We start from the raw sequence: 288,358 nt of genomic DNA on the forward strand, positions 1-288,358 counted from the left end.
TTTGAGCAAATGCAGCTGGAATTAGGGGATGACAAGCATGCAAAGAAAGTGCCAAGAACTCCTGAGGTGACAGAGATGTCGGGGTGGCTCTGGCCACCCCGCAGCACCCTGGTGGCCCCCAGGGCACGCCGGGCGGTGGCGTGGGGTGATGGGGGCGGCCCTGGGCAGGGCAGTGCCCACCGGCCCTCGGCACAGATCGGCCTTTCTTCTCGCTGTGGCTCCGCAGCGGCAAGGGCTACCGCTGGGTCGCTTTGGTGTTTCATTTGCCTCGTGACAGGCTTCTGCCAGCCCTGCGGCTTTCTGACGAGCCACACCGCCATACACAAATATGTAGTTATATATATATATAGACATACATATACATGAATGGATGTTCCTGCATCCACTAGAAGAAAGAATAAACATAAAATAGGCGATGAAATGTGGAGTGAGTACAACCTTGTTTATGCTTATCTCTGTCCACCTGGAAAAAGTAACCCTGCATGAAAACACACGTTTGTGTGAGTGGTCATTTTTTTAAACAATCTCTCATATTTGATTGAAATAGAATATGTCACCGTGTATATCTAAGATTAAAGCTTTATTTTTAGAGGCTTGTAATCCTTTCAAGGAGGTTTGTTGTTATAAGACTTCATTGGAAAGTAACTGTGGATTGTATAGATCTGACCTTTACAGAAAGCAGGGTGTGGGTCTGTACAGCTGAGAAATACTGTGCATCAATTTCTTGTGATGCCCCTGCAGACCAGCTAAGTATGCATACAAGTTTAAGAATTTATTTAAAAGGCTACAATTAGTGGTTCAGTAGTCAAAACTGGGGACGTGGTATTTTTATACTAAGTGAAATACACTATTTAAATATATTTTTAAAATAAATAAATAAAAAAGAATAAGGCCAGGCCTTCTGCACAAATTGGAGGCAGCTAAATGCTCTTTTGTGCCTGTAGCTCTGAGGAGGCTGTGATGCATGTGAAGGAAAGTGACTGACTTAACTCATTGGGATTCAGGGAATGGCCTGCCCTCTTCTGAAAAAAAAAAAAAAAAAAAAAAAAAAAAAAAAAAAAGCAAGAAGAAGAAGAAAAGTAAGTGTGTATGTGTGTGTGTGCGTGCGTATTCGTGTTCGTGTGTGTGTGTGTGTCTGACAGAGAGAGAGAGGCAGAGAGAGAGAAGAGGGGGAGATTCACAGAGTCCTGCTTTCCTGAGCTGAGAGCTGCTGGTTCCCAAGCAGAAAGTATTAGGAGAAACACGGCTTCTTGTGTCTTTGCTGCATTTACACAATGAAATCACTTCTATTTTTATTCCTGCTAACCGGCCGGTTTTGCTTGAATCCACTCCGAGCCATGGACGACGGGAACAAAAAAAAAGTACTTAAAAACAACTAGACAAAAAAAAAAAAAAAAAAAAAAAAAGGGAGAGAAAGAAAACCCTAACAAACCCAACCACGCTGGGATGAGGATTACTCACTTTAGCGCTGCCTGTAAGTACAAAGTCTCTTGCTGCATTTCAGGGCGATAGTGACAGGCTGTTGTTTAGGTCGGGGTTGCTCGGGTTTGTTTTGATTCTGTGTTTTCTCCCTCTTTTTTTCTTTTTTCTTTTTTCCTTAAATATGTCATCCCCTCTTTTTCAATCTTCTGCCGGTTTGCTAAAAGAAGAAAATAAAAGCGGGAGAGGGAGAGGGGCGGGCGGCTGAGCGGAGCGCGGTGCGGCAGCAGGGCAGCAGCCGGGGGTGCGGGGCTCCGCGGGCGCGGAGGAACGCCAGGTGCCGGCAGTGAGAGGGACAGAGCGCTGTTTTCAACAATACTTTGTGGGCTTGGATGGATTGAAATTTTTTTTTCTTTTTTTCTTGGCTCGGGAATATGTATGCCTGTGTGTGTACATACACATTCCCAGGCAGCGTGGTCTGCTTAGGTCTCTGTAGTGCAACTTGAGTCCGCCCAGCTCGAAGGAATGCAGTAGTCAAAACAGCTTTCCAGCTGTTTTGTTTTTTGGGATTCCAACCCGCCTCCCCTCCCCCCCCCGCTCTCCACAGACACACTCCCCAAGTGTACATGTGATGGTGCTACTTTTCCGTGGCAGGATTTTCTTAAAATAAACTAAGACCAAAACTGTCTCTCTCTCGCCTAGACTAGTCGCTTTTCTCCCCCTCCCTTTCCTCCTTTTTTTCTTTATTTCTTTGAGAGAGCTCCTGGGAAAGCGGATCGGAGAGAGGGGAAGGCTTTTGAAATCGTGGGGGAAAATGTAAGAGAATTCAGAGGGTCCGGGCTTTCTTTGTGTGGTGCTGAAGCCGCGGAGCTGCTTTGTGCTTTGGAAGGAGAAAATGGCGAGTCCTATTGTGTTTAGGCCATTTTCTTCCGGTACAAGGGTTTCCCCCCAAATCCTAAATACTTCAGGGCTCTTTTGAAAGAAACCTCCCAGCCTACGAAGTGTGAATGGCTTCAGCTCTGCCTTTTCCCCAGCCGGTAGCACATCACATTCTAGAGAGCCCACACATTTCTCTTTGCAGGGCTAGTGCACAATTTCTAAAGCTGCTGCATTCAGAGCCTCTTGCAGCGTAGGGGCTATTTCAGCTGCTCTTTGCCTGAGTTATTCAGCTCGGGGGAGCAGGTTATGAGAGAAAGGGGGAGACTGAAGAAATAGTATTTCGAGACCTGTCCTTGCTTTTAAATGCTAAGGAACAGCGTTAGCCAATTGTGTGTGTGTGTGTGTGTGTGTGTGTGTGTGTGTCTGTGTGCGTGTGTGTGTGATCTGAGAAAAGACTTGTCAATGGCGACGCCTGACTTTTCCACTAAATTATTTAAAGTTTATGTATATATACATTTATGTGTACGTGAGAGAGAGTGTTATCTCTGTGCATGCATGTAGCTAGATAGAAAAATCTTTCCTTCAGGACCAGAAAGAGGCCATATATATATATGCAAAGTGATATTTTAGAGGATATTTAACCACTATGTGCAAGTTATTCCTGCTGAAACTTCTAATGAAAAAAAAAAATTTGCAATGTTGTCAGTTCTTTTCAGGTCATCCCGTAGGTAGGTACCAGTTACTAAAAACTGCATCTGAATTTGCACGTTAATCCATTTAAGGAAACAAATGAGAATCCTAGGTTTAAAGACTGTTGTCCAATATTAACCGCTTTATATTAGAATGTGGGTTTGCCCGGGCGCCAGTGATTAAAAACTCTTTGAAAAATAAAGCCCAAGAAAAGTAAATCCTCACTATCACTGCCACCTCCTTCCAATTTGAAAAAAAAAAAAATTGTATGAATAATAATAACAACAACAACAAAAAAGCAGAGGTGTTGATGGAAGTGCCGCGGAGGGGTGGCAGGCTCCCCGGCCCCGCGGCGGCGGCGGGCCGCGCTGGCGCGGAGGGGAACGCAGGGCCGTCGGCACGGCCGCCGGAGCAGCGCCCGCTGCCGCCGGCGGGTCAGGACCATGGACAGGGACCGGGCGAGGATGGAGCCGGCTGGTGTCACCCCGGGAAAGGCGAGCGAGCGGGGCTGTCGGCCTCCACGGAACGCCGGGGCCTCGGGCAGCTCTGTCTTTCTTGTTATCCCTCTCGTGTGCCTGCTCAAGATTCTAGACAAAAGACTTGAGAAATTGCATTTATAATTCTCCTGCAGGAGAGCAAGCTCTGTTAAAATGCCATGCCAGTGATTTCTCTTCTTACTGCTCGCAAAAGAAGTAAAAGGATCTCTTTATTCTGCATACGATTGCCTTTTCCCTTCAACTCCGAGCCAAAAATAAATCTACAGCTCGGATCGGCTGAATGACAGTGGTGTAAATTAAATTGATTTTATCAGTGACCAAGTTCCACAATTGGAAAAATTAAATGCCACTTTGACAGACAAGGATAATATGGAACAGATCTATAAAACAGCTCCTTTGAACAACAACAACATCAACCCAACAGGAGCCTAGATACTGGCGATTCCTTCTTCTTCATCCTGCTCCGTTATGTCACATCGTCTAGTTTGCCTTTCTGCAGTACCGAAATGATTGAAACCATTGTTTGATGCAAAGGGAGTAGTGATGATGAGTCATGGACTTTATGCCACAGCAAAAAGCAACAGACGTGGTTCTCAGGCAAATTTCTTTTTTTATTTTGATCGTGCTTCTAATTGGATTCCCCTTTCAGATGTACTTTGCGGCACTTCCAACCCACCCTACAGCTCCAGCAAACTCGGGGCTGAGCCATGGGAACGACGAGCCGCTCTGCCTCCACCTAAGAACTGCAGAAACGCAACCTCCAAGTCCTTTAGCCAGGAGACCCCTACTCCAGCGCCTGCCGCCGGCCCTGCAGGGCGAGAGGAGGCCTTGAGCCACCTCAGAGCTCCCTGCGCACCCGGCCCGGCTCGGCGGGCTCTGCTCGGCTCGCTGCCCACCCGCCGGGGCCTGCCTGCCGCAGAGGCACCGCGCAGCTCCGGGACGGGGAGCGGGCTGTCCCCGCACGGCCAGCGAGCCGCTCCGGCCCGCCCCGCCGCTGCCCCGCCGGGACGGGCACAGCGGGAACAAAGCCGCGGGGCACGGCGCGGCCTGGCCCGGCTACGCCGCGCCCCCGGCCCGGGGCCGGGCTCCGGGCTGCTGCGGGCGGGAGGCTGGGGCGGCGCGGGGCCGGGGGGCGCGGCGGTGCCGCAGTGAGGGGGGGTCGGATGCCGTGCGGGGAGGGTGGCCTCTGGGTGAGCCGGGGATCAGGCTCCTCTTCCTCGCTATGACTGTACAGATTCATGTGACATTGAGGTTGGGGAGGTGGGGGAGGGCGGGGGGTGGAGGGAGAGGACCCGGAGGGAAGGGGGAGGGTTGAACTTTCTGCCGGGCTCGGCTTTTCACACCTTTCTCTCCCGATGATGCGTGAGGACGTTTTGGGAGAGAGCGGCTCGGTGGGGTCCCCTCCGTCTAGGTCCCACTCGACCTTGCAGGGACCCGGTCGGGCGGCGCGGGTCTGGGATTGTGCCGGGTTTCAAGGACACGGGAGATGATCAGGACTTTGGGAGCCAACATCTGCCTGGCTGGTGACGTCAGCAACCCCGTGTAATCCTCTTGTACTGAAGGCAGATGCCTTATTTGTTTGGCTGGAGAGGCATTAATCCCTAATTCTGGAGCAGCAAGCGAGGGGGAGAGACCGGACCGTTTCCTATCCCCCGAAAGCAGCTAGAGGGGCTCTCCTCTCCTGCGCTCCCCGGCTCCGACTGGGTGGAGGAGCCGCCAGTCCTCGGCAGGTTTGACCATTTCCTTTTTGATTGTGATTCTCTTTCTTGGTATTTGGAGTGGGTTCCTATTTCTTAATTTTATTTGGATGCTTGGATTTCTCCCTATGATTCTTTGCTCTAGTACGGTCCTCAAGACGAAAAAGAAGGGGGAACTGCTGTTCCCCACTCCCTTTACAGTCCCTTAATTTTATTATTTTATTTTCTTCTTCTTCTTTTTTTTTTTTTTTTTTTTTTTTTTAATCTTTCCCCTGTGCTTGCTCTCCGGGGATTTTTGCAGCGGTGGGCAGGGAGGCTGCTCTCTGCGGTTCCCCGCGGCTGGCCCGTTCCCACCGCGCTGCAGGGACCCAGATGCCCGCTCGTCCTAGCGCTGCGGCGATGGGCGTTCCGCCTTGTCCCTCCTCGGCCGCAGATCAAGCAGCCCCACAGGCTCGGGTCTGGCCGACCCCAGCTTCGCGTCAGTCCGTGTGGCCCCCCTTCCCTTCGCTTCCTCCCCTTCCCCTTTCCCTCCCCGCCCTTCTCCTGCTCTGACTCCCCCCTCTCTCCCTTTTGTCATTGGCAACTGCGCGGCGTGCGGGCTCCCGGCGCCCTTCCCTCCCCGCCTGCCTTTCCTTTCCTCCCCGCCTGCATTTCTAACGCTCTTGCTTTGTCTGCTTTCCAGGCGGCCGCACGCAGGAGCTACGGTGCCGAGGGGGGCCGGAGCCGCCTACCCAGTTTGCCCCCGGATGCCCCTGCAAGCTACGGGAAAAGTCTCTGAGAAGCCCAGCTCGCCGCAGGATCCCGACCGTCGCCGCGTGCATCCGCAGCACATCCCGCTTCTCCTCCTCTCTCTCTCCCGGGCCCCGGCGCCAAGGAAGCAGTCGAGGTCAGCTGCCCGGTTCCTGGGGTCCGGCCGTGCTCGAGCCCGCAGGGTGACGCAAGGTGCCCGGCCGCTCCGCTCCTCCCCGGCGCGCCGTCGGCACCGAAAAGGAATGGTCCCGATCCTGAGCCGTGAAAGATGGCAAAAAGCGTAATAACAATAATAATAATAAAAGCTCAGGCTAATTTTATTATTTTTTTAAATTATTGTAATGACTTCACCCTTCATTTTCTCACTCGCCATTTCAGTGTAGGCAAGCCAGATGGGCTGCCCAGACCCTCCCGGGAAAGGGGCAGGTGCGAGTGAGCTAAATTTTTTTCTGCTTTACAAAGAAAGATGACACGTCCTGCCCTTTCACTTTTCATCGCCGAAAGATCCCCTTTTCTTCCCCCCCCCCCCCGCCCTCCCCCTGGCCGAGGGGAGCGGGGATGCTCTGGGTGCACGGGCTCCCCCCGCCCGTGCTCCAGGAGAGCCGCAGAACCAGGCGGACTGAGACAGCCGGAAAGACACGGTCATTCCTCTCAGCCAGGGATGCCAAATGACAGACGTCGAATCGGGGACCGTCAACTCCTGTGTTTAAAATCACGCGAAGACTCTGGTGAAATTAAAGCAGTCGTCTGGAACTGTGCAATAGGCACACGCTAATATTATCTCTTTTTTTTTTTTAATCGATTAAAGACATAATTAACAGCTTCCTGAGCATTGCAAACAACAGACTGGCTAGTTAGAAAACTCGAGCATGAGTTATATGCAGCCCGGGCCAGAATGGGACTAGGGCGGAGGGAAATTACCGGGGTTTTTTTTCGGGGATCAGTTGCTGTTCTGCTGAGAGAGAGAGAGAGAGAGAGAGAGAGAGCGCTCTAAGGCTCTGACTCTCCGTGTTCACAGCGGACCTTGATTTAATGTCATACAATTAAGGCACGCGGTGAATGCCAAGAGCGGATCCTCAAAGCAGCATGAAAGATCTCGCTAGAGCATACCATAACAATAACGTTAATAACAAAAATAATTGCAATGACCTTAAAAAAGAAAGAAAGAAAGAAAGAAAGAAAGAAAGAAAGAAAGAAAGAAAGAAAGAAAGAAAGAAAGAAAGAAAGAAAGAAAGAAAGAAAGAAAGAAAGAAAGAAAGAAAGAAAGAAAGAAAGAAAGAAAGAAAGAAAGAAGAAAGAAAGAAAGAAAGAAAGAAAGAAGAAAGAAAGAAAGAAAGAAAGAAAGAAAGAAAGAAAGAAAGAAAGAAAGAAAGAAAAAGAAAAGGAGAGACAAAGCAATAAAGAGCTCGACAACCTGTACTCACCTACGGAAACCGAGACTAACTAGGACTGGTGGACTGATTGGCTCAGCCCAGTGGAAAGGAGATGCCGCTGCCACGGGACGGGCGCCCGCGGGGGCAGCTGTCAGCAGCAGGTAACGGGGCCGTGGGGGGTTACTGGAGCGGTGCGGTAGCCGCGGTGGTTTTTCAAGGTAGTGGTGACTCGACCTCTCGCTTTCTTGGGCTGAACCATGTAAAGTCGATTAATGGGAAATAAATACATTTTCTAATATTATCATCGCGAGGATTGTTCTTTGCGCATCGCTCAGCCGCTAGCTAGGAGTGCCCGCTTGGTAATGGCTCCTCCTCTTGCGGGGCTCCTCTGGAAGCCGAGGAACGCGCGCCTTGGGGCAGCAGCGCGGTGCGCGGGGGGCAGCGGAGCAGCGTCTGTGCCGCGGGCCGGCAGAGGCAGAGCCATGTGCAGAGCTGGTGCACGGGGCGGGGGGTGCCCGAGGTGCCGCGGGGGCACTGCAGCAGAGCCATGTGCGGAGAAGCAGCTTGGATGAGCGAAGAGGAATGTGCGGAGGTTGAGAGGGAGAGGCGGGGAGAGGGAGAAGCATATGGGCACGGTGTGGGGAGAGCGGCGCAGAGCGGTGTCGGCGGGCAGCGGAGCGGCGGGCAGGCGGCGGAACGGCGTGCGGGCTTTGTGCGCTGGCCTGCGCGGCGGGGCGAGGCGCAAGGCAGCGGCTGGCGAAAGCGGAGCGGGGGGCGGCTGCGGCGCAGGGTGTGCGGGGCAGCTTACGCGCGGGGGAGGGCGGCGGGGCGGCGGTGACAGTGCGACGTGCGCCGGGGCATGTGCGTGCGCGGCCGGCACTCTGGAGACGCGGCTCCGGTGGAGGCGGCGGCCGTGGCCGGGCCAAGCCGGCGGGTGCGGGCAGGGTGCGGGGCGGGGAGGGGAGAGACCGGGGTCTCCGCGCCGCCGGCGGCGGAAGTCTTTGTTCCGCGGGGCCTCGCCGGCGGCGGAACAAAGGAGCGGCAGTGTTGCTGACGGCGCTGTCCCTGGTGCTGGCGGAGGCACCGCGCTCCCGCCGCGGGCCGCCGGACCGCTTGTCCCCAGTCGGACAGACGCGCCCCGGTGGCACCGGGTGGCCCTCGCGATGCGACCGTCCCCGGCGGAAGAAAACCCAGCATCCTGACGGGAGTGATCGGCGAGCAAGGCAGGGGTGCGGGAACCGCAGGAGAGCGGCTCGGCCTGAGCCTCCGCCGATGCACCGAGCACAGCCGCTGCCCCGACGCAGTCCCCGAGCGGGTTTCCCCTGCGCATCCTTCCCGCCGAATCCCTCCCACCCCCCCCTCTGAAACAGCCGGGTTGGAAGCAAGTCCTGCGGGGGCTCTATCCCGCTCCTATCCCAACTCCGTCCACAGCCATCTGCCACGGCCTAATTCTACTCTTCATCCATCAAACAGCGGCCACAGCCAGCCAGGTCAGGGGATGCTCTCAAAGGCTAAATAAGGCAAAACAACTAAGTAACAGCAGTAACCACAAGAACTGTAATGATAACAACACTCTCTGCCTGAAGGTCATAGAGCTTTGTCCTATTTCTGATTGGTCTCAGCAGACAGCCTGACAGCAGTGGGTTTTTTTTTACCAAAAACCGGATTGCAGATTGGACTGATCACCCTTCTCTGCAAAGGGATAAAAAGGGAGAACTCCTGTCCTTTCAGCAGCCTGTCGCCTCTTCATCCCCGTGTAGTCACCCTTGCACTGTCCAGCAGAGAGATGAAGTACATGGGCTACTCCATTCTGCTCCCTTCTGCTCACTGAGTTGGGGTCGAGTCTTTTGCCTGCTCCTGCCATGCCACACAGCTGCTCTCATTTCTTCTGTTGAGATACCTGTTCACATATACACATCTACCTATACACATAAAAGCACATTTCATGTTTTCTATGTAGTGTAAGATTGTCACAATTTCTGTTCATCACTGCTTCTTGCTTATATGTCCTTTGTAAGACCCAGCACTTCACAGGATCTCAGGGCAGAGAACAGAGGAAAGTCCATCTTTACTTGCTTGTGTGCAAGCCAGGATGATGCACAGCAGAGATTGACCCTCACACAGGTAGAGAGCAGGGAAGTATTTTAAATGCCTTGTGTCCTGAGCGACCTGAAGCACTCAGTTAAACTGTTTGCAGGATTACAAACATGAGTTGACCACCCCTACACTGAGGCATTATTTCCCCACATTTCACTTTTTTTTTTTTTTTTTTTTTTTTTTTTTTTAGATATCGGTGCTAAAGATTTGTTATAAACATTCTATAGTTCTGTAGCAAAAGAAACTTAAATACATAAGTGAACTTTCTTCCACCAATCCCTCAATGTAGCTTTTAAGATATTTTGTAATGCCTGGAAAGAAATGGAACTTACTTTGGAATGGGTGGAGCTTTCTTTTGGAAAGCTTCCAGAGACAGGGAACCTTTCTGCCTTCTAAACTACAATAGCAGTTATAGCAATGGTGATGAAGATGATGGACCATGTAAAAATGGATGGAATGGAAGCCGGAAGACCCAGGTGATGAACTGTGCCATCTAGAGACGTGAGTTCCCATTCTGATGTTATATTGCTGTTGTAGGCACATTGAGGTTCTGGTGGCGGCATCTGAAAGTAACCAACACTTAATATTCATCAATTTCCTTCCTGCCCTGAAAATGGAATGAAAACCCTGCTCCAGGAATTTTTCTTGGGGGTAGCCTCATTTCCGAGACTATCTCAGTCACGACTCCCCACAGAGCGGAGTGGTGAACGCTGCCTGCCAGCCTCCCCTTGAGACAGAAGACAGCTATATCCTCCCACCACACACGCCTTTTTTTTTTTTTTTTTTTTTTTTTTAAAGCGCTATTTTTCCTTTTTCCCTCCTCAAGCGACTCCCAGGCAGAATCCCGGGGGAAAAGCCTGTCCCCAGGGCTGTCGGGACTGCTCCAGGCGGGGCCGGGCGGGCAGCGGGACGTCCGCCACCTTCTTCTCTTCCTCCTCATCTTCCTCCTCTTCCCATTCCTCCTCCTGCTCCATCGCCCCCGCCCGGCCCCCGGCACTGCCGCGCCCTCTGGCGGCCGCGCACGGCGCCGCGCCCAGCGCAGCGCAAATCCAGCGCAATCCCGGCGCGGCGCAGTGCAGCGCTGCCTCCGCGGCGGAGCCCGGGAAACTTCGAGTATCAACCATCTCGGAGCAACGTCACGAATAAAAAATATTTTCAAAACGTCAATCGCACGTCATTCTAAGTGTTTTGCGATGTAGATCATGAGAAGCGATGTTTTCATACCTTCCCGGTGAGAATCAAGGCTGTCTCATTTAAATTCAGAGCTATAGAGTATCATCTGTGCCATGAAAACATAAAGGGAAATGAGCTACTACCTGCTTACTGCAGCTGTTGAGGCAGTCTGGGACATCAGTGTCACTCAGGGACAAATTAGAGTAAGAGGCACAGTCAAAGTATTGTCCAGTTTAAGACACAGTGTTTCTCAAAAAGTTAAAAGCCTTTAATTTAGCTTTTGAATGAGGAAGATTAAATACGAACACTTCATTTTGTTTCACTTGTCCTCCTGTACTCAAGGTGGTGGCTAAGAAAGGTGTAGAGCACAGGTAAGTCAGGCAATAAGCAAAGCAAGACTTCCAGCAGAATAAGCACTGTCCCGCTGCCTCCATCCTGCAGAGCTGTGCCAGCAGCAGGATCTTCCCCAGTCCCAGAGAGAAGCAGAGGACAAGTGACCTGTCTGGTGCTTCAAGGCCTGGTGCACGGCAGTGACTGCCAAGGGGTGAGAGAGTCCATGAGCCAGCCAGCAAAGGTATGACATAAGACTCATTTTCACACTCTGCACAAAATTCCTCGCGTTTCTTTTGGTGTTACTTAGCTCCTCTGATACTGATCAATTACCACAATAACTCAGGAGTGAGATAATAGAGACAGTAATTTGCAGTCTAACGTGAATTAATTTTCACTTAATCTGGAACTGCTTTAATAGCATGGTGGGCATTAAAAGCGCCACGCTACTCAATACAAAGTATTTGTGTGTCTGAAGTAGTCCTACTAGAGAAATCCCACAATCAGAAAACAGGTAAGAAATACCAAATCTTAAATACACGGCTAGTATCAAATATTTGAAATTGTAAATTAAGGACAATTTAATTAGCACCAGGAAACTATTAAATTAACAGATGTACTGTTCATGCTAAGGTTGGTTTATAATTTGCCATATTAGAGTAATTCTGTTCATTAAGCGATTAAGTACAGGTTGCATGTTAAATGATATTAACTAAAATACACACTTAATACTTGTACAAAAGTACTTCAGTATGTAATCTAAGGTTTTTAACTCCATCACTAACAGGTTTTGCCTAAGTTTTCTGTACAAGGAGGTGAAGAATAAAATACTCTGTACACAGGATTTTACTAGTGTGTATTTGAACTGATCTTAATTAATGCAGCTGATAAAGAAGCTAGTGAGCAAGGCAATAATATTCTTTGCTTAAGAATTTAAAGAAAGAATTACAGAATTATCTGAAGTATCTTTAGAGTACCTGGAACATGGAAGTGATGAACACATGTAGGTCTTCCTGACTTCACAGGGTTATAGCTCAACACTATATCATTTTGCACAATCTGGATAAAATAACTGTGCAGTCTTTTTTGAACCTAAAACTCATGCCATACATCATTCCTGTCTCACAAACGAAACCTATTAGAGTTATTGAAAGTATTTTTGGACCATTTAGAGATTTATGATTTGATTTACTGTTCTATATCCAGGGTGTGAGATATTCAACTGAGAAAACATTTTTAAATGATTATACAGGTCCCTGTAAAAGCTCTTATATTCACACTGCTGTTTTTCAAACCTAATTAAGAACTTCTTGCTATTTGTTCTTCTTTAGAAAATTTATGTTCAGTCTACTAATATTTGTGGATAAAATAAAAAGAGCAGCTGTGACAATAAATCTAAAGGTACAACCTTTACATTTTTTGCTATGGGCACTTCCAGGCAATCTACAGACTGGGTAAAGTCCATTAAAAAGCAAAGGCACTACTTCTTTCAAGCTAGAAAAATTGGGATATATCTGACTTCTATTAATTTGAACAAAAGTATGAAGAAATTATGTAGCTGTCACTAATTAAAGCAATAATTAGTGACATGTTGACCCATTTTAAAGTTTTATAGTTCCTTATCTCTCCTCTGTAGAGGATTCTAAAAGCTAGTCAGAAGAAATAATTTCCTTGAAAGGAATGCCAAAACCCCAAAAGAAAACAGAAAAATCAGTGGGTTTTTCTTTTTGCAACTCTTTTGCTCAATTTCAAACAATTAAAATGTCAGATTCCCCACCTTAGTCAAACTGGTGACACCAGCTATCAGTCATGAGTATTTAATACATAGAAATCTGTCAGGCAAGACAAAAGAAGTGTTAATTTTATCATGGTCAATATAAAATCAAACCAACATATGTGCTCATTCAGATAGATCTACTGCACTTACATATTAGCAAGCTTAATTTTAGTAAGGTTAAGTTTTTGTAAGATGTACTCCTAGACCAGGAGCCAGGTTTAAACACACACAATGAAGCACTGAAGAATACAGGATGCAATACACCTTTGGAAAGCAATCCCGTCCTTCCCTGCATGAGGTCTGGATTTAAGATGTGCTGCAGCACACGCTGCACTCCCAGCCATGCTTCAGCCCCACAGCTGCACACTGGGATAAAAGAGTCCCACGTGCTCAGCACCCCATCAGGACAGGACAGACACTCCGGGACTGTTGAGCCCCCTTGAACTGGAGGTTCAAACTATTCACATATGACCACGGTCAGTGTTCACACTATACGCTTCAGGCAGTCAATTAAATGCATCCTAATATTATATACACACAAAATAGAGCATTAATCCTGGTTTAAAAGAAGAAACATTATAATAGCAGAGATGTCCCAGAAACACTTTTCCTGATTTATGAAAATGCAGGACTTCTGGAATACTATGTGAGAAAAAAATATATAATGACTTTAAAGACTGGGAATTATAGAAACAGGCTTTAATGTAGCTTGAGAATGTGGGAGATCACACTCTGGAATTAATGAAACTGTTCCGTGTCTTAAATTGACTATCAGTGGCTGGTGGCAGTAGGAGGAGTAGGACTTAGGATATTGTTTTGTTACATGGTATCTATATGCCAGATGTGAGGTATTCCCCTAGGGAAAAAAAAAAAAAAAAAAAAAAAAAGAGCCATTGGGATGCTATTAGAGGAAATTACTTTGTGTTACAACCCCAGGTGTAGGCAAGCCTACACTGGGATTATGTACAGTATGATCAGTTGTGGTCAGGCAAAGGGCTGCCAAGACAGCAAAGAGGGTGAGTAATCTCCAGTCATGAGCTGATCACAAGAACCTGATTTGTCAGCTCAGCAAAATGTAGTCAGAGGGGAGGTATGACAGCTGTGGCAAGCACCGGAGAAGAAACAACACTAGGATAGGCAAAGAAGTATTTGTATGACTAGGATGTTAGCACTAATGTTATCTTGAAAAAAAACCTCAACCCTAACATAGGCATAAAGGAATGTAAATTAATAAATAGCCTTCTCATCAGCTGGTGGAGGACAGGAGAAAAAATATTTCAAGACTGAGTAACTGAATTAAATTAACTAAGAAGAGTATCCTCATTGTTTTCTCTAACACGTCAATATCTCAAAAAAAAAAAAAAAGAAAGAAAAAAAAATAGAAGAGATCTTAGCCTGGATCAAGAAAAAATGTTTAATGTATATTTCAGAGCCCAAAATCTAGTACAGTTGTAAAAAAAAAATAAATATTGTTTTGACAGGGAATGAGAAAAGAGAGAAAGAATGAGAGCAATAGACAAAGATGAAAAGACAGAGAAAAAAAGGCAAATCAAAGAGAAATAGGAAGAAAGCGAGAAAGGGAAAGAAAGAGAAGAATTTTCAGATGCAAGAAAATGTTAACAACAAAGTTTTTTAATTAATTTATTCAAGGGTTTTTTTATTTGGGTAATTTAACAAAACATACAATTTCACTGCTTGGTTTCAATGAATCAGCTTTTCTTTCTTACAAATAGTGTTTAAAAATCCTAAATGCAGTGCTATACAAATAATTCTGTCCCTTAAAACATTCTTTATGTCATTATGCAAAACTTGCACAATAAGATAGACTTCAATTCATCAACAACCATAAGCTCACAGGAACAGAAAATCCAGGTATGTTATGGCATTGTTAACATTGCTGGAAATAAATTCTCTAAATTAAGGGATTCTACAGCTTTTTATTATTTTTTCTGATTTTAAGCAAAGAGATAATGAAAATACAAAGATTACTTGTTTCTAGATTTTGTGGTTTGACAGAAGAACATTTAGTGAGGTTTATGCTATACTAACTGCAAGTGATCAAAGAATGGCAGGTCCTGGATATTTACGGTTAAAGAGACTTCGGAGCTCAGATAGTGTTTTTGTCTGCGTGGTGGTACGCACACAGATATACATAGATTAAAAAATATGGATAAATAAATGCTCCCCAGATATCAACTACATTAACATTAATGCATTTTCAAACCATCAGCAGTCCATAAAGTCATGTTACACCATGTTATAAATTTCAGCAATATATAAATTTCATGCAATTTCTTTTTTATTATTTTCTCTCACTTTTGGAGACAAAGAATGCAGGGGAGAAAAGCCACCTAAAGATACAAAAGTTTGAGGAAATCCTAAATACAGAGGTTAGAACAGAAAATGTGACTGTTTTTACCATCTCAAACTACAAACACTGCTGCCTTTTCAGATACAACGCAGGGGTCTGCAAAATGAAGGCTGCTCTATGGCTCATGTGGATGTGGAAGAGCAAAGATGAAAGACTACCCAAGCTCATCTGTATGGAAACTGAAACTGCTTGGAAAATTTGGAGAATATAGAAGCTGAGCATTTATTAGGAAGCTTGCAGCTGATGCTGAGTAGGAACGAAGACTGAGATTCCCTACAAAGTTAAGTGAAGAGTAATAATTCTGCAATTTCAGAAGCACAGAAAAGAGACAAATAATTCAAAGAACAATAGAACTGTGAAAATTACTTTTTTTTTTTACCTTACAATGCATTTTCTTCAGTCGTGTATGCTCATTGTTTTGTGTTCAGCTTAAGACATTTGTGCAAGCAAGCTTCTTTCCAGCAGACATTAGTATTTTGTGGGCAAACACAAAAATCACCAGATTTTCACTTCTCCAGGCACACATTGTTTTGTTGCATTTTTTCAAGCACTCACCCTCTCAGAAAGTAAGAGCAATTCTGTCCAGCAAGCAAGAACCACCGACAGGTCCCAAGTGATTATGGATGTCTTTGAAGAGTCATTTTCTGATGAAAACTTGTCAGCAGAATCTGTGTTGGATTCCTGACTACAGCATATTTCTGACATGAAATAGGATGAAGGGAGGAGAAGACAGTGATTAGGGATAAACCTTAGCCCTGGGACCAAAACTCCAGCCCAAAGCCTGCCCTGAAGGAGGGGATATGGAAGTCTGCTAAGGAACAGGAGGGCAAATCTTTCACTCTGCTTATGTATGCCCATATCTGGAATTTAGAAAGACCATTAAAGGGAAGCAGTAGCTAAGTCCAAGCAGGAAAAGGCAGTAACAACTCCTGTGAAGCAATTTCAACTATCAGAGCTAACTCAGAACAGCCTTATCAGTGAAAGATAAAGATGGCTGTTCTTTCAAAATGCCCTTGAAAAATACCTACCAAAAACCTACCAAACCAGAAAGTTGGTTTTGAATCTGCTAGAATTTCAAGGCCACACTAAATTATTGTGTTACATATAGACTCCTTAACTAATACAACACAAATCAATATAATGCACACTAGCGTACGTTCCTCATACAAAACTCTACATTTCCTTGTCATGTTTCAGCTTTTACATCCTATAGCAAGTGATTCCTATGTGTTCCTTAATTTTAAAAACCTATCAACCCAGTCATACTAGCAACCACTACTCTTGTGGCAAGGTGGGGTGCTCCATGTTAGGAGTAAAGCTGGGAGAGATGAACCCCCACCCCTAGGTGAGACGGATTGCAGCTAGAATGCCCAAGCTGCACACAGATTTGCCATGTCCTCCTGTCCCTACTGAGAGCTGACATGCTTAGAAAATGATTGTACTGGGAGAGAAGGGTTAGCTGACATCACACTAACAGATCATGTTTTCTGAGGGTTCTGTAGGAATAAATAAAATAAGGAGAGATGGAATGGTTCTGGGGACCCAATTTAGCAGAACTGAATTTCCTAATTTTTCCGTTTGCCTAAGAGTGAGAGAATATACAGTGATATATGGAGGAATGTTAACAGGGTCAAAAATTGTCTGAACTCTCCCAAACAAGCAGCTTCAGAAAAACAAAACCCTGGAAAATTCCCAGAAAGGACTTAAGAATATGATCAAGATGAATAAGAAAAGTGACTTGACACTCTGTAGTTAAAAGTCTACATTCTGGCTCCTGGTTATGAATTATTTAGAAGGTGTTTGGAAAACATCATCGCTTATGGAAAAAAATCTGCATCTCTAAAGGGATCACAGATTTGTGAACAGGATCCTAATTTATTATTTCAATATACCATCTCAAGAGTGCCCAGCTACTGAAATAAGAAAAAGTAATTTTAAGAAGTTTATTTATCCAGATTTCTTTTATTTTATTTTTTCATCCAAATACAGTGTAATAGGCTTGACTACCCCTCCTCCAGACAGCTCCCAGAGGGCTTGAGAAGACAACATGGCACAGCAAGGTCTGCAGAACCACCAGCCAGCCTCAGACACAGCAACTCCCAGACAACTAGCATCTAAATTCAACAACATTTACAATCTTCCATTGAATGGCTGGTTCTCACCATGGAGAACTCCAACGATAGTCACTTAGCTGGTAAGCCCATACTTCAGCACTGGTACTCAGTCTAAGCTTCAGTGACTCCCTGTCTAAAGTTCTTGAGATCTGCCTACCCTGGCAGGAGCTGATAAGCACATGTCTATATACCCATTACAGAATCCTTGGGCAGACTGTGTGCCCAGTGCTGGGGTTTGGGAAGCACCAGTACAGTTTCTCAGCTCCCAGTGTAGAAAAGCTATGACCACCACAGAAATGGTTATTAGGGAAGCTCTCTTATTTGAAATAAAAATGTATTTTTGCAGGTCAAGCCCTGGCAGGACAGGGGAGAAATGTTACAAACATTACATTTTCAGGACTAATTCGTGTGATTCTCTCTGCTGCACTCTATTACTTATGTGATACAATTGTGTTTTTAGCAAAGTAGAGGGAGTAGGGACTATTTTATTGGCACCATCTAATATATGGGTAATAGTCCAAAGTGACACATTTTCTACATTTTGTATGGGCAGATATCTTAAGAGCTCCATAAGAATCAGAGCTGCTAATAAACTTCTAAGAATGGCCTTGGGTATTAGCTGGCCATAATGAGAAAATCTGGAAATTCATGTGAAGAACTCTGCCAGTACACTTTTGCATTGGCATAAACTCCTTAGTCTATGACTTTTTCCCTTTTTTCATTATTAGTCTGTCTGAAGGTGGTTCAGAAAGGGTCAAGCATGCTATTGGGAACTACTATTATATAGCCAAATTTTCCTGTCAGGGCCAACTCTTCAAGCTACAGCAGCATGTCAGCAGGATACATGCTTATTTGTTCCCAAGTGTTACATTTGGACATCATGTGCATATAGTAGAGATAGATGCATAGATAGATAGATAGATAGATAGATAGATATGTTTGTGCATATATATTTTTATATACACATAGCTTTATAACACATCTACTAAAACAAAGGGACCTAGAGAAGCTAGAAGTTTTAAAATACAGAAATTATAGAAGAAGAAAAAAAATCTTTCAAAATACTTAATTCTAAGTTTTCTTCTATTGCTCCTTTCACCTAAGTAAAAGTGCTTCCATTATATTTAACTTCCTAAAGCCTGAAGACATCCACGGTGCTTACTTTAAGTTCCAAGCAATTTTCTTTGTTACCGAATTAGTTCACAAAAGCATTTGAAAAAACACTCATGGATATTCTTAGTGGTAAGTGACTTCTTGAATCAGTTTAATAATTTAAAGTAATATTAATAAACATTATTTAATAAACAATTACATTTACTATCCGTTCATATTGCAGTAATGCTCTTATATTTTTTTCACATTTCTCTGTTTTTACTGCTAAAAGTAGTAGTAATAATAGAATGCAAAAAGCTGACTTAATGTTTTTGATAGTCAAGGCTTAATATGGCTTTGAAGACCTTCATTTTCTGAAGCCCACAACTTCAGAAAATCAAGTTTTAGACCCGACATCAGTGATATTTTGGGAAAACTTGACTTGCTCTTCTAGGCAAACCATTATACTCATAGCAACATACAGCACCTTCCAGTTTGACACTGTGGTCTCGTAACCACGGATTGTGCTGTGAGTAGTTATCAGAACTGGTAACAACTGGTCTGTGCATATGAGCATGCACATGTATGTGTGTGTGTATGTGTGTGTGTGTACAAGGTAGAAAACGATGCTTGCTGATGTGAGGTGTCCTCTCTTTCCTCAAGGCTCAGTCAGACAAGTTTCCATAAGTAAACAGATTTTCCTAACACACTCCATCACTTTTCTTTCTCTTCTGCAAAAACCATGTGTGTTAAATTCAAGAATAGGGTAAATTCTGTGTCCAAGTGCTTCAGCAGTGATACAGCAGAAGGACTGTGGAGACAGCCCAGTCCAAGAACAGTGTAGGAAGGAGGAGGACCGTCCACCAAGCCTCACAGTCTGATGCCCACCCCAGTGATCCCTGGTGTGCTCCAGCACAGGGATTATTCTCTTCCTGACAGAGGATGAGGGCATTTCCACTTTCTCCATCAACTAGCTGTTCAGCCTCTCTCTTCCACTGTTCTGTCAGTGCTGGAGCTGCAATGGGATTCTCCTTTCTTGAGGGCCAACACGCAGGGCTCAAGCGAAAACCAGAGATTTTCCTCCTACATTTCAGTAAATATTACCACAACAAGTTGAACTCACACAAGGATAAAAACACAAGGAAGGAATAAGCAACATGACACTGTGTATGAGGATGGGGGCAGGGGGGAAAAAGAAACACTGTTACTCAGAAAATGCACATAGGACTTTTGTACAAAGTTTGATAAGTGGTCACACTTTTAAATGGCCCAGGAAATATCTGCAAGCTCCTAAGTGGCATGGTTTAACAAATGCCCTTAAGAACAGGCTTAATTCAGAAGCGGTCAGAAGGAAAAAAGATCGAAGTGCATTGATATGTAAATCTAACCAGTAAGCAGAGCTGCTTACAGAGCTATACAAAAGGGATTTATCCTCTTTTTTCTTAGATTTTTAGCTTTATAATGGCAGTGGTGATCTTAGGGACATCCCTAGCCAACTTCAGGGCTCCCCATTTGGTATAAATTTCCTAATTTAATAAAGGAAGACTTGCCAGAAGGAATGTTTAAAAAAAAAAAAGAAAAAGCGGTAAGATTTCCAAATTCATCCTTGTTTCAGATCAGAGGAGAAAAAATTCACTTCTCATACATTACTGGGGAGGGTGAGGCAGGGAGAGTGAGCTTCCATACAGACATACACACACCCAAGAGAGCATCTTACTCCTGCAGTCTTGCTGCTACAGTCTTCTCAAACCCAACACAGCCTGCCTCCTCTCAGAAGGGAAAAAAACCTCCCAAGACATTGCAGCTATGGTTAGTCTGCTGTTGTAGCCACTCATGTAGACTCTCTTGTGACAAGGACAGCATTTCGCAAGTCCTTGTCTCTTGAGAACTGCATTTAGTTTGTGGCGCTGCCACAAAAGTAGATGGCAAACACAGACCTTCTACTAACACACCAATAAAAATCCCAAGCTAAAAATGTTACAGATGACGTTGATCCAATATTCCTCCCACACACACGAAGCCCAAGATTGCCATAAGGACTACTCCTCATTAAAGTTTCATTAAATGGGCTGTTAAAATAAATAAGCAAATTACTTCTTAGAACCACAGCACACAGTTCCAGTCAGAATAATGTAAGAAGGCATGACTTATATTGAACAGATTTTTAAGCCTGTTATCAAAACTATTAATTTTCTTGTCTTGTCTAACAAGAATTCTGGAACATTATAATTTAAGTGAACATAGTTACTCTTACAAGGAATGCAGATTGGTTTTAAATTGTTTTTGTTATGCAGAAGAAAGTTTGCATTGATGTATTGTATGCATCTCTCCTGACTTAATGAAATCTGCAGGAAGATGTAAACAAGATAAAAGTTGTTTGGAGCAACGTAAGCTAACCAAAGCTTTTCCTGTAGAATATGGGCCTACTCCATGCTTCATTTTGGTCTCAAAAAGACAGAAAAGCAATATTCCTCTCTTATTTTCATGAGAGAAGCCTGGATGAAATCCTGTGAACTGGATTTAAAACTTTCAATCAAAATCACAGAAAATATTTTCTTCAGAGATGTTCCTCAGATTTACTGGCAAACTCAAATGGGAAACCTCCTCAGATGAAGGTAACAGAGGCAGAGCATTAGCTAGCCCTCTAGCCTAAACTATCCAGCTAATCTCATAGAAAACCACCCACATCTGCCAATGGGATATGGTGAACAAATAGGTCTATAAGCACTTCAGATCTACAGTGCTTATGCACAGGGTCTACTTGCATTCTCTGGAGCACAGTTTTTCCAGAGGGAAAAGCAAGGCAGGCTGTGTCCTGCCAAGGTGCTGAGATCAGCTGGTGTATAAACCAGTAAAGTCTGAGCAGCACTTACAGTGTTACCCTCACTTTCCCAGTATCGACCTTGTGCTTTTGCACATGGGAAAATGAGTCCAGGTTTTGTTTGTGATCAGCTTATGGAGCATGTATGAACTGGGATTACTTAAAGAGCTTCAGCTCCTAATGGTTACTGGTGACAAAAACTGTTTCCTAACTCATCCCCTGAGAGTTCTGCAGTTTTCCTAGTATGTGTCAATAGGACAACCCTGTCAAATGTTCCCAATGAAAAAGTGGAAAATGATTCATAAAACAACTTTAGCATACATTGTAACTCTTTTTTTTACCTTAGCTGTGGAAGGTCTTTCAAAGCCAAGGTCTCTCCCTGCTAGGCACAGCATGTGTGGGTTATTCTCAAAAGCTTCTTGATTGCTATCTTTAGATGAAAAAATTGATAGATATCAAAGTTGTGAGGAGCTAAAAAAATTATGGTGTGTAGCAGTCACAACCCAGTTCATTCATAATCCTTGTAATTTTTTTTGGAGATGCCACTGATGGTATGCACTCTCTTTCTTCTGCTTCTACAACTATTTAAGCAAAATTTTTAACACAGGACTCCTTCTGCTTATGAGTAGCAGATCTTCTAGATGAGTGGGATTTCAGTGCAGGAGGTTGAGTGGAGCAGATAAGGTGGTCTTGTACTGTTCACCAACTTCCCATCCCTTTTTGATGAAACCAATTATTTTCCAGTCCTCCTCCTCTCACCTCACCTGGCTTATGCCTGTTGACTTTTGATTCAAAGATGTATTTGGGCATCTAAATGCATGTATGGGAAATTCCTGGTTATAATATTATCAGGATAAGCTAGTTGCTACTTTTAAGACTACAGGAGAAGCAGAAAGACCCTTAAAACAAACAAGCCAACAAAAAACCACAAACATAAAACAATATTTAACCCAGCACACTCAGTTTCTATTGGAGCTGAGATCACAGAGACTCAGCTGAAGGAAACTGATGGCAGGCAGGCAGGAACTAGGCTTGTAGCTCCTTTCCTTACACTCCAAAGTGGTTATCTCATTTGATTTAACTTAACAAGCCCCACAATTGTCAACCTGAATGGGTCCTTGCATGACTTATCCTTTCTCAGAGACAAAAATGGACGTAATGGGAATGGAGTTGGCAGGAGAGTGAAGATCCAGGAATGTTTTGACACTCCAATACCCTAGGATGAACCATCACAATGTAGCACTGTTGACATGATTTTCCAAAACATTTTATGAAGAGCCCAGATCTGAGGGAGGTGTTTCGCTTTAAATGGTGAAACTGTTGACTAGAATTGAAAGAAAAACTTTCAAAAAATATTAAAAGTGGTAATATAAAAAGCAGTTCTTTAATGAAAGCTTGCAGGTGCACAAATATAGCTATGTTCACACATGGCATGAGATCTTCACAATTTTTATAAGTCTAATTAATTAGTATATCTAGCAGGTACATCCAATAGGAGAACAGTTGTCCTGGTAACCCAGCATTGGGTCTGCCCCTTGGAGTCTCTCCAGGGGCTTCTTTGCCCTATTTTGTGTTGTGTCTCTCAAGTCCCGGTGCAAAACAGGGAGTTCTTGTTAGAAATTCTTTTCTTGAAATTAAGACTAAACAGAATTTCAAGAATGTGACATAAAAGGCTAGCAGCTGTTCTGAAGTGTGGGAAATCATAAGAAAATTATACAAGTATATATTAAAATCTACAAAGCAACACATATATGAAAAAAAAAAAACCACCAAAAAATCTTTAGGCATCAAAAGAAAAACAAACATGTATGGCACTTTTTGTAAAACTGGGGAAAATTAGAAATGCTCAGTGTCATGACTTGCAGGATGAATGTGAAATTGCCTTTTTCCTGAGCAGTGAAGGGAACACCCTTCACTCAGTTCTGTAGTTTTTCATCATTTGCATGAAAGGACAGAGATAATAATCTTACTTAGACTGGGTTCCCCACAAGAAGCAATCCCTCCACCTGCCTTTTGGGGAAGAACCTCCTTCCGGAGCTGCCTGTCTCTCGCTAACTGCTCTAGAGGAACTCCATCTCAGGTTGAATGGTTTCCAGGCAGCTCAAGTCTGGACAGGTGGATCCTGGTGGTTTCCCTAAACCCCTGGGTCACATCTAGGTCTAAAACCTGCAAGATTCAGAGGCATTACACTGGGCACAAGCACTTTAGATTCCAGGGCCAGAGGCTTAGTGTATCTTCTAGCACAATGTCTAAGCTGACAGTGCTGTCTTTGCTGCCTTAACGATTTTTATGGAGATGTGGTCTCTGCAGCTACTGATAGGACAAGAACAATTTTCTTGGTCTTGCATTCACAGCACTTCTTTTAGAAGAATTATGTCTTTTCCTGGCTTGAACAAATAAAATAGCATTTGGGCTATATGTTTCAGATTATTAAAACACATTCACTTCTGGTACTGCTTATTCCCTGCAAGAGGGACTGAATGTTTTCGGATTATGCACATAGCTAAAAACCCATAAATTTTGTCATTCATATCCATAAGCAGCATGGCAGGCTCGCAAAAGCTATTACTTTTCAGTTACACAAGTGTGTTAAATTACTCAGTCAACTGACAGCTGGCATGAACTATAAATTGCTCTCAAAATTCTTTTAGAAAGATTATTATATTATTATTAATTTGCTGTGTATGTCAAAGCATATCACACACACAGCAATCCTGAAATTAATTAGCATTTTCAAGGATCACACTGAAAAGGCCCACAAAGCCAGCAGAAATAATCTCCAAGATAGTAGCAGGTTAAGCAGTGCTGGCAAAACTTGTCTTCATCATATTTACTTCAATCCATCTTTAAGAATAAAACATAAAAACCACTTAAAACAAGCTCTTTGTCACATATCCTTAACTATTACAAATTAGGCTCAGAGGGTAACATTTCATTGGCAACTAATATTCACTAGAAACAAAGCATTTTGGAAAATGACAGTACTTTTCATCCATTTTTCCAGCAATTCAAAGCCACCTTGATAAGATACCCAGTTAAATAATGGAACACAACTATTTAAGTAAAATTTTTAACACAAGACTCCTTTCCAGGTTTTCTGTGGTCCTTAAAAATACCTAGACAGGAAAGCAGAATAATAGTTAAATTAAACTATCATTTGATAAAATTCCATACAATGTTGTTTCAAATATAAATCTTGTTCACAGAATAAAAACAAGATTAAATTCAGCAATGTTTTATGAAAATGATTGCCTTTCAGCACATGAGCAATCCTGGTGAATTCTTATGGAAATATTCGGTTTACTGCTTATTTCAATTTTTCCATAAAAGCGCAGTGACATCTTACCCAAAGACCCTCAACTGAAGGATTAAGAGCTACAGTAAAGAAGTCAGACACCTGAAGAAGTTGGGGTAGGCTGGGAAGCCTCACTGCATCCTCCTTGCAGCATTGGCAGCACAGTCACAAATATCACATGAAATCCTTTCCCCAGCCATGACTGCAGCAGACGGCTCAGAAAGAGTGAAAGTAATACAGGAAGCCCAAATTTGGTAGTTCCTGCTTCCAGGATTTTAGACTTTGCAAATTACCTTAAATGTATTTTGCAATGATCCTGGAATATGTTCTAGCAAGGAGGTGTTGGATGCCCACTCACCAAGTTTTTGGAGGCTTCACAGATTTTACCACTCATCTCTATGCACCACTGAGTATAATTTTACATGAATATAGAAAACATAACCTTTAAATAAATTCAGGATTATTAACTCTCTTCTACCCAGCAACTAAAACTTTCATTTCCAGAAATATCATATTTGAGGGTTGACTATAACAAAAAAATATCAGTGTTAGTAAGTGATGCCAGCTTGCAGAATGAAAGCACCACCATTTTCTAGATCTCTGAGGGCTTTTTTCAAAGAAGTGCAGATGAGAACAAATTTCTCAATGTGTCTCCAAAGCTTTTGCTTTGGATTTAAAAGAGGAATGGTAACAGGCTTAAGGCAGGGGTGAAAACAGCCTTCAAAACTGGCATAACTCAGCATAACTCACAGAGAAACACCTGCCTGAGTCTGTGGGAAGCCTAAGACCATGCCATAAAAGTGAAACAACAAAGAAAAAACAGAATTTATTTCCTGAATCTCTTCTCTGAACAGCCAGTAGTGCAAATTACAAGTGGCACAGTCAGCAAGGTGCCCACACTGCCTCAGTGTGTATGGAAACCAGAAGCCTTTCATCACTATGGGGTTTATCCACATCACCTACTTGATGCAAAGGCAGGTATCAAAACTGCAGGCATGCATTTTCCCCTATGGGCCACCATCTCTGTCAGCTGACACTACAGTGAGCTTAGGCTATGTGAAAATTAACATTTATCAGGCCTGAAAGGAGCAGATCCATACAGTGAAACAGTTGGAGCCAAGAGTATCCACACTGGAAGCTTTGGGGGATGTTTCTTCAGTCATGTCTCAAATCTTAGCTTGGGGTCTGAGGGCCTTAACAGTTGTAGCAGATGTGTTTGGAATGTGACTTTCTTCCGTGCTTCTTGCATATGGATTTCTTGATCTCATCCTAAAGAAAACAATTTTGTGTGCTCTGAGACCACCCTGTGGTGCTTAGGTCATAACATCATTCTTGATTCAAACTAAAACACTGGAACAGAGGCTCCTGTCCTGCAGCCTGTCAGAAGGGGCAAACAAGAAAGCTTTTTGACAACACGAACGTACCCTTTGGCCGTCAACCTTCATTCCTCTGAAGCATACATACATAAATAAACCAGCTAATGCTGTGCCCGTCCTCACCTTTGTGACGGATGTGTAGGGGAATGAAAGAAGCACGTTTTGTCCTGTGGGAAGTTTCTGACAGGCTGTCCCACAGCCAGACACGCGGCGCTCAGGCACGGGACACGCTCCGCCGAGTGACCCGGGGTCGGATCTTCGCGGATCCCGGGAGCCGGGCGGGCACTGCCCGGTGCAATGGCGCCATCTGCTGAGCGCCGCGCCCAACGGCACCCGCGGCGCGGCCCCGGAACCGCGCGGGGGCACCCCAAAAACAGCCAGCGGACGCGGCACGCAGGTAAAAACACCGAGAAAACCCACCAAAAAAAAACCTCAAAGAGAGCCCCAGGAACACCCCAGCGCCAAGGCCAGACAGGCTCTACAAATTACAAATCATAAATTTTACACATTCAGAGCCAGGATCGAAGCAGTGGTGCAGGAGAAGGTGAGAGGGGTTTATGTATACATAGCTCTGGCTAAGCCAGTCAGTTTCTCACAGAGACAAGTTGTCCAAGACAAGCTTTCCTTACTGTAGTTTACCGACGCTTTTGCAGTTTGCTAAGTGATACAAACACCCAAGTTCTCTCAACCAAAATATCTGAAACCTACTAGCGACAAGCCTGATATGAGCCTAAAAGTTAAGTGACATTAATCAGGTGGGAAGGGTTGTTTACCAGCAGTCTGCCTTTTTATGTCTACAGGATTTGCGTTTTCAAGCCACAATTCAGACATTTATTTAAGGGAAATATTACATATTCATACATTCAAATGACATCAAGTGCTGAGGCTTTTTAAAAGAGGAAAAAAAAATCCTTCACAATCACAAAACCAGAGGAGTTTGTAATATTCCATTTGGCTTAAAAAAAACAGGACTAGGGAAACTAAGTGAGCATGCCCTTTTACAGGAGTTTAAAATTGGCCCCACATATTCAAGAGAGCCTTTCAACTCTCCCATAAGCATCAAAACAGCTACACTTCACAGTAGTTTTTCAAGGAAGTTTATAGCATTTCTTTATTTGTTGGACTGTCAGCACACAACGTGCATCCAGCAGCAGGCAAATACATTAAGAGAAGAAAGCAAAATTAGAGAGTCATGGAGAATTGAGAACTCAGCAGCTGTTTCCCCTTGAATTATCTACTTAGGAGTCCCTTCTCTGCATGCTTGACATGGGAACAAAAGAGGCTGCCGTCCCTCCTCCCAGCCGTGGCTGACAGCCTATGACAGACTATCTGGCAAGCTGCAGATCCATTACTGGCTTACTGGGAAGACTCAGGAGACATCTATGATGCCACTTTCAGGCAGGGATCTACACCTGTTAAGAGGCTGGATAATTCCCACTCGGGCTCTTTGGTGAAATGCCCTCTTGGGGGTTCTGTATGTTTTATTTAGTATTTTCACGTCAAGTTGCTTCAAGTGACTGTACAAGGACATGAAGCATGTCCCTGTCCCTTGAGGGACACATCTCCTGAGATCACCATTCAGGGCCCTTCAAGCTGTCCTGTCTTTCATATACAGCTCATCTCTCAGCTGGTTATGATGGGTAAGCTCTTTTGGCACTTTCTTCATCTGATCTGGACAACCCGGGAATACGCATGAGTTAACTTCCTGCAGCTCTACATCCTGATTGACACTTTGTTGCATCAACTGGATCCTCCCCTCGAGATAGGGAAGCCTTGTCACATGTTGACAGACCCTATTGTTCCATAGAATAACATGGGGTTTTTTTCTGAAAAAGATACTTTGTCTCGACCAACATAATTAACATGAGCAATGGCCTTTCTGGGCAATAATCAAAGGTTTTCCAAAGTTGCAAAGTCATCCAAAGTAATTTTCTGTTCTTAGCTTGCAAATCAGAAGAATAGACTTTTATGTGAATTGTTATTTTGTCATTTGCAAGAATATAAAGAAAACTGGGCCAAGCTCTAATCTTTAAGGCTGATCAAGGATGACCATTCACTTGAGAAGACAAAGGGAACAACAAAAAGCATGAAAAAATTCACCATTAGAAACTAGAGTAGATTACAGAGTTCACAGAAATCACCAATTATTCAACAACAGAGCCAAGCTAGGACTGCTTTTAACGTTTAACCATCTGACAGACTTGCACGCAGAAAATAAAGATACATTTTGCATTGTGTAGCTCACTTGGCCCAGTGATGGTGTTTGGCCTCTGCAGCAGAAACTACATAGTTTAACTGGGAATATGTCCTCTGGTCAGCCAGAGGACAGCAGTGCTGGCTGTGCAGAGAGCCAAGCACTGGGCAGCAAAACAACTTGCAAAGGGCCACTATCTGGCAAAGGTGGGCTGCCATCACATTCACACTTGAAAACCAGATAGAATAGTATGTGATGTGACAGAAAATAAGGATTCCACTTCTCTTTATATATTTACACCCAGAAGGGCACAGAAAAGGCAGAAAAGAGCAAAGTAAACTAGGCAGGCATTCTACACTAACGACTCAAGAGAGATACACTCTGTTGAGGGGTTTCAGGTGCAGCCACATAATCACACAAAACAACTACATATTAATAATAGTCACCTGAGCTTTTTGATATTACTGTCTTAAAGGGTTTCAACCCTTTAAGTACCTTTTTAATATTACTGTCTTAAAGGGTTTCAACCTTGCCACCAGGGATTCAGAAGGGTAAGTCAAGTATCTGGACCCAGGTTCCCAGAAATATTTATGATTTGATTTGTGCAATTTTTAGGTATTCCTATATGGGGACCTGATAAGGTCTCAAATATTCAACTGAGTCAAAAAAAAAAAAAAAAAAAAAAAAAAAAGACGACTGTAGATGCATATACAGTCACAATCAGAGATTATTCAAGTTATTTGTTTCTACAATTACCTCAGCAAACAATTTTGCTGAAAAGAACTGATGGTAAGGTTTAAACATCCTGAAACACATAGTGTTTCAGCAAATGAACCCTCTTAAAACTTGTTCTACCCAATTCAAACCAAATAATCCCAATCTACCTAATTTCTAAGAGCAATCAGGGAGGGCTGAGGTTCCCCTCTGGCCTGCATGTCCTACCATTCTCCCCTAAAGATTCACCCCAGAGACATCCTGCCTTCTTTCCACCTTTCCTTTGTCTCCATATTCATGTTCAGATGAAATGCCAGTCTCCTGTTTTAAACCACAGTTTGTGTAAGATGAACCTTCCCATTCACTACACAGCACTTGAAAGGACAGACTCTAAGAGGATTCCAGGTTCTCGTCCTAGATGCCCCCTTTTTTGCCCCCCTCTTCCTTATTTAATCAAGTCTGTAAAAAGAAAGTTCACAATGTGATAACTATGTTCATTTTGGTCACACTCCACCCAACCATATGCTGTTGTTTTTTAGCACACATGGAATTTTTGCACGCTAGCAATATGTTGGAGCTTTTTGGGCTTTAAGTGCTGAAATTAAATTACTTCTAGTGTGAAAACTAAAACCACCTCCAGCAACATGCAAGAATTTCTGAAGTTGTTGCAGATTCCACAATATTTTGGGTGTGGAAGAGAGGAGGTGTACCTCTTCTTTCTTGCTTCCTGAAATCAGCTTACAGAACAGAGATACTTCAGCTAACTTGCTTATAGGACACATCTAATATAGCACACTGCAGTGTGGCAGGAGCATGGTGCAGCTTTGGGAAAAATTATTTCTGTTGAAGGCAAGCAAAGAAAAAGACAAAGCAGTTGCAAATTGGCTGCTGTGTTTGTCTTAAAGATATAAATTTTTCTTCAAACCTAGAACCTATAAAATTACATTTACGTGTTTTCTAAAAGCATTTTGCATACATTGACAAAAGAAAAACCTTGATTATGGAGCAGCTTCTATTGGGCAGCCACATATAAAATGCACTTGATTATTCCACTTAAAATTTTTAAACAGGCAGTTGTACCATATTCAGAGAACTTACTATTTATAGCTCAAAGTACACACATCTAAGAATTTTGTAAGCTTTGTTCACTCCACTGTGGAGATGCATTTAACAAGGACTCTAGGACAGAAAAAAAAAGGGGGCTTCCAGTTTCCTAAGATCATGAAGTCTGGAGCAGTCTCTTTCAGTAGAAGGCTGACGCAGAGCTCAGCTTTTGAGACAAACAGGCACATAGGAAAAAAAAAAACCATTGTGTTTCACAAGGCTGCAGTTCCTCACTTTTGATTCCATTCATCTTGAATGCACAGGAGCATCCGTCTTCAGTCACCTTAACTTTTCCCTTTTCTTTTCCTTTTGTCCTCCTCCATCTTTGATTCCCGCCTCCACCAAAACCAGCAGTTTGATATTGTCACCAAAAGAGACTTGAAATATTTCCCCAGCCTCTCCCACCTGAAAAACAGCAAACCTATTTATTAAATAATTCTGCTGGATAAAAAACATATTCAATTCCTCTTCTCTCAGAGTCCTCTCTTAATAATGAGCTGTTCTATGAAATATGGATTTCTACCTCAGTAAATATAATTTGGATTTCTATCTTTTCCCTGTTTCTCTTCCTTGTTCTGCTGGATACACAAGACCTAATTTCTCTAGCTTCTGTCCCTTTACCATGTGAGACCCACAGCAAGCTAAGGCTCTGCTTAATCTCTCATTTTCTTTCACTGTGATGGTCCCTAACTTCCCTTTAGTAAGTCAATTTCTCCTACACTATGTACCTTGCTTCATGTACCTAAAGGTGTCTGAGATTTATTATATATAGCAGTATTCTTGACCCAGCCAAAACCTGGAGTCCTGCTACACTGTCTTTCCTATATTCATTGACAGCCCTTCTGACATCAGATATCACAGAACTGACCCACAGGCATTATAAACAAGATTTCCATTCTGCTCACAAATACCAGAGAGCTCTCCTCAAAAGTGAGACAGATTGCAAGGAGTGAGAATCAGCATGTTTACAAATTACCACCACTATATTGCTATTTATTAAAAATAATTGTTTTCTCATGCGGTGTTTTTTTTTTCTGATTTAATGATATATCATATTATAAATAGAATATTTTTAAAATCAGAACTGGGAATCACCTTGAAATCATCCAAATGACAACAACAGACAGTTAAAAAATCCTAAAAGTGTGTATGTAGAACCAAGGTGTCTGTCTAAAGAGGGTTCAGTAAGCAACAAGGCACAAACTTAAATCTTTGGTACTGCTGGCATTGTACTATTTAAAGAATCAATCATCAACAAAGGAAAATATCTCATGGGAACTTCCAGTAGAAATTCCAGGCTGAATCTGATATTAACTGTATGTGGATCTCTTTTGTCTTTCTACAAGATCAAGCACTGAAGCAATCCTCAACTGAACACTCCCAAAAAAGTGTATTTTAAATTGGGAATACTTGCACTTCAATGACAGTAGAATTAAGAATTATTTCTAGTCACATTTCCAGATGTCACAGTGAGCAAAAAAAAAATAAAAAAACCAGAATCCTTTGCAGTTTGTAGACAAACCATGAAATGATAAAAAGGAAAAAAGAGGGAGGAAAAGTGTATCTTTTGGGACCAATTCAATGAAACTGCTTAGGGTAGATAATGGGAAGTATCATTTTCACGAGCTCTGAAAAATGCAATATGCTCCAGGTAAAACTTCCATCACCCTCCGTGGAGTGTGATTTCTTTTTTAAGAAGGCAAATAAACACTTTCCTCCCCCAAAACAAACCTTAAATTAAAGCTTCTTCCCAGAAGCTCAGATGTGCCTTGTTTCAGCTTTAACCATATACAGCTATGTACTTTTTAGCCCGCAGACTCTCACCAGCCTCTCCTAGTGTTCCCCCAGCACCAGGATCCAGCAGGCACCAGCACGTGACTCAGGGCAGGTTGGTAACACCTGCTTAGGAAGGTCAGGAAAATTGTGGCATCCTGTCCCGCTTCCAGGAAAACCCAAGCATGGGTCTGAAGTGTTTTGCAGACCCTGAAACATTATTTTATGGGATTCTAAAGATAAATGTTTATTATGATTTGTAGTTTCAAACAAGCAGCATTCTGCACTGGCGTGTTACGGAGCCAAAGGAAGGCCTACTGACGATATGGCGTGGTATCTTTCCTCTATTTGAATGTTCAGAACTACCTTTGGACAATTAGACATAAGACTATATTTCCTAAATTTGCATAAAATGAGAATCACACAGATGGACAACACATGCTTCCCATAAGTCCAGTGTGAAAATTACTCTATCACTTGTCGTTGTACCCAATCTTTCCACATTTCTGGCAATTCACATCTTAAACAAACAAGAATTGTGACAAGCAAAACAGATGGTCTCTCCTCCTCCTTCCTAAAAAGTTCCAAAGGCACATTTCCCAAAATTCTTGCTTTATAATGGTTCTGTTCTACTTGTCACAGCAGTTTTGAAAGAAGTTTCAGTAATACACAAATAGCAGGCCTAAGCTTCTTTTACACCAAGGTCCTGGAAAACTTGCCTGGGAGTGCAGAGATCCACAGAGGCAATGAGCTAAAGCCCATGGATATTCTAGGTGAATTTAAAGAGATGACAGTCAAGCTGTTTAAAACAGGCTTGCTATTCAAAGGCTAAAAGGCAGATTCTGTTTCCTTCTCCATTTATAAACTAGACTATTAAACTGTGCTTGGCTTTGGGTCATTATTCAGCATGTGGAAGCTTTATCAAACCTACATATTTGCTAAGGAAAAAATGTCCTGTAACAAAGGTCACTCCTAATCAGTGGTGCAGGAGCCTCTTCATTGTGGATGTTCACAATGGATAGAGAGCCAAGAATGCCTGTGCCTCCCATTGTGGCCACTCAGCATATCAACCTTCTCGCTTCCAGAAGTATAATTACTCCACAAAACTGAAAGGCAGCTATGCACAACCTTTGCCTTTCAACAAATACTTCCTAGTAGAAGATCGAAGGCAAAAGGAAAGGAGATTCCTGGGAACACCAGAAATCTGCCATGTTACCTCATGGTGACCAAAAGTGCAGATGCAAGAGCATCCTCTCTAACTCCAAAAGCTCCGCATCCTTCCTGATAAGTGTGCAGGAATCTGCCTGGATTGAGGGACCCGAGGACATTGCACAGAGAAAGAACAGCATAGGCCAAGTTCTTTAAAACTAATCGCCACAGTCTGGCAAATTTTTGGCATGCAGCCACTCCCAGCAGCCATTCAAAAATGCCAGGTGGCTCCATCTTGCCAGCGAGATAATTTGGCAGAGATTTTGCAATGAAGCAATTCAAAGTGAAAATCATCTGCCCTTTCCAAACAGAACTGTCTCAAACACTTGATTAGATTACAATCCAAAATAGTTTTCCGTTCAAATTAACTTACTGCAAGATAAGCCCTTTTTTGTCTGGTCTGTCTGGCTGATTGTGCCCCATAACAAACAAACAGTGGTATTTCTGCATGTCACCTATACTCAGAAGTGTGTTCTATTATGGAAATTGGAAGAATGCATTTTGTTCTCTCACTACGTAGGAGCTTCATATTAATAAAAACTCTTGTGAGCCACAATGCACATCTGCCTGCAGCTTAATAGTATCTCACCTTCAACTGCAAGACTTACTAGGAGAAATAAAATCATCCTGGCTGCTAAGGGTGAAGAGGTAGTTGAGAGGCCGTTGAGACAATTTTTTTTTGTTTATAAAATATTGAATGGTCAAAACTGAACCTGAGATAATTTTATAAATTTTCTGATCTCAGAAAGAATTCCAATCTTGAAACTGCTCCAAGATCTTATTTATATGGAGTTTAAAGTAAAATAATTTTATTCCCAAGTTAAAGAGAATTTCTTGGTTTTATTTACATCACAAAGAATTTAAAAGTTAAAAAAAAAAAAAATCCAAGCACATTTGAATTGACCTGATGCTAACTACCTTTTTTTGTTCTTATGGAGGAGATTTTGGCATTCCATAGTACCTCAGTATCAGAGATTTACACGGCTTTTATCACAAAGCAAAATGTATAACTGGCTCAACACCATTGTCCCGATTTTCACAATTCCTGCAATACTGAAAAAACATCTTCATGGGTATTTAAAGACCAGTAGGGAGCTCTCTAGGCTTGTCCTCCTGCAAAACCATTTCTAAAGTTTTTTCCTAGTGATTCATCCCCCAAACTCATCTGTGCTTTAGATGTAGCAATTTTCATCCATTTTGACTTGCGCTTTTCAAGGAGAAGTGTTAACTTCTGTCAAGCCTCCAGGCAATAAAGCTGCCTTTTTAAGCTCTCCTTTGAGATCTCTTCAAAATAGTCCACAGAGACCAGCAGTGTCCTGTCTAAATTGATTAGAGCTTATTGTGTTCACTGTTTCAACTATTTGCCTTCTTGTCTCCCAGGAGCTACCTCTGCTTGCAGACCCAGACAAACCTGCAGAGAGCAGCAGAACCTCTAGCCAGATGTGACATTTAGGGGATGGAGCAGCAAGGGAAGGAGATTCTCTCTACCACCTGTTTAAGCGTGCCACCCTCTGGACAGTGGTCTGAATTGCCTTTTTCAGACCACCAAAATCTTGAGGTAAATAAAGCTCAGTGGGATCCAGCAGGTTGCAGACTCGAGTCAAAAGCCACCTGCATCTGTGCAATTCTGAGCCTTGATTAGTACAACCAGGAGCAAAATGCAAGTTTCCTATTATTACCTCTATAGTCCATTCTGAAAACACACTGGATCCTGTGACACCAAGCATTTCAATTCATTTTCAGATATTAAAAGTCTACGTAATCTGCTTCTACCTTTGGACTTCTTGTTTGTACCTGTTACAACCAGAGACATGAACTGCAGCACCACCCAAGTCAGAAGATGTGCTAGCAGGCAAGGCTTTCACCATTAAGGCCCTGTTCACGTCTAATTAAATTTTCAGTTCGCTATTTTGTTCACTGTACGGTTTACATTTTGCCTCAGCTCCCCTCTTTTTCTTGAAGAGAAAAAAGCTAGATAGTGCTTGCGATAGAGGGTCTGTCTCCTTGAGGGGACTGCACAGGGTGTTTTGAAGTCTACCTTGCACTGTGCAGGAATCTTTTACAAAGAGCACAAAGGCAAAATGTAAACTGTCTCATAGAGCTGACAGCCACAAAATCACCTGAATGAAGTAAGCACATTGAGCCTCCATGTGAGCAGCAGACAATATGGAAAACTTCTCACTAGGGAGACAGACCTGCAGTCCAGCATTTCTCTCTGCCCTCTCCTACTACCTTGAAGCCTGAAACTCAATAGATTAATTTTAACTATTTACTACAGTATTTCCAGGCCAGGTCAGATGATTCCTTTTTGAGTGAAAACTCTTGGTTTCATTATTAGATCCTCATAATGGCATCGTACTCATACTTCTTGGAAACAATGTTCCTCCTTGGGCAATTTTATAAATGATCCGATCACAAAGGACTGAATTGTGATGAAAGTGCTGCATAAACCAGTTTAAAATTGAAAGCTGCATTTCTAAAAGCAACTTATCTAGTGTTTGATAGAAGAAGAAAAGGAAAAAACAAGAGAGATCACTACTGAGGAGAGCATTGTCAGAAACATTTGTTCTCAGTGGACAGTGAATTGACCAACACCCTGCTCTCAGGAAAGCAGGAGCTGCCTTTTCACAGTTGGGCTGTGAGATTAAAAATCATGTTAAAAGAAAACTCTAAGATAAGTTAGAAAACAAGTGGGAAAAAAAAGCTGTCTGTCTAAATTTTATCCAATCATTTGTCTATAAGCAATGTGAGGTGAAATACTCTATTGTGTGGCAGAGTACAGAATGTGATATGGCCAGAGAATCATATCCCAGGCTCATTTGATGTGAAAAACAGCTGATGTGCAAACTTTTATTCAACCTTTCTATGTAGCTCCTTTCAAGGGATGGCTCAGACTTTATTTGTATCATCACAGATCAATGTTATATCAAGTATGAAGTTATTCATTACCTCCTGGAATTTTCTGTGATGATGTCATTTCACAGCAACTGATCCACAGTCATTATGAATTTATCTCTCTAGTATGCCTGAGAGATGAGAGCAAGGACACTTTTAGAAGGGAAGGAAGCTGAGACACAGAGACATTTGGGTCCAGTTTAGTTGATTGTCTTTCAAGTGGTTTTCCAAAAAGTGTTTAACACTTTACAACATCATGCAGCAGAGAAAACTAGAAAAAAAATCATATGCATGACTCTCACAGCATACCATCTTAGCTCTGTAGCAAAAATAGAGATTCCACCTAGTATTCCAAATTCCTGATGTGATCTCACAAAAAAAAAATAAATTAAGTGGCCATTACCAAGACTTCTAAATATCCATTAATGACTGAAGTAAGGCTGCAGAAGCAATGCTGATTTAGGTATTTCCCTGTAGTTAAGCTTCATTGCACAGAACTGTTATTTTTTCTTCTACACAAGTTCAAACAAAGCTGAGGATTTTTATATCCACTTTAGACACACCTAACAATTATGTCCCCTACCCCTGTAGCCCCTATTTCTGCCCTGTGCCACCTGAGATTCTCCCTCCTCTCCCAGTCACAGTCATTGGCATCTCTTTGCTTCAGGTTAGCTCAAATGTTCAGTCCTTACCAATTCTTCCATGTTTTTTCTGCCTTTCTATTTCTTCTGCCATCCACTGTGAGAGACCCCTCCTTTTATCATGCAGACACATTAAGGGAAAGCAGCAAAAGAGCAGGACAGGTGTGTAAATTCAGCAGATATGATGAGCTGAAAGCCAGAGACTTACAATGAAAAGCATTAAAGAAGCTGAAGTAGACTTCAGCAGCAGCTCTGTTTGGCTGCAGTGGTGGCTGCCTCAGTTGTGTCCTTTCATTTTAACACAGCAATGACTATCATCTCACTGATACCAAGCTCTTGCCTCAGTTATGTCTCTGGCCATGGATTCGCCAAGGTAGCAACAACAGCGCCATAAGGTTGGGCCTATGTGTCAATGTTTCATCTGTAGATTTGCAATAGTTTAAAGGTCAGAGGAGCAGGAAACTGAATGCACCAACAAAGAAGTTTCTGCTTTGTTTGAATTGTGTCTCCACCAAGAAAGTTCTCAAAGCCCTCACCAAGGCTGTCTAGCACAAATAGATACACCCTCAGTACATAACAGAGACAGACATGGGGGTACACTCATCTGATAGTCCCAAATAATAAACCCCAGAAAAAACCTGAGAAGTAATTTAGGGTGATGTCAATCACTGTTTTTGAGAAAAAACAAAGAGTATGTAACAGAGGCATTGTGAACAGGAGTTTAGCTGCCCACACAAATCCTTATCAGTAAAATACAACTTTCTGCAACGCTGTGCCACTACGCACTTGTAGTGTGTGCTGTAAAGCTTTCTTTTTAGCAAGCCCTAATTTGTTCTCTTTCTGTCTGAGAGATGGAATTTAATCTATCAAACAATTGGGATATTTTTTTCTGGTTAAAGCAGAGCTAGGAAGATCTGCCACAACTTTTTCTTTTTAACACTGTGCTGCAGAGGGAAAGGGGTGAAACCAAAAGGTAAAAAATGTCAAAAGATTATTCAGTGTCTGACACTCAGTGGTCAAAATCTAGTACTGCAGCTACAGAAATCAGAACTGCATCAAAAGTGACCCAGCTCAAAAGTGACCCCTTCAATGCATCAATAGAAATATTAAAGGACACACCATCTCCCATTTTTGTATTTTATTAGCTTGTGCATTTAAGTCATGGGATCAATGCAGTGAGAATTAAAAACCTTGTTTAAATTACAGATAATTAAACCTGAATAGAAGGCACAAAATCCAAAGACTCTAATTTAGTTACTTCAGAATCAATGAGATTATTTCAATTTGATCATTAACTACTGAGGACAGATAGATTTTGTTTTCTGCATTTCTGTGTCTTTAAAACTACCAGTCACACTACTGGCATATTTTAATGAAATTTAATGGCAGTTTAATCTTCGGAAAATTTTAGAAAAAAATACAAAAATGCAAATTTAATCCTCTGAGAAAATTATTCACATGAAATGTCTGAATTGATCTTATTTCAAAATGAACATTAAATCAAAATAAATAGATACAGCTAAGAATTACTAATAAATTTCACAAAGATATTTAACTTGCTGCAAGAGAAATTGTAAGGCCATATTATATTGCTGTAAGGTAGGCCGTTAAATTACCTATAGCATAACACAATGAAAAAAATTTCTAAAATAACATAAAAAAAAGATGTCCTGAAAAAGCCCCTCACTGGATGTTGTCAGAAACATACAGGCTTTGCTTTGCATTTACAGAAATGTAAAAAATTTAGACTGAAATCCATGCCAGAACCCCAGCAAGAGGTGGCAGGGTTGAGCACATCATGTCATGAGAGTATTGGCTGCACTGCCACACTTGCTAGAAAAAGTGGTGTGACCCAAACACTCTGTCCCAGGAAGCAGCCTTGGCTGGGGTGGTGGGCACCAGAAATGCAGGCTTAATCCTGCAGATTAAAGGATCCATTAACTACTCCAAGAAAATAGCAACACAAAACAAGAGACAGTCCATACCTTCTCTCATCATGTTTCATTTAGGGGATGGAAGCTATCCAAGATAAAAAAAAAAAAAAAAAAAAAAAAAAAAAAAAAAAGAGTTTGTAACTAAATGAAGGAGATTTAGGTAAACTATTATAAAATCATTTTGCTTAGCAAAGGACAAGGTTTGAGTAGAGGTGTATGATGTTGTTCAGGAGAGAGGTTCCAATAAAGACATAAGAGATATCAAACAGGAACTCAAAATCAGAGATTTGTCCTTCACTCCTTGAGTTTATGGACCAGAATATTCTAGATTACCTTCAGCACTGATGGTGCCAGGTATGCTGGAAATATTTCTGTGTATCTTTCCAAAAGTTACATTTCTTTACACAACAAGAGCTTTATTATCCCAAATACAAAGCTGGACATGCATGGTATTTTTGGCAAAAACAAATATGCTGTCTTGAACCCAGAATATTTTGCAGACATACCTTGACCTAAAAAAGAGAGTCTGTGCAACTTCACTGTTAGAAAGCATAGGATAGTCATTCCTTCAAAGAATCCTCACATTCACAGGCCCTGGTTTTCCTGGATATCCCATTTTCTGTTGAAAGGCCAACACAGCAGTGCACAAGAAATCCAGGAGGTTTCTGAAAGGCATTGATAATAATTTCCTAAAACAGGTGATCACAGAGCCAACAAGGGGACTTGCTCTGTTGCACCTCATCCTTACAAACAAGAGAGAGCTTTTTGGTGTGTGAAGCTTTGTCTGCAGTGACCACAGGAAGCTGGGGCTCAGGATCCTCAACACAAATAGAATTCCCAGGCCTGGACCTCAGGAGAGCAGTCTAGGACCTCTTCAGGGAATTGCTTGAATAATCCCATGGGATAAAGCTCTGGAGAGAAGAGAGATGCAGGAGTACTTGGCGATTTTGAGGGACTATCACCTACAGGTTTGGAAATTATCCCAATTACTATTCCTATGGTTGGGAGGTCAAACAAAGGCAGCAAAAGCCCTGCATGGTTGAGCAAGGAACTCCTGATTAAACTCAGGCTCAAAAAGGAAATATATGAGATTGGAATAGGGTCAAGTGATGCAGAAGTATAGGGACACTGTCTGAGCATGTGACGGGGTTAGGAAAGCCAAAAATCCATTGGAGTTAAATCTGCTGAAGGATGAGAATTGCAACAGGAAATGTTTCTACGAGTACAGAAACAGCAAAAAGAAAGTCTGGGGAAAATGTGGACTTGCTGCTGAGTGGGGCAGGGGACCTGGTGACAAAGGAGAGGGAAAAGGCCAAGGTACTGAACAGCTCTTTGTCTCACCCTCTTACCAGTAAGATCAGCCTTCTGGAATCCCAGACTCCTGAGTGAAGGTCGGGAGCAAGGCAGACTTATTCTTGGTAGGGAAGGGTCAGGTTAGGGAATATTTAAACAAAGTGGACTTTACACAGGATCTGGCAGGATGCACCCACAAGTTCTGAGGGAGCTGGATGATGTCATTGCAAGACCACTCTCAATTGTCTTTGAAAGGTCAAGGTGTTCTGGGGAAATCCTGAGGACTGGAGGTTGCTCCTATCTTCTAGAAGAGCAAGAAGGAGGATCTGGGGAACTACAAGTCAGTCAGCCCCACCTCAGTCCTAGGAAGGTGGCATCTTCATTAATAGCCTGGACAGCAAGACAGAGGGCATCTTCAGCAAATTTTCAGATTATAGATAACTGGGATGAATGGCTCTCCATTAGGAAAAACATTGCCAGCAGGTAGAGGGAGGTGATCCTTTCCCTCATGTCAGACCTGGCTAGACACATCTTAAGTGCTGGGATTAGATTTGGGCTCCCCTGCACAAGAGTCTGAGGAAGGGCCATAAAGATGATTCAAGGCCAGAACTTCTGATGTATGGAGAAAAAGCTGTGCCTGTCCAACCTGGAGAAGAGAAGCCATAGGAGTATTTTATCAATGTGTATTCTTCTACCTGGTAGAAGGGAATGAAAAAATGAGCCAAAGCTCTTTCCAGTGGTGTCCAGCAGCAGGACAAGAGGCAATAGGCACAAAAAGAAATGCAGGAAATTTTTCTTCTACATAACTTGTACATTTTACCTTTTTTCACAGGCTGCCAAGAAAAGCTATGGGGTCTAAATCCTTGGAGGGACTCAAAATTGCACACAATCCTGTTGCTTCTAACATGCTTGAAAGGCACTTAGTCAAGCCCAGAATAAACAGAAGTTACAAGAGGCAATGGAAACAGAATTTTGCTTCTTAGCCCAGGAACATCAAATATGCCAATATAAACTAAAAACAAACCAACCAACCAACCAAATAAGTTATTGAGAAGCTTCAGCATCCTGAGGAGAATATTCAGTGTGCCAAAGTTAAGCTTTCTGTGAAATATCTTACAGAAGTGTATTTATCTTCATTGTATTTTAGAAAGTGTCTTTGTAATAAGCTTAGACAACAGTCCCAAAGTCATTCACCCAAGATGAACCAGGCAATTTACAAATACCTATAAATCTGATATTTTTGTCTCAATAATTCAGTTATAAATAATATTTCAGTACCACAGAAAGGGTGAGAGAGGTTTACTCTTACCTTTTATTAGGCATTACATGGGACTTTGAGCAGCAAAGAAATATTCCTCATGAATATTCAAATAAATTATCTCTGTTGGCTTTAGCTTTTCACTATACCCACAGCATAAAAGAGGCAGTTTTAAGGTGGAAGCTTTTCATTTGATGAATGACCTGCAAATGTATAAAGTGCTACATATCTTCAATATTTGTTAAAACTTGTTCTGTTGTACAAACTGCTGTATGTAAGGAACAGATGTAGCAACAGCATTTACAGGGAAAGCTTTGTGAAAATCTATAAATGTCTTCTGAGGACTACTTGTCATATTTTTTTTTTTAATGGGAAGTCATATTCTTACTTTATCCATGTAATGTAATAACTTTTTTTAAATAGCAGCTTAAAATCTCTTCCTTAAAAACAACACTAAGAACAAGTGATGTAAAAAAAATTAATATGTCCTTAGGAAGAATTGGTTAAATTTTTTGTCTTTGTAAACTTTTTTTCATAAATCAGAGAAGTTTGTAAAAAGTCGGGAGCCAATGTCTAGGTATTTTTGAAAAGCATAAATGCAATCAACTTCTATGCAAACAAATAACAATTTATCAGCCAAAACAGAACCTAGGGACTAACACAGTCCTTTAACTCTCAGTGTCAGGGAGTGTAATTCTGTAGAGAAAATCTAATGCTTTGAGGAAATAATTAGAATCTGTACCTGTTTAAATAGGTATCTTTCTGCATTCTTACAAAGGCACTTGGATAATTGGCTAGGTAAAAGAGATGACGCCAGAGAATGCTGCTTTGCAGTATGCCCTGTTCCCATATACATAATTGTTAAAATCAGACTCACATACATACCTGAACTTGTACATGTACATGTATGTGGTATTCACAGAGACAGCTTTCTCAGGATTTCTCCTGAGAGAAGCTGTGAGACAAGCAGAGAAAAGAGAATCAAAACAATTCTTATCTCATTTGCTGCTCCTGTGTTTGTGCACATGTAGAATGTGTCATGGAGACTGTTTACCCCAGGTGACTGCTTGATTGGATTCTGGTGATGGTGTTTTGGATTGATTGACCAATTAGGTCACAGCTGTGTTGGGACTCTCACTAGAGAGTCACGGGTTTTCTAGTTAGTGATAGTTCTTGTTAGTGTAATATAGTTTTAGTATAATATAGTACAATAAAGTAATTAATTAGCCTTCTGATATCATGGAGTTCTGCGCATCATTCTTCCCACCGGTCAGGCATTGTAGCACCAATACATGTACTATATTCCATGTATCCAACAGCACAAAAACAACCTTCTTCCACATTAGGAGTGAAAATGCACTCTGCAAATCAGGCTACAGTCTTTTCAACTGTTTGAAAATAATGTAACTGAAGTTACATCTAGACCGCTGGTTATCACCTTCTGCATCAAGAAAATCAAGGCTGCTGAAGTCTGCAGTGATATCACAGGAACATGTTTGGAGGGTGCTGTTTCACCAGTAGCTTTTCATCTTGAACTGACATTTCTCACTATTCATATCCATCAACGTCAGAAACTATATCAGGTTTTACAGCAAACTTTCTACATTTGCCTTAAAGGGTGTCACTCAGCCTAGGTGAGCACAGTTAGATGGGCTCGGTGGGCAGCAGGACTCCCAGCTGCGCTGAAATGCAGCCTGCACCAACACCCGTGTGAGACACGGAGCTGTCCTGACAGCAGCGATGCTCAGAGGAGGACGTGCTGCTCCCCACACAGCTGATGCTTCCCCTCCCTTCCCCATAACTGCAAGAGGCTTCCACTGGAAGTAGGAGTTAGTGTTACTATGGTAGTGTGGTTTTGTTTGTGTTAGTTGAAAGGTGTTTAATAGTAAGTGCAGGTCTGAGTGTTTGTGTCATCTGCCAGGCTCTGTACACATAGAATAGAAGAGAAGAAATCTGAGCATCCAAAAGTGTGCCCCCCGATAATTACCTGAGGGTGACTCGCCACATCACCTTGTATCTCATCTCATCTCATCTCATCTCATCTCATCTCATCTCATCTCATCTCATCTCATCTCATCTCATCACCTTGTTTTGATTTTGGGCCTTTAGAAGATAGATTCTGAAGACAGGAGATATAATGGTAAAATTAAGGTCTCAAACAGTTTGCAAATCAGATCCTACAAATAGAAGAGTATCCCCCTCTAGAAAGGATCCTCATTTAAAACAGGTCATGACAGAAAGGATTGCAGGACATTGTAGGATTGTGTTCTAATGTTTTTGTAAGTATCCATCTATTTCCTCTCTACTTGGAGAGATTCTTCAAGTTTTTATTAGTAGCTTTTCTAAATATATAATTGGACATCACAATCTGATCATGAAAACACTATATATGTCCCAAAAGGGCAAGCTATTTTGAGCTTGCACATTTAAGCAGGAATAACTAGGATGATCATTCCAAGATTTGTAAGTAAAACTTTAGTACTGATGGCAGTAAACCTCAAAACCCTGAAAAACTACTTAAAAGATTCAAGTTGATTTCCAGTTATGAAAAGCAAGAACTAACTATAACTCAAATCCTTTATAACACAACTCAGTTCCATTCCTCACAAGACTCACATTTGACCATTTGTATATCTGAGGATGCTTGATGAGACCTCAAACCAGAGATGTTCTCCTAACATTGCTCCAGACAGTAGCTTAGCTTTCCTCCCCATTAATGAAATTTGCAGTGAGTTAAGTCCTGCAGCTTTTCACTCGCCATAAACACCCAAGGCAGTAAGATAACCACCAGAACTCTTCCTGATACAGAGAGTACAGTGTGTAAGGTCTCTACAATAGCTTTTCCTCTACCAGAGGAAAAGGAATAAACAGGTTTCATTCTATAATTAAAAGTAGACTAACTAGAAAGGTACTGACAAAACAGAGCAATTAATGCAATGAACAAGCAAGATTAGTCTGTTTAGACACTATGTAACAGGAAATTAATTTTCTATATTTTTCATGGCAAAATGAAAAATTTCATCTGAGGGAAATAAATTGGAAATAGGAGGATCCTACTATCAGTTTGGAAAACTTGGGGGCATCACCGCCATTTTTTTGTTCCTTCAACTCCTTTGGGAATAAAAAGAGGAGGAATGCACTCAAAATGAAGAAAAATGTCCAGCTATAATTAATGCAAAAGTGCTAAGAAGATCTACTACAATTGCAACTGAACCACAATTTTCAATACAGCTTCTTCCACAAGTCATATATAAATTGGGAGGTGTTTACTGTATGTGTTACAGTGGTTTTAAATCACATTCTACAAGAAATAGTGTTTCTGCTTTCCCCGTTTTTTTCTGTTTTACCCAGTTTCTGCTGTTTGCACTGGTGGTGTTGAACTCCACCATTCAAAGAACCAAGAGCACCTACAGAGTGCGAAAGCTTGAGAGCTTCAGAGGACGTCCTGCATGCTTAAGAAAGTGTACACAGTATGGCAGGGAAAGGAAATTTGGAAGCTTTTTCTTCCATCTTATTTTTGTGCTCCTATCAAGAAGGCAGACATGTTTTCATACAGGAAGAATTAGAGGGTTAAAGTGATCTCTTCCATATTTATTTGTACTATTTGTAGCATACTTATCTCTTTCTACTCCTTTCTAATGCTACAGATTTATAGTGCCAACAAAAGTAATGAATGACCCGAATTCACCTTAAAATCCCAGGAAACTTGAACAGCCTGTATCCACTGAAATAACACTGTTATCACAACAGCTTTGGATAATAAACTCCTAACTGGGCAGAGAGAAGTTTAGTCTTTGTTGAATCCCTCCTCTAATCATCTCAATACAGAACAAGCTGTTTACTTTAATATTTATTTTCTTGTAACGCAACAAGACTTCATTGTTGGAATTACTGCATAAATATGGACCTGAGAAATAGTCACTGGTGAACATTATTCATGGATGTAGAGGTCTTAAATGATTCAGACTCTGATTCACTCACATCCTCAATAATTATCGCCACAAAAGCAAACACATTTTAAAGAACAGGATGTGAAATTAATGTTCTGAAGAATTTGTAAAACAAAACCTCTACAGATTTTTTTCAAGTTCACTATGAATTATTACTGACTTCTAATAGCTCAATCAGGAGTCTTTCTTTTTCAAGTAACCCCAGTACATGGATTTTTTATTCATGATTAAAACAAAAGAGAATTGCTAGGTAACTGGAAACTTTTAGAATTGCTTCAGGTCAACTTAAGCCCATTACTGAGGTTGTTCTGCTTTCATTGAGCATATATGAGGTTTAAGTCACTGGATTATTTTGTAGAAAGCTAAGCAACTCTGTCAACATCCATAAGAGTCTTCACCCTTTGGCACTGAGCCAAAGACTTTGGGAGATTTACTGCAAAATTCTTTGGGACATCTATTTAAAAATTATCAGTAGGTTTTGGCTATCTGTTTTCAATTTAAATGAGCCCTATAAGAGAATTTTAAGACATCTTTAAAAGCTCCATCACATACAACATAGAGAGCAGCAAACCTGAGATTTGGGATAGGTAACTGTCAAACATTTCTGTCTTCAGGCCTGGTAAAGATGTTCTAAAGAGCTCAAGAGTCTTGGAAGTCTTAGGTAGTTGACCAAATATTGTACAGTGCAGTCCTATCTCAGAATCCCTAACTTCATTAATTGACTGTACCATGTGGCATTAAGTTTTCTTTGCAATGTTGTTCTTTCCTAAAAAAGAATTTGCAGCACCAGGTGATGCAAATCAACCATGGAACAAAACATAATTGAAGAAAATTATTCCTGAATACCAAGTAATATATTTTACAGGTGAAAATCAGAGCACCATCTTATCATGTGGGAAGAAAGGGGCTAATATTTTTTGCAAATGAGGCAATATTTATCTACTTTTAACTTCAGTATTCATTTCAACCTTTGAATGCCTCCAAAATCTGAAGAAATTATCTTAATCTGCTTGATGTCTACTCAGGTGTATTAGAAGTATGCTATAATTAAGATTTGTCTCATAACTAGAAAAGATTGGTCTAAATAATGAAGTAACTATCTAGTTGGTTTGGTTTTTTTTTATATTTGCCTGGGTCACCAGAGAAACAGCAACTAACAGTTTTGTTTACTTCTTGAAAAATGTCTTGAGGAGCAGGTTGGGCTAGATGACCTTCAGGTGTTCTTTCCCACATTCCTGATACTTTGACTTTATTTTCATAGATATCTTGCACCCAGATCAACAATTAACATTTAGCATAGAAACCTTATGTTTTCTTCTCTAGCCTTAATAATGCTCTACCTGATTTGCACGGGTTGCATAATCATAGAAAATAGGGCTAAAAGAAGAGGGTGCATGTAGTTGTCTCCCTTCATCTAGTCCATGATAATAATTTAATTATGAGTCTGGCATCTATAATAATTTAATAATGCAAGCTCTGATAATGTCATAGGACTCCAAATAGACAAGCAAAGAGACAGCTTATTCTGTGTAGAAAATATATCCATTAAATTTCATACATTTGGCAGCATAGATCTTGGTCTTGAAAATCTTGGGATGATATAAGATTAAGTTATCCAATAAGATTATTTCCTAGCAGCCATCCTATCACCATTCCAAAACAGTAATGCCACAGCTACTTCCATTGAGCACATGGAGATTTCTGATGACTGAAAGTGGATGGTGTTAGATTCTCTTCAGTGGTACCCAATGACAGGACAAGGAGCAATGGCCAAAAACAAAACCACAAGCAATTCCACCTCAGCATGAGGAAGAACTTCTTTACATTGAGAGTGGCAGAGCACTGGAACAGGCTGCCCAGGCAGGTCATTCCAAACCTACCAGAACAGGGTCCTCTGTCACCTGTTCTGGGTGACCCTGCCTGGGCAGAGGGCTTGGATGAGAGGATCTCCAGAGGTGCCTTCCAGCCCCGACAATTCTGTCATTCTTTGTGTTGGGTTTGAGTAATTTTGGTTGGTTGGGGGTTTCATTGCTTTGAGAACATGGTGAAAGCAGAAGACAGAAAGCAAATGCCATGGAAAATAATGAAGCAAGAGAGAAAGAACATGTAAGGCTGAAGTGCAAGAGATAAAGAATAAAACAGTTGCAATTTTTTAGGGGAGAAAAGTGGTATGGGAAATTAAGCAACGATAATGAGCTTCAGATAAAACAGTGGTGTGAAACACTTAAAACAATAGATGTAAAAAAGACTGTGCTAAATCTTTGACAATGCATCCAGTCATCACAGAATGTCTAATCATCAGGCAAAACATTTCAAAAATTGTTTTATACAGATACCTGATTTCTATAATTTAAGATGTTTAGATATTTCAGTTAAAAAAAAAAGCAAGCAGGAAAACAAAACAAAACAAAACAAAACAAAAAAAGAACCACACACACACAAAGACACTCTTTCAGTGATTAGAGAAAGGAGAAACATTCAGAAATCTTGGGAGACTTCTATGAAAATTATGTCATTTGTTAATGATATTTATAAATTCAATTCAGATTTACTGCTTTGAAAAACCCTAAATTTTTTTTGTTTGCACTTAAGTATTGCTTTTATGTGTGCTTATATTTTAAACAAAACTGCAATGGATCAATAACCATAACATTTAACAGATTCTTAACAAGAAGTTACACGTTCTGTGCTTTTATCCAAAATTCCCAATCTGAGTACATCTAAAAAAGATACACATCAGCCAGGTTTCCTGGACTAGAATTGCAGACCTGAATATTATCTAAAGTTAGATCATCACACTACACTACACAGATTTTGTCATCTTCTCACTCCTCCTCTTCTGAGGTAGTAAAACAGTTATTCCAAATCTAAACTGTTAGCAGGCAAATAATGGAATTTACATCTAATGCCATAATTCAATTCTTCTTTGTGCAACTTCAGAAATTTGCCTATAGAAAATGTGGATTTAGAAAAATGTGAAGATATTAACTATGTAGGAACTTCAGCCTAAAATATTGATCCTTAAGCGGGTTGGTTGCCCATTCCTTTAGAGGTCAGAGAAGCATCATAGTCTTGTATTATTTGCTTAGCTAATGTAAATTGAAATATTTTATTCAGGATGTTTGAAAACATCTGACTAAGGTGAAATGTGTCACAAAGTGATACAAAAGGATGTCACTGGATAAGAAGAAATAGAAATCGAGCTGAACAACATACTAATTCAAGCTCTTCAATGAAAACTATATTTAAATTGCACCTGTCTGTAGTGATATTACTCTTGCTGTTACTGAACATTCATACATTCCATTCTGTCAGTAAAATAGAAGCAGATAGAAGCTTCCCCTGGTTTTCACATTTCTCCCATACCTCTCAAGCCTGGGGTTGCTTCTCCCTTCCCACTACTGCCGAGGACCACCCTCAGCACAAACAGGTTGTTCTGTCCCTCTAAGCAGGTATAAAACTGGGGCTGTCAAGGCTTCTTCCACCCACTTCTTCAGCTGACAGTCCTTCAGTTACTGTTCAACCTCCAGCAGATGAACTCAGGTTTGCGTGGAACCTACCTCCCAACTTATACTATCTGTTGTGGGTTTAAAAATAAAAGACAGAATTTGAGGTAAAGTTTTCAGAAGGGATCTGTGCAGCAGGACAGCTGATGCTGCCGTCGTTAGTCCCCATGTGACAGTTTGGGCCTCGCTCAGCCTTAGATAATTTTCTTCCACAAAGCTGCACCTAACAATTACTTTTGGTGTCTTTTGCAGAGCTGTCAGCTCTGCATCAGCTGTCAGGAGGCTGAATTTCACTCCGTCTGTGTCTCTTCCCCATGGCCCTGACTGACAGGCGTCCTGCAGTGTGTGCATCTGACTGCCCCAGTGTGCTGCCAACCTGCTTCTCCTCCAGATCAGGCTCACACCCTGGGGGCTTTAAGCTGCCTGGTGATGGAAAAATGCAGGTTGCAGTGAGGGCCAGCAGTGCAGGGAGGGATGGAACAGCACAAGCTACTGACAGAGGATCTTATTCCACTCCTAGATCCCTGGGTACCAGCTTCCCTTGCCCCGCACCATGGGACTCCTTGTTACCTCAGGTCTGTGAATCAGGTGCACAGATCTCATCTTTGTCCCCCCAAACACTGCCAGGACTAAGCACCCAGCCGTGCCACCCTCTCTGCATTATCTTGGAGCTGTATGTCAGTGACCCAACATAATACATTTTGTAGAGCTCAAGACAGCTTTTAAAAAGATACAGTATTAAATGTGTGATGATATCACAATGAAGAGAATACTCCAAGTAACTATTTGCAGTACAGTCCAATTCTTTGAAAAACACTACTTCTGTCTTTGAGATAAAACAATCTTCTTTTGCAACTTGCAGAAAATAGGTGTGGGTTCTAAGCACTTGTTTGCACTAAAAATCTTCAGTATCAAGTCTAGCTACATGCATAAAAACCAACACAAATTATTGGCTTTTTGTGCCAATGACAGTCCAAAATGACCCTGCTGTGCCACCTTACCTGTGTGACTGAAGTGACTCCTGACTGACTCAAGAAATGTATGCTGCTCTCTATTTTTAACAAGTGGGTTTCACTAACCAGCCACAAAGTGAGATATTAACAGGAAGGGGGAAAAAAAGGCCACACAAAATAACTTGACAATGCTTCAAGCTTGTTCTGCTTGGTTTATATCTACTACAATCTAAAGTCAAGATGCAAAAAGATTGGTTTTAATTTTCTTTTTATATATCAGTGTACTTATGCACCCATGCACACATACACACATTCCAGTTTCTTTTAAGATTGTGAAATATCAGATTATTTCTGCAAATTGGTCGTTAAGTATTTAAAAAGAAAACAGTAATAAGACAAATTTGTCTTCCACAGCACAGGTGAATTAAAAGATTCCTTCTTCCTTAAAAGAACCCTTCTCTAACCCCTGAAATCTCTCTGCTTAATTCTAAACTAACATTGAAATTATTGTTTCTTAAAAGTGGCTTAACTGTTTTAAGAAAAGTCATAATTCTGTATCTCCAAATATAATTTTGATGTCACTATTTCAGAAGTTATTTGAAATATCAGGAGAGGGCACATTTTCAGCATTTGGTTACATTTGCTCAAGATTTTTCTAACAAAAGAATGACAGCTGCAATAAAAATCATACTGGTGCCAAATGCTTTCATTGTTTGCTCTTTTTTTTTTTTTTTACTCTCTTTCAACTGAGAAAAATAAGGCTAAAGTTGAGGAAAACATTTTTTTTCTGGTGTTTATGAGTGGATGTGGAAATTACTTCTCACTCTTCCTTAAATCACATTTCCCCCCTCTTTTAAATGTGATGGGAAAAACCTTAAAATAACTGAGGGACAGGGAGACATCAACTTACTCTTTTTTTTCCACAGTTAAACAAGATTCACATTTGACTTCATCTCACAAATTCTATAGGGCAGCAGGGGTGGAGACAGCTCACACATGGGACCAGAATGGGACAAGTCAGGGCTGGGCAGGTGTGATCCAATCATGTAAAACAATGTGTTTACCACACTGGGGACAGGACGACAATGCAGGAGCAAAGTTAGAAAAAGACCCACACTTGTCAGCTGCAGTACTCTGACTCTGGTACAAGAGAGTGAAAAGCAGAAAAGTCTCAGCGATTCCCTGAAATAGCAGGGAACTCTCAGCAATTCCCTGGGTGGGGTAACAGAGGAACCTGAAGCTGGTGAACAATGATCTACGCTGAAATCATACTTGATCTATAACTGAAGGGCTGTTAAATTATTTTCACCTTAAAGAAAATGGGTCCAATGGAAAATGCTAAGAGCCCTCCTGGAATGCCTTTGGAATAAAAACCCAACCACCTAACATACAACCAGTTTGCAGAAGAGCTTTGGTGAATACAACAGTCTTCTGTGAACTGGTGCTTTTCTGGTCAGCTGAGCTACTGTTGTCAGGGAGATTGAAGTGGTTTTCAGTCCATGCCCCTTTCCTAGCTCTTGCTCATCTTAATACCTGGCTTTTACAGTGCTCCACGCAGGTGTCATTATCTCATTGTTGGAGATGGGGAAAGCAAGGCATGGGTCAGCAGGAGCGCAGGTCAGCAGTGGGCCTTCCCCATGCTCACTGTGCAGCTGTGAGTCTGGTTTGCTCACATGCAGACAGGCTTGTGAGACCAAAAACTTGTCTGTTTTTCAAGCTGTGCTAATACGGGCCCCTACAGCTCACTTTTCACTCTTACCAGATTTAAATAATAAACTCTGAAGCTCTGAGGCAGTGGTGCCCAGGGCTGCTGCGACAGATGAATCTGGAACAGCACCAGAGAGAGCAGAAAAACAGAGCAGAACAAAGTGAATAGAGCAAATTATCTATTTTTCTGGGAAAAAAAAAAAAAAACTCACACCAGCTTGCAGGACTTTACTTTTAAGCTGGCCAATTAAAACAAATAAACAAATAAAAATCTTACAGTTTATTGAATAGCTCTAGGCACAAAGAGTTGCAGTCCTCAGTTTTGACAAGTTAGGAAGAGAAACACTGCTTCCAGACCTTTTCAGTATCTCTTCTCTTGACATATAGGACACTTTGTGCAAAAGGGAGGTGAAAGGGTCCAGAGGCAGAAGTTGTGGCTGGAAGATGTGATTTCCAGTGAAGGTTTTCTGAGAGCAAACGTGCAACAGCAGCACTTCCCTGGGGCTCTGCAATTGCCATCCCACACAGTGAGCCTGAACACCAAGCCTTGGGGGGCCACTAACTCACCAGTGCCAGGAAGACAAGGCACCAGGCACCCCAAGCCACAGCCAGAAGAGAGCCACCAGGCACCATCATGAACCACCAAGGGGTAGGGCAAGACCAAAGAAAACAAAACAGGAGCTAGGGACATGATCTGACAGGCCTGTGAATTAATCAGCATCACTCACCATCTGTGTGGGGTCTTCACTGTGCAAGGTACTGCATTGCTTATTAGTGGGGATAAGAAAAGGAGGAAAGCATTGCAACAGGAGATGCAGCTTATTCAAGCTTCAGGAATGACTTGCATTTGAAAACTACCATTAGATTTTTGCATCAAATAAGAGCCACTCAAGTCCCCAAGAATGATGTGGTTGCTCTGAAACACTGAATCAGGAGGTGGTGGGTTTATTTAAAGAAAGTTCAACCATTGATAAGGAAAGAAAGTACTTGGTGAAATTCTGAGCTGGCTTAGAAAAACTGATTCTGAAGGTTCGCAAGTGCCACTGCTCCTTTCCTTCTTGATCTTGGCTTCTGGATTTTTTTCCCAGTACAGAAAAACAACTGTCCAGCAGCTTTCAGAGAGGAGGACTTGGCCTTTCTTTCAGCTGAAGAGATGGGTCTGAATTTTAGCATCAGTCACTGAAAGGCCTTTCTATTTGGAATTAAGACAACACTTAAGTGAAAAGGGGTTGGGAAAACTGAGGTTCTATAACATCTCAGTCTCCCACCACTGGAGCCACAGAAGAGGACAGTGTCCTTCTCTATGCTCCCAGAGGAAAATGTCCCTCAGATACTCTGATCTGCACTTTACAGGGGGTTTTGTTCATGCTGGGTGGTTTAAATTCTTTGCTACAAATAATAGAGGAAAAGGATTTCAAACAGTGACTCAGGTATTGAGCTTATATTTCCTCTGCCATCAACCTACCACAGACCCTTCTTAATTATAATTTTGTCTGGAGTTTCAAGTAAGATTGAGACTACAGTGAACTATTTTTCAGGTCCATTACCTCCCCAGCTTCTCACCAAGCTGTGGCCTTTAGAGAATAGGCTTTAGAGAATCTGGCCTTTTGTAACAGGCTGTGCCAGGAAGTGGTGGAATCACTACCTCTGGAATTGTTCAAAAAACATGTAGATGTAGTGCTTAGGAACATGGTTTACTGGTGGACATGGCAGTGTTTGGTTAATAGTTGAATTCAATGATCTCAGAGGTCTTGTTAAACTTTAATGATTTTCTGAATAAATGCAGTGGTTTACAACAGAGAATGGAAAGAATGAGGCTGCAACTTTGTGAAAGCATAAGGAACATTTTGTAATGCCTGTGCAGCTTTAAAATGGCAAGGAAAGGAGAATGCAGGAATATAACATAGATAATCAGCTATCTACCCTGCAAACATCTCATAACGCTGCCTAGCTAACATGCATTGGAAGACGTAATCTACAACATATGCCAAAATTTCCTAATCTTGGTCTGGCTCCACAATAGTAGTCCTATTTATAGATTACAAAATTAGAATAGAGCAGAGTAGATTTTTTTAGTCTGATACTCTGTTTAAGAGAGATTTGAACATTCCCCTACATTAATTCTTGATACAAATCCAAGAGTCAATTTAGCTAGTCCATTAGTTTTCAACCTTTTACAATTTGCATACCTTTAAACTTTCCAGTAGATTTGAAGATTCTGGGTGCAGACTGACAAGCAACATTCACGTCTGAGTTACCTCTCTAAAATCCCTCCACAGTCACCCCTGGACCACCAAGTGTTTATAAATACATTAAAAAAAAATACAAAAAGAATAAAACAAAAACAAACAAACAAAAAACCAACCAAAAAACAAACAAACAAACAAAAAAAACCAAACAAAAAACCCACAACCTTTCAAAAAGCATCCAATTTTAATTGAAAATAAATTAAGTGAAAATTTTAAGTTGGGGAAGAAGGAATCCCTCGCAATGTTGTTTAAGAAAGTACCCTCATGGATAAAAGCCCTCCTTTTTTCACATGAATTCCTCTGGTTTCATCTTCCAGACAGTATATGCTGTGTCTGTTTGCCAGCTAGGCTGAAAAGCCCTCCATTACCCTGCTCCTCTCCTGATGTGGACTCTCAGAGTGATTGCATTGCCCTTTTGCCTTCCCTTTGATAAGTTAAATGGATTAAGCTTCCCCCAGCCACACTACAGGGCATATTTCCCCACCCATTAATCATTCCCCATTATAATGTAAACAAAACCGAAATGTATTCAATACATTCTTCGCATTTCTCTGTTCGTACTTATGTTACTGTCTGGTTTAAAAGACAATTTTATCTGACTAAGTTATAGATCATTAAGCTGAAAAAAAGTTTGCCCGTTACTGCTGTTTTACCATCTTGCCCCATCTTGTCTCATTAGCAGGAACTGATTGAGCATGAAGGTGTTCTCTGGCTGTCAGTAGATAAAGTAGGTGCTCTTGGCTTTCATCTGTTCTGAATTCTCCTTGTCTCATTATCTTCACAAGGTCAGATTCTTTGACACCAGGACTGCTTGCTTAGCACTCCATTCTGGTAATTACTTGCCTGGCAACCTTAACCATAAGTAGATTGCATGTATATGGCAGCAATGAAAGTATCAGCATACAGGCCAACAGCCATATATCCATATAACACAGATACCATTAGAAATGTGTTCATTCTACTGATGTAATTGCTCTGCTTCTGTATTATCGTACTGCTGCAAGCACGATGTACACATTAAAATGCATGGTTTATATTACAGCACTGAAACTGAAGTTGCAATTCAGTGCAATTTAGGACTAATCTCATAGCTTTTCTTCCACAAAACTCACAAATGGTTTATATGGAAAAGGTTAAGCTACACTTCTCCTCTGAATCTTCTTTTATCTTCTCTTAGAAAGACATACTCAACTCCTGAAATTATGAAGTTGGTAGACTTTGGGAAAGTTTGGATGGTGACAGTGATTACTGGTGCAAAGACTATCCTCAAATCAGTGCACTACAGTCTTCTAAAAAAAAAATGCATTTCCTTTGATCTATTTATTGTGAGAAAGCAAAAAATACATTCTGTGATGGATGCCTCATACAGCTCTCCTTTTTATTCCATTTTACATTCACAAAATTACTTCTACAACAAATCTTATTTACACAGTTCATCAATAACAGTCAAATTGTATTTGAGTCACTGACTTCTTCAAAGCTGTAACAATAATATATATGTTGTTTATGTTCCAAGAAAATCCATGAAGAGTATAAAAATGCTCATGCCTCACATTTTGGCAGAATACCGAAATAAAAATCCCTTCATACCACTTCAGTTCAAACTCATTTATACCACATTTAAACATGCTTCTTTTGTAAATGCAGTTCATCATCTGATCACCTCATTCTTCTTAATGTGTCAGCAATGTTTAGATTTATGACAAAGCTTTCAAATCGCCTATTCAATGTAATTTCAAAGGTGGTGAAGTATCTAAATAAAAATCTGTCCATAAGGCACTAGGAGTAGGTATCACGTTGTACTTGCATTGTGCAATTTATTGATGATGGTCACATCATCCACATTTCACAGGTGGAAAAACTGATGCCCTGAGAAATTAGATGAGTTGGCACTAATTGTACAGCAAGTTAGAAATAAAAATTAGATCTGCTGCCTCCTAGTTTCATAATCTAATCAGTCTGGCTTGTTTTATTTAAACACCTATAACAGCCACAGCCTGACACTCAAGTGCAAACCCAGAGACCCATTTTTTCTGTCAGGAAGTCCTTGGTTTTCTTCCAGCTGCCTCCACAGGTCACAGCCCCTCCTCCAGGTTCAGAGCATTTCCTACTACCCTCTTCCCTGCTCACCACCTGCAATCGCAAAAAATCCATCCTCACCTTGTACCTGTCTGCAGTAACGAGGATCGCTCCCCAAACAGAAGCCATAACGTCTTTCCACTCAATTCAAAAACCCATTTAAAGGCAGCTGAGAATGCTCTCACAATTACCTCACAGAAATCCAGATTCCATTTCTTGTGACCTTTAGATGCAACAAAGCTCTCTAAATGAGGCTCTGCTTTATTTACCAATATGGAGGCATGAATAGGAACTGAGTCTCTTAGTTCTCCATAGACATGCTTTAATTTTTGTCATGTCTCTCTACCCTTTGTTTGGAAATCTCTGCCAATTGTCTTCAGCACACTGAGAGTCAGAATCAGCCTTGTCACCTAAAGGCCCAGCTGCATTTTTGAGAATGACTTTTTTACCAGATGTAAGGAGGTGTTTATTGGAAAATGATCTGTCTGTGGGCAGTATGTATCCTGACATCCCAGAATCTGGTCCAGTCTTTAATGCCTTTTACTGGTTGCACTGGTGCCACAAAGCACAGGGTGTATATGACAGAGAACACTATCTTTTGTCTTGGAGTGAAAATATGTAAGTATCCATTACATATTCACAGAGATACTAACATATTTGAGGATTTTTTTTTTGCCTTGTACCTTTTCATGCAGGTTTTAATATCAAATAGGGAGGTTTGAATTTAATCAGAGAGGAATATACTATTATAATCAATATTTGATACTAAAAAGATGAAAATTCTTATACAGGAATTTTTGGCAAACAAATGAGTTGTGAGAGGGAAAAACTGTCTTTCATTTCACCAGGACTGGATTATATTCAATGCAATTGAATATTCATCGAGTGCAGAAGCCTCAATCCACTGGTTGGTTAAAACTGGCCAAAGAGCCAGAGTATTAGCACAGAATCCCAGGCATTTGCTCAGCCTCTCACAGTATGCAGTTCACAGAAGCTGATAAACAAGCAATGCAACAAAAGCCATGTATATCTCTACATTTATCATCTTAGCTCCAAAATGACCCTCATGGTACAGAAAACAAGGTGCAACATGTCTACAATCCCCTGACAGATGATCCACTTTCCACTCTGCTCTTTCCAAAGGATCCTGAGGACATCACTTTCTTCTGTGTTCCATCTCCTTTGGAGACTAACTCATTTCAATCCTTCCTCTTCCACACGTCTTTCAACTCAGAAGGACTTCCGAATCCTTAATTCAGTCAGGAAGGAATTTTAGTCTTGCTCACAACAGATTATCACATATCTTCTTCTGCCTTGGAAAACTGGTGCCCTGAACATGTTTTTTGGTTTATTTTGTGTTTTTTTGCCACAGGCTAAAAAAAGTCAGCCAGTTACTGCTTGTCAGTGCCATAGGTAGTCTATTATCACATATTTACCATCAATCTAGGTAGCAACCAAGTCTTAGCATGAAGTTTTTTTCTTCTTTTAAACTTCACATAAATATATAACTTTCTGACATATGGCAGCCATAAGAGGGACAAATATATCTAGTGTTTTCCTAAGACTTTATGGGATGGTGACCCTTGAGGGAACCCAAAGGCTGAGAGAAGGAGCTAGGATTTAATCCTAATGTATTAGAAGGACAAAGAGTGAATTATATTAGGCAAAGAAATTTGTCAGGAACTAAAAGAGAAAAGCTTAGGGTGACAGCCAAGGATGAACATTTTAATAGCTGCAGTTTGGCTGAAGAAAAGTCATGGGGGAAAAAAGCAAGGGAATTTAATGATGAATATGTTGTATGGGACTGTGTCAAAGGCCTAAGAGAAGTCAAGACTTTCATATTTAATTTAGAGCTGTGCAAGAATCTCTGCTAAGAGTTAACAAGATAATAAAATCTACTTTCTGCCTCTCAGTTTTTTTTAGTCCAGGCCCTGTTTCAACGTTTCTCCTGAATTACAATCTCTACAGCAGTACTGCTCTCCACTACTTTGGGAAGTTCATAGTGTCTCTCCAAACACATACAAATTATGAATTATAAACAAATCCAAAGAAAAAGCACAATTTGACAAAAATAGCAGCACAGCTTTTGCCTCATGTCTTCACCCATTTTTAGGAAATACAACAGGTCTATGGTCTAATGGTCCATGGTCTAATTCAGCTCTAATTTCCAAGGCAGGCCAAAAATACCAAGAAGCTAGCTATGATGGCAGATATTCATTCATCATCAAGTAATGGAATATCAGCAACTGAGGTCTTTGTTCCTAAGAAAAAATACATGTTTTTCACCTTTATGGGTTTTGTATTAGTTAACACTAAAATTGTTGTCATAAAGGAGTCACAGTTTACAGAGGAGGAAATATGTGATTTGGCCTCACGATGGGGATTTGACACCTCCTGAGCTCCCTGATAAGCCCTTGTCTTCCATTCCCCTTTGGGAAGTTGGAATCATTCATAGTTGCAGTACAGTACTGAGTTGTAATGGCTCATTGGCCATTCAAGGAGAGAGAGACAAGTGCTGATGAACCTCAGAGCTGCAGTCCTAAATGCCATCACAAGGTTTTTCTATGAGAAAAAACCTCTATGTTCAAATTGAGGGTTTTTTTTCCCTAATCTGAAATTAAAACTGTAGATGTTGGTATTATGAGGGAAAATTATAAAAATAATTAATATCAGAAAAAATGCATATTTCAGTAAGGTGTTTTTCTTTGAGATAAAGGGATAGCACTCTTTTGTCAGCCAGACTTTTGGCTATTTCTAGGAAAGCCTAACATTCCAATGAATTCTTCAGTGTCCAAGCCAAACTCAACTCCAAACCAGAGAATATTAAGTACTATCATACTTGCAGGTCTTCTTCACCATTTCATCACAGGCAGGCTAGAGCTGTGAAGGCCCCAATTTGTCCTCAATCCAGTAAGAGAACCATCAGAATCTCTGTCTCATGTGAAAATTGTGTCCCAGAATCCTGCTGCAGAGGCAAGTGTGGGTCCTGCCTAAACATATTTATTCCAGGACCTTTAAGTGCTATTCTTGTTCCCTCACCAGTTGTAGAAAGGGGAGCTGACTGGGCTGCACTAATGCTGCAAAATCTGAAAACCCTGGGCTTGTCGATTCCATGGTGATCTGATCTGTAAGGCTGCTATAGATACTCAGTTCCTGGGAAGTCCAGACTTCCACACAGCCTATGCAAAAACCACTGACATCACTGAAAGCAAACTGTTTTCATGAAATTCTTCATAGACGTGAGATCTTAAAGCAAAATCTTGTTTTAACTGAATGCTCTTGAACTGCTGAAGTCAGTGGGGTTTGTGCAACACACTCAATATTGTGTTGATTTCAGAAGAAGTTTCTCTTTGCCTACATTTCATTTTTATTGAGACAAAGATTGTATAAACTTTACCCATAGTGGTTAAAACCTAGCTCCTGTGAAGAATATCCATATTAACCTCACAAAACACCAAAGTTCCACTTAGGACACTTTGTCAGACATAAGTGATGCATGAGTCCTCTGGTCGCACTCTGCACAAGGGTCAGCCCATCCCACATAACATTGATGAAGTGTGGTCCAGTATCCCTAAGTTTAACCTAGAACTGCAGATCCAGCTATCTCAGCAGATTCCTTAGATGCTGCCTCTGCAGCATGTTAAGAGTTTCCCACCAGTATTAAAACCATTGACCCAGCCCAAGTTGTTTTATTTCCTCATTTACGCAGGGAGAAAGACTCTTATATATATATATATATATATTTTTTTTTTTTTTTTGTGAAGGACGATGTATGACAAGTCTTACTGGGTCTTCTTCAATGTAAACAGGCAATAACTCTTAAGGTCAAACAAGTACAGATTCTCAGGAATGAATAATTAATAGGGATATACAAAATGTCAGAGCTCAAGTTTCTAGGATTTGCTGAAACACAGACAAATGGAAATCTGACAAAAACAAATTGTGTTTAATAACCCTTAAAGACATGATTCCTGAAGCATCCTGCAGTACTCAAGTCTCCCCCTGTCCAACTTCTTTCATCTTCATTTACACCTGACAAAGGCTAGTGAAAATAATGTTTGAACTTTAAGTAATAAAATCAGTTATAAAATCACTTACTTTATCACACATTAAATGCTTTTGCCCACTCTTCCTTCTTTTTAACCTTCCTGACTATTTTTAGTGACTGCACAGAACCACTCTGCCAAATAGCCCAATGCCACAGGGGTGGTGCCTGCAGGCACAAAAAAGAAGGACATTTTTTGCCCTCCGCTCTCCAAGGTGATGCCAAACCTTGTGACTATTGATGACACAACACTGAGCCCCAGCTACCAAGCCAGGGACATGAGGTAATATATAGTCTCTGGCTAATTCAGTTAGGTGGATTATAGTTGACTCAGAACCAAGGGCAGAGTGGGATCACATTATGGGGAAATCAAAAACTGGTGTATAATCCTTGGCTTATGCCTCTTATGCCCATCTTTAAACCTGTAATGTCAGCCTGACATTGGTATCAGTCCAACTTTATCATCAGTCCATAAAACTGAACTGCTTCTGAATGATATCAATGCCGAATTTGTCCCACTGAAAGTGCAGAATCAGGCCATCTAATAATGAAACAAAGGGAGAACATTTCACTGCTGCTATTTATTCCACACTGACCTTCTGGAGATTTCTTGACCAGATTTATAGATCAGCCCTCCAACTCAGAGCTCCAAAACTAGAATATCCCATGGGATTATGCAGTTGCAGGCAGTGGGCAGTCAACCTGGATTTATCCAAAGTAAAACTAAGAAATAATGAGGAACTGTTCAGAAGGGAGATCACACATGTGAAGCCTTCTGTTTTCAGAAGAAAAAAACCCCACACCACAAGGATGCCAAATGCTGTAAAAACTTACTCCTCAATGTGTGCAATTTACCATGGAAGTGCATTTAGGCATATTTTGTACACACTGCATTCAAGAAAAAGACATTTTTTCATGAATATCACTTAGCATATGCATGGGAAATACTTACAGTTCTCATCAGTATTAACAAAAGAATGAATAATTACCCTAACACAGGATCATTAAGAATAGAGAAATATGCAGAACATTCGGAATATCTAAGATGTTTCTCAGCACATGACATTGTTAGTTGATCAGCTGGGCAAATTCTACAGCATTTATCCCATATTTTCAGCAAAGTGGTGTAAGTGACAGACAGGTTCAAGCAGCACCCTGGATACCAAAATCTCCGCTTGCTGTGAACAGACACAGTTGGTCAGTCAAACAGCCAGCCAGTCAATCGATCACATATACAACCTATTTATACATATAGACAGAAGCAGCCTTAGACCTTGAACTGCAAAATTGGAGGCTGCCAGGCAGAAAGCTCAATGAATCCTTGGAGACTGAACAATGCATGGAGCAGTAGCTGTGGTATTCATTGTCCAATGCCCCACTTCCACACTGTGGATTACAATTGCCCCTCAAAATGTCCCCAGGAGAATTTATTTTGGTTTAAAGACTAACCAAAAGTTGAGGAGACACATAAAGAAGACATAAAGGGTGAGGTCTATGGGCAGAATAGTAGCACTTGAGGACAACCTGCATCAGAGACACAGCTTAAGAGCTCCATCATGCTCTTTCAGGCAGACTCTGTACTGCACAAAGCAAAGGCTCAAGCCCATGACCAGTCACTGTGTTAGCATGTTGCTTGGTGCAGTTTTGGTCTGTGCCCAGCAGCAGCAGCCTGCACTGCCTGGGTATGGCTCAGAGCACAGCACTTGCCAGGATGCATGCCCAGGTGGTGGGTTGGATATAGCCACCCCCTGTTTCAAGGGGGACAAGATTTCAGGCATGTGGAAGAGAAGGTATCATGTTGTGTGGCCTCACTGCCAGAAACCTGTCCTGGACTATTTTTCAGCAGTAGCAAAGGCATGGCTTAGTCAAGATTTTGCCAAAATATGTGGTTTTTTTTCCCACATCCTTCTGTTTGCCTTTGCATGTCAAAATGGCATGAGCTCCCACACTCTGCGTCAGCTGGATGTGCAGTGGCAAGTCAGCTCTACCCTTCAGAGACTTCTCCATACCTAATCTGGAGCCCCAGCAGAATCCTTATCCTCAGGCTGCAACAGATAGTTCCAGCAGTTTCTCATTACCTCCTTTCAGATAGGTGACACTTTAGACCAGTATTTCATGTTTAGCAGTTACTCATTTTTGAAGAAAAAAAGTATTTCTTCTCTCTTTTCTTGTTCAAGTTCTAGTTTCATACCTCCTACACTTCTGATAGAAAACAAGGAATACAATATTTCCTCTTCTTCTGGTAATTCAAAATTATATAGAAACTTGTGCTTCAAACTGAAAAATATTCATTCTTGAGATAAATAACTAAGGTTTTTACTTTGCATCATAGATTACACCATTTTGTTTCACCTAGCTCAGGTAATCTTTTTTCACGTTGTATCTTGATGCATTATATTGACGTCGAGATAAAGGAAACAAACATATTGAAATAACACAACAGAAAACTTTTTCCATCTTGGTACTGGTCAATGTGCTTTTATGCAGTTACATTGGTCAGAGGTCTTGCAAGGCTGCTAAATTTCAGATATGGATAAAACTTTGTTTCCAGATGTCAATGCAATATAAAGAAACAAAGTTTAACTTAACCAAGTGACAAAAAGCCTCCAAGAAAAATGATCAACTTCACACCAAATCTTAGAGCTTTTACTATGTATAAGTCTGGATATTATTACTTCTATAAATAGCCCATTCTAGTTAAGCTCCTAGACTCAGCAACATCCAATTACAAGTTCTACAATCTGTTACCTATTATTACTATTGAACATTTCACCTCGCAGATTCACAGAATAGACTCTGATTTCTAAATCCATCTTTACCTTTCTAAAATGACTGTCACCACATTTATCATGGAAACTGTCAAGGTCAGGAGCAGCCACAATATCACCCCAAAGACAGTCAGGTTTTATATGCATCTCTCCCAAACCATGAGGGCTTAAAGAATGCTTAGAGGTGCAGAATATGGGATGAGTCTAGGATTTGAACCTTACTCAGCCTGAGCCATGGGCTAACAATCTGTTTGGGGATTAGCCAGTTTCCAGTTGAGCGCTGGGATGGCCTTAATCACCGCCAGCCATGCCCAGGGGACATTAGCATTTCCAAGGCAGAGGCAGCCCTGGGCCGCTGAGACGAAGCTCCTCCCTGGCAGAGTAAGGATTAGCTAAGGAAGCCCTGGGGGTAAAGAAGGACACAGAAGATTTGAATCTGAACGGGACCCACAGAAGCCCCACGGAGGGAGTAGCATCTGAAACCAAGTTTACTTTTCCAAGTCAGGGCTCTTCTCTCTGCTACCTGGAGGCATAGGGGTGCATAGAACTACATGATTTAAGGAAAGCATTCACAGCTCCATTGCTGAATAAAGAGATGGAGAACGATCGTTTGCGTTTGGCCCTGCAGACTAAACACGACTTGTCTTCTTTCTTCCTGCCTGTGACTTACAGTGGTCTGTTACATAATATCATTTCAGTTTTTGCAAGACTTTTTACTCCACTTGATTTTCAGCATAGCAAGTGAAGCACCAAGGCTCAAGTGGTCCTACAGAAGCAGCAAACCTTAAAATCAAATTAAAATCCTGTCTAAGTACAGTTTATTCACTTTAACTAGTTATTATAACAGAAAACATCTCTGCTTAGTTGTTTAAAGCCCTTCAGGAGCTAGAAATGCCTGCTTCTTTATGAAAGAATTGTCTTCTGTTCACTAGCAGCAGTCTGGAAAGCTTCCAGACAGTAGCAAGAATTAGTGAGGAGGAAACATGTTATAGGAATGGGCCACAGATGTGAACGTTCATTTTCCCACTTTGGTGAGCTGATCAATTAAAGGTAGTTAGCAGTTTCCTGACTGGTGTTGTCTTGAACATCTGCAGACCACACATGCAGCTGTTTCCCATCTTCTCCATCCCATAGAACAACCAAGCTGCTGCTGCTGTCTCCTACAAAAATCAGTCATCAAAATGGGTGTAGTATCAACCACCTAAGTGTGAATAGAGTATTTAAGAACCAGTAACTGAAGTGTTGAAAAGATATTTGCCTAAAGCAGTTTTAGTTGAATGTTTTGACAGTTACATTTTATATTGAAGTCCCTCATTCACCATTGATATGCTAAACCAGAAGGAACATTGTCACCTGTAAGGGTGCAAGTAGACTGATGACCCTAGAGTGTTTGTCTTGGGGAGGCTGACAATCCACTTTTTACGGTACTATTAGAACTAAATTATCAGTAAGCAGAAAAGCATGTGAATCGCACAGACACTTTTCACAGTTGCTGGAAGGCATTATACTACTGGTGCCTGTCTTCATAGTAATGTCAGCCCTGTGTGTAAAGGGGGTAGTGGGAGATCTGTTTCCTGGCTCAAAGCAAATACAGTACAATACCATATGCTCCCATCAGAAGGAACCGTGGGTGCTCACAACTAATCAAGATCAATCTCTCAATTAGGCAGATCACAGGGTTCAAACACAAAGGAGAAGTGGTAACTCCCAGCGATGCACTTATTCTCTTAGCCATGTTGTTTCTGTGTTGGATTATTGCTGAAAGGCTTAGGTGGAGGAAAAATGTGTTTCAAGGAGGAGGTGTCACAATATGTCATTTATAAACAGCAAGTTATATTGCATCATATGCAGTTTATAATGCATCCACGTGGACAGGTGCAGATACACGCAGGCGGCTTGGTCGGTGCTCTCAAAAGGCTGGATCCAAGCCAGCTCTAGTCTCGAAGCTGTTTAGACACAAACCAGTAATATACACAGCCTGTCACCAGGCCTTACTGACTTGAGCACAGAGAAATGTTAACACACTTATATAGACCAGAAATGGCTCGTGTCTGGCCAGATCAGAAGATGAGGAGACAAATCTTATATCTACATCCACTCTCAGGAGGGAGCACCCATAGATTCCCCTCAACCCCCTCAAACCTGTATAGGAAGGTTCCAACATCTGAGATACAGCCAGTGAAAGAGGGTATTTTCAAACCCAGACAGAATTTAAAATCAAGTCTTTGCTGTGGGGATAAATATCTATATAAGTCTTATCTCCCTCTGAGGTGTGCGGACATAAATATCTATATACGTCTTAGCTCCCTTTGAGGTTTGTCTTGAATTTTTACAATGTTCATAGACATGTTGATAGAGAAAAAAATATCAGTGTTGCATGTCTTTCAAGCATATGGCACTCCTTAGAGCCAACAAGGCTTTTGTATGAAAGATGAATATGAAATCAGGGCAAGATTTTTGTATACCAAAGTAAATTTCCCCCAACACTGTGTACAACAAATAAAAAGAGAAAAGAAAAGGTGGAAAATCTGCAAGGTGATCAAGCTATCAGTGAGTTTAACTCAGATCCACAGGCTACCTGAAAGAAAAGATACAAAACAAATGAACAAACAAACAAAAATCCTCCTTAGAGATTGCGCCAGTCAGCTGGCCAGAAAAAAATGCCAGAGCAACAGTGTACTGGTGCCATCTGGCTACTTCTCCTCCCTCCAATGGCTCCCTGCCATATTCCTGACCAGGATATTGGAAGAACCAGACACAGGCCACATCCAAAAAAATCCTCACAGGTTTTATACTGGGCCCAGTGGATGCTGGAACAGGTTTCTGGGAGTCAGTGTTATATAAATGTCAAGCAGTGTGAACATGCCTGAAAGAGCTAATAGCTGAGTACCAAACCCTACTACATTAAAGGCACACTGGGACTTGACAGCAATAAAAGCAGTCCCTTATTCAAGAGACTTCAGGTTAACACTCTGAAGCATGTAGGAGCATGCTGGGTTTTCTCCTCTGTGGCTACTTTTAATTTCAAACTTCCCTTTCACACCTAGAATGGGACTCTCACCTTGAAGAAGATGAGACCTGGGGTCACTTTGCCAGGAACTAATCTTTACCTTAGTTGAAGAAAACCAGGCTGTGATTATCAGACAGTTGTATTTATTTTGCTTGATATAAATGTAATCTAGGGATTGAAAGCAAAACACTACATATTCAGAAGATAATTCACAGTTTTAGATATCAACTGAAAATCAAAATATGCACCATTTGCAGTCAGCAACATTCGCGAACCACATGTATGGGGTATGTACAGCTGGTGTAGAATTTAATTTGAATGCTATTTATGTGCTATGCATGCTGCATATAAAGCAGACTGTCAAATGTTCATTTCCAAAAAAGGAAATAAAAGATACAAAAAATTAAAAAATTAAACCTGCAAATTCCAGAAACCTTGAATTTTCAAAACAATAATATCAGAGTCACTGATTTTTTTGCCAGTTTAATGGAACCTTTTATTCTTTTGGTGTATTTCTCTAAAGCATAGTGCACTTTGTACTTGTTTCTATGGGGTTACAGAATTCATAGCTCTCTGAGGCACGGGAATAGCCCCTATTTAGTCAATATATATTTCTTGGATTTTTTTCAGCTTCTAATATTTTAATGCAAATAATTTATATCATAAATAATTTTAGTGCTTTTAAAAAGAGTGAGGTTTCTAGATTTTTAAGAGAGAAATGTTGTTTTTTCAAGCCACATATATTGCACAGGCCTTTGCAGTACTAGTGTCCTGGCACTGCTCTAATAAATTAACAAAACACCGTACCTCCAGTTACTGCAAATTTTACTTCATATTGATTTGATCCAAAGTAACACTACAGAAAACTGTACCCCAGTATTTTACAAGCTGGCTTAAAATGACCTAAGAAGAGCTTTTGCAATTCACTTTAATAAAAATAAAATAAAATAAAATAAAATAAAATAAAATAAAATAAAATAAAATAAAATAAAAGACAAAAATAACCTGCAACCTTTTGTTTTTCCAGTCCCATTCTCTTTTATGTTCTCTACAATTATGAAAGGAATTTAGCCCTATGAAGAGTCCATACCATGCTCACCACTGCAGAACACCAGAAAATATGTGGAAAGGCCTCTATTTAATCTAAAAGACATTGGAAAACTTCATTTTAAGACTTATACAGATAATAATAATAATAATAATAATAATAATAATAATAGTAATAACAGCAGCATAGACCTTTACAAAAATAAATTTTACTATTGTCAGATGTAAGGTATCTGTGACAGTAAATAAAATAAATCATGGCCATTGATGACCCTGAAAGCAAATGGAATAATACAGTTTGTATCAATATGCCCAAACTCTTCTCTATCCACACTGCTTATTGAGAGTCATTGCCACCTGCCAAGAGATGCTAGACATTCACTGCAAGAAACCCGTTCCATGCAGTGACCTCAGTGAGAAGGATGAAGGATCCCTTTTTTTTGTCTAAAACATGACAAAATGGATGACAAAATGGATCTTTTTTTTGTCCATCCTTCGCAAAAGTTATTTTATTATCTGTCTTCAGTTGATTTTAAAGAATTTCTACTTTGGCATGAACACAAAATATATGCTTGTAGCCCAAACCCCAAAATTACTTCCTTAAGCAATTACTGAATCTTGGTCTTTCATTCCCCTAAACTATTCTAAGTGAACATAAATTTGGTAAATCTCCATAGGAATTCACACTCATTGGGGAAGATGACTAGCAGAATAGTCTGTTCTTCAGAAGAGCAGACTTCAATTTATTCAGATATCTTACAGGCAGGATCCTGTGGGAGGCAGGTCTGAAGGCTAAAGCAGCTCAGAAAGGTAGCAGATCTTTAAGGACAGCATCCTCTGAGAACAATGCTTCACACCAATATTCAGGGGAAAAAAAAAAAAGGTAGATGTATTAGGATACAGGCTTGGCTAAACAGGGAACATATGACAGAGCTCCAAAGCATAAAGGCAGTATATGAGAGGTGGAAACTAGGACAGATTACAAAGAAGAAATGTATAAATGTTGCCTGGACATGTAGGGATGATGTCAGGAAAGCCAAAGCTCCCCTAAAGTTGGCTTTCCTGAGGGATGTCAAGGCAACCAGAAAATGCCCTGCCATTGTGTTACAGTAATAAAAGGTTGAACAAGGAAAATATGAGTCTATTTCTGAATTAAGTAGATGATGTCATGTCAGTAGACAAACAGATGGGGCTGTTTCAACCTCGCCAAAGGAACCCCAGGCCTGTTTGAGAAGAGAGAAAAGCCAGAACAAGGAAGACTCACTCTTGGTGAAGGAGGAACAGATTAGAGAACACTTAAACAAATTAAACATACACAATGAGTCCTGCAAGAACCAGTTTATTTCATCACAAGGTCACTCTTGATTATCTTTGCAAGGTCTTGTCACGTAGGTGAAGTTCCCGGAGAATGTAAGAAAGGAAATGTCACTCATCTTCAAGGAGGGCAAGAACAAAGAGCTGGAGAGCTCCAGGCTGGTCAACCTCACCTCAGTCACTGATAAGATGATGAAAATCTGCCTGGAAGCCCCTTTCAAAGAACAAAATAATTGGTAGTCGTAAGTATAGAATTGTGATGAGGAAATCATGTTTAACCAGTGTGATGGCCTTCCATAATGAGACAGCTGGATTATAGACAGCTGGATGAGGGAAGAGAAGTTGCTGTTGTCTACCTTGATTTTAGTAAAGCTTTTCACACAGTCTCATTGTCATCATCATAGACCAATTGATAAACTAAAAGTTAAGAAAGTGGAAAGTGAGATGAATTGGAAACTGAGCAAATAACAGGGGCCAGAGAGTTACGATCAGCAGCATAAATTTAATTTGTGGTCAAATTATTGGTGGTATACCACAGGGTACACCACACTGGTGCCAATACTGTTTAGCATCACTACGGACCTGGACACTGGAAGAGAGTACACTCATCAGGTTCACAGATGACAAAAAACTGTGAGGTATGTCTCATACCTCACACATACCTGGTAAAACCAGAGTTTTACCATTCAGAGGGACCTGGACAGGCTGGAAAATTGGACAGAGAGGAAATTATTAAAGTTCAACAAGGAGAAACGCAAATTCTTGTATCTAGGAAGGAATAACCCCAGAGACCAGCACATGCTAGGGACAACAATCAGGAAAACAACTCTGTAAAGAAGGATCTTGGGGTCCTTGAACAGCAAACTGAAGCAAAAAAAAAAAAAAAAAAAAAAAAGCCAACACTATCCTGGAGTACATTAGGAAAAATGTTGGCCGTAGGTTGAGGGAGTTGATTTTTCTCCTCCACTGAACACTGGTAAGACACCTGTAGCAATCTGTCCAGATCTAAGCTCCCCAGTATAAGAAAGAGATGAACTTGTTGGAGTGAATCCAGTGCAGGGCCAACAAAGATGATCAAGAGTTTAGAGCATCTCTTGTGTGAGGAGAAGCTGAAAGAGTTAGGACTGTCAGTCTGGAGAAGAGAAGGCTCAGGGGAGATCTTATCAACATTTATAAATATCTGATGGAACCAAAAAAAACCACCAAAAAACCAACAAACAAAACAAAGAAAAAACCCAAAACCAAAGAAGAGAGAGCCAGACTCATTTGAGCAATAACCACAGACAGGGCAAGAGGCAATGGTTAGAAATTGAAATCATAAAATTCCATCTAAAAAAAAAGAAAGCTCACATGCTTTTTACCTGTGAGGTTAGTCAAAGATTGAAATAATTTGCCCAGAGGGGTTGTGGAGTCTCTACCTGTGAGGCTACTCAGAAAGCAACTGGGAATGGTCCTAGGAAACCTCCGATAACAGACCCTGCTTGAGCAGGGGTTTGGCCCTGATGACCTCCAGAGGTCGCTTCCAACCTCAACCATTTTCTAATTTGCAAGTTTCAATAGCTAGCAACAAACACTGATTACAATTCATTTAGAACTTGTGTAAAATCTTAATGGTGAAGATTAGACTTCTTTGAAATTTTTCAGTTACTCTGATAACTTCTTAGCAGCTGAAACCGCTGAATTAGATGAAAATGTAATCTTGAAAAAGCTGCTTCAGTTCACACAGGAATTATATGTTATTTCTAACAAGTACAGAAAAGGAAATCTGCAGTCTAAGTCATGGAAATTTAGACCAAAGTGTACAGCTTCAGAAATAAATGTCAGGCTGCTTCTCTTTGCTTCTTGAACTGAACCTGTTCTAGAATCCTCATAGACTAACATAGATTAAATTATGATAATAGTGTTTTCTGCTTTTAAACTCTGTGAGCAGCTGAACACCAGTTCTCTGGTCTGCAATGCATATTTAAACATAACTTGTAGCATATTTAAAGTGCACATGCAAATCCTTGTAGATTTAGCAGGTGCATTTAAATGAATATGAATTCCTCGACACGATGTAGATGAGGGTTACCCTGCAAGACATTTTGTAAAAGAATTTCAGCAGAGTTGACAAAGAAGCTCACTCTATTCTATAGTCTGCAAAATACTGGAAAAGTATTTCTATAGTCTGTAAAATATTCGGAAGATTATTAAAACCGTGGTAATATCCTGCCCACATCATCTTAAACAAAACTGAGTTGATTGTAAATCTGTCAGCTTGACAAAGAAAGAGGGATGGTTTTATTAAGGGAAAAAATGGCCAGAGAGCTGAACACTGTTTCAAGTGCAATTTAGGATCTATTTTGTAATCTTTGGAAACATAAACAAGAAATATCAAGCAGGGGAGAAGAACATGGTATTCAGGTTCAGCATTTGAAGAGCCAGCCAACTACTGATCCCGGAAGGAGTGCAGTTGGAGAACAGAGTTCAGTTCTGCTGCTCCTCCTCAAGAAGGCAGCTAACAATACAGAAAGAGTTCAGCAACTAACTAGAAGACTCCCTGAGGTGTTTTATTATGATAAACCAAAGGGTTTGACTTTAACAAGTGGGAAGTTGACAACTCATCATTAGTAAGAATGGTCTTCAGTCTGGCCAAGAGAGGTGTAATAGTGCAATGCTAAGGACTTGAAACTAACCAGGTTCAAACCAGGAGAAAGTGACATATTTTTAAAAAATGAGAACATTTATCATTGGAGCAATTTCTCTAAGGTTAGCCTGCATTAACAGAGAAGTTGAAACATTAGGATTTTCTTTTCCACGGACATGATCTAGTTTAAACAAATTAATTCACTACAGTCTTATGCGTTGCACAGGAGGTCCAATTAAATGCTTGCAGTGGTTCCTTTGAGCTTTTTAACTGTAATCCGTAGTTTGTGACTCTCCTGCCCTCCCCAAGACTGTCATATGCATGTAAATGCTGCTCACACAAGTGCACATGCCTGCCACAGCTACAGGAGGATGAATTGCACACTCCCTCCATGGCACTGTAACCCACATGTTTTATGCTTCAGCATTTGACTTTGGCCCAAAGAAAGAGAGAACAGCTGTTGTTTAGACTCATTAAGAGCCAAGGAGCCCAACAGAGGTCTGTTCCACGCATTGCCTGTGCGTGAGCGGATCGGTACGGCACTACGGGAGCACAACCCAACAGTTGTTTCCAAAAGGCATGTGCCAGCACCATCTTCCCCACACCTTCCCTTAGACAGTACACACCATCACCATCTTCATCATTTTCCTATGGTTAACACAGCAAAGACCTTCAAATACTTGCAAATGATCTAGTAAGTTAATTAACAGAATCTATGCTGAATTAGAGTTGCACATTTGTCATTTCAGACTCTGGGTCTACCCTGACACAGCCTTTTCCTGACTGTGCTGTATTTTGGGACTCGGTCAACTCTACCTGCTGGTCGTTGCCTGAAAATGTCTTGTGCACAACAATTGACTTAATGCCTCTTGTCTGCTCTCCTCTTGGCAGAGCATGTGTCCATCTGGATTTACAACCTCCTATGACCACCAGGCTACTTCTCATGACACAATCAATATCCTCACATATACACAGACTGTTTTTATCAAGTGGTGGCAGCTCCTAGGGCATTCTGGTTTTGCCTTATCTCCCTCTTTTATTTTTTTAAGTATCAATCTCCCTTGGTTTATAGCAGATTTTTCTGTGTTGTTCTTGCAAGCAAAATCTAAGGCTGTATTAACCCTGTTTCATTGCCACTATTCTGCAATAGAAATACTAAACATAGTAATAAAATGACTCCGTAGGCCTTTTCTACCAATAGGTATTTATTACATGAGTGATAGTTTACAACAAATGGACTGAGGAAGAAGAGTGCTCACCTAAACCTGCACTTTACTGCAACCTGATAAAGTCATGTCCACATAGCTGAGACTGAGACTCTAAAATGTGCCTTCTGTTCCAGACAAACCAGCAAAAATTACCTGAAATACGAAATTCTCCTGTTTAGTTGTAGCAAGGCTGTCTCAGAGATGTGAGAACAGGGGGGTTTCTCAAACACTTCAACGAATAATCTGTGTCGTTTGATCTAAAGGAATAAATCCCTGCACCAGCTGTGTCACCTATGGGGATAGCTTTATGTCCTTTTGCTTTAATTAGTCTATGTTTTGTAGAAATTCCTTAACTCTTTGAATACTCAAAATTTCTTGGCAGTCATTAAAAAATCCCTCTCATCTTTATCCTGTATATTCCAGTTCCAAGATTATTTCTTCTGGTGTTTTTTCTTCTATTTATGATAAACCTTTTTCCATAACTGCTTAAGAATCCCAATGGAGGCTGAAATAAAATCCTGTGAAATTGCAAATTAAATATTGTGAATATTGTGAAATAAAATCATTCCTGTTTTGGTCCCTTCCTTCAACTGACAATAATTTTTTTGTAAATAAACTGTTCTGACTACTCTATGCTAATATCCTTCCTTTTTTTCTTCCAGGGTTTCATTCCAGCAGCAGTTCTGGCAGCTGTTGTCCACCTTCCATTTGAAATTGGATTGATTTCTGTTTATCTGACAGCATAACATAAACATGATCTAGCACTAGACTTTGTTACACTGCATTTCTATTAACTACTGAACCTCAGTCAGGTTTGTATTCAAACTGCAGCATCACTGATTTGGAGTTGAAAGAACAATTTCTATAATCCCAAAGTAGAAGCTGCCAGATCCTTCTTAGTGATGACAGTAAGTGATGCATGGTCAGTCTCTAATTATCATTGATTGGAAAGGTAAAAAAAAATATATTCTAGGGCTGAAACCAATTACGTTGAGTCTGTTTGTCCCTAAATTTGCTGACCCTCTGTACTGTCTGGTTTGTCCAGTTCAGTAGAACGAAGTTTCCTTCATCATTTCACATCTTGAGGAAGTTGTGCAACCTTCACTTGTCAGCTGAGATTACCCCGATGATGAAGGTTCAAGCTTCCAGGCTATATCTGCACTTTTGAGTTAAGGGAGTGGGAGTCTCTAGTCCCCCAAAGTGGCACAGACTGATGGATACCCACACTGCTAAGGTCAAACCCACCTTCAACAGTATGGCTTCACCCAGAGCCCTGAGCACTTGGCTTCTGTCTCCTCAAGCCCCTGGTAGCCCTAAGATGCAATTGCTACTTTGTGTTTCGTTTGCCAGTTTACAAAACCTAAAATAATATAAGAGATGCAGTACAGGCATCATGCACGCATGTGCACCACCACAATAAGAAAAAAACAGAGCATTCTGGCATCTGGAAACACAAAGCCTTCTAGGATGGTCTGAGATGACTATCCAGCATGAAAGGAGCCAAACCTGTTTGCAGGCCATATTACCCTTTGGGCATGAACTGGCAGGAACTGCTATTGGACCCTTAGAACCACAGAAGAGACCTCTAAAGATCAGCTAATCCAACACTCTCTGCCTTGAACAGGGACATCTTTCACTGGATCAAATTACTTGAAAGCTTATTGAATCTGGCCTTAAACATTTCCAGAGGCATCCACAAAATCTCTGAGAAACCAGTTCCAATGTCTCATCACACTCTTCACAAAAATTCTTCCTTATGTCCAATCTAAATCTACCTTCTTTAACTTTCAACCTGCTGGACACACTTCTTGTGATACAGCCCAGGCTATAGCTGACTTCTTGGGCTGTAAGTGCTCTTTTTTGAGTCCTGTCCACCAGGATCCCAAAGTCCTTCTCCACAGGGTGGTTCTCAATCCCTTAATTCCCCAGTCTGCACTGAGATTCCAGATTGCCCTGACCCAGGTGCAAAAACTTGCATTTGGCCTTGTTGAACTTCATGAGGTCCACATGGGCCCACACCTCAAGCCTGTCTCTTCCCAAACTGGTTTGGAAATGGCTATCTGGAATGGTTGACAGCAGAAGCAGGTTGTGTACTTAAAACTATACTGTGTGCACAGCTCAGGCTCAATGCCTGCCTTTTATTTATTTTCCTTTTCCTGGAAGCATGGTTGGCCCGCTAAATGTGTAGTGAATATATCTCTTGCATCTTACATGTATTAACATCTTTCCCTTACAAAATAATTGGGAGGGAAAAAAAAACAAAACAAAACTGAAAAGGCACATTATCTATAGCAATATTAGCCCTTTTATGTGAAAGCTCTTTAGGTCCTGTGATCTATCATTTTCAAATCATCTTTGAAAACGATGTAGTAGGTGCCCCCCAGGCTGTCTGCAGCCACTAGGATTTCCCATCTGGACCACCATCTTTCCTGTAGCAGACGGAGACCAGATGTTCAAGGAATTAAATTCACTGGGACAGCTGAACTCCAGCATGAGAGTCTTCAGAGCCCACTCAGAGAGAAGCACACAACCACTGTGCCCATGAAGGCTGGGGTGAGGAAAGGAGGGCTGGTAGCATTGTTTCTGCCCATGCCCAGGTTTGTTTGTCAGCATCCTGTCTGAAATCTTAAATGTGCTCCTTGATTTCTGATTTGACTTCTGGGCACACAAGTGAGACAGAGTGCAAATCACAATAACCCCTTGAATGCCACCTGGTCCTGGTTGAAGCTCTTGATCCCTAACTGCATAGAGAGTTATTTAACATTTAATATAGGATGAGGGTCTGTAGCTACAGCCTGCAAACAGAACTGAAAGGATTCAAATGTTTAAATGTGTATTCTATACTATATATTTTACTTTACAGTCTATTTGCCTCCTGCTAAGTAGTTGCCCATTTAAGGCTTTAGGATTTTTGCAGCTGCTATTGCTGCTGCTGCTGCTCTTCTTATCAAATTATCTTTGAGCTCAACACACATCCCTCCTCTGCTCATTTTTTTGTGTGGTTCGACTTGTCTCCAAAGGAAGGGTCCTAGTCAGGCTCCTCTCTCTGCTGATGAAAACAATAACACACTTAAGGGCTTTAAAAGCAGACGTGATTTATAATGTTTGATGATGTCTGCTTCCCTTTCTCCTGCCACCTACTGTCTACAAATACAGAGTTTAACCTTCTGCAGCTGCCTTGGGAAGAGCTTCAGCTCTTAACCAGTTTTCTGCCTGACCAAAGATCCTGGGTTTGCCAAAGCTGCCAAAATCCATGTCATTACCATGTTACAGAGGGCTGGCAGAACTCCGCTCCTCTCAGGGCTTATGTCCCACTGCTTCTCATTCCATGCACTGGGAACCACTGTGCAGGACAGCCACAGGCTACCACATGCTTGTGCCAGAGCCTTTAGAGACATACTCCCTTTGTGAAGAGGTGTGGGTTTTGGACGGAGTGCTTTGTGTATGGACAGGAGGGCAAGGCAAAATAGGTTAAAAGGTTTAGAAATATTCAAAAAACAAAGCATGAAGCAGGTGTGATTTGTCTAATTGCCCTTTCTAAACAAGCCCTATCTGGTGTGAACCTCTTGATGAATGAACCCAGCAAATGCAAGGCAGAGTTTCTTGGACTCCTGGATTGTAGGATTCCTACCCACACCGCAAAGTGCAGCCATGTCTCTTGCAGAAGGCCCCCAGATAAGGATGTTGAACATGGACACCCTTGGTCCATCCTAGAACCAATCTGATAACAGACAGATGCAATAAATTACACTTCATGTGAAGGAAATGCTGCCAAGAGCTTTAACTGAATGATATTGAGACTAACAAAGTTTACTAGAAAGGTTCAGGAAATGTACCTCAAGGGTAAAAAATAAAGTGGCTTAGTGTAAGATTCTGATGTGGTTCCCCCAGGGTCATTTGCACATCCCACAGTCTTACACCCTGGGATTGTACCAGTGACATCAAGTTCAGCCGCTGGCACCAGCTGAACAAGCACTGTTTGTGCCAGTTTCCTGGTGGGAGTGATTGATGAGAGCTGGTTGAGCTTGCTCTGTCCAGAGCAGGTGTGGAGCAAATTTGCCCTGACTCAGTCAATTAACTTTATCAGAGAATCAGAATCAACAGCGTGAATATGATAACAATGTGTTGCAGGGTCCATGCTTCTCACTGTGCCTGGTCTCATGCCGATGGAATAATTCTGAGTTTATCACCAAAAATGGTGCCCAAGTCTTGTAATGTGTGAGCACTTGGGTCCAGATTCATCCCATGAGCTTCTGCTTGTGTTTCAGCATGAGCTTCTGCTATTACACTGGATAATTCCTGCAAAACTTCCTATGACAACAGTTAAGAGACAAGGGCAGGGAATCTCCCACAACCTATTTGTTAGTCTAAAAAATGTGTCTCAGGGAACCTCTGGCTGTTCAAGCACACACCTCTGCAAGTCTGATGGCCAATCAGACTGGCATAAGGTTGACCTCAGTGATGTCTCAGAAAAACAGCACGCCATTCTTCACTAAGATCTTTATTTCAGGATTATAGACAAGAACTTGGGAACCAGCCACTACGTTAATGGTGGGCTTCTTTCCTGTGCCAGCAAGGTCTGATGTTATGTGTAGCTGTGTACAGGGTCACATCCAGGGTCAGGGATGTGAAAAGGCTCCATGCCCTTTCCCTGACAGTGCCTCAGCTCACAAGTTCCCAGAAGTAATCTTACATGTTTTGTAGATCAGACGAATATAGTCTTGCCTCCAGCCTCGCCACTTCTTTTCATGCCCATTTAAACTCAAATAAATCTAGCTGTTGTCCAAGCAGCAGTGAGAGAAATGGGACAATTATGAAGTAAATAAATTTGAAATATGTTCAGATCTCCATACAAATGTGCCTTTGCACAACTGACTGTCACCTTGGTGGATTCAGCCTGCAGGTGCGTGGAATTCCTTGGCTCCAGCAGTCCTCTCCTGGAATAATCAAATTACTCTGCAAAGGAAACACCGGTAAGTCTCTGTGGCAGCCTAAGACAGGACTAAGGATGCTAAAAGCTTTTGTCAGACCTCAAGCATTCTCTGGTCACTCAACCTTACCCTCAGAAAGGGAGCTGTGTGTAAGCTTAGTGGTACGTGGACTGTTGTTGGCAACTGAGGCTATGCTGCAAAACACTCTGAAAGACAAAGTTCCTCACAAAACTGAACTCTATGGGGTTTTTTCTCCATGGATAGCATATGGCCTCTGTCTTTACCCCACCTTGGTATCCAGCTCAGCTCTTCAGTGGGTGCACTATGCCTGGGTTTCAATAAAGGACTAACTGAGCAACATCAAGGCTGCCCCAGTGTCAGAGCTCAGCAACTGGACCTCTCAGAGGTTCAGCAGGGTCCATACCTCACCTGATAATGCTTCCCTGATTTTTCTTCCCTGATCCTTGAGGATGCAGTGAAGTAGACTCTTTTAGCTTGCACCAGCAGGCCTCTGCCCACACAGTCAGAGATGTGCTGGGACCATAGCTGGCAGCATTCTCCTGTCTGGATGGAAAAACAAGTTCAAATCCCATTGCAATGGTTTGGCTCAAAAATATTGAGTGTCACAGTGCTAATCAGAGCTAGGCAGTGTTACAAGGAGCTTTCCTGTTGGTCATCATCATTGTTGTCATTAAAGGATCCTGTCATTTTTAAAATGAAGCAAGGCCATATGGTATATGAAGCAAGCAACCAACCAACCAAAAGTAAGAAAGCAAGAGAAAAAAGGTAATCAAGAAAAACACCAAAAGAGAAAGACAGAAAGAAAGCCAGCAAGCCAGGCAGCCAATGAGAAAGATAGGAAAAAGAGAAAGATGAAGGAGAGAGAAGGGAGAGAGAGAGAGAGAGAAAGGAAAGAAAGGAAGAAAAAAAGGAAGAAAGAAAGGAAGGAAGAAGGAAGGAAGAAAGAAAGGAAGGAAGAAAGGAAAGAAAGGAAGAAAGAAGAAGGAAGAAAGAAGAAAGAAAGGAAGAAAGGAAGAAAGGAAGAAAGGAAGAAAGGAAGGAAGGAAGGAAGGAAGGAAGAAAGGAAGGAAGGAAGGAAGGAAGGAAGGAAGAAAGGAAGGAAAAAAGGAAGGAAGAAAGGAAGGAAGAAGGAAGGAAGGAAGGAAGGAAGGAAGGAAGGAAGGAAGGAAGGAAGAAAGAAAGAAAGAAGAAAGAAGAAAGAAAGAAAGAAAGAAAGAAAGAAAGAAAGAAAGAAAGAAAGAAAGAAAGAAAGAAAGAAAGAAAGAAAGAAAGAAAGAAAGAAAGAAAGAAAGAAAGAAAGAAAGAAAGAAAGAAAGAAAGAAAGAAAGAAAGAAAGAAAGAAAGAAAGAAAGAAAGAAAGAAAGAAAGAAAGAAAGAAAGAAAGAAAGAAAGAAAGAAAGAAAGAAAGAAAGAAAGAAAGAAAGAAAGAAAGAAAGATAAAAGCAATGTTACTTCCCCCTTTTTATTGTAATCTGTTTCCCCAGAGCCAGTCTGTAGTCAGAATTGTATTGTACTTCAGTGAAGGCAAATAGAAATAATAACCAGGAGAAAAAAATGTGATCTAAAAATGGGAAATGTTCTCCTACCTTGTATTATATGCAATTCCAGGAACTGTAACAGTGAAACATGAGCTGATATCTCTGTTTCTCTGAACATGCTATGTTTTAGAGGATGTTACTCTCAGAGCTTCTAAACTTTGTGACATAAACAGCAAACCTAATTCTGAAAAAAGCACCTACCACACCTGATTACCATAACCAGGATCACACACCTTTAAATCAAAAGTCAGTTGAGTTGGAAAAGGTTTAAGTTTTTTCAATAAATTACTTTTTATAATGACTATAAAAGTTATATAGTACACAGAGGCTTGCTAGAGGTAGATACTTTACTGTACCTGAATTGCTGGGAATACTTGCTGAGACATAAAGCTGACAATCAGACATCTGAGTGTGCTTGAAAAACATCATCTACCAAAAGATTAAAGTGTGAATTTAGCAAAGTAATCCAGGAAGGAAATTCTTTGTTCTTTCTTGTTACTTATCATGGCAACTAAATGGATATAATGGGAAATGAGCTTACACTTTATTTCAGAATAACTTGAAATATAGGAAGAGTTTGAGAACAAATTTATTTTTCATTGTTAAATAGATGGATTTTGACTCTTACTGAACTGTATTTCAACACATTTTTTTATTTTATGCCCATGATAACTCATTAAACATGTAAAATTTCCTTATTTATAGAGTATAAGAGCACTGCAAGTCATAGTCCCTCCATTTTTCAATGTAGCAACGACTTAGATGTGTATAGATTCTAAATGATCTTTTAATTACAAGGGGAAGAAGGGAATTGCTAGAAATAAAAGAGATTTGTTATTCTACAAAGAAGGGGGGAAAAGGAGTGATGATTCTAAATTTTAAAATGTACTAATTGCATTTTTTATGAAAAAGATAGCCCAGTTAGGAAAATAAACCTTGTAGTTAGGATTGTTGAGAGAATGTCATACGGAAGGTTGAGGGAGAGAAAACTAAGGATGTGAAACTGAGCATATCCTTCTGATGTGCAGCATGGGGAAGAAAGGGAATTAACTAATGAATATATCCAAAATACTGACAATATTTTAGTGTTCCTGGAGAATTAGTGAGCTCTATGATGTCTGAAAAGAAAGAGGAGAAGGTTACTGATCTTTTAAAATGGCAAGGGAAGAGGAAGAGAAAGAGTGAACCTGTCATCTACCATCTGGTAAGCCTAACTTCAGTCTGCAGTAATATAGTGGAAAAAATATTAAAAGGTAAAAATCTTAAGCACTTAAGGGAGAATGTATCCACAACCAGTAAACAGCATGGATTTATAAGGAATGGAAAGAAGGCACGCAAAAGTATTTTTTTCTTCCTATAATTGCAAAGTGGTGACTGAAGGGAATACAGTAGGGATAATATACATGCCTACTAACATATAGATTTGTATGTATGGGCTTCAGTAAATTAAATAGGATCTAGCAGTGTGACCAAAAAAAAATCCAATGCAATTTTTGGGCTTCTAACACAGGGACATCGTGTCACATACCTGGAAAGTGATAGATGCCTCTCTCGGTATACAATACTGATGAGATAGCATCTCGACTACTGCTTTCAGATTTAAGCACTTTCAGTACCAATAAAAGTGAACTGGATGGAGTTCAAGAAGCATGGAAGGAAAAGCAAAAGCCTATAGAAAGTGTTTGGTGATGAAATATTAACTGAAAATAGACATCTATAGCCTAGTCAGACAAGGGTGGGAAGAATAAGTTCAGTGCCACGTTCCTTACAGTGGAAGGCTTTCAAAGAAAATAGGGTCAAGACTGAAAGGGAAAGCCAGACAGGGAGTAAATATGAACTGTACATGGCCAGAGCTGTGGCCCCTGCTCCTGCTGAGACTCAGCCAGGCATTTATTGGGGTGCAGAAGTGCACATGAATGAAGAACTGTGTTCATGAGGAAAGAAATGGCTTGGAGGACCAGAAGATGCTTCTCTGGGGACAGGACAGAAAAGAAAATAGAAAAAAGGAAGGAAGGAAAAAAGGAAAAAAAGGAAAAAAAGGAAAAAAGGAAGGAAGGAAAAAAGGAAGGAAGGAAAAAAGGAAAAAAGGAAGGAAGGGAGGAAGGGAGGAAGGGAGGAAGGGAGGAAGGGAGGAAGGGAGGAAGGGAGGAAGGGAGGAAGGGAGGAAGGGAGGAAGGGAGGAAGGGAGGAAGGGAGGAAGGGAGGAAGGGAGGGAGGAAGGGAGGAAGGGAGGAAGGGAGGAAGGGAGGAAGGGAGGGAGGAAGGGAGGAAGGGAGGAAGGGAAGGAAGGGAGGAAGGGAGGAAGGGAGGAAGGAGGAAGGGAGGAAGGGAGGAAGGAAGGAAGGAAGGAGGAAGGAAGGAAGGAAGGAAGGAAGGAAGGAGGAAGGAAGGAAGGAAGGAAGGAAGGAAGGAAGGAAGGAAGGAAGGAAGGAAGGAAGGAAGGAAGGAAGGAAGGAAGGAAGGAAGGAAGGAAGGAAGGAAGGAAGGAAGGAAGGAAGGAAGGAAGGAAGGAAGGAAGGAAGGAAGGAAGGAAGGAAGGAAGGAAGGAAGGAAGGAAGGAAGGAAGGAAGGAAGGAAGGAAGGAAGGAAGGAAGGAAGGAAGGAAGGAAGGAAGGAAGGAAGGAAGGAAGGAAGGAAGGAAGGAAGGAAGGAAGGAAGGAAGGAAGGAAGGAGGAAGGAAGGAAGGAAGGAAGGAAGGAAGGAAGGAAGGAAGGAAGGAAGGAAGGAAGGAAGGAAGGAAGGAAGGAAGGAAGGAAGGAAGGAAGGAAGGAGGAAGGAAGGAAGGAAGGAAGGAAGGAAGGAAGGAAGGAAGGAAGGAAGGAAGGAAGGAAGGAAGGAAGGAAGGAAGGAAGGAAGGAAGGAAGGAAGGAAGGAAGGAAGGAAGGAAGGAAGGAAGGAAGGAAGGAAGGAAGGAAGGAAGGAAGGAAGGAAGGAAGGAAGGAAGGAAGGAAGGAAGGAAGGAAGGAAGGAAGGAAGGAAGGAAGGAAGGAAGGAAGGAAGGAAGGAAGGAAGGAAGGAAGGAAGGAAGGAAGGAAGGAAGGAAGGAAGGAAGGAAGGAAGGAAGGAAGGAAGGAAGGAAGGAAGGAAGGAAGGAAGGAAGGAAGGAAGGAAGGAAGGAAGGAAGGAAGGAAGGAAGGAAGGAAGGAAGGAAGGAAGGAAGGAAGGAAGGAAGGAAGGAAGGGAAGGAAGGAAGGAAGGAAGGAAGGAAGGAAGGAAGGAAGGAAGGAAGGAAGGAAGGAAGGAAGGAAGGAAGGAAGGAAGGAAGGAAGGAAGGAAGAAGGAAGGAAGGAAGGAAGGAAGGAAGGAAGGAAGGAAGGAAGGAAGGAAGGAAGGAAGGAAGGAAGGAAGGAAGGAAGGAAGGAAGGAAGGAAGGAAGGAAGGAAGGAAGGAAGGAAGGAAGGAAGGAAGGAAGGAAGGAAGGAAGGAAGGAAGGAAGGAAGGAAGGAAGGAAGGAAGGAAGGAAGGAAGGAAGGAAGGAAGGAGGAAGGAAGGGAGGGAGGGAGGGAGGGAGGGAGGGAGGGAGGGAGGGAGGGAGGGAGGGAGGGAGGGAGGGAGGGAGGGAGGGAGGGAGGGAGGGAAGGACCTCCAAATTCCCCAAACCAAAGCAGAACATATTGCTTTATGGTAGGACCTTTCAGTCTTTCTCCACAAACCTCAGTGTAATGACTCAGCGAGCTTGCCACTGATGATATACCCCGTGTTGTCCCTGAAACGACAATAGCATCAGACTCTTTCATCCTACTCGGTTTCAAGTTCATGGATTTTCTAGCATGTCTATGTAACTGAACAGAAAACACCTCCTGCGAGCCTCCTGTCCAAGCGCAGACAGCCCACAGATTTCAGTTTCAGAAAGGGACACCAAAGGAATAATTAGTTATGTCCCCATGCGGAAAAAGGCTGAAGGGATCTTTTACGTTTCAATGCCATTCCTTTTTCCATTTTCATATAGTTTCTAAGGGTCATCCCTTCCCTCCACTGCCGCCAGCTCCCGAGGAGGGCCATGCACTTCTCCCGATGCCCAGGAGATGGTGCTGTGGATTTTGGATCGGGAGCTCAGCGGCCGGGGCTGGGGCCGGGGCCGGTAGGTCCCCGCGGAGCCCCAAGGGGACCCCGCGGACACCCGGCGGGTCTCCGCGGGAGTCCTCAGGTGCCCTTGATTTCTCTGCAGCCCTCCAGAATTCCCTTTACACCTCTAGCGGTCACCCCAGAGGCGCGTGGCTGGGCGATCAGGGTGTCATTCCTCACCCCAAGAAACCTCAACCTCGCTGCGCTGTGGGCCAAGTTCACCACTGCCGCTTTTGCACCGCGGCTAAGGACCAGGAAGTGTTTACCTCCAGGAGTGTTTACCAGGAGTGTTTACCTCCGTTTCGCAGCACCTCGTCACACTAAAGTCCCCCAAGCCCGGCTGTACACACACGTCCCCCAGCTCTGCCCGCTCCCCCGGCCACCGGGGAGCTGCGCCGGGCGTCCCGGGGGCTGAGAGCATCGGCCCCTTCTCATCCCCTACGGGCCTCCTCCCCGCCACCCGGAGCCCCGGCGGGCTGCCGGGCCCTGCCTGTAGCTGGGAACAGCTCCCAGGCGAGTCCACCGGCCTCCTGGGGCTGCCTCTGAGCAGACACGCACCTCTGAGGATGTTTGCACCACGAGATGCAGTGGGGAGTGTAATTTAATTTCTTTTTACTGGGTTTTTTTTACACCTTGAACTTAAATAAAGTTTTCTTCACAGAGAAGACAACATAGGTGCAGTTGCGGCAAACGAAAGCGCTCTCCAAAGCTTGACTTAGTGCTGGAAAAGTCGGTCAAATCCTGCATGGGGGACGGCCCCTGCTGCACTCGGCGCTCGACTGTGATGTCCCCCAGGCTCAGCGTGTCAGAGGAAGAAGAGACTTCGGGCTGAGCCACTGGAAGAAGGACTGGAAAGTCGCGGAAGATCCCAAGCCTTCCTCTTGCTACGGGGCCGTCCGACTGCAGCAGGCACACGCCGTCCCTCTGCTCAGAGCAGGCAGGGAGAGACTAACCACATGACTAAATCTGTCTGCATTCAGCTCTTGGGAGTCTGACGGCAAAATTTGGAAAGTGTCTTTCATCACGGAAACTTTTCTGCAAACCCAACCCTGGGAAGAGGGAAAAGGAGATTTTACTTCTCTCACAGGTGAGGAGCGGAACAAAATAACTCTCGAGCAGATCTTGCTAAAGACGCCACAGAAAATCAGCAATCATTGGGCTGTCCGCTCTCATCTGTATCCTGGGACCTTCCAAGTCCTTGCCCCCCTGCCCCTGCCTCCTGCCCCGCCCAGGATGGCCCGTGCCCGGCCGCTCATAGCGGAGCCTGGGGGGATGCTCCGGGGCGGCGGGCGCAGCCCTTCTGCAGCTCGGCTCCGGGCTGCTCATTTCCCGAAATAATGACCCAAGTGCGGAGGAGCTGGTGGCAGAGGGCTGCGGTACAATTAAACCAGGTAACGAGACGCTGGGCAGATGTGTTTTCATTGCGCTGTAAGATAAACGCAGTGTTAAATGCCTGACAACTTCCCAGAAGCAATCAGCAAAAGTTTACGAGTGCATAAACCTCAAAGACCATTCCTCGGTATTTTTATAAGCGCCGCATTTAAAGCTTCTATAAATTCTTCTGCTTGCTTCCAAACTAAAGTTCCCGTAGACTATTAAACAGCCACTTCTTCGTGAGGTGGGGAGAGACAGATCACAACATGCGGGTCCAGGGAAGGCGAGAGGGGCTTTCTTTTCGTCCCCTCCACTTTGCTCTCCCAACTCCCTCCCACACCTCCCACAAGGTAAAGTTTGTAAGAAAGTTGGCATCTTCAGAGCACGACAAGTCATAGATGAGCACATCGGCAAGATGAAGGGATATATTCATGTCTCAAGAACAGGGGACAGACCCAGTAGAGAGGGAAAGGGAAAAAATGAAGAGCAATGAAAGGAAAAGAGAGGTGGTTGAAAAGACGGGATGAAGCAGGTAAAAGTATACGAGCAGATCTAGGGGCAGATCAAACAGACTGACCGGTGGACAGGGAAGAACAGAAAAAGCTTAGACGGAGAGGGAGATTTCAGACGCAGAGGGCAAATCTAAGCGAACGCAGCCGAGGGGGAAAGGAGGCTGCCGCGGAGGTCGCCTCTGTGTCCCCCTTCCCCCGCCCCGACGGCGCGGCCCGGCAGCACCCCTCGCCGATCGGGGCAACCGCGGCAGCCGCAACCCCGGGCAACGGGACCCGCCGCCTGCGGAGAGGTAGTGTACGTCGTCCCCAAAGTTGGAGAAAAAAACTAGACAGTGCTAGTGAACCCACAGATCAGCGGGAGAGATCAAGACGGAGCCCTCTGTCTTCGAAGAAATAAGATGAAGGGAATGAAATGTTCCCACTAGCCATCAAATTATAATAACAGTATCCGTCATCCTTAAGTGAACACACGAGTTTTACAAGTTGGATATTAAACAGATAAAATAATAATAATAAAAAACCCCAAGTCTCTGTTGCGAACATAAAGTCCTTTGTTTATGATCCTGAGGAAAATGAAGTTGCTAATTGAAAAACAATAAACCTAAAATGCCTTTGGATTAATAATGATAGAGGTTAACGGTGACATCCATCCCTTGGAAAGGGGGAGGGGAGCGAGGCGCTTGGTGACTGTGCGCTTGGACGGCGACCAGGGACAAGCGCAGCAGCCAAATGGGGCTGGGGGGCGGGGGGTGAGACCCTCCCTCTTCGGAGGGCTCGGCTTGTATGTTCGCTTCTGATCCGGAGACACGAGGTGAGGAAGGTCTGTATTGTAGTCATGTCCTCGCTAGATGAAATCTCAGTCAATTACTCTGAAATCTGCAGCTTGGCTTCTTTTCATTCTTTCCAGGTGAAAATTCAAACGTTTTCTGTTGTCGCCTGGTCCTTTCTTTCCTGAAACAAGGCACCCAACTGTTCTGATATTACCATTCAAAAACGGGTTCTGTGGCAAACCTCATTTGTGAATCTATTACAGAGATTAATAGATTATTTCTCCTTTTTCAACTAATTCTCAGTGGGGAAATTTAACCATATGGTAAGGAGAGAATTAGAATTTCATCACATTAGAGCAAAATGTAATGAAAAGAGTCCAACACCTGGGGCCAACTCCGAAAGACACAATTAAAAGGTTTTTAATGAAACCAGAGAAACCAAAAAAAATTTCATCGCCTTCAGTAATCCTGCCACATAAGAATGATTTGGAAGTGTTGGGAAATATTGTTTTTTACTGATGTCATAAGAATGAAAACCTGCCACTAAATACTCTGAGTGCTAACAGAAAGGCGAGAGCAAGCTGCTCGCCTCAAGCATCAGAGGAGTAGTGGGACAAAATTCTGACCGACCCTCGGGTTTCCACTTCAGCTTTTGGAATAGTGCAGAGGAAAGTGTTCCCGGCTCCGAGGAGAAGCCCCGAGAGAGGAGCAGGGGGTCAGAGTAACCGGATGACTGAGGCCGCCTCGCCCTGACACCGGCGGCGGCATCCCGGCGCTGGGGAGAAGAGCGGGGGTGCTCCGGCCGCGTCGGGCTCGCTGGAGGGAGGCAGGAGGGCACGGACCTGCCAAGAGTTGGTCAGTCACAATAAAAAATAAATTTTAAAAAGTTTGGTGGGTTTTGCCCTTTCTCTTCCCACCCTCTCTCTTCCCAAGATCCGTTCATTTTCAAGGTAACTGATGGGGCTTTATGTTTTTTATAGGGACAAGGGGGATAATCACTCGCAAGCAGCAATCTGCTACTTGAAAAGGGATAAGGGAAGGAGGAAGGGAACCTCCCCGTAGTTTGGTCTCCGTTTGTTGGAAGGGGGGTGGGGAGAGGGAGGACTGGGGACCACCCGCCTCCCAAGGAAGCAAGGTGGACTTTGGCGGTGGGCAGGAGTGGGCACGACGGCTGGGGTTGCTCCGGGGGTTTTCAATTTTATGTTTTTCTTTCCCAGGCGATGCTTTTCGGGAAGACGGGTGGGGGTGGGAGGGAGCTATAAGTTAATGTAAATGCAGGGGGTGGGTGGGCTGGGGGGAGAGGGTGTCACTCCCGACTCCACGGCTAAGTTAGCAGAAGTCTGCTGGCAGCACTCGGAAGGAGAAGTGTTGAAGTGGGCTTTTCTGCAGTGCAGGGCTGTAATTTGCTGAAGGAGGCAAAGAACATCCTTCGATCTAAGTAGGGCTTTTAGTGTGCTCATTGATGAGTGAAAGTCGCCACACATGTCAAGCTAAAGGCAGTTGTTGGGTTACTAACAGGACACAACGTCTTGCAAACATATGCGTTAAGCTGTGTATACAGATGGCAGGGAGAATAATGGAGCAGGCGCCTCTTATAAAGCTCTAGCTGCTGCCTGTCTTCAGACCTGGGAAAAGAAACTATTCAGACTCAGGGCCAGATAGCGCCTGGGATTGTTTGTTACCGTTTTAATCCTATTAATTAAAACGTTAACCTGATTGGGTAGAAAGCTCTGTCCCAACAGGCGAGTCTTCTTCATAATAACCTACTCTCAGAGATAATGATGTAAAAGACTCCCCCGTCTGCGGCGGCTGCTGGTTGATGGGTCCGGAAATCTCTTGAAGGTGAATCCAAGCAAGATAAACGGTGGAAGCGGCTCCACTGGCAGCGCACAATGCCCCAGCGCGGCGCCTGCTGAGGGCGAGCCGGAGCCGCAGCCGGAGCCACAGCCACAGCCCGAGCCACAGCCGCTGCCGGAGCCGCAGCCCGAGCCGGAGCCGCCGCCCGAGCCGGAGCCACAGCCGGAGTCGCCGGAGCCGCCGGAGCCGCAGTCCGAGCCGCCGCCGGAGCCAGAGAAGGGGCAGCCGCGGCGCCGGGCACGGCGCAGCTCCGGCGGGAGCCGGGAAACGATTTCTGCCAGCGGGACGCCGGGGAGCCGCCCGCCGCGGCGCGGAGCCTTGGAGGAGCGGGCCGGGAACTGAGGGGGGCGGAGGAGGCGGAGGCGAGCGGGGCGCCGATGGAGCGGGCGCTGGGGCTGCCCGCAGAAGAGGACCTCTTCCACAAGAGCCTCGCCGCCTCGGCCAAGCGCATGGAGTCAGCCTTCCGCTCGCCCCCGGGGCTCGACCTTTCCCACCCCCGCGACCGCCAGCCCTCGCCGCTCGCCTGCTACGAGGCGTCGGAGCCCGAGGCGCTGCTGCAGCCCGGAGTCGGCGGCGACCCGCTGGCTCTGCCGCCGGGCTCCGTCTGCGTCAAGTACGGCGAGAGCGCCAGCCGCAGCTCGGTGGCCGAGAGCAGCGGCGGCGAGCAGAGCCCCGACGACGACAGCGACGGCCGCTGCGAGCTGGTGCTGCGCGGCGCCGGGGGGGACCCGCGCGTCGCCTCGCCGGCGGCGGGCGGCGGCGGAGGGGGGGGCGGGGGGCTGAAGGCGGCCGAGGGCAGCTGCTCCAACAGCCACGGGCACGGCGGCAGCAAGAAGTCCAAGGAGCAGAAGGCGCTGCGGCTCAACATCAACGCGCGGGAGCGGCGGCGGATGCACGACCTGAACGACGCGCTGGACGAGCTGCGGGCGGTCATCCCCTACGCGCACAGTCCCTCGGTGCGGAAGCTCTCCAAGATCGCCACGCTCCTCCTGGCCAAGAACTACATCCTGATGCAGGCGCAGGCCCTGGAGGAGATGCGGCGCTTGGTGGCTTATCTCAACCAGGGCCAGGCCATCTCGGCCGCCTCCCTGCCCAGCTCCGCCGCGGCGGCGGCGGCAGCGGCGGCGGCGCTGCACCCCGCCCTCGGCGCCTACGAGCAGGCGGCCGGTTACCCCTTCAGCGCCGGGCTGCCCCCCGCCACCTCCTGCCCGGAGAAATGTGCCATCTTCAACAGCGTCTCCTCCAGCCTCTGCAAACAGTGCACGGAGAAGCCTTAAGCGCCGCCGCCGTGGCCGCCCCCCGCCGCCGCCGCGGCCCCGGGGAGCGGCGACAGCCGGCGGTGCTGTCCCGGGCTGGGGAGCGCGGAGGCGGCGGAGGGACTGGCCGCTGCCCGGCCCCGCCACCCTCTGCCCGGACTCGCCTCGCTCTTCTCCCCGGGTGCCGCCGAGACGGGACCGCGACGGGAACCAGCGTGCGTGCGGCCGCGGGGAGGGGGCGCGGGGCCGGGGGTGCCGCGGGGAGGAAGGAAGGCCCGGCCCGGGGGCGCCGGGGGGACTCGCTGCGCGTCCGGACAAAGGAGAGGCCGGGAAATAGCAGGCCGGGCTGGGCGCCGGGGCTATCGCCGGGGACAAATCAGAGAGGGCACTTGAACATAGATTTTTTTTTTTAATTAATTATTAGCAGTATTATTATTATTATTCTGAGCCAGGAAACAAACAAACTTGAAATGTAAACTTATTATTTAAGTGACTCGCAGAAACAAAGAGACTGGACCATTGCTATGGAAGACTTTGTATTTTTTATCGTCTCTAAACTTTGATCCTGTGAAAATGCGCAAAGTTTGGTGAGAGTGATTTAAAAAATCGAGAGAGTTAAAAAAAAAAGACAAAAAATAACCGATCAAAACCCCTACTCCGTGTCGCTGAAAGTATCGCATTTTAAAAAGAAATATTTATGTGCACCTTGTTTCTTTCCACTTTGCAATGATGTATAAACAAGACATGCTATTTATTTGTTATTCTTTAAAATGACCCTTCCACGCCAACAATATTTACCATGTGTTAAGGTCATGGGTCTTATGTGCAGTTACTTTAAATGCTTCTAAAATTCTGTTTATGGATTAACTTAAACTGTGTGCCAAGTGTTTAAAACATTTATTTGCCAACAACATATAACCAGAAACGTTGATGTATCCGAGCTGCTTAGGTTTATGAAAGGTCATCTGGATTTTAAGTTGCATCATCCTGTATTTAAATTGAGCTTTAATAAATTGCTTCAGTCCAAAAATTACAGGAAAAGTGTATTCTTAATTGCTTAACCAACTGATTTTTGAAAGGGTATACTTTGCATTATAACAGGTAATAACTATTTACTTTTACAAGGCATCAGAGCAATAGCTGCTACAAGAACACTTGCCAAGCCAATGTTTTCCCAGGCGCTGTGTTTTCGAAGGTATAATTTAAACCGCTTTTAATGTGTATGTAAATTATTCTGACTGTGGATAATTTATTTAAGTTGAAATACTTTAAATACTTTAGGGTAATTTACAGAACGCGTGGAATTCTTCTCTTTCAGGGGATGTGGGGGGCGGGTGTTTGATTTTTTTTTTTTTTTTTTTTTAAGAAAAATGAGAGATGAAAAGCAAGAAATAGCTATTTACCCAAAGTGAGCCTTCAGTTTGAGTTTGCATGGCTGGGTGGCTGTCTCTCTGCCATTTGTAAATCAAGATTTTTTTTTTCATTTTCTTATTTTCTTTTTTTTTTTTTTTCCCTTTTCAAAAACGAGTCCTGCTTTTTTCCACTACTTGCAGATAATACAAATTCGGACTGTCAGGTTGGATGGCAAAATAGGAGCCATGATGGATCTGTTGGCAGGTCACGGATGTGTAAAGAGTGATATATATTAAATAGGTCAATCAGATTATGACAGCAATGTACGATCGTTTGTATGTGTATCTATGTCGGAAAGAATCTTTATTAAAATATTTTGAACAAACGCTTGTATTATGCTGTGCTTTGTTAAGCATTTCTATCCAGATTAAAGGAGGTGAATGGTGGGGGTGGGTAGTTTTCTTTCCTTTGCCTGAGTGCGCCCCAGTACCCTCCTCGTCACCCCACTCCTGGCTCCAGGTGTCCCAGGCAGGGAGGCGAGAAGTTCCTCCTTGGCTGCATTTCTCCCGCTCCCGTGGCAGGCCGCCCCCGGCGCTGCGCGGCAGCCGTGGGGCAGCGCCGGGCCCTGCCCTGCCCTGCCCAGCCCTGCCCTGCCCGCCCGTCCCGCGGCTCCACGCCCGCCCCGAACCGCGGGGCTGGATGCGCCGCGGGGTACGCTCAGGACCGCCCCCCCCGCCTCCTCCCAATCCGCCGAGTTTTGGAGCCGCCCCTCCCCTCGTGGACCCTCCGCCCTGCCCCAAACCCGCGGGCAGGGGAAGCAGGCAGCCCCCCCCGGGCTGTCTGCTCGGCGCTAAGCCCGGGCCGGTGGTCCCGGTCCTGCGGCTCCCCCCTCCCCTCGGGCGGCCCGGGCCGGCGCCGGGTGTCCGCGGAGCCGCCTCTCCCAACGGCAGCACCACAGGCGGGGGAAGGGTATAAATATTTTCTGCTCCACTTCCCATCAAAAAAGATTAATCAGAACCTGTAACTTTTCAGGAAACATAACTGTAAAGTGCCACGGAGCTGTGGGAAGGCAGCCCAGAGAGGGTGGGCAGATCAGCCCCCAGGCGCAAGGAGAAGCGTCTCTCAGCATTTACTAGACAAAGGCTGGGTGCGTCTAATTATGATTATTAAAACAATTTCCATGACGATGTCTAATATTATGTTAATTTGAAAACAACTGTGTATGAAAACTGTCGACTATAATACCTAAATTCATTTAATGAAACACATCGTTAAGGCAATTAAACCTCCTGGATGTGATTAAGGAACATAATTACGACACTGTTCTGCGCCATAATTGGGTGTCTTTAATCAAGGGGTAAAGTGATCAGCAACACAGCCATTAGTTTGTATTGTTCTGTCTCTGCTGTCCATCATTCTGATTAGGAATTAACCACCGCCACCAGCTTGGCGTGGTGCGTGCCTGTGTGTGTGTCTGTGTGAGTGTGTGTTCGTGCATATAACATCGCAGGACACATTTGCTGCAATATTTACCGCTTAATGTCTCTGGCTACCAAGCGGGCTTCCTTCCCGGAGAAATTCCCTTGGAAGGCGCGGATGCTGCTCGGCTTTGCTCGGCCGTGGGGTGGGGGAAAATAAGCCAGGTCCCAGCAAACTCCTGGAGCGGCCGGGACCTAAGGAGGGGAGGAGGCAAGGGGCTGGGGGAGGCCCACGCCCTGCCTCCCGGCTCCCGTGGCCGGGGGCAGGGTCCGAAGTGTGCGGGCCGGGCCTGGCGTGCTCCCCGCCGGCTCCGGGGAGCGAAGTCTGTGGCACATGGAGCGGTTTGTCCGTTCACCGCTCTCTCTCGCCTGCCTCTGCCTCGGAGCGACGGGACAGAGGAATGAAAATCTTTGTCATTCCTGGCTACCGCTGCCGCCCGACTTTGGGCTGTCTTGCTTCCTCTTCGATTGCTTCGGAGGGGGCGAGGGGTCCGTGCCAGGTAGAGGTGTTACCAGTCCTGGCCCCACTCTCCTGTCGCGCTGCGCCGGGCATCCTCCCTGGGAAGCGGCGCGAAGCCACTGGGCCAGTCCCTGAGCAAGTCTTGCCAATGCAAGCGTAATGTGTGCCGGGGTGGGGGGAGGAGAGAGGCTCCCCCGCCCGCCTTAAAGCTTGACAGATCACTTAGCCAGAAATGAACATGTACCCTTTCAAAAGAGCTTCTTCCCCGTTTCCAACCGCCCCACCGAACCGGGATCTCCCTCAGCCTCATCCGGAGCTCCCTCTGCCCCCGCCGCCCAGCCTGGCTCCCTTCCCCGGCCCCTTACCCCGGCTCGGAGCCTAGATTGTCCCAGCATGAGTGACATTGGCTTTCCTAATGTAATGACTTATGAAAGATATAATCATGTGTTAAATTGAATCCTCCGCTTAACTGTTAATGGTGTGCTCTGGGCACATTTACGTATTAGATGCTATGGTAACTAATTACCACTAGAAGAAGGGATAATACACTTTCCAGACTTTGACAAATAATTATGAGTGTTCACATCCCTGCTAGCAGCAGTTGCAGCGGATCTGCTGGAATGAGTAAGTGAATAAATGAATGGGTAAGTGAACTTGTGTGCATGGAGGGGACTAGATAATGAATAGTGGTCAAGTGAGTTTTCTTATTAAAACCTTTAATGAAAATGTGATTTAGGGTGGAAGGGGGAAAAAACTGTGACGCTGCCTCTAAACGTAATTAAATCGCGTAATATAAACATCAGAAACATAAATAAGTTTGCTTTTAATTAAAGCTCAGCAGTCAAAGTAAATTATCCATGTGCTCGGAAACTTTACAGCAATTAACACCTTTTTTTTTTTTTTTTTTTTTGTGGTGGTGGTGGCGGAGGGAGGCTGTTGGGTGGTAAAACAAACGAGCCGGGACTCCGCGACTGTCCCCAGGATCATTCGTAACTGTGATCGCACTGCCCCTGCTCGCAGGCCGGACGGATCCTGAAGCTCTAAGCAGACGGCGGAAGAGCTCCTTGTCGGAGCGGGACAAAAGTTTGGGGAAGTGACTCTGGGCCCCGCGCCGGCCCCGGCCCCCGCCGCCCTCCCGCTCCGCGGGCTCGCTGCTGCCCGTCGGGGCCCGGCCCCCGCCTGGGAAAGCTCCGGCACTAGCGGAGCCCACGGAGGGCGTAGGGCAGGTTCTCCCTGAAGCGTTGCTCATGGCTTAGGCAGGCGCCGCAGGGGTTAAGCCGATTTTGCCCGCTCCTGCCCTACCATCCCGCCGGAGCAGGGGCAAAGGCGGGAGCTGCTGCCGGGAGCGGGAGCCGGCACGGTTGCCCCAGCCCCCAGCCCCATCCGGGGCTCCTAGCAGCCCTCCACGTCGCAGAGGGGACATGTGCTAAATGAGCACAGAGCTGCAGCCAGCCCCATTTACCCCTGGTCACTCATCAGCTCGGTGTCACCCAGCCCGCCCACACCCGCCCCCGAAGCGCTCCGGAGGGGAATTTGGTCTGGTTTCGGCTCGTTCTCCAGCCTCGGGAAGGGTTAAATCCTTCCCCAAGCCCCTAGTTGCCCTTGTCCTCTCAACCTGATTCAGAGACGTGTAATAAAATAGGAAGCAAATTTATGGTCTGTTTCAAGCACTTTACTGCTGTATTTTTAAATTCATATATGCACACATAAGAACTATGATCTGTGAATAATTTGAAATGCTATAGGAAAATGATGTATTTTAGATCAAACATAACCGTTTTCTTACGTAATTGTGTCGGATTAAAATAAAAAAATAAAGATACATTTCGAAGAGAGACAAAGCTGAAAATCTAATGATAGCTATAAACTGCTAGACAGCCATAAATTAACGTCTTCATCAAACACTGAAGGGATCAGTGCTTATCTAAATCAACAATTATTTCTTCCGAGAAGTTGCCGAACAGATTGCCCCTTTAATACTATTTTTAAATCTTCATAATTGAGGATTAGGGAAAAACAATCGCCTTTCCAGAGTAAACCTCCTCTCCACCAGCCGAAGCCCTCCAAACTCACCGAACACCCAGACCGCTTCCCTAGGAACCTCCTCGGGGGTCCCGTCCCCTTGTCCCACTGCAGCATCCCTGGAAGCTCGTGATGCTTTTAGGAAGGGGCATGCAGGAATCTTTCCTCACCCCCCTCTCCCCTGATTTTTGTCGCGGGCCGGGGGAGGTGGGAGCGCAGGGAGCACAAGCCAGCGGCGGGAGCCCGGCGGGCAGCGGGTGAGGATGCGGGCGGGCGGGCGAGGGTGCGGGTCCCTGCCGCCGCCGCGGGCCAGGGGCATCCCGGAGCGGCAGCATCCCCCGGTGCTTACACCACCAGCTCAACTAATGCCCATCCGCTTTTCAGGTTCAAAGCTTTAGCGAGGCGGCACTTCTCCCAGCTGCAGCCACCTGCGAAGCCGGTTTTGCAAGAGGCTGCTGTAAAGAATTCATTTTTTAAAGGCAACTGAAAGATACGTTGTGAAGAGAGGCGATTCACTGGCTCACAAGATGGAAATTAGACAGGGAAAGACTTGCTGCCTGTAGGAGATTAGCGAGCGACTAAACTGTTTGGAAGAAAGAGGTAGTTGGAAAGATGAGCTGATGGGGAAGAAGTCGCTGTCAAAAGTCATCACAGGGTGTTTGCTTAACTGACTTTTACTCTCCCTGTAGCCAGTACTTAGACTTTTATTCAACTTTTCTGTACTCATAGCTGCTGGTTTTGGGGAAAAGAAAAATGAAGCAACACATTTGTGTCAAAATGGGTTTAGCAAATCTTTGAAGATAGAAAGAATTCTTTAAGGGTTCTAGCAAGAACAGCTGAAGCTTAGGCTACTTTTGATTATTTATTTTGGTGTGAATAGTTTTGAAGATGAGCAAATTTCTACTATTATGAATGATGTACTCATACAACGTCAATACGTGAGATCCCAGGAAAGCCTGATGCATAGAATAAACACAGAACTGGTTTGTATGAGGATCAGCATCCCAGCACAGCTTCCTTGCTTTCACTTTAAAATGGAACATTGTTTACCTTTTTTTTGATATGCTTTTATATATTTCTTCATATTTATTACTAATTATAAACATAGACAATAACTTAAGGATCACGATACTTTCATAAACATAGCTTTGAGGGGCGTTTTTGTAATGAGATAATTTTTCTATTCTGTAGTAGATATGGGGACTTAACTAGTCAGGGTACATCGGCTGGTTTAGGTAGTAGACAGGAAAATACTTCACTTTCTATGGTCTGGCAGTTAGAATAGCTCTATTCATATGAGTTAAGCATATGCATAATTTGATACCTTGAACAGTTTTAAAATACAGTGCTGTACAAGTAACATCAAGACAGTACCTAGTATCAAACCAAATACTAGATAAAATACAGTGTTAGGGGGGGGGTCTCACTAACTCCTTCCTTTCAAACTACCTTTCAGACCATTATGGAAAGCGCACTCAGAAATGTGCCGTTCAAGAAATCTCAAACAATGCCACTTTCTAATTTATAAATTTCAATAACTTCTAATGTAGCCTGGAGTTAGAACAATTGCACAGCTACACATACATTTACCAAACCCAGAAAATGCTGCAGGTCTGTCTTCTCTAGGAAGCATCTTCAATAACCCTTGCAGACATATCTGACAAGCATTTCTGCATGAAGGAATGGAGAAACACCGATGTCTTTAGGGTACAACCTTCCTATTAAATACCTGTAGAACTCAGCAGCTACAGTGATACCTAGAAAAGCCAAGTTGTGCTTTGCTGGTGCAGTGCTGTGTATCGTAACAATTTCATTCATATCCCCTTTTAAAATGAATGATCTGTGAAGACAGAATATTTTACTTTAGGTAGTACATCTTAGTGGTTTGCAAAAGTAAAAGCCTAGGAGCTGTACTTAGGAATCACTAGTGGACTGCAGATCTTCATATTCATTTTGAATAATGTTCTAAGAATGTCAGCAGTACCACTTATTTTACCTCATCTGATGAGAATTGGCCTAAGTTTCCTGGCCAGGGGTGGGGGCGGGGGGGTGAAAAAAAACACATGGTACTTTCCAATATTCAGAGGAGTTTCTGTATTTCACTGCTGAATTAAAGGCTTTTTTTTTTTTTTTCATTACAGAAATATCTGTCAAGATGAAGTAACAGAAAAATGTAGTATGTTGAAATAATAATTTAAAAATTAAAGCAATAGTTGTGAATCTGTGAGAAAAGTATAAGCATAAGCTGGAAAAAATACCACAGACAATAATTCAATATTAAAATAGATATATTCCTTTTTATTGTGTCCTTGAAATACAAAATTCCTTTAAGATGTTAGATTACTAAAATAATGAAATTTCTATTTTCTTGCTCAGAAGTACCTTAGTTGATCTAGGAGCCTGAACAATGGATATTAACTGTTAAAGTAAAACCTAGCCAGTGTTCATCTATATACAAATCGTGAGTTTGCAAAATTAAAAGCACTTCACAATCTCTTGAATGACCGTTCAATAATGACAAAATAAAAGATCATGTAAAATTCTACAAGAAAAATTCACAGATTGGTAATTATTCATAAAAATAGCAATGCCAAAAAGAGTGACATGCAGCTGGCTTAAAAGCATAAAGAGCAACTCTTACATGGTTTTATATTATTACATTAGGACATACTGACAGAGATATGAAAATCTAATTTGCAAACAGGTACACATATACTACTAGATGGTTTCCTAAATAATGGAACATTTAAAAAAGTTTACAATAGCATCTAGCAGTACTAAGTGCTAGCATGAAAATGGAGAACATTCAATCTGTAAATTAAAGTAAGAAGAATAACTTAAAAATTATGTTTTAGCATTCACATTAGTTCATGATAAATTCACTTTCTTCTTGGGTGCTACAAAGGGCCAAACTGAGTTAATAAACCTATTTTTTAATGAGAAAAAAGGTGCTTAATTTTTTTTAATAGCAGAAGATACTATTGATACAACCACAGACATCAACAACTTACAGTCAGAGGCTGGTAGTGACCAGCCGAGTCACATCTCAAACCGATGGGTGAGTGCACCAATTCATTGAGGAACAGCAGAGAAATTCTGGGGGTGCCCATGTCCATCCACCTGCCAGGTCTGTGGATGCCCACTGCTGGGCTGGCAGACCAGACCCCTCTGCTGAAGTAGAGAGGTGGGAGAGGGAAGCCCAGGTCTGCCTCCCCCCACCCTGCCCTGCAGCCCCACCGGCACCTGAATGCTGGCAAAGAGCACTGCTCTTTCTGCTTAGATGATTTTGCCTCTTTGTGCTCCAGTGACAGACACTCAGAGCTGCACACTCCTGGGTCCTGCAGCAGAGGAGGTAATCAAAAGGGGTGTTGTGCCCTGTGTAATGAAACATGCTCTTCTTGGCACAGCACCCTGCAGCTAGCTTGGCTCCAGCTGGGACTTTTGGGGATGCTACACTCTGTTGTGCTGTCTCAGCTTATTGACCAGAAATACCAACACCATGGGCCTTTCAGTTCTGCTCCATGGAGACTGAGTCATTCCTGGTCAGTCCAGCTGCTGACTCTCAATATGTCCCCTCCTCAGTTGCTGAATACATGGACCAGAAGGGCTTAACCTCCCTGACCAGCTCCAGCTCTCACGGCTTTACATGGGGGCGAGGCTTTCTTCTTCAGCAGCTGAGGTATGCCAAGGTAGTGATGCAGGGCTTACCAGCCAGGAGCCTGAGTTACCAGGGACACAATTCCAGGCCAGGCTGGGCAGACCCTGCCTTGCATTTGATTATTTTGGTTCTTGAGCAAAAAGAGCAAGCAACTTTTATCCCAGCAGAATGCTGGCCTCTTGCATGGTGCTCTCTAACTCTGATGCAAGGTCTCCAAGCAGCTTCATAGAGGTTTCATCCAACTCCTGAGAAAGATTCTGACCCTTTTCTCTTTTTTTTTTTTTTTTTTTTTTTTTTTTTTTTTTTTTTTTTCAAATGGAGCATACAATGAAGATTTAATTTGCTATTTTGGAGACAATCTAGTTCTTCTTTTAATTTCAGAATAGATACTATACAAATTGATCAGCAAGTAATCTGAAACTACTAATGATTTGCATGTGCTTTTGGCACAGTCTTATTATGCCCTATCAAATTATGCAGAAGCCAGTGATACTCTAATTCAAAATCCTAAAAATAGAATACAGTTATAAAAAAGAGGCTTCTGTTTAAAACAAATACCCACGGTTTTCTTCGCAGTTGCTTCAGGTTTGTTTTAAAGTTGGATGCCGAAGAAGGATTCATCATAATTGTAGCATGAGACATTTTACAGCTTACATATAAGCAATAATGGAATACAGTCAACAGTGTAATGATATCAACATTCCTTCTCTCCAGGCTCTAATGTCCAAACTGGATTGTGAGCTACAGCTGAGTACAGAATAGCTTCTACGGAGTAACCACAGGAGTAAGTAACCCGAGTACAAGAATGTCTCCATAAAACCCAATTTTACTCTATGGCATAAAGTAATAATCAGCTTTTGCAGTTGATTAAATGTTGAAGTAAAGTTAAAGCATTTAATCAACTGCAAAGCCCATTTAACGTAAGTGTACTCCATATTTGTAGACATTGTTGATACTATATATGAAGAGAAAATGTTTATCTGATATATTTCACAAAACCACAGTTTCCTTCTTGGAGGATCTGGAATGTGGCTGTACCAATCTCTGAAAGTCTTTCTACTGATGCTGACGCTTATTTAGGGTATGTGCTTTGCACAAATAACTGAACATGCTTCTACAAAAATAACAATAAGTAATTCTTAGTATGTAGGTAGTAGTTTTCATCCATAGGCCATCAAGTGCCATATAGATTAGTAGAATTCTGATTTTGAAAGACTTAGTCTGGCACATACCAAAGAGAGATTTTTTTTTTAGGAACACGAGGCAAAGCCCACAGATGTGGCTATTCTGCCATTACAATTATCATCTTGGCAAATTGAGACTGGACAGCCACTGGAATCCTCATCAATCTCTGAAGTGATGGCTGCGAAGAGAGACAGGGTCTAAAATCTCAGATTTTGTGCACTAGGAAATTAATTTTCCAAACAAGAGCTGGGCACCCAGTGAAGCAGGTTGGGCAGCCAGTATAAACTTCTGTGGCTGCCCAGGGTTTTCACTTGCTCAAATTTTGGCCCCAGGGAAGAGCCTGTTTTCCAATTTGCAGATGGACATGTCTGTTTCCAAACACAGGTCACACTATTCTGCCTATGCACAACTTAGGCAAAGTAAAACAATATTAAAAAAGCATTTTTAGATACCACACTTGCCCTTGAAACCCTCTTCCTCTTTTGCCTTTTCACAGAAATGAACAAACATAAGAAAAAGTCAAAATAAATGCACAAACGTTACTAAGAAACAGTGAGAGAAAGAGAAGCTAATTTTCAAGGTTATAGAATAATTTCAAATGGGCTTATATATTTTCTCCCTGAACAATATGCTTTTTTTGGGGGCTCAAAAGCCAAAATAGATAATTTAGGCTTGATCAAGAGCCTATTAAAATCAACTGAACTTCTGACTTTAAATGATTGCAGGAAAGAAATCACATATTTTAAATTTTTGCACTGCACACAAAAAAAAAAAAAAAAGGAAAAGGAGCAAGAAAGCAAAGCATTCACCCTTAGTGCATAAACCTGAAGTTAGAAATGTGTTGTCAGTAAGACATTCTTGCAAATCATCCTCCACCACCCCACACAACTTCCATCACATCTCTCAAATAAAGGGCTAAGACTCTCAAGACCATGAAAGAAATAAAGTAAATATAAAGTTAGGATAATAATCACAAGAAGCTCCCCCTTTCTTGTTATTATGCTTCTATGAGGAGATGCTGATATTTATGTAAGTGGTCTGGATTCATCCTCCTTGTAAATCCTGCTCATCTCTCGACCAAGAGTATGGGGATGCACCTTGTAGAGATGCTGGGCTATTTACTTGGCCAGACTCTTGTCACGTCACCTCACTTCTCACAACTCAAGCAGGACAAATTGAGGTTGCACATCCCTGCATCTGGTCTCTACCTCCAGCCCAACAGCTTTTCTCCTTAGAAACAAAGAGGAAGGAGGTAAAAGCAGAGAGGGAAAAGCAAATGTTTCCAAAAATATAAAGCTGAGTGATGAAACAGAGCAAACATGGAGATTAGTGGAAGGCATATAGGCAGCTGCTCAATTTCTTAAGGACCTTAGCTTGTAACGAAAGGCAATATCAACGTCTGGCAGGAGGATACCAAGGCCCATGCGACTGTTATCAAGTCTGACAGCTTTGTTTTCTGCTAGTTCTACATCAAAATGAGACAATAGTATGAAAAGAAACATCTTCATCTCATTCATTGCGAGGAACCTCCCTGGACACATGCTGATCCCAGAGCCAAAGGGCATTAGGAAATACTTCAATTTTCTTCCTGCCTTGTAGAATGTGGTTTTCTTCTTGCCATTCTCTATGTATCGATCGAACTTATACTCCTGAAAATGAAAGAGAGAGACAGCGTGATATCTAACAAGGCAGTTACATGAGCTGCTTTCTTTGCACGATGGTAACACGTCTGAAACCCAGAAAATAAGATAAAGAGGAAGACAAGGAGCTGACAGCTTCTTCTTTTTAGTTTGTTCCCTCAAGTTTCATTAACTCACATTATCTTCCCTGCAAAGAACACTCTTTAAATCCACTTATTTAGCTTAGTCCTTTTACATCAAGCTCCTTCAACTTCCTCATCTCATCCACTGAGTGTCTGGCCTATATTGATTGTAATTAGATTTTGACCGCTTTGTAGCAGGGACAATGAACCTTAGTGGAAGGACAATTTTCTTGTAAAGCATCATATGTACTCAGTGTGGTACCTACATCATGAATAAGGATAATCTACCAAATTCTGCAAATGCCTATGGATAAATTAATGCATTGCTCCGATTTTGCTCTTGCAAGCCAGAGTAAAATCCATCCTTCTTTTGCACCGGATGGTGCAGATTATTTGGAAACTTCAACTCTTTGCAGTCAGTTTTCCTTTCAGTTGGAAATGGTTGCTGCTTAATTTGCCACATCTTACCTTCAAATATTTTGCTGCAGAAGCTGTGAGCAAAGCAGGACAATGCCAGTGAGTGACCATTATAAAGAGGGTGTTTTCAAGTAGGGCTTGAGGTCACACTTGTAACCTACATTCCATAAATTGAACATATTTCTGACTATTTTTGAGTAGCAGGATCCCTGTTTAGAGATAATTTGTGTTTTTGAATGAAGGAGATCTGGCATCCTCACTCAGTCAATGGCAAATTAACCACTTACAAAACCCTCCTGCATGCTTTGAATAAAAATGACAGGCACTTCTTGCTTATGGTCACTCATTAGCATTTGTCCTGCTTTGCATACATCTGCTATAGCAGCAGCCATTTGGAGCTGGCTGGGAACAAGTCAGTCAGACAGAAACCGACCTCAACTGATTAAAAACCCCCACACCACCATTAAAAATACACTGATACTGATCTACCCATTAGATTAAAGGCTCTGAAAATCATGCACTCCAGGTCTTGCTGTCGAGAAACAAATGTCAGGGGAGGTGGTCAGTGAGAAAGGGAACAAATACTAGGTGCACTGGAGGGGATGTAACTTTGGGTGCTGAAGAGCAAGAGCTTATTTCACTAAATGGCAGAGGCCTGGATTTTCCACAAATACAAAGGTGATTCTATGTCTGCTTCCACTGACAAGTAATTCTTTTCAGTCTCTTTGAACATCCCAGCCAAAAGGAAGCATGCCTTTATTTTTTTCTGCCAGGAAGTTATTGCTTCATTTGGAGCAGCACAGTAACAAATGAAAGCCCAGAATACCATAAGATTTACTTCCTGAATTCTAAATCCTGCTGGTCTAAAAAAGCACTGCTGAATATGAACTGCAATAGCTTAAAAACCCAACCCAGAGCTCTTCACTTTGCTCAAACTTTTTCACAAGGTGCACTTCTGGTGTCTGGAGGAATATAAGAACTATATAATAACTGTGTGTTATTGAACACACAGACACACTGGGTCAAACCTTATGCTTTCTTTTTCATATTAAGAGCTTTCTGAGACTTGCAATTGCTTTTAACAAAAAATAAATTGCTGTCTAAGGAATAGGGAAAACAGAAAAAAAGTGTGAGACAGGAATGCAGCCAATGACAATGACATCAAACTCAGTGCTGCTGAAGCCCCTTGGGTTGAGTAGTTTTTCCTTAAAAGCAAGTTCACTGACTAAATAAAGACTAATTTTTTAAAATGATGGAATTTTCAACCATGCACAAGGTCTCCTGAAAGAGACATGGTGGCTGACAGTAAGGAAAAAGGTCAGGACGCTGAGCGAAAGCAGGCAATGAAGTTCTGTGTGGATGAGCTGCTACAAGTATTATGAAAACTGAGCAATCTCCTGTGATTGATCTAAGTCTCCTTCTGTCACATACTGTATTTAGCTTTGTTTGGGAAGTCACTATAGAGGGTTTCCTGCAGGGTTTCCTGATATTTACTCTATGGGTTTTGCAGAGTTCATTTACTGAGCTCTATAACTAGCTGAGTTAGAATTTAGGGTTTCACTTATACACTTTATAGAAAATGGACTAATTTATTTAGGCCTTAATGGGTAGAGAAAGAGGTCAGAAATATATGCTTACACTTACACAATATGGTGCCAAAGCACAAGATAGCTTGAACTTAAATTTATGTATCCAGGAGAAAAAGCATTGCTACAAAATTATCTCATCAAGCTGCCTGTTTTCCCAGGAAAAGTTTTCCCTAAATACATGACAAGCTCAAGACTGCACCTTTCAAAAAATTCATTCTCCATCTCTATCTGATCCTCAGTAGTTATTGTTGAAAGCACACTGCATATTTTAAGAACCAAACAGAACAGTGATTTCCCCACTTTTCGAGAGGGGCCCATGTGCTGAAATCAATGTACTGCAATGTGTGGATTGCTCATTCACTATCAAAAAGATAAAATATATGAACTAAAGCTGTACTGTGAAAGCTGAGCAGAGCTGATACTAAGCAGATATATTCAAGCAATGGAAATATGGTAATATATTCCGACAATTATTGGATAAGGGAGGAGATCAGTTTCCACACTGATGCTTTTGGTCTAGGACCTAAACAAACAGATGGACTTTTGACAAATCAATAACGTTCTCCAAAATAAAGTGTTAAGGATTAAAAAAAAAAAAAAAAAGCTTATTTGTTAGCTGTTATCTATCCTTTTTAAGGATAAAAATATTAATCAACTATTTGCCAATAGATGAATTATTTTTAAAACCCTGATTTTTCTCTGCAGGCTTTATCTTCATTGCTGGGTGGGGACAGCCAACAGAGCTCCCCTGAATGTAATTTTCATTCTCGTGGCTCCAATGTTCATCCCAGTGACTATACCTTACTCCTGCTGACTTCAACACGCTCCACACCTCCTCTCACTGAGGTTGGCAGAGCTCCTACACAACGAAATGCTGTCCTGCACCAACGAGGCACTTGAATCTCATATTTTCTTTGCAAGCTCTCATCTTCAAATTCCTGAAAGGGAGAGCTTCACAGAGCAATGTCTCTAACAGGGGCTTTCTATAAACATGTAAAAAAATCCAGTTCCTTATTTCTTTGGCTCAAATGCCGAGGATGGAAATCAGCATGGCTGGGAGACAGCCATTTGCTTAGAAAAATAGGGGTGAGGAATGGATGAAGTACAAGCTCTTGCCTCTCAGGCAGACGAGCCATTTAACAGTCTCAGCGTTCATCCTTGCTCTTTCTTGTTCTTCCTCTGTGGCACCCTGGGCTGGGGACAGCTATCTGGGGAGCAACCTAGCCCGAGAGGAGGACTATTCAATTTGCATGCAGGTGGTGAACTTCTGAAGCTGTATTACAGCTGAGGCAGGGTGGATTAATTTTGAGTCTTTGCTATTCATTAACTTGAGCGTCAGAGAAAAATACAAGGAGATGACACAATTACCCTCCGAGCTTCACTGCAGAGCAACAGCTTTACAGTCTCAAGTTCACAACACTCTAATTGATCAAGAAGGGGTGAATCCCTACGAAGGGAGGTGAAAAAGCATAAGGCTCAAGTAAGACACTGCTATTATAGGGCTTCAGAGAGTCAATGATGCTTTGCGGGCACTTAGCTAAATGGCCCACATTATTTGCTATTTAAACCACCTTCTATTATTCAGCCCTCCTTGGGTATCAAATGATCCACTGCCAAACAAAGCCCACATTTAGCCTAAAGTTTATGGTAGTCAATGTGCAATTGTCAATTCCTTTGAAAGCAGTCGCAGTCAGTCTCCATATTTCTCTCTTCAGGCCATGAATCCTTTGACCTGCAGGGCCCTAGAAAATACATCTGCAACTAGGAAGATTTGTTCCACAAGAAGGAACAGCAGTAAAAAAAACCAAAAAAAAAAAAAAAAAAAAAAAACCACCAACAAAAAAAAACAACCCACAGATCACAAAAGGCTTGGCTGCTTCGATGTGCCTGGAGTAGGAAGAGTAGCACCAGCTGAATGTTTACCTTAGGATCTTCATAGACCTCAGGGTCCATGTGCAAAATCTGCGGGTAAAGGGCTATCCAGTCTCCTTTCCTCAAAACGACTTCTTGATTCCCTTCAAGCTTGAGAACAAAATCCTCTTGGCTGATGCGGATGTTCATGGAGGATGAGCACATTCTTAAACTCTCGTTTAAGGCACTCTCTGCGATTAAACAAAAGGGGGGAAGCATCATAAATATGGGAGATGACTGAAAGTTATACATGGCTACAGCTGCTGATTCTCCAGGAGTTTAGTAGGGCAGGCTAAAGGTAAAAAAAAAAAAAAAAAAAAAAAAAAAAAAAAAAGGGAAAAAACCATACAAGCAAAACCAAACATAAAGCAGAGACCAGGAAGATGCAATACACAACCCCACAGGGTTGGGGTGGGGCAGTCAGGGATGCTGAACCTCCCGAAGTGATTCTCCCTGATGGTGATGAGAAATCCTGTCAGTTGTAAGCAGCACCAGGTTTTGGGTTGAAAGTCATTATTCAGGCATCGTGTTGAAAACAACGCAATCAAAAGACATGAATGCTTTATGCATTTACATATATTTTGGCGGTTGCAAAAAAGTACCAGCGAAAGCATCCATGGAGCTGTTTAGCTTGCTTTTTGAAAGATGTTGGATTTAATAGTAGGACTATACATTAGAAATCATTCTGCTTGTTAATTCTGTAGTTATTCTGAGAATTTTTAAATGCATTTTCTTTTCAATGCACTATGCTGCCAAATTATAGTGTCTGTTGTGGTCAGAGTGAATGAAAGCAATTCATTATTTCCCTAGTAATTTTAAGAGAGAAAGACACTTCTAATTGGCCTAGAGGAAACAAAACATAGTCCTTTCAGGTTTGGGGACAGCAAGATTTCTGTCTCCACCATCACATCCTGGAAGGCTCCAGAAGCTGAATGTCCTTGCTTTCCCAGTGGCCTTCACCTTTTGCTCCTAGCACGACAGATTTTATGGCTAATTTCCGGCAATTTATCCTGGCAGTTTGAGGAGGAATTCCTTTGGGAATAATATGCATAATTTGCATAAATCATTCTGATAGCATGTATATCAGCATGTAGCTCCTGTCTGGGGCTGCATCTCTCACTTTGTAATCAAAACTGACTATTTTTCCACCAGTGTGTATGGGCACTGTTATATGTGACTTGATTCCTTCTAATCATTAGTGTGAAAAATAGCCTAAAATAGGGTTTCATTTGCATGTAATAATCCATTTGTGTCTGCCTCTATGTTTTGTGATATCAAATAAGCCTTCTCTAAGTGTTCACCAAGGCACTGCAATTGCTGCACCCAAAAGGTTAGTTTATTAGAGACAGTAGCTACCCAGTATAGATGCCTCTGAAAAAAATAATAACAAACGTTCTTTCACTAAAAATTAAATCTAGTGCACCATGCATAGCAAATAAAGTGGCCCTGGATGCTTTCTTGCAGGAGGTTTTTCCTTAAGCATGCATTTGTCTAAAGAAATGAGGCTGCGGTCAGCTTTGTGTGGCCAGTGCTGTGATTCAATGTGACGTACAGTGAGTCTGTGCATATTCTTTTGGACTGCCTTCGTTACTATAATCAGGCAGAGTCAAATCGGCTTGTTGGTGACGAAGCCAGAAAAGAACCCTGGTTCCAGAAGATGGCCTCTACTGCGGATAGCCACAAGGCACCTGACACGATAGATTTCAATTGGCAGCGCTCTGGCAACAAAACTTTACGCGGTACAAAGGAAGGGTCCAGCCTTGGCTCCAGACTGCCTTCAACCTGCAGAAAATGAAGCTGGTAGCGTTGTACCAGTCCACCATTTGGAAATGGTGGTGACAAATGTGGAAACAGCAGAAATCAAATGAAGAAGAGGGAAGGAGGGGAAAAAAAAAAAAGGGAAATAATTATAAAGTGCCGCGGCAAAATAGCAGCACATTTAACCACCCGAGCAATGCGGTCACATCCTATCGGCGGACAACCTCCCAGAAAGCGCGGCAGTCCCTGCCCGCTGCCGGATCTCAAATGACAATTGGGCAGCATATCTTATGCAGAAGTTAATCACAATAATGGAGCACAAAGTGTGGCTTAGCGGTCAGATCGTAAATGACAAATCTGTTTTACTTTCCAGTACCAGTTATGTGTGGAAGGCGAGCTTGGCTCTCGCTCTGAGCGATCATGCCGATAATCATTAGATGACAAAAGTAATGAGTCACATTATGATCAACAAAGGAGAATGGAGCTTAGATAGCTTTGCAGGCTCACATTAAAAAAATAGACAGTCAGCTTTCCACAAATGCCAGAGCTATACATTGAGAGGAATGACAACTGCACAATAAAACTGCAGCCTTTACTTGCAGTTGTCATAGTTCAGCAGACACCAGCCATCGCTGCTGACAGACCAGCTGGGTAGCTTGGGAGGCCTTCCATTCTGCACCGTGAGGTACAGTAAATTATCCAGCACGGTAGAGCAACATCTGTTTCTGTGCTTGTGCCGAACAAACAAGGCAATTTAAAGCATACCAAGGGATAACCAAGCAGCAAATGAACATGACCCTCATTTTTTTCCCCCCCTTCTTACACACATGAGATGCTAAACTTCACTGTGCAAGCGCTACATAAAGAAGCCAGGCTGTTGTTTGATAAGGTGTTGTCAGAGAGATTTTACATCTTTTCTAGAGAGAGAAGGAGGGGGGAAGACAGAGATATATCTCATAGTATTGTTATTCTTAGAATCCTCCCACTTCTCTCTTCATTTCTCTTATACTAAAGCTAGCACTCAGCTTCCAATTCATTCTAGACTTTTTTTTTTTAAAAAACTGTTTCAATATACTTATAAATATTCAGTCTTTAAACCCTAATTTGCTATACTTAGTTCACATGCCTTCAAGCATTTGTCTTCCAATTTCCACTGAATAAATGCGTACTAATGAGAAATAGAGCAAGCTGCTGAGGCAAAGCTGGGTGACTTGAGCCTGGCCTGCCACCAGCTTGTGATAGGCAGGCAAATTGAGTTAAAATGAAAAGTCTTGTCAGCTGAAATACAACATGGTAGCCAAACAGCAAGCTGTCAATCATCCAGCCAAAACAAGGGACTGCAGGTAATAAAAGGTCATTGGGAATCATAAGTGCATTTGGCTTTCGTAGGCAAGTTAATTTTAATTAAACATGATCTCTATCTGTAAATGTTTTATAAAACTTATTGTGCAGTAATGGATTGTTAATTTTACACTAACACAGAGCAGGTAATAGGGTGCAATAATTATTAGAGTGTATTGTAGGAAAATAGCTATTGAGTATGCAAATATTTGGGGGGGTCATTTACCCACGGGCATCACGGTGTGCCAACACAAACGATAATCTGAAACAAGTACATTTGCATCTTACTCAGAACTAAATGGTACTGCCCAGCCCATTCCAGAAAAATATATTTATTCCTTTCAATTCAACCATTGATTTTAATGCTTAGCATTTGTGTTATGACTACACACTCTGTATAGCTCTTTTTGGGTCCCTACCCTTTCTTGTGTACAAAACAATTTTTCAAGCTGTGCTCTTTTTGCAGGAATGACCTGGGGCAAGAATACTTCACCATATAAATGAATGGACTAATATTAAATAAACGAACTGACTAAACATGCCTAGCATTAAATATGCACTAAGTACATCTCTGCTTTACCCTCAGCATTTCCATTATATCCAGTTTAACTGACAGACCATTTTCATGTGTCCTTTACCATATTAGAGCTCTGTTGTGAGCCATAATATCTAATAATCTATGTTACTCTGTGCACACAAATACACAAGTTTGGATTTTGGGTCTGTATTGTGTTATGCAGACAATACAAAGGGTGCTGCCCCAGAAATGCCATCAGAAGAAGATAATCAGGGCCAAAATTTGCTAGTTTGATTTTGGGTTGAATGTGTTTTGCATTTTGGTTTCGTTTGTTTGTTTGGTTTTTTTCAAATAAAATAATCATGTACCTGAGCTTAGAATTTAGAAGTAAATCAGGCCATGTTGTTCCCTAGACCCAACAATCTGACCATAATAACCATGCTCTTCTAGAGAAAGACTTTTAGCAATTTGTGCTTCTTCTCCATAGCATGAAGAATCAAAAAGACTCTTGTTATAGTAGGCCAAAAAGAGGACGGAGAATCAGAGCACTTAAAACAGGAGAATGAGATGACAAGGTGATGAATATGCAAGCATCCCACCTGGTCTGCCTCATTTGAGAGCAGGGACACAATCCCAGTTTCCTACGCTCCGGGTTGGCACAGAGGGAATGGAAAGAGGAAAAGCTCAGTCTTGCAGGTTTGGGGTCAGAGGGGAGGTCTTGGTGTGCAAGCAGTGCAATTTGGGACCTTTGTCCCTCCTACACATTTATTAACAAAACATTCCTTTCCACTGAAGCATGACTCTAATTCTCTTATGGTACAGATTTTTTTTCAATATTATTATTTTATGGGACAGTATCCAGCCCTTTATGACTTAAGTGCCAGAAGAATTGAAATCTAGCTTCTGTTCATATCACATTATGTTTAACATGATTATGAAATTTAACAAAAGTGTTACAAGAATACTACAAAGTAGGATGTGGCACTTCCCTCTCAACACATAAATGCTACCAAGGTACTTCAAGATTTCAAGAAGCAGAAGAATGACACAGTTAATGTTTTTAAACTGTTCATAATGTTTTGTAGCAGATGGTTTTAGTGAACTACATGGTTTTATTTTCCTTATTCCTACACTTTTGGGGAGCCTTTTTCCCCCCTTTTTTTCATTGGCCGTTCCCATCTCAGTCTATAAATATAAACTAAGTTCTCTTTTGATCTTCTTGATGCTTGGTGACTTATTTATTGGTGTATGCTAGCTTTGATGTGAAGTAGTTTTACTTGTGCTCTTTAGAAGTCCATTAAATGCTTAGAAAGACATGTTACTCACCAGAATTGTCATCCAATACCTCCTCTACTTCAAAAACATTCTCCATTGGTTAGAGATAAATCTGCATCAAAACAGCCATGATTCCGGATATAACCAACTTAGTAGACTCACGATATGTAAGATTAATATTAATCTTATACATAGAGCATTAATATTAATGCTCTAACACAAAGAAAATGGGTCGGACTCAATTTTATTTTTGCAGTAATCAAATCAAGTTTGCACACAGATTCTTGAAATGTGCCACATTGGATGATCTTGGAGAATGGCAGCTATTACAAGGATCCAAACCAGGCACAGAATGCACTGCTCCACCATCATCCCTTGACACAGCTTTGTTTAAGAGTGGAGCATCAATTCAGGTCATGAGCTACCAAGATCTATGGACATGAACTTGTTTTGAACACAGGATTGGTTTTGATATTTAAAAACAGAGTATTATTTAATCTTTAATCTTTTATTCAGCTGTTGTCTGCCCTTGTAACACTACTTGTGGAGACTCACAGATAATTAAGTTAGGTATACCTACCTGCTACATTGTTTTTCATCCCTTGGCTTATTTTCACCATTTCTCTTGCCAGTGTCTATGCACTACCAAATGAAGTGAAACCAAGAGCTGATGCTCTGAAGGCCTATACAGTTCCTGATTCAAACAACTTCCAATGACCACTGGCAAGGGTCTCCCTCTGAACCCTGGATCCAGAACTGGAAGATATGTAGCTCCCTTCAAACTCCCTCTTTTGAATAAAGTACTGAAAAGACCATTTCTCCTCTGCAAATTTTTATCTTATATTTTATTTGGAGGCGTTGCCCAACAGAAGCCTGCTTTAGAAGCCTTTTTTGCTTTGTTAAAGAGAGAAAGAAAGAAAGAAATTGCTTGCAGATAAAATACATTTGCAGTTTAAATACACAATCCCACTTTAATTTCAGAGAAGGGTCTTTCTTGGCAGTACTATACAGAAGTATCTGAAATGCATTAACACTTCGGCAGATGCTCAGAATCAAACAACTTAATAGGCATCAACTTTTTTTCAAATAATTGCAAAGCTTCGATTTAGCCTTTTGCATACCTTGCATAGTTAATTACCTAGGCTTTAATGTTTACATGCAATGAGAGTATCTACAGCTATAAACTACATAATTTATAATTGATGTAAATGGGTGTTATTATGTCAATTAGGCAGCTGTGTCCTCCACCTTCTCAGTAAACAGAAATGAGTGATAAACCGAGTTTGCCGGGAGAGCCCCTCTCCTCTTCCTAACAGATAAAAATAAATTACCTAGGTAGACCAGGTTGTCCAATTGTTCTCTGGTGAGGTGGATGTTATATGTGGGCCCTCTCTTTTGACCTGTTGACTGCAGCAAATGGTCAATCTCGTCACGCACCGCTGCAAGAGCTTCTGGGTGCCGCAGAAGATAATACATGGCCCAGAATGTAGCTGGAATCGTGTTTCCCACAGAGGCCCACAGGAAGGCAAAATGATGTGCTGGGAGAAAATAAGTGAAAAGGAAGATTAATAGCGTTTATTACACTGATTAGATTTGCAGTGTGCTAATTAAAAGATGTTAGGACACAGACCCAGCCAAGGATCAGTGAATGCTAATGAGGACCAATAGGCTTCTGAAGTCTAATTTTCTGCTTAATGAGAATAGTTTGAAATGTAATGTCGGGGGGGTGGGGGGAATAAGGGGAGGAAATGCAGCTCAGTTATAATCTTTCTCATTATCACCATTAAGTATCTTGTTTTACCACCTCAGCACAAAAAAAAAATCAATTATCATAGAGGGTTGTTTCAGAGTAAAACATTTTATCATTAGCCAATTAGAAAGAACATAAAAAAATTTCAAGGTCGCCATTTTGCCTTTTTATTTCAAAGGTCTATAGTAAATTATTTTATTTTAGACAAGCAATCATTCATAAGTTTCCTACCTGCTTTGTCATAATCTCCAAGCAGCTCATATTTCTCAAATATATCTTGTCTGGCTTGGACCACTTTTGACCCTCCCAGCCATTTTGTCATGTTCTGAAGTAAAAAATGATGTATAAGCTCCTTCCGAACCTTCTTGGTAGCTCCTAGCAACTCAATTGGTATGTTTGCAGCTAAATAGGGAAAGCTGGCATCAAACTTGATAAATTTGTCTCTGATTTCACTAATAACTTTGTGGCCATCTGCAGCAGGAACTCTTCCATATAGTGTTACAAAACTGGCTTCAAACATTACAGAGCAGCAGAATTTGTACATTTTTTCTGTTTCCCAATCTGTTGCTTGTGAGCATTTCCATTCAAATATATCCTGGAGATTTTTCATCATGTGGTCAGAAATGATATCCAAAGGCTTGCCTTGTAGATACTGGTAGATTCTGTGCAGGTTTTCCTTGAGTTCAGGGAATTTTCCTTTTGACAAGGCTGGGTAGTCAAAAGTTTTGGATGCCATTTTATTAGCGAATTCATGAAATTCAAGTTGCTTACTATTTCGGATGACATAGACGTATTGAAATGGATCCATGATAAAGGTAATATATCTACCTGAATAGAAGAACAGAAAATAATTAGCGATACCTGCACTTTTATAAATCTGGTGACACTTCTAGAACCAATAACTGAAAATATGCCAAAGTCTTAAAAAGTGAAAAAAATCATGCAGAAAAAAAAAACCCCAAAGCAAAGATATGTGAATAAATCTGCAAAGAAAAAAAAAGAAAAGAAAAAAAAATGAAACAAATATTATATAGATTTTCTTTGTCAGGATGAATATTCCATCAGTATACACTTTGCAGGCGCTTCTAAAATCCTTGTGAAGCCATTTCCATGTAGACAGGTCTACTGTTTGTGCCAACAGTTGTGTGTGATCTCTTCAAATGTGGTACTCTGAAATAAATAATTTTCTACTCAGGTCTAGTTCATGAAAATACAGCGTGGAATCATAGCAACATTTGGAAACTGCAGGTTTTCACTAGCAGAAAGTGAGAAGCACACACATTTCACCTGCAGAGAGGACAGTGAATGACAGGGGCTGGAGTGGAAAACATGCCACCTAGGCAGCTTTTTCCAAGCAGATGACACAGGAACTCCTAATCTGTCAGTTACAGCTTTAACTGCACGCTGCAAACCCCCAACATTTAAAGCTTTGCTCACATCTGGCTCTTTTTCCCTGAAGCTTTGCTAACTCTTTGTTAAGAATGTGCTTAACATGACTACCTAAGTCTATGAATGTGAAGTAGCAGCCTATGATGTAGCAGGCATGATTTTTAGTATGGGCTCCACTTTGGGATACACACTGTCCCAGTGCTAGGATCCATTGTGTCAGAGTGTGCCACCAATTTCCTATCCTTCTCAGGGTTCTTAATGAGGTGACACAGTGATACCTTCAGCTCCTTGTACAGAGAGATAGGACTGCATCAAGTTAAATGCTTTTTCAAATTGTCCCTGCCAGAGAGTCCTGCAATTTGTCCCTAAACTTCAAGTCAACTGCTGAAGAAAAGCTTTTGGAGGAACTGCCATGAATCAAAATCCTAACACTCCCAAAGCTCAATTAAATCTTAGCTCTTTATAGATGGTTCTAAATTTAGAGTTCCTGATTCGTACCTTGAATGAAGAGGTGCATTAGGGAAAATGGGTACCTATGAAATATCTCAGTCACAAACTCAGGGAAAGAGCAAAACTTCCAGCACTTACAGTCTAATTCTGTCTCACTAAGGGGACAAATCTCCTTTGATTTTAATGGGAACACTACATGCTTAACTGCGGACCAAATTTGGCTCTGTGACAGATGTCCAGAGATAAAGTAGTCACTACCACTAAAAATGTCAAGTATCCATGGTTACGATATAGTGATATCTGAATTATCATAGTTATTTCACATTTTGATTTATATACACACACAGTGTTCTATGGTATCTGGGTACACTCTGGACTTCCTCTACAATTATCAGCTGCCATAATTCCCCTCCCAATTACATCAACTGCAATCCCAGTGAACTAGTAAGGAAATGTAAAGGATATATCAAGACAGAATTTGAACCCTTTTTATTATTTGTCAACAGTGTATGAATGTTTTTAAGATACTCATGGATTTTGTTTTACTGTAACATAATCAACCACAGCTGTAAATTTAATTTTAAAGAATAAGTATGTTGAGAAACCAGCATGAAAGAGAGATCCTGAATTCTCAGTCCCCTTTTTTGACCTTCTTTGACTACAAAGGCTAACTGGAATTTTTAGTCATGACTTGACTTTAGTCTTGCAGGATCTTTGTTAAGGGTCCTAGAATTACCCTCTTTTTCCAGCTTTCACCTACTTTCATGCTCTTTATTGAGGCTACCATCTTTCTGATCAAAACTTGGAAAGAATTGGAGCAATTTTTAATAAATAGATTTGGAGTGTTATTAACCCTAAAGATGAAAGCTGGCTTCTTAACTTTGCATTTACAGGGTAAACAATTTAAGTTAAGATTTTTAATTAATATTAATTTAAACCATCTGTCCACCATCTGCTTATTTCTGATGCAAAATATGAGTTTCTTTGTGATCTTTAATCAGACACTTAGCAAACGCACATCAATTCTTATCATTTTTAAGTAAGAAAATTATTTTCAGCAAATAAGTTTTCAGACAAACAATTTTAGTAATAATTTTAAATCAAAACTCACTCACCACTAGCACATACTTTGAAAAAAAAATCCTTGAGAAAAAGAATATTACAGATCCTGGTTTTATTATTCTCATCAGGTTCCTGGTAGCAAAAAGTAAGTATGTAACAAAATCTAATTCATTTTGTAGAATCAATTCAGGCTCCAGACCACATCACTGCAAGTCAACAACATATATAAACACATAAACCAAAACATTTCTTGTTGCTCCATTTAGTAAGGGTCTAGATAATTAGAAAAGTGGAACCCCCCCTATAACAAAGGCAGCTCGTTTATGTATGCTATTGAGAATCTAATTTTGGATCTCTTAATTTGAAAACTACTAAAATCTAGGGCTAATAAACGACAGTTCGAAAGTTGAGAGAGTGGGTATGGGAACCTTTAACAATTACAGTCATCCTTGCACACAGATGCACTACATGGCTACACTGCTTACCCCAGTCTCCTCCATACAGGAACAGATTGCTAATTACAAAATCGTGCCCCAACACCTCCTCTACACCCTGAACAGCAAACATCCAAAGTGGAACAAACTTTCTCACCTCAAGTTATGATTTTAAATTTTTTAAGTGCCAATATGGTCCTTAGTTTTGCTTTTAAAATCCTGTCCTTGTACCCAGTGAGGTTTCTTCCAACTGATTGCCATTGGTGGTGTCATAGACCAATAAATTAAAACCTTTCATAAAGTTTTCAGTTATTATTTGGTATTTTAAAATGCAGCTTCCCCCTCTACTCCCATGTCTTTCCATTGCAGCTAATGCCAAGACAACTTTGGAAAGTAACCTTTTCTAAAATCAATCCAAAATCTTGATACTCATGAGTTTCCATCAGAGTACTAAAAAAGGTAATGCCAAATCAGCCAAAAATGGAGGCATACTACAATCTCCACAAATCAGGTAGCCCTAAATATTGAAGGTATTTATATAGAAACCACTAGAGACTAAGCCTTTCCCTGTTTGTAAAAAAACCCTTCAACACCAAAAACTAAGTAGACATGTCACACTCCAATTCACAATAGTTTAAGTCACTGAGCTGTTTTATTTAATACAGTAAAAACAAGTCAAAACAGGAGATCCTTGTTTCTGCAAAAAGCCCTCTGATTTTTTATTTTTAATGGCTACAGAGAATTCATACTTCATCATCCATTTCTTCAGTCTGCATTACACCAATGCTGCAAATAGCCTGATTATCTCCATTTAGTTTCTACGATCTCCTAGAAATAGAAGATTGATGTGGAAAATATGAAAATTGTCAACTTTGGTAAATCTGAGCGCAGAAGTCAGTATTTGTATGATAGTTAAGAAATTACTCTAATAATGCATTCTGGAGCTTTTTAATGCTAATGATGAAAGACAAGCATTTCAGATGGCATCTAATGATGGATGTTATTTTGGTATTGCTTGGAGCAGGCTTCAGCTTGGTAAGGAGTTAATGTAAATTACCTTTTGCCTACAAGAGTAAAATGTGATATGATACTGTTGGTGTATCATGCTTTAAAGAAAAGAATGACTTAGCAGCGGTATTTGAAAAGGCAAATGTGCTTAGTAAAAACCATGAAGATTATTTTATTAAAGGTGAGCTAGTCTCACAGAGAATGTTGCAGGGTTCATTAGCACTCCTATCTTGAGAGGAAAAGGACACAAAGTTTAATCCCAAGGAACAATGACAAAACTGTTTCGAGCTCTTTAAGTTCTTACCTAGCCGTCTGCCTATGCTGCTGATCTTTTAAGAAGCAGAGGGGCTTGAGCAGTATGGTCATCTCAATGCCACAGACTGTCTCTCTCTTTCCCCTCCTTATTATTTTATTTTCTGATCTTTTCTTTTTTTTTTTTTTTTTTTTTTTTTTCCCAAGACTATTGCATTTATGTAATCGTCCTCTTATTAGGGAGATTCTGCTGAACTGCTGACAATGATGTACAGTGGTGCTGCGCTGGCATGACGTTTGGGGAAAACGATTCTGCTGCACCACCACACAAAACCAATTAGAGAACTATTTTCTGCGACAGGTCAGGAATTTACATTGTTTCTCATAGAAAGATGTGCTTTTTAATTTCTTTATTAAGATGACATCCATGTCCCTTGCGACTTTTAGGGATGACAATCATTTGCTCATCACATGGGAAAGTACAATCAGCAAAATCGCATTACCAGTACGGGGCAACGCCAGAAACTCCAAGCATCGTTCCGCATTTTCCAAATGAACTAGTTTGAGAACCAATAATTAGAACAATATATATTGATAGAATTTTTTGACAGGATCTTTAGACATCCACCAGGGGGGTAAAGTAATGATAGTCCACATACAGCTGGCTACGCTATGTTTGCCGAGCACAGAAACATCATCTTTGTCAAATCAGTAAGACATACAGAAATCCTGTATGCCTTCGGATCAGGACACGATAGGAGACACTAACTAGCTTTGGTTTCTTCCTTGACTTAAGGATGACAAACTATTTCTCCTTAGTGAAGTCCTGATGGTCAGCAATTTTATACTGAAAAAGAGAACTTAAAGTGGTGTCTTTGTTATGATGAATTCACAAAATCAAACGTTTCCCTGCACAAGACAGAAATTATATCCAGAACTAAGTCCATTTACCTCAGTCTTTATCAAGGGAGGCTTGGCTCAAAACACTTGAACATAGGGGATTATCGGAGATAGAATTTGGTTTATTGTGGAAATAGAACTTCTGAAATGAAATTACACTCATAGATTGCTTAAACACAAACTTTTAAACACAGCCTTGCATAAAATAATAAAGAGGCAAAAGAATAAATATTTGATTAAACACTTTTAATATTCTGAAGTATGACTGTATCCAGTTTTATGAATGTACTAATATCTGAATTATAGCTATTAATTGGTATTTGTAAAAAGCCAAAACTGTATTATAGTATGAATTCAAATTAACAACAAAAAGGACTGTATTTCAGCAAGAGTTGGTGTTGTACTGTGCCAAGCTCACTTTCAAGTTGCAAAAGAGCTGATCATACTAGTTTCCAAAAAAAATCCTGAACAAAATTTTAAGAAATCACATATTTAATACAGTAAAAATTCTCTTCCAAAGGAACAAAAGCACAGATTTTTTAAAAGGAGGAAAATTTTTATTAATTAAACACATGGCTTGCAATTAAATTACTTTTTTAAAAAAAATATTTTCATTTCAAAATATTGCTTCTATAGGAACATAAAGCTAATGCTACTGCCCCAGAATTAAAAAGCAAACTTTATACTTTACGCTTAACATTTTTGTTTCAAACTCCCTAAAACTACAGGAATAGCTAAAAATTATATAGACTAAAGTTGACCATTTGAACAAGGATATCAGCGTGTAAAGGTGAAGAAGATGATTATAATCATCTATATTAATAAGAGTTTGCCTTTCTGAACACAAGAAAATACTGGATTTTAAATTGATTTTAGTAAAAAGTAGATCTCTACAGACAGACGTAAATTTATATATTTAATTTCCATTCAGGATTTTAGTGTTTTTCTATGTTTTTCTTCCACAACTAAGTGCCTATGTGAAATCACTCAAATGTTTGTATTCAATCTGGCTTAGTAATATAGTTATAAATACAGGAAACAGTAAGGTTATATCATACTTTATTATATTGTTATTTTCAGCAAGCATGATCAGAGTAAGAGGCTGGCAATGGGAAGTTTCTGTGTTCCAGTCCTGGTTGTATCACTGAGTCAATGTGTCATTCATTCCCTTGTGTTCCTGTCAACCAGTTGTAAAATGTGTGAGAACAAATTCTGCACTTTTTTTCTTAAGTGTTTTCTAAATTTAATCTGATATTTTTCTGTGCAGTGTCAAGATGATGTTAGTTCTCCCTTCTTTAGGAAAAAAACCCACCAATACACAATTTAATGTGCTGGCAAAATCTATGTTCATACAGTACAGTACATACCTACAAAATCTGTCAAAATACACATATACTTAGAGATGTAAATAAATCCACACATTGATAGTGATATTTTATAGATAACTATTATGCTTAAAATATATGTAAATTTGAGGGATTTTTATGGGTCTATGCTAGAGAAAAATGTTTTGGGTTAAGGAAGATTCTAAACTCAACATTTGGATTAGTATTTAACTTCACTGATGGAAAAAATCAAGATACATACTAAAATATTTCTCACCAGCAATATGTACAGTGAAAATATCTCCAAATTTCTTTTGCTGATCCAGTAGGAACTTGTAAGCATCTTTTCTAAAAATCAGAGCTTTCCCAAGGTAAGGAATCCAGCCATTTATTAGTGGGGGCTCTCCAGTCTTTCTGTTAAAAACAGAAAAAAAAAAATAAACAGGAGTTAACTGTGGCATGAGAGCAACTCATCTTTATATCTATTTATATATTACACTTAGACCCACCATTTACATCTATAATTCCTGCAATGTATAATATGTTGTACAGAAAGTTCTTCAGATATGATGGCAGGTTAAATCTAATCACACCTCTGAGCACTGAAGGCTCCATGTGGTGATTAGGAAAAATAAGTGAGAGAAATTGAGACACATTTAACTATAGGTCGTCCAGTTATTACCATCAAGTTATGAACACAGAAAAATAACATTCGGTTAAAAAGCTCCCAGCAAAGAGTCATCTCATTTTCAATATTTGGTGTGTCAGAGGAAGATGTATTGGAAGGCAATTATGACAGATTTAGGTAAATAGGACACCAACACACCACACAAAAGAAGTATGCTTACAGATAACATTTTAGTAATTTCAGCTTACCAGCACAGAGAACACCCATTCTAACTAAATATCTTTAAAATATAGGATAATAATACAGACTAAATATTAACTGTAATAAATCTTAGTCTCTTTATACTTATAGTCTAAGATAGAAATGTATCTGGACAGTTTAAGAAGAAAGTACAGGTATGGATGTTTGCATCCCAGTTTAAAAAAGCTGCCATGGTGTGTTAGTTATCTTTATGGAAAATTATAAAATACCTTTTAGAAATCTACTAAGTTACATTTTTCTTTAAAAGAAAAAAAGGTTCCCATACTGTCCCACTCTAGACTGCAAGTAAATATCTTTCCTTCATGCTGGTCTTTAGTTGCTTGAATCTGATTTACAACAAAGAAACATAAAGCGTGCTTGTTCTGGAAGGGATTAAAACAAATATTCACAAACAACTCTGCTGCTACATCCCATCTGTGAAGGTGACTTATACTACATGCAGAACAACTCATTCTGATTAAACACAAGATATTTACTAGCTTGGATCTAATCAAAGATCAAGGGATCACAAGCTTTACTACTATCATACACAGCATGGATTTTTATGTAGCTGGATTAACCCTATCATAGTCACATTCCCCCTTGAACTGCTGTAACACAAATGAAAAAAAATTAAAATAACCATGGTTTACTGTATTTACTTTTTACTTTCATAATTTAAACTTTTTGAACAGGAAAATACAAGCCAGAGATTTGCTCACTTACTTAAAATACGTTATTATAAATTTAATTTAGAGATAAACAGATGTGGCTAAACCAAGCTGCATATTTTGATCTCTTTCTGTTTAACTGACTACTAACTTCAAATTTAAGTTTCCAAGAACATTCTTTTGTTCTCTGAAAAAACAGTACATCCTCTTGTCCGACAGTCTCACAGCCAACAGTTTGCTGTGCCTTTTTCATTTCCGTAAGTTTTGTGGCTTTGGCATTTTGTTTGGTTGATTTATAGCGTGGTTTTTTTTATACTGAGGAGAAGGTGGAGCCCTCTTTCTTCAATACCTCTCAGAAACCACTGCATGAATCATCCTCTAGTGGTCAAATAATTACTTTGAGTAAATAGTTACATTATTTACTCAAATGGTCCAGAAAACTTTGTAATGTTTAATTCTCTACTAAGTGAATAAAAGCAAAGAACTAATCTGAGATTACATGAGAGGGATCACTACCCCTGGAAGCATAGCAGCCAACTTGATACCCTCAATTATCCCTTCCAAGCCTGTAAAGAATCTGGATGATTTACCCATATTTCCCCCCCGCCCCCGAGTATTAAGTCCTGTGAGTGTCTGCCTTTCACTTCCCTGGCTGGAGACTACATCCTGTAAGTAGCATCCTGACAAATATTTAGATAGGCTTTTTGTCATCTTCTAATTGAATGCATCTAATTTCACCCTCCATGTTCTGTCATTCGGTCAGAAGCTGTATTCTTCACAAGCGCTCCGCCGGGTAAAAAGAAGGCAGCTCAGAAATCCAGGGGAAAATTAACTTAATGCTCCAAGTCTTCGGGATCACATCAGGGAGACGTTTTGCTATTGCAAAGACATGAGGGTCATCGTTCACTTCAGACATGTTTAGCTCAGCAGCAATAAGCTTAACACTGTTAAACACTGTGTCAAGGCTATGTGGCTTTCAGAGGAAAATATAACACCAGTTCAACTTACGACCCACAGCAGACTGATAACAGAAATGTGTCTTCATTTCTAGCTTTCTGTCTCTTTGGGAGATGGAGGTCATCTCCACGACTTATCAATGTCTGCTAACACACGGGCAAAGAAAAGAGCGGCCGCTCGTATTTCAGTGCGTCCCCAAATCCAGTGCTTTTCTGCACAAACGTTCAAGCAGAGCACTGCAGTCAACCCCATTTCCTGAGGGACTCTCACCTGCATTCTGGGTATCTCCAGAAGTCTTCATCAACTTTGGATGCTAAACAGAGCCATTAACAAAGCCCACAGAAACTTTTACTGCTTAATTCATTTGCTTATGAACTTTAACTCTGGACTCACACTTCACAGAAGTTGTAAAATTTGATAATTAGGAAAATATTACAAGCATTAGAGTTATATTTTACTCATGAAAAGTATTTTGTTGTACCAAATGCAAAATATAGCTAAGAAATATAAAAGAGCACTATGAAGGGTTTTGATGGAAATGTAGGACTGCAACTTTTTTAATTTAAGCATTCAGAATGTCTTACACATTACATTTTATTCAGTTCTAGTCTAACTGCTTAAATTCTAATTCGTTTAACAAACCTCACAATATTCCCAGGTCTTTTCACTCCACATATTGGGCTGGTTTTGCTTATATAGAGGAATATCTTTACTTGTCTGAGAAGCCTCTGTGAAGTCAGTAAGACTTAACGAACAAATTTCTCACATATGTGAGTGAATTTTACAAATAAAGCATCAGCAACATGTCCAATGCAATCTATAAGTAGACGTATCAGTTACAAAGTGGAGGGAGAGCAACACAGTTGTATCATCCATCATTGTTAAATGGATAATTTCAAATGGCATTATGCAAAAATCAGCTGGCTACAAATACAGCCCATAAATAGAATGAACAGATTTTGATAACTGTAATTTTTTGTTGCTTTAACAGAGAAAAGATAATTTCTTGTTAGCAAGTAATAGAGTTGGAACATCTATTTCACCAAAAAAACAAAGTTTTGGAATTTTTTTACAGTTTCCTTAAGGAAATATTTTTCAGCTGACTTAAAACACAGAAGGCACTGACTCAGGTGTGATTATTTAGCTTATTCAGTAAGGCAATACTAAAAAAATGTGGATGCTGTATCTGTCTCACTTATGCTACACAGCAGTGAGGCAATAAAGCAGGAGAAAAATGAGCTTCAACCTAAGTATTTTGGAAAATGTTAAAAAAAAATTAAATTCAATGTCTCTAAACATTATGTTTTCATGTAGTGAAAGGGAATTATTTTGGAAACCCCAGTAAGGTAATTTGTAAAGGTTCTCTGAACACAACTTCTTTTTTTTTTTTTTCTTTTTTTTTCTTTTTTTTTTCTTTTTTTTTAGTTATAAAGAAAATACCCTAAAGATTCACAAGCAAACAAGACTTTGCCAACATGATCTCTCATAGAAATATTATTGCTTTATAAAAGCACACTATTCTTTTCTTGGTTACACCATTTCAACATCACTGCAGTGTGAGGCATTGAACCCGTGTAAATGAGAGGAGAATCTTTCTCATCTCACTGGTTATTTGTATTCCAAAGGAGCAGATGCCTTTCAAATTATGCAAAAACCCACAGCGCATCTTGTACTATAGCAGATGAACAGGTTAATTTTTCTTTTTGCACATAATAAATCATAAGTGCTTTAACACCCATAGTCGCATTTCATGAACATAAACCTTCTGTTTAATAATGTCTGTTTACAACTAGAATCAGACATACAGTAATCTTTTGCCTGGGATAAACATTAATCCAGATCTGTCTAGAAAAATTATACAATTCATTACCATAAGTAATCTCTATTGTGCCCCATGCTTAACCTTCATCTTTTTTTCCTGTCCTATAATCTTGCAAATCCACTGGTGGTGTATGATTGGCATCTGGTGTTAACGCAGCCTTCACTGCACACAGCACAGCTGAAGAAGCCCGACACAAACACGTCACTCTGCAGGGTAACGCCGGTTCAGCTGACCGCTTTACACAACAACTTCCACCAAAGATAAAAAAAAACCCCACAAGCCGAGGAGAAAAAGGTCTAACAATATCTTTTGCCACAGAGGGGTCATTTTCACTTTCTAAACCATCGTTACCATTCACAAAAGCTATAGGTAGTGGTCTGATTTTTCCATAGTATCTTTGGACAAACCATCATAATACCATGTCCAAGCTGGAATACACCATGTCAGGGGACTTTAAGGGATGGAAATGGATTGGTACAGAGTAGAACAAAAGCTCTTACGAACATGTCAAACCAGTTAGAGATTATTCACAGGCTCGATCACAATATTTAAGCAACAAGACATGACAGACAGTGTCTTTCCAGGGGCTTATGAACACTCTAACTGTGAGGAAAAGAATGAGGCCAAAGGCTTCAACCCCAAGAAAAGTAATCCCCAGAAATGTGGTGTCTGGAATGCCTTCTTGTATTATGAGAGAGAGAACACAGGAAACATAGGACAGGAGGAAGCTAGTGAGTCTTTCTATTTTTTTTTTTTTTTTCAATTTAGCAGTTATCGTTTTCCCCTAGACCTAGCTATAGATGTTCTACATCTATGAGGACAGAAAATAAAATTTTCTTTCAAACATTTGGCCACAATGAAATTTTTGACATTTATAAAATCTTCACCCAAATGATCTGACTCAGTGATCTCCTGGAACTCTAAATCTTCCAGGTTGAACACATGCAGTACGAAAAAGCATTCCCTGCAGAACAAGCCAGATGAGAGTTCTAGCAATACAGAATCTTTTACCCTTGAATTCTCAGCTTGCGTACTTCTGCGGGGGTAAAGGCATTGCTCCTATCTGGTCACTGCTTTCAGGTTTGTGGGGAGTAAATGGATGCATCATCGTGAGAGAGACATGGATGGACTCGATGAAGAAGTGAGAGTCCTGGACAGAAAAAACCTCACATTGCTACTGCCTATACTCATGCCTAGGTAAAGTGGTTTCACACTGCAGCACTGATCACCATCTCTTTTGCTTTAGGATTAAAATCTCTTGTAAAAGAAAAGGACAAAGACTCAGAAAAAAGTAGCAAATACACTTTTGAGCACTCCAAGGAGAGAAGATTTTATCTGTGCTCCCAAAAAGAGCAGTACAGCAAAACAGACTCTAGTGGTAATGTGAGACAAACTGGGAGAAATGCTGACAAAAGCAAATCAAGCAACCAGTGAATTTTTATAATGATTTTTTTCCCCCAGAAAAATGCAATCCTTTTGTTGAAAGTTTTCATGTCAAGAATTTCTGGGATTTTAATAAAAATACATTTTTTTCTCCTTTAAAACCATTCAAGGTTTTATTGTTAAGATCTCCAACTGTAACCTGTTCACCACAGGAGCATCTTCTTTTCTCTCTCTTCTCGTAATTTAATGTAGATGATCTCCAAATATCCAAAAAATACCAAGACTCAGTAACTCATTCAGTAACTCTGAAATATCACTCTCTAAGAAATCTTATTCCTTTGCAGTTTAGGCTAAATTATATCAAGAATTGTATGTTGACATTGTACATAGCAATTGTTCACACTGCACACTGTGTTGAAGGACACATCTATAAATTCTACCTCTATTTCTAGTTACCAGTTGGGACATTGCCTAAAAAGCCAAAAGGCAAGTAAATATCTTTGTGGGAAAATAATCTGAACAGTTTTAAAATGGAAACCCATGAAAAAAGAGCTTGTGGCTCAGGCTTTATCAGAGGCTGAAAATTCTTAGAAGTTTCATAACAGCCAGGATGGGAGTCGTGGTGAAGACAAGACCTGGCCAATGTGACAATAATTCCTCAGTATTAAAAATTAATACAAATTTAGTGTGCTCATAGCCTTCATTTTGCAATCCCACTTTGCTTCTGCTCTGAGTGAAGGCTGTGAGAGCAGCCACAACTATTCAACACTTTCCCTGACCAAGCCCAAGGTTATTCTATTACATTTTACATTTGAGGTTATTTGTCTGGCCCAGGACTTTTCCTTTCTTAATTCAGCTTTAATCAAAGAAAAATAGGCTAGGCAGAGATGATTAGAGATTACTTATCAATACCTAGTACCCCAGGTAGGGTGCTGTGCACTGGTATCTTCCTTATATTTTTCTAGCCCTTCTTGAAAATACTCAGTAACAGAGTCTCTCCAGTCTCCCCAGGCAATCTGCTTCTCCTCACATCTAACCTTTATCTTCATGTTGTACCTCAAGCCCACTACTTCTCACTCTGTCTGCAAAGGATAAGAGAATAAATTATTCCCTTCATTTCTGCAGGAACAATTAATGTATTTAAAAATACTTATTATGTTCTCATTATATTCTCATTTAGTCTTTAGGTTAAACAACCTCAATTTCTTCCAGTATTTCCTCATAACTATTTTCTAGACCTCTACATACTTGTGTCAATTCTTTCTTGATTTTCTAACATTAGCCCACACCTTTCTCTATGGCAGTGTCCTGCACTGAGCACAGCAGTGAACCTATTCAATTTCAAGGGTGACACCCTTTACCTCCCAGCACAACCTCAGATTTCTGTGCAAATTCACCACTGTGTAGATGAAAATTCAGCTTGGGAACCATTACAATCCTCAGCCTTTTCCCAGAGAAAAGATTGTGCTCCCAATCCAGATGCTGTTGATTAGTCCTCTGTGTTTTTCAGTTCACCATTTGGAATGCTAATCCCTCCTTTGCAGGCTTGCAGACACTCCTCTTTAGGTATTATCCACAAACGCAAACACTTTTTTCCCCTCATATTCACGTGAGAAGGATTGGATCAGAAGATCCACCTGTATTTCCTTTTACTCCCATTAGGAACATATTTATGCTGCACATTAACTGCCTTTACCAAAGAGAACCCAATGACTTTTGTCCGATATCCCTCTCTTTCTTAATTCATTTCTGCACTTCAATATACTGCTTTGCTGCAACACATGTTAAAACTGTATGCAGTAAGTAGCTCATAGTAAGAAAATCATATTAACCGTCTGGCCTGGAAATGACAAGTGAAGTGTGGATAAGAATGTCAGCACTCCCCACAGAAATATATTCAAACAGGCAGAAATCATTCCTTACGTAATAAAGAGCAAACAAATAAATGCAGGAAATCTCAGAAACAGTGGTGGGACATTATCACATTTTAAAAACCCTGGTAACAAGGAAAAAGAGGAGAATGCTAGATGAAAAAATGTTGCTGATTCTGTATACAGCAACAGAGTTTTCTTTGAGAATGTAGTATATAATTTCAGAAGTAAAAAAAATAATTACTGTGAAAATCAAGTACTGATTTCTATAAAACTGCAAGCTAAATAATGCAGGATGATCATTAGAACAAAAAAGGGTGATGAAAATAGACCCTTCATTTAATGTAACTGAGCCATCCAGAAATTTGGAATCTTGGTTAACCAGACATCTCTATAATCACCAGAGAGAAAAGGAGCTTTTTGGAAGTATTGGTCTTTATTAATGATACAGATAGATTAGAATTGCTCATCAAGGTAGCTCCGCTAGATTTCCTCTAATTCTGTCTTGTCTTTTCTCATATTTGTTTTTTGATGCCAGTTTTCCTGACCCAATCATATGAAAATGTTTTTCTCCTGCCCCTGATTCCTCTGCACACTTCCACCCTCTTGGGATGCCTCCATGGACCTGCCATGACCATTGAGCCCCTTTCCCACCTACTGTTAACTTTCTTCTCAAACCAAGCTTCTGTTCAGATCTGAGGAGCCTCTGCTGTCATCTCTTGCAATATGTTCTTAGTCCAGGTATTGTCCACCTGCTTTCACTTCAAGTTCATCCTCAGTCAGACACCTTCTTGAATCCTGACCACCACTGTCACCACTGTGAACCACACACACACTGCACTGGCACAGAGAAGGAGCAAGGCTCTTGGTGAGTCTTGTCCAGTTTCCCCACTGTGCTCTCCTGTCTTCCCACACCCATCTGTTGTCTCCTGTCTTAGGCAGAGACAGGAACAGCCTTTCTACAGTGCATGTCTGCATCGTTCATTGCAAAAAAGTTGTGAGATCAACTAGTCCAATAAAATCACCTCTCTCTCCATCTCCCTTTTCAGAGAATATTAGTCATTTTCAAGAAGCAAATTCTATTCACTCAGGATGCATGTGTGTTTGTATATCAGTCATATTATGCATATCAATATAGATTATGTATATATAAGCATACCTATTTCATTATGCACACATTATGCATTTATGCAAACAAAGATCACATCATAGGAAAAACTGAGTGGTGCCGCAATTTCTTTTTTTTTTTGTAGCAGTAACACAAACACTTTCTATGTTGCAACACAAACAGTTTTATTATAATATTTTGGGTTTAAGCAGTAAGCTTCTGATGTTATAGCCATGGTGGCATTGTGAGTATCAGTACCACCCTTTTGACCTGAGTGCATTACATACCATTACTGACCAGCAACAGACCACTGCAGAAAACTGCTCCTTTCCTCACTCTGTCTACCATGCACAGAATTTTCAAATACCAGCAACCCACTCCTGATTTATTGAGGTAATTAACTAGAAAACAGGGCCACTTACTCTGTCTAAAAATCTCCATGTGCATAGCTTTAGAAGTAGAAAAGATTTTGCATTTTTGTCTTTTTTAAAAAAGATGCAATACAGCTAAGAAGATTTTTAATTAACAATTTCATGACTCCCACAGTTATGGCCATGCATTCCCCAAGTGGAAGCACAGAAGCACATGGCGATCTGCAAGCAATTTCCCTCCTCTCCCCCACGAGCTTCAGATGTCAGACATTTCACAAATTGTATTTCAGAACTAACAGTCAGGACATATTTTGCCCAAAAATGTATTGAAAAATTCGAAAGTATAGTCTCAACAGTTGGATAAACACAAAAATACCCCAGGTACCTTATTTAGTTCACTTATTTGCAAATAAATTCAAAGTTGATAAAATGAGAGAAGGTAACTAATCCTGTCAGTAAGACATATATCACAGGAAAATGGCATTTGAATACTGTACTTAGGTTAACGTTTCAAAAGCTTAAAAGTCTGTAAAATGAACACAGCATTAGTATTTTTCAGTTCTTTTTCAATTCTTTCAATTATTTATATTTTCTTTCCAGATACTTCTTTTCCCTCTTTTCCTTCCAGTTCTACAAGTCTATTGCACACGTTAAGAGAAATAGTCTTGTAAAGGGATTCCCCACAAACATTAATTCTCTCCTGCTTCATCTCCTTCTGCCACCAGCCTAGATTAACATCTCAGTTTCTCCATCTGAACTGATTTTACTTCTCTCAGCAGAAACTGCGGGTGATCTATTTCAGCAGAAAGTATGCTGCAATCTGCACTCTGTATCTTTGGCTTTTCACTAGCTGCAACAAGTCTCACATCTGCAACAATGCAGATGTGCTTCTGCATTCTTTACTCTTCTCCCAAAATTTCTTTTCCATTTCCCTTGTACCTTTCCCTCCTTTTTTCACCCTGATTCTGCTCCAGCTGCACATCTGCACTCAAGAGCATATGGGTCTTTTTCAAATCAGACTTTCTCATAGTTCACATTGGTTAAGTCCTATCTCTGCCTTAACGAGCTGCCACAATTATGGAGCCACAAATCCAATTACTTGCAAATGTATTTTCCTAGGTCTGTGTAGTGATACTTTTCACATAAATGTACATAAGAGCAGTGCCTTTCTATAATTCATACTATGCACTATGAAACAGCAATCTGATGGATTCTTGGGTCTGAAGTGAGTGGATATGAAAAGTGCAGTCTTTTACTAAGCAATCTTTGGTAGGACTAGACTGAAACTAGATCTCTCATTATGAGGAGATTTCTGAAGTATCTTAAAACATTTTTATTCTTAAAAAAAAAAAAAAAGCCCTTAAATATATTTCCCACAAAACAGCTGCTCCTCAATTTTATTTAGGAAATATCAAAATGAAGCCAGTCACAGCCTTCTCATCTTGCCCACAGCTTTTCCTAGGATGCTGAAAGGACTTAACAACAGGGATGGTGGTGCCCTGTCCTCCTTGGGCGGATTTGCAGAGCAGCTTGCAGCCACCCTCAGCCACACAGACTCTGTGAGCGTAGGTCGTGCGTCTCACAGGCAATCTCTGCCCGACCTCCCCCTGGGGTGCTCTCATCTGCTTTTCCCTCTCCTGAGCCTAAAACTCTGCTAAGCCCATAACAGATTTAATATGTATTAATTTAGGAGCATCAGTGCATTGCCTGAAAACAATGGTTTGATGCTTGGAAAATATATTCCTTTAATTGGTCTGTGGCTGCCCTTCTTAAATATTTATGTAAACTCTATTGTGTTCAAGGGCACAAGGGTTAAATCTAAATGAAGCTTCTGGCCTTGTATTTGTGTGAGTTCTCTCAAATGTAATTCCTGTCAGTTTTAGGCAAACTATTTCCAGTTTTAGGTAAATCAAGAATATATTTTCATTCTGCAGCCACAGAAAGTAAGATATTACTAACTGAAGATTGTAAGATGGAACAGTAACTGTGACACTGTAGGTCTGAACATGTTTTAAATTCCTCTGATATGAAAAAAGGAGTAGAAAACAAAAAAAAATTATCAATTTTTTTAATTAAAGTGAGCAATATCAGCTTGGGGACTGTAATCAGAGACACTAGAATTTCAAATGAATACTTGTTTCATTTGTTTCCTGCACAAAATAATGTTCAGGTTATAAAGGATCATCTTTCTGAAGAATCCAAGATGGTTATATATGAAAATATATTATCCTTTTATTTTCTTTTTTCAAAACCAGATACCGTCCTACTGAGTAATTTCATAGAATAATGGAGTCATTTAGGTTGGAAAAGACCTTTAAGATCATCACGTCCAGCCACTGCCCTAGCACTGACAAGTCCACCACTAAATCATGTCCCCAAGTATCACTTCTACAGAAGTATTTCCAGGGACTGGGACCCAACCACTTTCCTGGGCAGCCTGTTCCAATGCTTGACCACCCTTTTGATGAAGAAATTTTCCTGACATCCAACCTATACCTCTCTGTGTGCAACTTGAGGCCATTTCCTCTTGTCCTACCTACTGGTACTCAGGAAAATAGACGGACCCACTTTCAGGGAGTTGTAGAGTGATTAGGTCACTCCTGAGCCTCCTTTTCTCCACCTCAGCTCCTTCAGCCACTCCTCATAGGACCTGTGCTCCAGAATCTTCACCTTCTTCCTTCTCCTTCTCTGGACATGCTCCAGTGCCTCCATGTTTTTCCTGTAAACGAAATACTAGAGCCCAAGACTCAGCCAATCCATGATGAAAATAAGGGTGAACACCAGGGCTAGAACCAGGTATTGATCTGCTGGTTCTTCCTGTTTTTCCCCATCATTCCCTGCAAATAGAGGAGAACACTATTTGTGCAACTGATCCTTTAGCCAGTCATCCCCAAGCCCTGAGGTGTCTCTTTACTGCCCTCAGACTTCTTGTTGGGACTTTCAGACTGCCACCTGAAAAATCAAAAATGGATGATAATCTGAAAGCCATAACAGGGTGGGAAGGTTTCTCTTCACAACTTTAAGCTGAACCCAGGAGGCAGCAGACTTCCCAACTAGGTGTGACCAGTTTGCATGTTGGGCTTTCTGTTTCCATCAGAAGAGAGTTTCCTATGACAAGGACCTGTCTTCTTGCTTTCTGGAAGTGGCTTTGACAGAGGGTGTGGTCTGACACCTCCACGCTAGATGAGCCCTCGCCCTGACTACTATCCAGCTACAGTCACATAGCCTCACCCCTGCTACGCAGGGCACCTGGGAGGTGGGGCAGTCACACAGACGATGCTCCTGCTGCACTGGGCAGGAATTTGTCCCCATTGCTCCCTATCCTGTAAGTCACTGTGTTTAGTACAGTCACTGTGTTCAGAGAGGAGAGGGAATCCTCCACATCTCATGGGCTGTTGGCTGTTGGGCCTGTCTCAGGGAAGACAGGATGAGATTCCAGTAGTCAGTCTGTCTGTTTATCATACTCCCTGATGCTCCTCAACCTGCTCATCGCTCTCATCAACCTGCTCACTGTTCTCATTCGACTTTGAAATTTTATTAATGAAGTATTCAATATTTTTCAAACAGCTACTTCAACTGGGTACCATTACAACTGTTTTGGAGCCCCACATAATTAAATGCTGATTCCAAAATAGCAGATGAGGCGTCTGTCTATATACAGGACACAAAATTCACAGAAGTGTCAAAACTTCATTAAATCTTAAAAATTCAGAACATTTCGGTTGAAGAGATAATGAGCTTTACAGGTTCTAATGAAAAGAATACAGATACAGACAAAGAAGGAGACTAAGATTTAGAATACCTCATCCATGTTAATCCATGGATGCAAGCTCAGGACTACAGACTGGTGACTCCCCCAGTCATAATTCCCTTTGCTTAAAAGGTTTCAAGACTGGCAGCACAGCACTCATCTAGCACAGAAGTGCGTAGGTGTGGGTGTTTTGAGTTTGATAGTCCATTCAAGGATGGGCTCTCATGTGTCTTGCTATGTGACCCAAGAGCCAGACCATTAGCACCCCACACTGTGTCATATGACTGGTGCTGAATCGAAAAAACAGCACAGATTTCTTCCTAGGAAGGACCTCAATATTGCTTGCCAGAAGACAGGTGGATCTGCAAGAAATCTGCAATTCCTCCAGCTCAGGTTTTCAGTAAAGCTGATATGAGATGCTGAATCTTGTGGATGCCCTGGGCATCAGACCCTGCTGGGACAAGCCACCTCTGACTGATCATAGATGCAGCACGCAATGTTATTTCTATCTGTATGCCTGAATCCCAAAACATGCATTCCCATTGTCCCAGTGTTTAAATATTTGCAATTTTGTCAGATCCTGCAATTTTTGTTTGTTCTGACTGAAAGCTATTTTGTGTTAAAAGAACAATGTAAAAACTTCCTTTATTCCAAAGGATAAGTGGGTATCAACAGCATCATAAACTGCTGGAGAAATATGGATTCACTGAAGTCAATACTAAACTGAATATTCAGACTGATTGTGGAAAGATTTCATACCCTGTGCTGCACCAAGAAGTCAGACATAGCATAAGTCCTGAATTTCATTATCTACATGCTATCCCACTGCTCATAAACAACTGGTGAGATCATAGGGGTGATGAGGAGTGCATCAAAGGCATGGCCAAAGGGTGCACTGACCATGCTAATTTTGTATTGAGGGTAGGCAGAAATCCTAAGTTTTCCTAGCTATAGCTGTACTCTGGTTATAAACTTGAGTTCTCTACCACCAATAACTGTTCCATATATATGCTGTATTATGTATCTTTGACATTTTTCAATTATGAAAAAATTACAAGAAAATGAAAATTAGAAGCAAAAGGTTACCAGTAAAAATTTTAACATTTCAACTCCAACGATTTGCACCATTCTGATACAATGTAGCCTTCTGTTAATGATGCATCTGTCATTTTATTGACACCCCTAAACAGCTTTATTCTCTTTTCTAATTAAGAGACAAAGCTGATTATGTCAATCTATGAACTGGCATCTGAGTGCTTTTGTTAAAATGTAAGAAGCAATGAATATGACTATTGTTATGCTAAAACAAAAACTTGGGAATTTTTACTGGAAAACCCAAGATAGCATAATATATAATGGCTAAATTAGAACAGATTCTTCATATTCATGCAGATGCACATGTGATTGTATTATATAATTAAATGAAGATACTGTGTGAAAAATTAATTCCCAGTAATAGAAAACATAAAGCAACAGTGATACATAATATGCCTGACTAAAATATGTGAGGAGAAACCATCAGATCATAAAATATCAAACAAATAAATGACAGACTAAGCTATCAATCCTCAAGGAAAAAATAAGTTATTAAATAATCCAAAATGCTGGCATGTCAGGACATGATTTCAGCTCCATCCTGTTGCTAAATCAGAGATACCTACTCAGTAGGTTTTTTAAAGACAATACTGGGGATGGGATGAAATGCTTACCATTGTAGGTAGGTCTTTGTGTTTGGATTGTCACAGGTAAGACTCTGGAAAAATCTCCCACACATCAGCAGGATTTGCTGCAATCTCTCCTAACCTAAAAAGGCCAGGGAGAAGACAGCAACAGGGAAATCCCACAGAGTCAGATGATCTTCAATATTTTGGGATGTTAGCAGTTTTCAGACTCAAAGATAACACAAAACAGTTTTCCCCTCAGTTTTGATTAAAGGCAGTAGACAGAGGTTATGTGTCTCTTCTGGCAGCAGTAGATCTTCAAGACCACTACTGGTGGTGAGCTCCTGGCAGGAAAGCACTGAATCCTTTCCAAGGAACTCAACTGATTCCATGTTTGCAGTTCCTGCTGATGGTACTGGGTGTCCTGAGGACAGAGCTTAAAGTACTGCAGTTTGACACAGCTCTCCTGGCATCAACTGAGCTAAAAGAATTTACACCCTGAAAATTTAGTCTTCAGCTGCTGACTGTGTCAAGCAGTGTTGACATACATCCAACGAACACATACATCTTTTCTCTTTTTCTTTAAAAATTTCTGTTCTAAATTATCATAAAAAGCCAAGATGTTATAAGCCAAGACATTACAAGCTATTGTATCAACGGCATTACATTTAGTTATAGCTTCTGTGCTCCCTCACATGCACACCACACCTCTGGTTGCAAACTACCATTCTTCTACCATTTGCTTATCAAGGGATCATAGACTTTTGTCTCAGATGACCTACAGGCAGTGAATGGAAATGTCCATGACCTTCTACTTTGACCATGATGGAGGTTTAGTTCACAGGGGAAGGTAGCTCCTCACACTTCTGCTAAAATAGATCTGCAAGTATAAACTATAGCCTTTGCACTGTGCATGTGCAGGTTAAGAATATATCTCTGGATGACTTACGGAGCTGCCCATTACTTATAAGACCAATGGTCTTGCTCAGTACTTCAAAACATCACTTTACTTCTGTTGCACATCACGAAGTACCCAGCTGACTGAAAACAAAACTTTGGGAATGGTTTTAAGGAATTATTAAAAGGGATCATTTTTTTTTCTGTGCTGCAGGATCTCCTCTAACAGTCCACTCAATAACCTGTTGTGACTAATCAGTTTGGTAAATTTCCATTTTGACTACCCACTAGTAAGGCTGGGCTGTTCACTGTTTAGTGAGAGAAAGGGAAGGTTTCAGCCCTTTGGCTTGAAAAGGTCTTTTAAGAATGTCATGGTCTTCTTTTAAGCCACAAATACTTTGCTCACATTTAAGTAGCAAGATTGAGATATTTATATAAGAGTTTGGAAACAAATTACATTCTTAACTGCAGCTTCCATCATATATAGGATCATTCAGAGGTGACTGACAACAGCATCAAATCATCCCAGCACAAAGTGCAAATATCTGGAGTTAGGATTATTGATTGCTGTTATTTGTTCTTAATATTATTTAGAATTTTAATCTTAAAATAACAAAAAAGGACGTAAGTGGATTGAATCACAGCCTCATGTTTTTCTCACAAATTGGGGGATGTTTTTAGTTTATAAGAGCAAGTAAATAAAACTCAAATTAAAATCATGAGCTAGATTCTTAGACTCAGTGGTATAAATCCACATAGCAATATTAACTTAAATACTGCTATTTCTAGGCCAGATAGTATTTGGTAGAGATAATATCTCATCAACACTGATACACTAACAGAAATTACATTGGTGGTCACGGAATATGAACACCTGCACACGTGTAGGACTTACAAACCAGTCATTAACAGATGAGATTCCCAGGGAAAAGAGACTCTACATAATCTGAAGAGCTCTCAAAAAATGACTTTGAAAATCAGATTAATAAAATCAAACCCTACTACTCCACCTGTCCATGGCCCAGCCACAAAATTCCTCTCGTCTGTGCTGGGATCAGTTCTGACCACAGCCAGCCACTGGACCTCTGCCAGCCACAGCAGAGGCATGGGTCTTCCAGCAGAACAGGCATCACAGCAGCCACTTCCGTGCTTTTCCCTTTCTTGTCCCCAGACTCCCCCTCACCCCCCTCCCAACAGCTCCTCTGGATGGGCCAGAGGACATGGCCAAAGGAAGGGAAGTACAGCCAAGACTTTGCTATGCCCCAGCAGCCCCTCTCTGCTGTTGCAGGGTCACTGGCAGCCAGAATGATTTAGAGCAGCCTTCAGGCTATTCTAACTTACAGTGAGGGACTTGACTGACTCATTGCTGCTCCAGGACTGTGGGAACATAAAGCTACCTTAAAGCCATTTCAGTCATCCCTGCTTCTGAGCTGTGCTATTTTATCCTTGCCTGTGACTGAAAAAAAAAAAAATTGAGAGTGCAGGTTGTTTACACATCTTGCAGCTGCAGCAAGTGGTGCTTTCCTTTGCCTTTCTTCTGCCTTTATTTGTTGGGGTTCTTTTTGTGTCTGTTTTGGCTTTATAGACAGTTCTGGTAGTGTTCATAGCCCTGCACTCCATCTGAGATGGTGATTTATGGCAGTCTCTGCTCTATTGATTGGTCTTCCAAAGCTGAGGCCCCCGTCAGCTGCAAGACTGTGGGAAGGCATGCTGTGCTGGAGTTTGCTGTCTGCAACCAGGACAAGCAACATTCTTGAGGTTCCCATGCATGCCATGCCCATCAAGAATAATTTTGTAATTTAGCATCTTAATTTTTACAGAATCAAATGCTAGTGACAAGCTCAACTGAAGAGACATCAACTGTTTCATTTCATTGCTTATCAGCTTTGCTTACATTTTAACTCTGATGGTACTTTGGATTAAATTTCTGCATCGATAACCTGTTTTGTTACGCACAGAAAATATCAAATTACATTTATTCTACTAATTCCTGTAGCACTCATGCACTTATATATACCTTTCATATTCTCTTTCTTTTTATATTTGCCATTTTAATTTAATGCTCTTCATTGCAAATTTTTCACACTTACCCTCTTTGTCCTTTTCTTCTATAATACCTTTATTAAATTATCTTTTTATAAAAAAGTACTTCAATTTTTTAATATTATTGGTTCTTCTCTATCACAATCTAGATTTAACATTTCATTGAGCAGACAGTTTTAATTTTCCATTTCTCCAACTGTTCTTTCATTAGACTATTTCTTAAGTATTTCATTTTATTTTTCTCTTCTGTAATTTTCTTTCAACCAGCCTAATGGACTTGTCTCTTTTGTAATTTGCTTTTATTCCCTGATACTCTCCTTCTGACTTCTCTTTGTTGCTTAGTGCTGACAAGTGTTTTTCCCCATCCCCTGTAAGTGACAGTGACAGCATTTGAGTGGTAGCTGGCAGATTTAGGAACAGTAAGTATCTGTCTGAAAAGATTTTATTTGGTTTTATTTTTATTTTGACTGTAAAATCAGACCTCTCGAATCCTAGAGCACCAGGGGGCATTGTTTCATTTAGAAAATAAAAATTGTCGTGATAGCTATTAACTTCCCAACAAGTCCACTGCAATACCAAACAGAGCCAAAGGGAAAAAAAATGGAGCTATTAAGGCAAATGTAGCGACCAAGGAGGGTTAGAGGTCAAACGTTCTAGTGCTTAAAAATTAGTATTATTCTGGAAAGCTGCTCTACAGTGAATCAGAAGTGTTATACCCCTGACCTCCACGCCTCTATGCCTCAATGTTCAACTATAGCATAGAGGAGGAAATAAGGAATTGGAAGTTACACTGACAGCTCCTGAGCAGAAACATGAATTCAACCAACAGTGGAAAATATTGACTGGACTATCTAGAAGGAGCAGGCAGTGACAACCAAGGGAAATTACATATAAATGTAAAGAAAGTGCCTGAACTGCCATCAAAATGAATGGAAATGTAAAACAACAGGAGAAAGTGGAATGTCCCACAGGTCCAGCAGCTATATTTTAGTGAAATAATTAATAGGCTGCATTTCATAACGAATTGCACGGTAATAACAAACATAAGTGCAGCTTCACAGCTGACTAAACTCACAATAGCAACAGGCAACCCTATTACCACTACTGAAACAATCCTGTTTGCCAAAGAAAAAGAGAAAAACAAGGCAGCAAAACTCTATAATTATGAGGGAAATCATCTATGTAACAACTTAACTAATGCCCAGAAGCTGAATGACTCACAGCATTAAGAAAATTAGACAGGGTGCTCAGTAGTATTATATAATTCAGGACACGTACATTAGAATACCATAGTCTTACCATGCCAGCAATAAATTTAGGCACTATGCAGTACAGGACTCCAAACCCTGCAGATCACAAGCAAATGCTCAATTGAAACCACAGAGAAGAACTAAGTGTGTAGCTACACACAGATTATGGATCTACATGTCTAAAGATGGATTTTTGTTATTTGGATGAGAGGCATTCTTTGTTTGTGGGGTTTTGTTTTGTTTTGTTTAGAGGGGGAGTTGTTATTAGTTTTAGTTTTATTTTCATGGGATTTGATGCTTGCGTAACTTCAAGAGCTCATGCTCTAAGTGTGTTTATAAGGAAAATTACATGAAATGCAGCCCCCCTCTGAATTGCCTGCTGCAGGTAACGACCTCCTGATGGAACTGATGGACAGCACTCTCTGAAACATAAACTCTGCTCACACTGCCCAGTCTTGCTACAGGTCTCAAATCATCTTGACTCAAGCCCAGGGCCAGGCCACATACAGACCAAAAATATGAACTAAGAACAAGCTTGATGTCATTTACCTAACCAACTAATTTCCAAATAAGTAAATTTGGCTAAAAAATTACCCCTTTTTTAATTTGGGCCCCATTCATACCAAGACTCAAGGTGCCCTTGAGCAATACCTGCTGAAACCCACAGGAGCTCCTGCAAGTTCATATTTCTCCTAGAAGAGGCAGAACCCAGGAGATACTGTGCGTGCCCCACGCACAGGTAGGTGAAGATGAAGTCAGCTGGAAGGCAGCAGAAATCAGATATCAAGTTCAAACTTGTACAGCAAAGTTTTTGCATAACAACTATTTAATAAATCTCCATTCCTTTATGTTGTCTTCAGCTTCTGAACCCCCGCTGCTCTGCATCCCAGTAATAGGGCACCACCTGGCACACAGTGCTGCTCCTCCAAACAGCACATTGATTCTCCATAAAAATGAGAATCACATATCAGAACTTCATGGTTTGCTGTAGAGACTTCTACAGATTAGAGAAATATATATCTGTGCATATATAAATACAAATAAAACAACAACCAATACATCAAACACAAAAACTTCCTTTTATCCCTCTATATGTCAGGATTTAAAGGTTTTTTCCACTACTTGCAACAGATCCATTGTTTCCTTTTTTTTTACTAACAAAGCTCATGTTGACCCTTCTCCTTTATAATGAATAAACAACAAAGCATACATTCATATTACAAATAACACATTATTACATACACCTATACTGAGCTAATTAAATTCCTGCCATTTCCTTACTATCAGTGCTGTATTTTACGCACTTGCACATTATCATTTTACTGTGGCAACTCATATGACTTTAAATGCTCATTTTCTTGTTACATTATAAGCAACCTGTTGGTGCCTAATTGAATACCAGATAAGTAATTTAATCTTGAGCTTTTACTGCCATCTGTAATATTAGGAAAATATTGTATGTAAATCATAACCATATACCCAATTGGTTAAGAGTTTACAGTCCTTCAAGAAAACATTCAGCACAACAGCTTGCAGTAACTCTGTATAATGTTCCATATATACTACCAACAATATCTTTTATTTATTTTCTTGTACATTAGCATTTTAAAAATAAGTGTTTATGTTTATTGTTTCCTTCATTAAGATTTGTTTTGGAAATAATACAGCTGAGTTTGAAATACAACATTTACAATTAACAAAACTCCATGTTCCGTGAATGCTTACCTTTGGAGCTAATGTATTCAAAACACAGGTTAAAACTCAAAAGCAGGTGGACATAGCATCATTAACCCATCATCTAGATACAAATCCACCTGTGAAATTAGGAAGCCTTTGGAAGCATTTTATATGCAAAGCCATTGAATACATTTAGGGTAAGTCTTAACATTTCTATCTGAAACACCTTTTAGGATATTTAGAGAAATATCTTCTGTGAACAGATCTGCATTTTCAAGAACTGCTCTGAAATCTCAACCTAGGCAACTCTCAAGGGCTGCAGTTATGTTACATCTGTCGTGTGCTAGACTGCAATGATAAAAAGGATGTTATTGTTCATTTCAATTTAATGTGTGGATAATACTGTCCCTAGGCACCAAATTTCCACCAAGGAGGTTAGATTATTGTAATATCCACATAATTAATTGCATTATCAATTTTCTTACTTTTTAAACATTTGCTTTTGGTTAGAGAAGATTATTGTACTGCTTCTAAAAATGTCTTTACAATTAATTATCTTTCACTGCAGCAAGCAACAAGGAAATGGATATTAATCATATAAGACTTTCTCAAATTGCTGGGATTATCTCCTTTTTAATTACAGGTGGCATAAATAGTTTTTGCAAGAAATGTGGCAAAATACCTACAGCTTCTGTAATATGCTTTTTTGCACTGAAATCAGTCTGCTTTCTTATTTATATCAAATATTCCAGTCTGCCTTGGAAAGGCTCTTCAGCCTTCAATACTATCTGTGGGAAGTTTCATCACAGAAAACAAACATCAGCCATCAGTTCAAATCTGCCTTGCAGCCAGTGAGTCAGGGATGTCTTCCTAGGGGCTTTAAACCAGTTGTGCTCCCAGACAACACAGAACAATGCCAGCATCTCATTTTCAGGATGTAACTGACACATTAAAGGCCTGTGATCTTTAATTAGAAGCACTTATTGACTCAAAAATGGAGCTGATAATCCCACTAAAATGCCTGTTTTCTAACCACCAGAACATCCTTGGTCCACCAGAGACATGCTTGCACTGGCTCTCTCCACATTGTGCCTGCAACACCCTGTGCTCAGCTAGTGGGTCCCATCTCCACTGTGTGAGAGAGCACAGCAGACATTCCCAGCCAGCCAATTGAGCTCAGCTGCCTGAGGTAAGTTCCTGGAGAGGGAAGAAGGTAAAAGGAGAGGAAGAAGGGAGAACAGAATCAAGAACAAAACAGAAGAACGTCGAGCTGAAAAAGATAGGAATAGATTTAAAAGTCACCCAAAGACTTTAGAAGACAGAAAACAAGAGTAAGAAAAATGCTGAACTCCAGTGAACAAGGCAGCAGTATCTTAAGCAAGTTGGTCCTGGCCTTGTAGATTTTAAAGTGCTGGCCTTTACCTAGAGCCTGGCAGGGTGCCCATGAAAACTAATGTAGAAATTAAGTTTGAAGTGTTAACCATGCAGCAAAATCCATCAATGGAAAGTTTAAAATTATAAAAATACTGCTCATAGGCCAGAAAACCTGAGTCTCTGATTCACAGAAAGTGCAAGAGGCAAAAGGCATGTGGTTTTGCATACTTCTTCCATGCACTCCCTGGCACACACCTGCTGCAGACCCTAGAGCCAACAGGAAATCCAGCTCTGGGAGCTGTCAGTCTCACTTTGACTATTCTTTTCTTTAAACATAAAATGACAAACACAAAATATTAATAAAGCACATTTCTGATTTGGGGAGTAGAGGAAGGAAGCCAGAAACAGACACAAGAGAATAGAGTCTTCATTCATATGTACTCCCAGACCAAAAGATTGTTCACTCTGTATTTATACATTATGTAAAATCTACTTGTGATAAGAAGATAGTAGATAAGAAAACACAAGTAGATAAGAAAACACAAGCTAATATGAGCTTTTTTGCACCTAGTGAAGCAGAAGTCACATCTTGCAGCTGTGATGCTGAAACTATACTGCTTTCATGTGTGTGCTTACTGCACTGCTCACAGTATGATTATTTCCATAAACTCATTCCTATCTAGCTTTTTACTTCATCAGTTCAACTTTTGATTGAAGTTTTAACCCTATTTGAGCCTTACACAAGGAATTGTCTTCTCTTTCTTTCAGGTTTTTTTATTCCTGGACAGCTTCTGTGCAATTACTCACTTGTTCATCTTAAACCTAAGCAATTGTGGGTTATATAAAGACTCTTCTACCTACCTCTATCTACCTCTTCTACCTTCTACCTCTTCTATCTTTCGGTTCAATTAGCACTAACATGGAGCCCTCCCACTCCTCAAACCTGCACCACCTCAAAGAACAACTCTCCACAACTCATCTCAGAAGGTACAGCAAGGTTTCTCTTGTGCAAACCTGCATTATTTTTCTCAGAAAATGCCTATGTCTCTCTCAGCATAGGCTGAACCTTCTGATTCTTGCAGGTGACACCATCTGCAGCTGTTTTAAAAAAGTTTATGAGGCAGAATTCCCACTGAACAGTCTTTGCTTTCTTATGTCATCTCCTTCAGCTGTCTCCTGAGTCAAATCCTGTAGGTAAGGCTTGTTCTCACTAATTAAGATCTTCAAGAATGAGCATTTCTTCAAGCAGACAAAGAGAACAGATAAAATATTGCTACAAAGGAAAGGAGAGCTATAGGAGGAAGGATGATGAGTATTGAGCAACGTACAGTTAAAAGCAGTAAGGCACATGAAAAGGTGTATGGCTCACACTTTCAAATGAACTTGAAAGATTATACAGAAAGAGAAACGGCAAATAAAGCATCTTAACATACAGTATGAGATAGGTGAACTGTAGGATTGTGCAATAGATCCATTTCACAAGGCCGCTCTTATAAAAAGCAAGATCCTGGTCAGAATTACTCTGAAGTATCTATCCAAAACAGTTTGTACACTATTAAATGTGCTAGCTGGAATTTAAATTCAAAGCCTACATCTCTTTCACAGTTACTATGGAAGCGCCTACCCTCTGTATATTTCAGATCTACAGTCTTAGACTTGGCCTTCTTTGCATATTAGATTATAACAAAATGTTGTCACTTCTTCCCAAAAATATCTCTAAAGACTGACCTTTCCCTTCTTTCATACATCAAGAAATCTCATCAAGTGGCCATGTCATGCTGCCCCTCACAGCCACTGGACATGGTTTACTAGGGGGTGCTTCTTCATTCTGAGCACCCCTGAGGTGGGATGTTCTGGTGTGAAGAAGGCCATACCTTCTTTTTGGATTTCTTCTCTCCTCTGTGTTGGCTGCAAACTTAGCTTCTCCACTAATATTCTTTATGACTTTCCTGTATTCTTGTGGAAAACAGAGTTTTCAACTAAAGCTCCAATCTGCCAGCAGTACCACCCCTCACTGCTCAGGCATCCCTTTTCTTGTTACACTACCAGCAGTTGAGAGGAGACTGCTCCATGCTCCCAAGGCCCAGGATGGTTACACCTCAGAGAACAGTGGGGATGCCCTCACTTGGGCCACTCCATATATTTCATTTTATAAAGCTAGACAGAGCCCAACTAAGATCAGTCTGCTGCTGATTTCTACATAAGGTTATATTTTCTCAGCTGATAATGGTCAAAAATTGTAGTGACCTATTGGCTGTCATTAGCCAAGACAAAATTAATTTGCAGCTTATTTTTATCAAACAGATGAATATACATCCATAAACCCACCACCACAGAACGGAAGTCACTCTTCATGGCAGATGTACAGGACTATGTCCTTTATGTGCACATTTAATAAGGCTCTCATGAAGAGACCTCCCTCTGCTGAACATGAGTAGCTGTGAATAACTGGTACCAAGCAGTAGCAGTTCTGTGGAGTAACAAAAAACTCTGGGGCTGTCTGCATCATTTGTCACAAACTCTGGAGGTACATAAACAAAAATTAATTTCACATACCCATAATTTTATCTGTTCACATTACAATTGAATCTGTCCCTGGATTACACATCAAACAATGTGTCTTTGCTGAGGATAGGACCATACAACTCCATAAGACATGTAACCTAACATCTTTTCCATTATGGTGCAAACCAGACTTCTGTGGCGTTCATAACATTGATCGTTGTAACATTTTCAAAGACTACCAAATGTTTTTTTTTTTAAGCAAAAGACCAGGGAAAAGAGAACTTGATTATTCTTGTCTAGAAAAAAAAACAAAAAATTGCAAATTGTTTGAAAACAGTAGACCTAAAAATTCACTGGAAATTAGTAAAAGGAAACATAGAAGCTATGATATTTCCATATCCGCAATGGTTATTTATATGAGAAATATCTAAACACATAAGAGCATATATAAACCTTTAAGAAATAGGTAGCTCTTTGTAGGAGTACATAGGACATAGTAAAGGGAGTTAGATAACATGTTACTCAAAATAGACCAGAGCTAAATATGCCGGCTCTGCTCACTTTCCAAACTTTTTTTTTAAATGCTGACCAAGCTCAGCTGGGCAAGACCTGCTTAGTGCAGTCATTTTCACATTCCCACTGAACATATCAGCTCTGACAATATATTTTTTTAATCTCAACAACAGAAAGTAATACATAATTCCCTCTAACTCAGCCAAGAAAAAAAAATCCAACTTAAGAAATTAAAAATGCAGATCCAGTATTATATGAAATTGCACCAAATTTTACAATGGTCTGATGTTCCTGATATTTTTATCTTAACACATCAAGGGTGATAGAAGCTTCTTTTTGCTGTCAAAGTGATCAAAGAGAGGTTGAGAAAGAATCTATAAACAGATGCTGCCCAGTGACAAACCTTAAAGAACAAGACTGTGGGGCCAGATGTTTGAGTGACCTTCGGACTACAGAACATGTTGGCATGGTGTTGATTTAGATAGCTGTTGGCAGGGGCTTTCGATCCAGCAGCTGAAAAAAAAATCTAAATTATGGAAATATTTTTTCTCATCTTTCCCCTAACTATAAAAACTGAAACTACTGGTCAGTGGGCTGATGGCTGTCAAAGAAGTTGAATTCACCACACAACCCTGCCAGTAGGTATCACATCAAAAAGGAGTTAGCTGAATGAACAAGAACATCTTCAGGCTGTGCCATTTTGCATCCCCCTCAACTTTCAACAGCTGTTTCTTGAGTGAATACAGATGCAGAATAATTATATGAAATGTTTTACATTTTCAATATACTACATCATGTAAATATGTAATCTATGATTACCTACGGGTGATATAATATAAACCACCATCAAGAAAGTGTTTGGGATGTGGAATAGGAAATAGAATAATTAACCAATAATGGTGACTTTCCTAAATTATGTTCTTCATACATGCTATATTTGTAGAATTAAAATGACATTACAAAAAAATCCCCACAAAAGTAACAACAAATGCAGTGATAATTTATCACATACATGTTGTTTTTTGTCAAATACTAGAAGACCCTGGAAATTATTATTACATGTAACTTTAGCTGTGCTGCAATTTTCTAGATCTGTCTCAGCAAGTGCTTCCATTTTTTAATCCAATTGAAGAAATCAGTCATGTACTAGGGAATACAAAAGGAAAAGAGAAAGTCATCAATCCAAAATTCCAGCAGATACTCAAGTCTGAGCCACTGCACATCACTAGAACAAATGGAGAAAGCAGAAAAAGTCTTGCTTTGTAACATTAAATGTGATTGAAGACTGTACAGTTCTTCTTACGCTTTTAGACGTTTTGTCACTTTACCTGGAGAAATATACACTGCTTATTCTGAATTGCTGCTGATGTCCAGCACTTGTCAAAACCGCTATCTGTCAAGCACTTCACAAAGTGTTGCAAAATGACAGATCAGGATGTCTGAATAGATGGAGCCCCAGGAAAAACAGAACAGATAGAAAATTCATGACTCTAAACTACATCAAAGCGACTTCTGTCAACATCATGTCAAAAGAAGGAAAAAAAGAACTGTTCATTTTAGAGGGTTTTTTTTCATTATATAAACACTTTTTTCACGTATGAGCTAAGTGTAAGGAAAAATTAACTTGGTGTACAGTATGATCATTTGAATGTGCCAAAAATACTCTTTAAATAATCCAGGAATAAGGAAACTTCTAACAGTAGATACTGTCTGGCAGTTAAAACCAATGACATCCAAAAGAAATGCATGAAGAATCTATCAGCTTAAAATAGGACAAACCATCTGGCTCCAAAGAAATAAAAGTATTCTGCTGTGTGTGTTTGTTGGGTTCACAGAATCCTACAACTGGATTAATTTTGTATTTCCTCTCCAATCAGTTTTGATCATCTCTACTTAGTCTGTCAATTGTACAACCCTAATTCACTGTTATATTGCAGGCAGCAGATTTAGTAATATCAAGACAATACTGTAATTTAAAAAAGGAGCACCATCAGCATAATCAGACCGCCCATTATAGAGAAATATTTTAAATTGTTCCTCAAAGGTTCCAGAAAATAAGCAGGTTATGATACATGACTATATACATTTAAATTATACATAATCAAATTTTGAGAAATAATCACACACAGAATATTAGGAGCAGTGCAGAGCTAGAGATGCTTTCTGTCTCACATACCTTCCACCATAGGCCCCTGCCATCAGTACTAAATTCAATGAAGGTTACTAACGCTGTATCGACCTCTAGAAATCAAGAGGCTAAATGACCCTGTACAATGGGCTCGGTGGCTTTTAGAGCATTGGAAAATACAAAGCACATACACTCATCAACTTGAGAAACAGAAAGTGGTGCTTCGTGCATGATCAAGTGAGCATTAGCAAAGTACAGAACTTGCAGCAAGTTTGGAAATCTGCATTGTCCTCCTTTACTGTCTCAGTGTCATCCTTGTTTGCCAGTCTGCCTTGTGGAACTGCATGGAATGGGATGGGTTGGAAGGGACCTTTCAAAGGCTGTCTGGTCCAAGCCTCCATCCCAGGCAGGGACATCATTCTTCCATCCACTTTTTCAAAGGGCCTATAAAGCTACTGCTGGCTGTGACACGAGTGACAGCTGATCCAGAAACTGGCACTTGCTCACTGGCACGAGCATGCTCCAATTTTCCTTGGAGAAGATGCCCTTTAACCACTGGCCAGTAAAGTTTTGCTAGCTTCAAAACATTTGCAAGATATAAATGAGCATGAAGAGGAATAGCACCTTCTGGTTCAGGAAGGTGCTTTAGGACATCCTGTTGATGTGTACACGGCTGGGAATTGCGATCTATTAACACTGGAGTACAGTGGAAAGCACGTCTGTTGCTTACTGTATGCAGAACTCAATATATCTTGCTTCCTACTTACAAAAAGATGTTTATTACCTGTAACTGTACAGAGGTGTGTGCTTCACAGCAGCAGTGATTGGTAATAAGCCTCCTTTTCTCATTTACATTGATAGCAAGCATTAGTGAAGATATATGCATTTCATTTCATGGTTCAGAAAGAACAAAGTATATGTATATGTGATAGCAGTGGGTGGTTAATGAAATGGTCTGACAAACATAAGCTAATACATAATCATACCAGAATGTGGACTGGAACACCTGTTCCTGCTTCACAGGCTTACAATTCTTAAAGAAAAGTTACTATTCTCAAGAACTGAAATCACTACTATTTAGACATCAATATGCTCCGAGGAAATTTTAGTCATTTTTTTGCAAACACTAAAGGGGGGAATTTTAATGATATCAAATCTCTTTTGCTTGTGTCCTAAGAGTAATGAAAACTTCACACATGCATGAAGCTCCAGTAATTATTTTAAACTGCCTTCTGTTGTCCCCCTGAGGAACACGGTGGTATTTGTTTGATGCAGTTTAATTAGTGTCAGGGTAATTAATGCTATGCTATCTACATGAGATCAAACCCCTTTCTTTGTAACACTCTGGTAACTAAGAACTAAGAAAAGGAAGTGGTTTGAAAATGTGGAAGCTTGGTAGGCTAGATTCATAAACAAATCAAATTGCTCAAGTCTGCATTTACGTACCCAAAATATTAAACACATCCAGCCAAGTCAGAACTTACTAGTGTGAGATTGGGATCATAATGCATTAGAACGGTGCTGTAAGACAGGAGACCCACTGCTACCCATGTAAGTGAAATGCTTTTTCTATGGATGTAATCAAATTAAGTGAAACATTCATGGACACCATGCACCTTGTATGGAGTTTAAATCCTTTAATAATGAAATTATATACTTTTGCACAACCAGATCACCATAGTTATTTATAAGCAGCATGTGGTGCTACCATGTGCTGATATATTTTCCTAAATAAAAGCATCATTTGAGTTTAATGAATGAATGTGATTCTGCTTTAATGCCTGAATAAAATTTGCATTTAATTGAATGTTCAGTCTACACTTCAAAATAGTGTCCTCTGCAAAAAGGACCAAGGAGGCACCAGAGTGCAGAAGTTGGAACATACAGAAATTCCAGACACACACACTGCACACACTACATAAATCCTTTTTAACTGTTTCTTTGGTAATAAGGAACTGCAGTATAAATCTCACAACACACAAACTCGGGGTGATTACAGGCTTAAGGATATAGCTCCAGTTATCTTGACTGGATAAATCGTTATATTCTAGAGGTTATTCTGTTTTTTTCTAATGAAGGCAAGAAGGCAGGAAGGCAGGCGGGAGGGAGGGAGGGAGGGAGGGAGGGAGGGAGGGAGGAAGGAAGGAAGGAAGGAAGGAAGGAAGGAAGGAAGGAAGGAAGGAAGGAAGGAAGGAAGGAAGGAAGGAAGGAAGGAAGGAAGGAAGGAAGGAAGGAAGGAAGGAAGGAAGGAAGGAAGGAAGGAAGGAAGGAAGGAAGGAAGGAAGGAAGGAAGGAAGGAAGGAAGGAAGGAAGGAAGGAAGGAAGGAAGGAAGGAAGGAAGGAAGGAAGGAAGGAAGGAAGGAAGGAAGGAAGGAAGGAAGGAAGGAAGGAAGGAAGGAAGGAAGGAAGGAAGGAAGGAAGGAAGGAAGGAAGGAAGGAAGGAAGGAAGGAAGGAAGGAAGGAAGGAAGGAAGGAAGGAAGGAAGGAAGGAAGGAAGGAAGGAAGGAAGGAAGGAAGGAAGGAAGGAAGGAAGGAAGGAAGGAAGGAAAAGAGAAAGCTTCTGAATTTTTTCTTTGCAACCCAAGAAATTGTGGGCTTGCCATAATACCTTTGACACTATTAGTTTTAAGAATAGAAAAAAAAAGTTAGAGGCACACATATAGCCTCTGACTATAAGCATATTTTATGCAATAATATAGAGTTTCTGTGAGGCTTCTTGCAGAAAAGAAAACACTGATTTGAAGACAAAGTGGCTTGGTCTTAACATGCATGTCCTGAGGGTGCAAACAATCAGACCTCGGTTCAGAACTTGCAAATGTTCTACCAAAAGCACAAGCAGTAGCCCTACAGCAGTCTGCAGATTGTGTTGGTATCCATTACCATAAAATTCATGTTTGTCTTTATCACAAGAGATTTCACCAGCTTATGCTGGTGGCACAGCAGGGTCTCAGGGTCTCTGCAACATGCTTTTGAGGTCATTCATGACCCAACATACCCACAGATCAGCTGACCAGCAAAATATATCCCTTCCTCTTTTCAGTACTGCTTCCTGCAACTCGGTTGTTTATCAATTAAAGCCATAAATACAAATTACTTTAATAAGGCAGGCAACATAGTAAAGCAACCTACTGAAAGTTTGCCATAAGAAGCACACGCAAAGTTCAACAACTGTGAAAGAACTATTAAAAAGGACACACAAACAAGTGACCTTGACTGACAAGCGCACTTCATCCCAGCAATAAACAGCGGCGGGGCTGATAAGTGTTCATTGGCGCAGAGAGTAATTACCTATCTGTCAGCGTTGCTGGTGTGTGCGAAATAGTATAAATGAAACATACATAATGTACAGCAATAATATCGGGCATGCAGAACCTAATGCATTATCATCATTCTCAGGGCTCAGGTTTATGTGGCTGCCACCACTGAGTAAATGCCTTCTAGCCATGATAATTTCATTCTAATCTCTGTTCCATATTATAATTTTCATAGCTAAAAGATACTGAGGAGCAATACGTTTCAATCAAGGGCTAAATAGAACACAACCTGTAACTGGGTATTTTATACACCTATATATATTTTTTTCTTTCAAAAAAAAATTTAGTCAATTTATGAATAGACCGAAATAAGCTGTAAATTTATGGATGACAAACTCTGTCTGTAGCAATGTCACAATGTCTGGAGACAGGCTTTACATATCCTCTACAAGGGATGCCAGCTTTGTCTATCATATCTCACAAAAGAATCCAACCCTCTGGAAGAATAAAGGTTTCTGTACCACTTCCTAGCACGTTATCAAACAAGGTTAACACTAAAATGAATGAAAAAGGGTCCTATTGAGTTAAAAATAATAATAAAACAAGCTGTTAAACAATTTATGCAATTATTTTAAATGCTGCTTAAGATTTCATTTTATTCCGTAACCTCCACAGCTAAACCACAACTGTGATGAAGACATATTCCTGCTTCCTCACAAATATCTATTTTACAATGAAGCTTTCATGTATTTTGAAATTATTTGGGGGATCCTTATGAAGAAAAAACACAGTGATTTAAAGGTATGCTCAGCCCCCCCTTCCCTCCTCTCCCCTTCCCATCTCATGAGGAAAAGGGAGGGAGAACATCACTCACTGCTTTATCAAAATCCATTTGACTGCATCTTAGTATTGGGGGAAAAGTGCAGTGAAACATGCACTAGAGCCCCTGTGGCACCAACTGGAGCCTGTGTGGCACCAGTGGCCCTACCCTTACAAACTGTTGCACTGCCAGCCTCCTTCCCTTACTCCCTAAAACCAGAGGGATGTACACACCTGACACTCCATGCTCAAGAAGCCTCAAAACAGGGCTAGAGTTGAGTAGTGTGCTCCATCCAGCTGCATCCCAGGGGGCAAAATGGTGCTCCTGGGGAGCACTTTAGGGTGAGAGTGACTCCCCAGAGCAGAGGTGGTGCCACCCTGTGCAGGCTAGAGGAGAGGGAAGGAGATGGGTGCTCAAGTCAGGGGCAGACCCCAGGGTCTCACCATGGCCCCCATCCCAGTGGGTTCTCACCCCACCGCTGGAGGGATTTCACAGCGCCCCCACATGTGCTGGCCAGCCCCCACATGTGCTGGTACTCACTATACCAACACCCATCCTCATTAGATAAGCGATGCATGTCTGGGAAGATAGACAAATGTGAGAGCTCAATGATTAAAACGAGCAGGGGTGGGAGGTTTATGCAAACCTTCATTTCAATTTCCATTAGCAGCCCGTCTCATCATTTGCTTTTTTGACCTTCCACCTGCGAGAAACTCAACTCTCTGCTGAGGCTCACCCAGACCCAGCCATGGTTTGTCCAAGCCTTCCAGCAGTGTCCATAGTGGCAGGCAGAGCCTCTTGTGGAAAGCAGTCACCTTCAGCATCAGATTTCATGAACAACCTCTTTGACAAACACTGATGAAGCTTCAAGTGGTACAGAAAGCCGGTGAAAGCTTTCAGGTGAAAGCCGGCATGTTTTGCCTAGATGGGAGTTTCACTAGAGAAATTTCACATGGTTCTAAATATAACTCACCAGCAGTATTTATTTTATTTAAATGTCTCAGAACATTGCATTTGACAGAAGACAACAGACTGGAAAATTGCTTATACAAAATGTAAGAGGTAGTTGCAGTATTTTCTGGCATGTGGTATTGCTTTGCACTTCGCTGACATCGTATGGCTGCAACCACCCCTCACCTTGTCCCATCACCCTCTCACTCTCTGCTTTCCGACATGAGTCTTTTGACCAACATATTTCAATATCCAGGACCCAGGAGATCAGCAGACATGGGGCAGCATTTGGGCTGCTGAAAGTTGTATTTTTACCATATGCTGACGGCCCAAAGTCAGGAGGGTGAAACTCTCTACTGAAGTCAGTGTTTGATCCAAGGATGGATTATCAGAAATATATCATGAACTCAGCCCATAAACATAATGATGGCGATCTGCCTTATAAATTTAACAACATGTTACCAATACAGAAATATTGCACATTTCTTGTGAAGTCAAAAACAACAAAAAAAAAAGGTTTAAGGCAGGTTTCCGTGTCCACTGTACACTAATAAAACCATGGCCCAAAACACTGCTCCTCCTGGATTTACAATCAGGATGAGGTTTAGAGAAACAAGAATTTAGAAACAAAGGATTTTTTTCCTGTCTGTTTTCAACAAAATAAAACAGCTTCTTGGAGAGGGAGAGAAAATAATAATGGGGAAAATTTTTTCTCTGAGAAATGAGGTGAAAATGAAAATGTTTTTTAACCTAGCTCAGCATGCTGGAGTGAGCAAAACAAACCTGGAGCTACTCTGTCCCACTTTCCCATCTGCAAAGCCCAAACAGCATCCTAACTGGAATACAACCCTCCCTTTGCAATGCTTGCTGACATCCAGACGGTATACAAAATTTAGTGCCTTGCATCCGAGTACTGCTTGCAGGTGCAATAAAAAGGAAATACAGCATGGTTAAAGGCAGACAGAGGCAGAGTCCCCAGGAGCCACTACCCCAGCAGAGCCCTCTTTGCAGATTGTGTATCAACCCTGTGAGCAGCCAAATCAGTCAGAAAGCAAAACCACTCAGGGCTCAATATACCCTGTCCCAGGCTGCTGCGGTCTCTCCCCTCGACTGTCCTGCACTCCTCCTTTGTTTCTTTTTGAATCCTGCTAGATAGGGCATGGTTCAAATGTGATGTGCATGCCCCTGTAGTAGCTGGTGCCTAAAGGATAAAAGGCTTATTACGCTTTCAGCTAAAGTTGTTAATCCCCTAACAAGCTGAAACAGCATGTGCCGTAGTCTCAGAGGCTGGAGTTGGAAGGGCGATCATCACCTACAAGGGAAGTTGTTGCTACAATGGCAAGCAGCATGCTTCCTTTGGGCCCTCTGAGAATACAGGGGAAACAAACAAACCCAAAGAATGACAGTTTAAATCTCAAATTAAAGACACCTCGTTTTATCTAGCATAAAATTGGGAAGTATCAGAATTAAAGACGTCCAGTGTTAGTGTATCCCTTTCACTTTATGTTAGGATCCTGCCATCACCTGTAGGCTTGTTTTCTTCTTCCACAGCCTCAGTGAATCATTGTAGTAGGTATTTTTCAGGGAGCAAATTAAGACTATGCAGTAAATGAGAGTGTTTCAGCAAAGCTCCTGCCTCTGAATGGCTCTCAGGGTCAGAGATTTTCCAGCAACAGAGAGATCAAAGAAATTTTGCTAGGAACTGGAGAGAAACATGGTGTGGTCAAAGGAAATGAATGGCACACTAAAAACACCTGCACTTCACACTCTCCCAGAATTCTTATGTCATTTGTGGCAAGGCTATTAAATTAAAATTTTGGCAGACATCTTAACAATATGTCTCATTCACTGGATGTAGAATTTGTGACACCTGGAGTTTGAACTTAAGGAGGCTTAAGGCACTAAACAATGGGCATAGGTGTAAAAGAGTTTGGAGCTGCAGTAATCCAGCAGGAAAACAACATTATTTGCATCTGAGGAAGAAGCCTAGGAACCAGTTAGGAGGTGTTCTGCTGTCCCTCTTGCTCCACCAGTGGTTCACCACATTGAAATGAGTTACCTGAAACTATCTCAGTTTCCCTGTCTCTAAAACAGGACTAAAAAAAATCCTCCATCTCCCATAGGAATCATAAGGATTAATTAATTTCACATTTAATGATCTCTAAAATACTCTACTGAAAAGTATGTAAAAACCTCCGCTAAGTCTGGGTTGGTTTCAGTTGCTAATGCAGTGAGGCATGTTTCCAAGAAGTTCTTAAATCATCCTCACCTCCTCTATTACAATTACCTGAAAATAAGAAATCAGAAGACTATCATGTGTCAATAAAAAGCTCATTATTGCTTTGCATCTAACCTTCAGAACTACCTGTCTTGAATTGAAGAGAGTCAGGAGGGCCCTGGGAGGCTCACAGTGCCCTTCAACCTGTTAGCCCTACCTTTAACATGACATGAAAGGGGAGGCAGCACCTGTGAGCTGATGGTGTATTTCAGCAATGGTAACTTGAAAGCCCAGACAGGTAAAGGTACTCTGCCCTGTATCCTTACTGGAAAGGGATACCAAGATTTAGGCTGGTTCTTTATATTTAAAACAGAATATTCAAACTGCAGGGTATTTTTTTATCAAGGTAAAAACAAATATTCTTGGTTGTCCCATTCCCTGAACCCAGCATGTGAAAAACAAGAAAATGCAACGGAGAAGAAGATACTGGTATCCTTTCATGCTCCTCTTTGCAAAGTCACGCTCTTCCCAGTATACAGCCCAAGCAGAACATACAACTCATTGTTAAAATAATGCAGTGCATTAATATCTCCCCCTAAGCTGAATGATGTTGGAAGGATTCCGGATTCCACTGTTTTTATTTAATTATTAATAAATTCTCCAACTGTTAGTATTGCAGAAGCAAAGAAAAGTCCAATTAAAATTTGGAGTCCCTTGTAGTAGGTGCCTTTATACCTGCCTCTCATGTCCTTTTGTGTTACTGTCAAACACTGAATTTCCCCCAGTATAAATTTTCCTCTTGGAAACCACTGGCATCCTCCCTCCTAAACAGCCTTGTCAGAGAGTGGACTAAGGCAAATTACATTGAAGCCAAGAATATGCCTATTCTGGCTATATACTTATTTAAAGTCAAGGACATTTTAAAGAGCAGCTCCGAGCTACTGTAGAGATGCCAGCCCATGATATTTTGTGAAGTATGTCTATGAAGTAAATAAAAATAATAATCATAAAAAAACCTAGCACATAAATAATCTTTAATCCGAGACATTACTCATTATACAATACCACTGAAAATTGCTGTATATGCTAGCTCTTAGTCTGAAAATAGAATATAGTACACTACAATTAAAATGTTCAAATATGCATTATCCATCCCCAGAGATGAATTATTTAGGAAATTAAAAAATTCACCAGGTGCTTTATACTGTCACAGGAATAGTTCCTTCTCCTGAAGTAAACAGAATTACTCTAGTGAGCAAAAATGGCATGTTTAGGCTATACATTTGGGCTCTTTTTAACAGACATCTATGCTTCTCTAATTCTCTAAAAGGTAATTTTCTTGATAAAGGCTGTTTTATGCAGCTTCCAGAACTGTAAGAATTCCCAACTGACTAGTGTGATATTATTTTTCCTCCAGGAGAGAATGATTAATAAAATATTGCCTCAGCAATGAGAGATTATAATACATTTCCAAAATAAAATAAATGCATAAAAGAATATTTATTTCACACAGTTTGAGATACCTACAGAAAGTTGTATCTCATCTTGTCTAGGATATAGGTATTCTGTCACCTATACCATGCACCAGATCATAATCGCAACAATGAAAAATACCAGAGCTTTTCTCTCAATTTTTATATAACATTATTCAGATCTTTGTAAATTTCTGATAGAAGAAGACCGTATGGCACAACCAAACATATCTGCAAAATGTCTGAGTTATGGAGCGTGAGAGAAACATAAACATGGAGCTGTTCCACTTTTATGAATTTATCACTTGATATCATTTGAATGTTGCTTTATGGTTGGATCTTTGAAAAAGGCCTCACATGATCTCTCATTTCACCTCCACAGCTTAACAGTGTTAAATTCAAATCTGTACCCATAGTATGTGGAGAAGTAGGGTTGTCTTATCAATATAGCTGGCTGTGCTTTTGAGCATATGTTGTACTGAACATCCAAATGACATTAGCTACATCCAAGTCTAGCTACTATGTAAAAAGGAAAGATTAAGGGTTTAAGGTTTTTAAAAACAGACAATTCCCTTCCCTAGTATTTTTATTATTTAAAAAAATGACTATGAGTATATGCATTAACTCTTCATATATAAATAAGAGAATAAAGAGCTTCCATATTCCTGTGAGAATGCTCATATAAAACAGTAGCATTAATTTCAATAGCTGTGTTTTGAAATAGGTTAATTTAACCAGGACAAAGCTACTCTTTTAAATATCATAATTAATGTTGAAAATATATCAGTTTTGTAAATTTTACAAAGCAATAATCCCCAACTCTGACATTTAATATAACAGAAACACTTTTCAGCTGAGGAGAGGCATACACAAGAAACCATGGCCATGCCCTAGTAAGGACACAGTTTAAATCACTCGTTTGTTATCAGCCTGCAGCTTGGCATGAGTTTGAACCCAGTGGCTGGAGGTGAAAGATCTCTGTACTAATTTACTACATCACTGAAATGCCTCCTAGTCTCCCTTCTGTGACTCCAAATTAATTTGAATCTGTCTTTGTAATTTTTTTCTCTTATCCCAACATATTCAACAACAGCTTTTACTAACAGTGAAGATCTCTGTTCTTCCTGTGTGAATAGAATGGATCTGAATGGATGTCAACATCAGCTGTGTTCCTGGGATAACAGTGAATTTCATCCTCTGTATCCAAATCTAGGGTGGTGCAGCTCACATCTGCAGTTATGCAGGTTACCAGGAGCACCTTGCCTTCAAGTCTTTAGATATAGTTTGCATTTGCTCCATGTTTTCAAAACCTTTGAGAGACTTGCATAGTGTTCACAGAAGACAGCCTCCTCTCCTTTAAATGTCAATGACTCCTGACAGCTGTGCCCCTCAGGACTTCTGAATCCTGAAGGATGAATCCTATGCTCTCAGAACAAGACTCCTTCAGTAACTAGCTTCCTCCAAAACAAGCCTAACATACAACCTGTGAGCATTCACATTAAAGGGAAAAAAATAAAGTGGAGCCTACTTTTTTAGAGAGAATTATCAGGGTAATTTTTCCTTAAGATGCAAACCACCTTTTTTTCTTTTACTTAAAAAAGTACCTATAGAGCTTTATAAATATATATGTACACAGTATATATATATCTCAACATCAATATATAATATATATACACAGTGAGTTTTAATACCAGAGTATGGAAATGTGGAGGAATGCTTTACGTTTCTCCTCAAGCTTTATGGTGATTTCTGATGACAAGTTGTCTTGTGCTCAGTTCCAATAAATCATTATATCAGTTCAAGAAGTTCCTAACCTTGTACAAAGAAGGAGCAGTAGAAACATCCCGCAGCACGCCATGGATTTGCAACAAACATTTCACCTGGCCTATCTTCAGTACACCTTCCTCCTTAAGCCATCACCTGTGGTTTGTTTTGATACCAGATTTTATTTTCTTATTGTATGGGAAAATGACTGAATTCCTTTGGGGATATCTGGGCCGTACTGAAGTCAAAACAAACACCTTCAAAAAGCACGCAATCTCTTGGTTTCCCAGCTATCTAGAAGACAAATGGCATTGGAAACAGTGTACGATATGTTATTGCACAAAGAGTCACCTGAGATGACAGTTTTCTGGACCTTCAGTTTATTCCAGCACAGCCAAGTCATTTCTCTGAGCAGGCAAGACCCTTAAGTGGTGGAGAAAGACAATTTCAGTCCAGAGGGTTTTTGCTACACAGCTGGAGCTGGACTAACTCTGGGATTCCCAGACTAATCCCAGACTTGGGACTAACCACCTTCTGCATGGGGAGAAAGAAAGAGCCATCCAGTTCATTAGCAGAAAGGAAAAGAGTGGTATATGCAAATTGAGGCAGGATGGGCTGGGTCGGCAGGGATGATCAGTGGATGTACACTTCTTGATGTCAAAGGAGTTCAGCAACAGAGCTCCTGTCCCATTTATCTGAAAGCTTACTGCATCTGAATTTTGCACACACTTATCTCAGCTGCACATCCATGTGAAAATCTGAATGGGTCTAAGGCAATCTCTTTGCATGTACATTTATTCCATGTGCATGCCTTACATAAACACTCACATCAGCAAAGAAATGACACACGTTCTAAAGCTCATCATCTTACTAGGTCTCCCCAAAAAGTAATCAGTGGTTTCAAAAAACACAGCACACTCATCATATTTAGGAAATTTAAAAGCTTTGCAGGTAATACAAGTTCTCTTTCCTCTTACTAGATCTTGAAAATCCCCCCACCCTCTATTTGATCATTTGCAGCACAAAATTATGATGACACAGTAAGGACCATCAGAAGCATCATCATCTTGATTTAGGTAAAAAAAAAACCACTTATCATATCCAGCAGTTCATTGCTAAGTTCATTCTGATAAAGAAAGAAATTGGGCCTCCACACAGGGAATACAGTGCCTGCCTAATCTTTCTTCCTCTGTTGCTGTGTCAAGAGGCAGATCTTTCCAACACACAGATCCTCATTGGACTCAAAGATATTGCAGGGAGCTTTAAAATGAGATATATGGGCCATTCTGCTCAGCTCCTCTGAAGTCTTCAGGGCCTTGTGTGCCTCCCAGATTACGGTTTGCCTCTGGCAAAGAGGCCACTGTTTTTGAATTAAAACTAAAATCTGTGTATAAGAAACTAAGAACTCATTTTCTAGGTAACTATTCTGGTGATGCCTCTCTTGTCAAACAAAGTCTGGAGTATCAATCAGAAAAAGTCCAAACCAACAATAAATGAATTTGGGATTTCTCTTTGTTATCCATATGAGATTGTTCAAAGAGGAGTCATCTTTACACTCAGTCAATTAAGAACATGATTTAAAATCAGTTTTACTGAGCAGACCTGCCCTCAGGACAATTTACCAATTTTGTACTCTGCAATCAGATTTTTGTATTTTTCTTTAAAAAATACACCCAACCTTCTTTCTGTATAAAAGGCACAAATAAACAAATGTTAAATCTGACTAATGCTTCACTAGCTTCAACAGGCTTTGAATTCATTCTCACCATTTCCTTCAGGGAAACAGTCTAACAGTTTATAAACAAAGTACTATAAAACATAAGCACATGGAGGAAAAATATTTTCTTTTTTTTTTCCAAGACAGTAAACTGCCTTGGAATAACAACAGAAACACCGTCTATATTGCTGGTGTTCTTTATTTTTGTGTTCAGTAGTCCTGAATATTTATGGAAGGTTTTAGCTAGGGATACTGCTACTTTATAATCTCAGAATGATTTGTTCTGACTTTGAAATTTACAGGATTTTAAAAGGTACTGCTTGTGAGTAAAAACTATAAAAAAGACAAGACATAAACAGTGCTATTAGAGGAAATCACTAGAACAAACTAGTTGTACTTTATTATTTTTGCAACTGTGTCTATAAACTAAATCATGGATCAGAAGCCCATTGCATTAGGTACTGCACAAAACCAAAGCAAATGAAAGAGGCATTTACTTCCTCAAAGATCTTAGTTTAGACAATAGACAACGGCTGTTTAAGGACAGAAGGAATTAGCACAGGAAAAGCATTTAGTTAACATCAATTAGCAGTCATCTTGGCACATAAGCAGATAAACTATTTTCCGTATAGTCACAAGGAAATGCAAGCTCTGAAAGTCATTTCTCAAGGGCAATATCCTCAATATCCTCAAAGATGAACTGACATTCTGGGCTGATAAAGAAGAGTGTGTAAATACTTGGATACTGTATGAAAGGTTAGTTGAATCAGTGAGAAGCCAGACCATGAGAGACTGCAAAAATGCAACTAAGCATGTTGCATTTGATGGATACATCCCCAGTGGTCATATGCTGAGGTGCAATAACTAAGGCATAACAGAGCAGGGAACCCAACAAGCATGTGAGATACACAGACGGAGAAGAAAGGTGGTCTCTTAAAGACGTTATGCAAAATAATCTGTGAGATCTGGCATAGTCTGGCTAGGAGACGTGAGCAGATGATAATTATGTGTTCTTCATACACCTTATTCACCAGAAGACTGATGGCAGGAGGTACAGCAATGGAGAAAACAGCAACAAGAACAGTGTGGTTGGAAGGAAGGTTAGATGAATGTAAACCTTTTTTGCATAACAAGGGCAGAAATCAGAAAATGAGGCATCCCAATTAAAACCAGGCATGTGCATATTCATGCCTTTAAATAAACAAGTTCAGATCTATGGCTGGTGTTTATGCAGTGAGGAGCTGTATTTACTTACATAACCTCAGTAATTAAGTGATTCAAGTTTTTGGAAAAGGTACCTCTTTTCTGTCAAAAAAACACTGGTTGTTCATCATAAGGGCAACAATAGTGAAGCACCAAGTACTTATTCCATGGCAAGTAACTTTGCAGCAAACTTGGAAAACTGAATTAATACAAGATGCCTCCTAATGCACATAATGCCACATCCATGTTTTGTGTCCAAGGGATCAGACAAGGGACAGTTTGTCATCCAACCCAACGTCATTTATCTTAAACAATACTGGCATATCTGGGCCCAGTTTCTGAACCATCCCTATGATGCCCCTTCTTTACCTGCTATAAACCATGTCAGAGAGTATAAGAGACAGTGTACATTCAAGTGGATGCAACAACCATGTGGGGTGTGCTCTGACTTAAATAAGGATAGAATATATCAGATAAAGAGAAATGAATATGATTATAGCAGCGAAACAACACAGATATTTATGTTAACAGTGTCCATTTTAATTATACTTTCAGTTCATCCAAATTATCATTTTCCTTTTGAAATCTCCTGATCTTGATTTCTGTCTGAACATACTTTTAAAGGAAAGTTTGAGCATCAGCATCTCAGCCATCCATGAGAAATGAAAGCAAGTCTTGCCATAATGAAAAAAAATCATTGCATCCTTGCTTAAAATAGCTCCCTAGTCAAGATGGCCACAGTTGGAGAGCCAGCATTTGGCAAGAAAATTTCTCTCAGTGGGAAGATATCTTGGCTTCTTTGAAAGAAAACTTGCTTTGATTTGGTATCTTCCTTTCAGTACATACTGAAAGTTCATGATATAAGGTCTGCTGAAGAGAAATCTTGTCACTGAGTTTGGTTTCGTACCAAGTGCCAGTAACTGAGAAGCTATTTGGTATGTGAGGCCACTTGTGTACTCTCAAACATGCACAGAAAAATGTGGATAAGTCACTATTGTGAAACAGCAGGGACACCAAAGCTTGAAGAAAGAGCTCCTACAGCTCTCAGAAGTACTCCTGTCACCTTCCATGATTGAAGAAGCTGTAACAGCTGAAAGAATGGCTCCATGGATGTTCAGTTACAACTTTACACTGAGGGCTTGCATTTTAAGTATCATCTTACCTGCAACCAAATGAACTTATTTTAACATCTCAGGAAACATCTATCTGCTCAAAAATGAGTGAAGTCCCACTAATCCCCCTCCCCTATTTTAACATGTGTGGTTTTGCTGCTATTGAATCAAAGAGACCAAAATCCCTTGTATCAATTTCCACTGAGCCAAAACTTGTATGCTACATTTTGGGGGGGATACAAACTATCCCCCTTTTAAAAAGAAAGTTGTAGTATTTTGAAAGCAGAGGGTCCAAAATAAAAGCTGATATATATCTATATCATCTATATCTATCTTAAACAATACTGCTACCCTTACATTTTGAACCCTTGTAGTTTGCTAAGCTTCAAACTTCTCTGTGCCTTTGGGCTTTGTCCTCTTGCATATCAGCTATGCAACTGTTGTGTTCAAACTGATAATGAATGGTTACTCCCCTACATAAAAATCCATTCTTCTCAAAGCTCCACTGCTGAGACCACTGTATGTGCATCTTCAATTCTGCTGTGAGCAGAAAACCATTGCAGAGCAACTAAAACGGTGCTGCACGGTGTTGGGGCACGAATCACAGCACTGGAAGGGTGCCAGGAGCCAAGAGAAAACTGCCTTCTTGATGCCAATCATTTTACCTGTCAGTCTCTGAAATGAGACACTGCCTAGATGAAATTAAGGCTTAAGAGCATTCTCAAAGCCTTGCTTGTTTCTGGAAGACAAACACAATACAATTCCTTCCACTGTAGCATTATTATTCCTCATCAAAGCATTTTTAATTTCCAGACAGAAAATTTGAGGGGCAGGTTGTTCTGCCCATAAATAACATTTTCATAGAGGAACTAAGCCCTTCTTTTTAAGGGAAGAAAACAGAGGAAATGTGGGATTTGTCCTGAACTTTGAGGAATAACTCCTTTTCACCACTGGATCAGTGAATGTGTCTGCCTATACTAATCTCATACCCTGTTTCTGTGTTTGGTCTCCCTATAGCATATCCTACCTTTTACTTCCTTAGACCTCTCAAGCTGACAAAGAATTGTTTTGAGGTAAAAAGTCACAACAATTATTTTCCCAGGGAAATATTTTTCTATTTTTCCTCAGCATTAATTATAATTTACACCCTAACAAGCATTCTAAATAAAAGGTGTACTTACAAATTTTTTGATAGCATAAAAACATTTGGATCTAATGGGGTATAAACCAGCAGGTTTTTAGAAATCCAGATCTTGGTACAGAAACCAAGCTGCCAAACCCAGGAACACTTTCCTTACAACTACCTTAATGCTGAAATGGTGCTACCACACTCAACCAGCATGGCAAATGCGCAGTAATGTTTTTGAAATGTTAGAATGTATCAGTACTTGTTTCTGCAATAGCTTGCAATGAAATCCAGACCACGGTAGAAATTGTTATTTCTAAAAAGTCCACATTAGAGCTGAGTAGGAGGGGAGAAAGCAGAATTTACTGCTTCCCTTTAAGCAGCATACTAAAACCAGTGGCACAGAGGTACTGGAGCTAAGCTCCATATGAACAGGCCATCCATCAGGCCATAATCAACAGTTTGAATGGAATACACAAATGTGGAGTTCAGGATGTCAACACACACTGGTCTTATGGACACTGGACCATACAAATTCAAACACGATCTTACCAATGACTACTTACCACCAAAAAAGGCAATTTAAAATATACACCTCAGATTTGGCAGTTCCACAGGAACACAATTCTCAGAAACCAAGGTATTGGGACCGATGCATCAGACCTACAACCACTGTATGAAATTTAGACTTTGCTGATGGCAAAACCAAGCACCCATCTAGTCAGAAGTGCAGCTATGTATTTACATTGAAGATGTTGAAAATGCACTTTTCCTGAGAAGGTCAATGATAAAATTCTGTGTGTCTCTAACAGAGGAGTGTCTAGTGCAGGAGCTGATGTGCTATAAGGTGGGGGGACATGTGTTAGATGTCCTCTGCTGAGATAAGCTGGGGGATAGGAGGAGATTGAGGTGGGTAAGGAGGAACTGGAGAAGTTCCAGCCTTAATCAGCATGGTTCCTTGTTTCCCTCACATGCATATGCACAAGCGGGGACAGTAACCAACCTTGTCTGGTGGAAAACAAGGCCTATCAGGAACATTTATATCACAGGTCCAGACAAAGCCTGCAGATGCAGTCTGCCACAGGAAGGGTTTACTGTCCATACTACAGCCTGTCATTCTGAGTGACTATATAGATACTCTACAGTGATAAATTAACTAAAAGACAATCAGCCATGCTTAGGATGCTTAATTTCAGAGATACGTTATCATGGCTGTAAAATGCTTCTGAACATAAAGCTCAGAATTGGTCTGTGCCTTAAGGCACTTCTACTCTGCTTGAGTCCTACCTAACTAAGACACCAAAATGTACTTTGTGACAGTCCAAATCAGTTAATGTTTCTGTGCTAGTCACTCCCTGATTTTAGGGCTGACAGCTCTGCATTTTCAATTCTTTTTAATGAAGAGTCAGGACTGTGGTAAACTGAGAAACTTTTGGCATTATCTTTTATAAATATTATGAGAGCAGCCATTTGCCTGCCCAGGTTTGCCCTGATGCCTGTTAATCTGTATGATTGTGCTCAGAATCGAAGGAATTGCAACAGCAAATAAATAAAGAAAAGCTTAAAAATATAATGACAGCTACAGCTACAGAACTTCTAAGGAGGGAAAAATAACCACAGTTGTTTTTTTCAAGCTGCAAACTTCCAGAGATCAAGTCTAGGATGGACAGAAACCTGACATCTTCAGAGGCCTGAGAAGGGAGAGGGATTTTCCTAGGCATGCCAGAAAAATCACAGGATATGTCAATGAAACAGCCAACAATTTGGAAAAGCTGAACACCAGAAGGTAGAAGTATGTTGTGGGCTGAACAGGCCCTTCCCTTGCAGAAGGATCTGCACAGGCCAGATAGATGGGCTGAGGCCCATCAGCATGAGGTTCAAAAAGGCCAACTGACAGGTCTGCACTTGGATCACAACAACCCCATGGGTCTAGAGAGCAAGTCCTATGAGGAGTTGAGGGAGCTGGAGTTGTTTAGCCTGGAGAAAAGGAGGCTCAGAGGGGACTTTATTGCTCTCTACAACTGCCTGAAAGGAGGGAGTAACCATGTGGGGGTCAGGCTCTTCCCTCAGGCAACAAGCAACAGAACAGGAGGAAATGGATTCAAGCTGCACCAGAGAAAGTTCAGGTTGGACATCTGGGAGAATTTTTTCACAGTAAGGGTGGTTAAGCACTGGAATGGGCCACCCAGAGAGGTGGCTGGAATCACCATCTTTGGAAGTGTTCAAGGAACGACTGGATGTGGCACTTAGTGGTTTAAACATGGTGGTGTTTAGATGTTGTCAAAGGTTGGACTTGATGATCTTGGAGGTCTTTTCCAATCTTAATGATTCTATGATTCTAACAGTAATGTAATAAAGCTCCTTATTTCATAAATGGCATTGCAGCTAGCAATTGTCCCTAATAATCCATATATACAGCATGCCCATGCAGATGAGGAGGCCAAAATAGCAACAGAGATTTAAAAAACAAAAAAGGCATTCTATTTTACATTCAGAGAATAAAGAAAAATATACATAATTAATACTGGACACTATCTTGATGGGCAGCTTGGAAGCCTCTGAAGAATATAACCTGTTAAGGCTATGCCACAGACTAAACTATTAAAAGACTGCCATTTGCTAAAATAATTCTTTAAGTGTATGCTAGCTCCAGACTGTATCATGAGAAAGTCACCCACTTAAAAGAATGGAGTTTTCTATGACTTCTGCCTAACAAAATTTTGATTGAAATTTAAAGTGTCAGCACTGAGAATACAGGGTTGACATAACAAATGCCATAGCCAGTTTGAACAATTATGAGCCCAAATCTGCCATCATTTACATATACATGTGATTCCAGCTGGTGAGCTCAAATTATGTATGCACAACCAACAGAGATACTTTTTTATATATCTCCAAGTTTCATCACAAAAAATACAATGGATATTCAAGTCAACAGCATTTAAGCAAAACCAAAGATGCTTTAAGGAATATGCTCATCACCCTTCTCGGTGTATCTGTCCTAAATACTGCAAGTTTGGTTGTGATGTATGGTTTTATATGCAAACTTGCACTGTAAATACAAAATGAATGCAAAAGGATGCACTAAGGATGTGAAATAAAGCAGCAAGTCAACATTTTTTTGTATCTCAGCTGTTGTATTGTTGTTTGTTTTGTTATTGCTCTCCTCTAGGGGTACCCAGCTCAAACTGGTCACCGCAAAGCTTCCCATAAGAGCATGACTTGTGCAAGTCTCTTTGGTGTCCAAAAGAGAACAAAATCATTCTTGAATATGAATGATTCAGCCTAGAATCTGAAACAATCAAAGATGATCATGACGTGCTTCTCCTTCCAAGTGGGAGATGGAGGAAGTTTTGTTTACTCTCTCGCTTGAGCCAGCTTTGTCCATATGAAGTCTGACAGTGCCATGACAGAACTTAAGCAGCAACACAGTTTCTGGTGTGCCTGCCTATTCCTTCGTAGTTCTCTACAGCCACAGAAATATCAACCACACCTGTAAACAACACCACAACCACTGCACAATCAGGAAAGCAGTAGCAGCTCAAACAGCATGTAAAATAATATGACACTGAACTCCAAATGTCAGGAACTTTCAAAGTATAATCCCTGAATCTTTGCCAATCAATGATTTGCATCTCAGGTGTCCACAATGGTTAATTAAGAAAAGCAAGTCTCTTCCAACCAGGAGATGCCTGCATCTCCAAAGGAAAAAGAAGATAGGTGACCACACATCAAATACTTTGAAATAGTCTAACTGGCTCAATTTCACAGAACCAAGTAGGGGAAAGGGCCCTAAGATAAAATGGGCTCTTGGAATTTACATAACAATAATGTGAGGAAGTTTGTTGTTTTGCTTCACACATAAGTTCTTTGACATATTCCTCTGTAGGAAGAGTTGTTAATGGTGTCTATGGCTCATCTACAAGTGCCTTCCACTAACTTAGCTGAGAGATCACAACCCTTTCAAAATGAAATGTTTAAACTCATGAAAAAGACTGATCCAAACAACATTCATATAATTTGTTGTTTAGGACTTCTCAAGGCTGAACAAACTCAAGTATTCTTAGGAGAGATGCTCCAGCCTTCTGATCATCTTTGTGACCCTCCTCTGGACTCACTTGAAAAAGGCCTGGTCTATTTAATTAAAAAGAAACAAAACAAAACAAAACAAAATATGAAAGGGGAACTCTCTTTTACTAATAGGAACATACAGTTTGAACCTATATTTTAATTCAAATAATAAATTCCAACTTCAGTATCTCACTTAAAATGGATCACTGCATTTTTGTTTTCTTATGAAAAAGTGTAAATCAGGCAAACAAGTAACACACGCCTATCTGCAAAACCAAGGCATACGTGAGCTGATCCTTTCTGAGACCAGTGTCCAAGTCTAGCAAGATAAACCAAATACAATACACTATTCTCCCATTTATGGTACATCCTTCTTTCACTACTTTTTTTGAACATTAAGTGTCTCAGCTCCACAGACTTTCAATGTAACTGGTCTCCATTTGCTGATCAGCTTATTCTCAAGAAATGGACAAAACAAGCCATGGCCAAAAAATTATCATCCATCTCAAAGAGAAGGTTTGGCGCAGAACACAGAATGGGAAATGGTAATATAGAATGGGATTCTGACCTGCTGTGCTACAGCACATCGTTTGCTCTTTTGCTACCGTACATAAATATATATACATTGAGAACAAATGGTGCATTTGACCTTACTGACAGTAGCACCGGAGGGAATCCTGTGCTGTTTCAGAAGTGGTAAACCTGTATACATCATCACTGTGCAATTTGTCCTTATTTTTCTTAAAAGACAACCACCCTAAGCCCCTACATTACAAGCAAGCTAAAAACTTCTTTTTTCACAGCATTGTTATTTTAAAACACTATGTGCTCGTACATATATATTGACACTTTCTGGAAAGGAAATGGACTTGCTTGACACCATGAGGGTAAACGAAGTTCATAGATGTATAAATACAACCCAAAAATTACTATGTTTATGGTGTGATATAATAAAGGAAATCAACCTTTCATGATTCATGATGAATAAATTTACTGTACTACACTTTTTAACTTATGGATACACACATTAACCCATGGAAATAAAATATTCCTTAGTGCTATAATTCTTTGAAGGTAAATCTCAGAAGGACTCACTCCTGTAATCACATAATTGCTAAAGCTGCAAGGCTGGGGATCTTAAACAGTAGCAAGGGGCACATAGCAACAAGACTGAGAGATTTTCACCCTTTTGAGTCAACAAGGGAGTGTTCCAGCTGACATATGCAGCCTCTGCTTGCCCTTTGTCATGTCTGTGTTTCACCTCAAAAACTGTCAGTGACTTGTCAGAATCAATCAGAAAAGCTAATGCAATTCTGCAATGATGTACAAGTTTGGACAGCATGACATCAAATTTCTGGTAGTGTGTGTCAAGTACCATATGAAAACAGATGTCCTCATTACTCCACTGCTTTGGTACAAAAGAGTACATCTTACCTTTTTGACCCGTATCTGGCAATTGGGGAATTACAATAAAGGACAGCCAGTGATTACAGACTCTAGTCAGTACTTTTATCATATAAATTTAATTCTAATCCCCTTTATCTTCTGGCAAAGAAGTTTACTTTAGCAGGTACAGTTTTCCTACTGGATGCTGCTTTATGTTCCAAAGACCTGGAAGTCAGACTGTCAGTGCTCCAATGACCTGACAAAACCCATCATCTTGCTTAATGCAACATGGGGTTTCAGACTTCCCATCAATAACTGCTCCAGTTTGACCAGAAAAGCCAAAGGCTGTTACTAAATGGCTGTTCAGCTCCCAGATGAAGCTGGAGCTTGGAGCATGATTAGGGACCTGAGATGCAGCCTCAACACGGGTTTACATACAGTGTTATCCTTTCCTACAGCCAAAGTGCTTGCTCCTAGTACGTTACATAGTTCTCAAGTGTCGTAGCTGCAGGTGAAGCATGCAAAAGCACTTATGGCTGAAAATTTATTCAAAATATAGCTGGTATTCTAACTGCACATTTTTAATTATTTTACATGATGAACAGTAGTCTTCCAACAACCTTCCTTTTCGTCAAACCAGGATATACAAAACCCAACTCATGCTACACTTCTTTTTGATACTTGTCACCAAGCTCTACTGATGCTGTATCAGAGAGGAGAGCAATTTTTTAAAGAAGGAAGTAACTTGGGGTACCAGCAGACTCTTAACTGCTGAGGACCCTTTTGCCCTATGTGTAACTGCTGAAACTGGTAAAATCCCCAGATGCATTAGTCTATCCAAGGCAAAGCATGGATACAGATCCCCATCCTTCAGAGCATCTTTGTGAAAACAACCTTCAGACTCTCCCATTCCATTAGTAGATTAATTAAAGGAATTCTATAACCTGAGGTATATTGGAAGGCAAAAGAAACTTGATATAAAAACTGATTTAAATGTAAGAAGAATAAATTCCTACCACATGTAATTAGAAGGAGAGGAATAATTTTATCTCATGAGGAAAATGCAAGCACATCTCCCTGTACCAGGTAATACCCAGGAACAGACTCATAATTAGATGCCTTAGGAAGGAGAACTACTCTCCCTGCTCAGAGTGAGCTCTGGAATTTGAAACTTGCCAGAGAATTCTCCTTGTGCTAACCAGGAATGGCAAAGTGAGTCTCTGAATTACTCTGTTTGCTGGTTGTGCCTCTCTCACACTCAGTGGGTTCTTTGGGGTGTCCAGGCTGCTCTTATTTACGATACCTGAATACTCACAGCCCCTCTCAGGGAAAGAGCTGGCAATGAAGCTTCTGTGTAAGGATAGGCAATAGCAAGGGAATGAATATCATCTGCAGGAATCCACACTGCATATTCCCCAGCAAGGAGATCTGCTTGCACAAAGCCACTCAACATAACATAATACAATAATATCCAGAGTTTTGTATCACTATTCCTGTTTAAATCTCTAAGCAAATTACAGACAGGACACAGAAAGCAGTAAGAAGATCTGGTTCATGAAAATGGATGATCTCTGTTTTACTAACAGGTCATGCTACCACCAGTGCCTAGAAGAGAGTATTCTTCCACAGCAACGGACAGATAAATGCAATATGGATAGAAGTGTCATCAGTTGCAGTAGGATGATAGTAAGCCTTTGGATCCTTTCAGTTAGAGAGAGAGAGGCAAAACAGATCCTGCATAGTATAAGTGATGGTTAAGTTCTTTGTGATTTGTGCAATTAGCACACTCACTGTCACAAGGGCCTGAGCAACTCATCTTGGGCGCTAAAATTTGGTTAACACTAAATTAGCCTGATCTTCAATTTGCCATGGAATTGGCTTCATTTGTGGCCACTCTTCACAGACATTTTAGTAGCTGGCTTTCCTCCAAGTATTGCAGAGCTTCTTACTCTAAATTCAGCATTTTCAGCTATCCGCATCCCAACGGTTATACACAAAACATTTTATTCCATTACAACATCTAACACACTTTGAGTTAACACACGGTTTGCAAGAGCATGGTAATACCATTTAGCACACAATGTATTATTTAGCACACAAAAGATATAAGATCTTTATGGCTATGAAGACCAGGGTCAGGATATTGCATAGCAGTTGTATTGCTACTGTACTGCATGTACAATAAAGGGTTTTTATATGTCATCAAAAGCCTGTCCTTAAACACACACTGGTGCAAAGTTTAGAAGCACCATAGCTACAGTCAAGGACTCCTTGATGTACACTAAATGCATCCTTTTGACCTCCCACACCTTGTACATTATTTTCCTGTGCCACTTCTTTTCATAAGGCAAACTTCCTTCAGGAGATGGACAAATCACAGGTCATCTAATAAAGAAAATAATGATGAAGATGGAATTTTCATCCCCATCAAATGTACAAGTGAAGAATGATCAAGAACATTCAGTACAGTGCCATCTAATAAAGAAATTGTATAAATATTATTATAACTGTATTATCGTTATTAATATTAAGTGAAATAGATATTTTTAAGGCATAACAAGTATGCCTTTAAAAATTTCCTGCTTTCTCCATATCCTGTGTATGAGAGGATGTTGCTTTAATTACCATTGCAGTTTAAAAGACCATCATTACAGAAGAAGAGTTTTTGGCAGCCAATCTGACCTCCTATTCCATATGCAAGCTACATCTTTCTCCTCTCTTTCCTGAAACACATGCCAACAACAAGGAGTACTAGAACCCAAGCAACATGCCTACCAGAACAAAATACTGCACAGTACAGAAAAAGTTGCCATTGTTTAGTTTGGGAGGGACCTTCTAAAACTGTATAGTCCAACCCACCTGCTCAAGCAGGGTCATTTATAGCTGGTTGTCCAGGACCATGTATTGATAGATGGGGACTCCATAACCTACCTGAGCAACCTGTTCCAGTGTCTGACCACCCTCACAGTAAAAAGGTGTCTCCTTGTGTTCAGATGTAAGGACTAACTGAGCAGACCACATGTGACAAATATTAGCCATGTTACTTCATGAAAGATGTTCTAATAACTAGATGCTGAAGAAGAGTAAGAATCTTGGAAGGTTAGGAGGGGCTAAAATCCATTGCAATGGTACTCACACCTGAACTCTCTGCATTTTCCAAGCCAGTCAGGATTTCTCACACCCTCTCTTTCCCTTTCAGCCCAAGAATCAGGAAACTCCAGAAAACACAATTAATCTCTAAGGCCAAATATCATCCACTGCATCAGCATGACACTTCCAGCCAGCCACTAGCTGCCACACTCCAAGTATTGCTGATCAGACAAAACCAGTTGTAACACAAACGTTGAACAGATTTTCTTCTTAAAATTGAAATGAATGACATTTCTTCAGTAAATATGCAGAGTACTTTAATTGAATTTTTATTTGCTCTTCTGTTCAGTGAGTCCTCTCTGGACCAAGCAACAAACATATCTGGCTCTAAGACAGCACTATCTGTTAAACAAGTCTCATTTATCATTGAAAAAATTCAAACCTCTAAGTTAATATCGTTTTTCCTTAATATACAGAATATGCATAATTTTGGGGTTCTTTTGCATTTGTGACTCTCAGTGATGTCACAAAAATATTGTATTAATTTCCCCAAACATTAGCACAGGCTTTCAGTTGTTAAAATTTTTCTTTCTGATATGTGCTTTGTAAAAACACTATCAAGGACAGCACAATTTAACTTCTGTGAACATCAATTTCTTATGATAAATCAACAGGGCAGCAGATACATGTATTATGAAGTTAATGGTCTGTCAAGATATTAACAATGTTGATTCCTGAAGAGAAGTCTAGAATTTAAAAGACAAAACTGGGTTTATTGGATAGGACAGATTGCTGCTTGTCTGACCAACTTAGTCTGTGTGACAGAGCTACAAGCTGCCTTTGGGTTCACAAGTCCTTCAAAACCGAAGATTCATGGTAATAGAAAGCTTTTCAGCATAAAACACCCAACAATCAGAGTTAAAGTTTTATTTATTGGCTCTGACCATCTACTTCTGTTATCAACCATAAGGGCCCATACACTTCATCAACTCCCAACAATAGCCGCAAGCTTGGACAATCTGTCTTGTGTCTTCATCGGGTAAAACTTCAATGGAGCAGCATCGATTAAAGAACAGCCCACGCATAAAATGGAAACTCATTAAAATAAACTTTTTCAAAGGGGGAAGAAACTTCAGTTCCAATTGAATTGAACTGTTTTTATTTCAGAGATGAAAGCTCCATTACCCAGCTATACATTCATGTGCTCATGGCTTAAGTGCTTTTTATTTGACTTAAACTTTTGGTTTCTTCCCATGTCTTTTTGGAGGCTTGAGAAACATAATAGGAATTCAGAGCTTATTGAGCTTGATTGGAACACAGTATCTGTGAACCTCATCATAATAGCTCCTGGACCTTTATGTTTATTGTCTCTCTGTGGCCTCTTTTGTGTGTTTTCCTGGCCTTTCCTACAAGAACAATTGTCTCCTTTCACACATATTTGCAGAAACGTTTTTAATGCTTTAAGCATTTTTAAATGAGCAGACAAAAAATAACGAAGAAATAAAAATAACGCAGGTGTAGTCATTTACATTATAGATGGAAGACTGCATAAGCTACTTATGTCAAGATGGCTTTTCTAAAGTGTTTATATGAAAACTGACTTGCAGCTTACTGCCTGAAAATCTCACCTTGAACTTATTATGAGGGCAATAATAATATGAAAAAATACAGATGGTATCCTGTGCTATCTGGAAACTTCAGTTTAAACAGAGGAAGCTTAATACATGGTAGATTACTCATTTATATCAAAGCTAAGTATTAATATTCCAAATGCTTTGATTTTAGATGACTGACCACTAAGTGAAATGAACGATATTCTTGGTTATTTACATACACTGAATGTCAAGAGAAATTTGTTTTACACTGCAAAGCTATACAGAAATACTCACTGACTGTGCCACCAAACACCCCGCATTGCAGAAAACGAACCCACAAATGCTTTACAAAATTTCATCTCACTATGTGCTTTTGCCTTCATATATACTTTTATGAAATATAAAGTAATCCAACTCTATTAAAAATATATGCAGATATTTCTTAGAGCCTTCTTCTTAAATAATATCACATGGCTTGCATAAAGATTAACATACAGAAGGCAAATATGTTTGTGCTTCAAATTCACCACCAATATTTTTTCACCTAAATTATCATGTGGGGTGAGAAACATCAAATCACCTTTGATTTCAGCTAGACACAGATGCACACAACAGAATTCAGCTCCTCAAGTTTACATATGGCCACACAAAGGCTGAGAAAACACAAAGGTCTATTAACGAACATCTCCCTGGAACACAAAAAATGTACTTCATGCAGCACATTATTTAAAAACAAACAATGTGTGGGAAACAGACAGATTTAAGACCTGTATTATTCTAAATTTTTGCATAAAGAGTCAGTGTTGATTATAAATTAGTTTTTCTTATCAATGTGTTCATTCTCACACATTTAATTCCTGAGGCTGATAGACATTAGTCTAACACTTAAACAAGACAAGGAGAATCTGAATACTCAAGAGAAAGCCATGCAAATCTGGGAGTCTGGGACTCCCAAATCTGATCATAATCTTACAATTTCTAGATTGCATTTGTCCTTCCTACTGAGTGAAGGTACAGCTCACAGTCTAGTGAGGCAAACCTCAGGTAGCTTTCAACTTGGTGCTACAGACAGCATCAGCGAAGATTTACCTAGGCTGCCCCAAGTCCATGTGGTGACCACGGCACTGCCACAACCTCCCCACCCCTCAATGCTCTCACTGCAGCTAAATTAAAAGTGCACTGTTATGACAGCTTGTGCTTCAGTTGTCCTATAGGGATGCCAATCACTGGAGATACATGCTTAACCACTCCAGAAAGTTGAGTTTTTCCACCTCTGCCTCAGTTTCACCAGCTGTAAATTTAACCTGCTCCATGGAGATCCTGCACTAATTGGCCAGTGCTTGTACTTAATGTAGGCAAAACAGTATATAAATAACAATTTTCAAAGACATTTCTTTCAAGGGATTAAACAGCTGTTTTCCACTCTAAAAGCATTTTTAATACCTGCAAAATGTCTCAGCATTAACAAAATATTTTTATTATTTAAAATCTCAATCTATAAAGTCATTTGAGAGAACAACCCCACATTAGTCAGGCCACCAGAATCTGCAGCCATGGATTTTCTGCACAGAAAGTCACACTAGAGTAGGGTGGGAGTTTGGGTACACAAGAAATGTGGGATCAAGTGCAGATAGGTTAGATTGCTATGCTACTAAACAGTTTTTAATGAGAAACTCAAAAGGCAATTTAGAACAAAAAAGGCGTACATCAAATACGAATGTGCAATCTGCATCAAAATCAAATACAGAATAGGCAAATTAAACATATTTGGAAAATAGAACATTATTACTGGAATGATGAATACTTTCAAAGTATTTCTTGATGGACTTCACAGTTCAAACACACTTATGTCAAAAGTTAAGCATTCAAAGCAAAGCAAAAGTCTATAAAACTGAACTATGCTTCTACATTGCTGTTCCTAGAGTTTATGTTCAGTATAACTCACAAGGATTGCTACTCCCTATCAGATATTCTCAAGCGAATCGGAGCGCTTATAAGAATAAAGCAGAAAAGAATAAAGTAGGATACAGAATTCTTGCTTACATTGTCTTCACAGGCCATTTAATTATTTTACAGGTCATTGCAATCTGCATATATTTTGCAAAGGTAATATTAGATATGGTCATATTCAGGTTCAAAAGTGCCTTTTATAGCCCAAAACTGAATGCTGTAGTTTAAAAAATAAAACATGAATGCATCAAATTGTTACAGTTTAACTTGGAACTATTATTTTTTTCTGTTCTCATAAAATATAAACTTGAGCTACACACACACACACACACACACACACACACACACACACAAAATCCAAATATTCTGAAAAGTTTGCTTATACTACTATTGTAACTGCTGGCACGGAGCTCTATCCCAATTAGACCTTAAAGAAATGTACTGTCCTATTATCTGAGTGTGTTTTTTGGAAATGGCAATCAAAGAAATATTCTAACATGAACAAGTGTTTCTAAGTGCTAATTATTCATGGTATCACTTGCTGATTGGTGCCTGCGGCCATGAAAATTTATTTCTAGGCTGTATTTACAGTAAAACCAAAAGTGCTTAGTGGCAAGTAGCTTAATCAAATTTAAGAACAGCAGACAGATAACATAGGAGAATTTTTTTTTTTTGTTGCTTTAATCCTCTCATTTGGTTTTGAAACATAAGGCCCTGTTCACTTCATTTAAGTCTCACAATGACTGGAAGCCTGATCAATCTGTCTTGTGTCTTCTTAGGGTGAAACTGCAATTGAGTGGAAGCAACAGATGAACAAAGCCCACATTCAAATCTGTAGCTCATTAAAATAACGTTAAAATAGGGTAAAATCGCAATTGTAAGTGAATTGTAGTTGGCTTCTTTCAGCTACATACATTTGATTAATAAACCATACATTCATTAGCCATGAACCACTGGTCTTTAAAGTAAATTTAAATGAATGACCCTGCTTTTTTGATCTTCAGACAGTTTTGAAAACAGTTATGAAATAAAGCTTAAAAAAATAGGTCAAGGGCTGTTTCCTACAAGCCAAAGAGCTAATGGGATACAATCCGTCAAATCCCATAATCAATTCAAATTCTGATACAGAAACTTAGAAAGCTGCAAGTTTACAAGAGACATATTGTAAAACAGCTTTTCAAGAGGGAAAAAAAAGAAGTATTGTTAATTTGCCTTAAACTCACAAGCAGTTCAACACTTCCAAGAACATTTAAAAAAAAATACTGTAAGAAGGCAACCTTAATTAAGGTTACAGCAACTCAAATAGTTATGAGAGAACATGAGAATGGAAGAAACCTTGTAAGTCATGAAGCTGAGTATCCTGCAGGAATTCACCTCAGACCATCCTGTTCAGAAACATAAACAAGGATGATTCTGCCTTGAAACATGGGTAGAAGTTAAACTAGTATTTTTACACAGACTTTCCCTCAAGATCATAGAATCATAGAATGGCTTGGGTTGGAAGGGACCTTAAAGATCATCTAGTTTCCACCCCCTTGCCACAATCAGGAGCACCTTCCACTAGACCAGGTTGCTCAGGGCCCCCCACTAGAGTGCTTCACCACCCTCTGAGTAAGAGTTTCTTCCTAATAGCTAATCTAAACCCGCCCTCTTTCAGTTTAAAGCTATTTCCCCTTGTCTTGTCACTATCTGCCTGTAAAAACTGTCCCTTTCCCTCCTTTTTATATATCCCCTAAGGCACTGAAAGGCTGCATTGAGTTTTCTAATGAGGTTTCCATCTTTTCTCCAAGCTAACCAACCCCATCTCAGCCTGCTTTTATAGGAGAAATGCTCTATCCCTCTATCATCTTTGTGGCCCTCCTCTGGACTCACTTTAACAGATTCATGTCTTTTTTGTGTTGAGGACCCCAGACCTGGACCCAGCACTCCAGGTGGGGCCTCACAAGTGCAGAGTAGATGGGTAGAATCCCCTCCCTCGATGTGCTGGCCATGCTCCTTTGGATGCAGCCCAGGATGAGTTTGCCTTTCTGGGTTTGTAAGTGCACACTGCTGGCTTATGCCCAGCTCTTCATCCACAAGAACACTCAAGTCCTCCTCTGATGAGCCCCTCTCAATGGCTTCTCCCAGTCTGTACTCATGCCTAGGACTTATCCTGACCCAGGTGCAGCACCTTGCACTTGAACTTATTGAACTTCGTGAGTTTCCCGTGTCTCACTTTTCAGGTTTGTCCAAGTCCCTCTGGATGGCATCCCATCTTTCTCTGGTGTCACCTGCACCACTCAGCTTCATGTCATCTGCAAACTTGCTGAGGGTGCACTCAATCCATCTGCGTCATTGATCCTGAAGAACACCAGTGCCAAGACCTATCCCTGAAGGACAACTCTCATCACCAGCCTCCACCTGGGCATAGAGCCATCGACCTCAACTCTGGCTGCAACGAAACATCCAATTCCTTGTCTTTCATGTGCCTTAGCACATAATTAAATAAAGAGTAAAGCTTTGTCCCATGAACAGAAATCACTGTTAGATGATAAAAAGAGTTATCAGGAATTGCTCCTAAAGAATATTATTTTATGCTAGGAACACTTTGATTTTCCTCGGAATTGATCAACGGTTTCTTCTCCTCTGGAATAATTACAATTGCCACCATTTTTTTAGGAATTCTGCATGGGCAAGACTCAGGCTGCAGGACATGGTGACAGCTGGAATAAACCACTGTTAATCCCATATCTCACCATAAACCACCAGGTCATCCTTTTGAGCAAGAAAGTAATTCCTAACTCAAATTCAACACTCAGACCAACATCTGAGCCACGTAACTGTTTGATATTTGCCTGTCTCCCCAACACCACAGATATCACTCCACCCTCCTTGCAGACTTTATTATACTTGTTTTACATTTCAGGGGTTCTGTCTGAAGGTGTAACATGAAAAATTCAGACCCTGATTTATCTGTCTTAAAGCAATCAGTAAGGCTCCTAATCCCCCTGCATATCCTATACAGCACATGTAGTTCCTAGTGTGAGTGCCAATTCAGGTGCTATGAATTCCTCTCTAGAGATGTTGCGATACCTGTCTTACTTCCACAGCAGAGGGACAACTGCAGTCTTCACTTCTATGTGGTCAGGTGCATGAACTTAGTAGGGTGAATGTATCTTACACTTCACTTATCAGAATTTCACATTTTATGTAAAGATGAGTTTGCACCATGATGGCTTTAGGCAGGTAGTGCCATGACAAGAAGTTTCCAGCCTCCATCCAATGTACCAATGAAGACAGTAAATACTCTGCTTTTGGCTGTATGTTGGTTTCAGATTAAATTTTAGGTACGAGAATGTAGGTATCTAAAATTGCTTGATCTCCCTGTATCCAAATCTGTACCATCAGTGGAGTTCGAACTGATTTACTTCACCTGGAGTAAACAATCAGGGCTCAATTCAGCTGCCTCAAGATAGGGGTCTGGTCTATCTAGTACTGTGAGATGCTCCATGGTATTTATTCCACATTCACACATAGTGGCAGGTCTGACTATGGATGGAGAATTACATCCTTCTGGGCCCACAGCTGGAGGCCTCACAAGATAGACATCTCTGTTTAGGAGAATGAATGGTGCCCTTTATGTCTTCATTACAAGTATGTCCCTGCATCATAAATTATTTCCACAGAACCATTAACAGTATCTCAGGAGAGGTGACCATGGAGAGAACAAATCCAGAGTACAAATACACTGGAACTGGTCTCATTGCCCATTTAGATGTGCCAGAAGTTTGAAGTGTTCAGCACTCTGAGGTACAAATATCACCACAATCAAATAAGGATATTTGTGCATATATCCCACCAAGCCCTAGGCGAGGGTCATGCTGAAAATTGGGCATCACATATAGACTATATGGAGCAGCAGAGCACTCCCACTTACATGGCAGCACTGATTTTATCCTTTAATAAATTAAACACTCTGCCCTGTTTTCTGGCAGTAGCTAAATAATGTCAATGCCCATTTTCGGAGAAGTTACTGCAACTGTGGCAACCATTTTTAACTCTCCCTTACTACATGACATAACATGGTGATTCTCTGAAAGGCAAATTATCCAGTCTGATCAAAAAGTGTATCTCAGTTCAGCTGGGCATGGGAAGTCTTGAAGTTAAACTCATTTAACATTTTTCCTATACTGGCAGCATAAATCAAACCAATCAACTTTAGTGAAATTTCTTATAGAATTAAGAAAACAGTAAATTTTACTACTAAGCCTATTTAAAAGAGGCCAAAAAAACATGTACTTTTTTCTTTTTAATTATGCCAAGTATTTATTTTACTACAGCTACCATCCATTGGTAACTACTGTTATTACAGCATTCTTCATCAGTATTTTATATTTGTATACTCAGTACAGGAGAGAAGATGACTATAAAATCTTAGTAGAGGTAAATATTCATCAGTTAAAAACAAAGTGATGGTAACAGAAAGCATTTGACCTAAAATCTTTCATATTCTGGACCTGTTTAGATACTTTTCTTTTGTATTTATTTCATGCATGAAGTCTGTTAATTTAGCTGTGTTACTATAATTAAACTTTAATTCACTCAATGCTGGAATTAGAAAGCTGACATGTTGTTTAAGAAGAAAGCTTTTACTTCAAGCTGAAGGCAGAAAACACATTCCTCTTTTGATACTGATTATCACTATGCATATTGAGGACTGAAAATGCAGTAATTGTCTACAGTGAGTACTAAATATAAAATTTGTTCTATAAATTTATACACAAAAGTTTCCATATTTTTAGGAATATCACCTACTTTCCCAAATACACAGGAACTGAAAGGGCAAAGACTCCTCCTAATTAAACAAGTTACCAGAAAGCCACCCTCACTTGAGGAAAACAGAAAGAGCCTCCATTCTGCAGGTGACCAGCTCTGTTTTAAGGGCTGATGCCACTCAGTTACATGAGAGCCATAGCAGTGCAGCCACTCAGAAACCACTTTTACCAGTTTGGAATTAAACAAAGGACAGATGAGGAGATAAAATAAAGACTGCATCATCAGATGAAACCTAAAACAAATATTAGTAAGGGAAAGGTATTTTCTGAGATGACTGGGATACATGACTTGGAATTAACTAAAGAATTGGATGAACATGCCAGGACAAAGCTTTCCATAGGATGTCCTAATAACCAGAAGCAGTTTCCTTTTTTAAAACCTCATTTGCAAGAAGATAAGATAGTTTTTCTCTCAGTGTGAACGGGTTCTTACTTGTTGGCTTCTACTTGGAAAGTTACAAAGACACTTTTCAAAACAAACAAGTTTCTGAATAAAAATCAGAAATGGAAATTTTGCATGATAAATTGCTGCTTAAAACTCCATACAACATCCATAAAGCACAGTGGAACTTCATTTCCAAACACTGAAAAAAAGGATTAAAATTCAAGAATACTCTGCTTTGAAAAAAAAAATCACGGTACTAGTTTTTGTTAAAATAAATTCACTCTTCATACAAATCATGAGTTCCACAATATAATGATGTCTATTTCCTCCTAATTTAACTGTTAGGAAGAAATTCCCTTACTGTGAGGGCAGTGAGGCACAGAAGCAGGCTGCGCAGAAAAGCTGTGGCTGCCCCATTCCTGGAAAGTTCAAGACCAAGGTTGGATGGGGCTCCGAGCAACCTAGTCTAGTGGAAGGTGTCCCTGCCTATGGCATGGGGGAGGCTGGAATTAGATTATCTTTGAAGTACCTTCCGAACCAAACTTTCCGTGACTCTATGATTCTATGAACCAGTATTTTACAATAAAAACTAAACCAGCAAAACTAGAAATTCTTAATCAATCTGGAACTCTGAGCAGAGTATTCCAATAGTCACAAGAGTTCTGGAAGCAGCTGCCAATGCCAGTAGTTTACACACTAAAAAGAGTAATTCCTATGGGAAGGAGGATATTAGTGAAGTACTTAAGGGACTGGCTTCAAGGTTAGGTAAGTTTAAAATTTCCACCAACAAAATATTAAATATAAATGTGAACGTGAAGTCAATTCACTGGCAACAAAAAGAAGGACCAGAAATCACAAAGATGAAATGTGGGGCATCAGTAATGAAAGACCTGTTAACCTTAGTTGAGAGTTCAGGACAGTTCAGGACAGGGACAAGAACTGCTGGGTGCTGTGTTTCCACAGCTGACACAGTGGAGGCCAAGGACCAAGAGCTGTCAATTTTTTCTAGTAATGAGATCCACAGACACAATAATATTGTCAGTCCACACACTGTCAATAGAAATACTTGTATCACCCCCCAAAAAATCTCTGATGAAGCCTCATCTAGAATTTAAAAGAAAATTAGTGGACAATAAATAAATAAATAAATAGATTGATTGATATGGTATGGTATAGGAATGAGACCAGTTCTTTGGACAAGGACTCATCATAGTAAAACTGCAGCTTCCTAAAAATACACTGGGAAGAACTGGAAAGTAAAAGCAGCAGATTTATTTAAGTTAGTACAAAAGTGTAGCCAAAAAATTCTGTGTGTTACCGATTAGCCTATTTGGGGGTTGAGACAAGTATAATTTTATAGATTTTACTAGCTTTTTTTTATCTTGGCCTTTCTCTTGTCTCAACCACAAGTCAAGAAACTTGTTTTTGTTTTTATTAAGATGAAATACCTATTCAAGCAGTTCACTTTGCAAGTTGAATCATCTGGAGAAAGACATAAACCAACAAACCCAATCTTCCCCACTTTCTAAAATTTGTAGTAAAATGACAGCTTGCCCCAGGAAGAGTGGAAAACAAATCTCTGTAAGAGAAGTCCTTCCACGTCACAAATTAAGCTTGATAAAATCAGATGCCTTGTCATACAAGTTTTGAATTCATGTGCCAAACTGGGGGTAGCAGGCAGGTCTGCCTTCCCACCGTGGTGAAAACCTGTCTCTGCCTGAAGTCCACGGGCAATGTGAGAATTCTTAGCCATCTGACAGCTAAAAACGTGACCCACCTTCAAAAAAGAAGCATATGGCTTCCAGCACCCAATTCTGACAACATTTTGTCCTTATTCCAATTTTGTGCCAAATTCTCTAACTCTACTACATTTTCGCCTAACATATTATTCACCTTGTGAAAGGATGTTAATCAGTATCATTGTCAAAATGCTTCTCTGGGAAGAGAAATTTCCACCAGGAAAAGGAGACTGCTTAAAAAGCATTTTAAGGGATAAAACAACATGTCCTAAAACAAAAACAAAAACAAAAAACCCCAAAAACAACAAAAAAAAAAAAAAAAAAAAAAAACCTACAAAAAAAAAAACCAAACATGGTTCAGATTTTTGTATTAATGCAAACTATTATCTGAAGGGAAACAAAGTTGAAGAAGCTTTATTTCTGTGTGCCCATCCCAAATAAATATTATTAATATCAGACTATTTCCCTGTCTCCTATAGGATGCAGAGAACCTGAGTCTTGTTGATCTAAAGAAGCAATTCCCATTTTTTTCCCCTAAAAAAAACCCAGCTAAATAATGCACAGACACATGGTACTAATAATTCTGCATTATAGTTGTTTGCATCTCTTTTACAACCCATGTTCACACTTGATTGTAAAGCATGGTAGACGTGTGGGCATTGGGTTGACCAAAGTAGAATCTAATCCAATCTTAGACCACAGGAGAATGATTCCCTTCAATAACTGCAGCATAAAATCACAACCCTACAACATTACACAAGTGTATCTCCACAGTTTTCTGTTGAAAACTGATAATGAGAAAAAGTTAAAGTGCAATACACTAGTGACATATTATTTTTCCAAATCTCTGATTTGTTTCTATCTATATATTTATACTGCTCTTGATCAGAAGGACTATAACCAAACACTGATACTGTGCAGCACCTGTTTGTGTAATTCCATTTGAAGTAAAGCAGATCAAGGAATTACACTTGGTAAAATCTCTGTATTTAACTGAACTGTAATTTCATTACACCAATATTCATTAAATATACTACTTCCCATTGAAAGTAGACACTGGAATTAATTGATTAAGGCATATAACAGAAGGATTGCAATACAAGTCCATGACCAGTAAACTGTGTGAGAGCAAAAAAAAAAAAAAAAAAAAAAAATTAAAAACAAAAGGAACCTGCTACTGCTTGAGAGAGGCTGGGGCTCTTTCAGCAAAGAAATGGGCCTTATCAGTACTTTGTGCAGCACACAGCTAAAAAGCATCCTTGAGCAGATGACTTCAGACTCTACAACACAGGATGAGACAAACACAGCCCCGAGTCTGACACAAAGAGTGAAACTTTGAGCAGACTTTCAGAGATGTGACAAAGAAGTCCCCAAGAGTAAACAAAGATTTCCAGGATTCCTCCACTCCACCCTTTTCAGGAGGTGCAAATAGCAGGTGTCTTGGCTCCTCACCATCCCTGAACTTCGCTGGTGGTGCAGCATTCCCTCTGTCTCTCTCTTGCTCAGAGGTTTGGTCCTCTGGCAACCAGCAAGTAGGTGTCTGATACATTTTTTTTAACTTCATGGCAAGGATTGCACTTTGTTAATACTGCCAGACATATATGATAGCTGTCAAGCTGGTGAGTTATTTTAACACTTGGAGAACTGGCTCTGAAACAGTCAGGTAGCAAAATGCTAATGAAAAAGATAAGCAAATGAGTCAAATCAAGTATGCTGCACTGTCTGTCTTAATGTTGCTTGGACGTCTGGAAAGAAAAACAAGTCTTTCTACTGGCCAAATTCATTTTTATAACACCCAAGTGCCTTCCTATAATTCACTGACTCACCTCACTCACAGGTCTCTCCCCTGGAGATAATTGCAGGTGCAGTATTTCCTTAAGTACTAGAGGTTTTATTTCTTTTACTCACCTCCAGTTTCTCTCTGTGTAATTTTTCTGCCAACAGCCATGAACTTACATGCACTTAGAAGGGTAAAAGTTTCTGAAGAATATTACTCTTCAATATTTAGTAGAAGGAAATGCTTAGAATTGTTGTATACACTGAATGTGCCTGAAAAAGAACCAGTAATGCAGAACAGGAACAGGAAACTGGACATTTATTGAAGCTAGTATAATTTACTGCTCATATGCTTTACCACAGTTTTTTCCTTGAAAAAACTACATGACTGAACACTTTACAAAAAAATTAAAAAAAAAAAAAAAAAAGCCACCACCAAATAAAAAAAGCCTATAAAAGTGAGCCAAATCTAGTGCAATAACAGCCATAACCATCTTATTCAAGGAAATCAAGTAGCTTTCTTTTTCTTTGTATTAGAGTTACTAGTCAATTGACAATTCAAAGTGCTGCAGCAACTGGACATTTATACATCACATGGAGAGTTCTAAGAACTATTAATTCAAACAAGAAGGAAGCCCAGGAAGGAAGCACTCACATATACTGCTAAGAAAATGACTCCCAAATACGTTAATGATGGTGCAAGGGCAAAAGGATAATGTTGCTATTTTTATTCATGTTTTTCACTTTTTACACAGAGGCTGACAGTGGTTTAGTAACAGTTTAAGTTAGGCTGGGGTGTCCCTTCATTAAATTATGCAAGCAGCCTGAATAGAGAGTACATTTGAAAAGCTACCCTGAACTGTGAAAAGAAACATGTTGCAGCTGGTGCAGGTGATCATCTTTTCATCCAGGCTGCCATCCTCTTCTTGTTTGCTTCCTTCCTACATGCACATATACATCATTGTTAATTTTAAAAAGACATATCCTTGAATGTGTTCCCTCTGCAGATTCTTTACTACCTCATAATTTCCATCCATGGATCACAAAGTGAAAGGAAAAAAAGATTCTTACACAAAGAAATTTAATATTAAGCTTTATGTGACTGTGATATGATTCTTAAAGACAGCAGTCCCCTAACCACAGTTGTTGACAATTACATTTTCTACAGCATAATCACAACTTAATTGTAAGTTTAGATTTTGTAATATCACAAATAAACAAAAAAGATGTATCTATGTATTGTAATTGGCTGATCATACAAATACTTATTAAATATAAACACATATGCTTTTGTAGATTTGCTAGAAAGATTCGTTAATTGCTTAATGAAAGATGTCTTTCAGATACTAATTCCTTCATTTAGTTCGACAGATTAAATTTTATATGAGGAGATATTAGCATGCATGCAATGAAGTGACAAGGACAACTAAAAAGCTTAAAATGTTAATGGATGAAGTGCAGATTTCTCAGTTACTCCAAACTAAAAGCTATAATCTTCATTACATGCACTAAAGATCATATTTTCCTCTGCTTTCTACAGAGATAAGACAGCTATATTTAACAGAGAAACGAACACCACAATATGTTTCGATTCAGCTGCTATATTTTCATCATCATAAATAAATTATGAAAACTTGAAACAGTGCATGAATGATTCTGCATAGAAAACAACAAGAAAAATGCAATTAATTTTTATAGAAGAGAAAATTGATAGTTGACATCCAAGCAATCCAATTGCTTCTATATTTCATTGCAGTGGCTTTAGGTAATTATCTTGATAATCTCTCTTCACAATGTGCTTTCAGAAAAAAACCCAAACAATTGGCTTTAGCTACTAAGACACTACAGGGTTAATGTCAACCATTACTGTAAAAAGCAAATTACTAGCAATACCAACAGTCCAGATCCTTCCTTTTTGCTTTAGACTGAAGTTCAATCTGGCATCATCTTTTCTCTGTCCCCAGTAGGGTGCAGGGAGCCCTCTAGCTTCCATGTGGGATTCCTACTGTGGTACATATTGGCCAGCATACAGCTGCTCTAAACAACTATTTGCATCTACAATGCGGTCATCCCACCACCTTCTTTTCAGATCAATATGATTGGGACAAACAATAGTTTGATTTTGATTGCTCTATAGTACGCTTGGGTAGAGCTGCTGAATGCAAGCGCATCGCTCAGAGACAATGGGCTGGTTCATCATCCAAAGCGTCCCTTTTCAAACAGCTGCCTCTGCCACACTCACCCTGACAAACGTCCAGAAAAACAGATGGTTTCAGCATTCATGGGCAGTTTAGTGAAAGCCCTAGAGTCAACTATTCAAGACATTTTATCATCTAGCTGATAATAGAGCACTGCTTGGAGATAAAAATTAAAAATACATTTAAAAACTCTATTAATTCGCACCCACGTGCAGCCCCCCTTGCACAAACACAGAACAACTTCCCCGTGCCCTGTAACACTGCAAAGTGCAAGCACTAAAGGAAGCTTCAGTCTTAATTCCTTCTGTGGAACAGCAGCACCACTATGAAAAATGACAATCAGCGGGTAATCTCACCAACCACATATACTGCAATACCCACAAACAAAAGCAATGAATTAGGAATTGAATGGGAAGTTTAACTTTGAGCTGCCTGAGGTTTGCTTTTGTATATTAAACCAGGTCCTGCTATTTTTTTCTTTTTTTTCTTTTTTTTCTTTTTTCTTGTGTGCATCTAAGAAACAGAGATATTTTTTGCTTTTTTTTTTTTTTTTTTTCAGGCTAAACCACAAATGCTTTTGAGGCATTATATTGAGAAGGGCACAGGATGCACTATGATATAAATTCTGCTCATACCTATGGACAATCACATCATTTCCAACCAAGTCACCGGTATTAAGCAGCCTCCAAGGCAAAGAAGCTGTGCTATTAAAAAGCTGAGGTCTGTGCTCTCTTGAACATGGCTGTGCCACACTTGTCTGGAGGGACATGAAGGACAATGGCTCCTCAGATCCACCAGCCACAAAGCCTGACCTAGAGATGAGAAATGGGAAGTATCCTTCTGGGCTGTCTGGGCAGTGTTATCTTTCACAGGATGCATTACACCAATGTGCTCCACAAAGCCCTACAACTTTGGGGAAACTTAAATTCCTTTAAGTCACACTGAAAAGTCTAACTTTTCTTGAGGGTGGATAGAAGGATTTGGCTTCTGTGAAAAAAATGGTGCTTTATTTATTTTTCCTCACTTAACATTTTAAAAATATTAATTATTACTGATCTATTAGTTTGTTGGACCACATGATTTTTCCACAGCAAAGATAAATGCCATACCTGGCACTGCATTAGTCCAATGAGCTGAGCTGCTGTACAGTCATGCTCACTCTAACTCTGCTTTTCAATGGTGCATGTGGGACTGAATCTTGGAAATGCTGGGAACTTTCTGGCAGCTGTATGCAAGGATGTGTCACACAGCTCTAAAGAAAAGCAAAGAAACAGAAAGAAAGGGTCAGCAATCATCTTTGCCAATGCCTCAACGTCTAAAAGATACAACTCAGCAGATGTATTTTAGAATTGAAAAATAGTCATAAACAGAAAGACAAATCTGACCATATACTGTGAATATGGACTTATTTTCTTCTTAAAAATTTTTGTTTTCTAAAAACTTTGTGCTTAATCTATTGCTTTCAACTCAGGGAAATGATATTCTGAATCCAATCAGAAATCTCCAACAATGAAAACTTTACTAAAGGAAATCCCTGAGTGATGAGAGATGGTACCAACATGTAAAAATAAAGATATTTTAGTCCATGTGGCCATACACAAATATAATCATCACGTATAAAGTAGCTTTTCTCTACACTACTAAGGATGTCAGTTTTGAACATGGGCTTGTATTTTCCCAATAAACTCTTCCTTACTGCTGAACTTGCAAAAAGAGACCCTCTGAAGCCACTTCTAGTGTCTGCTTCCTCTTTCAGAACTTCTCCCATACTCTGCTATAACATGAGCTAAGTGTTACTGAGCATGTTCATCAGATTGGCGATACTGCAGTTAGGACTACAAAACCAGAACTCTCAGACACCTCAGGAGATTGTTTAACTCCTCTGCTGCATGAAAAGGGGCAAGGGGCAGAAATATTCTACACAAAACTAACTCCTTGAACTTTTCATTTCAAATCATACTTTTAAAATTCTTGATTTCCTCATGATTTCTGTTGGAAACTCTCCAATTTATCTACATCTTTCTTTATATGCAGTCCCCAAAACTGGATTCAATACTCCAGCTGAGGCCTCACCAGCACCATATGGTACAAAATAATTACTTCCCATGTCTTACACATGACACTCCTGTTAAAGAATCCTGAAAAAAGAGGTGCTTTATTTGCAATAGCATGTTGTGAGTTGTATTTCACTTGTGATCTCCTAAAGCCCCAGACACTTTTCTGCCTTCCAATTACTTCTCCTTTTGTCTTTATGCATTTACTGTATTGTGGGCAGTATTTTGTCCTTCTTTACCAAAAATTCACCTGGTCAATTTTTCCATAGATGCTTCTGAACCAATTCACTACTCTCAAGTGCTGCAAACCTCCCTGCCTGCCCCTGCCCGACTCTATGAAAAAAAGAAAGTGTATTTTCTCATTAGCGCTCTGAATGATGGATTAGATGGACCAGAGAGCAGAAATTTCTGGGGAAGAGCCCACTCAGCAAAGCCAGGTGAGGGGCCCCTGCTGCAGCTGGGAAGGGCACCACCAGTAACTTCTCTTTGAGAACATTTTTCAACTGCTTTGCAGCCACTTATAGCAATTTCATCTAGGCCATATTTTTTCAAGCTTGCTTATAAGAATGTCATGTTGGACAGTGTCAAAAGCCTCACAAGTCAAGACACATCACATCTCCTACTTCTCTGTTATCCACTAGGCCAGTTACTCTGTCAAAGAAGGAAATTAGATTGGTTTGACACAATTTGTTCTTGACAAATTCATGCTGGCTGTTTTTTATCACCTGATTATTGTCTAGGTGCTTATGAATTGTCCTAACATTTCTCTGGGGGATCAAACCAGGGCTAAACGGGACTTGGCAACTGGAAAAAGGAGTATCCAGGGAATTAATGACAAGCCTGACTTTCTTCAGCCCTGCCATGCTGCTTCTGTTTACATTAAACATGGCTTACAGCTTAAGATCAAACCAACAAACCTGGCCAACTTCTACAGTAAGACCCTCTTGCAGTTAAACACATTACATTGCTACAGTACAAGAATCATTTAGATCTAGAAAAATAATTTAATCTAATTCCTGTCTGAGAAGTTGCAGGGCTGAAATCCTATTTCCACTTTCTCCAATAAGGCCACAACTTGGTCTTGGATCTTGGGATGAATTACCTCAGACTTCTGCTGCTCAGACTTTCAGGGCTGGCTTTGTGTCTCCTAGTGAGACATTATTGCAATATGCAGACAAATACTTGGTTTTCTAGCACATTTACAATGTTACCCACTCAGTCATATTAAAAGGAGTCTTCACATTGCTTGTAACAGCCTTTGAACCAGGCTTCAAACAGCCTTTGAACAAGGCTTCAGAACACAAAATTTATCATCTTTCTTTGTTTTCATAGCCTCTTTCCCAGAAAGGTCCTGACCTTGTTTGAGATTTTGGGTGGTACTGCAATAAGAGTAATAAATATTATGGGAAAGTCATAAAATCCCACCTCATTCTGTTGCCAAAAAAAAAAAAAAAAAAAAGAAAAAAAAGAATTAAAAAAAAATCACAAAACAAAACCCAAACAAGAAAGCCCTTTCCCTCTCTGTTTTTTTTTCCCTTCCAGTTTAATGTTTCTCTGGTTATCTTTCTCAATTCTTTGTATTTTTCTAATATTCAAGTGAGTTCTTTCTCCTACACATATTTTTATGAAAGAGATAAACAAGAAATTATTTTCTTCCTCCTTTCTATCAGTTCTTTTCAGCCTTCCTCTTACTTTCACTCCCATTTACTCCTCTCAGTTTCCAACACATCCATCCTCTCCCACAGACTCATCTCTCATCCACTGTCATGCCTTTTTTTTTTCCCTGTCTTACTGTATAGGAGCTATTTCTCAGTTCCTGTCCCTAAGTCTTTTTAACCACACAAGTTTTTATACAGGTATTAAACTAAGTGTTGCACATCATTTTGCAGCTATGTCTGGGTTATCTCAATTCAGCTTCCCACGCTGCTGTTTCCATTCATTCCTACTACAACACATCTCACCCTGTGCATCACAGAGGTTACAGGGCATGGGAGAGGAGTAAGGCAGGCAGGGCCATGGAAACGGCCATGTCAACACCTCTGCAGGCAAGCGAGCCCGGACAGAGAAGACCAAGCATGAGAACACACAGCACTGGAGGTGGCTGCACCAGGAGCCTCCACAGCCCTGAAGGACAGCTCACACTTCACTCTGGTCAGGGCTGTTCCTCAGCCTTATTTAGATGAGTGATTTTGCAACTGCTGGAGACCCCAGGTGGTCCAAATACCGTTTCTAAGGAGGATATGGTGGACAGCTAACATATGCTACATGGCAGCCTACATGTACCAGGGCCCTCAGTCTTAAAAAAAAAACCCAGATAAGCTAAAACAGAGCTTCTAGCTTTTTTAAGGTGGTACTGAAAACATTCAGGAAGACCTTATTCCAGTACTCCTTCATGAAAATCTTTGATCTTCTGTAGACCAGTCCATTCCTGTCCTTCTCTGTTTCCTCTTTGGCCATCTGTTGGTCTTGCTCTCATGATGCAGTTTCATGCAGGAGAAAGTATTTTTAGCTTTTTACCATGCTCAGCACTAATGCAACAATAAACAGGTTTCATTTAGAGGTAACACTAATAAACAAAAATAAAATTAGATTATCTAATCTCTGTTTATTTAGTGGAAAATATAATTAATGCAAAAAAATTTACTTAAGAATTTGTGAATAAAAGTATCATTTTGTTTAAAGTCTGTCTCAGTATTAAACTGCATAAACAGATTTTCCACTGCTTTTATGACAGCCTTGCAGTCCAACACAGGATATAAAAGTAATTAAAGAGGAAAATATAACAGTAGAGCTACAGAAACTGGCAAGGTAACATAGAAATAGAAACATTTCCTGAAACTACTAGCTCTTTGTTTTAAGAAATCACTAGGTTTCAAGTTGACAGTGCAAGTAATCTTAAAATTTACACTACAGTAGTTTCACTATCTCAAGTCAAAGACAAAAAAAATAAAGGAAAAGGTAATTTTTGAAAGCTTATGCATTAAAGTGTTGAAACTTATTTGCTGTCTTGATGAAGGTTTTTTCATTATAGACAGAAAATACACTTTTTAAATTAAGACCCGTATGGTTTCAAATATTTTGCTGCAGTGTCATCACGGTTACAGAACAATACACAATGAAGTATTAGATTTTCTACCCAGTCTGAGTGCTGTGAAATCCAGTCACCTAAAAGCATGAAGCAGAAGGTTCAGATTTTATACTTTGTATTTCATAGGAAACATAACACTGGATCATTTAGGAGTTAAGCACAAGATTAGAATAAAGTACACCCTGCAAATTTTGTATATGGTATAGGCCGCATATGGACAATTCTTCCATCTGCCTAAATGACTTCAACGAAGACACAAGTAGATAAAATTGAAGTTAATTTAGTAACATGTACCCACATGATAGCAAGTCCAATTTTGATTGAAATCATTTGAGGGTTCTAACATTTGCATCTCTTCAATCAGCTTTCATTTCTTACAGAGATTCATCATCTCAATATCTAGCTGGATTGCACAAAAATATGGACCTCCATTAATTTCTAGAACGAAAAATTGAAACTAATCCCAGAGACCATCTGGAAGACATAAGTAGCATGAAAATTCAGCTCCTTGCCTGTAAGGCCACAGCTTTTCTTTAAAAAGAACAAAAAGTAATCCCACAAACTTGGTTTCATTTTCAGTCCCAGGTGTGATTCAAAGACCTTGGCATCTCAGTCACACACATCTTGCTCATAACGCAGGCAATGCAGCACCCAAACTCAGAATTCCAAAGCCTATGAAGTTGGAGCTGGTAGCCAACATCTTTCATAGTATTCACTTCTTCTAGCTGGAATAGTTCTGAAATCTAACAGAGACTTTCTATTGATGGATACAGGGAGGACAAAGTGAATGCAAACCACATATTTTGGGACAAATCATCAAACTATTTTTGATCGTAATTAAAGGTGTCTATGTGAACATCAACCTTGCCAGAAAAAACTGGAACTGTCAAGTCACAGAAAGAAATGGTAGATGACATGACCCTTGTCTCATGTTACTGCTTCTTACATGTATAGCTTCACTGTAACAAGTTTGATCATAAATATAAATAAGAGTTCATATATGAGTATGCACACTTACACATAGGCAAAACAAAAAAAAATTATACTTTTACAGAATCAACATGTATTTTTTTATCATTCATTCCCTTTAAGAGTAAATCTCATTACAAGGTTTTAAAAGTGATATATCATAACAATATTAGTGATGTGTTTATATTAATGTGTTTCCAGAAAATACCCTGTCTACATTTTGTTTCAGGTCTAAAACGTATCTGGGGGAAAATGAGCTCATTCAAAATAAATGCTTCTTTAAATCCACTTTAATTTTTTCTGTTGAGCTAATCAGATATGACACTGATTTTACCCTGTACTCAGAACCTGTTAGGTATTCTGTCCAGCTGAAATACAAACACTGTTTCAATTACAGAGGAAGGCAGGTAGAAATTAAAAGAGGCATTGCTCCTTTAGGTTTAAAGTCGCTTGGCTAGTCAGATCTTCAAGAAGAATCTCTGTTACTGAGTTGAAGATTTAAACAATCGTGACTTTCAAGAGTGTGTTTCCACACCATTAGTGATATAGTAGTTCACATCAGAAAGAACGACTGCATTTTACAGAATTCAGCAGAGAAATGATTCTTATCTAGTACTTGGTAGAGGCAATATTTCAGGTTTTTTATGCCATGGTTTTTACAATCTAAACACAGAAATTAAATGCCTGTAGTCATAACTCATATCCTCCAATTGCTTTAAAATGGACATTTAGCTCCTCAAAGGGGTTGACAATGTCTTTTTAAATTACTACTGCTGATTTATAACACGGTGATGTGACGAAGTAGACTTACACTCCTCAAATCTGAAGATAGAACAAATATTCTTTGCACATAGTAGCGGGCAAAGGTTCTTCAGAAATAAAATATGCCTGCCCTCTACTGACCATCTAAGAAACTCTTTTTTTTTTAAAACAATATTTGCACCAGTAAAATTTTAAAGGAAATTTTAAATTTCTTTGCTCATTTAAACTGTCTCATAATGTCATGTCTCCAAATTAGATTTCCAATCTCCATGTACTTGTTGCATCCTTCCAGGAAGCTCAATATGCTACACGTTGCACAATATGTTACACTTATCCAAATTTTTTTTTTTTTTTTTTTAATTCACTGGTCCCTTGAGAAAGTCAAGAAGAAAGAATGGAGTAACCCAGAATTTAAAATCTGAGTGTCTGCCCAGAATTGCTGATGTAAAAGACTTCTTTTTTGCAGCAGCAGCTGTTACAAATCAAGAAGCAATTGTACGTGGGACATTCAAACAAAATGAGTTTTATCCTCAGGAGAGCTTAGAAAAACACAAAAGTGTTTGCAAAATTCATTGGATACCAAATTTCCAGGATAATTTTAATTCAGTTGGAAACACTGTGCACATGTGCTATCAGAACGAACAGTTTTTAAGAGTAGTAAGAAAAACAAATTCCTGGCTAGATACATGTGGCCAGTTCTGCCAGAAATACACCAGGGCACATCTTGGATTAGCTGTCTCCTTTTGAGTTGCAATTTGTCTAATTTGTTTTAGACTTACTTAAAATGAGATGAACTGTGCTTTAGAAGTGCTTCCCTCCCCATATTGTACATGCAGTCAGAAGAATCTTGAGGAAGGTTCTCTGTATTATTTAGGCTAACCATCACCAAATGTAGCCCACAAGGAGGAATGAAAGGAACAAAGGAAATGCTCCTCTCCTGGCAAATCCAAGGACACAAACAGCTTCAACGTGCAAGAAGAGGAGTTCAGTCCAGAGTGGATTTTACCCTTGGACTCTGGGGATGAATAGCATTCCAGACAATGAAGTTACCACCGTTTCTTTTAGGCTAGGTGGGACCAGTAGTGACCCTGGCACAAGCCAGTGCTAACTGCTGCTTTCAAAAGCTTTCAGAACTTGTCTGTGTACAGTCAATATGAACAAATTAGGCTATAAACTCTACACAGACCAATTATTCCTGTTTAGTTATCCATGTGGGCACTCAAGAACAGGAAAGCATCCAGAGCACAAGCTCCACCTGACCTCACAAATGGACCTGGGGGTCAGGCTGTCCAGTCTTGACACCAATTTTAGCAGTGATTTCAGTGAAAACTTACCCAGACCAACTCATAAGTGCTACTAAAAGCCAAAGACTTAATACATAATTAAGCCATTGTTTTTGCCATTGAAAACCTATACTCACTAGGTACAGCCCTGTGCTAATGCAAGGCTTAGTATGCTTTACCTTCTTCAATAATGCTGACTTCCTGTAGTCACCAGAAAGTGACTTTCCAGCTTGGAAACATTCCAGTCCGAGTTTTCACCAGCCTTTGAAGCAAGTTACCATCTTCAGAAACTGCAGAATAGCTACAGGCACAAAACCCTGAACCAGTATATAAATAGATTAGTGGAGAATCTGAAAAAAAAAATCCACTGAGTAAATAGTTTTCTTGTCCTATTTATATCCCTAGCTAACCTATGAAGAAGAGCAACAGAAGGCATAGGTCTTAATAAGCCATGTGGAGAGCTAGCCCTTTTCTGAATATCTCTTTCTCTATACAGCACACAAAGATATAGAGACTATGTACAGATATATATATTTCCCCAGATATATATATTTGCCCAATAATAATAATCAATAGCTACATTTTTATGGGATGCACACAAATGATGCTTCTGCTACTGCTGCTAGACAGCTGCCTAATGCTTGTGGTTTGCAAACATCAACTTCCTGAGGATGAACAAAATGAAGTATCCCTGGAGTGGAGTATTTTAAAAATGGAACTACTTGCTCATGAGTGAAGTTTAAAGAACAGAAGCTTTCTTTCACAATCAACTTTCCACCTATCTGGGAATCTGAATATTATTGTCATCACTGCCCTGTTTTGAAATCTTTTTCTACTGGGAAGCTGAGGCTCTGTTCTGGAAGTCCACACAGCACAGGTGGCAGTAGCAGCATCACGTAGCCACCGGAAGTCAGTCTCTGTAGAAATGAATGTGGAAAGGAGAAGACACACTCACAATACTTCTATCATCTACTTAAAGATGAACTTTCAGTATAAAAATCATAATGACAGTAGTGACATTGTCAAATATGAACAACATAGATTATACTCATATTAATTACTTCTGGTTCTTAAGATAGACCAACAGTTCATGACAGAATATGCTTCAAATAATAAAAAAGTCATGTTGACCAGATAGTGATCATAGATAAAGCATGTATGATCCTTCCCACACAAACCCAAAAAGATTATTTATGCATGTGGAAGCAATAGGCAGTAATTAAACCTCACAGTATTTACAGCAAAATTTCCTCTGGGAATTTTTCATCACTCTTTCTTTAAGAATAGCCACAAGCAAAAAAGGTTGGTATTTTCCCTTTCACAAAAATTAATCACAACCTTTTAATAAACCTAACTACAGCAACACTGAAAAACCGAGTCCAGAGACATCTTCAATATCTATTTCTTCCCTACCAACTTTGCTATAGATACCATAACAGAGACAGATGCACAGTATCAAGAAAAGCACTCTGAGCGCTGCCGCTGCCAGACTATTGAGCCTCACAATGTACATAAAAAAGTGTTACCCCTGAGGCAAATAAACATAGCAAACACAGTCCTCCAAGAAATACTACACAGTATTGGAAGTTTTATGCTATATTTAAATCTTGTCCTCTCCTTTTAATAAGGAAATATTGATACTGAGAGAGAAAATTACTCTTCCTGATAATTTAAAACAGTCTGTTGATTTTCGCAGTAGGACTGTTAAGTGTCCTTTTGAAGCTCCTTAATCCACAGTCTCATAGAGGCAGGACATATCTTTGGAGATGGAGGCTGAACTAAGCAGAAAGACACAGCTCTCTTGCTGACATTGGAGAATTTCACATTCCCTTGTCTGGGAGGTAAAGGCCTCTTTCACCTTATCACGAAGACAAGAGTCCCTGGGGTCTTGCACAGTCAGGAAACATGGGGTTTTGCAAGTGGAGGCGCTAGGGAAAACTTAGGTACAGCAACCAGACACCATCTGCTAATGAGACAGACAATCAAAGAAGGAACACTAACCTCTGCAATTTATTGCTGAACATTTCCAAGATAAAAGAAAATAAAGTCGTCTCTTTAAAATAATCTTTAGCACTTCCATTTTACTTGCATAACAGGACACAAAACTAATTGGTGCAATGCCCTGTCTTCAAAACCAAAAGGATCTATCACGGTAGCTTTCACTTAATGTTATACATTTTAGTTTTGATGTTCAACTTCTTCCTTTTCCTTCTTCATTTCAGCTTTCTGAAACCATCTGCTTTCTGTTAAGATGAATTTTTAAAATCCTCTGAGCTGCTCATATGAAGTGAGTAAAAGTTGGGTTTTTTAAAAGAGGCCGAGATTTGCAATGTAAACAACCTATATGCAGCTTATATCTTCATTCAGGTTTATAGCAAGTGGGTGGGTGCATTGCATAACTACACTTCAGGAGAGGTAATTAGCTACTGAAATATGTATTTGCTTGTGTAGTGAACCAAGTGCACTAACACATACAAACCTGCTTATTTTTGTGCTCATAACCATGCTTTTCTACCTTCTAAAAATGTGATCTCTTATGAGAATGAGTATTCAAGGTTATAAGGGCCCACAAATCCCTTTCACCACTGCCTATAACTTCTGAGCTTTTCTGTCTCCAGTTACTCTTCACCACTTAGGAAACTGTAGAGCCCCATTGAACATACTTCTTGTGGTTAGTTAGGGTTGAGAAGGTTTATTAACTGTTTCACAAACATTAAGAAATAATAATACCATGGCAAACTGTGCCCGATTTGCTTTCTTTAGGTACATTATATAGCAAACAATCCAGCTGCAGCCCAAAGGCAGCCTGGCTGAGTTTATACAAGAGGGGCACCTGCCAAGACGGTCTACAGGCAGGTTCCTGCCCGAGCTGCATGGAGCATCGCACAGCCTCGTTAGCTCCTGCTTGTTCAGACAGTGGTTCTCTTTCCATTGTGTTGGTTATTCTTGAGAATTAATTGAGATGGTCTGCAGGTTACAATAATAAGACAGCAAATTAATAAATGTTAGGCTGCGGAGGCCAGTGCCCATTATCTGATCCAATGCATGGGATTGCCATGGACTGGCAGTGGATCAGACATGGCTCCTGTGGTATCTGACTGGGACTGCACAGCCGAGCCCCATGCTAGTCCAGAACCCATTCACTTCCTTTAACAGCATCTTTAAAGTCTCAATCCATGCCTCATTCCCCTCATCAGTGGGACAATAACGCTGTCTAGCCCCAAATTACTGTGATGACAAGATCCTCAGAAAGGAGGTGAAAAATGATTGTAAAACATTACTAAGTACTGCTTTATTCTTTTTTGTAGTAGACGGAGCATACATCATGTTAGTGCTCTAATCACATACATGTCTTTTGCTCTGACATACTGGCCTAGTTCAGCCTAAAGTTAGTGACAAAGAGCATTTTTGGGTATCTAAACCCCACTAAGAAATCATTTAAGGTCTTTTGCTTTTATACACAGACAGCTACTTCTGTTTTTCCTGAAAGGAGTGGATCACATTTGCAACATGGTTTGGCCCTGATCACCTTGGCTTAGAAGACCTCAGAAATGGTATTCAGACATTGCAGACAAGGAACAAGTTCATACCCATAGCTGAACCACAGGCTTATATAGAATCTGTACCTCTGATTTTGGTTTGGAGAAGAAATAATACAAGAGGGTTGGCTGCATTTTCAAAATTTGAATTAGTAGCTAGCTACTCAACCCTGGTGAGGCCACAGTTGGAGCATTGTGTGAAGTTCTGGGATCAACAGTACAAGAGATGGAGCTCCTGGACCAGGCCAAGTGACTGAGAGGGGACCTCCTTAATGTGTGTAAATACCTAAAGAGTAAGTGACAAGCAAAATGACAAGAGGCAATGGGCAGAAACTAAGGCACAGAAGTTCCACCTGAACATGAAGAACTTCTTTACTGTGCAGATGAGCAATGGAATGGCTTGCCCAGAAAGGTTGTGGGGTCTCCATCACTGGAGATACTCAAGAACCACTTGGACACAATCCTGTGCCATGTGCTCTGGGCTGATCCCACTTGAGCATGGGAGTTGGATCAGATTACGCACTGTGGTCCCTTCCAACCTGGCTGGTGCTGTGATTCTGCGGTTGTATTGTCAAATGCAGACATGGAAAAGTCATGTGGTCTGTTTCACAAATGATGAGCACAACAAGTCTGACTCTAGGAAAAGAAAGTAAGCAGCAGCTCTGAGCAAATAATGTCAGCATGATAAACTCTCCAGAAGAGAACCACAAATCCTAAAAGGTGGTATAATCTAGCTGGTCCTAGATCTGCACATCATTTAGTTATGCATTAAATATACAAAATCTAAACAACCGTAAAGTGTCTGAGTAATTAAAAAGTCTGTGGTGTGATGTACCTCTGGAGACACTCAAAAGGTTACAAGCTCAAGCACAAGGCGAAGCACTCTTTTTGCCACACTAATTGGTCAATGTAAAAGCACTCAAGTAGGTATGTCTTGGTTTCAAAGAAAAAAATCAGGAGCTGTGGAGGGGGAGTTGTTAATAAATCTGCCCTTTAATAAGGAGAGCCTATTACACAATAATTTGTAAGTATATTAACCTGTAAAAGCAAATTGCTGATGGGTTAATGAGTTTAAAGACCTTGCTATGGAGAACCATTAAATATGTAAAAGAGTACTCACAATAAGGAAAGGCTGAAAAGTATAGACTGGAAGTATAGACTGCATTTTTTTCCAGTACATCAACAGCACACTTGCTGGTACAGAAGACAATAATTTATGATAGCATTTCCATTTTGGTCCCTGTTTTATAAATTTTTTTAGCCTTTTTTTCCTTCTTCAAATTGTGCAGAAAAACCCCACCTTCCTTTTTATCACATACACATTTTTTTCATGGTTTTAAATAAAATAAATAAATAAATCAATAAATAAATGGTATAAATACACATCCTTTCTCTCTGAGAACCTAATGGATGACTGGAAAATTGGCGAGACTGTAACACCAGAGGTTTGAGCCTCACCAATGTGCAAAACAGATTTTTAACCACACTTCTAAATGCTACTTTTCATTCAGATCCAATTAATTAATTAATTCTACAAATTAGATTCTTACAATCAGACCAGACACTTACTGTTAAACCATGCCTATATAACTGAGATATTTATTCTGGAATATTCAAGAATTCTTGTAAGGCATTTTTTGGACCACAAAATATGTCCCCAACATGTATTAGACAGGATGGGAAGTGAGGATGACTTAAGGACTGGAAATCTAAAAACAGGGAATAAAGAATGAGAATGCTGCAATACACACTTAAGTTTTAAGGTGAGTCAAAAATAAATACTGACCCAGGAACCCCAGACCTGATAGCTGAGGAGATTCCTACATATAATGCAAACACTGTAAGGAAATAGATGAAGGAAGACAAGCAGGAAGAAAGAGTCCAGTGACATGGACATGATACCAATTAACCAACTAGCACAGTTTTTAGGTACTAACCCAAAGCTGAGACTTTTCTCCTTAATATTTGTCCCATAAGACAAAATGAACAGAGGACTGACAGGCAGCTAAAGACACAGGCTGTGTAGGCACTTCTGGCCTGTAAGTTTGTTATTTGCAGCATATATTGCTCAGCTCATTACAAAGGCCACTTTTCCTGCAGCATTGTCCCTAAAGCTCATAATGTCTCGTATTTGCTTTGTCTTTTTCCTGGGAGTATTTTCTGAAGAAAGACCCACCATTTCCCTGGAGTAGGCCATTTGACCACAACTCCCGCTGCCAAGGGAAAACACTTCATTTTCTCTTTTTTCAGTGTTTTGTGAAAACAAATGAAAACAAGAAAAAGGCTCAACATAAAGTAAGTAAGTAAACACCACAATTAACATCAGAGTAACTTCAGTTGCTTCAGTTATTCTCATAGAAAACCCTAATAGTTAATATTGTCATGTTTTGGGTTTTTTTCCTAGAGACACATGGTCTTTTCCCAATTTTGTACAGATAGCTGCACCAAACACGAACAACCTCTGACCAAGCACTGTGTTCTGACTTCTCTGCAAGTGGAGAAGGGAGATAGAGAGATGCCATTCTTCATGGCATGATTCCAATACCAGAACAATCACCAATATATATTGAAAGGAAGGTAGTGAATCATTTTTTGCTATGAAAAGAAGTGCTACTTTGCCATGAATTCCTTTCTTAAAACAAAATTTGTTTACTTTCTATGTTTTTTAACAAGCAAAATGTTCTAAAATGGTATTTTAGAATTTGCTTATGCAAATTCAAAGGAGACCTCTTTGGACACACTTCATCATTTCAAAATATACACTTTACACCTAAGAAAATGTATCAAAGCCACAAATGCTTTGGTCAAGAAGTTTCACCCCTCTTGAATTGACTGATGATATCATATGTTCTAGGAATATTTTTATCATCTGGCATGTTGCTCGGCACCATATGGCACAGCACACTGACAAGAGAGAAAGGACTAGTTTTAAATATTATATATATAGGTAGATAAAAATAAATGTTACACTTCTATAGAAGTATAAAAGCACTATTGCCCATTTCTGTAATTCTTAATACAGTAGGGTCCGTTGTGGAAGGTGTTTTTCATCCTCACATTGAAATACAGAAGAACTAAAGAAGCAAAATGTAGAATAGTTTAAAAAAAATGCAACCTCTCAGAAAGAGCTTGAACTGAATGCAACACTTTTTTTCTCACTTAGCAATGCTTTTTTTCCAAGACTTGTAATTATTGTAATAATGACATATTAACCCTTTCTCATGGAATTAATTTCATGCAGTTAATTCAGATAGACAGGTTTTATAGTCACTTATAATTTCTATATAGAGCAATTGCTCCAGATCTTTCAGTACTGGAGGGGATGAAGTCTGCTGGTTTTTCCAATAAAACTTTTTAAAGGGAAGCTCATGTCATTTGGTATTAATACACATATATATTATCTCTCCATTTTTCATCATTATTTGAGGTAAAATGATATTATGAATTTCACAAAATATTGTAATGAATATTTATTTAGGTAGACATGGTGGGGTTTTTTTCTATTTGGCAAAGGAAAAGTGAACTTAGGGGGTTTTTTTGTGAGGTCACTAATTGCGTATGATAGAACATTTAGCCCAGAAAAGTGTTCACCATATTACTGAAATTCCTCTTTTATTTTCCTCTCTGATATTGTCTTTATAATTCTTCATTCAAACTCAAATACAGCAAGATCTCATCTTCTCCTCTAACATGGAAATACCCCAGAATGTGAAAATGTGTCTAGAGAGACAGAAAGTTTAAACATACTCTGTGCTAATGCAAATGTAAACAAATGTCGATGGCCTCCCCATAGCAATATTCTGCTGCAAATTTTTCCTTTACAATTCACCATTTTAAGAAGAGCATACTAAACTGACTATAAATCTTCTCAGGCCTTTGGAAACATCTTCCTGTCTATCTCATGTCTTCACCACACAAATATTGTCTGTTTGGGCTTTTTCAGAGTACTTTTACACAACCCAAGCCTGTAGGAAGTCTGAACTGATGAATGGATGTTTATCGTCCTCCCACCTCCAGGTCCTCCACCTTCTCCCAAACCCACGCACAAAAATCTACCCCACCTTCAGAGAAACTGGCGCATATGACACACTCTTTTTCAACTTTGCTACTGTTCAAATCTTTACTAAACCTGTCCATGCCCAAAAGGTGCACTACACTCTCCTCCTGCCTGCCGATCCTGGCACTGGCACACTCCCCATCTATACACCCATTCTCAGTTCCAGACCTTGGAAACAGTCTTTCAATCTCTTCCTCACCAGATCTCCACGTCATATAAAATCTTAAATGAAATTACTGAGTTTGCCTTAAAATTGTTCCAATTTTAACTGGCACTTGCATACTACAGTGCAAAGCAGTCAAAAATACAGTGCTCTGAGTACTTTTCCAATGTCACCTGTTCCTTAGAGCTGAAAGTGCAAAAGAGATTGAAATAGATGGTTAAATTACGTACATTATACAGTATCAATAGAAAAGCAAAGTCTCATTTGCAAGAACTACAGTTTCTCTGACTCCCACCACTGAAGACCAAAGAAGCTGGAGGGCAGTGCAAAGCACTGGAACTGCACAGCTCAGAACAGGCTCTGGCAATTAGCAGGGCAGATGCTGACATATCTGAGAGCTCCTGAAGGCTGTCTCTGTGCTTGCTCTGAGCCCTCAACATCCAGCTGGGTCCACAAGCTGGTTCCTCATGCTGGACTCTGCATCAGAAGCACAGAGGGGTGGAGGGTCACGGCTGTGTACAGTTTGCAGATCCCATGGCCCAAGAAAGTCACGGTACTGCCCAGTTTCACTGTAGTTTCACAGCTACAGCTCTGCACCTGAGCAGTTTGGGGATGAAGGGGTGATAAAGAAACTGTGCATCATTAATAAAGCTGTTCTCACACTGTAGGGATGCACTCATCCTTATGCACATCTAGTATGTGAAATAAAATTATTCTGCTGTGAACGGGCTTTTCTTTGAGTGCCAGGCAGACAGAAAACACCATTAGAGTTTTCACCTCTTACCATCAGTAGAGATACCCTGTTCAAGATAGAGTAACTATGCAGACGTACAGCGATGTAATAAATCACTGGGCTGGAAGCTGGTGTTGCAGTAATCAGTAACCATGTCCTGGATTATGTCCAACATGGACAGTTCCAAAGTCAACAGCTTTAAAAAAGAGTTTCCAAATGTTACAGGAAAGCCTAATAGTTGTAACTCAGGAGGGCAAAATTATGAAGAGAATATGCAAATGAAATTTAAAATTCTTTGAGAGAATTTGGATTTCTATTAGCCAAACTGCCAAAGGCTGGAAAACTATACAACTTGGGCCAGTAAAGAACAGAAAACAACATTTACTAATGAAAACTAAGGTCAGAAAGGGATATTCTATGGATGTCATACATAAAACACATAGTCTTACTTTAAAGATTATATTATCCCCACTTTACTTCTAATGGGTATTCTCTTTTGCACTTAATAATCCGCTGTAGCTACATCTCTCAGCCCCAGAGTCAGTTAGTTTATTGCAAATGGGCATTTGGAGCCCTCACAGGAAAAAATTCAAAACATGGTAATGGTTGGTAAGACTAAAAATTAGAGGAAGCATATTAGAAACCATGAAAAATATAAAAGGAAAGCTAAACTTTCTATGAAAGCATACTGGCTTGGAAATATGGGGAAGGGTATTAGTTATCAGCCAAGGGGGGCTTGAATTCAATGCTACATAAACAGGGCTTTAGCCCAAAAAAAACTCTTACAAAGACACTCTCTCTAAAGAGGGAAGGGAATCAACCACCACACAGGTAAATGAAGAAGCTTGTAAAAATTCGTACAAATGAAAAAACTGAGCAGGCTTTCATCTTAGAGAAACACATAGCAACCACCAGCAACAGTGAAGCAACAAACTCTTGCTATAAATATGGCATTTTAAACAAGAGGATGAGGAAGAAAAGGAGCTGGCTTCCAGGAAAGCACAGGGATGGTCCGGAAGATGTATACTCTTGTATACTCTCCAAAGACATGAAGGTATTGGACCACCAAATGAAATGCTAAGGCCCATTTCTAGAAAAGGGTCACAGTAGATGGCCTCCCAGACACTTGGATTTTTAATCAAAAAGATGACAAAATCAAACACCTTATACCTCGAAGAGGCCTAATCATAACCAGGCAACACAGAAATGTCTTCTGAAAAATAGTAACACAGAAACAACAGCACTTTATTTACCATTCAGTCTTCTGTGCACCGTTAATTATCAAATTCCTTTGCCCCCAGTCCCTCCCCCTGCCACCATTTGTTCAGTTGTCCCTCACTTTGACTAATAAATCCCACTGTCTTTCCAATATTTGCTCCTGATCACTTTTTCAGCCAACCCTAGGGATCTCCAATTCCCTGTGGCTCTGTTAAACAAGGACAAGGAGTGGTTTCAGAAGCAGTTCCGATGCTGAAGTCTCTGCACAGGCTCCAGCCACCATCCATGCTTTGCATTAAAGGAGACCAAACATTTCAATATATAGTTTTGTAACACAAGATCACAGTTGACTCCAAAATTGAAGTCTGAAGTGTGCATTTACAGAACAGTGGAAAAGAAGCCAGTGTGTTAGAAACCTGCGCTCAAATTTTTATAACTTATCTTAGGACACAGTTATGTAATGCTGGTGTGCAAATAGCTACACCTTCTCCCAGTTAGTTTCTAAAGTGATGGAGGAAGGCTAATGAATTGCAGTTATACAGGAAAATAAAGTGAGATTACTGCATTCAGCATCATGGATGCCCAAACTTTTTTGTTTCAGACCAGAAACTTTTGTGCATGCAATGACAGTAATAACCAGGGTAATGGAGAGAACTGAGCCTACCAGCAAACCAAATACATGAGAGGTGGAGATATATCAACTCACTGCAGTGACCAGTGATGCAAATGGTCAGGATTTCAGTGACAAATTATAGGATTTCTCCTGTTAAAATCGCTGGCAAAACCTCATTTTGATAGATAACATGAACACTACCAGCCCTAAGGAATTTTATTTATAAAAACTATGTAAAAAAATCACATGAAAGACTGAATAAAATTTTTCAGTGGATTTAAGTGGTTGTTCAAGTGAGTGAAAAATCCGTTTGCTGAAATGAAGGACAGATGCATGGTAGATAAAACTCTGTGAAATACTCTGCAAATCTATGGGTATACATTAGCAACAGAATAAAACACTCCCCTCCAACTTCTGACAAAACTGAAAACATGGAAATAAAGACGTTAGTTAAACAACCCCCTTCTGGAAGAATGCTAATTAACTTTTATAGGTTACATTTTCTTGATATACCGAAATCAAAATGACACAGCCATTTGTTTTCCCTGGCAAAGTCATGCACATCACTGATTATTCAGGTTTTGAAAACTGTGTATAATACATACTACCACCTACACAACAGCACAACGCTGACATTTCAGCACAGAACATGTTGAAGCAGTATTTCTGTACTGGAAAAAAAGAACAACTAACAAAGACATTTCCTAGAAGGTATCCATCGAAGAGAAGAGAATAATGTATAAAACATGGGCCTTTTCTTGAGAGCCTGAGGTTACAGATGCCTTTTTCACCACATCATGTTCCCAACATAACAAATCTGGCAGAAGAAACAGGTTGAAAAATGGAAAGCAATTTTCATTTTGATTTTGCGGAGAAAAAAAGACTTATCAACTTCTTGCAGTAATTTTATGTGAGGCAGAGTACATTTAGGGGAATTACAAACAAGTTGCCTGAAGGTCTTTATTCAATATTCTTTCCTGATTAAAAAAATGTAGAAATTATTGTTGCAGTCATAATTTTTAATACGTCAAGGTGAAATTATTGTATTACTAATACTGTATCAACCTTCTTCTGTTACTCCTGCTTATGAGAGAGCATTATTTTTCATCCATGAGAAAATCCAAGATATCCTATCTTGTACACAAGTTTCCCCCGATAAGTTTCTAATTACTTTTTTTGAAAAAAATATTTAAAACCTCCTTATACAACAGGATGCTCCCTGCTGAGCAATGGAGGCACTTCTTGCTCTGTGGGATGCACCCAGCATACACCAAATCTCTGCTGTAAATGGGCAACTTCAATGAAGCCTGCAAAGTTGATCAGTACAAAAATAGTGCAAAGGACATGAAAACCAGACTGGACCCTCACAGCACCCCTGGAATTAGCATGAGGGTGAGGAACTAGCTAGGCTTTCTAGGTAGATGTGTATGTCAGGTGCTCTCACACACAAAGCTGAGAAACACGGCAGATGACACAAAGTGTGGAATCCCAAATGTTGGATGAACTAACTACTCACTGAATTCTTGACTAATCAGCCTGTAAAAAGAGGTTAAAGTTTCTGACAGCACTATATGACAGTGCAATAATGAACTAAATTTTGCCCTGAAATTTAGTGCTGAACACTCAGCATTTTTATTTCAGTGTTGAAGTAAAAGTGATTTGCATCCCAGTGTGGCATCACTGCAGTAGCAAAGTCAAGATGACCTTCGGGTACCAAGAATCAGCACAGTCCCCACGGATGACATAATTTAGAGATCATCAATACAGCACATAAACAGCCCCATTCCAGCACTGCCAAAGCTGCAGCCCCATAGTCATGCTAGGGAGTCAAATCACAAATCTGAAAAAAGCCAAAGACTGGTTACAGTTTGGTTGCCTAACACGTTTTGTGGTTTAAGGGGGAAAAAAAAAAGGGAAAAATGCAAGCTCAGAATATCGTAAGTGAACTCTGAAAATACATACATTTCAACACATTTATACGAAACAAACTCACTTTAGAGAAGTTGTACTGCGCTTTCAGTTCCAAGATCTCCAAGTGCCTGAATTGATAAAAAATGGCAATTGACACTAGAAAATAGTAAGCAATGGAAATCAATTTTATGGAAAAAAGGAGAGATCTTTTCCTTTTAAAAGTCATTCTCATAAAGCTGTAGGCTGACAAGACCTATGTTTTGATACTTTATAAAATATATATTCCATGAAGCTTTTATTGATATTTTTGACACCAAACAGTACAGGTAAATGAATGCAAAGCTTAGATAAAAATAAGCACCTAAAATAGTATCTTCAGGAGTTAAACCACAGTTAAAGAAAACTGCTTACTTACAAGCATGCATAATGTATCAGTTGTGGTTAATTAGCAGGTTAAGACTGCAGCAATGTTTGGGTCTGACAGTAGTCAAAAGAGAGTAGTGGTTTTCAGTCTGCAATGCTCTTCTCATGAGCTCTCTTTGTTTCCAAAAGCTTTACCACCTATTCTACCCCAATAAAAATACCTACCGTACACTTTTCTCATTTTACCCTGGAGTTGTCTTCCCATTTATTTCAATCCTCATTATTTTATGTAAAAACACCTAAAAAGGGAATGATTTTAAATTTGAAGTAGAAACTACTAGTTAAGGATTGAACATCAGCTTTAGGAGAAGTGATATTCCCGATGCTAAGGAAAAACAGAGCAAAGGACTCACACTCTTCATGATTGCAATGGCATAAATATGATCACAGATGAGGCAATTGTTCTTTCTTTTGAGAAAAAATAAAAATTAATAATTAAGCTCTGTGTGGCTCTGTCTGCAGAGTAGGACAAAGATTGCTTCCCAGACACTGACTGAGTCCTGTGACTCACCCCATGAGTATGCTGGGATTCCCAACAGCCTACCTTCCTTCTCCCCTCACAGCTGGTTTCTGTGGGAGGACATGCACAGAAACACAGGCACATTTCACAATAGGAAAAGCCCATTATTTTTACTACCCATAGACTTTTGTTCATACTAGAAGGAACTATATTGTACTAAAGTGACCACAAGAAATTCTTAAAAATTTGATAGTAACAATCTGTTCAACTGGAAGCTACATGAAGAACTTCCCCTGGGAAGCTCTCACAAACTCAGGATGGATTTTGTTGAAGAAGTTCTATCCTAGTTCCTAGATGCCCAAAACAAACAAAAATACTGTAACATCAGAAAAAACCTTGTGGGTCAAAAGCCATTTTGTGACATTTAGCAACTATATTATTAGTTTCATCATCATGATTAGAGAAAATTCACATCTGATTGGTTCACAGCCAGAAGATAGAAGTCCTTGACTGTGCATCTTACTGTTTACAATTGCAAAAAGGCTCTAAGGACTTCAGCCTTCTCAACAACTCAAACTTACTTTTGTTCTTACTTTTGTTTGTTCTTACTGTTTGTTCTTACTTTGGGCTTACTTTTATTCTGTGTAAGTCAATAGAATTACACCTCTCCATATTTTTCATTAAAGGGGAACAAGCTTCAGATTGCTTTTGAAAAGTTAGTATCCCACTGGGAAACACCAGATCAGACTTGTTAGCCAGTGTGGTTAAGCACAAGCATGCCAGGTCATGGAAAGAAAAATAAGGGGTGGGTTTAGCAGAAGTGAGTGTGCCAACTCTGTCTAGCCACAGGCAGTAGATAGCATTACAGACCCAGGAAGGAGTCTGAGAAACATGTCACTGTTTCACATTTTTGGGAATGAGAAAAGAGGTTGCCTCATGATCAGGGCCAAGTGGCCATTACAATTCCATGAAATCCATAAATTCAAATGTAAGTGGTGTTGCATATAAAAGGAAACCTGGAACCAGCCCCAGTCTTGAAAGCTATCATCCAGCACGGGTATGTAGATGGAAGTGAAAGTATTCTTTTTAAGTAACCTCAGTTACCAACAAGAAGTGGTCTCATCCTCAATGAACTTTGAAATTCTGTTCAGAGCATAACATTAGAACCACATTTCCCCCCCAGAAACTAGTAGCACTAAGAAGAGGAAATACTGCTGTACATTCTGTATCATACCATCAAACCAGAAATTCATATTTGCCTCAGCATGAAAGCACTGATATGTCAAAAAGGTTGAGCTTCTACACCACTTAGAAGCTCAAGTCCCATTAAAACCAAAGCTATTCAAAGACTTAAAAATAGCCATCACTTCAGCAATTCAGTGAATCAGAATGAATCAGAAGGGGACTTCTATGAATCCAAACTAAACTTGCCAAGTATTATCCTTTACATGGTGAGGTAAGTCACCATGTGTAAGTATGGTGAGATGATGAAGTCCAGCAAAAGCAAAGAACTTGTCAGGTCAGGCTGCACGTCTTTAGCATTAAGGTTTCCACTCCTTCCTGTATTGCCTGGTCTGCCCTAATCATTAGTAAATTCCATGTGAGCAAACATGTCTCAAACAGACATGCAAAGGTGGCTCCTCAACCAGAAAGAGCTACCACAGCACCCCCCTACAGTATAATCTCTCAGTATAATATTCCCTTTCAGAGCTGCCCAGGTTCTGCTGCCACTGCTGGAGGGCTTCTGCAGGCACAGCCATAGTGGGAGGACAAACCACAAACCCATCCAATGCAGCCAGGTTGGCAAATTTTTGCTGGTTTTAACATGTCACCAAGAGATCCAGAGTCTGCAGTTATCCCAAAGGCACCCTTAACTACTGTGTATTTTCATCCTACAAAGTAAAATTGCAAACACTTCCTCTGTAACAAAATCCAAAGTCATTTCATGGTAGAAACAGGACTACAGAGCAGAGCATTTCCCCCTTTTCAGAAGCCTACAGCAGCAGGATTTGCTGTGATTTTGAACAGATTTTCCTCCTGCAATAGTATTTCAGTTGTTACTGATGTGCAGTGAACCACAGAAAGGCTAAATCTACACACATCACTTACAGAAGAGATTTAATTCAGTGGTACGATTAAGATACAACTACCATCGAAGCTCTATGCTGTGAGCAAATATGTAAAATAAAATCCTGGGTTTATCGAAATTTTTGGAAAATCTCAAATGTCTAAAGTAAGGCCAAAAATTCATCTCGAATGCAATAATACAAAGTTAACTGCTTTGACATAAGATTAAAAGAATTAAAGATCTAAAAGTTAGAAAATTCCAGCTGCAGTAGATATTTTATAAGAAGGAAGATAAGCACAGAAAAAAACTAAAGGGACTTGAGATAAAGAAAAACTGCTAGTCTGAATGACAGAGAAAACTGCCAGAAAAAATCAAGGAAGACCTAAATGCACTAATTTTTTACTCTGTCTAAAACTGTTGAAAATCAGTTTGATCAGCCAGTCAAGAAGATTACGCTGATGTCAAGGCAATGACAGAATTATATAAATGAAGACAATAGCGATGGCTCTAATCCCTTCCTGCAAGGAGTCCTGAAGAAGGCAGGTATAGCAGAAAAGGCAGGAAGCTTTCAAGCTACTCTTGACAAAGTCAAAGATAATAAAGGACTACAGTAGAGCTCAAGGGGAAAATTTCAAGCAAGACAAAAAAAAATCCCAATATACCTTGATTTAACATAAAAAACTTAGTGAAACTTGTAAACATCAATAACTAAAATTATTGGTTAATAAACTCTATTAGGTTTAATGTAAATTTTCTTCAAAATCTAGAACACAGGTAAACCCAAGACTCACAGAGGCTGTCTCCTTTTAGACACATTCAACTAATAGCTGCCATCTCATTTCTGAGGCTTGAAATTCAATTATACTTTCTTAGTAATTTCACAAAACCTTATGCTAGCCTCATGCTAAAAATAATTATACAATTCTGGGGTAGATGAGTGCTTAGGGTGATGTTCACTTCAGTAAGCAAGACTTGGGGAAGGAGATGGAGAAAAATTGATAATTGGGAAAGCAAAGAGCCTTTGAAAAGGGTAAGTGTTGAAGTCCTCGCCCCTTAGGTCTGCACCCTTAGTGACAGGGTCCTGGCATGAGTTGAGCTGTTAAGGAAGTAACAATAAAAGTTATAAACTGAGATGGCAAGGGATCGGCCACAGCCACAGGACAGGACAGAAGGCTGGATGAAATTTCTCTTCCCGATGCATGTTGACCATCCTAATTTCATTCTTTTATTCTTTCTACTGCTGACTGGAGATGCACTCCATCACAACCTGCTTTCAAGTTTCATCCCATCAGTTCAGAAATCCCACACAAGGAAAACAGCGAGGAAATAAAGGGCAATTAGAGGCACTGGGCATTAAGAAGTCACTCATGTTAGCTGACAGCTACGTTGAGGATCCATGAGGAATTGCCAGGTGACTTACCAACAAAAGCATTTCATTTTTTTGTTGTCATTTTGTCCACAGAAAATCCCCTTACAGGTTCCAGTGTGATAAAAGCAATTAGCAAAACTCTCTCAAATGAAAAAAAGGAGTCTCATTAGCCTAACTTACCCTCTGAGCATAGCAATGAGAATTCATGAAGACAATTACCAAAGAGCACAATGAATTTTGTGGACAGTAAAAAAAGTGAACTGAGAGATCAGATCAAAAAAAGTACTCTAATATCTAGCAGAACAAAATGGATGATACAAAACATAAAACCTGCTGAAAAAGTGAGGAGTAGAAAATACAGACTTTATCCTTTAGTGACATAAATCTAGCACTACGCAGCAGCCAAACTCTGCAGTCAGGTTGTAATCATTACGAAAAGATTGCAAAAGAGCCTAAGAACCTTACCTGTATGATGCAATCCAAATGTGCTGGTTGCTTCCCCCTAAACAGAGCAGTTCTGAGAAATTTAGCATGTAAACTCTTATTTATTGAGGCTGCTTTGACGGACCCAACCCTGGAATGTGAAAGAGATGTCCACTGAAACAGACTGTCCAAGGATGGGCAAGATGTCCATCCCTGGAAATGTTCAAAGCCAGGTTGGATGGGACTTTGAGCAACCTCATCTAGTGAAAGGTGTCCCTGTCCATTACAGGGGAGCTGGAACAGATGATCTTTAAGGCCTATTCCAACCCAAACCAACCTATGGTTCTGTGATTCTATGTTATTCCATGCTGACTTGCAGTAAAATTCATACTTCAGCAGGCAATTAACTAATCTACCCCTTCCACAATCTTAAGAAATCTACTGACTCCCGTGAGCAGGAGAGACTTTCCAGCACCCTGCTGCCTCTAAGGAAATGGTTTGATTTTGCCACGAAAAGTAAAACAAAGGAACAAAAGCTGTGGGGGTGAAAATGCCCTGCACATGTGGGAATCCTAAGGCAGCCTTCCCTTAAAAATCCACCACCATCATAGCACACATGGGGATTTCCATCTTCCAGTCACCTCCAACGCCACAGTCGTTCACTGAGAACTGAGCCAGGTGCGCAGTCTTCAATACAATGACCAAGGGATCAAAACCATATCTCTGTAGGGCATTTTCAACACCACCACTTACCTACAAAGTTGCAAATATATGCACATATGGAAGGGTTTTCTCACATGGTCTAGTAACAGAAACCATCCGATGTTCCAAATCAGCACATAGTACTTGTGCTAAAAAAAATTACAAGAAAAATCTTCCTGTGCTTTCCTTTTGATGAAACCAACTGCATCACCACAGTTTAAACAGCTTTATACCTCACATTTCTACTGGGTACAGTGCATTTGAGAACAGTGCATCTGGAACTGCTGCAACATAATTTGGAGGCAGGAGATAACACATATGCCTGACTCCTAAACAATAGTTTCAGAGATATTATTAATAACAAAATATGCTGAAATAGTGTGCAAAACAAAACAAACAAGGTTTTCTTTATGTCTAAGCAAAAAAATGAAGCATCGGTTCACCTGGTGCCATTTGAATTATCTCTGGCTTTCACAGTCTTTGTTAAAAGAACTGGCTGATCTTTTTCCCAAAACAATGAAGCAAGCATGCACTGCAGAGACTACAGAGCAGCAGCAGGCAGCACACATAAACTGGTCCACCCAAACATTCTTGGCAGTGGAGGAGAAAGCATAAAAAGCAAGTTGCTTCAGTCCACACTAAATTGCCATTGAGACACAAGTAAAGATGTGTCAGATGAACTTGCCCATGCCTTTAAATATACACTTGTCTTTAAGCAGACATTTATTTGCAACAGTAGTATTTAATACTTTGAACAGGAGATGAAGTTGTTTGCTTGTACTGGATGACTTCTCAGGATATTTTTCATAACTTTTGTTTAAATCTTTTCAATGTTTAAAAGTATATATCCATCCACTAATGAAAGTTAACCCACCCCCTTTTCTTAAAGCGAAAACAGAATGGTAAGAACATCCCTCAAAGTAAAAAATAAACCAAAGGCAGGATATCTTTCCATGCACAGTTGTGTTCAAACACAATTTAATATAGGTAATGCAGGAGACATTGCAAAGGACTAGACTATGTGAGAAGTAAGACTGGATGGGTCACAATAACTGTGCTTTATTGGACTTGGGTTTCCAAGATAGAAACACAAAGCTTTCTTTCTGGAAAGGAGATCACAAAAGCAGGAAACCTGAACTTTCTTTTGAGCCCAACAGATCTCAGCATTGTCTTATTTTAGCTTCTTACCACTGAACAGACACAGCCCGCACAGTTTTATTTTAAAGTCTTCGTAACAACAGGTTTTTAAGGCTCTGAATTTATTATATGATGTGGTTCTATGTAAGGAAGTCCAAAGGTTGTGAAAAAAGTCCCTTCACTTATAACATGGTAATACCAAGTAGGATCTGCAGTGTTTTCACTACATAAAATGCAAGAAACTAAAGAGTTTATAGAAGAAAAAATAATTCTGACTCATTCACATATGCAAGATTTCTTTGAAGCTTGATTATCATTTTTGTATCTTAAAGCAGCAATGCCAGAAATTGAGCTGTCTGTTCAACCACAAAACCAGACACTGCGCAAGCAGCTGTTGCCCAAGCCACTGAACACTGACATACAGGGGGAACCTCTCCAGTCCTGCTGTGAACTATTCTGTGTCGCGCCTTAACAGTGACAGATAATTTAACCTGGCTTTAAAGGATATTACGTGCAAGCTGCTAGGACACAAACTCCAGGTTTCCCTCATTTGTTCCTCAGAAGGAGCCCAGGCTCTGACCTCGGCTTGCTGCCCTTGTTCCAGGGTCTAGAAATGATTCACCATCAGTCAAAGATACTGTGATGGCAACTGTCACTGAGAGGCCTAAACATCTTTTGTGTAGTCATGCACTATGGGCTCCATTTCATCATCAGATACACACATCTAAGTCCTACTGCTGTTCAATCAGAATCTTTCAGGCATGTACTTAAGGTTAAAAAGAGCACCACACGCAAGCCAGCTCTCACAGTACTTTCATTTTTCCTCCCAAATATCAATTCAATGGGTTCATCATGTTTTACAATTGGTTCTTGGATGACTCCTGAACTGAGATATTTTCACTTCTACAGCCACACAGCTGCTACTTTTTTAAACAGGAATCGCAGAAGAACGTTGCAGCGCAGGCTCTGGCAACATGCCTCACCCTCAGCTGTAGGTCTAGGAAATTTGCTATTTAAGCAAAACAATTATGCTGAAACTAACCTAGTCATCTTAAAATCTTTTAAAAACATAAAAAAAAAATCTGCTCCAGTAGAATAACAGAAGTTTTTGAGAAGGATATGGAGGAAACACATAATGCACTGGAAACAATTTACAAATACTACCAAAACAAAAGTAAATCTTCCATGGACATTGCTCTGTCTTAATGAAGTATAAGTCTGAGCTAAGTAAATATTGCAGATCAGTTCCTGAATGATTGAAGGAAAAAATTATGCTTTGTCATCAATCCACTCTTTGAGCTATTTTCATAGAAACTTCCCAAATGTGACTACCAAAGCTTCTCATGCTGAAAAACCAGCTGGAGAGAATTAGCATGGTTATGATCTATCTCACACCAGAAGCTCTGAAGACAAGCTATTGTAACCTGAAAAACCATGCCAGCACTGAAGAAGAAAACACAAAGCAGTACTTTCCAGCTAGGGATGATGACCAAACACTACTGTAGCATCAGGTGAGTAGACCAGCAATGGAAGTCACTCAAATTCTCTCTGAGGAGATACTAGCAATTGTCCTTCTTTCCTAAGCATCCTGCTTTTGTTAACTGATTGGAGTTTCAATCAGTTAAAACCAAATAAATTCTTTGGTTTTCCTTGGGGCCCTGTTAGAAAGCTGGAGACCATCCCTCTGAAGCCTTCAGAGACTACAGTAGCACACTGTGTGTGACAAAGGGGCAGACCCACCCTCTTGCTGGCATGTATACAAAGGGAAAGAAAGAATACAAAAAGACTGAAAAACTGACTTCATCAGTTCTGCCCTCTGTGTTTTAACAGTAACAGTTTTCTCATGTTAAGGACTATATGGGTTGGTTTTGGTTTTTTTTTTTTTTTAATAAACAGAGCTGCCAGAGCTAATTGCAAAACTTCTGCATTCTCCATGCTGAAATGAGACTGTAATTTTTTTCTAAATACTTTATCACTTCAAAAAGTAATGTGGCAATTTTCTATGATCATTTTTCCAACATATCATTGAAAATTTTCTAATTTTCAACAAATCATTTTAGACAAGGCAAGTTACATAAAAATTTGTAATGACCACTCAGGAGAAATCTGGGGAACGATCTTATGAGAAGCAAGACAATGGGGTAAGGAAAGAGCAGGCTACTAAGCAGTTTGCTGATTTTTTGGGGGAACCACAATAAATCAGATAGCCACACTTTGCAGTGCTGCACTCTGCCTTAGCCATCAGAATCACATTGACTCATACAAGAGCTCAAAGGAGGCAGGGTAAGGCTGTCAGCAAGGAAAATGAGTAGCTTATGACAAATGCACACAGGCTCTCTGACAGATGCCTGGGCCAGGAAGGAGACACTTCTTCAACCGCCTACTGTGGACATGAGTCTACAAGGTGCAGTGTTGGAGTCCAGGTTTTCACTGCAGTGTCAGAAAGGGGAAGCTGGATGGTAGAGACAGTACTCCTGTAACACCTCATTTTAGCTTCATTTTGTTCATCTGCTCTTCCTTCACGTGCCTCCACAGGCTTGAGCAGGCCACTTTGCCAGGACTCCATGCATATTCTCCAAAAACAACACGAACACATCCATTGCATTCGGCTAGAACCTCCTACCACCAGGCCTACAGTATGAGAGAGCATTATTTTTTTAAGAGAATTGGAATATTGCTTAGGAAATTACAAGATTAAATCATGAGAAGCACAACCATAGCATTTTTGTGCTGATTTAAATTACGAATAGAAAGTACGAGCAGTTAAGAGGAAACAAGATATGTTCTATACAAGAGCCAAGATTTTTTTTTTCCTGACATGTGCCAAACAAGGAGAAGAAACAGAAGAATCTGGCACCATTAAAAACAGTTTGTGGAGAAAGGGACTGAATATCTACAGCCAAGATCCATGTGGTTTGTAAAGAGGAAACTTTTGTTTTATGGGACTCTCAGTCAGCCAAAATTCACCCAGACGGCATGCAAATGGATATTAGCCTAAAATCCTACATGCTTCTTGTAAAAGGATCAGTAAATGATGGAGAAAGAAAAAGAACACTACTGAAGTTTGAAATCAGAATTCAAAATCTGCCTCATGGTTGAAAAAGTTAGTTTACCAGACAGCTATAATGTCATACATATATGGTAAATGTCTTGGAAAGAAAAGGCAGCAAGTTAAAGCATAAAACTAGAAGTCAGGAAAATGTGTTCCAAGTCTGGCTCCAATACCTAGGAGATCTATAAAACTTGGATAAAAGTGAAAAAGACTGCCAACTTAACAGTGAGATTTTCCTTAACTTCATATAGTGTATTAACATTGCACGTATGCTGTTTCCTTTAGCTTCTGTATTTCCCCCACTCTTTGGCATTACAATACACTAAGTTAAATAAGTGACTGGATGGAGTGAGAACAGTTATATTACTTTATCAAAACAAGCCCTGCCCAATTTCTTAATAAAATCACTTGACTGGGGAAAAAAAACCAAACAAACAAACAACCAAAAACCCATAAAAAACCCAAAACCCAAAAAAAACCAAAAAAACACACACACACACAAAAAAAAACCCACACAACAATTTTATATGGGACCATAATTCTCATAACTGAGCAAAACACTAAAGCGGCTGGCACAATCCAACTACTTAGCTGACTATTGCAAAAATGCAATACCTAAATTTGTATTTCAGCATATAGGAGAAAGGGATGGACAGGCAACAGTTCCTCAGCATATGTTGAGCAGTTATACCATGCAAGAATTCTTTTCAGCATCTCTGACAACTCTCTGAGTGCCCAATGAAGCATTTGTCTTTGTTATCTGTAAATCAAGAGACCATACTGACCTCCAATTTACAGCAGGGGAACTGAGGAGTCCACAAGCAAGACTGCAAGCTTGAGACTCAGCAAAGTCCCTGCATCCCAGTGAAGTCACTCCTTCCTTGGGGGAGCTAAGACCCACATAGCTTTGTAAGTCAAGCCTCCAGGAAATCCTGCAGTCGCCTGATGATGCAGCTCTCTAGTTACATCACCAGTTATTAAACACATCAGGGGGCAAATTTCACCATCATGCTTAAAGGAGAAGTTCATAGCTCATGTCAGGGGACACTGGGATTAAGATTTGCTTCTTTTTGTCTTCCTTCACACCAGCCTTTATTTGTAACATTTCAGCTAAGGTTTGCCAACCAGTTTGCTTTCCTCCTCTAAATACAGTGGTAAGCATGAATATAATTTTTAAAGCACTATGTATTCATGTGGCTTGTCCTCATTCATACCTTTGGGACTATCAGCTTGGAAGAGGAGCAGAAGGGTTAATTGTTCAGAACTTTCTGTAAGCTCTGTGCATTTGTGTACAGTGCTCTAGATGGACACTCCATGCTTCATGTTGCACTGGAATAATAAAAAGAGCTGAAAGTGATTCCCTTTAATTCTTGCCCTTTGATTTTATTTGCTTCAAAGAATAAAGAACAGAAGAAAGCAAAATCAATAATTCCAAGGGGAAAAAATAATTATAGGCCTTTTGCACAGAAACATGGGGAGGAAAAAACCCCATGAAAGTATAAACTATTGTTTTTAGTCAGAAACCAGAAGCTAGCAGTTCTTATTGCCACTAAAAATATCTCCACCTCTCACATATACATTTACCAGGATGGCATCTACTGATGGGTTCTGGATGCTGATCAAGGCCAGACCAGGTATAAACTATAAAGCTGAACAACCCCCAGCAAAGTAGGTCAAGAAAACTGGGAGGGAAGAGAAACTGTTGCTAGGTGGCAGTGTACCTTAAGCAAAGAATTCTGTAAATCAGAGATCACTGGGAAGGTTTATTATCTTCTAAAAGAAGTCTCATCTTTAGTGTCATCTTCAAAGTACTGGTAGGAAGTGGAACTCAAAATGTGCATGACACACACACTACAAATCAGAAGGATGAGAAGCAGCACAAAAAAAAAAAAGAAAAAGAAAAACCTGTCTTGAAACACACTACTGTGCGAGACCCATGATGCAATGACTCTCCAGGTCTATTAGGGCCATAAGAAAAACCAACAGCCTGTGAATGGACACTTGCACACCTTGAGAAGGTTATGGTTTTGCTGACTTCATTTTATTCTACCCTTACTTAAGCTCTGACCACTAGAAGCAAGCAAAGAAATAAGCTTCCACCACATCTTGGCACAGCAGTGAACAGTTGACAGAAAACCCAAGTGTGATGGTGAGAAAGAAAGGTTTCCTAAGGCTACTTAAGAAACAGAACTGTTACTTTTCTGCCTTAAACAGTTTCAGTCTTCAGTCCTTTTCTGAGTGGAGTAAGAGCGGACAATGACAGTAAACAAAAGGAGGTCATGAAAACACGTGCACTCCCTAGAGGTCCAAGCAAAAGAATGGAGCAAAAGGCCTCTGCAGAAGGCCAAGGTAAGAAGGAAGAGGCCAGATTTTTCTGGTATCCTTCTATCTGTCCTTCCTGATGTTCCCTCCAACTGAAAACTACCTTAACATATTGCCTAAATTAGCAGAAGTGGTAAAAAAGACAGGCTGATGACATCTTGTGAACTACAATTCGCTTGGTAAGAGAGCTGTTAGCAAGCTCACAGCTTGTCACAGAGAAGGATAAGATGTTCTTGAAGGCAAAGATAAAATCTATATTCTTTTCAACAATATCTGTCTGGGTTCAAGGGAGCAAGTTTGGGGAAAAGTATCTTAGATTAATATAATTCTATAGATCAGAGGTATTTTAAAATATAGAATAAAAGGGAAAATGACAGACAGTTTGCTTCAAAAATACTTTAAATCCATAACTCAGGTCACAGCAAAATCCTTTCTGAGAAATGTATCATGCAATTCTTCTTATGTTGACTTCAATCTACAATTACACTGTATAAGTTGGGAGGTTTTTTAATACCATGTTCTGATGCACTAGAAACTGGTCAGAAACAATAAATTAGAAGGTGCATGTCCCATCTAATGCAGCACAGAAATTGCTATACTGCTGTAAAGTAAAATCCACAACATGTGCCATGTATCATAGCATTCCTCACAAGCAATCCTGACTGTGAAGACCATTCCTAATAATTAAAATACCAACCCTACAAACCTACAGAATCATGGAATGGTTTGGGTTAGAAGGGACCTTAAGGATCATCTAGTTCCAAATCCCTGCCATGAGATGATTTAAAGCCCCATCCAACTGGGCCTGGAATACTTCCAGGGATGGGGTAGCCACAACTTCTCTGGGAAACCTCTTCCAGTGTCTCATTACCCTCATCATAAAGAATTTCTTCCTATTATGTAATGTAAATCTACCTTCTTTCATTTTAAAGCAATAGAATTGCAGAGGGAATAACTTTTTGCAAACCTATCATTGATGCAGCTCACATCAGAGGTAGGTTAACTTTCCAAGCAGTTATAAACTTCTGATAAGGAACCTTTTTCCAGGTTCGGTCTGTATTTTCTTTATCTGAAAAACTTTGGGATGCAAACCTTAGGAGAAGGATTCAGTTTCAATAGATAAATTGGGACACAACAATCTTTGTTCCACTTCTCTCCACTGTCCTCTTCCCCTAAGGCAGTGGTTTTAATCTGTGGTCAGCTTAAGTCCCTTCTTCCTAGTATTTTTGCAGCATCTGCTCTTCAAGGAGGGAGTCAGAGAATACTCCAGCCTCTCCCACAAATTGTTGGTTACAATATGTGACCATTTTCAGTCATGGACATGCAATGAATACTAGCAACCAAAAATATACATCACTTTGAGGAAGAAGTGGAATAGTACTACACCTATGGAAGTTAGCAGCAGACACAGCCCCTGAAGATCTCAAGTGCCCTTCTCTGACTTGGGCAGTATCACTGCTGGAAGACAAATGGGAGTCAGCTTCACCTGACATCTCACCTCCTGTTCCATGAGACTGTGTACAGCTAGTGGAAAAGCAGTTTGAAAGCACCAAAAGAAAACCACATGAAGCTGAGGTAAAACATGAAGGCAAAAGAGAGTGATCTGTACAGTCTCCAGGCTAGGAAATAATCAGCTTTTGCCATAGCAGAAATACTTTCATGCAGCAGCAAGAAGGAAGTGCTCTCTGGAGAAAACACATTCCCCAGCAAACAGCCTAGATAGGCTTTTCTTCACTAACCAGTAAGAGGGAGATCTCTCTTAGCATGCAGAAGGCACTGAGACTCATTTGACATTGAGTTTAACTCAAATTAATTTTTTCTGTGATTACAGAAACTTTTGTTCTACTTCTATTTCTTCACCATCTGTGATACAAAACCTGGCAAAGACTCCAATTAGTTTCCTTTGTGTTATTACTGCCACAAGCACTCAAATGATAAGCATTTATACAAAGGAAATTTGTCTTCCTTTCTACCCTATCTCTGAGAAAACTGGTACTGAATTCACCCTCAAATCTTGTAATGCCAGGTTACATCAACTGTATTACAGAAAAAGGCAACAGCAGATTAAGTCAATACAACACCTTTTCTGACAAAATTTTAAGTCAATACAACACCTTTTCTGCTCCAGTAATGAGCACCTCAGCCTGAGAGGAAACAGGGGAAGCACCTTATAGCAAAAAAGGTAACATCTGCTTAAGGAGCATCAGTGATGGATTTAGGAAGTTCTCTTCTCCAGGATATACAAACCCTCATTATGCTCCTAGATGTGTAACTCTCAAGAGCCACAAAAGTGGTTGTGCTTCACCTCAGTCAAGCGGGACAAAGGCATCACCCAGCAAAACAAACACACGGAACTCTGAAGTGCAAGTTAGTGGTGTTTATTTACTTACTTAAGCTCTTCATTTATATATACACACACTTGCCTACTGTGGTAATCTTGATGGAGTCCATGCAGGGCTGTGGTTAAGATGTCAAATTTGATCATTCTGGTAAAGTTTATCTTGGTACCTTAAACACAACAAACCCCTTATACAGGATTTGCACTACCAACATTAAGGCAACATATTAACTTATGTAAGAGTGTTGGGGTCGGGTTGGCAAGACCCCAACAGTGTGAAAGTCCTTTTTCCCTAGCCCGGCAGCCAAAGAAGAGGTCTTGAAGGCGTGAAGCTGAGTTTTCAAGGTTGTTTATTTCTTCTTATATAAAAGATTTTCTCTGTGACCTGCCGAGGTCTGGCTAGTACAGAAGCCATAGCAGTCTGCTGCGAGCTCCGGGTGTCTCCCACATTATATACCCAAAATTATGTGTACCATGTTTATAGTTCCCGTACCAATACCTAAAATCTATGTTGGACAGTGTGTCCCTATCCTAGACCAATAGAAAAGTGTCACCATCACACCAAGACATGGAGGACAAGAAGAAGGAGGAAAAGGCTAGGGCATGCCCAGATTCCTCCATCTTGTATCCCTGAAGTACATTCTAAAAACCCCCAAATTCTACTTTTTTCACCCTGTACCAATTCCCTTATTATACCACTCAATCCTTTTTGGCTTGTAATTCCTCATACAAGGTTGGCAGCCTCTCCCATGGGCTAAAATCGAAGCCACAGGTGTTTTTGACTTGTTAACAAGATCCCTGAGCCCCCTGCCAGGGTCTCGAGGCATCCAGAGCAGCCAAAGGGATGTTCTGGACTCCGACATAAGAGCACATGCATGCCTGAAGTACCTACATTTCTTCTAGCACAGGCAAGCTCCACATTGTCTGCTCTTCTGTCCAAATGGTTACGATCCATGACCAGGAATATAGCCTTGACTTTGGCATTTATTTATGTAGTAATTTGCCAACACTCCCTATGTCAACAGGCTCCCAAATGTTTAAAGTGGATTCCAGAGGAAGGTAGGGGGTAGCCCACCTGCTGCAGGGTTTGTTAGACTCAAATAGAAAAACGGGAAAGAAGAAATCTGACAAATGGAGGACACATGGGGACAGACAAACTGATAAGGGTCTGATAAGCAAGGGGAGATCACAGACTTGCACCAAATTTGAGAAGCACGAACTAAGCTCTAACCCCATTTTTTAATCCACTGCACCCTTAGAATGTCTTTTCTTCCCACAGATCAGAAATGGTTGTGGAACATCAGCAGGCTGCTGCTAGGCACCTCTACAGACCATGCATAATTTCTTTTCTTTTTTTTATGCCAAAAGAAAGAGAATTAATTGCACATTTAACTGGAGTAGGATAGTACCTCAACACCAGCACATTCTGCTGAGGGCTGTACCACACAGAGGTTGATGGGTTTTAGCATTTGTTATTTGCAGTTGCTTGCTCTCTAGTGCTTTGTACAGCTCTTTGAGAAACAGCACAGGCTTTCAAGTAGTTAATTACTCAAACAGCAGTTTGGTTTTTGGGACAAGACAGTACACTTTCTTGTGCGGTCTTCTGTATAACATCATTCTGCTGTGACACAAGCATCCGAACCATTTTGCTGTAGACTCTAAACAGTGCACTTGAAAAACTCTACAGCCATAAGGGGTATAAAAATAATTCAGAATGTGTTCTTTGATCCTTTTTTCCCTACCACTCACAGCTGGCTGAAAACTCTACAAGCAACAGCTTTGCCTGTTTCCATTTTCAAAAATTCTGTCTTTTACAATTGTACTAGAATTTAAACTAATGACAGGCACAATTTTATAATATGGCTAAGGCAGTATAATATCTTCTAGCCTTAAGAAGACACCCAATCCCATTTGCCTTCCTGCTCCCCTTTTGTTTTCTGTGCTGATGTTCTTTAGGGAGCTAGACTGGCAGCAAATTAAACCTATCAAAAAAAAAAAAAAGTTTTTATGTGTTTAATTCCCAGAATAAGCTCACAGAAGGTCAGAGGAGCAACATGGATGATGATGAGGAGGAGGAGTGACCTGTCGAGCAGCAACTGTCCACTTCATAAACTGCGCTGAAGCATGAAGCATCATCTCAGACTACTCTGTCAAGCAGTTTGTGTTATGGGATGACCCCGCTCAAATATTGGGATGGATGGGATGGATGTGTCCTTAAGGAATGGATTGGGCTCTCTAAGTCAAATCACATATAAAAATGGATCCAAATCAGACACCATGGGAATAACCTGTCTCTGTTCACAGATGCCTTCTGCGATCAAAACATGAATTTTCACTGTTTTTTAATTTGTTCTATACATGGACCCAAAGTTAGGACTAATGGTCTAAAAATTGCCAGACTGCCCTTCTAACTTTTTTTACAACCTAGTAGTGCAATTTATTTTTTGTATTTGCTTGTCTACATCTTCCAAAATAACTTACAATTATTAGGAAAATGAAGAATTTACTATTCAGAATTACATCTATAATTTTCTATGCATCTCATTTTATGAATTAAAAATAAGCAAACAATCCAGTGAATACTGATCCCTCCCCTTCTTCACTCCTCCACCGTCAGCCTTTACACACATTTATTCATCAGTTGCAGAAGAGACGCTGAAGAGCATCGAGTATTGGCTTCACGTGACCAACCATTTAACTTCATCAAGTGAAAAATACCTGGGAAAATGTCAGCATATAAAGTAACAGGTATTCAGAAAGCATAGATCCAGACAGTGCTTCTTTTCCCCACTGAAAAACCGGTACGTTCTTCTTGAAATGTCCCAGAACACGCGTGTACCTTCTTTGAGTTTTATAGATTATACACTTGAAATAAACTAATGGCAACGGCATGAGAAAAACTAACAGAAATCACTAGAATGTCCATGACCCAAGCTACTCGGCACCAAGAGAAGCGTAGCGATGTCGCAACCCCGCGGCAGCGGCGGCTGCAGGTAGGGCAGGCGCACCTCGGGCTCCGCGGGACAGCTGCCGCGGGCCGCTCCGGGTCCCTGCTGCTACATGGGGCGCAGAGCTCGCGTTCAGGCTCTCAGCAGACCTCAGCCTCGCGTGTGCTCACAATGCCGAACTGCCCGGGAATGTGCTACGTGTCCACAGCTCCTTTCGGAGCACGGGACTCCACGCAACCCCGGGAGGAGACCGGAATCCCACGTGCCAGCGGCCGCCCCCGCCCGAGGTCAGGCGAGGAGCCGCCGCCGCCCCCCGCCGCGCCTCCCCGGCTCTCCCTCGCCCCCGGCAGCGCAGCTGCCGCCCGCGGCCCCAGCGCCGGCCCCGGCCGCAGCGGGGGCCGCCACCCCCGGGGGCCGCCATCCCGCGGGGGCCGCCGCCCCCGGCCCGGCGGGCGCTGATAGGGCGGCCCTGAGCGGAGGGGCGGGCGGAGAGCAGCGCGGCCCAATGCGCGGCTCGGCGGCGCCGCGCCCGCCCGACAGCCCCGCTCCCCCGGCCCGGCCGTGCAGGAATGCGGCGGCCGCCCCCCGCCCCGATACCTTCTCCTCCTGCAGAGCACGCACACGGCCCAGAGCAGCAGGGTGGCGGCGGCGGCCGCCCCGCTGTAGGTGCCGAGCGGCAGCGTGTCGGGGCCCATCCTGGCGGCGCTCGCCTCGGCGGCTGCTGGTGCCTCGTCGCCGCCGCCGGGGAGGAAAGTTTCGCCCGTCCTCCCGCTCCCGGCAGGAGAGGCGCCCGGCCGGCCGCCCCTCCCCGCCCACCCCGAACTCAGGGGGCTGGGTTTGGCCGCTCGGAGCCGGACTTGGCGAGCGGGCCCGGTGCGACCCGGCCGGCTCCTCCCCGGGGAGCGCTCAGAGCGGGGAGGGTCGCGCCCGCCCGCCCCTGCGGCTTCCCGGCGGAGGGGGAGCCCCAGCCTTCGGCTTGCCGGGAAAAGGCTCTGATGCGGCGGGAAGGTGCCAGGACGGAGACCCGGGAATGATGGGGGCATCTCAGTGCTCCCCGCCCTCCAATCCCTTTCAGCCGTCACGGTACCCTGGGAGGGTCTCGGTGCCCCGCAAACGTGGCCTCGGGTGGCGGAGTGGCCGTGGCGTGTTCCCAGTGCGTACGGTGCCAGACTCGAACAGGTAGCAGCTCTGGCAAGCCCTTTGACCTCTGCTTGGTTTTGATACGGACCCCTTAAAAAGCAAGGCAATATCCCACAGCTTCATAAAACTTAATCTGAGATATGATAACACATAGCGAGGGTTGGTTCTTAATACTGTATGAGAAGGAACTGGGTCCACTCCTCGCACTGTGCCAGCCTCTCTGGTGTGTTATGGAGAGTACAAGAGAGGAAGGAGGAGGTGAGAGACAAAAAACAAGCAATGGGGAGATCCCCAGCGAAAGGAACTGGGATGACGTGGGGAGGCAAAGAGGACCAGGGAGTTCAATACTTCGTGGCAGGGCAAGGACTAACAAAATACCAGGGCAGCAGCAGTACCTTACCTCTCCACTGCCATTTGGTACAAGGTACATTCAAATGTTGCTGTGATGTAAGATACTGTTCAATGCAAATTCACACTGAGGGATGGAGTAAGATCCTTCAGGTTTTGGAATTGTTGTTCGGTTGAATGCTGACAGACAAGTTCATGCTCATTTTCAGCCGCATGCAGTATCATATGTTGTATGTTTCATAATGCTTGGTGGTTTATATATTCCTTTCATCTTGGAAACAAATTGTAGAACACCAGTCTTCTGACTTGTCCTGTTGCAAGTTTTTTCAGAATTGTAGAGTCCCAAATGTATCTTAGCAGATAAAGAAGCCAGTTAAGAAAACACCTTCCTTAGCAGATTTCATTATTTTTGAGAGCCTGAGGTATATCTGAGGGTTTGAAGTCATCAGAGCTGTGTGTCTTCTTCCTCAGACATTCCTTTTAGTTGCAGTGAAATATTTTTAAATGCCATTGTGTTAATCAGTAAAAATCAAAGTAGTGAGTCCCACATTAAAAGTGACCCGAATCTGAGCAACATTGCTTAAAACTATCAACTGTCTATCCCTCCTGAGGCCAAAAAATCAGACACCCTTATTGTGCAGTATGATGCATGGAGGGAAACCATAAGAGAAACTAATGCTTCACTTGTAGTTCTTTAGATCTTCTTGCAGGTAACTGTATTTGAAATCCCCAGCTTGGGAATCCCAAGGGGTTTCTTAGCTACTAGTCCTGTAAATTCATGGAAAAGGACTAAATCAGAACTGAAAAGCATTACACTGTAAGACATTACACAGTAAAATATTACTCATTTTACAAGTGACCTCTTCTGTGAAAATTTAGTGTTTCAGTTCAGTTTGGTGACAAATAACTGTCCACATACAATTAAATAGCTGTGGCAGCTAGAGTAAGCCTTCACCCATAATCAAAACATCAAACCACCAAGATTGCTGTAGTTATGTCAAAGGGTGTGAAGAGGGTTACAACAATCGTTTTTAGTTTGCACTTTTCATGTTTGTTGAAAGTTACTGTCTCAGGTCAATTGCAGATGAAAAAAAAACCCACCCTCACACCAAAAACCATTTTGAATGACACCACAAACACTTTAAAATACTGGGAACAAACCCTGAAATATCTAAGTCCTTAAGAATGCTGAGTACTGTTCTACGTCAACCATTTAAAAAGTCCAAGAGGATTAATTAAATTCTTAACTAGTGAAGGAATATCAAAGAGCTGAAAGCTAAAACATCTTTAAGTTTGATGTCTTATATATAGTATGAATTACGTCAATGCAAATCCAACTGAATGATATTTACACATAACATACCAGTTAAAATTATAATAGATATATTCATAGATATTGGCATCTCAGCTTACTGGAGAAAGAGGGAGAGACTGAACAGTTCCCTTTAATATAGCTCTAGCAGGAAAGAGGAACTTAATTTAGTTTTCAGAAGGTGCAAGCCTGGGCTTACAGCAATGTGGTCTCTTGTTAGGAAAGTAATTTATTAAGAATTGGAGGGATTTTCAGTTTCAAGCTGTCATGAGCTTCTTATAGAGCTCTTGCTGCAGCATGGTCGTAAGTGAGGAGAAAGAATGCAAATACTGTTATATTTTTGGAAATGGATAATGTTACTCTCCAGCTGGATACAACTGTGTCCAGTTGTTATCCTTACTGGTGGGGTGTAATTTCTGTTGTTCCATCACGGTAGTAGTGGCTCCTTTACAAATTTCTTCAAGTGTCCTTTGTATGAATTAGAAAACTTCCAGAAACAGCTGCAGACTGGAGAGAGGTGAAAGCATTTGAGAGTACTTTATGAGTTTGGGGGTGGAGCGGGGGTGGATGGAGAATTCATAAGGTAAGCTTGGAGGGCTTTTCAGTTGGAAAGATTTCAGAGAGGTTCCTAATACTATGGTAATAAGCCTATAGAGATAGATAGATAGATAGATAGATAGATAGATAGATAGATAGATAGATAGATAGATGCTCAGCTACATTTCTCCTGTTTAAATTGTGAACATTCTGTACATATGCTACAGTTCAAAATGCATACTGTGTGTATGTTTCATACTGCCAATGTTGTAAGATGATATAGATCATATTTTTTTGTCTTATGAAAATGCAGAAGACTCAAAATAAACTTTGAACAGTATATATTGCAATCTGTACAGTATTTTACACATCACAGTGTGATTTTGCTATATGCAGCACATGGACAAATGCCTGTTCTGCTGGGTAGCTTTCATGTGCACAAGGATTTAAACTCCCAATCTTAGACAAGAGCAGATTCACTACCACTGAAACACCAGTGACATATGCGTTATAAGCAACAGCGGGAACAAGGCTTACTTTTCCACTCACCCAGCACTACTCATTCAAAGGTTATTTTCAACAGCTTATAGCTTTGATCTGCTATAACCATTGCAGTTGCAATACTGCAAGGCCATTCTTGCCTTCAGTTCAAGTGTGCGTGAATTATTTCAACCAAAAAAAAAAAAAAATTGATGTATTTTTGTGAACAATGCTAAAGAAAATACCCATGGTAACATTTTTTGTGATTTTGAGAAATGACAGTGGCATTAGACTTTGAAATGGGGTCAACAAATTAACCTCTGTGTCAAAGATAATCTGTCCAAATTTATTTAGGTTATAAGCCCCACAAGAAAAGAGGTTTTATACACTCTAATGACCTGCTGGACCTTTGGGGCTTCGTTTTCTGAAGATGCCTCTGGAACTGGGTCTGCTTCCAGCTCTTAGCTCAGCAGCTGTTTTCTCTGGAAGTGAAGCTCTGAGCTAATAGAGATCAGGCTGAATTCAGGGCAATGAAACTAAAAGCCTTTTTGTTCCCTGCTCCCCGTCTCCCTTCCTGCTAGAATACAGGCAAAGGGAAATGCAGTGATTTAAGTGCAGGACGAAAAGGCTTACAGATCTCTTAAATCTTGCTTAATTCAAGACTAATAATTTGATTCTCACTTTGTGTTCTCTCCTTCCAGTACACACCAATCTGCATTTAATGCTTTTGTAAGACAGCACTGCAGGCTCTCTCCCATGGCCTCCTGTGTCAATCACAGCTGATCAGCCTGAGCTCTGAACAAGATCCCACGCTGAGACGGCTGAGAAGTCCCATTCATCCGTCCCTGCACGTCAAATGTCTTGGTCCCATTTCCCACTATCATGTGGAATGCCGTGCCAAACACATACTTGCTACATACAGCAACATATGGACTCATCAGAAAAAAAAAAAAAAAAAGAAAAAAAAAAAAAAAAGAAAAAAAAAAAAAGAAAAAAAAGAAGCTGAGAGGTCTACAGGGGTAAGGACAGGAACTGAATAGACAAAGAGATCATGAATGGGAGCCAGGAAGGGGAAAAAAGGAGGATTAGGAACATATGAGGGGAAACTGAGGATGAATGGGCAAGATGAAATCTGAGACCCAAAGGAAAGGAGATGACAGTAAGAATAGAAAAGATTTTGAGGAGGTATGTGACAGACTGGCAGCTGTTGCAGTGTAGAGATTAAGATGTGGAATTGTGATATGACTCAGACCTGAAATCCAAGAACAGAGGTGGAATGGGAAATGAGTGGGAATGGCAGTGTGGGAAGGGAGAAGCCAAGAGGACTTAGGTAAAAAACCTCTGAAATGGTTCCTACAGCTTGCAGGCTGAGTCTTACTGGGAAAGAAGAAAGGGATTTGGGTCAAAAGTTGACTCTGGGAAAACATAAAAGTGATGGGCAAGATGATCAAGATAAGAAGGGCCCAACAGAAAATGCTGCGTCTTCCTGGCTGCAATTTTACTTTATACAATTGCAAAATACATGGTCCTGTTTGTCCATACTGCCATCTGTGCCACAAAGTCATACAAGCCCATGTTTTCCTTTCTGTTATAGCTATCACAGTGAGATCTGGTTATTTCCTAATCTGGCATAAATCTCATTCACTGAAAGAGAAGAAGGAATAGCTAGTATGCTACCAGATAAGCCATTGTTTCCACTCATTCTGAAGCTGAGTCTTTACCTTTGTAAGAAAATAGACTGGCAATCCAAGATGTGGACTATGGAAAAGTGAGGCATCCTATTTTGGGAGCTAAATAAAAAGGGAGCTGTGTCACAGGTGCCATGTGGAAGAAATTTCACATTTTCACTCTGGATTTTTGATGAGAAAACTTTAATATTTACATGTATCTACAAGGAAGTAATGTAGGAATGAGATAAACCTAGATTATGTAGTCAAAGAGACAGGAGAACCCCTGCTTCTTCTTTGTTGTAGATGGAAACCTGGTAAGGCAAGGGGATGACTGCTAGAGCAGTGGCTGTCCTGACTAAGTTAACTAAAGATTCTCCTTCACAGTTATATTCCATCAATTTCTGTGGATTATTTCTATACCATCTTACCATGGCTAATTATCTGATAGACCCTCATTTTCTGCAGGTCAATTTGAGAGCTTAGGTCTGACTTCCCAAAGTGCTAAGCACTACAAAAGCAATACATATCTATAATATCTAGCTACAAAAACAGTGATGTATTATGGACTTGTCCTTTGAACATGCAAAGCACTCTTAGCACAACAAAAACCCAGCATTTAACTTCCTTACTGATAAGCATCCATGAAAATATTAATGCTGGTGTACCCTAAAGAGAGTTTATATTTGCAATATAGTAAGGTACTCAGTTGTATGCACTGAGTAACCTAACAAAGTTTTGAAGAATGCTGTATTCCCTGCACAAGATTATATATTCAGATTTTGACAAAATTATGGTAAAAAATTAATGTAACTACATTATATTTACCTTGATAAAAGGCTTATAATTCTGGGATTTTAAACTTTCTAATAGCTGGCTTTGTAACATTCAAAATGTACTTTTTATTTTTCAATGCTATAAATCAGTTTAATTTGCCTTAGGAACACTGCAGTCTTTGCTAGCAGCAAATATTTGGGACAAGTAAAGAGTGTTTGTACTATTATAAAAACAAATACCATGTATTAACTCGTTAGCTGGCAGGTGTATGTATATAAACAACATCTGGACATTTTTCATTTCTCTGGAGTACTGAACATAGCTATAGCTCAAATTGGAAGAGAGGAGAGGTGACGGGAGGAGAGAAAAAGGAATGTATGTAAAGAAAACATTAAAGATGCATCTCTCACAGTTCTGTCCATTAGAAGGATCAGTCAGCAGTAGAGTGAATTTTCTGTTGCAAACAGAAACAGTTCAAGAGAAAGACAAAAGAGTACACGGTTACCCAAGTGAGAAGAATGAATGATTGAAGATTGAAGATGAAAAATCCCAGAACTATTAAAAAGTGTGTTATTGATGGACTGTGATGTAAGAATATTATATGAGCCAAATGGTTAGACACAGAAGCCGTGAAAAAGGAGGCAGTAAAATCCAGACAAGTTTGTCATCACGATCAAGTTTGTCAAGAATGATCATACAACTGTGATTCCACCCACAGCCATTTCTGAAACCTCGCACAGGGAAATGCAGGAAATACTCAATCACAAACCAAATAAAGTCAGTGGTTGGGCTATTGCCCTAAAATGAGTAAGCATTCATGTCATGAATGCTAGCCATTGCAAAACAGGGTAGATACATATGGCAAATACATTTTAAAAAATAGAGGTAAGTGTTTAAACAGGAGACTAGACATCCTAAACTGAAATAAAGTCAGTAATACACTCAAAAACTTGTGAGCTCTCTTGGCAAGAGCAAACAAGGTGGAGCAGTGCTGATCAGATCAAAGTGCAGTGGAAAATGGTAGAAGAGCAATGCTAAGTTACTGCTTACACAGAAATTAATTAGTAATAAAACACCGTCTGATTATCAACTAAAATTATGTGTTATGTTAAAAAGTGGAGATATGCAGCAGTTCCAAATGCCTGTTTGTGTTTTAACATTCACACTGCAAAGAAATGCAGTTAACAAATAAGGTTTGAAGGAGGAAAAGCTCACACAGACTTAAAATGTGACTTGAGTAATATGACTCAGCCACACAATTTATAAATCCTGCTATATTAGACTAGAGCTGACAATGACTCCCAAGGTGCTATCTCTACTCCTGCACAACCAGTTTTTCTTATTACTTATAATTTCTGGACCATAGTTTATCAATATATTGGTGTTACAGCTTTTTAAACCATGCCTTTATGTTCTTTGGGTTCTGTTAACTTACTTGTTCCTCTGACATTGCATGATATTAGTGATCTTGCTGATCAATCACATCATTAAGATATTATTTAAAAGATTTGAGTTTATATTTTATTATAGTTAACACTTTTAATTAAGCCTAACTTTATGAAAAACAAAAAGCAAAACATTGTAGTAAAATTTGAAACTTATCTGGAGAGTCCAAAACTTGACTTAGCAATTCACTGGCTCAGAATTAATGCGGAATCAGTTAAGTCAAAGGTACTTAGTATTACCCAGCACTTTTTATGATTGACTTTTAAAAAACAAATCAAATGTACTTCAGTATGACTTGTATGTTTCTTCTTTATTTTCCAATATTCTCTATGTTTATTACTTTGACTGTTTTTCTCCTTGGGAATGGCTTCATTCAAAGCCAATACAGAAACTTTTGAATCTCAAAGTTCACCAGGAGATTAAAACCTGGAGTTGTTTTCTTCCACCTGTCTGGGATATTTTTGACTGACCTTCCCATTCTTGAGGTGCATACTTTTGATTTGCCCATGAATCAGCTCCTGATCCAGCAGTTTTCAATTGCCCAAATCAAAGTAAACCAAATCCAAATGATTCCTCTGACATTAAATGAGCAAGGCTCAGCTTGTTCGTGGGGCGTGTAGGTTCTTGTGCCAGAGACCTCACAGCAGGCCTGGGGCATAGGCTAATGGCCCATCATTATGTTATGCAGATTGTGATCTTGGCACGCAAATCTGTCAAAGCCTGAAGTCAGTAAAAGTGTTTGGGTTGCTAAATGTGTGACACCCTGTGTGTGGGGCACACCTGTGGGAGGTGGTGTGAATAGAGGAATTGGGTGGAGTAAGGGGTAGAGTCTGTACTTTGGACTTTTTTACATTACTTTTGCTACATTAAGTGTTCCAGTGAGTGGATAGACACTAAGTTCAGGCAGGTCTGAAATGGGACCTCAGAAGTTACTTTATTTCAGTTTCTTCCGAAAGAGTGAAGCAAGCACAGATTCTTGCAAGTGGGATGTGAGAAATAGGTATGCAGCCAGCCTATGTCCACAATTACTTTCCAGGTTTGTTATAGGCTAAGCCGAAACTGAGGCCATGTGTACCTTGTTACTGAAGCCTCTTTTGATTGCTCTCGGACTGTTTGTTTTTTGTTTTTTTTTTTTTTTTTTTTAATTTCATTGCTGCCAGTTTGAACAACCAATAACGGAAAATAATCAGAGGGCCTTACTAGACTGGATTGTTTTCCAGTAATTCCAGTATCCAAGCCTCTAGGAGACAGCAGACTTCCCTGTGAGTTGGGTCAGGTCTGCCTATCAGCCCCTCCATTCCCCTTAGAAAGGAGTCTCCTATCACAACTATCCTTCTTTTCCTGTTAACGGAGGAGGGAGGTCCTGGTGCAGGGTACAGGTAGTGTTGTTTCAGGAGGCCTCACCATCCCAGAAGGATTCACATATCTCATCAGTTATTCGGTCTTCTAGCTCCAGAGCCCCACACCTCTTGTAAAAGGTACCAGTCCTACTTGCCAAATTCAGAGAAAGAGGAACCTTCTTGCTGGTACGTGCTGTGATGTGCCTCCAACCTTCATCTTTAACAGACCCCTGGCTAATTTAACAGTCCTTTGACTAATTCCCCTGCAGGGCTCTGGGTCCATCTGCTTCTTCACCATAATGGAGGTTCAAGACTCCTGGGAGTCTGAGACTGTAGCATTGCTGAAAATAACCAGTCTATCTGTTGCTCATTCTCTTGGATACTGCATAGCCTATTCACTTCTTCCTGTAGCTCCACCTGCAATACAGCTCCTCAAACACAGCACACTTTCTGCAAAATAGCTCTTTGTCATCCCAGCCTTGGAAAGAAGCTTCAGGCACTCCTGGGAGCCTGTGACCTGGAGAGCTACATCTGCCATCAGCAGGCCTGACTGGCTGGAGGTCTCTGACATGGCCAGGCCAGTGACCCTGGCAGCTACAGGGGATCAAGCTTGATGGCATGTCTACACCACAACTAAGGAAGCTAAACACTGCAGCTAAAAGGATCTCTTTGCTCTTCCTTACCAGGTATTTAGTCCATTTTCTGCCTCTACTGGCTCCACACAAATAGTTGGAGAGGAGCCCTTCCTGTGTGAACTGCTGTGCAAACTGATGTGCCACACTCCAGCTTGTTTCTGTGCCCTGGAACCATTTAAATCTCTCATCATTAAGTTGTATTTTTCATTTTATATATATGTTTCAGAAAAAAGTTGGTCTTCATTCTGTTTATCACTATCATTATTTCCAAAAGCCTGAATGGTCTCATTGAACTCAAATTGAGACACTACTGAAGTTCAATGACATAGTGAGAGGCATCTGCTGGAAATTTTGTTCTTGTAACAGATACTATTTCAGCACTGAGAACAACACCAAGGACTTGAGTCTATATGTCTTTCACATTTAAAATTCTTACCAAAGTCAGGGGAAATCTTCATGAAGCAGAAAAGTGTAATAGTATAATTATTCATCTGCTGGAAAATGGCATATTATTCTAACACCTATTAAAATTTATACCTTTGTAAGTTTCTATCTCAACAATTTTGAAAGTAGTAAAATATGTGCAGGAATTGTTAAGTATTTTTTCTTTTCTGAATCATAAAATTTTGCCCTTAGAAGTTTACAGAAAGTCAAATACTAGGCAAATATTTTCTCCATACTGTGGTATCCATCTTTCTACGCTGTTTTTGTAAGCAAAAACATAGGAAATTATAGGAAAAAACTACTAAATAAAATTTAGTGTGTCAATTCACTTATATCTTAAAAAGAAATTTAACTGACACTAAATCAAGGCATTTTATGTTGTGATTTATTTGCAGTGCAACATGTTGACCTTCAAGTGAGGTGTTTGTCTCCTGAAGTTTGTCTCCAGAAGGACAGGAGAAAAGACACTCTGAAATTACACTGAGATGTGAATAACCCTGGTACTTCTCACTCATTCATTCTTAACAATTAGTGTTATTTATTGCAAATATGAAAATAAGGACTTGTGTTGAAAGAGTCTGCAAATAACTTTTCCATTTTCTGACTAATGTATCATCTCTAGAAGACAGCAAATAGAGTGAGGCAGCAATAATTTTGTTCATCATCTGGTATGCATGGGAGTGTCTCTCTCTCTCTTGTCTCCAATACAAGCTCTGCCAGGATGGGGCTATGACCCAGAACTCTGAAAAGTAGATATCATCATGCTAGCTATCACAAGTGGCCCACTCTTTTTTTTTAGGAAGCCATTTTTATCAAAAGCTGTAGTGTAAGCTACTAGATCCTTGCAGAAGCTGGTTACAGAATAATTTGTGTAAAGGCATCCTGTTTCTAAGGCATGTTGTGCTTCTGCTCAGAGCAATGAGAAGGTGTGGTCCTTCCCAAACACGTGATTTTACTGTAATATTTAGTATCGTAACTATGGACTTCGTAATTATTATTACCCTATTGATAACCCCCCATATGCATTTATATGTCCTGTTTATGTGTAATAATGATTGGAGTTAGAAATGTCTGATTCTGCTAAACACATGACCCTTAGCCTTCACCTTGAAAGGTTTTGTCGTCACACTTAGCTTTGAGCATGTGAGTCCAAAGTGTACCTATATTTTGGCTCTAACATCTTCGCAAAGAGCTGCTCCAGCCTGAGGGCTGCATGCCTCAGCTTCACTTTAAATCTTTGGCTCTGGCCCAGCACTGGGCTTGGGAAAGGTGCCAGATCAGTGTCACTCAAGGCTGAAGTTCTTCCATACCTTCATGAAAAGGCAGTATTGTGGGTCATAGCAATGCTAGACTTTTCACACATCTCAGCAGACAATGCTGTACAGAAGGAGTTGTGTCTTCCCTGACAAAGTGCTTCAACCACTGGGTTGTTCAGATTGATCCAAGGAGTCAGGAGCCTCAGTTCTTCAGTTTAGACTGGGCAGTCCAAGTCCACTAATTTATTTGATGTTACACCTCTATAAACAACTGCCTAGCACAGATAGTGCTTGTTTTGATCAAGAGGCAATACAGGTTCAACAAAACATGGAACTAGATTCCAGACTACTCAAACCAGTCAAAACAAGTCAAATGTCTTTCCTAAGCCCAGCCTGCACTGTCCTCCTCCCTTGCTAAAAGGCTCCTCAGTGCTGCAATTTGGCAGTCAGCAGGCTATAGCACTGAGAGAGAATTTCAAATTCAAAGATCATCTTGATCTTAAAATGTCAACAAAACACCTGCTCTTCCAGTGTCAGGAGGCCACTGATGAACCACAAATGCCATTTTTAATTATGTACAGATTACTATATGGGAAGTTTAAACCACCTATGTCAAATTTTTTGGTGTAAACTTATAAAGCAGTGAGTGCTTAGTCTGCCAAAACATTCAGGAAATGCCTTTTAAGGCAGGTTACTGGTAATACTCAACAGCACAGACCCAGTAGTGCCTTGCTGTCTTTCCTGTGACAAGCAGAGTATTCATCCCTAACATCTTCACTGCCTCAGTCATCCTCTCTTTTAGATATATGGCATTTTGAAAAGCAGTAACTAACACCAGATCAAAACTAGATAGATTATTTTCTCTGACAATCCCTTCTAATACCATTCACAGGATGGAAATACTTGTGGCACAGGATCATCAATAAGTGCTGCATGCAGACGTATTTAGTTCCAATGAGCCTGTCTGTGTCTCTTAGGTTCTACCTGACTTTTGTTGATCAAGTGATCTGATGCTTGAATTGTTCTTATAGGTTTTGCTTTCAATAATACAGAACAAAACAAAACACTGTTTTATTGAAAGCAAACAGTAAACTCAAACTATGGCTTGGGGTTGGTTTTCAGGAAGCAGAAGAGTAATGCAGCAGTGGTAGAGGTTACAGAGAGAAATCAGTTTATTCCACCCATGGAGATTTTGAGCAGCTCTGTAACCTGATCCTGAGTTGATGATGGTCCTGTTTCAAATGAAAAACCACAGTAAAAAATGTCCATAAATAACTAAATAAATAATGTAATTTGTGTCCTTTTTGCTGCATTCTTAGGATTAGTGAAATTACCAATCTCATTTGAAAAAGAAAAGCAGTTGTTAAGCCTGGATATTTAAACTGAACAAAAGCATTTTTCCAGTAGTGACTAACAAAAAAGGAAGAACAAATATAGATTTTAATACTGGTATATTAAAATGAAAATTTACATGGCCACAGAGAGCTACACTGAGAATGTCTCCCTCCTCACCAGCCCACAGAGGTTTGCACATATGGTAGCCCACTTTGCATTGCTTGGAAACTTTATCACAACATTTGCAAAAAGTGATTTGTGTTTTGGGACAGTAATTCATTTTTTAGAAACTTTCTTTTTATTCACTGCTAGAGGTGGGCTGAAGCCAGTTGTGCCTGAAATGAAACCAAAAGCCTCATGAGCAGATGGCCTAGCATGTTCAGCAAAAGGGCTATCTGGAAATGTGATGTATTCTTCGCTAATGAAGAACCTTGAGGACTATCCTCTCTGTTTACCATCAGCCTCTGAATGTGTATCATTCCCTTATTCTCACAGGCACTGGTGCAGATGAAATATAAGAAGCAGGAGTAGCACTAAGATTTAAAATCTTTTTGTTGTTGTTGTATATTAATTATATTAGATTTGTTTTGTTGTTGTTGTTGTTGTTGTTGTTGTTGTTTTCTTAATACCTAGCAGCACAAATACTTCTAAGGGTTGACTTGCCTATATATATGAACTGGAATATATCTGCATATATAAACTGAAACTGCACTAAATGGACATTATTATATCCCTTTCAGTGTCTTTACTGTAGGCTATATCACCTGATTTTTCTCCCAATTTATTCAGTGTAGGATGGAGGAAGAGAAGGAGACACAGTTCCTACATGCTTTCAGCCATTCTCAAGGTTAAAGCTTCCTTCTCCATCCACTCCTTTCCTCTGGTTAATGTTATGTTTGCCTGGCTTCCAGTGTCAGATCTCAGTGTGGCTCCTGCCGCATCATCATCTGCCATTTCAACACAGCCTATTGTGTTCGAGAGCAGGACACTTAAGTGTGTTTTAATGGACAAAGGTGAATATGTAGGTGTCTACTGATAAGGTGGATACTTAAACTCCCTATGGTAAATGGTGACAGCTATCCTTGAATGGACATGCACTAGCATCATTAGCTCTGGGCTCCACTCAGCATAGCTCTTCAGTAAGCACCAAGCAGACACTGAAAAGCAGATGTAAATGCCTGCAAAAGAAGTTTAAGGTGTTTAAGTATGGAACTAAACATACTTATTTGATTGCCAGCAATACTTTTCCCTTTTCCCCAAAACTGTCACTCAGTCTTTTTGTATTTCCATTTCACTTGTTTACCTGCTCCCCTTCCTCCTATGTGTCTTGTTTAATTCCTTGTTTTGTTGTCTCATATCATCATTTGTTCTGGAACAACATGTTCAAAATCTGCTCTTGAACAAGACAACCTTTGTTCGTACCTGGTTGAACTGTCGCTCTGATAAAGTGCCTTCCTCCTTCTGACAGTAAGTTTGACACAAATGATTTATCCTCTCATCTCAGCTTCATATTGTTTGTACATATTTAATGTACAAACATGCTTGTTTGTTTGTTTGCTTGTTTTCCAAGGGAGGGAGAGTTGTCGTTAAATTTTGTCTCTGTTAAAGAAAAGTGATTTTTTAATAACTGATTAGTATTTTAGCTATCAGTTTCTAAACCAACACTGCCTACGTCTTGTTAATATGCCTGATCCTCAAGCGTGTTAATTTTTAAACCCTTTACAATCAAAGAGAGATGTGGAAGTTTATCTCTTGTGAAGGGTTTCCTCCATGGTGGTGTGTGACTGTGTCTATATGAACAACACAACAACAGTGAAGCAGAATCTGTGTGCAACGCACAAGTTATGACGATAACGCTGAAGAATCCTCACATTGTCCCAGCTGTAGCTCTCCAAGCAACAGTGAGAGAAGGCTAACGCACATACAAAACTATACACTGTATTCTAAGTCTCGTTGTGGAATGATTTAATCTGCTTTACTCCAGCCTAACTGAGATCAGGATATGCCTGTATGATCAATACAATAGGCATGTTGACCTAAACCTTCTGGAAATAAATAAATACTGTCAGGAAGAGTCGTCTTGCAGGGAAACAGACAAAACCACCTGACTTTAAACAGACTTTTAAAAAACACATCTCTTATGAAAGCTCTTGGGAGCAGGAGTTCTTTTCAATCTCCCGGGGCATAGCAAGCAAAGCAAGGTAAGTTATCTTGACACCAAGTCCTCGAGCAGCAGATCTTTTGGGGAATGAACAAAGTGCTCTGTAGAGCCAGCCTGGCTTATCATCAGAGTCATCTGTATCCTTGAAAAGTACAGCTGGGGTTAGGGAAGCTGCAGAGAACACTTATGTTAGACTGACATGCTTCTCCAAGCAAAGGAATCATCATGACTTCAGTTTCAGGCTAAGTATTTTTAGTGTTCTTTGCTCCTGGGGGGAGTTTCTATAATAACCCATTGATTTGCATGGAGCTTATTGTTAGATACAAGAGTGTTGGTTTGTTTTTTTCTTTAAATTATTTTTTTCTTTAAAAAAGAGAGAAAAGTACTTGAAAAAATCCCATGCTTTTCAAGAAATTTCCTTATTACAGCAACCCTGTGTGAGTTATTTCCAGCAATCCTGAACTTTGGACTGGGAATCTTTATCATATTAAATAGTTACTATGTTCTGCAAATAAATATATACATATGAATGTGTACAAATTTAAAAAAAATATTTCTTTCCACTGTTTTGGTAATTTCATGTAATTATTGACACTTCGGGAGTCATGCAATTTAAAGCAAATAATACTCAGTTGACTAGTCTGCCAGGAGAAATAACTATGTATTGTAAAAAAAGAACAAAGACTATATTTTTTTCTCCCGGTTTTCTGATTCCTCATTAAATAGTAAGTTACTTTTGACAGCTGTTCATTTTTAATTTTGGCCATATGGAGGCATAGCAGAAGGATGTTTCCAACATTCTACCTATCCAGGACTAGTAAAAATGAGGGAAGCAAATGTTAAATCCACAAAACCATACAGAAATGAATTTTTCATTATTTTTTTCCCCCCAGAAAAAGTCAAAAAGACAATTTCCAAAATGAATCAATTGAAATTCTCATAGAACTTGACCAGACCCTGCTAAGTGACTGGAAGCAGGAAAAACTGTTGCAATCCCGTGGTGAATCCGTAGGATTTCGAGAGGTGGGTGTTATTGGTTCAGATGAGGGTACTATTCTTTGTACTTCCCCCTGCAGTTAATGTTTACAAATTAGTGCAATTTTGCACCAAAATTCCACAGTTTTGATTTTTTCTTTTAAAAATAATATTTGTACAAGCTAAACTAGTGGTGTACAGACTGGAGAGTGGATTTCCTCTGCTATTTTTGTACATGTGCTGGCAACAGAGAAGTTCACCTGTTTTCTGAAAGAGAAAGGAGAAGACACATGGCTCCACCAATACTTTCAGGCTGGCATTCCTGGAAGAAGCAATTCAAAAGCTAACATTTCATCTGTTTATTTACTACATGCCAGAGTCTGGTTTTCTCAGTTGGTTGTTAAACAAAACAGCTGTCTACTACACATCTGTTTACAAAACATATTACCAGATTGTGCAATGAAAGATTAGGAAACTTTGTTTTAATTTGAAATTAGATTGTGCAGCAATCTTAGATCCAGTATCTGTCCCTGAATCTTTGCTTTGCTGTGGAACAGCGCTGACCAAGTAACCTTCACTATCTTCCTACTGTCCTGCCTAGACCACATGGCAGCAGCCTTTGGTCACATCATTTGAAGCTTGGGGAGACCAGTAATGAAAAGACAGGTCAATGGAAGATTTATCCAAATATAGCAAATTATTGCAAATACATTGATTATCTACGTATGTATTTTATAAATCATGATTGAGATTAAACATGGGATTCGAAGACCATTGACAAGAGGAACATTGTTGTACACAGTCTAAGCCTCTTCTTTCACCATGGACTGAGGTGGGGTAATTAACCTTTCCTTTGTCATGGACTAAGCATGTATTCACAGATGGATATTGCCTTTCAGCTCATATGAGATAAATAAAAAAGATGCAAGAATCTCACAAAATGTCTGAGTCCTGAGTTCTGATTTGATCCTAGCTTCTATTTGTGTAGCTTCTCACTGCCTTCTTTCATTTTCTCCACACTTTTGCATGGGTTGAAAAAGGATATTCTGCTGAAAAATACTTGCAAAGTCTTTGAAGATGTAATACACTGTTCCCTTATGTGAATGACCCAAACCCTATTTGAACAAAGGCCTATCTGATTGCTTTCTTTTGGGTGGTTGTGTTGTGAAACCCTAAAAAAACCCTGTCATTAGAAAGCTCTCAGCAGCTGTTCTCTGAAAATCAGAGCCACTGAAGACAGTTGCAATACCAGTTGTGTTCAGGTGGTTGTCAAACAGATCTGACAGAGCTTACTGGAGGCAACAAGAAGCAGTGACTTTCAAAAAGAAAACAAACAAACAAAAAAAATAAAAGGAGAAAAGAAAACAAAACAAGAGATAATAAGAGATAAGAACAGACCTAATCTACTGTAAGTAAACTCTTTCCCTCAGTTGATCTGGACATCTTGAAATGTGCATGGAGATATATAATCAAACCAGAATGGCTCTTGCTGGGACAGTTTCTGGCTGTGTATGATAACAATTATTTTTTAAGTATGAAACTCACTCTTTTATGTCATGAAAAATTCCCACAACTTTTCATTTCTCAAGGGGAATTCCAGGCACACCAAGTGATAATTGTTTAAAGGAACATCTGTTTTGTCTCATAAATTATATGACAACATCTTAATAGAAACACAATGTGCCTGTATATATTTCAGTGCTTTCACCCATTAATTACAGAGAATATTAAGGTTCTATTTTACTGTGCTTGAAACATCTGGTGCCAAAAGAAGCAGCAAGGAGAAGGGAAGCATGGTTATGTTATTAGACTCAACAATCCCAAAATACTGATCAACACTCATTACTGTCTGTTGTTTCCATATTAAGTTAGTATTTAATGTGCAACTAATTGAATATGCATATATTTAATGAAGCATATATTTAAAATAAATATACGTGTTCTATCCTCTTGTACAGGTTTTTTTGATAAATTCAATTTATAATAGTTAACAAAAGCATCATGTGGTCGAAATTCAAACAGCTTTTATAACTAGCTTGGTAACACATCCGAATTCTAATCTGGTGTCCCAGAAAACACCTGCAAGACTTTCTTAGAATCCAATACTACACAAGGAAGAACATCGAAGTCAAGCTTTTCATTCAGTCCTGTGGTCTCTATGCTGCTAAACAACCAGCAGGTGCAGAACAATCAGCCCTGTCCCAGTGGGAGTAATCCCTCCTCCAGGTTCTCGGTGACCGCAGCCAAGGCGCGGGGTTGAACACTGGGTAAGAGTGAGAACCAACACTTCAACACTTGAACCTGACTCCCTGGCCCGAGCTGGCCACAGCAATGCCAGGAGACAAAAGCAAATGATTGGGAATACCTACAGGTTTATAAAGGAAGGCTTCCACTTTATGTAAAACTAAAACAGCTCCAAATTCCAACATCTGTTTTTATGCTTTAAATTACCCCAAGTAGTTTCTTCCTTTTCCAAAATTGCACTTCCTTAAAATGCCTCCTATTACACTATTACATTTTATTGTGCATTAAACATCTGGTATCAACAGCCTAAACAACAAAAAAGCATGATTATGCTGTCAGACTTAATAATTCAGAAATATTAACCAGCTCTTATACTATCAGGAGTTTTACATGCAAAATTGGCCCTTAATGTGTATTTTGCACTTATGAGATTTTGCACATACCAGCATAAGATAACAGTGTTCAATCTTTCATGTAACTAACAGAGTTAATTTGCCTAAATGAAATCACTTTATCAGCAATACTTTTGCCCTGAAAAACCAAGGGATTATCATAGTCTGTTAAAACATACCAAACTGTGATCTGGAAAATAGGGGCGGGAGGGACTTCTTCTGTGCAGTAATAGATTAGGAAAGCTATTTAGCCTTAAGCAAACTTGAGAGCTATGGAGGCTGAACCATGTGGAAGGAGACCATAAAGCTCCTTGCCTGTTCAGTAACCAAATGACTGCTGCTTAGTTAGCTGTAAGCTTCAGTTTGAGACCTTTTGCTCCCATATTTAATTAAAACATCATTGTCATCTTCTGTGAGTACTGAGCTGTAGTACTGCAGGCCTATTCAAGATCTGTTTCTTAATTGGTCTTAAATAGGTTAATTGCAATTCAAAGAACAAGTCATTACCAGTGGGATGCAAGTGTATGATGCAATGGGACAGTGCATGAGCTATTGGCTGTAATGCCTGATGAACAGCATAGTTATTATTTTAAGGTTATGGTTGGAAACATTTTTATTACATAAATTTCTGGAGTTTCCTTCGCCTCCTCCTTCCTACTTTTGCTCTGTGAAATCTACCCCTGCAGCTGTTACAAACTTCACATTCACTGCTTGTGAGTCTCTGCACTAATGAAAGGGCTGGGAACCTTTGGTGAATGGCATAACACCGATAATGGGGGGGTTAAGAGACCTTTTTCTTTCCTCTAATAATCAGTTGCAGACTCAACACAACAAAACCAATGTTAGTACCTGTGGAGTCTCACTGTCTACAGAAAACAGCCTTTGAACCCCCATGGGGTCCCCACATTGTCTGTATGAGAGTGGTATGATTATGTACCAGGGATTTCATGGCAATGCCATTGCATTACGAACACTAACAATCAAAGCATTTTAAAATGGTACTGCAAATGTTTTCTGGCTTGTCTAACATAACTTGATTGAATAACACTCCACAGCTTTGTTTCTCAGTTACACAAGCAGATACTATTAATATATTAATGTTTCTGAGTTGTGGGCTCCAGATAGCCAGCCTTTTCAGGAAATCTTGAAACAGCGTTGAATATGGAAAATGTATAGTTATATAATCCTCAGAAAGCCTAAGTAATTTAGACAGTCAACTAGGCAGAAGCAGATTTTGCATTAATGTTTCAAAGAAAGTTGCATTTTTAATCCTTTTACTGGCTTCTAGTCCTGCCAGGCACATAGTAACATCCCCTGGAAATTGAACAGAGGATAATGTAAACCTCTTCAAGATGCAACAAGACTACTATCTTCCCCAAATAACCTCAGGTACCAGGGGCTGCATGTGCCTTGCCATGAGGATAAAAGAAATCTGACTAACTTCTCTGGCACTTGCCTTCATTTTCACTCATGTCTGCTTCAACCAACAGGTCCTGGTACAATTGTACCACCTGCCCTCTCAATGGCTGTAGTCCTGAGAAGGAAAGCACTCTTTCTCCTGTATGTTTCAGATTTTTATACTACTCACAGAAGTCCTGGCATTATATGAAAGCATTTGCAGTAGCAAAATGCAAAGAGGTATTCAGGGAAATACCCAAAGCATCTAAGGCCAAAACTCTGTTGGGGTATGGCTTTCTCAGATAAGGATTTGACATGCAGAAAGTGAAAGTGTTCTTGTGTAATGAAAATGTAACAAAGATAAATTGTATATTTTAGTTTCTGAGGCTGAAAGGCTTTCCCATGGCTTTTTGAAACATTTCCTAATCTGTTTTCCTCTGAGATGTTGTTCTTTAGCCAGATGCCCTGAACAGAGAACACTGTGTCCCCAGCTTCACTCTTAGCTTTCTGGTCAGTGTAGTCTCCAAAGAGCTTAGCTGTCAGCAGGATTCATAGATACAAATTTGATGCAACTTGGGGTTAAACTATCAATTATTTTCAAAATTAGGATAAAGGTCTTAGTTGGCATTGAAAAATTATATCAGGAGAGTGGAGAGCTGAAGTGCAATTCTGTGTTTAGGAAGTTCCTGTCTCCCACTATTCTGACTGGTACTTTACTGGTTGGTAATAGCTCTAGACAATAAAGTTTGCTGTCATGACCAGATAAATCTGTATTTTTCCCCTTCTTGCATTTAACATAATAATTACCTAAAGAGCTTGTTTTCAAGGAGGTACAAATAAAGTATGTTTAACATGCCTGAGCAAGCACCTCAAGCATGCAGGCAGGGGCAATGTAGCAAGTGGATAGCAAAAAGAAGGTTATTTTTAGGACTTTGCAAAAGCTAAATCAAAGACTCAAAGTATGTCACATAGGTCACTGAACAGCTGTTAGACTGTGAGCACTCTCAGTCTGCATTCAAATCAGTGAGCTGGAGGTAAGAGAACAGATTTTCAAATACTGTATATTCTCCTTCAGCTGCTTTTGTTAATCATAGAATCATACAGACATAGAATGTTAAGGGATTGGAATGGACTTTAAGGATCATCTAGTCCCCCCACTTCCCTGTGTACAGATATCTCACTAGACCAGGTTGCTCAAGGCCTTATCCAACCTGGCTTTGAATACTGCTGGGGTTGGGACACCCACAATCTCCCAGGGCAACCTGTTCCAGTGTCTAGCCAACCTCAGAGTGAGAAATTTTTTCCTAATATTGAACCTAAATTTGTCCTCTTTCAATTTGTACCCATTGCTCTTTGTCCTATCGCTCCAGCTCCTGACGAATAGTCCCTCTTTGGTTTCCCAGTAGGCTCCCTTCAGATACTGTAAAGGTTACAGTGAGGCCTTCATGCAACCTTCTCTTCTCCAAGCTGAAGAGCCCCAACTTTCTCAGCCTGTCTTTGTAAGGGAGGTGCTCCAGTCCTCTTATCAGCTTTGTGGCTCTCCTCTGGAGTTGCTCCAACATTTGTGTCCTTATGTTGGGGGCACTGGAACTGTGCTCAGAACTTCAGGTGAGACCTCACAAGATGGGGAGAATCACCTCTTTTGTCCTGCTGGCCATGCTGCTTATGATGCTGCCCAGGATTCAGTTGGCTTGAAGTATTACAACTCTGAAATTTTACAACAATTGAAACTTTTCAACTCTGAAAAAGTGGCAGCCCACACCGTGTGGGATTCATTTGACCATATATATATCTGCCCAGGAGACTCTACATATGAATTACTTGCCTTGACCCCTTTGTTAGTGACAGAGAGACATCCTCTTTCAAGTTGTAATCCATCCCATCATAGAGCAGATGTCAAAGACTGGCCAAATACATTCTCCTTTTCTCTTGACCACTGAAGAAGCCAAGAAAAACAATCCCAGATATAGCCATGAGTTACTGCAGATGTCCAAATTTTTTGAGATTATACAGCCCTTACACCTCTGCTAATAAAGTCAGAACAGGGACCACATTTTTTATTATGTTCATGTTCAGGGAAACTGGATTCAGGAGAATACTAAGCAATAAAACCCAAACAGAAAGTTTTCACCAACTAAATAGGGTCTTTAGAAGTTCATTTAGATGACAACAGCAACATGAGGACTGAAAGGAAAACTCAGTCTTGAACTTTCCAGAGAAGGTGAAGACAAAATATCATTACTCTTGTGTCTTGGCAGTGGGAGGACCAACATCCTCCAAAACTGCCAAGAAAACATGCTGATCACTACCTACAGAGATTTCACAAGTCAGAGTTTGCAGGCAGCAGTAATATCTCCCATCAGAACAGCTGAGAAATTGCCATTGAGGAAAGTCATTAAGAAAATGACAAGATTTTAGGTACATAATCCTTTTCTCTAAAGCATTCTGCTTTTTCAAACAAAGACGGGTAACTTCTGAGCTAAATACAAATGGAGAACACTTACCTGGTTCCACAGTACCCACTAACATAAAGCCACATTTCAAAGCACATTTAATGGTACACTATTAAATAGCCTTTCTTGTATCAGTTTGTTATTTATGGAATATGGTTCTATGTGAATATTAATCTCATGCTGATTAGTTACAACACTATTCTATCATGTATGAAACTTTTATATAGTCACAGGAAAAGAACAAAAGGTTCACAAATGGAACAAACACAGAAAAAACATTGGTTAGGAACAAACACAGGTAAAACATTGCAGTAAGTCAACTGTTGGGGCAAACTGAAGAGTCATGTAACTCGGACACATTGTGTCTATGTGAAGGTATTTGCTATATTTTTCCTACACATTTTCTGTTCATATTTCCTCAATTTCCACAGAAATGATTTAAACCTACATTACAACTTGATAAATATCTCTTTTTTAAAAAGTAACATGACAGAAGCAAAGCCTTATACTTGGAATCTAAGCACCCATTGTGTCCAATTTTTCCAACTAAAATTAAGAAAATTAGTAAATTAAGAAAAATTAGTCTGGGATTTTAAGTTATTTCTATTAAGCACAGGATTTCATTCTTTCTAGCCCAACAAATTATTTCCCCTTGATAATACTTAAAGTGTAGTAAATACTTGGGAAAAATCAAACAGAATTTTTTCCTACAGAAATCCAAGGATACATGACTTTATCACCAATCCTAATTTGGCAGATGTAAATAGTCTGTGTTGTCTCAAGGAAAATGCCAGACATTTTTATATTTTCATTTGCTCTTTTCCATTCATCCAGGGTTTGGTAGCCTCTAAAAGGATCATGTGTATTACAGTACCATCTACATTCTTACTTACAGCTGTAATTTTGTAATTTTATAAGTCAATTGCTTTCCTATTGCTCTACAGATTCCCTGCCTTTCTGAATTATTCTTTATATAATTATAATTGTTAACTTAGAAACAAACTTATGTGCACCAAGACATAAGTTGTCCTGAAGGTCTGGAAAAGAATCAGGGAAGAAGAACATAATAGTATAGGCAGTTAGGAATGCAAGATATTTTTCAAGCTGCAAGAATCATTTTTCTGGCCAAGGGTCCAGAAAAGGGAAAAAAATTAAAACACAAATTCTAGCACTGTGAATGTAAACACTAATAAAGATAGCAAAAGAAAATACTGAAAACAATTTGATAAAATATAAAAGCAATGACAAGAATGTTTGTCACAACAGAGAAGAAATTGTGTGAAACCACTTTTGAGGGCTGAGAAGTTACTCAAATATGAATAGGCTGTCAAGAATAAAAATGCTATCAGAAAAAATCTGGGTGAATTCTCTGTGTTGAGGGCTGCTCTAAAAGAGGACACAGAGGATCTTGTACAGGAACTTTTCTGTACGAGGAAAAAGTTATAGAAAGAAATATCAAGAATCCTGATGAGGAGAGAATGCCATGACAGTCTTGCAGGGAGTCTCTTCTAGAGGCTGGAGAAGAAGCTTCTTCTGTTGGAATTATAAATAATCTGGGTAGAGGGGTGACAAAGTTGCAGATGATTCAAAATCATTCATGGTAGTAAATGTCTACAAGGAGTTATGAAAGGATCTCATGGTACTGAATGACTAAGAATAATATAGAAAATTCAATATCCATAAGCATCAAATGATGCACATAGGGAGAAACAATCATCAGCTATGCATACACAGTGAGATGCTTTCATTTATCTATTACTGCTCAGCAAAGAGATCCTCACTCATTGTGGATATGAAGATTTAAGTTTATTAGTCAGAGGCAGTAAAAAAATTCCCGACAGATTGTTAGAAAAGATTGGGAAAGGAATCAAAAACAAAACAGAAAGATCATTATGCAATTGTGAATCCCGTGTGTCCCATGAGTTCTGCATGCTGCTGGTTCCTTCCATATCAGGAAGGATAAAGCAGAAGAAGAGTGTGAAATGGTGATCAGAAGAACAGGGAACGGATTCCTTCATGAACAGAGATTAAACAGACTCAACTCTGCTCAGTCTGGAAAAGGATAGTTTGAGGGCAAGTCAGTAAAGTCACAAACATCATGAAGATGAAGAACTGGGAACAACTAGTAGTTTCCTCTCTCCATTATCAAAAAAAGTACATAACCAGGCAGCAAAACAAAAAGACATGATTTTTTCACATGGTAATTAACTTGTAGAGCTCATTTCAAGGAAATCATAGACTCTGTACATGGGTGTAAAAATAGGGTTGTTTAAATGGAAAGATGCGGCTGACATGTCCAGCCTATAAAGTATGTAAGACTACAGAAAGTGGGAGTGTGTTTGAGGGGAATGTTGAGATGTGCATGCTCTAGCATTGTCATATATTATTAAAGAACACATACTGGATAGAATAAACTGTGGCCTGACCTAGTATGAGGAGGTGTACAGAGTCCAGTACATCCCAGAAGCTTTCCAGGCTTTCACCATCTCTAGTTAACATCAGTTTGTCCCTGTCAGTAGATACAAGTGTCTAGAACTAACTGTGGATTTCTCTATTTGAGAAACATCTTTAAGAAACAACACTGCCTTTCTGCGCCACATGGGATCACTTAGTAAGAGTAAAGAAGAGGCTTTTATGAAGAGAAAAATATTAAGAGTGACTGTTACTGGCCTCATTTGGGGACTGGATGGAAATTAGAAAATCTGTGACATTTCAGAAAACAGACTTTTTTTTTTTTTTTTTCTCTTTTAACAAACATCCAAATTCTGTAAGGCAATAAGTCCAGCAGTAAGTTATGTGCTACCTATCTGTGGTAATAGATGCAAACATCTCTCCTTATGGTCTCTCTTAATGACGGGCATACTTCTTTGCAGACAAACATTTTGCTCATTTCCGTTTTTAGAGATGTTATAAATCTTACTTCATGCTTGGTGCTAAAACTGCTTGCAGCAGGAATGGGAAAACAATGGTTGCAGAAAAGATTATGCTTTAAGAAATTAAACTAACATAGTACCAAAGCCTTCTGTAGAAATAACTTTGCTGTGTCCCAGTATTTGGGATCTTTGTGCTGTGTTATTTCCCACATCTGGGCCTTGGCAGGTGGAGAGGTGCACTTAACTTCCTTCAGCTCCGTGCCATTACACTGTATTTGTTTTCACTGTTTGCACAGATGTAACTGTAAAAACTTTACTTGAATGGGAGCTGTGAGAGCTTGGGAAAACCCACCTGGAAAACCAGCTCGTTTTTTTTTTTTTAATATATTTTGTTCAGAACAGCTTACCAAACATGTAGGCTTAGGGAGAGCTTAAATAAAACCAACATAGAGTTTTAAATGGGGGAGAGGGGAAAGGTTCATGAAGCAGAAGTACAAAACCATAATAAAAAGAATAGATGGCCAAGAGTTAATGGGGAGTCAGAAGCAGATGGTGCCACTCATAATTGATTTTGTAGATGAAATGTATAAAAAGCATAGAATGGGACAGTGGAACCACCAAAAGGTTGAGCAAGAATTTATCTTACCCCTCTGCCCTGGGAACCAGGGCACACCCACTGCCCTCCTGCCAACCTGCTAAGGCTGTGGGAAGTAGGCTGGACTCTGAAAAAGGGCAGTCTAGGACTAAGGATTCGGTGACACTCACAGATTCAACATGGACATTTTCTGTCTACTGATGACAAATGAAAAGTGTCTCTTTATAGCTGCTAGCTGTGAAGACACTGTGGCTTTACAGCAGCAGCAGTGCAGACACTCCAAGCCAAAGATGGGCTTTCAAGTCCCCATGAAGTTCTTATGTGGAGCAAGGCTGTACAGATGTGTTGTGGAAATGCAGAGTCTGAAAAGGTGCACAGAGAGTTGTTCCTGGCAATGATTCACTAAGAGGAAAGAGCAAAGTTTCAATGTTTGGAATGAGTCAGCTTCCCTGTCTAATCGAATGGCGCAGGAGCATCTCTGTATATTCTCTGTACAGGGTTACTGTTATAATTTCAACATCATTGGTCAGAAATATTGCAGAGAAATCTGTGATAAGCTCATGGATTGAGGAGTGAACAATTTTTGCTTTTATTTCATTTGGAAAAGCAATAGTCACAGCACCCTAGATGTTCCCATATTATTTTAATCCCCAGGAATCCTCTTGCTTCCCAAGAGCAAGGACCAACACTTAAAAACTGAGCTGGATGCCAAATAAAATGAATAGAAGGGAAAATTTTCCATCAACTTATAAATTTCTTAACACTTAAACACTTAAAACTAGAAACACTAGCAGTTCCCACCTTCTTTGGAAAATAAGGTGCATTCTAGGATGAAATCTCTAAAGTATGGAAGTATACCATTCATTTCTGCAAAAGTCACTTTATTTTAAAATAAACCCCTTGTTTTAATTTATGGAGGGTGTGACCATTTAGACAATTACTGGTGATGAAAATGAGAAACCCAAAGCCTCAGTAATTTTAGCCCTTAGGGAAAAAGCAAATTAAACTGATACTATTTGCAGTACAGAATTAGCCAAACACAGGCATGCTACGCACTTGCAGAAGGGCAGCAATGTCCCAAAGAACTAAATATTGATGAAGATAGGAAAAAGAATAGTCAAAATATAAGGAAAGAGAATTTTTTTTCCATCATAAATGAATAGAACTGATCATTTCAAGGATTTGTTCGGGTTTTATAATGCGTAAGTGTTTCATACTGTCCTTTGAGTTAATTATTTTTAGTTGGATGATTTCTTAAAGATGATTTCTGTTTGGAAACAGAAAACAGGTTTGAAAACTCAATTTTCCACCCATGATTTAAGTAAATGTTTTTGCAGGCCTCGCTCAGCTCCATACCTGACCACAGTGAGCAAAATAAAAAAAAAAAAAAAAAAGAAACAACAAAGAAGATGTAGGTTAGAGGCCAAGTCCTAGTGCAGTTTAAATGGATATCACTTCTCTGATTTTAATTTTGCTAAACCACTTTGGATACAGCTATCTGGGAAAATTTTCAATCTTAGCCTGAATTTTAAAATGTACTTAGCCTGAATTTAAAAACTAGGCAATCTTATTTTTCTTCAATACTATTTGTCCAAAGCATCAATATGTGTTTTTTGCAAAAGGATATGAAAATTAAACCATGAGGTCACATCATCCTGTTCATAAATCTGCAGCCTCCAAGGTTGTCATCTGCCCTGGAATTCTTTCTTTGTTGGTGTCCCTTTTGGGAACAAATCCCCTGAATTCTTAGTATAAATTATGTCTTGGCATACTTAGAATTTTGTTTTTTCTTTTGTAGATTTATTGACCCATTTCCCAAAGCATGGATTTGTCAGGCTCTTGCATTGTCTGTAGTATGGAACTTAGAGCATCTATTATTGGAGGTGGTTGCTTTTCTGCCTATACCTTGCTGCATATCTGGATGTAAACTCCATATCAGCATGTGAACACCACATAATTTTCATCCAAAATAACAGCATGAACAGTAGAAAAGAACCAGAGAAGCTTGAGGCATGTCCATAGCAAAGCTCATAGCAAAGAGACAAGCCTAAGCCAGGCTGCAGATACAACTTGTATTGTGTACATGTGATGTTTACAGAAGAGTTACAATGGATCAAGTGAATTTATTACTACTGTCCTGAAAGCTGTTTGGTGATATGAATCTGTCACTTACTTGTTTGTGTCATGGCAGAGAGATAGATATAAACAGTTTCTTAGTGCATCTTGACTCTACTTATTCTTAAGTTTTACAAACTAAGGATGGGACTTGGAGCAAACTGGTCTGCAGCATCATGACTGGCTCTTTGCATTATTTCAGGAAAGAATAATTCCACTGCAGTCAACTGAATTGCATAGAAGGAAATATTGTCTGTGTTAACAAAATCTAACTAATTCATTTCACTGGCATAACTCACATCTTCAGTGACATGACTTGGTAGTATCAGTTATAATGGCAGTATTGTAGCTAGTCTGGAGTACATACCAAATTTAATCCATGTGTTATTGTAAACACCTTACTGGGCATTAAGGAATGTATTTTGCAACAAAACATTTATAATAGAAATACATCAACAGCAAACACATCTGCTTTACTGTATCACTGAATGCAATACAATGTCATGCAATTTTTACAGGAGCAACCGTCCTCCTGCCACCATTAAGGGCATAAAATTATTTGGTATTCTCCAAATAGAGAGTGATTCACCCATCAGAAACATTTCCTTTAACCTAATTTATCTGTTGCTGTCAAAAATGCATATTTTTAAAACTTTATTTCTAGAGAGTCATTAAGTGATTAAAACCAAATGAGAGGAAAGCAGACAGTTGGTAGCACAACATAAATCATAATCGAAAACATCCTGGTAGTATAACACCGCCAGACATTTTGAATGGTTTGCGAGGCTCTGAAGAGTTCCACCGTAGTATGGCTTTTTAACATCCTGCTCAGTAGTTAAAGGGTATTCAGCCTGATCTGCTTTTGTTGATAGCTGATATTATTTGACATTTTAACAAGGTTCTGTATTTGCAGAAGCATCTTATGGCACCACTTTCAACATCAGAGTCTATCACAAAAAACATTTCAACTGTTTTGCAAACAAACTTTCTTCCAGTTAATAATTAAACAGAGGAACAGCTTGCGGTATATGCTTGGAACTAATTTTTCTATATATAGTTGGAAATGACAAGAGCACATGAAGATGTGACTGAAGCCTGGTAGCATTTAAATACTCAGTACTTCCTCTGTTACCTTGACTAGTGTAAAGTTGGTTCCCAAGGTAAAAACTAAGTGGTCTGCTGGCATATGGTATAACCTCCATTTGAGCGCTAAAAGCTGGATACTGTTTTTGTGAAACAGATGTTGTTGAGTGCAGCAATGCACAACTGACTCAATCTAACAGCTGGGAATCCTTCGTGACCCATATAGCTAGAAATAAACATGGTCCTATCCTTGGCAAAAGTGTAAGGAAGCAAATTTTCATTTGTTAAGGGCTTATCAAAATGAAGAATAAATGTTTTTAGCCATAAACTGATTTTATTCACAAGAGTAATCTTTCCAGCAGCTTATGTGATGGCCTCATAATATTACAGGCACCCTTTGCCAGATGAAGGCTGCAGTTGCACTGACATATAGTGCAGATGGAAAATAAACATCTGCCTCAATCAAGAGAGAAGACCAAAGACAAGGTTGACGAATATTATCTGGCATGACTATCTTTGCAGGAAAGCATATAAATGCTACAGGACCAAAACCACTGGCATCGTCTGGTGTTGTCCTTATGTGGTTACTGACCATGAAGAGAGATGATTAGTATGCACTCTCCAAGGAGGAGTAGTGCAGATGCTCAGGATGATATGATTCCAACTCACTAGTATGTGTTTTGCTATAGCCATACTATGCTAGCAACAGAGCAGTTTGAAATATTTTTGTTCTCAGCATTTCAATGACATTTTGTATCCTCAAATGTACATCTTTTTGGGGGGTGTCAGGAAAGAGGATGTTTAGTAGCAATTACGTTGCTCCGCATAATTTTAAAAAATTGATATAGTAGCAATTTTCAGCACTTTTTTTTCTTAAATATGTTTGGAAAAATAATTTTTCTGTCCTGCTTTGCACACAGCATTTTAAAAGAAAGAGTTAAATGTAAAGATCATTCAATTGACAGCAAACTGTTTGACTTATTCCCATTTTACCTTTGGGAGAGAGAGTAGTAGACATTTAAGGTAACTCTACATATGTGCATGTATACACAAACCCACCGAGCCTATATGGGATTCCTCTGATTGTCTGATTCTCCCACAAAGGAGAAAAGTCACACTGCAGGATGACTGTAGCTTCACAGGTTTTGTTTTTCTAGGAGTGTTTCTTTGTCAGAGTAAAATCGGAATCTTACCAGTTTTTGGTAATTTTGATGGCATCTGATTTCATATCTAATTTTTGACAGTATAAGTTCAAACTGCCTGTAATTTGCTCCAGAACAGTTACCCAGGAGGGGCATATTAATGATTGTTCAGTCTTAATTAGTGGTTTTAATCTGGTAAGAATGACATGCATGATGCATATTAGCTAAATTAGTGGGAAACTTATTAAAGACAGAAAACAAATTTAGCATGAGGATGAAGGTGTAAATTTGAAAGTTGGATATTTTAGATCTAAACAAATCCTGGCAAACAACCAGAAATGTGCCCAACAGAGTTAAAAAAACCCAACAGCCTCATGATATTGAACAATGTTTCCATTAAGCTCCAGAACTTTAAGCCACAGAGGAATTTTTGTTTTCTTTAAGAAATAATAATTTACTTTGTAGATATTACTTAAAAGGTGAGCTTTCAAAGTCCAAAAATAAGAAAGAAAGAGGAAGAAAAAAGGAAAGGGAAAGTAAAGGGAAAGGAAAAGAAAGAGGAAACAGGAAACAGGAAACAGGAAAAGTAAAAGGAAAAGGAAAAGGAAAAGGAACCAGCATATACAGTCTCAGAGTGTTTATGACAGTCTCCTGCTTGTCTATCTGCTTTCTTAGTCTTTTTTATTTTACAAATTTTATAATTTATAGTCTTAGCCTTTTCTATTTTACAAAGTTATATTTTACAAATATAACCTCTCCACTTTGGGGAATGTTTCGAGAAATTGGAATTTGACTGGCAAAATGTAATGGGTGCACCAAGCTGTACTCAAAATTATATTTCCCTGCCATGTGCCACACCAGATGTATCAAGTGAAAGGGTGCAACTACAAAAGACGACAGCAGCACCCTCTATGCCTCACCTCCCAGTGTATATCTGACAGCAGGAAGGATGCAAACCCTAAAACATTTGCAAATTTTGAGGGTTTCTTACTAGCAATTCTCAGATGCCAAGCATAAGAAGAATGTGTAGGACAGGTTAAAATTGGCAAAACCTCAGTTTCAGTTTGGGATATTCAAGAGGATCTGGACATTTTTCCCAGTTTTTTTGTTTTGTTTTGGGGGTATTGTTTATTTGTTTGGTTTTGCTTTTTTTTTAAACAAGGTTGCCTCCCACCTCTTGCCTGCCTCGAACAGCAGTATGTTTCCTTTAGGCAATTTTCTTCCCTTATGTGCTGTTTTTATTTCATAAACTAGTCCTCAGACTTGTCTTTCCAACTGTAGCCCCAGCAGACATCCTCTCTAATGCTCTAGTCTTAAAAAATTAATTTGAAGTAATAGACTAAAACAAGCTTGTTAAGGATGGTGTTAGCTGAACCAATCACTAAAAGCTCTAGTTTTCAAAAACATATACGCATCTATATGTGTGTATGACACAGGGACAATAGGAAAGTGACTTTATCTGAACGTGCATGAAGCTTCACAGGCCATGGCTGACTCCAAAATGGACAACAATAAGAGTACCCTGAATATCACCCAAATGCTCCACAAGTCATCATTTTTGATGACAACTGTTTGCAACAATAAAATTCTCAATATATATGGCAATGAGACAAAAGAAAACTCACATAATCAAGTGAAGGAAATCAAAAGGTGGGACTAACAGCAGCATTGCAAGTAAGGGCAGAACAGCTCTGGTGGCTTCTCTAGATATGAATAAGACATGACTTTCTGGATTACAGTCCAAAATAGCCCTAAGCTTGTTCAAGCATCAAGAGTCATGGAATGATTTCTAAACTATTTCAGTCACATTGCCATTTGGCATTTGCTGCAGTTAAAGCACTTACCACAATACAAAATCTTCTTGGCTTTTTTCAAACTTCTTCATTCTTTGTTGGATTTCAGTGGTTTTATCGTTTCAGTCCCAGATGACTTTTTCTTTCTGATACACAGTCTGAGAATTGAAGGACTTAAATGGCACAACCAACCTTCTATACTCATCAGTAAAAAGTGCTGTTTGGTGAGTGATGTCAAGATGCGATCTTTCCTACTTAACCAGACAAAACTTGGAGTGTGGAGTACACAATTCAGTCTTTTGTACAGTTAATGCAGAAGAAGGAAAAGGTTATAATGTCTCAAATTCTTTTTTTTTTTTTTTTCCAGTTATGTGGGTTTGGGATTTTTTTAAAGTAGCTCTATCACAGCTTGAAAAATGAGTAGAAATTTCACTAGAATTTTGCCCTGTCCTGATGTTTTCGGAATAATTTCATTATTTCAAAAAATTTTTTTTTTGTTTTTATCATCTACATTCCATAGGCTTTCTGTTTGATACAAAATAACAGCACTAAAAAAAGTGGTGAGATGCTGATAGGGTGAGATGACAGATTTTTGTCATTCCTAACATGTTAGTCATTTGTTTGGCCTAGTATTTCTGCCTAGGATACCAGTATGTTCAATGATTGTGGGTTTCTTACATGACACGCCCTCTATCAGAAATCTCTGTTTCATGCCATCACCTGCAATATCTGAGTTTTCTATCAAAAAAACAGGCATTCAAAATTAACCATAGCTATTCCATAACATTAACAGCCTTGTTTTTTATGGGACTGAAAATGAATTATATATTTAGAACTTCTCTGTATATTTACAGTTTGCACATAATTTTTATGTTGTAAATATCTTTGAGCAACCTAAAAACTGGTTTCATTTTGTCAATGCTGCTGTAACTGATTCCTTAATTTTAAACTAAAATGGTCATTTAGACCCCTGTATATTCAGTGGAAGGATAAATGTTTCCAAAGGACAGTACACCACACGTTCCTAAACAATGTTTTGCAGATGAGAGGAAGTGTTGTGTTCAGGTTCAGCTGGTTTAGACTGGAAAATTACTGTTTAGGCAGCTTGAGTTCACCCAGATAGACAACTATGCAGCTGAACACAGCATACCACAAGTCATCACATGTGGAAGACACTTTCCTGGCTCCTCATATCCTCCTACATTGGTAACAAGGCAAGTATTGAGTTTGAAATTTAACATGAAAATGAGAAAGGACAATTTCTTTATTAGGTGTTTCAAATACACACAAATGTGGGTGTGTGTGTATACATATGCACAATATGTGTAAAATGCAAAAAAAAACCCCAAACAAAACCCTAAGTGGTCTTCCTAAGATTATGTTTTTTTACTTGAGATTGCTTAATCCCATTTTGAGCATAAAACTGCACCTAGGAAAACCTCTGAATTATTACAATCACAAAATGGAGTGTTCCCAACTCTGCCTCGCTGTGCTTGGCACAGCGCTCCCAAAGGAGCAAACCAGGCCCATTGTGTGTCCTTATGCAGAGATCCCAAGGCCATTTCCACAAACTTCTTCTCACTTCTGCACACAAAACAGAGACTGCACCCTTCACGTGGGGAGAGGCATGGACACGCACCGGAACATCAACACCAGCTAAGTTTTTTCACACCGCTTGTTCGAGCAGACAGCTGCCCACACTCAAGGCTTGTCCTGCAATGTGGGTATCAGTATCGTTGCCTGGAGTTTAAAGATAAAAACCCTGAGGAAGAGGAGTGACAAGCTGCTTGAAACAATGTGATGAGTTAGTGACAAAGCAGGCTTAGGAGGTCCATTCTTCAGTGCCTCAGCCCTCAAGATTATGGCTTTCCTGGTTCCTAAAATGCCATGGTTTGTTAATTATGTTACTTTTGCCAAATCATGTTTATGGGAGCTAAAATGTCTCTGCATTACTACTATCATAATATATATATATATATATGAAAGCCTGAACACAGGGGAGCTAGTTCTACAGCCTATTTTGATTTCAGTGAAATAAAAACATTAATAAAAAAAATTCAGGGCTGTATCAGAAATTCATTTCACAGAAAGAAAAGGAATAAACCCAATAGCAACACACAGAAATGCAATCTTTTATTTTTAGAAGAATGGTAATATTTCTCTGAAAGTAACACCTGATTCAGCAAACTTATTGAATAAGGTCCATTATGTCTGCTTGAAAAAGCTATAAGTTGAGATATTTTAAGTTAATCAGATTGTAAAACTGCACTAAATTCTTACCGTTAAGCTATCTCACCTTCATTGAATTCTGAATTCTCATTACAGCTAATCATATTTCCATGCAAAGTAAAAATAATTCAGGTACTTGAAACTCAGGTATATTCTGCTCTCAATAACCATGAACATCTCCTACTAGCAGTAATGGTAGTTAGACACAAAGTGGGAAATATATATATACACACATATATATAGGTAATGTATAGGTTGGCAGGTACAGTGATTATATTTGTAAGAAGAAGAAACAGTAAAGATACCTATATATTCCAAACACCAGTTCATATTCACAGTGGAGGTTTTAGACAGAGTATTTATTTAGCTGCAATTGGCAGCACAGCTTTGCAGGGAATGGGATTTATCTCATTTAACTTAAGCTAAATGGGATTTATCTCATTTAACTTAAGCTACTAAGTGTTAGATTCTATATCTAAGAAAGCTGTATAGAAATGCCTCTTTATTTTCACCATCTTGGAGCTGAAATAGCAGTTTTATAAGGGGTCTAGGATCTTTCTCTCTCTCTCTCTCTCTCTCTCTTCAAAGCATCTTAAAATTTGAAATAAAAATTAGATGAAGCACCTGCTAGCCTAGATATCCTTTAAAAAATTTAACAGTTTTTGCATAGGTGCATCTTCATATGAAGTAATGGAAGTAAAGAATGAGGGTAGTGTCCAATTTCCAAATGCAAATTAATATTTTGTTTGTCTTTTTTTCTACTTATTTCATCCATTTCTGAAGACTGATAAAGGAGAGAAAGGTATATCACTTGGCAGAGTCAAAAAAATGAGACGTATAGCAGTTACACGTGTCTTTGCAGCTGTGGAATCTCATTTCCAAGGTTTGCCCTCATGTGGAGTTGGTCAAACAATTACTTGAAAGTAGGATTTATTATTAGCCTCCTTTCTGGGAACAAAGTTGTTTCAGTCACATTAGCTGGTATCAAAAGGAAGTCAGATACAACATTCTCAGTGGCCTATAGCTCTTGTTTCCTTCATTCATTTCATATGACTGGTCAGTGAAACTTCTAAAGGGGGGATTCTTGAGGCTAACCATCAAATTTGTTGAATTTCAAATATGTAATTTCAATTTAAAAATGAATTTACATTTCTACCTAATATATTTTGTATTTTTTTATTCTTGTTCACCACTAAAGTCTGAAGCTTGGTCCTTAAATGGCATGCATAATTTATCTGCTGAACGTATCTCATCATCCACTTAAGGTTTCCCAATGTTTTTATTTGTTTATTTTGAGTGTTGATTCTCTCAGTTACATTTAGATTAGTGGAGGATTTATTTGAGCAGTTAATTTCAGCTGTTTCTGAAGGATTTATATCCACGTGATGATCTCATGCTTAATATTTTTGGGAAACTTAAACTTGGCAAATGGGTTTTTAGTGGTTTGGGCAAGGCTACCACACCAAAACCCACCTTGGTGTTGCAGGGTGCTTTCAGGGTGGAACTCAGAAGGGAAGTTAAGAAGACCAACTCTCAACTGCTGTAGTCCATCCTACTGTAAACAGAGCTGCACTGTGTAGTCTTGCAAATTCTCTGGTGGAGTTGACATGTTTATATTTTTGGCTAAAAGGAAACATTTTTACTGCTGAAATGGAGCCTTCCTGTCCTGCAGCATGGCTGAAAAGAAAGCCAAGCTGGTTAAAACCAAAACAACACAATGAAACCAAACAGTGTGCAGCTGCCTCTTCAGGAATATCCCTGCAAGGCAGACAAATGGATGCATTTATTTCCCAGATTTGTTTGCTAATGTAAACATCCCAGTGCAAGCATTAGCCCTTCAAATCATTATATAGTTCTGGGGCAGTCTTGTGAGGAGTTTAATTTCATTAAAACAAATCAGTCATTTGAGATTGCACTAACTGTATATATATTCTTGTTTCAACATATTTCATGTTGCAGTGCCAAAGAAACCATTCTTCAGACACTCGATAGCTATACATCGCCTTTCTAGATGAGCAAACTGGGCATGGTGCACAAACAAAAGCTTCACTTCCTTTTAAGTTTGCACCTCTACTGACCAAATAAAACAGATAGCACTTTCATATTTTCGAAAGCCTTTGAAGTAGAAGATGAAATAATTGTATGCTACTTAGCAGGAGAAAACACATTTAAAAAGGGGAAACGGTATTTCCCCCTGCTGCTAGCACTCTAACTTGTATGTCTGGCAGCAAGCAACCTTAGTGTGAGGTGTCTCTTCCACTGGAGTCAGAGGCAGTGGCTCAGCAGGGCATGGGCCAGAGCACCACCAAGGGTCCTTCCCACCTCCCTGCAGCCACCCTGGGCTTCATGTTGCCCCTCTTCAGTCCTTACTATCTATGGTATTGGGTCTTTCAATGACCCCAGCACAGCTTCTCTTCCTGAATTCAGCAAGGTGCTGTCACTGGAAGGCATTGTGTGTCCAGGCTGGTGACTGGGATAACTGCACAAAGGCAGGAGAGACATGGCTTCTCTGTATGGGGGGAGATGGAATTAGGCTTTCTCTCCACAAGCACTGAAGCTCATGGAATCCCATGCCACAGCCTGGGCTTGTGTCCATATGCTCATTATAACATAACTATAGCCAATGAAACCCAAGTCCCTCCAGAAAACATGTTGGAGAGGCTTAGAAATCTCCATATAAAACCACATCAGATTTTCAGTCATACCTTTTTAATGTATCATCCTCAAGCAATGGGATGCTGAGGGGCAAGATGGTTTTGCCACCACTGTGTGAGTGGGAAGGGCAGTTGAGACCACCAGTGAAATTTTGACTGCCCCCATATTCCCCATACTGGTAGGGCAGAGCCCTTCAGCCATTGTTTCTAATTAGGTCCTGGTGCCTTAATTTGCACAGTCTTTGTGGGTAAATAAATCCTTCCCTGGGATATCTTTAACTCTGCATTGTTTGCTCTACATAGGTGAGACATTGCCTACACTTTATCATTTTTTTCATGATGTTTTATGGCCTGTAACACTGCAGTCACTGAGGTGTTGCATGGTACAACCTAAACTTCTGCTTTCTGTCCTTAATGCAAAGCTAACTGCATTCTTCAGTGAGGATGCAGCATGCAGACAGATGCACAATTTTCTCTGACATGGGAACAACCAATTTTATTATAAAATACATAGACTAGAAAAACAAAAAGCCCTACAAACCTATTTTATGGCTTCTTTTCGTGAATTAGACTGTTCATGTTGTGAATTTGTGAAATTTTACAGGGATTAAATTGTGCAGGGATTCAATATGGATAAATACTTTGACTTACACCAGGAGTGTCAGATCTCGGTCTTTGTTAAAGTGAGTTTTGATAAATCTACCACAGAATTTTTGTGCTTCATTTCAAAACCTTGCAGAATGTCTTACTCTGCCTAGATTAATAAGGTGTAAACAATGTTTAAGTAGATGGGCAAAAAAGCAAGCTAGTGACTAAAAACCAGGCTCCAGCAGAAGGATGAGGGAGCGCAGAAGTTTAGCCAGCTGTTTCCATGAAATGCAGAAAGAAGGCAGAATGCCACTTGACAATTTTTAATTCTTCTGGAAGAAACAGTTGGAGATCATATGCTCTCTAGCAGTTAGAATACCAAAATAAGTACTCCTTTTGCCAGCAGCAGTAGGAAAACACGTTTTTGTCCCTTCTGTACTTCATGCCATGTTTCCTAAAAATCACATACTGGTATCACAGCCGTATTCAACCTGTGAGAACACTACTGAGCTAAAATTTGAGGGTACTGCTGTCTCATGGGCCACAGTATCTTGTATCATTTAAAAAGATAGAAAAAAAAAATCTTTTTTTTTTATATGCCTGAAATCCTTTGGAGAAAACAGTTCTTCAGAAGTGCTTTTTTGAGTCCTGAGGGTTAGTCACATCTGGCAAGGATGTGGAACCAAATGTGGTGTTTTCATCAGTAAAAGGGAAATAGACTAGTTTGGGTTCTGGGAAGTTCCCAAGCATTCCCCCAACAAATGACTGAGCTGGAGAGCCACAGAAATCCTCAGTGTGTGACACCAGAGCTGGAAACTTCATCACAGCATCCTTTGTTATATGTTAGTCACATGAGAGAAATCTTACCAGAGCAGGGAAGTGATATTTCTCAGTCACCCTTAATTATGTCACCTATGACTAGGACCAAAAGCCTAGCTTTGGAGAAGTCTTTCCTAGTTTTGTTCAGAGACAAAAAAGGCAAGTGAGCTGAGGATAGAGACAGAAACATTCCCTTGATTTTCAGGAACCACATGAGAAATACGGTTATTTTTCATTACTGTCTGCTGGGTCCCTGTTATTACGGTAAGCAGTGGTTTGCTATATGAATACTTTCTGAAATTCCCCTGCTTTTTTAGATCTACCTCTTTCTGTTTCCGTGGGGACAGTAAATTGCAGCCTACCAAAAGGAAAAACAAGTAAAATTGAACAACACTCTCTGATTATGGAAAATCAAAAATAAGGACATTTTTGGCAACATTAATTAAATAGTGCTTTGACATATCTTTTTGTTCATTCAGAAGCTGACTTCACTCTCTGACTCATGCCTTGATTGCTGCTAACAATTGCTGAAGCCCATTTAGCACTCAGGGTATTAGCTGAGGCATAGAGGCATTGTAAGCATTACAGAATGCTGCTTAGGTGGCTCAGCTGATTCAGCCTAGAAGACCACATGGGAACATGGCAAATCTTCTAGCACAAAGAGAACTTGCCTGGTCTAGAAACTGGTCTCAGAATATGTAGACATTCTCAAAGCTATTATACAGCAGAAAATCAGCAGGGTGGAAGGGAGCTCTGGAAGGTTTACCAAGCTGTGTGCTAGCAAGTGTCATTTCCCACCACCCCTGGTGAAGGTTGGTATGAAAAGTATTTTCTTTCAGAAGATTCTTGCCATCAGGTAATGTTTTCTTTAAGCTTCCAACCATTTGCTTTTCCTTGACATTCCTCATGAGATGGTATTTCAGGGTTAACAACAAAGAGCAACTTCTAACTGAAAACATCTGTGGAAATGGACACAGTCTGCAAATACTGCATGATACACAACGGCTGATTTGTTCCACAAAACTTAAATAAAAGTCATGGGGAGCCACTTGTTTTAGTGCTTTAAGTCACAATATGAATTGTCCTTGTTCCCTGTCCAACGGATTGCTAAATGATGGTAATAGTACATGGCTTTTTTAATACTACCATGTTTAACTGTAAATGGATCAAAAGTGAGCATTTATTGTTTTGAAATCCATATTCTGGGGCTGGCTGGTTTTGTTTGTTGTTGTTCTTGTTGCTGTTGTTGTTACTATTCCACAAACTAAAGAATTAAAGAAACAATGTCCTTTAATAGAATAACTCCCCTAATTCTCACATCCCTCCCACCACTGCCTCCACTTTTTTTCTAATTTTCATGCCATAACCCTAGGCCAATTACCTCAAATGGCCACATTAGTTCCTTGAATAAGTCTTTTCTTTATTAAGCAGCTTTTGACAGAATGAAAAAAAAAGCAATATTGAGGAATGTCACCATAACAATGTAAATTGTATGCCTGCATTTATTATGAATAAGGTTGGACTCTCTGAGGGACTAAGTTACATTGTTTTATGGGATTAAATTATTAGACCTGGAACTGAGAAGGGCCTTGTCCTATTGTTGAAGAGGCTGCTGGGGAGCATGGAACTGCAGGGAGCATTGGCGAGTCATGGTGAGATCTTATTTCTCCATAGAGAGCTAATATCCCAGCTGCTCCAAATGCACCTGAATGGGTACTAGGGAGCTGAGGAAGCTAACTTGTGGCAGATGGGACCAGACCAAATGGTCAGTGAAATGAGCACATTCAACTAATGCACTAACCATCTCTAAACTGTTCTCCATCAATAATTTAGGGCCTTATGTCATAGTTTGTTAAAAATTATCTTTGATTAGTTGTGTTATTAATACAATATGCACATTACAATAGTGTCACATTTTCTATTCATCAGAGTCAGAATAAGTCAATATGAGTGCATCAATAATTTATATTGGGTATACTAGTCAATTTTCTGCATGCAATAACATTGCCTGCTGGCAATTACTGAATGCAACTGGTGCTTTTACCTCTATATTTTTAATTAGGTCATATTCATTTTACAAAATACTATTTGGGGTTTGATGATGATTTTTAACAGTGGAAGTGGTTTTTTTTATGTAAGACTCAAAGCAAAATGAAAGAGAATGTGCATTTCAGAAATAAAAGCAGACTATTCATGACTTCCTGCACTTTGCTTCCATAAAATCTAGCAAGAAACAAAATCCTCTGTTGTTTTTTTTCTGGTACAAGTGTAAATAGAAAGCAATAGCCTTCATTTACATGCATTTACCATATCACAGAAACTAATCTGAACCGGTGGTTTCTGATCCTTACGTATTTAGCTTAATGTAAAATAGCAGCCCACTGAAAACCTTATTTACATGACTATCTCAGAGGAAAAAAATAGTTACAACTTCTTTAGGGTTTCTAAATATCCTTTTTGGCTTCTGGTTTTTTGCTTTGTTTTGTTTTGTTTTGTTTTGTTTTGTTTTGATCATTAAGGAAGTATCTGTGGAAATCTACCTTTAAGGAATTGGCTCCCTCAACTGGAAAGGTCACGACACTCTGTAAGCCTGTATTGCAATGTGCAGAGTAAATATGTTTATTCTGCTCCATCTAGAACTGAGTATACTGCTGTCTGTGTCAGTGCTTGGATAATCTAAGTCTATTTTTAAAAAAACAAATATTCTTTCCTTGTGATTCAACAAGTTGTGAAAACCTATTGGTTTTTCCACAGCTTGGAAGGCAAGTTGTGTATGTTGATAAGCTCAGGCATTTTGTCTTCATGACACTTTTTCCTTAGTTTTGGATGCTTCTGTAGGGGTTTTCCCTTTTTCCACTCACTCAGACTTTGACTTTTGGAAACTAGGAGCACTTCATATGGATTATGGTGGGAAGGTACTTGTGTGGTTCCGTGTATTATATACTAAATGTGCAATTCAGTAAAATAGAAATCTGCCTGAATCAAATTCTTTCCTCTGCTTTTCCTTTTACTTTTTCCTTAGAAAAAAAGCAAGGAATGGATTGTAGAGGCAGAAGACACAAAGTCCAGCTGAAGTGGTGCAAATCAGCAGGTTTGTCTGGTGGCATTATTCATGGAGGATTGAGAATTCTCTCCTGTAAGGCAATGAAAGAGTCTTCAGAAGCAAGTCCCCTGGGCATACACAACTAGTATTATCTGATCTGTTGTTCTATCTTTACATTAGAAATATAGACTCAATTATTGTCTTTTACCAAAGGAAAACAGATGAAGAAAAAAAAAAAGGAGGAAGCAGTCAACAGTATTCTCTTAAATGAAATGAGTTAAATTTACTGAAGAACTCAGTAGGGTTAGCTACTGAAACTAGTTTCTGGTCATTTCTCTCTCCATATATTTGTGTAGCAAGTAGCTTAGCAGCTCAATCCTTACCTGTAGCTGAGGAAATAATTTAAATTTTATTGACTATAGAAGATTTTTCAATTGTAACAGAAATACTCTGGCAGTCACAGCCTATACCCCCGTGATAAGGGATCTACATGTCACTGCAATAGCTCTGAGCTGCCTCAGGATCCACTCTGCTAGTGCTGCCTTCTGCTGCTGGAGCATTCAACATGCTTGAAGTGGGGTTAAGGTGCTTGGCCCCCATTGCTTCCCACCTGCTCCCTGAACGGTTTGTTTTCATTCTATCAGCCCTATGCTTGCTGCTTTTGTTGTGCTCTTTTCACTCTGAATGGTCTTCATCCTCACAGCCACGAAACATGACAGAGTTCAGCATACCAGCTGACACTTGCATGCCATGGAGCTTTGGTAACTCAGCTTAAGGAGCTTGTTCTTGCTCTCTCTTTTACTGCTGGGATATGAAGCTTCCCAGAAGTCATCTCCCTTGTCTTTCTTGTGTCAGGTGTGATCTGAATTTCATACAAGCCGCAGTAACCTGCTTTACGTGTTAGAATTCCCCAACTTAGGAGGACTGCATCAATAGCATATGCTATCATCATTGTGTCCATCAAAAGCAACATGTATTTCCCTATAAAGGTAGACAAGTGGTGTGCAGCAGAGATGTGCAATGCAGCACCTGTCTGAAAGCTGGAGCCCTTTAGTCCCATGCTGATTGCTCTGACTACTTCATTTCGCTTGTACCAGAATCATCCCGTAAATGAGTTGGAGGCCTTGTGGCATGAACATCAAGAAAGAAAAATGGACTGTTACTCTCTATATCAGACTAGAAGCACCATACTAAGCTTCCATTTTTTTCAGAAAAACATACTGCTTAAAAATATTTAAGCAGTTTTTAAAGCTTTATGACAGTCAATTTTCATTTCTGTCACTTACAAATGCAAAAATGAAAGAAAACAGAAAGTACCCTGAAAATAAATGCTCAAGTTTAAGAATTTTTAAAACTCTTACATATAAAAACGCTATTATCATCTAGGAAGTAAAAAGAGAAAGATGAATCCAGTAAATGGTTCCACATCAAATTTCTGTAAAATTTGACAGAATCATCCTGTTCTAGTCATCACCATAAAAAGCCACTTAAATTGCAGAAAAATATTCACTCAGGTTCAAATTTTGGCTAAAAACCAGAGTATTCCTGTTCTTCTGTTCATTTCTATTGATCAGCAGACAACCTGAGACCAATCTTTCCAAGGCAGAGTATGAGTATTTTGAACACAGTGGAATAGTCACCTTGGTCACAAACTCAGGATAGGGGCACGTGCTCTGAAGCCCACTCTGAAACTTGCACTGCAGGGAAAAAGAAAATCCTATGAAGAAAGTAAATTATCTAGAGCAGAAGTCTGTACCTCTCCAAAGCCCCTATAAAAGCAGATGGCTTTGTCGTTTGAAGTAGATGCCAGTTGTATTAATAATCTCAGAATTAACCTAATTAATTTACAGAATCAAGAGTTCTCATAGCAAAGGGAAATTAGGTCTTCAGTTGAAAACAGCCATTTCTATTCTTTCTGCTTATCTGCAGAGCATACAGTGCCAGTTCTGGATCTTAATCAACAAGTAGTATCAAACACTGTTATTTCATCAGCATTTTATATTTAATGGACTGTGCAAAGCTGGACAACCACAGAGATAACTGTAATGAAAATGCGTTCTTAAAATAACTCCTCAGCATATACTATAAAAGATCATAGGGAGTATCAGAATATTTTAAAGTATTTGGTTAAGTGATTGCAATTCATAAGCATAGTATTACTCTCTTCCACAAAGATGCTTCCTCTAAACATCTGCTGGTATGAACCACACTATAAAGAGGAGCTATCAGCAGAAGGGAATTTTAATAAACACTGTTCTTTGTTCCTTGTATTTTAATGACCGATATAATTAGAATGAAGGTTAAGGGAATATTTGTTTTCCTTCCCCTCAGGGCTACTTTGAAACAGTTTGACTTGCAAACGGCATTTAAAACTCTTGCAGCTATAATGCTTAAGCATTCTGGAGTTGAACAAGCAAAAAAAAAAAAAAAAAAGCTTACACAGCTTACACAGAGCATCACCCAAATTCTTTCAATGTAGCAGAGGAATATACAGAAATTAGCATTCCCACACTCTGTTGGCACAATATCCCCTACAGATCCATCATTGTAAATCTCCCTTCCACAATACAGCAAATGATGATACATGTTCCAGAAATATCTTGATGCTTGGTAGCTTAGGTTTTTCAGGAATTTCATAGAGATGACCTGTGTGTCAATACTCATATGCACTTCCATTGGTAATTAAAATTGATAGTTCAACTAACAGCTAAAAGGAGACATCATCTTCCACTAATTCAGACAAAGTGATATCAAAAAAAAGTGAAAATATTTTTTCTAGACTTCATCATGAACAGGTCAGAGACTGCACATTCCTTCACAACAGCCATCTTCATGATAGAATCAACCTTAAATACAAGCTTGATCCAGGAGAAGTGTGGATTCACAACCACCTGTCAAATTCAGAAGTCTAGGTTTTTTTTTTTTTCTGGCTGAGATCTTCGCCATGAAGACATGGAGAGCTCCACACTTTTCTAAATGTTTTGGAGGTAGAGCTATCCAGAGAGAGCTATCATCTGGCCCTACCTAGTATTTATACTGAAATATATCCAGAAACTGCCTGTAGGTATGCAGGTTAATAACAGTGTCTAATTCTAAACTTTTCAAGAACCCTTAGATGAATCTTGCATGCCAGATAGAATTAGTGGGGTCAGAGAGGAACACACATTTCTGGAGTGGACAGTGCAAGCAAGATCTACTGGTAGTTGTTAGACAGTTTGTCAGTAAGATCATCAAGGAGGAAAATAACCCTGTAAAATGAGGGGTAATTTTGAGAACCAAATCCACTACAAAGCAACTTGAATCATCTGGCCAAGATGCACAATAAGTAAATACTTTTCCAAGACTTTACAATTACCATAAGCCAAATAACACAGCCGGACACAGAAGCACAGAAGCACAGAAGCACAGAAACACAGGTTGCAGCACTGGGAACAAATGTAGCAGGATGCTCTGGAACATCCTGGAATGAGCTCAAGCAACTCAGACTATGTCCTGTTTCCCCTTGGAATGTGTGCAGATTCCTTCCTTGGGTAGGGGATACCCACAGGTATACTCCTCAAGGTTAAGAAAAAAAGATCTGCCCATCAGCACTGGCATGGTGAGTTATATCAGTCTCTACTTAAAATTTGTTTCTTTTTGCTAGCTTTAATTGCTGTGATACAGTGCAATATGCTGTCCTATATTATACACTATTAGTAGTTTTAGGCTTAAATAATAAATAATGCAGTAAATAATCCCGATTAAGACATTTGGTCTAATCATTTGCCATAATAAACAATCCATTTTATATAAATATATGATTTGCCATCTGTAATCCGGTAGAATGTGGTTACTTAAACCATTGGCAAAGTTTGGGGTTAAGATTAGATCCAGCTGCCCCCAGACGCCTCTCTGAGCAGGAATTTAGAAAGCAAGGGGGTCCACTCTGCACCTCATGGCTTAATGGTTGGGCTTCTATAACAAACTTTGTATGAAGCTACCACTCCCATCCAAGACAAAAATCAACTTATTGTAGTCATTATAAAGGAGGTGACAGGCTCCCATCTCCAGTAGGAGAGGAGGCAAGGATTTGGGAACATGAGTATATCATATTCATTACAGAAGGCTGGACATGTTTGGGTGGGAATGCTGTTAAAAATAGACTAGACAGGAGAGCAGGTGATGCCAGAAAGGATGTTGCTAACAGTCTCCTTCACATATGAGGAATTTTGAGTAATTGGATAATTGAACTGAATATAGTTGACTCCTTCCCATCCACTCTAAAGGATCAAGCCCAGTGCTTTACACTGGTGGTTGGCTGCTCCATAGAAAAAACTAAATGTATAGTGTATATACAGATCATTATAGAACATTTTCTTTACTACACCATCTTGATTCATAACTTCAGAGTTCCACTTCCTAGACTTACTTCTATGAAATTATATCCATGAGATGAACAGACATATTTGTTGTTGTTGTTGTTACAATACTTAATCTGTAGAAATAAGAATCATCGCTTGTTAGCTCAATCCTGGGTTTTGGTCATCATGATAGTCAGGCAGTACTGTACTTTACCTGATACACATAACACAAACAAAAAGGATACAAAGGCACAAAAAAAAAAAAAAAAAAAAAAGCAAATACGAACAATCATATTTGCAAGGAAAAGAAACAGCATCAAGGAATGGCAACTTTTGTCAACATTTCCCTGCAGCCAAATCTGATTGAGCACCACTGAGATTAGAGTCTGGGACCACCTCACACCCCAGATCTGGTCAGGGTTCCTGGGTGAAGCCCCTCGGGTGTGCAGCACAGAGCCGCACACACTTGGGGAAAGTGGAACCCAAATAATAAATAAATAGTGGCAATGCCAGGAGGAGCTCCAAAGAAACTGCATCCCCACGCTCAGCTGCCAGCTGCACAAGGCTCATGTGCCATGTGCCTGAGCCTCTGTGGCAAGAGGTCTTTCCCTTCCAGCAGATGGTTGCTGCTCGGGTCAAATCCTGTCATGGTGCCTGTGCTGCAAAGTCCCTTCAAATTTACAGGAAATTAACAAAACCAGACATAAACATAAGAGATTTAAATGACTGAGTTTAACTTCCTGAGTTTAGATTGCACTTGCCCTCCTGGCACAGACTTCACTGTTTCTTCTTTGGGAACAAAAGCAGCATTTTGCAGGATCCTTTCTATTCCAATCTGCCTGAATCCTTTGCAAAGCAAGCCCTCCAGAAACACAAAAATTTCTTCAGCTTCACTCCATCCTGCTCATGATCACACTTTCCTTGGTCCTACAAAAATCTGGCCAAAATTCTATAGCAGGAACAAACCTGCTATAGAACTTCAATTATTCCTAACTTTTAGAGATTACATTACATCAATGAATACCCACTGAAATATTTATGGTAGTGGTAATTTGTCGGTAAATGTTACTAAAAGCATGAATGGGCTGGAAATACCTTCCAGCAAGACCCCATCAGTAATACCAACTGATTATTGCTATAACCAATACTTGTACAGTCTCTTGGACTTATTAATATATAATGCCTCCATTCAGATTTAGATTAATATTTCTACACAATGATTTCATGGGACACTTTAATTTGTGTGAATGACAGGTGATGTTACATTTATAAGAGTTCCAGCCATGGCTGGAACTAGGATAATTGCCACCCAGCATCTTTAAAAAGGACTTTCAGCAATTCATTCAATGTCTGAAACTGGCTACTCACAAGTACAACTTTATCCCAGGCCAGTGATAGTTTGACCCTACTTAATAACAATTTTAAACTCTTATCACATAGCTGTGATAAGAAAACATAATTTTGCAAGAACATGATGATCTACCCAGCTTATGTTCTGAAGGGTGTTTGGTAAACACAGCCTCCTACTTAGTATATTTTTTTTTTCTCCTCCTACAGAGTGGCCTGAAAGGGAAATTCCAAAAGTTGCACAAGAAAAGTTGTCATTGCTTCACCATAATGTAGCAGTGTGACCTCAAAAAAATGCAGTCCCACTTTTAATATTTTGTTGTTTGGATTTTTTAATATGGAAAGCTGTAGCTGGAATATCCCATTCATTTTGGTTGTTGTTGGAGACAATCTGCTAGCCATGATTTCACCTGGTGCAGTCTCCTAGGACTGATTCAGCTTCTCTGATTTGTAGTGTCTGGAAATCTCGGGGATTTTCTCCATTATTCCATCCTGGTTCTCCAAAGTGTTCTACTCCCTGTGGGGACTTCTGTGGGTTTGTGACCCCTGATGACACACAGCTGGCTAGATGTGCAGCTGGCCCCTGGGGCTCTCCCCCTCCCTCCAGGTTCAGCTTGGCTTGGAAGCACTTGGATGGCATCCAGCTCAGAGGTTTTCTTTGCACTTTGCTTTAAAACAGCTCAGTTTCTGCTATTATTTATGCTGTAACATCTTCCCTCATATACCTCAGGCTACTGGCATGAAGAAGCATCACTTAAAAAGTAATTTAGCAAATAAGTATACTTTCCCTAGGGTGCAAATAAGAGGAAAAGTTGTAGTAAATAGCTAATGTAAGCAAAAGGTGCCTTGGGGGAACCCTAAGAATCGCTTCTTTGAAACCAGCAATAACTTCTGGTGCTATTGGTCCTGAGGCAGCAGCAGTCAACATTGTTTAAAAAAGCTCCCTTATGGTGTACTCATTAATTAACTGCACTGTTTGTTGATTCTAGATTGATTCAGTTTGTTCTCAGGAGAGCATTTTTGGAAACTCAGTAATGCCTTGATGCAGAATTTCATCTTCAGGCCCTAAATTCCCAGGACGATGCTTTACTGGGACATATAGGAGATGAAGTAAAAAGGAGAATTTGTTAGACAAAAATGATAATAAAAATATTTTAAATTCAGATGTAATTTTTGAAGATTTTCCCCACAGAGCTAAAAAATTACCTGCAGCAAACTTTGACTGACAGGCAGGCTTTATCAAACAGAGAGTAAGACAAATGGTATGCAAAATACAGAGGAAGGTATTTGCTCCTAATTACTCGAGAAAGCATTTTAATTAAGTTGTTTGCCAATTAATGCCTCATTTTTAACATTCCATAAATATTTAAACACATTTCATAAACTTTTCTTCACATGGAAACACTTGCAAATATTGTTAAAGAGATTCTTGGGGCTCTCTTAATGCTATACACTTTACAATTTAAGTTTTATTTGCTCTTCTTGTGAATAAAAAAGCAAACAGAAAAACATGTAATTTCATATCAGAAGTGGCATATCTATATGTCTATATCATGCCTATATCAAGGATATATTTAAAATATCTTTATGTGAGGACTGTCTTCTATTGTCTGAATGAGAAACTGGGAAACACTGAACCTGAACTAGACCAGTAAAATGCAAAAGCAGATAAATGTAGATACCTCTCTTTTTCCATACTCCTTCAAACTGATCACTCAGAGCTATTTATGGCCAGTCCTGCTGCTTAAAAGTATTTCTTTTCAAGAAAAGTTAATTAGGAAGAAAAAAAATAAGCAAGGGGCAAGGAGAGGAAATGGAATGATCTCAGTAGTGCCGAGGCTTGATTCAGCCTTCATCTTAACACACACAGAGCTCTACCCTTCAACCACAGAGACTTGCTCAGGCTACAAATTGAACCCTGGTCTCTTTAGACCAAAAACCTGCTCCTGTGCACCAGGAGTGGAAATAAAAGTGTCAAGGCTCTTTTTTTTTCTGCATACTGAAAACAAATGCCTCTTTCTTCCCATATTTTAAAGGCTTCCTGTTTTTATAGAGCAGCTGACTCTATTTAAAACTTCACACAGGCTCTTTATCTGTTTATTTATCATCCATCCATTTATTCTCCCCAGAACTTACTTATCCAAGGTTTGTTTGCTCAAATGACCAGAACTTCCCTTATCTCAGAGCTTAACTTTGAAACCCAGATCCTGCCCCACCCCCTTTGCTGTCATTAGTCATTTGTGCCTGGATCCAGGCTCTGACTCATTATACAGGAGAGACCCAACCTGGTCTGAAACACCAGGGGTCTGGATCGAAGGGGGCACAGGTAGTGGGACAGGACAAGATTGAGGGGGAGGAGAATGATGCAGCTGGCAAGTCAGTCTTTTGGTGGATTCATCTCAAGGGTTTTCCTGGCCCTCCAGCACTCACTGGTCAGTTCTTGCAGAGGGTGGGTCCCTGGTGGCTGCTTGCAATGCAGAGGTGCTGCTCAATCTTTTATGAGTTTGTTCAACTCATAAAGCAGCAGCAAACCATGACCCCAGAGCAGGAGGGGCCAGGTATGGAAGGAGGCACTGCAGTCTCATCTCTGTCTCAGTGCGTGCAAACAGGGATCTGCAGCTCCTTAGCCATGACTGAGTCATGGACAGTACAGTCAGCTGTTCCTTCAACAGTGCTTAACTTACAGTTTTCTTCCTAAAGACTTGACAATCTATAGCAATAACCAAATTGGAGCACAATGGAGCTGGCTGGTTTCACTGCACTCAAGTTTTTCTCAGTCTGCACATCGGTACCTTGGAACAAAAGCCTGGAAATGATGTTTCCTTGGGTGTTTCAGCCAAATTTATAACTTGTCCTCTCACCTTGCAGTTTTGTCTCCTCCAGTTCCTTACTCAGACTTGGGGCAATTTATACCTGCAATGAAGCAGCCCTCAGCTGTCCATGGAGATAGCCAAGATACAAAATGAGAATGAAGTTTGCAAAACAGATTAATAAGTTATTCATTAGTTCAGAGGGTAAGTTTTGCAACCAATATTCTCAGTGTCATAAGGGAGTCAAGCAAAAATTTCCAACTAAAATTGTTTATTCAGAAAATGCCTTTAAAAAGAAACAAAAATCACCGCTCATTCAAACAGTTTCCTTTTACAAAAAAAGGAAGATCTCAAAGGAAATTTTCCCTAGTAGGGGGCGTTCTTTCGTTCTTTGTAACTTAGTCACCACATAAAATCCAGGAAACACATTACATTAAATATTTTTTCTATTTTCTCTACTGATTTTCAGAAACAAAACAAAGAAAGAGGTGACAAGCCCCTGAGAAAGAAAGGATAAAAAAAATCAAACAAAGTTGTAAAAAGCCAAAAACAGGAGAGACCTTTTAACAGGTAAATAGGATAAAGGACAAAGAGTGTCTGAATGAAGGTTAGCACAAGGGAGCCCTGAGGCTGACTTAGGCTCCTGGGTCCTGCCATACTATGAATACTAAGCAACAGCTTATCTTTTTCTCTGTTTTGCAACACACAGCTCCTCTCAGAGCCCTTGCCAAGGCTCTTGATCACACTTAGAGTCCAGAGAAGGCACATACAGAAAGAAGAAGCACCCCTTTTTTCCCCCCAGAACTCTTAGTAGGGTGTTACCCCCAAAGAAATCAGCAGCTTCTTCCCAAATTGTCCTCAGAAAGGGACACAGATGGTCTCCACAAAGGTCCTGAAGCCAGGCTGAACAGAACACCTCACTTGAGAGCAGCAAGACCTCCCTAACCAGGGAACATTTTAACTCTGCTCTTTAGAGCTCTGAGCCCAAGAACTGCAGGACTTCACCTACACGTTTTAACATTTCACTGCTGATCTTAGCCAGAAAATTATGTTCACACCTACCTACTCACAGAGAAAATATACTGGCCAAAGAGCAGACGCTCACAATACCTGATAACCTTGATATTTCACTGGGTATGTGACTCTTGCTTCTCCCAAGTCTGTGGGAGGAACTTGGTGAGGCTGGGGAGATGGGGGAGAAGCAGCTGTGCTTGGTTTCAAAACTATGCCTCCCCTTTGAAGACAATTAGAAGTAGTAGAAATACATAATAATACAGCATTCACAGTTTTTCTTTTACCAGTGTCATGTAGAGCAGCCAGTTGCCGCCAGGTGTATTACAGAGCAGGGACTTCCCATCCTTGGTGTGTTTGGGTAATCCAGACTTTCTTCCATTTGCTAATTTGAGCTGCAGCTCCAAGCAATGAGCAGTATCAAGTGAGAGGGAAGCATGGGGACATCCATATTTGTGTATCAAGCACAGATTTACCACAAGGCAGAGAAACAAGTTTTAGTGTCAGGCAATGCCTGTCTGAAGTCTTTCCTTCTCCTGCAAGAGCTGTATGAAAGTGACAAGTCCTTTGCTTAAGGACTTGTTTTTCTGAGTCTGGATTTTTCTCATGGCAATAAGCCAAGACTTCAGGTTTGGAGGACTGGTTTTGCGTGGTCCCTTGAGCAGAAAGAAGAAAAGCCACACACAGTTTGCAAGATTTTGATAAGAAACGTAGGAAGAACATTTCCTTTCTGTCACACACTGTGATCAGCAATGTTGGTTTTTTCAAACTTTCTTCAACCATTGGCTGAAATTCAACAGAATTCAAGGGGTTTAAGGAAAGAAAATTGCTGTGTGTCCTTGTCAGCAAAGCTAACCCAGTATCAGTTTCACAGAACATTCTGAGTTGATGGCTAAAGCACAGCATGGGAGCAAACCAGAGATCTTTGGCCCCTCTCACCCATTTGTTACCTTTGCCTGCATTAAGGAAGACAACTATGAGAATCTGGAGTAACTCCAAACATTTGCCAGCTGGTTTTGAATGTTCTCAGCTGTGTGTGCTGTTGGATAATCTTAGACTTATTGTGTGCTGTTTGTTGCTGCCAGATAGTGTTACTGTTTAATGACAGTGCTAGAGGAGGCAAAAGTAGGTCCAGCTTCTAAGCTAGAAATAATCCAACATAGCTCTGGCTGAAAGTTAATGCAGTTTGAAAAGAGAAAAAAAAAATCTCTAGTGCATTCATTTGGCTGGTCCTCCTAATACTTGTGGGAAAACAAACAATTTTCAAACCCTTAGTTTTGGTTTTCTTCCCTGCCATTATTGAGGCCAGTACTTTTCTCTGATGTGAAAAAAATAGAGACTGGAAGCCCCTGCAGAATTTCTGTCAGATCAGTCTGCTCACCAGGAGGATTTTCTTGGTTACTTCAAAGACTCACAGACCTGCAGGATGGTTGAGGTTGGAAGGGATTCCTGGAGGTCATATGGTTAAACATCCCTCCCTTAACCTTACAATAAATTTTAATGATTTTCCATCCAGGTTTATGAAATTTTTCTGATGTACTCCTAGATCCAAATAGAAACTTCATAGGCAGTCAAATAGTCCTGCCTTCTGAACACTTACCCAGCACTTCAATGACCCACTATTATTCTCTCTTAAAAAAAAAGATGCTCCATTTTGACCCCTAAAGTCATAGTCAGCTTCTTCCCAGCACAAGGCCTAATTAAAGATACAAGTGATCTGATAGAAATTTTGCCAAGCTCTGTGAAAACTGCATCAGGATTTGCTTAGAAAAAGCAATGATTATATTCAGTGGATTAATTCAAAACAGATTAAACTCTCAGTTAAAAATAACATGTGTCTATTCAAAAACATATACTTTGGTATTTTTTCTACTTTTATTTTTAAAATGTCCTTCTCAGTTGGGTTTTTTTAAAAATCTCTCATTCAAATTCTCCTCATACTTTCAGCTATCATTTTTCTTTGCCTTATAGAAATGTTCCACTCTCTTATTTTAAGTATGGAAAGTAATCAATAGTTTGGGTATTATTAACCTGTTCACACTTCCTCAGTCAGTCTGATCTGTGGGAAATTCATGCTGCCAAAATCTGTAGTTAGCTGCCAATAATTAACTCACATTTCTCGAAATGTCTAATAAATCAGCTGTGGTTTTGTTCTCTGAGTTCTTGCAGACTCTTGCAAACTTCTGGATGTTTCTGGACAGCTAGATTATACCAGTAAATAAAAATATGTCACTTAATTCTTCCCAGAAGAGAAACATTTCATCCCAAATCTCAGCTGTTTTGGGAATGCTAGAATGTTTCTTTTTGCTCCTCAGAAACAAATAAATGTGAAGTCATTTTGAAGGCATTTCAAAAGCCTTTTTGATTACAAATATATGATAAACTAAAATGAAAAGTTCCAACACATGGTTCCAAAAATATCTGTATCTTTTGAATCTATAGATATAATTCACACTGAATTGAGGTCCCATGACTCTGCTGGATGAAGGGCCTGTTAAGTCTAGAGAAGAGAAGCCTGAGAGAGCATCTCATCACAGATTATAAATATTTCAAAGGCAGTTGTGAAGAGGATGGTACCAGCCTCTCTTCAGTGGTGCCCAGTGACAGGACAAGGAGCAAAGGTGATAAACTAAATCATGAGAAGATCCATTTCAATAGGAAGAACTTCTTTACACTGAGGGTGGCAGAGCATTGGAACGGGCTGCCCAGGGAGGTTGTGGAGATGTGGTCCTGTCTCTCTGAAGACATTCAAATCCCACTTGGAGGCATTCCTGTGTCACCTGCTGTGAGTGACCCTGCCTTGGTAAGGGGCTTGGATGAGATGATCTCCAGAGTCCCTTCCAACCCTAAAAATTCTGTGAGATAGTTTTCGAAAGGTCTAGGAGTGCCTGTACAACTGGCATTTCACTCTTACATCTAGGATACTGAACAGCCAAGTAACCACCATGAAGGAGCACAGTGTTTTGCAAGAGGGAGATTCTCAGGGAGACTTGGAATTGTAGTTGTGTGCTGTCCTCATCAGCCTGACACAAGCTTAAGAAATGAGTAGTAGTCCTGTTCAAATAGAACAGGAAAATTGTTCAGTACTGAAAATGCTCACATCACTGCATAGGCACCATGAGAACTTCTGTGTGCATCTGGTGCTCTGGAGATGTGCAGCTGGTGCAGGGGGTAGGACAAGCAGCAAGCAGCTGCTCTCCGAGGTACGTTCCCCTAGGGACTGAGCATATCTCTAGTCAGAAATATGTCAGGGAGTTATGCTGGCTGAACCAGAATCCCACCCTGCTGAAGCAGCCAGTGGGGACTGCCTGCCAGTGCTGCCAGGGGAGTGACACTGCATAGGGATGGAGAAGACAAAGACCAGCACTGGATGTCTCTGTGTGAGTGCAGCCCAGTGTTTCAGACACTTCAGTGTTTTAGGCTCTTCAGTAGCACACCTAGACCATGAGGGGCAGAAAGGGGCCAGCCCCTGTCTCCTTTCTAGGTTCTCCCCATTGCCCTCCTGCTAATCCCTGGCACAAGGGGACTTGTGCCTGGCAGCTTTGCCCATTCAGCACGAACCCCTCATTTGAAATGGTAGTCTCACCTGCCAAGAAAAAGCCTAAGCATGCACAGTGAGACTGAAGTCCACAATAAAAATCCTGACCAACCAAAAGGGGGAATTTAGGGATCTGTCAAATGAAGGAAATGTGATGAACCTGAGCCTCACACTTGCCAGCTTCTATTCTGCCCCAGAAATAGGGGGAGAAGGGAAGTGCCACCTTATCCACATCCTATCATTTAATAAACCTGTGCTCAGTTTCACCATTTGAAAGGAGACCAGATCCCTGCTTTCATTAGAGACTTCTGTACTCTGATGTTTAAGATTACTTCCATCTGTGGTGTTCCCTTAGTTGTCTGGGCTTAAAATGTTGCTCCACGACTTCTCTCAGCCCCTTGTTTTGAGCTGTGTCCCTTTTAAGCCCCTCTCCAAGACTTCTGACTCATCCCACTTACTGCATTTGGAGCCCAGTGTCTTCCCTACCTGAAGGCCTGTGTCATTTTTAGATATCTTACTACACTTGACCTGCAGGCCAAAAATTATGAACCACAAATGGGCAGTTTATCCTTAAAGAGAAACTTCTTTTACCTACCAAAGGAAGCTGGATCTCCAATGGAATCAATGCACCTTTAGGTAATTGTAGTTTCCAGTTTAGATGTGCTTAGCTTAGTGTTGCAAAAGAACATTTCTAAGGCTGTCCTGACTCACTAGCAAAAAGAACCCTTGTGCAAAGGGAAAATGAAAATCTAGTTTTCAGTCACTAACTCACAGAATTGCAATAAGGGTCCTATACCCCATCTCTCACTAGAAGCAGCCTCCAGTGGTCCCAAACATAACATGGATTTACTTTCCACTCTTCTCTTGTGAAACTCTGGTAGATATGACTATTTAGTGCTGCCCATTTCACAAAGATACAAAAAACTGAGAAGATGCAGTCCATAGTTTCCTTGGCCCTCAGCATGTCTCACCCAAATCCTCCTGGTTTTTAAATTGCTTCACCTGTATCCATTGATATATGGGCAAACATATGTCAAGATAAATCTTTCACCTTACCCTCCACTGACACGTTACAAAGGTAACAGCTGCCACTAGATTTCGATTAGCCTTTTAGAAGATCTTTTACTAACCCATCCCCAATCCAAATCTCCTACTGCTAAGTGTAATTTGTTCCATATCCAGACAGCAAAAATATATATGTTCTGTTGAAATGTGTCTTACATAAATTAAAAATTAAGAATTTTCAAGTTGATTTTAAGAACTAGGTGTAAAGAAAAAAATATTGAAGTATCTGTAAGTGCAAAGGGGTCCCTCATCTGCATCATTGTCCTTTAAACCCTGGGTCTTTTAGGTGCAACTAGAAAGAAAACATCTTATGCCATATCTGCATATATTAGATTGCTGTCTGGATTTTGCTAGTGAATACAGTTTTCATTTAAGCTTAGTTGAGAAGACAGGCATACATCCATTTTTATGTATGTCATCCACTTCTGCAGGGATAAAGATCAAAATCCTTAATATCCTTCTTCTAGCCTTCTTTAAACAGAGATTTACACATAGATTTATTTCAATTCCAGTTGATAATGACTTGTAAGAGTTTTGATGTCTTTGGAAAAATCAGCCTTGGCAGCTCTCCATTGACCCCCATAGTCAAGAGCACCACATCAGTTTGAAATGGCTTCTTTTTGTGCCTGAAAAGAAAATCTACGTATATATTAGGTCAATTATTTAAATTAAATATTATCATAAGTCTTCCTTTTAAGTGTGCTTGGCATGATTTGGGTTTGTTATTTTCAGACAATATCAGCTAAATATTTATTGCATTGTTATTTGTATTTAACATAGCCTGCCATCAACACCAGGGGTTAATGGATTTATGTTTTGCATTAGGGGAAAAGCAGAATGTGGGTTGTATTTCAGCTACAGTAAGTGGTATTATGCTCATGAAATACCAAAAATTTTTGTGCAGCCTAAGTTATTTAGAGGAGAAAAAAAAATCAACAAGCGTAAAAAATAAAAAGAGTAAACCTGCAAATTAACTCCTAGCACATATTTTGTTCTGGGCTGTAATACTCCTTTTAAGATTGCCTCTTTTTAATAGCTTTCAAAAGAATTTCTTGCATAATGGCATTTTAGTCATCATGTTAATGTCAACAAACAAGGCAGATTAATGCTTATAATCCTGAGCTGTCTCACACTCTGCTTATTAGAACAGTAGGCAGATCTTCATTAGGATGAATGACATCTGAATCTATAAGCTCATCACAACAGAGGCACCTTCTTGCTGTGGTGTCACCCTGCAGATGACAATGTCGGCCATTATGAATGACACTCCACAATTCGTTGCTTCCTGCCTCAAATTGCAGTTAATCTTTCATCCAAACTGTACACATGTGCAGCTTTAAGTGGGCTATCACAGCAAGTACCCAGTAATGCTGCAAGCACATGGAGAATGACAGAAGGTAAATTGCTTGTCAGGAGGTCTGTATTTCAATTCACAGCATATTCCAAACACGTTGTGGTGAAAGCTCTCCACAACAGCTGCTTTCATTGCTAACTATTTTTGATGTAAATGTCAATAAAGCTCCAGGCCCTTTCATATTTTTGGCCAAGACTGTCCATCTTTCCCTATGCAGGCTGGCAGGTTGAGCTCCATTTATCTACTCTTAGGAACATGTCCTATAATAATGATTGTCTCTGGAGACCGTTTAGAGTGATTGAAAGCAGTGATCGGGACAATAAGCTGCTGAATTTCATTGCTGGATTGGGTTGACAGGTGACTGCTTTTATATCCTCTGGAGGAGAGATGGAAATAAAAACACATTTATATCTAATCAACAGACAGGCATCTACCAATTTTAAATCTATACCTTCAGTTTACCCTTCTCATCAGAACAACTTAACCACGAATTATTACAGGACTCTGATATTTCTCCGGTGGTCAGAGGGTTTTCAGAAGAAAGGAAAGTGGGGAAGATGTGTTGCCTCACTAGAGGTGAGAAGTAGAGAAAGAACACATCACAGGCCGTATAGCTCTACCAGTTTTGGTACCAGCTGCTGCTTTTAGTAGCTGCAGTTAAGATCTTAATTTTGCTTTAATGAAAATCCCTGGGTGTTACAAAAAGAAGGAATTTCATTTTTAATCACAGAGGCCATGAATATTATACATTGCCCATGAATTTTAACACACTCTAACAGTGTCCTTTTTTTGTCTTGCATTTAAGCAAAAGTTCTGTAAACTCATTAAGCTTACTGTGGATATTTTTTCTTTTATGAAGCTGATTATTAACATACCACTGGGTTTTCCAAAGGACATGGGAAGACGATCAGGTAGAATTCTGAAAACAGTATGGCAAACAGTCTAAAATATTCACTCTGCACCAGCATCTGGCTCTTTGGCAGACCCCAAAGACTGTTGTGCTGGCACCTTTGAAATTCCCTGTGAGTCCATGTAGTTGCCCATGGTTACACAGCAGCTGGGATCTGGCTTCCTCATCTTCCCTGCTACCACAGTCCCCCCCACCTCCATTTACCTTTGCTTCTGTAAATCACATCCACTTCTGTCCATCAGTGGTGCCCACTGCAATGTTGCATCCATTGCCCTCTCTAATTTGCAGACCAGAGGGTAGAGGGTAAGTAGGAGTTTACCCTTGCCCACTTCCTTTTGCCTAAATCTTCACTGGTGTAGCTTTGTTTAAATTTTGCGCTGATTTTTGTTTACTAGAAACTCTACAATACTGAGCAGCTTTCTGTGGCTCTAGGCAATGCTGACACAAGTTGTGAGAATAATATGATTAAAAGCAGCTAACTACCCAGCTGTTAGAGTCACATCTCTAACAAAAACCTAATTCAAAAAACTTGATGCCGTACTGAGTTCTAGCCTTCAATTAAAAAAAATAACAAACAAGTGAATGCTTTTTGACTCCCGTAAGCCTTATAGAACAACAGTTTTATTTTTAAATTCTGGGGATGTATTGGGTTTGCATGACAAAATTTAGGTAGCAAGGGGGCTACTGGGGTGGCTTCTGTGAGAAGCTGCCAGAAGTTTCCCTCATGTCCAGTGAAGCCAATACCAGAGGGCTCCAAGATGGACCTGCAGCTGGCCAAGGCTGGGCCAGTCAGTGACAGTGGTAGCACCGCTGGGATAACTTGTTTAACAAAGGGAAAAAGAAAACCGTGGAGTAGGAGCAGCTGAAGAGCAAGGAGTAAGATTATGTGAGAGTAACATCCCTGCAGACCCTGATGTTAGTGAAGAAGAAGAGGCTGGAGGTGTTCCAGGTGCTGGAGCTGAGATTCCCCTGCAGCCCATGGGGCAGCCCATGGTGAGGCAGAGTGTGCCCACATAACACATGGGGGTCCATGGGGGAGCAGAGATCCACCTGCAGCTCACAGAGGACCCCACAATGGAGCAAGTAGATGTACCCAGAGCTGGCTGTAATCCCATGGGAAGACCTCACTGGAGCAGGGTACTGGCAGGACCTGTGGCTCTGTGGAGAGAGGAACCCACGCTGGCGCAGGTTTGCTGGCCCCATGAGGACCCACACTGGAGAAGTTCGTGAAGAGCCTGTGGGAAGGACTGATGTTGAAGTTCAGGGAGGACTGTCTCCCATGGGAGTGATGCCACGCTAGAGTAGGAGCAGAGAGTGAGGGGGAAGGAGCAGAGACAGTGTGTGATAAACTAACTGCAGCTGCCATTCCCCATCCCCCTGTGTCGCTGAGGGGGAAGAGGTAGAGAAAACAGGAGTGAAGTTAAGCCTGGTGAGAAGGGAGGGGTGGAGGGAAGGAGTTTGAAGATTTAGTTTCTATTTCTCATTACCCAACTCTGATTTGACTGGTAATAAATTAAATTAATTTTTCCCAAGTCAAGTCTGTTTTGCCCATGGTGGTAATTGCTGAGCAATCTCCCTGTCCTTATCTTGACCCACAAACCTTCCATCTTATTTTCTCCCCACCTTCATCCCAGCCAGGGAGCAGAATGATAGAGCAGCTTGGTGGGCACCTGATCTCCAGCCAACATCAATCCACCACAGTGGGAAAAATACCTACTTTGTGACAAATATTCATAGAAACTTTTATTTCTCCATGGAAATAAAACCAGCTCATTTGAATAAGGCTCACATTATAGATTCAATGCAAATTTTCTTTGGAAAGAGAAAAAGAAGCAATTCTTTCCAATTCTTGAATAACAATTTTATATACACTTTTGCTTAAATAAATGTAGCTGATACGCTGCCAAAGGAATACATTCTAGTTTAAGGCCTTAAAATAAGTTCGGAATGTTCAAAACCTGATTAATATTATAAACACTGGGTCCTTTGTATCAGATCCTCAATGCCAGTTTACCAGTTTGTGCAGGCTTCCACAAACTGGGGATAGAAGTACTTGATGTCTTGCAGGCCATGTGAAGAGGCTGGATTGCCAAAGAGCATTATGTTTTGTTCTTTTTATTGAATGTTCTAGTCTTGTCCGGGACAGAGTTCATGTTCTTCTTAGCATCTGGCACAGTGCTGTGTATTTGGATTTAGTATGACAATATTTGTAAACCAAGGAAATTAAGCACCTGAAATTTTGGTAAATCTATGCAAAGAGGCTATTACAAATTTCTATCAATATATTGGTTAAACTGACAGACTATAAAGATCAAAAATAAATTCCAAAGCAAAGAAATAGATTGTCCAAGAAGAGAGGATACATGAAACAAATAACCCATGCTGTGTTTACATACCAGTTTGAATCTCTGTGCAATGGGAGGTTAACAGTTGGGTTGAGAGAGTCTAACTAGAGGAGCCCATTTCACATATCTGATAATGTAGCTGTCACTCAGGTTCTGTGTCTTTCCTCATCCTTACCCCCCCAAAAATTGTGTGTGAATCCAGACCTTAAATCGCGTTGTCTTTTCTTTTATTTTTCTTTTAAAAAGTTACCATTTCTTTCTAAAAAGAAAACTGGATGCAAAATTGATTGCATTGTCAAGAAATGCATTAAAAGCCAGCAAATTCATAATATTTAGAAGTCAGGATGTTTTCTGCCTGCAGTAACATCCACTAAGACATAAAAATAAAAAGCTACTGAGTTTCGCTACCTCACTACACAGGAAAAAGCATTACAGTGAAAATATAGAACCCTGTTCTAATTTATTGCTTAAAAAATAGTTTTATTCACTATGGAAGTATGGAAATACATGATCTTTCCATCAGCTGGGACCAGATTGCCCTAGAAAGACACTCAGAAAGAAGAAAAAGCAGGAAAATGAATACCAAGTTATTTAAACAAAAAATACAAAGTCATTTTGGTAATTTGTAGAAGTGTGATTTTTTTTCTTCAAGTAATAGGTTTTAGAAAAATATTGTCCAGCCATTTACAGTAATTGTTCTCAATTTGTTTTTGTGGGCAAACTAAAAAAGGAATATGGCCAGCTGAGGCAATTTACTATTACTTTGGAAACAACTTAAAAGTGAAGAAGCTGTTTACTTGGTTGCATTTTATTTTATGTAACCTGAATTACTGTCAGATGTCTTTTGTAACCAGCATTTACCTTTGATGTACTCTGCTTATCCAGAGTGATATACAAAATATTTGACATATGGACCCATGTACATTAAACAACTTGGGTTTGCTAAGATCTTGTGTAAATGTTTTGTATATTTTCCCTTCTTCAACATTGCTATGGGTTAGATAAGCCCTCTCTCTTGAACTCTGTACAGAACTCATCCACTGAAGGCTTATGTTAAAATCATTATCCCAGGGGAAAAGTCTACCAGCACTAGATAATACCTGTGATCTGTCATGGGGGTGTCCATGGGGTGGAATATGTTAGATAATATATCTGTGCAACCCCATACCTCTGGTAAAAGTTATCTGTTGAAGATTTTGAAATATCAGTGTTAGTAAAAGTCCAATTAATTGTCCTCCTCATCGGAGGAGATTTGATTTGGTATTTCAATTATTAACAGGCATTCTCCTTTAATAGTTACAGAGCCTTAAATTTTTTTCAGAATGTCATCAAATTTTGATTTAATTTATCCCACGTAGCTTTTGGCACCTCACTGAGGTAAGCTAGGGTCAGTGGAAGGGAAGAGAGACATAGTTCAAGGGCATGAATCTTAATGCACCAGCACAAAACTCAATCAGCCTAAGTTGTAGGGCACCTAGGTGGCTAACTTAGTCACTTCAATGACACGTCCAAACTTAGAAGGAATTGGCCTCAGTAAGGTAAGAGTCAATGTAGATATAAACACACTTCACAACTCCCTGGCATACTGGGGTGTCACAGGCTAAGCTGGTGTGAGATGTTGTCAGCCCTGAAGAGAAGGTGTTTGATAAGTATTCCATACTCTGTAAAGCTCTGTGTGAAACAGCAGCCTGATGCACCATGCCAGATCTACAGTTTCCTATTAAAAACATTTCTCTGAGGAAGGCAAATATTTGTGACCTTTCCAGGTATGGACTCCCGCCTAAATAACAGGAAATTAATATAAAATTATTGATTTAAACTTCTTCTGTGCATTTTCATTCTTTACCAGAGTCCACAATGGAAAAGCTCAGTAAAAATATTCATTGTGTAAAATGAACTCTGGCTTATAAAAATATTCAGCAAGCCAAAGAATGCTTTAGCATACCAACTTGTAAGTCTGATAATAGTCTGTGTCACATCAGAATGCTGTAGCTGCACAGTGGTACAGAAAGAGCATTTGGCTTTTGGTGAGTGTATTTCGCTCGCAATATTAGATGAATAATTAATCTAAACTTCTCTTAAAGAAAGCTGCAAGGCATAGCCTGGAAAATGTCTCAAGCAGTAAAGCAAAATTTTGATCTATGAGGATATGAAAAAGTCTGTTAGGCAAAGTGCGTAATAAGGACCTTTTATTTAGAGTAAAGTGACTTTTTATTGTCTTTAATTTTCCCATTTAATTGTTCACAATGGAGGAGTTAATGTTCAAGAGAGGAGTTCCAATTAGCTCACATCAAAAAGTCAGAAGGAGAGTTTGCCTCCAGAAAGGTGTATCACTGTCCTGCAGTTCCTGCAATCCAGTGCAGTGTCAGACACGTGTCTCCTGAAATCTCAAATCAGCTTACTGAAAACACGTCTACCATGGTCTTACAACAAATCATTGAGGAGGCAAATTTATGCAGTAGTGACTGACTGTTACACAATTAAATGTGATGGCATGAGGTATCAGAGTAACATGGAAAATTTGTCCATTGCTATACATTATGTAAAGGATGATTCATCCCTGAAAATATCTCAGAGAAGAGGTGCAACTCAATCATCTTCATGCCAACTGCACCTCTGACATGATTATTGCTCCTTTGAAAGCAGCTGAGTTCTTTTCTAGTGGCATCATTAATTTGTGCTATTATAAGGCCAGTCTGAAATTTATGAAGATGAGTTGGCATATAAATACATGTCCAGAAGGAATGTGAAAAGGAAATACATTGATGTATGCTTGATTTCAGACATCTATTTCATTAAGTAGGGCATGTCTTGAAAAGAACATTTATGAAAATGTTCCAAATGGTGATTGCTGGGGCAATGGTGGCTTGGTGGGCTTTTGTTTGTTTGTTTGTTTGCTTGTTTTTAATTTTTTTGGTTGCTGTCATTGGCATGATGATAAGGAAGAAAACTAAGAAATGTGAAAGGAGAAGCACAAAACTGACAGCCTATCTTTTCTAACATTGATACATATATTTGCTGTTCTAATATTCTATAATATATTGCTACAATGGGAATTTCAGTTGGTTCACTCATTCACACATGTAGGTGGATTTGAATAGTCTTTATTGGAACAGAACATTGTTTAAAAAACATTATAAAGCCTGTTTTCATAACCAGGCAAAGTTTTAACTTTGTAAAGTCTGCAACTGGACTACAGTTTTTGACTCCAGCATAAATCTCTGCTGGAAATATGCTGGAAAACCCAAACAACTGTTTCAACAGTTTTTATTGCAACATTCTAATGAAGTTTTTCTGCTTTGCTGGTTAGAGCCTTTTTAAGTTTATCCAGTCAGAGACTGAAAGTAGTAGAAACATTATCAGATAGAAAGCTTTAAGTTGCTAGTGCTTTTTATAAACATCTTATAAATGTTTTATAAACTGGTCTCAGACTCCCGTGACCCCTTCACAGAAAATCTATGAGAGAGATAAAAGTCACCCTGTGTGAAGCATCAGGAAAAATGCAAACCCCAGAGAAATTTTAGTTAGGTTTTGAAGTTCACAGTGTCTCAGGAGGACCCTCTGTATGAAGCTGAATCACAATCTTAAAAAAACAAAACCAAAAACTCTACTGCATGAATAGCACAGTAATTGACATTATCTATTTATCACTGCTTGCAAGGGCTTTTGTTTTCAAGAACTGTACTGAAGTCTGATGAGAAGCAGTGATAGAAATAGGAGAGAGTAGGCATAAATAATGTTTCAGGTGCGCTTTTTATTTTAGGACATAAGAAAAGGTAAGACACATACTTTTTGCATCCCGCAGGGATATTGATCAACCTTTTGCATCTTGAATGCTGTGGGCATCGCAATAAAGCATTTCAGTAATTTTTGACTAGCAAAGCTTCTGGCATGGGTCAGAAAGACCAGGCAACAGATGCTGAACAGATAAGGTAGAATGTGTTCCCCACAAAAGAGTGAAGAAGTTTAAAAGCCACAAAGGAGAAGTGAGAGGAGATAGCCACCTCCTTGCTCAGCGTATGGATGTGAGTGAGTCAAGCAAACATGCAGCAGGAAGCTGGCTCCTGATTTTCCCAGCACCCAGGATTGTGTTTATTAGCAATTCCTTCTCACTTTTGTGCAGGCACCAAGGCTGCACTCTTTAGCTGCCTGCCAGCAGCACGGTCCGTGGGGAAGGCTGAGGAGGGGCACGCAGGAGCCCTTGCCCTGGGATGGTGGCGTGGCGCTGTCAGGAGTGAGCACAACTGCAGACAACTGCAAGCAGGGGGAGAGTACACGCTTCTCTCGTGGCTCCCTTTGATGCCTGGATCAGATCGTCTCTTGGACCAGCAAACTCTAACACCTCTTCTGAAATCGGCTCCAACTGGTGATGAGCTACATCTGGCCTGTGAAATGAAAATAGCAAAACCTTTGATTGAGTCCAAGTTAAGTGGATCTTCATCATCTGCTCAGTCAACTTTTGCCAAGATGAATGATACTATGACAGTATTCTAATAATTTCTGAGGTGGGTTCCCTCCTTTTTTCATCCATCTGCAAAGAACAAACTGCAAACACTTTGAAAATTTACTGCTCTCTAAGGGAGAAATTTTGCTCTTTTCAAATACATCCACAGCATTTAACTAACTGAAATGGAGTGCTACATTTAAACTTGAATCAACCTAAAAACACAGACCTCAGTGTTGAAAGATGAATCAGATTTTTAAAATTTTTGCAGTGTCTGTTTTTACATGGTTTGTATGTCAGTGTTTTTCCTAGAAGCTGTTGTTATATTTGACTGGACCTGGATATTTTCTTTTCAAAGACGATAACCTAGCCTGACAGAAACAATGGTCTCCCGTTACCACCTCTACCACAAATTAAATAAAAATATATCTTCAATAACATGTTCACAATGGAGGTTTTCAAATAAACGAAACTTTGGCACTTAGAGGGCAGCAGTACAATGATCATTTGTGCTATTTATTCTGTAAATTTTCTGGAAAGCACTGAATTTCTGTACTTATTGTACAGTGCATTGACTCTCTGCTGCAGGTAACTATTAAATCGATCCCACAATTTTCCATGTGTCAGTATTTTAGTTCATTCAAAGATATTCAGCAGTCATGTAAAGCAGACACCCATGGCTTGCTTGCCACATTTCCTGTCTGTGGCAGGAACAGAACACACCAGTCTCTGTTTCCCTCCTGGCCTTCCAGTTTCAGTGTAGGTCCTGGTATTTTTCCAAATGAGGTACTCAGATATCTACATGCTGATAGGAAAACTCTGACACCTCCTAAATACGAGAGAGTGTGACCCCCTGGAAATTTGAACTTGTCTTTCCCTCTGAGTTCAGGGAACAGTGGACTCTTCCTCTGCCTCAGTTCTGCAGAGAACGCAGAGAGCATTTGCTTCACAACACACATTTAATTTAGGTCAAGATTAAAGCCACAAGAAGTCAAGCAAATCAGTACATCTGTCTTTTTGACATGGAACCATGGTATGATCTACTTTTTCTCGGCTCCCCACCTTACTGAAAATTAAGAGTTTTACCATCCTGCAGAATAGCAGCTTAGCTGGCATTTCTCTTTCTCCCTGTCCCTCACAGTCTGATGTCTACCCTGACTGGTTAAACACTAGCAGCTCTTTCCTGACACAGGAGAGTGGAACAATACTGTAGCCTGTCACAGATTTCAGTAATGGGATGTTTCTCTTCCCTGCATCAAACAAAATCATGTTAAGCTTTGTTTTCCTTCAGCTGATATAAGAGATCAGGGTTGTTGTCTCATTTTCCAGAGAGTTCGTTTGACATTATCTTTCCCTGTATCCATCCTCTCACTGGCTTTAATTCCCCTGCTTTCCTTTTTTTCTTCTGTCTTCCCTTTCCTTTCCACTTTCTCTTCATGTTCACTCTTTCTTAATCTCTTACTTGACTACTTTCACCTTCTCCAGCCCCACCTGCTGGGCCTGTCTGAGGTCATTCCTGAGGTCCTGCTGGCAGTCTTTTTCCTGTGGGGACTATAACCATGGGCTTTATTTACTTCCTCCTGCCCCAAAGATGGACTGCATCTGGCTTCCAAGCTTGTGCTATTTTTTCTTTTAAAGATGCTTTGCTGCTGCCATGTGTCAGCATTTCTCCTGGACCATGATTTTCTTATGCCATGAGCTGAGATGGCACCTCCCCGGAGGGTTTACAATTATTTAATGATGTTCGATTTGACCCAAATTGCTTTTCAGATTTTGGGGATCAGTTGGTGGGTTTGGAGATGCAGATAAATGCTTTGAAGAAAAGAATGACAGTTTTGAACAAACCAGATTTTTGTTAAGTTCTAACCTGATATAGTGCAGTCTCCAGCAATGGTCATAGAAAATTGTCTTGTCTTTTCTTGTGTCTGGCCTTCAATACTTGGAAACAATAGTATAGAGAGATTGTTAAATAGATAGTTATGCATTACATTTTGTTATGAAGATGGAAAATACAGAGAGAAAAATTTTATCACTGGGATTATTCAGAGCCAGATTTTAGAGGGAAAGAATAGTAATTAGCCTCAGTTTAATCGCTGGTGGGAGATAGTTCGCATTACCAAATGATTTGATGTTTCAGCACAAATGACAAACTGTGTTCAGAGAGGTCCAAGACTCTGTCAGCATGGCTGGAGACTAAATCACCTCTCCTCTTTATAGTAGATTGAGTTGTCCTTCCAAATCAGGGTTAAGGTCATTGGCAGGGCAGAGTGAGAATGAGAGCATCTGTCTGAAATATACCTGGACTGCGGATGTATTCAGAAATTCAATTTCTGACACTGCCAGTCCCTTGACCTTCACAAGCACAAAAAGCCTATGAAAAGGAGAAAAAAAAAAAAAAAAAAAAAAGCAGCGGGGGGGAAAAAAAAGCCTTGATATTTTTATTTGACTTCAGGTTCAAACTCTTGAATGGGCCATCAAGATCTGCTGGATATATAACAGAGCCAAAAAACCTCACATGCCATGCAGAAAAAAGTACATGCATTTTATCTTAATTCTAGCATAGTTGCTCTGTTTCTTTTCTTCACATGCACACACCCCTCTGTCTGCAAATTATTTCAGGTCCCCTCATGCTCCACTGCTGACAGGTAGACATTTTCTAAAGACCTTCAGCAATCATGCCTTGGAGTAAATATGCTGAAATCACCACACCAAATAGACCAGCACAGGAGTCCTAAACACATGTTTGAGTATTTTCCCCCATAGCCTGAGGTTGGGAGGGAAGTTTTGCATATGCTGATCAAGTACAGGGTTCCAGGTGCCTGGGGAACCCGTGTCCCTTGCAGATGAGTGGTCGGTCCCAGGGGGCGGCCGGGCTCCCGAGGGCTGTGCTCATGGGGACTACCTGCTTTAGCTCTGCTCAGCAACAGTGAGAGCCATATGTGGAGCTGCAGGAAAACAGATGCTGTTTCTCCATTTGTGAAATCAAGTTGTTGGAAAGTAGTCAGCTTTCCGATGTACAAGAGAGAGCTCATCCGATCAACCTGCAGAGACAGCGTGAGCTTTTTTTTAAGAAATATATGTCAGTATCTTTAAGTTATTGGTGGATAGAATGGTGGATAAGTGGGATGGAAATAATCAGCTGATAAATGGCTTTGATAATAGGCAGGTGAGGATTTTGATGACCTGTGATTTTCATAAACAAAGGGGCTGTGCGACCTGCATTTTGACTGCTAGATCTGCTTCCAGGCATACATATCTAGATGTACTGTAGGTTTACTGTAGCATTTTGATTTATTATATAACAGACATAACCATCCAGTTTGATTTCTTCTTACCACCAAAAAAATACAATTATTCCTCTAGAATAAAATGGAGTGTTGTGTTCTCAGAGAAGCTTCAAACATCTTTGTGTTAAAGCCAAAATAAATAGCTTTTCTTTTATTATCAACGGAAAATGTGTGCTATAATAGCAAAATGCCTAATTATTTAAAAAAAGCTAATAATCTGAAATGGTATTCTAAATCACTTTAACATAGTGAAACATAATTTTGTGCAATTTGTCGTCCTTATAATATGTGTTTTATCTTATTAGAAATGCAAAGATTTAAAGTATCAGCTGCCTTCAGAGTCTCCAGATCGATAAAAATTGTCTTTTCTATTATTCTGGTTAACAGGACAATTTAAGAAACTAGACACAAACATAAAAGATTTACTGGAAAGTAACAAAGAATTTTACCAGGATTATACTCTTTGAGACTCTCTGCCAAGTTCCCTAGGATATTTTGTTAGCATGTTAGTATCCTTCACATTTCTCTGCATTTTCCACTGGTTCAGACCTATGGGAATCTGTCCTGATTTTAGCATTAGGTCTGCCTCTTTTCAGAAATATAGGTCTTCTGTTAATTGTCTAAAGAATTTAGGGTATTAGTCACTCAGACTACACCTTGGA

At 40.1% G+C, this 288,358-nt stretch overlaps 2 protein-coding genes across 3 annotated transcripts; one reads left to right on the forward strand and one right to left on the reverse strand.

Moving 5' to 3' along the window:
- Window positions 1-85,743: 85,743 nt before the first annotated feature.
- Window positions 85,744-87,657, forward strand: BHLHE22 (basic helix-loop-helix family member e22). Its single transcript, XM_053949550.1, has one exon. It carries the CDS (start codon window positions 86,674-86,676, stop codon window positions 87,571-87,573), a length of 900 nt encoding a protein of 299 aa, XP_053805525.1. The 5' UTR covers window positions 85,744-86,673; the 3' UTR covers window positions 87,574-87,657.
- A 7,478-nt stretch (window positions 87,658-95,135) lies between these two features.
- Window positions 95,136-220,754, reverse strand: LOC128795583 (cytochrome P450 7B1). Of its 2 annotated transcripts, none has more exons than XM_053956489.1 (6): window positions 220,569-220,754; window positions 117,126-117,262; window positions 110,260-110,856; window positions 109,610-109,816; window positions 103,400-103,578; window positions 95,136-99,357 (listed from the first exon to the last, which is right to left on the reverse strand). In XM_053956489.1, exons 1-6 carry the CDS (start codon window positions 220,664-220,666, stop codon window positions 99,061-99,063), a joined length of 1,515 nt encoding a protein of 504 aa, XP_053812464.1. In that variant the 5' UTR covers window positions 220,667-220,754; the 3' UTR covers window positions 95,136-99,060. The 2 variants fall into 2 exon arrangements, with proteins under 2 accessions (XP_053812464.1, XP_053812455.1); XM_053956480.1 differs by having other exon boundaries at window positions 117,111-117,262.
- Between the last annotated feature and the right edge of the window lie 67,604 nt (window positions 220,755-288,358).

This window comes from Vidua chalybeata, chromosome 1 (assembly GCF_026979565.1).
Source record: "Vidua chalybeata isolate OUT-0048 chromosome 1, bVidCha1 merged haplotype, whole genome shotgun sequence".
NCBI lineage: Eukaryota > Metazoa > Chordata > Aves > Passeriformes > Viduidae > Vidua > Vidua chalybeata.

Coding starts and splice junctions, on each gene's coding strand:
- LOC128795583 (XM_053956480.1), bottom strand. CDS start 220,666: ATGGGCCCCGACACGCTGCCGCTCGGCACCTACAGCGGGGCGGCCGCC. Junction 117,263..220,568: donor GTGCTCTGCAGGAGGAGAAG/GTATCGGGGCGG, acceptor TGTTTTTAACAG/AAAGACTGGAGAGCCCCCAC. Junction 109,817..110,259: donor TGGAGATTATGACAAAGCAG/GTAGGAAACTTA, acceptor ATTTTCTCCCAG/CACATCATTTTGCCTTCCTG.
- BHLHE22 (XM_053949550.1), top strand. CDS start 86,674: ATGGAGCGGGCGCTGGGGCTGCCCGCAGAAGAGGACCTCTTCCACAAG.